Consider the following 243,793-nt stretch of genomic DNA (forward strand, 5'->3'; position numbering starts at 1 on the left):
TGCCAGATCTGGAGACATAATCCTTACCACCCTGTGTCTGTACTCTACGGGACAGTCCTTATCATGGATTGCCAGGTGGCAATGACCTTTATAGAAACAGCAGTCCCTTTTTGGTGGTTTTCACAGCCTTTGGGATAATGTCTGAATTCTTTAACAGGACCCTCACATTCAGGTCCCGCCCACTTTCCAAGCTTCATTTCTCGCCACTTCTCTATGTACCGCTGGACTCCATCCTACTTTTGACTCCTGGGATGGGTACTGGTGTCTCCTGGCTCCCTGCCTTTGCATGTAGTGCTCCTTCTGCCTGGAATATCCTGAATGCACTCTTCTCTGCCTGGTGAATGCTTACTTGTCATTTAAGACCAGTTTCCATGTCACTGGGTCAGTAAAGTCATTCTTCCTCAGCGTCAATTTCTCTGCCAACACCCTGTCCACAAGAATAAATCATTTCCTGTCTGTGCTTCCTCACTCTCACAGAGTTCTGTGCAGGAAAACATTCCTGCATTGTCCCACGGAATAAGTCTCTTCTTTCCTTGGTAACGTGTATCTTGTACCTAGATCGTGAATTCTGGGAAGTCAGGGAACAAGTATTGTTAATGATTTTGCCCCTAGTATCATTTAGTTCAGAACCTGACATATGGGAACCACTTGGTAAATGTTTGGGGGATTAATGGAAGGCACATAAATGATAATGAGAGAATTTATTCATTCATTCATGAATTAATCCAAGGTCCTTCTAGGTATAAAATGCTATAGTATGAATATTCCTATTGAATATGAAATAGCATTGTACATTAGAATATGGCCTAACTCCTACATTTAAAATACTAATATACATAGTAAAGTAACCATATAAGATACATGTATATAATACGTGTGTATACAGTAGCACCCCGTTATCCAAAGGGGATATGTTCCAAGACCCTCAGCGGATGCCTGAAACTGTGGATAGTATTGAAGCATATACATACGATTTTTCCTAAACATACATACCTGTGGTACAGTTTAATTTATAAATTAGACCCAGTAAGAGATTAACAATGACTAACAATAAAATAGAACAGTTATAACAATATACTGTAATAAGTTATGTGAATGCAGTCTCTCTCTCTCTCTAAATATCTTATTGCACAAATTCAATGCCTTTTCCATATTAATAAGCACATATCACATACCGTGGTCATAACTTTTGCAGTCTGAAGTGTGATAGCAAAACTAGTATGAATTTCTTTGCCCTTCTTCACAATTTCATGGAGAGAAGATTCATTCTTACCATAGATCTGAGCAAACTCAACATACAATATTTTTTCTTTCCTTATTAATTTAGGAACTTTCACCTTTTCCCTTAAAAGAAGCACTTTACAGCTTCTCTTTGGCATATCTGTATTCCAGGTCACTACTGTTGCACTTTGTGGCCATTATTAAGTGAAAAACATTGTTTGAACACAAGCACTGTGATACTGCATATGTAACCAAGACGGTCTTATATATATGCATATATATAACTGACTACTGGGCAGATACACTGCACAAAGGGATGATTCATGTCTGTGGTGGCATGGAGCAAGACAGCGGGAGATTTCATCACGCTACTCAGAACAGTGTGCATTTTAAAACTTATGTTTATTTCTTGAATTTTTCATTTCATATTTTCAGACTGGTTGACCGAGGGTAACTGAAACTGTGGAAAGTGAAACCATGAATAAGGGGGACTGATATATACATATTAAGGGAAAGTTTCTTAGTTTTATTCTTTTCATATTTACAGATCTCTTATGACAATATGAGGAATGAAGTGGAGAAAATTAGAAACTCCAAATTCTAATATCTGAGCTATGGCTGGATTTAAATACCAGCAAACAAATCTTTCTATATCTGTCCTCAATTACAAGATGATAATAAAGAGATCTACTTGCTAGTAGTAACCTATGTGCTAGTTTGATTTCTCAACCCAAGACATAACTACAAAACAATGCTGGAAGATATTCATAAAAAGGCACAACTGAAAAGCTCAAGAGAGTAAAAAAGGCTCTAACTTCCTTCTGAAAGACACATGAACTTGGCCACTCCCATTCAAGTTCAATTTAACAAATATTTATTGAGTGTCTGCTTTTTTTTCATTCATTTATTCAACAAGAACTTATTGAACACTTACTTTGTACCAGGCATTACTCTAGGTAATAGAGATAGAGAAAGGAATAAAACAAAAATCCCTGCACTCATGGAACTTATAGTCTAGAAGCATGAGCGATAATAAACTTGCAAATAAATAAAATATGTAGTATGTCAGATAGTGACAAGTGCTATGAAGAAAAACTATGCTATGAAAGTTGGAAAAGGAGCTAGGGAGGGTCAGGATTAGGGAAAGGGGCATTGCAATGTTAAGTAGATGGTCATGGAAGGTGACATTTGAGTGAAAGCTGATGGAGGTCAGCTGCAAAATAAGGAAGGAAATGCACAAATGTCACCCCTTTCTCTATAGTCCTATGGACCTTGCATTCCACTAGGCTGTGTTTATTGGTAACGACCTATTTAACTAAACAAAGGGTGCTGTCAGACTGAATGAGACACTCCTTTAGGTAGAGGTGGAAACTGACAACTTGACTCAAACTTTAAAGGATGAGGAGAGACTGGATGTGACATCTGGTGGGGATGGCAGAAGAATGACATAAGCAAAGGAGGCCCCAGGCAGGAAGAACACGGATTTCTCTAGCTGAAGATCTTCCTTGCTTCAACAAAGAGGTAAGGGATAGAGTTACTTACATGACATGGAGAAGCCACTATAAGCCAGTTGGAGAAGGTCACACTTGGTCATAGAGGCTATAGCAAGCCACCAAAGTTAATTGAGCAGGGAAGTAACATGATGAAACGGTATTTTAGTAAAATTAATACAGCGGTAGAGTCAGACTGGATCGGAATAAGGAGAAGCTATAGGCAGGGAGCCATTTAAAATCTTATTTTTGTCATCCACACATTAATTTATAAGGGCTGGGTCAGAATGGAAGCAGTGAGAACAGTGATATTTATGAAGGAGTGATGTTTATATAGAATAAATGACAGGCCTTGTTAGCTGATTAGATCTGAAGGGTAAAGAAGAGGAAGAAGTAGAGCTGACACATTATAAAGAGAAGAGCAGATGGGGTCATTCTATGACTGAGAATTTGTGGTCCAAACAGGGTGTGACTTGCTCAGGATCACATAGTTAGTGAAAACCTGAAGCCAGAACCCAGATTTCCTGCTTTCCCTTCCATTAAATGATTCCAAAGCTTTTAACTGGCAAGTGGGAAATAGTGCCACCAACAGAAATGAGTGATTATGGAGGGACAGCAAGCTTACACAACTGGGTAGAGGAGATGGAGAGTTTCGGTTTTATGTTTGTGGAGTTTGAAGATATTTAAGTGGAAATATCTGGGGGGTTGGAAGTGCCCCATACTAGTCTGTGATCTCGGGCCAGTCACTTAACCTCTCTGAGCCTTGGTTTCCCCAGCTGCAAAGTGAGGATAATGTTATTACTTAAGGGTTGTTATTAATTAATATTTGAAAAGGACTTGATACAGGCCCTGGTACAAGGTAAGTGTTATTTGTCTGTTGTAAAAAATAAGTAAGATGCAATGTAAAGAAAGAGATTGGCTTTCTGAGGAGGTAAGAAGAAGAAGATATGGAGAAAACTACAGGAGAATTTGGGATAATTGATATAAGGTCTGTCATAGAAGGGAGGAATTTTATAAAGGTGAGAAACAAAATCAAATGACACAAAGATGCAGAGAAAGAGGAAGGTCTAGAGATGTCACATGGTGTGGAAAGAAGGAAGCCTTTCAGAGTGGGCTTTGGACAGAGTGGCAATTAGGGAAGAAGCCCTAGAGGGAAATAGGAGGGAGTGAGAAATGAAGCAAGGCACTTAGCTATTTTTGAAGTTTGCCAGAGATCTGTGACTGTACCCAAGAGCAGATAGAATATTTAAAAATAGGCATTTGCCTAATTTAGTGGATAACACACTCATGGTGAATTACCAAAAGGCTGTTAAGGAAATCTGGAGTCATTTCTAACCATCATTTCTAACTAAGGAATTGATGGGATGGAGGATAATGATGCTGGCTTTACTTTCATAGTTACGTACCAAATGCTAAGGTGAATGAATTGAATGCAGCATAAGCTGACATAAGATGGGAGACTTTAAGATTCCTCCCCCCTCCCCCCCACACACAAAAGTTTTCCTTAATTGCAAATTCTGAAAATTTGAGATACTCTCATTACATTTTATTTATGTTTGTGTGGACAACAATATATTTTGCTCTGTATGAAAGTGTATGTCACCATCATTCAGAAACTAAGAGAAGCCCATCCGAAAGGCTGACTTAGTACACGGTAGACTGAAGATTCTAGTGTAAAACAATTTTCTACAAATCATCTATTTGTTCCCAGTTTGAAGAGGTATTGAATTGTTCTCTTAGTATTTTTCTATGTACATCTTTGCTTATAAATTCCAGTGTGGTAAACATACCTGGGAGAATTTTGAAAGTCAGAAACTCCACATTTCAAAAAGTTTTCTCTTCTTTGGGTCTCATTTCATAGTCTATGTAATGTCTCACTTATGACCTGTGTCTTATACTATGCTTAAAGCCATTGATACTTGAAGTGGGGAGGGGGAGGAGAGTTACCTAACCAGCTCTGAAGAATTACTAAACTACCTGAGCTAGCTGAAACCAGAGAAAGAAAGGCAGTCTGTACTGTGTTCAAAGTTCGGTGCGAATTTTACACAGCACATCTCAATTCAGACTAACTATAATTTCAAGTGGTCCATAGCCACATGTGGGTAGTGGCTACCTACTGGACAGTAGTGCAGCTTTGAACCAAACGTATCTCGATTTCGTATTTTTTTTAAGGGTCAGTTGACAAACAGAGGCATTACATACGGAGTGCTCTAGCAAAGTAAAACTTAGAGCAAGTCGGTAAACCAGACTTTTCCACTCCAGTGAGCACTGGGACTTTTCTGATATTTTTCTTGAGTTTGGGGCTGGACTTCTTCATTACACTTCTCGGTCTGAAGCTGAAATAAACAGGGTTGCAGCATATGCTTGAATCACAGGAAAGTGCTGTGCACTGTTTCTCCAGAGAAAAGCATTTATCTCCAGGTTTAAAAAAATTGTTTATTCCTTGCATGGACTCGTATTTATTTAAAGTCACCCCAATAAGGATGACGGACATACCGTTTGCGAAAGTTGGTATGTCTCCTGAAGTTTCCACCAACGTTTTTTTTTCTTCTTCTTCTTGTTAAATTTAAGCTGCCTGCTCCAGGGCATGGTGCGAACACTTAACAAGGCCTGGCGCAAAGAATTCCAGGGTTGGTTTCCCGACCTCGCGCCAGCTGTGCGGGGCGGGCGGAAGGGGCGCGTTCCCAGCTCTTGCCCACAGGCCTTTGGCAGCCTCGCAGCTTCGGGCAGATGGAGTTTCCGGCCTCGCTCAGTGGTCGCCGGGTCATCCGCCCGAGCTCCTTTCTGCCTGAGGTCAGGGCCCCGGGAAGAAGCGCGCCGGCGGTCCGAGCATCCGGAGGGCAATTCCGCGGTGGGTCCACACCCTCCTCGCGCTCCGCTCCCTGGGCGCCGGGCCGGGCGCCGGGTGGCAGGGCTGGCCGCCGCAGCTCTGAGGTTGGGCCCTCCCCCGGGGTGATTTCAGCGCTGAAGGTGGAAATGCGGAAGTTTCCAGCTGCGACTGACAGATGAGGCTCGCGTCCCGCTCGGCACGTGCTGCTGCAGCCCTGCGGCGCACCGGGCCCCCGCTGGGCGCCTCACGAGACCCTAGAGTCCGAAGAGCCGCCGGCGCGCCATGGCCACGCTGCCGAGCGCAGAGCGCCGCGCGTTCGCGCTCAAGATCAACAGGTAAGAGGCGCCCCGCGGCGGACTCGCGGCCGCACCGCCCCAGCTGGTGGAGTGCGGCGCCTGGGCAGCTCCAAGGGGTGGGGGTGGAGGTTGCCGCCGCCAGAGTCCCAGGGAGTCCGCGGGGAGGCCGAGACACGGCGGGGGGCCCGGGGCCTCGAGGCGGCTGCGGTGGGGCCGTTGAGCGCGGGATGGCCCGAGGGCTGGGCTCAGCCAGCTCCTCCCCGAGAATCCCAGTCCCCCTGATGGTCCTGTCACCAGTGCCTCTTCCCGGAGCCACGTCCCCAGCCCCGCCTCGCCCGCGCCGCCCTCGGGGTTGACAGGTGGCCGGGCCCGGGTAGTGGGAAGGACGCCCGGTTAGCAGTGCTGGGCACGCCACGGAGTTTCTCATAAACTGCGCCTTGCTTTGAGGCTGCTCCGAGAAGGGGCGAGAGAAGAAGTGGTTGAAATGAGGAGAGTTTTGCTTTGAGGCAGCTGCTTCAAGATTTCGGTTGTTCTGAGGAGGACGCTTTCCCCTCTCGTTTTATTTTTCCAGAAAAAAGTTTGGCTCCTACTGACATCGCTATTTTTATTCTCTGGTCCAAAGGAGCCATGAAGTGGAAAAAGTGATTTTTTAAATTCTCCGTTTAAATAAACAAAAAGGAATGGCCTGTGGCTGACATTTTTACATTTCTAGCACTCCAGCAAAGAACTAAGGACATAGATCCAACCCACCATCCAATTCATAATGAAAATTGCACAAACTAAATGCAAGCACATCTACTGCTCTCACTAAAGGTGCTTTAACTGCAGTTTTTCCTCCACTGAAAACTGCCGAGAAGTGTTTGGAGACATTTTTGTCGTGCCCTGAGAAATCTAGACTGTCTGGTTAAAAGATAATATGAAATTCATCCTGAAGGGTCAACTTATTATTTTACTACCCTCCTTGCTCTAGGATTAGTTAGTCTTCTTTTAGCTGAGCCTGTGAAAGGCTAGTTCCACAGTCCATTTTTGTGCTGCTAGACTGTGAAGAGGTTTCAGCCACGGGGAATTAGAAGCCCGGAATAATGAGGTGGTAAGGTCTTGCAGAGGGCATATTGAGCTTTACTGGCCTTTTTATTTCCACCTGTTGTGTAGCTGTGAGCAAACTATTTCTCTTACTTTACTATTTCTTCATCTTTAAAATGAGTTTAATTATTATTGTGTACTGTGTATTAATGTTGGAGGCCGAAAGGTAGTAGTCAAAAGGCATAAAGTATATCAGGGATTTCCCTATGGGGATTTTTTTCTGCATCGGGTTTCGTGCCTGTTGCCATGCAGGAGGGGCAGTTCGTTTGGGGGCTGAGGGAAATCAAACTGAAGTTCCTGATGGATGTACCACTTGTCATAGCTGCTGCTCTTCTGTCTCTGTGAATTTCAGGTCAGGTGGTATGACTGACAGAAATATGTTAGAGCCTTGGGGTTGGGTGGAATTAATCTGAGGAGAGCAGTAGAACCTGCACTGATCCCTACAAGGCAGTCTTGAAAGCAGCAGTGGGGTTGGTGTAGCCTGGGGGTTCAGAATAAAGGCCCTTTCTGACTTACTTAAAATGGTATGGATGATCTTATTTGCAAAGCAGAAATAGAGACACATAGAGAACAAATGTATGGATACCGAGGGGTAAGTGGGAGGGTGGGAGGAATTGGGAGATTGGGATTGACACATATACACTCTTGATACTATGTATAAAATAGATAACGAACGAGGACATACTGTATAGCACAGGGAACTCTACTCAGTGCTCCGTGGTGACCTGGATGGGAAGGAAGTCCAAAAAAGGGGGGATATATGTGTATGTATGGCTGATTCATTTTGCTGTACAGTAGAAACTAACACAACATTGTAAAGCAGCTATACTCCAATAAAAATTAATTTAAAAAAACAATAATACCTGTGTAACCATGACAAATACTAGTCTATTAATCCAACGAAACAAGATAATCAAAACTGAAATAAAAACAAAGATTCTAAAAAAAAAAAAAAGAATAAAGGCCCTGGCTGGAATCTCATCTGCTTACCGATTGGCTCTCTGCACCAGACTAACTGTGTGACACTGGGCATGCTATTTAACCTCTCTAAACTTTGAGTTTTTATATGTTGAATGGAGATATTCATCGTATCAATACCTACCTTGTATGTTGAGAGGATTAAGTGAAATAATATATACAAAGTGCTTAGAGTGCCTGGCTCAGAATAAATGTTAAATAAATGCTAGCTGGCTTCATCCACATTACTATCAGCTTCATCATTGTCGTCATCATCTCCATTGCCACCAACTTGAAGATTCTAAGAAAGAAAGGTAGGAAGGAAAGCTGAAGCTGGAGAACTTCCTGTGCAGGGACCAATGGGCTGGGAACAATGATGCCAGTAGCAGGTTGGAGCCCCCTTGGGGTTGAAGTTCTTGCTCATATGTCTTCCATCTCTGTGCTGAGGATACCAGACACACCCAGTGAAACAGAATGCATGATGCAATCTGACCAAGAAAGGCCCCCCTCAAGTTAAATAAAATTTAAAATGTTCCCTAATCCTCAGGCAAAAATAAGGATTGGATATTCCTGTTTAGCGGGTTCTATTTTCCCTTTGGAAGCATTTTGTGTACTGTGTAGAGAGTTATGCAGAGGAGCTTGGCAGAAATTATTGTTCAAAGGAATGGATTAATAAGGGCATACCTAGTATTAAGATAATATTAAAATGCATCATTTATTGATCATTTAGTATGTCCCAGACACTGTATTATGTGCTTAACAGATTATATTGTTAGATTCTTACAAAAACCCTATGAGACTCACCTGACGTCTCATACAGAAGAAGAAAATGAAGCTTGGAGATGTAGTTGCACAGGCCATGTAATTTGTTCAAGGCCACGCAAACATCACACGCAGAGCTGGGATTACAAACTGCTCCAAAGACTGTTCTTAATTGGGCATGTGCTATTTTGATCCACATTTCTTAAGAATTTCCTTTAAAAGCAAGTAAGTAAGTAATTAAAAAAAAAAAAACCTTTCAGTAGAAGCATTGCAAATTGTTCTGATCAGTGTTTAACATGTAAACAAACTGTGATGTTTTGCAGTTTTGAAGTTGGAAAAGAAAATATTTTCCCTTGCATGCCTATGTACTATTCTTTTTTTAAAATAGATCAACTTAAAAAAGTAAGGCAATGTTGCAAATATGGCCGTCAGTACATTCAGCATATTTTTCACCTTTCTACCCTGAATGATACAAACTATCATTAAAAAATGTTTGTGGGGTTAAATCAATGTGCTTCCTATAAAGGAAATACTCATATCTGATATATTAAAAATTTTACTTGTAAAAAGCTGAGTTCTGCCCATACCAGCCTAAAGAAAGAGTGAGCAGACTACCTCACAGTAGGAAAAGAATGTTCCTCATTGTTCCCAAATTCTTTGGCTTCCTGCAAGCAGCATTGCCCAGTCTAGGGGCAGGACCAAAGTGAAGGAGGAACCTGGGAATGCCCACCAGTGCCCATTCCCCCATGATTGCCCTGGCTCTTTCATATTCTTATGAAACCTAAATTTCCATGTGTTGGAAATCATCATAGGATTTTTTTTTGTTTCATTTTGAGCACCAAGTGTAATTGTATGATGTGATCGTATGATGTGTTACAGTTGAACATCTCTCTAGAACCCACAGCTTGGGGAGATACAGGAGAAAAGATCTACCACTGAATTTTTCTAAGCTGGAAGAGTAAAGTTTAATTTCTTATAAGTGTTAGATATTTGTCTTTGTTTCAGTTTAATTGTCACTAACTTCCTGTGCGCAAAGGAAAGACTACATCTGAATTAAGCAGTTCATAATTATGTTTGCATTGGGGAATTCAGGCACTGCTGCATTAAGTGTCATAATACATTCCTTGTATGAGCGCCAAGTCTTATCAACTACCTTTCTTTCTTAGTAGCGTTTAGGGCTTTCGTGTGTTATAAAAATTATTATTACTATTCTGAAAATTCATTAAACAAATTCTTAGTTTCTTTCAAACACAGGATATAGAACTAGATCAAATATTAAAGTAATGTAAGGACCTTGGGTAAAGAGAGGAAAAATGCACAATGTAGAAAAAATATTAATGATCCTCTGGACATTAAGGATTGAAAGGGGTAAATAATAATGACTTATGCTTGTATAATTCTTACTGTATGGCAGGTATGGGTCTATGCATATCATAACTCATTCACCCCTGTGATGTAGGAACAATTACTATCTCCATTTTACAGATGGAAAAACTGGGCACTAAGGACTTATGAAAATTGTCCAAAGTCACAAAGAGCTAAGACCAGAGCTGTTATTCAAATGCAGGCAGCCGTGCTTCAGAATCCTCTCCCTAAACCACTATACACCATGCTACTGTCTCAGTTTTTTTTTTTTTTTGCTTCTCACTGTTGTGGCCTCTCCCATTGTGGAGCACAGGCTCCGGATGCGCAGGCTCAGCGGCCATGGCTCACGGGCCCAGCCGCTCCGCGCGGCATGTGGAATCTTCCCAGACCAGGGCACGAACCCGCGTCCCCAATGTACAAAGTGACATTGACATTGACAATGTAATGAGATCATAACATGACATTGTAAATCAAGTATACTTCAATAAAAAAAGAACAATCTCAATAATTTTCGGCATAAAGACCAGAACAAGAAGGCGGCACTGAGCTGTTCCTGAGAAGTGTTTGCTAATTTTGTCTGCAAAAATGATGCAAGCATAAAATATATGTATTCATATGTCTACATGCACGTCTGCAGTGAAACAGTGCTATTCTTTAGTAGTGATGGCAGAGCAGGATGTGGTTGCTTTCAGAAATTGCTTCATTCATCGGACGTGTTCTAGACCAAAAACCACGAGAAGAGGCTTCAGGCAATTGAACTCAGAATTTTGGTCTTTCACATTCAGAATCATTTTATTTTCGGATTCTTGGAAAAGCTCCACTTGAACTTCAGTCATCTAGTACAATAGAAAGAACCTTCTGCCAGGGTGAGCTTTTCAATTGGAGTTCTTTGAGCTCTGACAATTCACATGTACATGTAAAGTCAGTGTTTACTCCTGCATGGCAAAGAAAATATAATTATGTCATGTGGTTACCTAGGGAGAGAGGAAGAGTTCAGGGGACCAGGTCTCACATCTCCACTCCCCACACAGAGCTAGTGATGGAATGAGATGATGTTAAAAACACCTCAGCCTTCCATCCTCTGTAACAGACAGGGATGTGACTACTCAGACTTCTTGCTGGAGGAAGCTAAGAAAAAAAAGTGCTTAGTTCTATTCAGTGGTAAACACCAGGTGCTTATTCATGTTTTGGTCAATAATCAGTGGCTAAAGCAACAGGAATGTGCTATTCCTTTTCCCAAGAATGTTCAGTCTAATTTATTACCAATCAGCAGCTATAAAGGTTCTCTAGGCTCTAGGAAATTACAACAGAGTTTATGCAGTTGTGGTTAAGTGTGGTCCCTGTGCTTCTAGAGTTTGCACTTCAGTAGTATAGTTTGCTACATTGACAACTTAGGGGTATGCAGAATAAAAACAGAATGATATCTCTGAAAGTATATAGGAAGGCATCTGTATGCAGGGTGCGCTGAAATCAAACAAACTGGCAAAGTTGGCCTAGGGTATAAGACCATTATGTTATGTCCCACTGTGTTTAGATCAGATGCAGGATCAGAAAAGCAGAAATGGCAATGGCAGAACCAGTGTTGCATCCACATTCTGTTCTCTCATCCATGTTCATCATTAAAAGTAGGAAAGTACAACAAGCAAAAATTTCTATTACCCATAAGTTATAGCTCTTAATATTTGGATGTACATCTTTCCACTTTTAGAAAAATGAGATCACATTGCACATGTTTTATGCTGTATTTTTTAAATTTAAAAATATGAACTCTCCATGTTCATCCATGTAGAGCTACATTATAATTTACATAGGCTGTATAAAATTGTGTTGATTAGATATACAGTGATTTATTGAATTAATTCTCTATGATTGGGCCTTAAGATAGTTTCTGATTTTTTTATAATACTGTACAGAGCTTGATGAACAGTTTTATGTATATATCTTTATGTGTTAGTGCAAATACTCCCTTAAAATTTCTAGAAGTGGCATTGCTTGCTTAAAGGAAAGAAGCATTTTTCAAGCTTTTGCTACACATGGCCAAGTTGCTTCCCAGAAAAGTTATACCTATTTACACGCCTGCCAGTGGCCCTACAAGTTCTCATTTCCTCACATTCACACCCCCGCCTGGTTTTATCATTCTTTTAAGACTGTATTAGAAATCTTGACCCCTTCTCTTCAATGTCTCTTACCTCTTCCTATTCAGCTTCTCTCCCAGATCCCTGTATGACGTCTGAAGTCATTCTTTAGGGATTAAAATAGTTGTGCAATATAGACACTACCAAATGTAAAATCCTTATGGGGATATTTGGGGCTTGGTAAAACTGCATGGTTGGGCTGATTCTCCCCCGTTTGATCAGGGAGATGTAGTTCCTCTATTGTACTACACCTCAAATGAGGCAAACTGGGAAGAAAGGCCATGGATAGAAATGTTTTTCCCCAAATCTCTGCTTTGCCTTGTTGCTACACAGGGCAATACTCAGCACATAGCAGACATCTTCTTTGTTGGAGCTGTTTGAGTTCTCTGTTGTCAGTTCTGTGCTGTGTCCTCTGAACACTCAAGAGAACTTGGGGTCTCATCAAGAAGTTACCCCCCTGAGGCCCTGGGTTGTTAGGGTTAGGGGTGCTTTTTGCCCTCATGCAGTAATTTACACCAGAATGACCATCCCCTTTCCCTTTTGCTCGTAGAAAAACTTGGGTTCAAAGTCCACTAAAAATGCACTTTATCCTGCTATTTACCGTAAGTGTTGTTTCAAGGCAATGCTGGCCTTCTGTTCTCTATGGGAACAGGATTGCCTCTGGTTTGCTTTACCTACTGGTATTTTACTTTCATTCTAAATCACTACCTGTTCTCACAGTATCCCTTTAGAAGGGGTATCCAATTTGCCTATTTTTTAAAATTAACCTTTATTGGAATATAGTTGATTTACAATGTTGTGTTAGTTTCTGCTGTACAGCAAAGTGAATCAGTTATACGTATACATATATCCACCCTTTTCTGGATTCTTTTCTCATATAGGCCATTACAGAGTATTGGGTAGAGTTCCCTATGTTCTGCAATAGGTTATTATTAGTTATCTATTTTATATACAGTTGTGTGTATATGTCTCCAATTTGCCTATTGTATCTTATTCTCTACCCAATAATTTCATTCAACTCACATGAATTTTTTGATTGCCTATGATTCTCTCTAGGCATTATGAGAAACAAACAAACAAAAAAACCCAAACCGCCAAAACAACAAGTTTATGCCCCCAGAATTCAGCTGGAGTGAGCAGATTCACATAAGTGAACACAAGAGATGGTGTTTGCTTGCATGGCCAGGTGAGGGTTAAGGGCAGGAATGAAATGTTGACATAACTCAGAGGGGAAGGAAGGAGTAGCAGCCCTAGAGGGTGAGGGGGTGAGGCCTCAGCCAGGCCTGAAGGACAGGGAGGTGATTGACAGATGAAACTGGTATAGTGCGAAGAATGGGTTCGAGGGGGCTCCACGAGAGGGGTAAGGAGGCAGTTGCAGTCATTCCGACGTGAGGTGATGTCTGGGATTAGGCTGGTGTTAATGAGCATGGAAAGCAAAGGGTCTGCGTCAACAGATACTTCAAGGGGAATCAGCTGGACTTGAGAAACAACTAAATATTTATTCACTGGCTGATTTCATGCATATTGATTGTAGTCAACTATGTGCCTGGCAGTGTGTGTTCTAAGAGGTGAGGATAGAGCAGTGAATAAGCAGACAAGGTTCTTGTCCTGAAAGAAGTCATTTTTCCAATGGGAAGACAATAAAGAAATAAACCAGGAAATGAAAAGGAAATAGCAGGTAAGATATGGTGCTATGTATTTAGAGAATGTAAAAAGGGCCATGTCAGGTGTGTGGATACCTTAAGATGGAATGGTCAAGGAAGGCATCCCTAAGGAGACGAGCTCCGGCCAGGACCAGGCAGGGGAGTTAGTTAGCAAGTGCCACACCCAGGGCAAAAGTAAGGCTGATGTGTTGGAAGAAAAGAGAGCCAGTGTGTCTGGATAGAGTGAGTGGGGGGGGGGGGTGGGGGTGGGGAGTGGTAGAGATGAAGAGAAAAGTAGGCAGAAACGAAATCACAAAAAGGCACTTAGGGCTTCCCTGGTGGCGCAGTGGTTGAGAGTCCGCCTGCCGATGCAGGGGACACGGGTTCGTGCCCCGGTCTGGGAAGATCCCACATGCCGCGGAGCGGCTGGGCCCGTGAGCCATGGCCGCTGAGCCTGCGCGTCCGGAGCCTGTGCTCCACAACGGGAGGGGCCACAACAGTGAGAGGCCCGCGTATCGCAAAAAAAAAAAAAAAAAAAAAAAAAAAAAAGTCCTTAGAAGCCGAGGAAAATGTTCAAATGTTATTCCAAGTGCAATGGGAAGGTTTTGAGAGCAGAGGCACGATGTGATTGACCTCTGTGTTTAGAGGATCACTCTGGCTCCGCTATGGAGAAGAAATGAGCAGAAGCAAGGCCAGGTGAGAGGTAGTACAGGGTCCAGGGGAAAGGTGACTGTGGCAGGACTGGAGAGCCGAGAAAAGAGGGAGAGAAGCCGTCAGCTCTGAGACATATTTTGGAAATTGGGTTGATGGATTAGATGTGGCATGGAGAACAATGAGAAAAAGAGGAATCAAAATGTCTCTCAGGTTAGAGTTATGTGTGGATGTTGATGCTTTTAACAGATAAAAAAGGCTGGATGAAGAATAGGCTTTCAGGCTGAATCAGGAGTTTAATTGGGGACATACTAAGATGCATATTAGAAATTCAACTGGAATTACCTATTACATAGATTTTTGTGTTTTTTTTTTTTTTTTTTTTTTTTTTTTTTGCGGTACGCGGGCCTCTCATTGCTGCGGCATCTCCTGTTGCGGAGCACAGGCTCCGGACGCGCAGGCTCAGCGGCCATGGCTCACGGGCTCAGCCGCTCCGTGGCATGTGGGATCTTCCCGGACCGGGGCACGAACCCGTGTCCCCTGCATCGGCAGGCGGACTCTCAACCACTGCGCCACCAGGGAAGCCCTGGAATTACCTACTACGTAGTTTTATTCGGGAATCTGGGGCTCAGGGGAGAGGTCAAAGCTGGATATTTAAATTTGCACATCATTACCACATAGAGGATATTTTAAAATAATGGGGAGAAAGAAACTATTAGAGTAACCTTGTTAAGTTTTTTAACAGCCACAAAGCTATTTGTATAGTATGGTATCTTCTTCATGGAAAAGGAAATATGTGTGTGTCTCCCTAGAGAGATTAAATAGATTGATACATGTGATAGGGAGGTGAGCAGAGGGACACGTGCTAACATGTGATAAGTGTTGGATAATACCTGGGTGTTAGGATTATTGGTGATTTTTTGTTTCCTTGTATGCGATGTGTGTGGATGTATATTTGACAAGTTTTCTTCAAAGAGTGTTTTTGTAATTGGGAAAACTAAAGTTTATAAAAGAGCTAACACAAAGATTTCCCTCCTGGGGAAATTGGATAAAGAGGATGCCAATGAGAAATTATGAAAATTAGGACCTTGAGTTGGTTTAAGGAGGATGATTTTGTGCTTCTCTTGTAGAGTTTTGTTTAAGAGAATATAGTAGATTTCACATTTCCATATATTTGCTCTCCCTCCCTGTCAGAGGAGTTTACTTTTCACCTTGTTGAAAGTGATGTGGTCACTTTGAGGTGTGCTTTCAGAGCTGGCTGCCCTTGGTCATATCATTGCTTCCTTTTCTATACAACCAGCAATGTTCCAGACAGAGGCTGATCTGTCAACCTGTGTCCTAGCGTAGAGACAGAGCAGAGCCACAACTGCTCTCTGGAAGTCTTTGTTTTTATAGGCCACTAAGATTTTGGGATTATTTGTTAGCACAGCAAAACCAAGCCTACCCTGACTAGTACAGATGAGCATAAAATATACAACATTTCTAGTGGGCAGTTTGAGATACAAGGCTTGCGGCTTAAATGATAGGTCAGGATGGAAAATATTGATTAGGAAGTCATCGATACGATGGGGCTGGGAATGAAGAATGGACACATTTTCTAAGTAGGGACGTAGACTGGGAAGAGAAAAGGAATGGGCCTAGAGGGTCACTGCTAGTTGGTGCAAGAGAAGAGCTATACGGAGAGGAGGAAGAATTTGACTAAGATGTGGCAGACTGGGGTGGTATCAGAAAAGGGAGGTAACAGGGCAGTTAAACAGGTCAGATGCAAAATTATGAGGACAAAGAAAGAGGCATCCGATTTGACTCGATGGTGATCAGTGTGAACCTCTGAGACAGCAGTTTTAGTGGAGCTGTGGGGAAGGAAGTCAGATTTCACAGGTTATGAAGGGAGTCAATGCAGAGGAAATGGAGGAAGTTGGTAGAGACCACTCCTTTCAAAAGTTTGGATCAAGCAGAGGAGAAGTGGGGCAGCGGTAACCAGAGGCTCTAACAAGGCTTTGACTTTCACACAAATATCACACGCAATGCTAACAGAGGATTCTTTCATCTCAGAGAGAAAGCATGCAGTTGTTGTTTTTTTCCCCCTATAAAATAAGTCTTACATGTGACTAAAGACATTTAAAATACCTGATACTGTCTAATATATCATAAATTTTGCTTGGCACTAACAGTAATTAAGATAGTCAACTTAGATATTTTCTTCCTGGGAGATTTTGAAACTCAGTGGCACTGTCATATAGTATCTTTAAGAACATGGTTATCCTTTCTGTTTTATTTTCTTTACATTTATCTGCATACGTTTGAAGTACAAAAATGATAGAAAGAGTACCAGTATTAGCTACATGTTAAACAAACCACATGTTGTGCATTGAGTTGTGTCCCCTCGAAAAGATTCCTAAGTCTTTGTGAACGTCATCTTATTTCGTAAATAAGATTTTTGCAAATGTAATCAAGTTAAGATGAGGTCACACTGGATTAGGGTGGACCCTAAATCCAATCACTGGTGTCCTTATGAGAAGAGACACAGAGCCACACAGAGAGGAGGCCATGTGAAGACAGGCAGAGAATGCAGTTATGTCACCACAAGCCAAGGAACACCAAGGTCTGCCAGCAACCCCCAGAAGCTAGAAGAGCAAGGAAAGATTCTTCCCTAGAGCCTTTAGAGGGAGCAGGTCCTGCTGACACCTTGATTTTGGACCTCTGGCTTCCAGAACAGCGTGAGAATAAATTTCTGTTGTTTTAGGCCACCAGGCTCATGACAATTTCTTATGGCATCCCTAGGAAACTAATAGAGTACCTCAAAGTTTATTCACTTAAAGCAACAGCAGTTCAGTGTTTCTCATGATTCTGTGGGTTGGCAGTTTGGGTTGGGCTCAGCAGTTTGGTTCTGCCGGTCCTGCTGTGGGCATCATGTGGCTGCAATTCCCTGGTGGCTGGACTGAAACTGGAGCATCTAAGATGGCCTTCCTCACAAGTCCAGGGCCCTGGGGGGCTGCCTGTCTCTCTGCACATGGTCTCTTTTCCTTCAGAAGTCAGCTCCATATTCCTTACATGGTAGAGGGGACATTCTAAGAGGATGAAGATGGAAGCTGCAAGGCTCCTTGAGGCTTAGTCTAGAGCTCCTACAACATTACTTACACCACATTCCTTGGTCAAAGCAAGTCGCAAGGCAACCCAGCTTCAAGGGGTGGGGAAGTAGACTAAGTCTCTTGATGGGAGGAGCTGCAAAATATTTGTCCATTTTAATCTATTACAGCCCCCAACAAAAAAAGTGATCATATCCCATTTCAAATTGCACATATTTAAGCCAAAGGTCTTGTCATTCTCTGTTCAGATCACAATACCCATTTCACTGGCAGAGAAACTGAGAACAGATTAAATCAACTCCTTCAAAGTTACCAATGAGTCATGCTTTGTGAGAGACTTTTTTGGCCCATGGAAGACAGCTATATATCCGCAAGAGCTAATCACAGTCCTGCCTGGAGGCAAGTGAATAAACAGTAACTTCTTGGGTTTCTCTTAAATCCCATAATGACGTTGATGGAGCCCAGATTGCAGAGCTCTCTTGTCCAGAGATGAAGCAGCAGTTTGAGGATATCAGAGAAGGAAGGTGCTTGAAAATTGCTGTGTCATTCAAAGGAGCAGGATTTGAGACTAAATTAATTGACTAGGAAAAGGGCCAGTGAGCTCTTTATCCTCAAGAGTTACCAAATGGGCTTAGAAATTCAGTGACTGCTCTGGTCCAGTGTATGTTCTGGCCTGGGAATAATTAATGAGAGTAGAAGAAAAGAATGGTGCAGAGAAGCAGAGAGATCAACCTGTTAGGAAGGTATGTGCTGTGCTCTTTCTTAGAAGGTTCTCCCTTTTATGAGTTAGGATTGCTTTTAGCTGCTGCAAGGAACAGACAATCCCACTAAACAGTGGCTTAAATAAATCAGGGGTTTACTTATTTTTCTTGAGTAGGAAGAATTCCAGTGGTTGGCAGTTTAGGCTTGGTGTGTGAGTCCAAAATACCACGGGAGACCCAGGTTCCTTGTGTCTTTGTGTTCCACCATCTTTAGTGTGTGGCTCTCATCCTCATAGTCAGAAGATGGCTCTTGAGATTATACGCATTGAAGGAATATTGAAGACAGAAAGAAGAGGAAAGGCCAAAGAGGCATGTCAGCGAACTTTGCTCTCTTTTCAGGAACTTTCCCAGAAACTCCCACAGTGACATTTGCTATATACCTCATTGATCAGATCTGTTACTCTACTTATAAGAGAGGTTGGCAAATGTAGTTTTTATTAGCCTGGCACATTGCCACCTCCAACAAAACTAGGGTTGAGTTAGAAGGAAGGGGATAATGTCTATTGATGAGCAACTTAATGGTCTTTGCCATTGCTCCCAGCAGTTGCTCTGGGGACAAATTAGTGACAGAACTTCCATTGTGGCAACATGGTGCTTCCATCCCATTAATACTTGTAGCACATTCAAGCTCATCTAATTCCAGGACCCTGGCCTAATGAGGAGGGATATCCAGGCTTATAGGTCTAGTATTAAATTAGCTGTTGTAACAAGTAATCCCAGGACCTCGGTGGATTAAGCCAACAAAATCTTATTTCATATTCATGTCACAGTCTGATGCAGGTCAGGTGGCTCTCCTCCAAGCAGTGACTCAGGGACCCAGGCTGCTTCCACCTTATGGCTCTGCCATCAGAAAAACTTTCAGGTTTTTCTGATAACATTCAGCTGTTGGCCAGGAGGAAAAGAGAATGAAATATTGTGCCTCCAGTTCTTAAATACCTCAACTCAAAAGTGGTACACATCACTTCCACTCACATCCCATTGATAAGGACTACTTACAAGTCCATTGATGTGCAAGGAAGGCTGGGGAAGAGAGTTCTTGTCCAGCAGCTACTTTCCAGCAACAAATCTTCACTGCAAAAGGGGAGCATGAATCTTTGGGGGTCAACTAGCCATCTCTGCTACAGGGTCCCAATCACAAAGGAGGAGCCATTAACAAAATTCAATAAATGCATGTGTAGGACTGGTTTGCTGTGTGTTTGGTGGATAGATAAAAGCTTTAAGCAAATGCTGAAAGCACCTGAGATTCTAGGAGGAGATAATAAGAATACAAGGCATAATTATCCTTTTAAGGCAGGTGACTGATAGTTAAAAAAAAATTTATTTTAAATCTAATTGCAGTCAAGGACACCAGAAGTGCTATGTACAGCTGTATACTTATTGGAAACTCTGCAGATTGACAAGGAGCCAAGTTGCTCAGCCATTTTTTTTTTCCTGAGAACAATCAGTTTTAACACACTTTAGGAAAAACCACAAGATGAAGATATTTTTAAAGCTTTTGAGTGATTAACTTAGAATTAATATTTCACTTGACAGGAAATAAGATGTTTCGGATGTTAGAGACAGAAGCATTCTAAAACTTTGCATTCCCACTGAGGAGTAACAATGTCATAGTCCAATCTCCCCTCTGTGACAGGAGAACTCTGATGAGAAGCTGAGTCACTTTACTTTTCGTGACTGGTTCCCTTTGGGTAGGTTGAATTCTCTTGTTTTTTTTGCCTTTTAATCATTTTAATAATCTGTGAAATCAGTCTTCCTTATTCATGTTAACAGTTGTAGTAATAATAATAATAACAACAACCCACAGAGCTCTCACCACAGAGAGAAAACAGGTTAAACCTTTGAGTCAGGATAGGAGGAGGCAAACAAGTCAGATTCCTGTCCCAACCCCACTGATTCCCAACAGGAGCATTTTTCAGAAGTTCTTTAACTTCCCCGAGTCTTAGTTTTCTCATCTGTAAGACAGAAATATTAATAATACCAACATCAACAGGGTCAAATGAAATAGTATCTGTGAAAATGCCACATAAATCAGAGAGCACTGCACGCATTTTAATAAAACATCTATAAAATGGGAATAGGTGCCGTGTTTCTGTGATCAGTCGATGAGGTGACATATGTCACACGCCTGGCACAGGGTCTCACACTTGGTCACACAGGGCCTCAGAAAAGAAAAATAAAACACATATGGACGAAGTAAAATACACTGGAAACGAGAGATGGAGAAATGTTAAAAACAGCAACAGCAACATAAAATAAGGGTTCAACTCATTTACATGTACTTTTTCCCCAAAAAGTAACTCTTTATAGAAAATCTTGGAAGTTGTATAAGACTATAGAGGGAATTTGGTAGAGTCACTTAGGTAAAGCATGTCATGTGATCACCAGGAATGTTTATATGAGAGATGGGAAAGAAATAAAATGTTGAAAAAACAGAACCATTGAGGAGAAGTGGTTCATCCTGAAGAGTAGCAACGGTAGTTAGAGACTGGAGACCTACAGACATGCTTCCTATCCTTTCCTAAAATGAAAAATGGCTTTTTATTACAAAAGCTGTATTTGTGAATTATGGAAAAAGCAGAAGTGCACATAGCAAACAATTCTTTTTTTTAATTAATTAATTTATTTTTTGGCTGCATTGGGTCATCGTTGCTGCGCACGGGCTTTCTCTAGTTGCGCTGAGCAGGGGGCTACTCTTCGCTGCGGTGCGTGGACTTCTCATTGCAGTGGCTTCTCTTGTTGCGGAGCATGGGCTCTAGGTGCACGGGCTCAGTATTTGTGGCTCTCAAGCTCTAGAGGGCAGGCTCAGTAGTTGTGGCTCGTGGGCTCAGTAGTTGTGGCTTGCGGGCTCTAGAGCACAGGCTCAGCAGTTGTGGCGCATGGGCTTAGTTGCTCCACGGCATGTGGGATCTTCCCAGACCAGGGCTTGAACCCGTGTCCCCTGCATTGGCAGGCAGATTCTTAACCACTGCGCCACCAGGGAAGTCCCACAAACAATTCTTAAATGAAAATTATTTCTAGTTTTTTAATCTAAAGTTAATCACTTTTAATAGCTTGATATATATAGTTTTCAGATACACACAAATACATGCATCATTTTTATGGAATTAGAAGCATGCTTATATACTGCTTTTTTATTTAAAAATATATAATGAACAACTTTTCATGTCACTAAATATTTTTGCATTACACTTCTAAATGAATGCATAATATTCCATTGTGAGGCTAGTTCATAATTTATTTAACTAATTCTCTTTTGATCTACATTTATTTCCAGTTATTCACCACTAGAAACAGCACTTCACTAAATAAATTTATGCATTCAAATTTACTTACAACTTTAATTATTCCTCAGGATAAATGCTAGCAATCAAATCACAGACTCACAGGTATCCGTTTGTGTATATATATATATATATATAGAGAGAGAGAGAGAGAGAGAGAGAGAGAGAGAGAGAGAGGGAGAGAGAGAGAAATATTTCCTTTATATTGTTGTCTTTCTGGAAGGTTTTGTGTGACATCTGTCTTTAAAGTGAAGTTTAAAAATATTTGAAAAACATAGCATCCCTGAACTTTGCCTTAATTCGTGGGAAAAGTTATTGAAAGATGGTTTGTTTTCAAATAAGTATAACTGGTAAGGTCAGTCTTTTATATATGACATTAAAAAAAATCAACTTCGAAAGTTTGAACTGAAGCCATTATTATGGTTGAGTCAGTGAACCTGCAGGTAAATCTGATTTGGACAAATACTATTAATTCATTAGGTTTCCTTGTGGCCTCAGTTGTTAAAAATAAATGCTTTTCTGGATAATCTTAGTCCTATTTGAGGCTCTCCTCATAATAAATACCAACATTTCCAGCTATAAGCAGGAATCTATAAACTGTCCCTTTTAAGGCAGTTAAATGTATATTTTCTCAAAGAGAGTAAAGTTATATAGAAGTGTAAGTTCACCTAGAAAAACTATTAATTTATTACATACAAATTCTTTCTTATTGCCAGAGTTATGTACTATTTACATTTATCTATTTAATTTTCTATTGTGTCCCCTTATTAAGTCATTAATAACTAATTCATTCATTCATCCATCCATTCATATGACAAATATTTGTTGAGCACTTACTATGTGCCAGACTCTATTTTAGACTTTGGGGCTGTTGAAAGACCCTACCCTCATAGAAGTTAGGTTCTAATGGTGGAAACAGATAATAAATGCTCAGATCAATACATAATATAACGTCAGGTGATGTTAATCACTGTTAAGAAGAATAACACAAGGTGAGGGTTTATGAAGACACTAAGTCATTTTGAAACGAACCTGAATATTTGAGTCACACCAGGCTCCAAATGCCCATTTTACCACTTCCTAACTAGTGTGAGCAAGCTACTTAACTTCTCTGGGCCTCAACTTCTTTATCTATTATAAAGAAAGATAATGTACTCTCCTATAGGGTTGTTATGAGAATTAAATGAGACTATGCAGAAATTACCATATAGGTGTTTGATAAATGTTAATTTCTCTTTCCTCTTCTCCTTTGGAAAAGGAAAGTGATTTGGTATAAATAGTTGAATTCTCATTTGCGATTAAGAAATGAGCAAATTACGTATTCCATATTAAAGGAATTGTTTTGTTTTCTGAGCAAAGTTAAATAGCAACTGCTCCTCTGCAGTTTAAAAAAATTTTTTAACATTTAAAAAAAATTGTTTTGTTTTGTTTTCTGAGCAAACTTAAATAGCAGCTGCTCCTCTGCAGAGAAAGGCAGCCTGAGCCTTCATATCAAGTAGTCCTGATGATTCAGGTTTTCTTTTGCCTGAACACAGCCGTCCTGGGCTGCTACACACACCCCGCACGGCCTTAGAAGAATTCATACATTTCAACTTTCTGGGTCTCAGTTTCTTCAAGATGGAGTTATAATAGATGATTTCTAAAATCCCTTTCAGAGCTAACGTGACTTTGTTTGTTTATAAATGCTTCCCCCACTAGATCCACTCAAAAGGATGAATGCCAGGTCCCAGACTGTCCTTGAGAAGAAATTTGGGACCCAAGCCAATAACAAATGACAGCAACTTAACTATGACTTTTTCAAAATTCTGTTTTACTGAGAAGTAGACAGATCAACTGTATAATTTGTCTTCACTGACAGAGGAAGACTGTCAATGAGAAACTGAGAAATCAGTGGTATATTTCTTGTCACATCAGAAGGAAAGAGATAGACACAATATGATCAATGACTATTATTTTTAAAAATGAATTCTTGCATTTTTTGAGCACTTCTACCATGTCCTTCACATGTGTTACCTTGTATAATTCTCATAACAGCCTAAAAGGTTCAGGGTGTTCTTATTATCCCAAGGATGTAGATTTGGAAACTGAGGCTGTGAGGTGATACAGTTTTCCCAAGGATATAAATAGTAAAGCTGTGGTGGAAACACAGGTCTAGCTGAGACCAAACCCATGTTCTTCACTGCTTGCTTCTTGTTGCTGCCAGGCGTTGCTGCCAGCAAGCCACCTTTCTTGCTGAAATAAGTTTTCATCGTGACCTTGCCATGGAATTTGTTAAGATTATTTTTTCCACAAGCCATAATGTGTTTCGTTTCGCCTCAGACGAGTCAGAGGATTAACTTCCAAGAGAGACGGACTGTGTCCACTCCAAACACAACTAGAGGTAGCCTTACAGCATCTGAAAATCCTGTGCTGGTGTCTCTTCATCACAACTTGAATATGATTTTATGGACTTTTTTCTATCTTTCCATTAGAGTGGACCAAAACAGACTTGATTTCTTTTCTCTGAAATTAGCTATGAACAAAGGTGCATTTTCAAACTGAAAAGTCTTTTTTTTTTTCCTTCTCCATATTATCAAAACTAGAAACAGGGCTTCCCTGGTGGCGCAGTGGTTGAGAGTCCACCTGCCGATGCAGGGGACACGGGTTCGTACCCCGGTCCGGGAAGATCCCACGTGCCGTGGAGCGGCTGGGCCCGTGAGCCATGGCCGCTGAGCCTGCGCATCCGGAGCCTATGCTCCGCAACGGGAGAGGCCACAACAGTGAGAGGCCCGCGTACCGCAAAAAAAAAAACACACACACAAAAAAAACAACTAGAAACAATCCACTAAAATCACTGCCCAGACTCAGGGGCTTAATTAGCTCAGTGGTATAATGGATGAAACTTGAGTTTTAGATGGAGGAGAGAATGTTTGGGGTGTTGGGAGGTGTGGGGAGACCTCTTTATGTTTCGGTGTAACAAACACAGCTCCATTCACATCTGACCCCTTCAAACCAGTGCCCATTCCCATCCCCGAGTGCTGCTGACGTATGAACTGCACCACATCCACAGATGGAGAGTCAACTGCTGTGTTCATTCTCTGGGAAAATGTCATAGTGTGGAGAAAGAGATGCCACCCTGGGGATCAGACTTGGGTTCTAGTCTCTACTACCAGTGAAATTCAAGTTTCAGATACCAAGAAGAAAGATCTGATTGATCCCCTGACAATTCAATATTTACTAGTTGATGCGTGCTTTGTTTAATGTCAAGATTCTCAGGGTGCCCTAGTTTGAACAACAGCTGTGTTCCCAACTGCAGAGCTGTTTTTCTTTCTTCCCTACCCTTCCCCACAGGCCTCAAGCGGCTCCAGATGAAATGGGGTGTGTGGAGGGAGTGGGGGAGGGGGATGGAGTTATTTCATTTATCTCATTGCCCAAATCTAGACGACTCTGACAGCAAAAGTATTTTCCATCTTACCCTCTGGAAGAGTATGTCAGTGAAAGGGACTGCTTGGTCCACAGCCCCCCTTTTTCTCCACAACTCCATCATCCATCCTCAAAGATGATCTGTGGTACCTACTACTCCAAAATCTTAACTTGGTCTTTAATATTAGCTTTCAAAGTTTTTTCACCACCGTCCACAGATAGAAATACACAGGGGCTTCCCTAGTGGCCCAGTGGTTGAGAGTCCGCCTGCCGATGCAGGGGACACGGGTTCGTGCCCCGATCTGGGAGGATCCCACATGCCGCGGAGCAGCTGGGCCTGTGAGCCATGGCCGCTGAGCCTGCGTGTCCGGAGCCTGTGCTCCGCAACGGGAGAGGCCACAACAGTGAGAGGCCCGCGTACCACCAAAAAAAAAAAAGAAAGAAATACACGGTACATCACAATCTCCCCCTTTCATACACACAGAACAGTCTCTTCTCCTTTCTAGCATTTGTAATCCTAAATTTGTATGATTGTTTATTTCGTGCCCCTGCCGCCCCACCTGCCCCTAGTAGACTGGAGGCTTCAGAAGGGTAGGTTTTGCTAACTTTCCAACGTTTAGAGCTTAGCATAACTCCTAGCATATAGTAGATGTTTAATAAATATTTATTAAAGAATTAATAAACTAATTTATGTGGCCAGCCGTTCCCAGGTCTTCAGGGTTCCTCCACAGAATTCCATCACTCCTCTCAAGTCTAATGTTAGCTACTAGCTGTGGAGGATTGAAGTTCAAAATTATTGGAGGTGCTTCCCCACCATAGCCCCTGAAGGCCCTACTCGTGTTTTCTTCCCAGTCCATCTATGGTCACTTATGACAGGTGGGCCAGTGAATTTTGAAGATGGCTGGCTGCTGCCTCACTGAGTTCTTGGGGGCAGGTGCATCCCTACAAGGGAGCTGATGGAAGGGCTGTCCAGGGGCAGGGCAGACCTCTGGATCCAAGTCATAAGACACCTGGGTTTTCCGACTGCTGGCCATTTGTTTTGCCCACATCAGATTATCATTCTAGGTCACCCACCTTCTAAGGCTGCTTTGCTGATGGCTGACTTCAGGTCCTAGGCCCCTAAGGCCTCACTCAGCCTGCTGTGTACAGCGTAGTAGGCCATCCTTAGCTAACAGCATGGGTAATTTAGCCTTCCAGGGCACTTGCTTTTTTAAAAAAGGCAGCTCTCAAAGTATTTATAATACATCTCTAATGATGAAATCATTAGGCATCTTGAAAAACAGTGAAGAAACTGAAGGGTTCTCTCCATAGGACCCCAGTGAGGCTGACCCTACCCTACTCCCTACCATAGGTTGGCTCCATTTGCTGTACTGCTGTGACTAAAGAAAGAAACTGATATCTTGAAGCATCTACTCTGTTGCAAAGTATCAGGCACTTTCCCAAATATCTCTGATACCTACACAATTCCAGGTCATTGGCAGAGAAGCCAGTATTCGTTGGCTAGCACCAAGATGTGGATGTTAAAACTTCAAACTCACTAGACCAAGGGATATGGGACTTTGAGATGATTTTTCAGACAATTTAGGCAAGCAAACAAAACAACTAAAAAGGGCACACAAAAAAATGTGGTTTTTTGACCTACTTTTTATCTGACAGAGGCAGGAGAGGCAGAGGAAATGGACTGTAGGAATACTTAAGGGATTCTTTCTTATGGTGGAAGGAAGGACAAATATATATTTGAAACCTTTAGAATATACATATAAAATGATTCCACTTTTCTAAGTGGTCTTGCTGTGGAATCCCAAGATTGTGGACATGTAATTCACAGGTAATTTACCAGTTTTAAAATAAGACCTTCAACAAATCCAAGTAAGTTAGATAAACTAGATGGAGGTGCCACAGAAAAAAATGAAATTTACCAGTATTTTTTCTCTTTGAGCATTCAATTTAGTGTCTCCTAATTGGCATTGAAGATCACATGTGAATATTGAGTGTTTAAAAGGTTTTATATGACCTGAATATTTTCCTTTTGATGCTTAATAAAAATATTTTTATACTTACAACCAAAATAGAATATAATACTGCATAAATTGTCATTCACACCTGATGTATAGAAAGAAGTACATTTCCTTATTTATCATACTATTAATTTGAATTTGCTGTTTGTTTTATATTTTCTCTCTTTCTTTCTTTCTTTCTTTTTAACATCTTTATCGGAGTATAATTGCTTTACAATGGTATGTTAGTTTCTGCTTTATAACAAAGTAAATCAGCTATATATATACATATATCCCCATATCTCTTCCCTCTTGCATCTCTCTCCCTCTCACCCTCCCTATCCCACCCCTTTAGGTGGTCACAAAGCTGATCTCCCTGTGCTATGCAGCTGCTTCCCACTAGCTATCGGTTTTACATTTGGTAGTGTATATATGTACATGCCACTCTCTCACTTTGCCTCAGCTTACCCTTCCCCCTCCCCATGTCCTCAAGTCCATTCTCTAGTAGGTCTGCGTCTTTATTCCTGTTCTTCATGACCATTTTTTTTTTAGATTCCATATGTATGTGTTAGCATATGGTATTTGTTTTTCTCTTTCTGACTTACGTTACTCTGTATGACAGACTCTAGGTCCATCCACCTCACTACAAATAACTCAATTTCGTTTCTTTTTATGGCTGAGTAATATTCCACTGTATATATGTGCCACATCTTCTTTATCCATTCATCTGTCGATGGACACTTGGGTTGCTTCCATGTCCTGGCTATGCTGTTTGTTTTTTAATGTCTCTTTGTCAGCTGGAGAAACATTATGAATTGTTATTTTATGTCTTTTCACCGCTTCCACAATTTGAAAATTAATCAAATATGGCAAGTTAATGAGCCTGTAGAATTTACATGAATTTTCTAATCTTTTAATCAAGAAGGGTATTTTTAAAAAATTTATTTAATTAATTTATTTTTGGCTGCTTTGGTTCTTCGTTGCTACACGCGGGGTTTCTCTAGTTGCAGCGAGCGGGGGCTACTCTTCGTTGCAGTGCGCGGGCTTCTCATTGCGGTGACTTCTCTTGTTTCGGAGCTCGGGCTCTAGGCACATGGGCTTCAGGAGTTGTGGCACACGGGCTCAGTAATTGTGCCTTGTGGGCTCTAGAGCGCAGGCTCAGTAGTTACGGCGCATGGGCTTAGTTGCTCCACGGCATGTGGGATCTTCCCAGACCAGGGCTTCAACCCGTGTCCCCTGCACTGGCAGGCAGATTCTTAACCACTGTGCCACCAGGGAAGCCCAAGAAGGGTATTTTTGACAGGAGATCTTTTATGGTGCCTATTTGTCATTTTTAAAATATTCAAATTTGTTTTATGGCAGAGAAATCGTTGTTTCAAAAGTGTGGCAGTCTCTGGGGAAATAAATATTTCCAAGCTTAACTTCTGTTGATAGTATTATTGTTTACAAATAAACTGAAATATTTCTAATTCCATTCTGTCGCCTCCATGTAAAGTATATTAAAAAGTTATTTTCTGTTCCTCTATAAATTAAAAAAAAAAAGAAACAGAGTTGAACAAGCAATCTGTGCAAACTTTGTGTTGAAGTTCTTCCATACCTTCAAGAAACAGAGTCTTGTGTTTGGTATAGTAATCTGGTGGGCTGGGGCCTCACGTGAGGTAGCTTTTCTGGGGGACACTGACACTGAGGTGTTACATGCTGCCACACTCACTCTCCCCTCTGGGCTTGTGTCCCTAGAGCCCCAGAAGGGAGCCCTTGGTTCTCTTGCTTGGCTATTTTTCTCCATGCTTTCCTTGACCTGTGCCTTTTATACAAAACACTAACATTGCCCCTTCTGTCATCTTATGGCCTGACTCATTACCAGATTTACTTGGTCAATTTTATATTTCTTCCTTTCAAAGAAATACCATTCACTTACATCGGGTGCTCTTTTTTCCCCCTTTTCTCTGATTCAGTTGTCAGGGCCTGGGGAAAATTGAGACATAAGTGATGTTGGTTTAGATTCTCCAGCTTCCTATTCCATCCATCCCTGGCTCCACCCACTTCTAGCATGTTCTGAGATTCTGATCCAGACATGGTCTGCAAGGGCTCTCTCTATCTGTACCTGTCTTTCTTCTTCTCCCCCAGCCACCTTCAAAACCTCCCCTTACCTGATCTGTCCTTCAGTGTGACTTGGTTTGTGGCTGGTAAGCATGCAGTGGGTTATTGCTCATAGAGCTACTTGCATTTTTACCGAGATAAAGTTATTACCAAATGCAGGGTCACTGCCTGGGGAAGCAGAACTAACTCTGGAAAATGGGACTTTCCAGAAACATCATAATCTTATGGATGGGCATTTGTGGCCTGATACTGTTACTTCATTCTAAAGGACAGAATGAGGTGAGGGCAGAACTGAATGCAGTTTATACCTCCACTCTAGGCAGGTAGCAGGGAGGTCATGCCTTCCCAGGTTGGACCCAATGCCCCATCTTCTCATTTCTCTCTTTGTAACTGGTTGTGTTTGTAACTGTTGTCACTGCTGTATACACTTCTGTTACCTGGGACCTCACAGGATGGGATGAAGCTGGAGGCAAAGGACTGCTGGGAAGTTGCCCAGGATCTTGGGCCAGTGCCAGGAAATGGCAAGCTTTCATGTCCAGAAATAGCCCTATGGCATGACTTTTGGGGATAGAACTGCCTACACCAGAGTATTCACATCCCAAGTTTGTCACGCTGAGTTTTACTCTCTGACAGTAGCCTCTTTAAAGCAGTACAAAGATAAGTCACCATCCAAGTCTTAGCCTGCCTCTGACTGCCATCTATTTTTCCAGGCAGGTAAATGAAAAAAGAGCAGTCAGTGATGTTTTATATACTGTCAGCACCAATCTGACAGCCTCAATAAACAACCCTTCAAAAACAATATATAACATCAAACCTTTCTTCTCTGTTCCTGGCTGGTTAGAGTGTATCACATCTGCCATGCCATTTTTGGCCTTTCTAAGTATATTCTGTTACTTTTAATTATAGCATCAAAACAATTCATAACACCCTGAAAGCTTGATAAAGTTGCCATTGGCCCAAAGGCCCTCTCTCTTATTTTAGAACATGGGCTTTGTAAGGAGAAGCCACAGCTTGTCATCATCTGATCTTCCTGACTGTATTCCACACGCTAAGGATCTTTTAAGCTGTCATTATGTCCTGACACAAGCATTTACCATATCTTTAGGAGCATGTGCGGTTCAAGATGAGAGGGCAAGAGAGGGCTGGGTTGTTTATTATTAAACTGACAGGAACCAGTCAAGGCTCATGCGCTACTGCTTTCAGTTGGGCAAAAGAGGATAAATTGATTGCTTTATAGAAATTCCTTTCTGCATTCTTTAGGGAAAAATTTTCCATGTGGGCCAAATGATCAAACTGGGCAATTTTGAACTCAACAACTTTGACATTGGCTCTTGAAGGAATGAAACAATTAACTGATTTCCTTTGAGAAAAGACCATTTAGTATAATCTATCTGCTCTGCAGAAAATATTCCCAATAGACTCATCACAGCAGGACCCTCTAATACCACATAACATTGGGGTTTTCACTGCTGGGATTCTCCCTTGTTTTTCTTCAATTTAATGCTTCCCTGTATTTGAGGAATAAGATTTTCTTACCTGGATCAGCTGCTGATCCTTTTCCTCTCAATCCCAAATTTATTCAAGTACTACCAGTTGGGAATTAACAACATCTAAAGGACAGAAAGGGGGAGGAAAACCAGTTTAAAAAACTAAGGACATTTGGCTCGGAGAGTTGGTAGTATGTGTATAATTCCAGGGAGGGTTTTCATGAAGGATGGAGAAGGTCAACAGTGTGTGATGCAACAGAAAGGTCAAGTTAGAACAGGACTGGAAAGAGGTCACTGGCTGCCCAGTGTATCAAGGGCAGCTTCAGCACGGAAGCCTGAGAGCACTGGATTAAGGATGGGAGGGGGTGGCGGAAGGAGAGGCTGGGTGGTCAGGGGAAGGGAAGAGATAGGGAGCTTGAGGATGAAGGGAAGGTTTTCTTTTCTGATGGAGCTGAGTTGAGCAAGTTTCTAGGAAGTAGTGAGGAGTCTGGAGATGGAGAGTGCTGGTTAAGATCGTATGTGAATCACTGATGAGGAAAGATCTTGAATAACATCTCTGTTCCAGGTACCTTTTCTGCCTTCTCCATTCCACATCCCCCCACAATATTTAGTGCATTAACAGATTTTGGATTTCAAAGGGCTTCACTTTTCATGTGTTTGAGATTTGTTCCTTGGTGAAACATGAAGAGACAAAACTCTACACAAAAGAAGAGAATCATAGTTGATGAAAAATCAACCTTCAGTAGTTGGTCTTAAATCTTTTACCATTGCTAAATGTATTTGAATTACCTTTGGAACGTATTCCAAGACTACTTACTGTGGAAGGATTAATGATGTCGGAGCTGGGTTCAAAGTCTCAATGAGAAGCTAAAACCTATTCTCTTCCGTAATCAGGTGTAAGGTTTAATATCCCTTCTTCAGAAAGCTTTCACATGCTGGGCTTTCCATTGCTAAGCTGCTGGAGCAGGAAAATGCCAGAAATTTAACTCTTAGAGCAATTATGTTATGCAAGTTTCTTAACCTTTGTTGGCCTCAGTTTTCTAATTTGTAAGGTGAAGATAATACCTATCTCATAGGGTTGTTGTGAGGATTAAGTGGGCTAATTAAAGCAGTTCCTGTCAAACAGTAAGCACTCAATAAGTGTGAGCTAGCCTTATAATTGTAGCGATTGTAAGCTTTTCTAGGTTACAAGGATTATGGATACTAATTACCTCTGGTAATGGTGAATGACCAAGTTACCTGTTAATAGTGAATTATTTTAAGGATACGACACAAAGTAAGGAGAACAGGAAACTACTTAGCACATTAGGTCGGCAGATCCAAGGGAAATGTTTTGTTTTTTTTCTCTTGCCAATACTTACAAACTGTAGATTACATATGAAAATTCAGATTTCCAGTAACACTAGGCATGTTACTCCAATGATGGCCTGGAGCAAAGTAGTCCCTCACTTCTCCAGATGGGTCTGCGATCTCAGGTTTGCCAAGGTTAGTGCCAATCCCTACTACTAGTTACAGGCCCAGGGCCTCCATGTAAGGCTGTTCAGATTGCTCACTGCACAAGGCACCCAGCTATGGAGCCAAATAGGGGCTGAATTCCTACAACCTGCAAATGGCATTTCTTATAGCCTGACAGATTTGGGACTCAGGGTATCCCTCTTTCCTTCTTTTCTTTATCCACTCCTCCTTCCTCCTCTACTAGAACCATTGACATCTTTTCATTTCATGGCTTCTGCTCACCTATGGCTTCTACTGCTTTACAATTTCTGCTTTTGGCGTCCTCTTTGTCTCCATACCTCTGCCGACACCACCATGTTTAGAAGGTCAACTAATTTGCCCCAAATCACACAATTAATAGGTGATGCAGCAGGATTTGTTCCAAGGTTATCACTTGTTAGAAAATGATTACTATATAAGTTAGCATCAGGATATTGAAGGTAAATTTCATATTTGATTTTTTTTATTAAAAAAAAATCCTGGGCTTCCCTGGCGGCGCAGTGGTTGAGAGTCCGCCTGCCGATGCAGGGGACACGGGTTCGTGCCCCGGTCTGGGAAGATCCCACATGCCGCGGAGCAACTGGGCCCGTAAGCCATGGCCGCTGGGCCTGCGCGTCCGGAGCCTGTGCTCTGCAACGGGAGAGGCCACAACAGTGAGAGGCCCGCGTACCACAAAAAAAAAAAAAAAAGGCATTTGAACACTTTCAGGAATTATAACTGCATACTCATGCTTTGAGCAAAGAGGGTTGGTGTGGCCAAGATTTTGAGATGTGTTCAAATGCAAGAGACTTTTTTTTTTTGGCTGCGTTCGGTCTTCGTTGCTGTGCGCGGGCTTTCTTTAGTTGTGGCGAGCGGGGGTTACTCTTCTTTGCGGTGTACGGGCTCCTCATTGCGGTGGTTTCCCTTGTTGCGGAGCACAGGCTCTAGGTGCACGGGCTTCAGTAGTTGTGGCACGCGGGCTCAGTAGTTGTGGCTCATGGGCTCTAGAGCACAGGCTCAGTAGTCGTGGCGCACGAGCTTAGTTGCTCCGCGGCATGTGGGATCTTCCCGGACCAGGGCTCGAACCCGTGTCCCCTGCATTGGCAGGCAGATGCTTAACCACTGCGCCACCAGGGAAGCCGCAAGAGACTTTTAAAACACAAAGTGTTCTAGAACTGTAGGAAGTTAAAGCTAAGAGTTATTCCTTTGTCAAAGTTCAAAAATAAAGCTATTTTCAGGAAAATGCTTTTCCTTGTGTGTTTAATCACTGGGAACTGCATAGGAGAGCAGTTTAATAGGAACCGTGGCATCAACAGTAAGATACTTCTTAATGTAGTAGCCAGACCCAGAGTAGAATTTGCAAACCCTTGGCAGACATAGGGGTGACTGAAGAAGAATTTGGTCATCAGGAATCTCACTGAGACATGCAATTCCATGCCATCACTTGGTGTGGATTGAGATTTCTGAGCAAGATCGTCCTTTTAAATGCTCATGGACTCTGCAGAAAATATGAGGCCAGAAAATGAATAATTCCCAACTCTTACTATTTGGTTACTGGCCAATATTCTGGCTTAGCTGAGTACATGCCTTCTGAAGCAGATCCTATAATTATGCAGCACTTACACTGCAGTCCATCCCACTTATGTGAGCCATATAAACTTTCTGTTATTTTTTTTTCCTGTAAAAAATCCTCCTTTTCCGTCGTTCCTCCTTTCTCTTTTCTCTTTCTTAACTTTTGTAATCTGAAACCCTGAACTTGTTTACATAGAGTGAGGAGGAAAATATTTATGTAGGTTATCCTGGGAACCTTGACCTTACTGCCTTGTGGATAAAATCATTCCCCTGCTGGAGGAAGTGGGAAATTACAGATTGGACCACAGAGACACACATTCTCCTCCTAGTTCTGTCTGAGTGAGCACCAAGTATGAATTACTACCTGAGATTTAGTTGTTGGTCTAATAGCAAGCTAAGTTTCTCTGCAGGTTTTCCATTGGCTTTGAGGTCATGAGGCAGTCCTTCCTGTTCTCAAAGTGTGCCTAGAGGGACAGCATCTGAACCCCTGAGGCTGTTGAAAGTGCAGATTCTGGCGTTGCTCAGACTCATGAATCGGAATCTCTGGAGGTGGGGCCCAGACACCTGCACTGTTTACCAGTTTCCTAGCTGATTCTTATGTACACTTACGTTGGAGGCTCACAGCTGGAAGAAAAAGGATTCCAGGACAGAGGCAGCAAAGGAGGTGTTCAGTTTGGTCAAGTTAGCCTTGTTTTTATGTTATTAACTTGAATACCAGAAGATTTTTTATTAAAGTTTTCTAAAAAAAGAAAAAAGTCTCAATACATGAAAGGAAAGATTGTCACATACGTGCCCAATTATAAATATTTTGCATAATTTTCTAGGCATCTAGACAGAATGTCTTTAGGTCATCCTTATTATTTTGAGACTCTTTGGACTGTTTTAATTTTAAGACAAGTAATAAGAAAGAATCATCAATTAACGGAGGAAGAAAGAAATTTATTTATATACAATCCTTACTTTTCCCATTTGTCTCTTTAAAAAAAGTTCTTGTAACTTTACCATGCATGTCCTCTGGTCTCTTCTTATTTCTCAGTATTAAGAATATACCCAGTAGTATAAATTTTGCTATACTTTTATACAGTAATTATAGTATCATTGTTCTAATACTGCACATGGGGGAAGTACCACATAAGAAACCTCTTCCCGGGAATTCCCTGGCCATCCAGTCGTTAGGACTCCATGATTCCTGGTTGGGGAACTAAGATCCTGCATGCCGCGTAGCGTGGCCAAAAAAAAATAAACGAAATCTCTTCCCCCCAAAATTAGATGAGCTAGTGTTTTTAGCCAGTATTCTTGACTTAAAATACTTCTTGGTCCATAACTCAGGCTTTGAGATTTTGACAAAGCAAATACTCTAATAACTGTCATCTTAAATAACTGTTTAGTGCACAGAATATGCTCGCAGTTATTAAGAAGTAATTTTTCTTTGAGGGTGAATACTAATATTTATTTATTTTTGTAATAATTTTTTTTAACATCTTTATTGGAGTGTAATTGCTTTACGATGGTGTGTTAGTTTCTGCTTTATAACAAAGCGAATCAGCTATACATATACATACATCCCCAATTAGGAAGTAATTTAAGGGACTTTTACTTCTGCATATATCACACTAACATGACCAAGACTTTAGTAAGGGATGAATAAAAACTTATTTTTCTAACTACATAGAAATTTTATTAAGGATACAGCCTCAGGATTTTTATGGCAAATAGCGGATGGAACACAAGAACGAGGCTCTTTCTACCCGAGGCCAGCAGGAAAGAATATTTGCAGATTGATAAAGGGCATGGTGGTTTCCTGGAAAATGATGGCGGAAGACTGGGCCTTGCTTCCGGAATAGGGTGACTGCTAAAGCTAAGTGAGTGTAAATATGCCCATTCAGCAAGAAAAAAAAAAAACCTGGGAGAGGAAGACTTGACTTTTTAGGTCAGAACAGGCTCTGCATCAGAACTTGACCCAGTCACCCAATTCTTCTCTATTTCAGTGTCCTTTTCTGTAAAATGGGGGTATTACTTATCCCATGGGAGACGTGTTATGAGGATGGATTGGGCTTTATAGAATATGCACGATACTAGGAACTTATAGAGAAATGAAATTTAGAAGCCTCCTTTGCTTTCTGAGTGGCTAGATTTGCTTAGTTGAGATGAGACTGGTTGCCTTCCCTTTTTGAACAATTTCCCCTCATTTTGGCCGTCTCCTCCCCTCCCATGAAGGCACCCAAAGATTCCCTTGCCTCAGACACCTACTGTCATGAAACCCATGAGCTGAAAAATCCCTGAACAGGGCAATGCTTGGTACCCACTAATGGTGCAGAAGCTCAGGTATCACTGCACATTCAAATATCAGCTTCTTAAGGGCAGGGACTTTTGTCTGCTTCCCTCACTGTAGAATCTTGAACAGGTAGGTGCTCAATAAATATTTGTTGAAAGAATAAATCAATGTCGGACTTCCGGGCTTCCATCTCATCTTTCCTTTCTACTCTTCTCAACTAAGAGATTCTCTTCATTCTGCATCTTTCCTCACCTTGCTCTTTCTCCAAAACATTCCCCCTTCTAGTCTCCACTGCCCCTAGATTCAGAGCTTTTTCCTAAAGTAAACAATAGTTCACTATTAATAGCTTAATAACTTAGAAATGGTGCAGTTTCTTTGGTTTAAGAAGCACTGTTCCCATCCTCCAATCTAAAATAATTTTTTTTTTGCGGTATGCAGGCCTCTCACTATTGTGGCCTCTCCCGTTGCGGAGCACAGGCTCCAGACGCGCAGGCTCAGCGGCCATGGCTCACGGGCCTAGCCGCTCCATGGCATGTGGGATCTTCCCGGACAGGGGCACGAACCCGTATCCCCTGCATCGGCAGGCGGACTCTCAACCACTGCGCCACCAGAAAAGCCCTAAAGTAAAATTTGAGGAGATGGTTTGGGACTGGGGAAGAGGGATTGGGGAAGGTGATTATTTTGGGGTGCGTTAACAATTTGTATGAAGTGGCATGTTTTAGTTAAATCTGGCTATGTAGGAATTTAAGCATCATTAAATGAATGTCTGTTAGAATCTTGATCTTCAAATTAACTAGCTAGGCAGAGTTAGTTAGACTGAGGAAGGGTGATCAGATGGCAAAGTCCAAAGTCTGAGGGAGGATGAGTACAAGGCAAGGGAAAGCTGGCAGGTAGAGCTGGGATTTGTCTGCTACAAGAGACCTGCGGTTCTCAGACCTGAGGGTGCATCAGAATCACCTGGAGGGCTTGTTAAAACACAGATTGCTGGGCCCCACCCCGGAGTTTAGGATTCAGTAGGTCTGGGGTGAGGTCCAAGAATTTGCATTTCTAACAAATTCCCAGGGGAATGTTGTTGGTCTGGGGACCACACTTTGAGAACCATTGCAATGTAGGGCACAGAAGAAGATACAACCAATCTTACAGTCCGTTTGTCCAGCACAGATTGAGGCTGTGTTCAAGGCAAACCAAAACTTTCTCTCTCAGTCACCTCAATAAATTAAACTAAATTCCACTTAATGTAGGAAACTCACAAAAATGGAGGGAGTTAAAATCGCCCCATTTTATCTTATGGTAAAAGGCATTTGAACTTCACAGCTGCAATTACCTTGGGTAGCAGAGGCCAGGGGGCTCTCAGGATCTTTCTGAAGGAACTGGGACAAATAACTTAGATAAATCACAGATCAGAGTGGAGAAATGAGGTGCTTTTTTAAACCAGTGGCACCCAAAAAGGTTTGTTGAGTTTAACTGAATCCAGATAGATCAGGAAGTGGATACAAGGGCTTAAACAAAGTGTACTGAGAACACAGTTTTATTTATAAATTGCAGGAGACTTAGAAACAAAATAATAATGGTGAAGGGGGCCCTCAAGAGACTCTTAAGATATTCAGGTTCATTCTTGTGTGTCCCAGCAGAAGAATTTATATTACTCAGTAAGTTGACACATGGGAGGTTAAAAATGTGAGTGTGTGTACATGATTTGTTATAAGATTATGGCAACTACAGTACAGACACATTGGAAAAAGAAAAGAGAATAGACGGGAAAAACCTTTATTATCCTGCCTCTCTAACACAACTGTAAATAGTATTTCCTTCTAGTGGTTTTTCTTCTGTGTATTTTTTAATAGTGCACTTAAATTTAAATACACTTTTTGAGCTTACATAATCATAGTGACTAAGAGCACAGTCTTTGCGGTCAGATAGCCTTGGTTTCAAATCCTGACTCCAGACATTTCCAGCCCTGAGTTTTGCGTTTGTTAAATTTGAGAAGATAAATTCAGCTTAGAGTGTTGCTGTGTGGATTCAGTGGGATGGTATGCCTCAGTGCTCAGCACAGGGCCAGGCATCATGCAAACACTTGATAAATAGTGGCATGGTTTTCTGTCCTCACTAAAAGGCTGTGTCAACTTTCCACAGTCCTAATAACTGGGAAGTTTTTCTCAACATTTAGAACCGTATCTATTTTTATTTCATGAGTTTGGCAAAATTTTATTCCATAAATTCTTCTGTGGTTCAGACACTGCTTTGAGGATCTTTTATGAACAGCTTGTTGAGAGCCCTTATTACCTGGGTTTTCTCAAAGAGTAGAGTCATCAAAGAGGACTCAAAGCTAAAACATAAGGATGACTGTGCTTGAACTGAGAGGTTGGTTCAGTTGCTCTTTAGCTAGGTTGTGTGGCTTCGCTCCAGGACCACAGATTCTGACCACACCATTGCAGGTACCACATACAGCCATCTAGGTGATGGGTTGCTAGGGAGATGGGTGAGAAACCGTAGGTGGAGAGGTATTGATCTCTCACTGCTACTGGAAAAACAACCCCTAGCTCAAACCTGGCTAAATTTACATCTGCAACCAGACCTATCATTTCTGCTCCAACCTGATTATCCAACTGCCAACTTGACCTCCACTTGGAGTCCTTTTCCTTGGGACCACAAACTCAGTATATCTAGACCAAATCTTCAGCCTGATGGAAGGTAACCAACCATATAGTCCTGAGTTTTACAGTTGCCCTGTAAACGAAGGGATTAACTTTGTTAGATGACACCTTCCTGTCCACAAAAGGCAAAAAAGCTCCTCATTGAAGACCTTGGTTTTGTTTATCACATAAACAGATCTTGACTCTACAGGATAGTTGCAGATAACAATAGGCAGAATAGCCAATTCATTCATTAATTCCTTAAATTTGATGGAACCATTCTGTACGTTCTCTTATATTGCTGGCTAGAGAATTAATTGGTAAAATACTATGAAGGACAAACACACAAACCCTTTGACCCAGCAACTCCACTTCTAGGACTATATTCCACAGATATATTTATAAATGTATGAATTAACCATGCAATTTACTGAATGTCATTTGTGTTGGTAAAAATATAGGAACAACATAGGTACGTAAATTGGTGTGGCCAATTTGGAACACAGTATGGAAGTCCCTCAAAAAATTTTTAAATGTTGCCATTTGCGACTACATAGATAGGTCTCAAGGGCATTATGTTAAGTGAAATAAGTCAGAGAAAGACAAATACCATATGATCTCACCTATATGTGCAATCTAAGCAAAACAAAACAAACCATAGATACAGAGAACAGATTGGTGATTGTCAGAGGCAGTGGGTGGGGAGTGAGCAAAACTGGTGAAGGGGGTCCAAAAGTACAAACTTCCAATTATAAGATAAATAAGTCATGGGGATATAATGTACAGTATGGTGACTATAGTTAATAATGCTGTGTTGCATATTTGAACGTTTCTAAGAAAGTAGATCTTAAAAGTTCTCATCACAAGAAAAAACTTTTTGTAACTACGTATGTTGACAGATGTTAACTAGACTTACTGTGGTGATCATTTTGCAGTATATACAAATACTGAATCATTATGTTGTATACCCGAAACTAATATAGTTTTATATGTCAATTATACCTCAATTAAAAAAATTGGAAACAACAAAAATATGTAAAAGAGACTAGTTGAGAAATTATTGCCAATCTATATAATAGAATACATATGCAACTGTAGAAAGAATGAGGCATTCTTTGTCCTTACCTATTAAGTGAAAAAAGGCAAATGCAGATCACCAGTAGATGAAAAACAGATGATGGATAAACAGATTGTGGACGGGATAAACAGATTGTGGTATGAATGGATAAATCATGAATGATAAACAGATTGTGGTGTATCCATACACAATGTAATACTCCATAAAAAAAAGAATGAACTATTGGTCCACACTACAACGTAGATGAATCTCAAGTATTGTGTTCTCATTTGTGTAAAGAAGATGGAGGAAAGAATATATACATGTATTTGTGTGTATATTCTATATGCACAAAAGGTACACAAGAAACTGTTATGTGGATTGTCTATGGGGAGGGCACCTGCATAACTGGCAGACAAAATTATGAGGGAGATATTTTACAGTGTTCTTTTTTTAATACTTTTTATATTTAAAAATACAAAAATATTACATACTCAAAATAAAAATAGAATAGTTTATAACTATTGCTATGTCTAGGTATTATATATAGTTTTTCTCTCTTTTTTTAGTTTTTAATCAGTTTTGAAAAATCCATTTATTCAGCCTATGTGCAGAAACATAAAGGAGATGATGCTTAATTTTATGCCATTGGCAAAAATAAGCAAATATTTAGAAAGCTAGTTTGTTTTCATTGATTTCTAGTTTAATTCCACTCTGGTGTCAGACTACCTGCTCTATATGATTTCTGACCTTTGAAATTTGTTGAGATTTGCTTTATGGCCCAGGATGTGGTCAATTTTGGTAAATGGTTCACTGTGCACAAAAAGAATGTGTACTTTGTCATAAGATGTTGTGTTTTCTATATAAGTCAATTAGATCAAGTTTATCATGTTCAAATCCTACATATCTCTAATTTTTTTAATCTACATGTTCTATTGCTTACTGAATGAGGTATGTTAAAATCTTTCACTGTAATTGTGGATTTAATATTTCTCCTCTTCTACAGTTCTTGTTTTATACATTTTGAGCCTTTATTACTTGGTACATACATATTTATAATTGCTATATCTTTCTGGTGAATTGATCCTTGAACATTTAGGAAATGTCACCTTTGTAGTCATGTGTCTGCCTTAAAGTCCTTTTTGTCTGGTATTACTATAGCTACACAAGCTTTCTCTTGGCTATTTTTGCATAACTTTTTCCCACGACTTTGTAAACAGTTCATCTAGGCATTTACCCAAGAGAAATGAAAGACTATGTCCATATAAAGACTTACACATGAATGTTCATAGCAGCTTTATTTGTAATAGCCAAAACCTGGAAATAACTCAAATGTGCATCAACAGGTGAATGGATAAACGAATTTTGGTATAGTTATGCAATGAAATACTTCTCTGTAATGAAAGGGAATGAACTACTGATATACACTACAGCATAGATGGATCTTAAAATAATTATGCTGGGTGAAAGAAGCCAGACAAAAAAGAGATATATTGTCTGATTCCATTTATATAAAATTCTAGAAAATGCAAACTAGTCTATAGTGACCAAATGCAAATAGGTTACCTAGGGGGAGGGAGTGGGAAAGATTAAGAAGAAGCATGAGGAAACTGTGATTGCAGTGATAGTTTCATGGGTGTATATCTACATTAAACTTATAAATAGTACACCTTAAATATGTGCAGTATATTGCATGTCAAATATACCTCAATAAATCTGTTAAAAATAAAGTATGACTCTTGTTAAGTAGCATATGGTTTTTCTTTTTAATTGACATATAGTTGATTTACAATGTTGTGTTAGTTTCTGGTGTACAGCAAAGTGATTCAGTTTATATACTGTTGTTTATCTAGTTTATATATAGTAGTTTGTATCTGCTAATCCCAAACTCCTAATTTATCCCTCCCCAACTCCCTTTCCCCTTTGGTAAACATAAACCTGCTTTCTATGTCTGTGAGTCTGTTTCTGTTTTGTAAATAAGTTCATTTGTATCATATTTTAGATTCCACATGTAAGTGATATCATATATTTGCCTTTCTCTGTCTGGAGTACTTTGCTTAGTATGATAATGTCTATCCATGTTGCTGCAAATGGCATTATTTCATTCTTTTTTATGGCTGAGTAATATACCATTGTATATATGTACCACATCTTCTTTATCCATTCATCTGTCAGTGGACACTTAGGTTGCTTCCATGTCTTGGCTATTGTAAATAGTACTGCAGTGAACATTGTGGTGCATGTATCTTTTCTAATTAGAGTTTTCTCCTGATCTGTAGCTTATAGTTCTTTTTAATGTAATCTGATGGTGTTTGTCTTTTAATTGGAGAATTTAACCTAGTTATATTTAATGTAATCACTGATATATTTGAATTATTTTCTTTTTCTTGAGCCTTTTCCTTCCTAAAACTTACATAACTTATCTCAAATATGAGGGTAATACAGCTTATCTACCTATTTCCCTAGGTTATTTTGAGGAGTAAGTGAGATCGTTATACATAAAAGTCTCAGTATGTTATAAATCATTACAGTTTTCACTTTCTTTCTTGGTTTTCAGAAATGAGCAAGATGAATCCCAGGTAAAATTCTGAAGTAAATGTCCATTTCTATTAAAAACAGAAAGGTTTATACTTAGGCAAATCACCTGGCACTGACCTAACAACATTGCTATACTTTGAAACTGTGTATGACGTCCTATTTCTTTAACGTTTGATCCCCTTCACCCATTTCTTTCAACCCACACCCACCACTGGCAACCACTAACCTGTTCTCTGTATCTATGAACTTGATTGTTTTGTTTGTTTTAGATTCTAAATATAAGGGAGATCCTGGGGTCTTTCTTTAGATTCTACATATAAGGGAGATCCTGTGGTCTTTTCTCCTCTTTCTTTCTGACTTATTTCATCTAGCATGATGCCCTTGAAATCTATCCATGTTGTCGCAAATGGCAAGATTTCATTCCTTTTTATGGCTGAATAATATTCCTCTGTGTGTGTGTGTGTGTGTGTGTGTGTGTGTGTGTGTGTGTAATTTCTTTTTATTGAACAGCTTTATTGCAGTATAATTGCTTCACAATGTTGTTAGTTTCTGCTGTATAACAAAGTAAATGAGCTATGTGTTTACATATATCCCCATATCCTCTCCCTTTTGTGTCTCCCTCCCATCCTCCCTCTCCCACCCCTCTAGGTGGTCACTGAGCACTGAGCTGATCTCCCTGGGCTATGCAGCTGCTTGCCACTAGCTATCTATTTTACATTTGGTAGTGTATATATGTCAATGCCACTCTCTCACTTCGTCCCAGCTTACCCTTCCCCCTCCCCGTGTCCTCAAGTCCATTATCTACGTCTGCGTCTTTATTCCTGTCCTGCTCCTAGGTTCATGAGAACCTCTTTTTTTTTTTAGATTCCATATATACGTGTTAGCATACGGTATTTGTTTTTCTCTTTCTGACTTACTTCACTCTGTATGACAGACTCTAGGTCCATCCACCTCACTACAAATAACTCAATTTCATTTCTTTTTATGGCTGAGTAATATTCCATTGTATATATGTGCCACATCTTCTTTATCCATTCATCTGTCGATGGACACTTAGGTTGCTTCCATGTCCTATTGTTAATAGTGCTGCATTGAACATTGTGATACATGTATCTTTTGAATTATGGTTTTCTCAGGGTATATGCCCAGTAGTGGTATTGCTGGGTCATATGGTAGTTCTATTTTTAGTTTTTTAAGGAACCTCCATACTGTTCTCCATAGTGGCTGTATCAACTTACATTCCCACAAACAGTGCAAAAGGGTTCCCTTTTCTCCACACCCTCTCCAGCATTTATTGTTTGTAGATTTTTTGATGATGGCCATTCTGACTGGTGCAAGGTGATACCTCATTGTAGTTTTTCTTTTTCTTTTTTTTTTTTTGGCTGTGATGGGTCTTCGTTTCTGTGCAACAGCTTTCTCTAGTTGTGGCAAGCGGGGGCCACTCTTCATCGCAGTGCGCGGGCCTCTCACTGTCGTGACCTCTCTTGTTGCGGAGCACAGGCTCCAGACATGCAGGCTCAGTAGTTGTGGCTCATGGGCCTAGCTGCTCCGCGGCACGTGGGATCTTCCCAGACCAGGGCTCGAACCCATGTCCCTTGCATTAGCAGGCAGGCCCTCAACCACTGCACCACCAGGGAAGCCCCTAATTGTAGTTTTGATTTGCATTTCTCTAATGACTAGTGATGTTGAGCATCCTTTCATGTCTTTGTTGGCAATCTGTATATCTTCTTTGGAGAAACGTTTACTTAGGTCTTCTGCCCATTTTTGGATTGGGTTGTTTGTTTTTTTGCTTTTGAGCTGCATGAGCTGCTTGTATATTTTGGAGATTAATCCTTTGTCAGTTGCTTCATTTGCAAATATTTTCTCCCATCCTGAGGTTTGTCTTTTCATCTTGTTTATGGTTTCCTTTGATGTGCAAAAGATTTTAAGTTTCATTAGGTCCCATTTCTTTACTTTTGTTTTTATTTCCATTACTCTAGGAGGTGGATCAAAAAGGATCTTGCTGTGATTTATGTCATAGAGTGTTCTGCCTGTGTTTTCCTCTAAGAGTTTTATAGTGTCTGGCCTTACATTTAGGTCTTTAATCCATTTTGAGTTTATTTTTATGTATGGTATTAGGGAATGTTCTAATTTCATTCTTTTACGTGTAGCTGTCCAGTTTTCCCAGCACTACTTATTGAAGAGGCTATCTTTTCTCCATTGTATATTCTTGCCTCTTTTATCAAAGATAAGGTGACCATAGGTGCATGGGTTTATCTCTGGACTTTCTATCCTGTCTCTTGATTGATATTTCTGTTTTTGTGCCAGTACCATACTGTCTTGATTACTGTAGCTTTGTAGTATATTCTGAAGTCAGGGAGCCTGATTCCTCTGGCTCCGTTTTTCTTTCCCAAAATTGCTTTGGCTATTTGGGGTCTTTTGTGTTTCCCTACAAATTGTGAAATTTTTTATTCTAGTTCTGTGAAAAATGCCACTGGTTGTTTCATAGGGATTGCACTGAATCTGTAGATTGCTTTGGGTAGTATAGTCATTTTCACAATGTTGATTCTTCCAATCCAAGAACATGGTATATCTATCCATCTGTGTGTAACATCTTTAATTTCCTTCATCAGTGTCTTATAGTTTTCAGCATACACTTCTTTTGTCTCCTTAGGTAGGTTTATTCCTAAGTATTTTATTCTTTTTGTTGCAGTGGTAAATGGGAGTGTTTCCTTAATTTCACTTTCAGATTTTTCATCATTAGTGTATAGGAATGCCAGAGATTTATGTACATTAATTTAGTATCCTGCTACTTTACCAGATTCATTGATTAGGTCTAGTAGTTTTCTGGTAGCATCTTTAGGATTCTCTATGTATAGTATCATGTCATCTGCAAACAGTGACAGCTTTACTTCTTCTTTTCCAATTTGGATTCCTTTTATTTCTTTTTCTTCTCTGATTGCCATGGCTAAAACATCCAAAACTATGTTGAATAATAGTGGTGAGAGTGGGCACCCTTGTCTTGTTCCTGATCTTAGAGGAAATGGTTTCCGTTTTTCACCACTGAGAACAATGTTGGCTGTGGGTTTGTCATATATAGCCTTTATTATGTTGATGTAGGTTCCCTCTATGCCCACTTTCTGGAGAGTTTTTATCGTAAATGGGTGTTGAATTTTGTCAAAAGATTTTTCTACATCTATTGAGATTATGATATGGTCTTTATCCTTCAATTTGTTAATATGGTGTATCACATTGATTGATTTGCATATATTGAAGAATCCTTGCATGCCTGGGATAAACCCCATTTGATCATGGTATATGATCCTTTTAATGTGCTGTTGGATTCTGTTTGCTAGTATTTTGTTGAGGATTTTTGCATCTATGTTCATCAGTGATATTGGCTTGTAGTTTTCTTTCTTTCTTTTTTTTTTTTGCGGTACATGGGCCTCTCACTATTGTGGCCTCTCCCGTTGCGGAGCACAGGCTCCGGACGCGCAGGCTCAGCGGCCATGGCTCACGGGCCTAGCTGCTCCGCGGCATGTGGGATCTTCCTGGACCGGGGCACGAACCCGCGTCCCCTGCATCGGCAGGCGGACTCTCAACCACTGCGCCACCAGGGAAGCCCTGTAGTTTTCTTTTTTTGTGACATCTTTGTCTGGTTTTGGTATCAGGGTGATGGTGGCCTCGTAGAATGAGTTTGGGAGTGTTCCTCCCTCTGCTATATTTTGGAAGAGTTTGAGAAGGATAGGTGTTAGCTCTTCTCTAAATGTTTGATAGAATTTGCCTGTGAAGCCAACTGGTCCTGAGCTTTTGTTTGTTGGAAGAGTTTTAATCTCAGTTTCAGTTTCAATGCTTGTGACTGGTCTCTTTATTTTTTCTATTTCTTCCTGGTTCAGTCTCAGAACATTGTGCTTTTCTAAGAATTTGTGCATTTCTTCCAGGTTGTCTATTTTATTGGCATAGAGTTGCTTGTAGTAATCTCACATGATCCTTTGTATTTCTGCTGTGTCAGTTGTTACTTCTCCTTTTTCATTTCTTATTCTGTTGGTTTGAGTCTTCTCCCTTTTTTTTCTTGATGAGTCTGGCTAATGGTTTATCAATTTTGTTTATCTTCTCAAAGAACCAGCTTTTAGTTTTATTGATCTTTGCTATCATGTCTTTCATTTCTTTTTCATTTATTTCTGATCTGATCTTTATGATTTCTTTCCTTCTGCTAACTTTGGGGTTTTTTTGGTTATTCTTTCTCTAATTGCTTTAGGTGTAGGGTTAAGATGTTTATTTGAGATTTTTCTTGTTTCTTGAGGTAGGATTGTATTGCTATAAACTTCCCTCTTAGAACTGCTTTTGCTTCATGTGATAGGTTTTGGGCCGTCGTGTTTTCACTGTCATTTGTTTCTAGGTATTTTTTGATTTCCTCTTTGATTTCTTCAGTGATCTGTTGGTTATTTAGTAGCATATTGTTTAGCCTCCATGTATTTGTATTTTTTACAGTTTTTTTCCTGTAATTGATATCTAGTGTCATAGCATTGTGGTTGGAAAAGATACTTAACATGACTTCAATTTTCTTAAATTTACCAAGACCTGATTTGTAACCCAAGATATGATCTATCCTGGAGAGTGTTCCGTGAGCACCTGAGAAGAAAGTGTATTCTGTTGTTTTTGGATGGAATGTCCTATAAATATCAATTAAGTCCATCTTAATTGACTTTATTGTATCATTTAAAGCTTTGCTTCCTTATTTGGTTTCATTTTGGATGATCTGTCCATTGGTGAAAGTGGGGTGTTAAAGTCCCCTACTATGATTGTGTTACTGTCGATTTCCCCTTTTATGGCTGTTAGCATTTGCCTTAAGTACTGAGGAGCTCCTATGTTGGGTGCACCTATATTTACAATTGTTATATTATCTTCTTGTATTGATCCCTTGATCATTATGTAGTGTCCTTCTTTGTCTCCTGTAATAGTCTTTATTTTAAAGTCTCTTTTGTCTGATATGATATAAGAATTGCTACTCTAGCTTTATTTTGATTTCATTTGAATGGAATATCTTTTTCCATCCCCTCACTTTCAGTGTGTATGTGTCCCTAGGTCTGAAGTAGATCTCTTGCAGACAGGATATATACGGGTCTTGTTTTTGTATTCATTCAGGAAGTCTATGTCTTTTGGTTGGAGCATTTAATCCATTTATATTTAAGGTAATTATAGATATGTATGTGCCTATTACCATTTTCTTAATTGTTTTGGGTTTGTTTTTGTAGGTCTTTTCCTTCTCTTGTATTTCCTGCCTAGAAGAGTTCCTTTAGCATTTGCTGTAAAGCTGGTTTGATGGTGCTGAATTCTCTTGCCTGTAAAGGTTTTAATATCTCCATCGAATCTGAATGAGATTCTTGCTGGGTAGAGCAATCTTGGTTGTAGGTTTTTCCCTTTCATCACTTTAAATATGTCCTGCCACTCTCTTCTGGCTTGCAGGGTTTCTGCTGAGAGATCAACTGTTAACCTTATGGGGATTCCCTTGTATGTTATTTGTCTCTTTTCCTTTGTTGCTTTTAATATTTTTTTTTGTATTTAAATTTTGATAGTTTGATTACTATGTGTCTTGGCTTGTTTCTTCTTGGATTTATCCTGTATGGGACTCTGCGCTTCATGGATTTGATTAACTATTTCCTTTCCCATGTTAGGGAAGTTTTCAACTATAATCTTGTCAAATATTTTCTCAGACTCTTTCTTTTTCTCTCCTTCTGGGGCCCCTATAATTCGAATGTTGTCCCAGAGGTCTCTGAGACTGTCCTCAATTCTTTTCATTCTTTTTTCTTTATTCTCCTCTGTGGTAGTTATTTCCACTATTTTATTTTCCAGGTCATTTATCCATTCTTCTGCCTCAGTTATTCTGATATTGATTCCTTCTAGAGAATTTTTTATTTCATTTATTGTGGTGTTCACCATTGTTGTTTGTTTGCTCTTTAGTTCTTCTAGGTCCTTGTTAAATGTTTCTTGTATTTTCTCCATTCTATTTCCAAGATTGGGATATCTTTACTATCATTATGGTGAATTCTTTTTCAGGTAGACTGCCTATTTCCTCTTCATTTGTTTGGTCTGGTGGGTTTTTACCTTGCTCCTTTATCTGCTGCATATTTCTCTGTCTTCTCGTTTTGTTTAACTTACTGCGTTTGGGGTCTCCTTTTCGCAGGCTCTAGGTTCGTAGTTCCCCTTGTTTTTGGTGTCTGCCCCCAGTGGGTGAGGTTTGTTCAGTGTCTTGGGTAGGCTTTCTGGTGGAGGGGTCCGGTGCCTGTGTTCTGGTGGTTGGGGCTGGATTTTGACTTTCTGGTGGGCAGGACCGCATCTTGTGGTGTGTTTTGGGGTGTCTGTGAGCTTAGTATGATTTTAGGCAGTATGATTCTCTGCTAATTATACTGCTAATTAGGCAGTATAATTCTCTTGGTATGATTCTCTGCTAATGGGTGTGGCTGTGTTCCTGTCTTGCTCTTTGTTTGGCATGGGATGTCCAGCACTGGAGTTTGCAGGCCATTGGGTGGAGCTGGGTCTTAGCGTTGAGACGGAGATCTCTGGGAGAGCTGATGTTAATTGATATTACGTGGGGCCGGGAGGTCTCTGGTGGTCCAATGTCCTAAACTCGGCTCTCCGACCTCGGAGGCTCAGGCCTGACGCCAGGCTGGAGCAGCAAGACCCTGGCCTGTGTGACTTAGGATAGTTGTTAAATAATTTTGCATTTCAGTTTTCTCACCTGAATAAAGAATATCTGATGTGCTTTCAGGGTGCAGTTCTGGGTATCTGTATAATTGCTTTATCCATTCAGTCGTTGATAGGCACTTAGGTTGTTTCCATATCTTGGCTATTGTAAATAGTGCTGTGGTGAAAATGGGGTTGCATATATCCTTTTGAAGTAGTGTTTTCATTTTCTTTGGATAAATATCCAGAAGTGGGATTGCTGGGTCATATGGAAGCTCTATTCATAATTTTTTGAAGAAACTCCATACTGCTTTCCATAGTGGCTGCACGAATTTTCATTCTTACCAACAGTGCACAAGGGTTCTCTTTTCTCCACATCCTTGACAACACTTGTTATTTGTTGTCTTTTTGGTAACAGCCATTCTAACAGATGTGAGGTGCTATCTCATTGTGATTTTGATGTGCGTTTCCCTGATGACTAAGGATGTTGAGCATCTTTTCATGTACCTTTCTTTTTCTTGGAAAATGTCTATTCAGATCTTCTGCCCATTTTAAAATCAGATTGGTTTTTTTTTTTTTTGCTGTTGAGTTGTAGGAGTTCTTTATATATTTTTGGATATTAGCCCTTTATCAGGTATATGATTTGCAAATATTTTCTTCCATTCATCAGGTTGCCTTTTCATTTTGTTGATAGTTTCCTTTACTGTTCAAAGACTTTTTGGTTTGATGTAGTCCCACTTGTTTATTTTTGCTTTTGTTGCTTAGGCTTTTGGAGTCAGATTAAAAAAATCATTGCCAAGGCCTATGTCCAGGAGCTCATTACCTGTGTTTTCTTCAGGACTTTTATGGTTTCAGGTCCTGTGTTCAAGGCTTTATTTGAGTTTAAATGTACGCTTCTACTTTTTTTTTTTTTCTATTTTTCAATCTGTCTCTTCTTTCCATAGAGGTTACAATCCATACTTGACTTACTAAAATTCTAATATTAGTGTTTTTTATCATTTCATAGACAATGCAGGAACTTTAGAATATATGAACTCCATTTACCCCCCCACCTTTTATATAATTGTTGATGTGTATTTTAAGTCTATTTTAAATTCCACATTATTATCATTATTTTTTACAGTCATTATCATTTAGATTTACTCACATATTTACCCTTTTGATGCACTTCATTGCTTTCAGCACTTCTGTGCTTCCAACTGGGATCACTTTCCTTCTGCCTGAAGAACTCTCTTTACTATTTCTTTTAGTATGACTCTGTTGGTAATAAATTCTCTCAGTTTTTGTTTATCTGATGAAATCTTTATCCTTTATTTATGAAGGATATTTTCACTGGGTAGAAAATTCTATATTGGTAGTTGTTTTCTTTCAACAGTTTAAAGATTGACATTGCATTGGTTTTGGACTTTACTTTTTCAGTTGAGAATTCAGTTATTACTCTTACTATTCCACTTCCAAGGTAGTGTGTGTTTTCCCCAAATGTTTTTTAAGAGCATTAAAATTTCTCTTTGGGGAACTTCCCTGGTGGCACAGTCATTAAAGAATCCACCTGCCAATGCAGGAGACACGGGTTCGAGCCCTGGTCTGGGAAGACCCCACTTGCCACAGAGCAACTAAACCCATGCAGCACAACTACTGAGCCTGCACTCTAGAGCCTGCGAGCCAAACTACTGAACCTGAAGGCCACAACTAGTGAGCCCATGCGCCACAACTACTGAAGCCCATGCACTCTAGGGCCCGTGTGCCGCAACTGCTGAACCTGCATGCTGCAACTACTGAAGCCTGTGCACCTAGAGCCTGTGCTCTGCAACAAGAGAAGCCACCACAATGAGAAACCCACACACCACAATGAAGAGTAGCCTCCACTTGCTGCAAGTGGAGAAAGCCTGCACACAGCATAGAAGACCCAACACAGCCAAAAATAAATAAATAATAAGTAAATAAATTAGTTAATTAAAATTTCTCTTTGATTTTCAGCAGTTTTACTATGATGGGTCTAGGTTTGATTTTCTCTGTATTGATTTTTTTTTAACATCTTTATTGGAGTATAATTGCTTTACAATGGTGTGTTAGTTTCTGCTTTATTCTGTATTGATTCTGATTGGTGTTTGTAGAGTTTTACAAACGTTGGTCTTGGTTATTTTTGTCAGCAAGTTTTCTTTAAATGTTACTTCTGCTCCTGTTATGTCTCTCTTCTTCTTTCGGGACTTCAGTTTACATATGTTAGATCTGTTTCTTTATGTCTCAACACATTTTTCTGGAGAACCCCTTTTTAACAACCAGTTACAAATAAAAAATACTCAGTATTTACAGGTGTTCTTTTAGATGATTATGCTGCCTCACTAGTAGGTGGTGATAATGGCAGGAGAAAAACTAACTTACAAGGTGGTATCTGGGGGCTGTGGGGAGGAGATCCCTTAGAGAATCACTGAAGACACTGAGTAATCCTTCTTCTCTGGGCTTGCTGCAGGAATCCTCAAACACTGCAGTCATCTAATAAATGCAGAGGAATTTTCCAAGTGAAAGGGATCTGGGCCTCCCCTGTGAGGGAGAAACAAGTTCCACAGCTTGTTAATAGGGGCAAACTTCTGTTTGTAGTCATGTTTCCACCTGTTGAATCATCTTTACAGAAGTTGTACATTTATGGCATGTCTGTTTATGAGAAGAGATGGAAAATATGAGAAACTCTAAAACTTGAAATATTTATTTTGAAACCTCAGCATGATGAACTTCTGAGGAATTCATTGCTCAAAACGTATGCATGTATGTATATGCAAGGATGGAGATAGATAGATATAGATATAGAAATAATAGATAATATTATTTATAGATATATAAATAATGTATAATATTATTAATACATATATAATATGATATATATATCTATAGCTGTATATTATATATTACATAACATTATATAAATATAGATTTTGCCACAGAAATTCATTTTGTAGCCTTTTAAATTTAAAGATGTACTTCACTAAAAGTATCTGAGGATGCATCTCAGAAAAAGCCTTAGATTATTTTTATATGGTCAACTCCAGGAACTACTCACTCTTGAGCCAGCTCTGTGTTTTCAGATGTTATCCATGCCCCAAACTGTGATCCAACCCTGTGTTTTTTACATCATTCAGAGCTAGTTTTTCTACATACATACAGCAAATTTTAAAAGCTTTAGTATTGTTTTTATACAGCACTGCCCTAAACTTATAATTCAGGAAGTTTGGGGGGTAACATTCTTTCACCATTTACTTGGTGTAAATCATTTCTAGTTCTGAACAGTGCCTCTTTGGCAGGGTTTAATTATACAGTGTGCTTGTGGCTACATCCATATATATGCTACCAACAAATGTCTCTAATTATTATTTGTTACCAGCTGTGTACTTTACACTGTAGTTGTTGAGTGTTTTATAGTCAGTTGTTAGTTACTAAGAGTAACTATATGTAAACTAAGAGTAAATTATACGTTTGCTTTTCTTTATTCCACTCCTTTCACTATTGTTTAAAACATGTCAGATTCAGGAAGACCCTAAACCTCTTTAAACTCTTATAGACAAGGTTTTTTTCTTGAATCAGTTTTAAAATCCTCCCAACCATTTTGGCTGCTGGCCATACCAGCATACAGTGTGAAAGAATTTTCTTTTAGGGATGACAGCCAGTGAGAAGCCTTCTGGGGCTGTTCGGTTTCCTAGCGGAGCTGCTGGTGTAGATGACGGTGCCGATCGTTCCACTTGGAGAGGCTTAAGCATCTTTGCCAGTTAGAGCTGGAAAGGTGCCCAGGAGATCGTATAGCCCAGCCCCTTCATTTTACATGTCATGAAACTAAAACCCAGCTTGGTTAACTGATGTACTTGAATTCAAAACAGCTGGCAAATGGCAACGCTCAGGGCTAGGTCACTGAGTTCACACTCTTTTTCTTTGCTCTTCTAGCTATGTCTGTTGTAAAGAAACAGGGCAGCCCAAATACTGCCCTATTAAAATGTAGGGTTAAAATACTTGAAGTAGGAGTATAGAAACCTAATGTCTAGATGTCATGAAATGGTTAAAAAAATGCTTGAAATGCATTTTTTTTTCCAATTAGGCCTGTTCCTACTGATTTTTTTTTCCCAAAATATGGTTCCAAAGTCCCCTTTTCCTGGAAGCCTCCTAAGCATTCTGAGACTGAGTTAGTAACTCCCTCCTCTTTGCTCACAAGGCACTGTGCACATTCCTGTGTATAATACATGCTTATCATGTTGTATTATAATTATTCAATTATCCATCTTCCCTCCGCCCTCCCACCTACTAGACTGAACTTCCAGGAGCAGCAGCAGTGTTTTCTTGGACTTCAAGTCCCTAGCACTTGGCAGAGAGTCTGGCACTGTGTGTGCCCTCAGTGTTTTTACGAATGAATGAATCAACCAACCACTCTCTCATAGACTTGCCCCATCAGTGAATCTTACGCTTTCTTGGACATGAAAATCACCTGGAGGTGCTGGTTAAAAATGCATTTTTTCCAGGCTGCACCACAAGAGTGGGGCAGGGTCTAAGAATCTGCCTTTTTCCTAAGTAGCTGATGATTTGATGCAAATGCCCCATAGTCCACACTTAGCAAGCTCTGCCCAATCATTAATTCCACTGATAATTAGTTCCAGCTGTATACATCACAACAACGTGTCCATCTGAATAAAAATAGAGAGCTTTGCTACCCACCCCATTCTACCATTCTGACCCCAGAGTAGGGGTATCGACATTTGCAGAAATAAAGAAGATAATATTTATAAAGCATTTCAGGTTATTAGAAGAAGGCTATCTTGGCTCATCAGGGAAATGTAATATAAATCTGGCATCATAAAAATTATCTTAGACATGTTGAATTTGATCTGAGACTCAAATGCAGAGGAAATAAAACCCCCATGTAATACCTGCATGGACACCACACCTATAGGAGCTCTTTCCCTGGTTGGGTTCTCTTATTTGTGTTCCGTATCAGTAAATTTAATAGCTGATATTTACATAATTTTTAAAAATCCCCAGTAGTGCATCTATGCCTGCATGGCACTTTATAGGTACACACTGGTTTTTTAAATGATGACTTTAAGCAACTTTATAGGAGAAAGAGCTGAATTGGGTAGTTATTAAACTTCCTCTATATAACTACCAGAAACATTTCTGAACCTTCTGGTATATTTATTTATACATATATTGTTGAATATTTGTATTCAATTCCTCATATTACTTTTTACTTTTAACTTCTTTCTTTATGTACATTCCATACAAATATTTAAATGGTAAAATCATATTTCATGTATTTTATGCTGTTATGTACTTAGTGTTCTCCCTAATGTTGGATGCATTGGATTGCATTCAATTGCATTGGATGCATTCAATTATCTGCTATCATATACAGAGTTCTTATGTTCATTTTTGTTCAAATTATATTTTTGTCTGTATAAATTCCATGGGGTATATTCCCATGAAAGAGTAACGACAGTTTTAGAGTTCTTGTCACATGTTACAGTATTATTTTCCAAAGACACGACACCAATATACAACCCCACAGGGGTTTTCCCACAGCTTGACCAACATGTAATTTTATCATTCCAGCCTGTTTTTGCTAGTTTAAATGTGCGTAGGGCCTCTCCAGAGCTATTTTATTTTGAAGTTCTTTAAGTGAATACAAAGCAATTCATTCCACGTGTGATGATTCAGTGTTTTCATTTTAAGGACAGACAATTCATATCCTTATTTGATGGTTTTGAAGGGACAGGTTTAATCGCCTTTTGTAGGATTGATTCTGCAGGGATAGGAAATAGGCTTGGGGCAGGCTTGACATGTCAGGGAAAAAGATGAGTTATATAGCTCTGAATCAGGAAGCTTATGTGAAGGGTTGAAACAGGAACTCCAGCTGTTTATGCAGGGCTGGGGAGCAGGAACATTCTGATGGCATTTGATGACAAACGTATTGCAGGGCTTCCCTGGTGGCGCAGTGGTTGGGAGTCCGCCTGCCGATGCAGGGGGCGCGGGGTCGTGCCCCGGTCCGGGAAGGTCCCACGTGCCGCGGAGCGGCTGGGCCCTTGAGCCATGGCCGCTGAGCCTGCGCGTCCGGAGCCTGTGCTCCGCAACGGGAGAGGCCACAACAGTGAGAGGCCCGCGTACCGCAAAAAAAGAAAAAAAAAAAAAAACGTATTGCAGCTTTGTTAGACAGCCAACTGTACTTCAAAATGAAAGCAAGAACCTGTACCTCCTGCCGTTCTGTGATTCTCTCACGATGCCACTTCATGTTGGCGTGTTCACTTTCATGAACGTTTTCAGATATTCCCAATTCAGGTAGACCCCTCTGGTCTATGACAGGAAAGGCTTGAGAATGGCCAGAAAACTAAAACTCATTATTTGAGAGGCCCTGGGGGGAAGACCTGGAAGCAGAAATCACAGGAGCCGTCAGTCTTATCTGTGAAAAGTCAGCCCAGTCACAGAAAACGACTTTGCTTGGATGTCTCTGCCCTTCGTGACTACGGTCACCTTCTGAAATAAGCAGATAAGTGATTGCTCTGCTGGCTTGGGTTCCCGTGATGCCAGAAACAAGATACAATGTGGTTATGCAAGATGGGCCTTTTGTTTTGGATAGTTGCCTAGGCTGTTGATTTTTTTAGAAATGGTGACTGCCAACTTGTAATGAAAATGAGAGTACTGAGCGCCGGGGATCAAAATCTGAAAGTTTTCCTCCATTCTTGATCGTGCTAAATTCTTGCCTTCGCTCTTGTCTCTGTAGAGTACTTACACACACACACACACACACACACATACACAGCACACATTTATATCTCTATCAGCTTTATTTAGAAATAATTCAGGTACCACACAATTCACACATATACACAATTCAGTGCTTTTTAGTATATTCACAGAGTTGTGCATGCCTCAGAACAATTAATTCTAGAACATTTTCATTACCCCTAAAAGAAACCTCAGTCCCATTCCTCTATAGATTTGCTTATTCTGGACATTTCATATAAGGAATTATGCAACATGTGGTCTCTTGGTTTAGCTTCTTCGACTGAATGTAATGTTTTCAGGGTTCATCCATGCTGTGGTATGTATCAGTACTTCTTTCACTTTTTTTTTTTATAGTATCTTTTTATATTTTACTTTTTTTTTTTTTTAAACTCTTTCACTTTTTTATTGCTGAATGTAGTCCATGTATGATATACCACATGTTGTTTATCCATTCATCAGGTGATGGACATTTAGGTTGTTTCCACATTTTGGCTACCGTAAATAATGCTGCTATGAGCATTTATGTATAAGCTTTGTGTGGAAGTATGTTCTCCTTTTTCTTGGATATAAACCTAGGGGTGGGTTTGCTGGGATATATGGGAGCTCTATGTTTACCTTTCTGAGGAACTGCCAGACTGTTTTCCAAAGCAGGTACACAATTTTACATTCCCACCAACAATGTATGACTGCTTCAATTTCTTCATGTCCTCACCAGTACTCATTACTGCCCATCTTTTTTCTGGTTTATCCACCCTAGTGGTTGTGAAGTGGTAACTCATTGTGATTTTGATTTGCATTTCCTTGATGGATAATAGACTACTTACTCCTTATCCTAGTATTTTCTCATACTTTAAAAAAATAGAGAAAGAAAATACTTCGGGAAATGAAGGAGTACAATTACTACGGGCTGCTGTAACTTCTCTGGGGGTTCACATCTCATTGCATCATAGTGTAAAGGGGCCACTGCTGACAAGAATGTGCTCCAGCCATTTTCTTCCTTTCTTATATCCATTCATCATTCAGGATCCTGGAAAGGCGAGAGAATTGTCTTACGTTGGGCTATGTGCTCATCCCTTTGATTTGTGGTTATACCTGTACAACATGAGTGTGCCAATCCTGAAAGGAGATTGAGGTGCTCTTGGGTTGGGAGAATGGATGCCACAGGTGCGGCCAGGACAGGTTTCCTGCCTCTTTCCTGGATGCCCCACATTACTAAGATTGGGAGCCAGGCAGGTCATGTCAGAAACCTCATCATGCAGAAAAATTAATAATGATGCCCTAGCATACTTTATAATGGAGAAAATATAATAAGATTTACTTATAATATTTAAATATTTTATTTTAAGTTATAATTTTAAAAACGTGTATATCTCTTTGTTGGACATGCAGCATGTTTCAAATAGGGTCTCATTTGATCCTCAGTAATGCCAGTTTCTAGTTATTTTCTATAGTGGCCTCATTGTGGTTTAAGTACACTTTTGTGAACTAGGCTAAGAATCCAGATACCAAAGACTGACTTAATGAGAAAATGTGTTCTGAGTTACAAACAAATTACCAAAAAGTGAGCGCACAAAAGTCAACCTGCTCATAATCGGGATATCACTTGTCGGTAACTCCTGCCAGCAGGTGTGCGTAGACAGTGAAGAGCGACTCCCCTTTGCTCGGTTCCCGGCTACAGGGATGTTGTCTGAGGGCTCAGCAGTGTCACTGCGGCTGACTCAAAGGGTCACTCACTAGGAGTGGTTTGGAACGAATACAGTCCTTGGAATTCCAGGTAGCATCTCAGGTGCCTGTGGGGAGGTGGAAGTGTTCATTTAAAAGGTCACTGGCATTTTCTGTGAAAGCAGGCAGCGACCATAAGGGCTCAGCTGCTTGAAAGGAGAGTGACTGGTTCAAGATGACGGCTTGGGGTTTAAAGGGCTCTCATCAGAGGCCAGATGTCCTCATGTGGAGAAAATGCCTTTGAATGGCCTGGGAAGAAAGAGCCAAGTGCCCTGGATTTTTTCCTTGGGCTGCAAACTCTTCTTCCTCCTCATGCTGTCATCCTTCCAGTATTGGGCAAGAGCCATAACTGCAGGCATCCTGGCTTCTGTGAACTTCTCAAGAGCGTATATTATCACCCAAAAGCTCTAGTGTCTACCCACAGGCCACTGAGGACATTTTAGTCAGTTCTGCCAGTCACCCGGCTAAGGAATAAGTTTTATAACATGCTATCAAAGATTGTATCTATAATTGTGATGATGTTTTAAAATTACCACTTCATTTAGATTTTTCTGTTTTAACCCAAGGTATTCTTCTGCGGAAATAAGGAAACAGTTTACCCTCCCACCAAACCTTGGCCAGTACCATCGACAAAGCATAAGTACCTCTGGCTTCCCCTCTCTTCAACTAGTAAGTATGAGTTACAGGTTTGCTTAGAGAATGGTCAAGGGCAGAAGTGCCCAGCATAATCTTTTGCTTCCTGAGTCTTAGGTTTTCCCACCGATCCCTTACATCACCAACCACCAGTTCCTGGCTCTGCACTGCTTTTTGACATCAATTCCCCTCTCTCCCTCCGTCCACTAGGGCTGGGAATACAAAGTGGATCTCCAGGGACTATGATTCTGAAGTCTCTGGACTCAGTGGACTTCCGGGCTATTTGATTTCACCCAAATTATGATTCATATTTTGGGGAGGGGAAGGATTAGCCTGGAAACTTAAAACCATTTGTAACATGCTTTTATTGGAAAAAAAATGTATTCCCAAATCTGAAAAGTCAAGTTATGAACCTTAAGCTTTTTAAATAATTTTTTTGGAAGTGTAATTTACATACAATAAAATTTCACTCATTTGTAGGTGTTTGAGGAATTTGGCCAATTTATAGTTAACCTGTACTCAGACAAGATATAGAACTGTTTCTTTACCCTAAAAAAGCCCCGTCATGCCCCTTTGCAGTGGGTCTCCTCTCCCAGCCCTCAGCCAGCAGCCCTAGGCAATCACCAATACACCTCTGTCATCATAATTTTGCCTTCTCTGGAACTTCATGTCCATGGAATCAGACAGTACAAACCTTCATTTTTAAAACACACTCCCCCTTTTAAGTTGAAGATTGCCTACATTTTTATATTAACGCCAATTGTTGAGTGTGTATACATATGTTATGTTATTTGAGGACTAAATGCGAGGCGTGTGCCCAGTGGGTTAAATCTGACTTAAATGAGATAGTTTATAAAACCAGAAGTGAGTCTTCACTTCCTTTTTAAGAGAGCTGCAGCCTCCACTGTACTCACTTCCCCTCACAGCACAGCCCCACTTTCTTGCTCGTTCTCTTGGTTATCTTAAGGAGGTTAGGTTATTTTTTTCTTTCTCACTTATTACTTCAAAACCACTTCTGCTCTTAGAAATTTTGTAACCTTCCACTCGGTTTCCTGTAGCCGCCATTTTGTCTCCTGTAACAGTTTTCCACGCCGTGTAACTGTGTATCTTTTAAAGGTATGTTTACTGGAGTGATTTGTGGTTCTTTCAGTAGGATAATTTGTGTGTTGTGTCACTGATGAAATAGTAGTACTAAAAAATGTATAGCACCTTTTACTGCAAGAGGTAACTTTCGATGACAGTTCTTTAAAAAATCTACTTATGACTTCGGTGGCTTGTTCAACTGCCCTTTTTAGTTGTACTTTTCCTGTCTGTTTCAGATCACAGATTATAATAAAAGCACACCAAGGGCATAATGTCCGTGCTTTCAGATGATTAGATATGCTTTAATCCAAGATAAATTAGATATGCTTTTTGGTTTCATGTGGTGCTGGTATAGATTTCATTGAAAACCAAAAAAAATTTTTTTTTTAATTTCTGACTCAAATTGTCTTTCAAAATATGCGAAATGAAGTTAAAAAGTCACTGGAGGGCTTCCCTGGTGGCGCAGTGGTTGAGAGCCCGCCTGCCGATGCAGGGGACAGGGGTTCGTGCCCCGGTCCGGGATGATCCCACATGCCGCGGAGCGGCTGGGCCCGTGAGCCATGGCCGCTGAGCCTGCGCGTCCGGAGCCTGTGCTCCGCAACGGGAGAGGCCACAACAGTGAGAAGCCCGCGTACCGCAAAAAAAAAAAAAAAGTGACTGGATACATTTTAAAATCTTAAACGAGGTGCGGGAGGTGGGGTTTGGTGCTTTGCTTCTTTGTAAATTCAGACTGCAACTTTCTGGAATAGTTGTCTTGAGAAATAGTGTGGACCTCACTATTAAGAGGCTTTAAGGAAGTTTAACTCAGAGGCTTTAACCCCTTAGCTACACACCAGCTGCAGCCTGAAATTTCTTCAGGAGAAATCTTTTTTATTTAAAGTCACAAATTTTAAAAATTGTTTCTTATTTTTGCAGGCGTTCTTTTGGTAGTTACGCTGCGTCATCAGGTTTTGACAAAAGTGCATTTGGATGAATTATTTCATTAGCTAGGTGGTAGAGTTAACATGTGGCTTAACTTCTAATAGAATATGTCAAAGAAATAAGCAAAAATGTTTAACTATACATGAATCATGTGGTCCTGTCATAATTTCTACCCGGTTCTATTTGCAAATAAATAGCCTTTAAAACGTATTTCTCCTGGTTAATTCCAGTTTAGTCTTCTGAATATTTTCCCCCAGACCTCTACCCCAGCTTCAGCACAGTGTGCTGACCCTGCTTCTTCTTGTTAACTGCCTGAAGGGCAGGTGGCATATGAGGGAGCAAAAGTCTGCATTTGATTCCTCTTTTGTTTTTTAAATGCAAGGACTGCTCAGGAAATCCCAGCACCCTAATGTTTACCTGCTGGTCTTCTTGTAATGTCAGAATGAAGTGGCTGTTCTTTCCCTTGAGTCATCTTCCCGAATGAAGGTTCCTCCAACAAAAAATCATCCACGTACATGGTGATTTCCCTTTCCCTTAAAAAAAATATTTTGTGTCATAGAAAGATAATGGGACATTTCAGGAAGATTTATTTCTGGCAAGGCAGAGGAGTAGTTTATCACCTAAAGACTCTCACCCTGAAGCACCTTTAAAAAAACTTTTCTTAAATGAGAAGCCATAGACTGTTCATTGTATGATTTTAGACAATGGGAAAATTTGATTAAGTGCATTTTGACCTTTATTTCCCTTACCTTTGTTTATAGAACCACCATTTCAACAACCCCACATGCTGATATAAATGTTTAATTTTTAAAAGTATTTAATTGGCACCACGTTATTTATTTATTTTAATTTAATTTTTATTTTATATTGAAGTAGAGTTGATTTACAATGCTGTGCTAGTTTCAGGTGTACAGCAAAGAGATTCCGTTACATATATACATATATTCATTCTTTTTCAGATTCTTTTCCCATATAGGTTATTAAAGCATATTGAGTAGAGTTTCCTGTGGAATACAGTAGGTCCTTGTTGACTTTCTATTTTATATATAGTAGTGTGTATCTGTTAATCCCAAACTCCTAATTTATCCACCCACCCCCTTTCCCCTTTAGTAACCATAAGTTTGTTTCCGAAGTCTGTGAGTCTGTTTCTGATTTGTAAATAAGTTCATTTGTATCATTTTTTAAGATTCCACATCTAAGTGATATCATAGGATATTTGCCTTTCTCTGACTTACTTCACTTAGTATGGTAATCTCTGGGTCCATCCATGTCGCTGCAAATGGCATTATTTCATTCATTTCATGGCTGAATAGTGTTCCATTGTATATATGTACCACATCTTCTTTATCCATTTATCTGTTGATGGACATTTAAGTTGCTTCCATGTCTTGGTTATTGTAAATTGTGGTGCAATGAACATTGGGGTGCTTGTATCTTTTTGAAGTATGGTTTTCTCCAGATATATGCCCAGGAGTGGGATTGCTGGATCGTATGGTAGTTCTATTTTTAGTTTCTTAAGGAACCTCCATACTGTTCTCCATAGTGGCTGCACCAATTTACATTCCCAACAACAGTGTAGGAGGGTTCCCTTTTCTCCACACCCTCTCCAGCATTTACTGTTTGTAGACGTTTTGATGATGGTCTTTCTGACCAATGTGAGGTGAAACCTCATTGTAGTTTTGATTTGAATTTTTCTAATAATTAGCAATGTTGAACATCTTTTCATGTGCTTTTTGGAAACTGGCACCAAGTTATTTAAAACCCAATCAATTATACCTTGTTGTTGTTTTGCAAGAGGCTGGAACTTGCAGTCAGATGGATCTGGGGTGGAGCGTAACTGTCACTCATAATTTGGGGCAAGTTAAGTAACCTTGATGAAGGCTTCAGTTTCTTCATGTGCAGTACGGGCATAGTAATGCTACCCCTGTTAGGGTTAACATAGAATGATAAAACAGATGCTGTGTACATAGAGGCTAATGTTGCTGTCTGTTTATTTGGCACTGTGGAGACACTGTGGGAGATTTCAAGACGATGAATAGGAGATGGTTTTGCCTCTTAAGGGCCTTATAATATATTTGGGAAGGCAGATAATACGGAGAATCCATGCTGGCTTTGGGTGTGGTGGGTGTTCAGAGGAGAGAAGATCCAAGATAAAATAGGAGGTAAAGGCTTAAAGGGGGAGGTTGAGAAGATTTAGAGGAAGGTTCTCAGACCTGGCTCTCATTAGAATCACCTGAGACCATTAGAAACATACCTGTGGCCTGTTGTAGAACAATTACATCAAAATCCCTAGAGTTGGGGTCCAGGTATCAGTATTTTAAAGTTTCATGGGACTTTAACATGTGGTCCAGGTTGAGGGTCATTTAAAGAACCTATGTGTTGATAGATAGAAGTAGTCCAAATAGGAGGAAGAACATAAGAAAAGTAAAGTTTCTTTTGTTGTCCTGGTTGCTCTGAATTTCAGAAAATGTAGTAAGCGAGGACTACTTGCTAATTCTGTGAATATATTTTTATATAAATATAGCGGATTCTGTCATAAATCTGATAAATCAAGGGAGAGGAAGGTTGCGTTTGATTTTGTGGGTATGTGTGTGTGCACGTGCGTATGTGTGGTGTTACTGGGTTTTTGTTTTTTTAACCCTAATTGTAAATGTTAGCTGTGGTGATTGTGTAAACATGCATTTTCAAAGTAGATAAAATATTTTAAAATTTTGCATTTTTGAATATGAAGAGGATTCACCATTTAGAGTTGGTTTTATAAAACAAAATGCAATGATTACAGACTTGCCCTGGGTCTTTTTGACACACCTAATACTGCCATCAGAGTCCTTTGCGGCCAGTGCCAAAGAGGGGCTTGTGAATAGCATCACCTGTGCATCACCCATTGGCCCTGGAATTCTCCGTTGCCACAGCTATGTGAGTAGGTTGGCCAGAGCCCCTCTGATGCCAGTCATCTATAAAGGCAAACAACTATATATTAGTTGTCTTCTTTAAGATGAAACCGTAAAATAGTAAAACTATCTTTCTGATTATTCAAAGTAGAAAGGAGAGTAAAGCGTACAAAAGAAGAAAGGTAGGTCTTCTTTGCCCTAAGTTAGAAAGGATTTGAGATACTGTGTGCATGGTTAATAACTTAACTTACATTTTTATAGAGGAAAAGTGTTATTTTTAAAAGTGAGAAGAGAAAAACTTTGAAGTAAAATGGAAGGAATCAGCTGGATCGTAACAGCTCTGGCTGAAGAGAAGGATGTAGAAAGCCACATCCTGGATATAAATCAAAACACTATGGTTACACGACATGTTTGTATATAACAGTTACAGGGGAAAGAAAAAAGAAGGTCTCATTCCTTGGAAAGCATTCTTTTTTGTTTCGTGTTTAAGCTTCTCTGCAATAAAACAACCTTTTTTTTTTTTAACCACTAAGGATGACCTAAATGGTGGCTCACTCGATAAACATGGTCTTTTTTGTTTTTCTTTTGTGCTTCATCTTTCAAAGAAGTTGGACTATCTTTAGGTTTCATTGATTTCACTGGAGGGGACATGATGGAAAATGAAGATTTCATTACAATTTTCATGCAGATTCACAGTGGAAGGCAAAATGAAAGAGTGCCACCCTGCACGCAGAGCGTGAATTTCATTACTGTCACTGAAAAGCAGAGGAATCAAGTCAGTCTTGGTAAGATTAGATTGATGTCCATCATGGCATGTCAGTACCTTCCATGCAGTGGCATCAGTGGAAGATTGCCATTGGTGGAAACAGGGAAGTATTCCTTAATCTAAGCCGTGAAGTACTTTGAAATATTGAAGCCAGAGGAACTTTACTGCCTTCTGCTCTGTTTACTTAAAGATAGTAGAGAGCCAAGAGGATTGCTTTCCATATTCATTTACTCAGGAAACATGTATTGGGTCTCACTCTGTGCCAGGAATTGCTCTAGGAGCTGGGGATACAGTAGTGAATGTAACAAAGTGTCTGTCTTCATGAGCTTACATTCTGGAATGAGAGACGTAGACAAATAAGTGAATGTAGACTCTCTCAAGGGGTAGTAAGTGCTTTGAAGAATGAAACGTGGATAGGGAATAGAGAGTGACACAGAAGAGAGCACTATATTTTAGACTGAGTGGTCTGTGGAGGCTTGGAGGTCTGGAAAGGAGACACTTGGGAAGAATTCTGAATGAACTTAACAGGTATTTGAAGGAAGAATATTCGATTTAGAAGGAACAGCAAGAGCAAAGTCCCCAGAGCAAGAGCATATGACATGCTCCAGAAACAGGAAGGATGCAGACAGTGAGCTGAGCAGAGTGGGCAATAGGAGATGAGATGGAAGAGGAATCAAGGCTGGGTCATCGGCCTCAGAGGCCATGGGAGAACTTTGTCTCTTACTTGGATTAAGATGGGAAGTCACCGGAAGCACAGACTCAGCACCATCAGAATTTTTATTATAAAGGTTGCTTATAGGGTTCTTTTTATAAAGATCACTCTGGCTGCTAAGTGAAGAATAGACCGGGGTTGGGAGGGCAGTTAGGAAATTGTCACAGTAACTCAACAAAACAATGGTGCTGCTTTGGAATAGGGTGGTGGCAGTAGAAAAGGTGAGAAGTGGTTGGATTCTGGATATATTTCAGAAGTAAAGTGGATAGGATTTTCTGATAGATAATATGCAGGATGTAAGAAAAAGAGAGAAATCAACATTGACTCCAAAGATTTTGCCCTGGGCACCTGGTGGAGTGGAATCGCCACTTGCTGAGATGCACAGACCTGGAAAATACGGGAAGAGCAGATCGGCAGGAAAGTTAAGTAATTTTGAATTTGTGATGTTTGAGAGGCCTGTTAGATCACCAAGGTGCAACGCTGAGATGTAATTGGAAAAATCAACCTGAATATCAGGGCAAAGGTTACAGATACATAGCTATAATTTTAAAAAGAAAGAAAAAGAAGGTATTTAAAGTCATGCGCATAGATGAGATCATATGGGAGTAAATTCAGATTGGGGAGAGAAGCTCTTTTAGGACTGAACCCTAGGGCTCTGCAAAGGAGAAGGAGAACCTAGGAAAACTCATGTCCCAAAGGTAGAGTGACCAAGTGTCTGTTCCAGTTTGTTGGACTGAGGGGTTTCCTGGTCCATGGACTTTCAGAGATTGGGACACACTAGGACAGTTGGTCCCTCTCCACGTGAAGAAAGTGTTTCAAGAAGGAAAGAGTGATAAACTGTCCAGTGCTATAGATAAACCAGGAATGAGCGACAGCTACTGCATTTGGCAACATGGAAGTCTTGGGTGACGTTGACCAAGACTCGTCTCTCATGAACAGCCAAGTTGATTTGAGGACCACCCACCACAGGGATAGACATGCATGAGGGTACAAGGCCAGGGCATTTGGAAGCATCATGCCTCTTCCCCTAGCCCCACCCAAAGCGGCATGAAGCTTCCCCAGTGTTGTAACAAAGGACCCAGGTCTTTTGTGATTACCTGTGTGATTTGGACCAAGTTACGTAACTTCTCTGTTTTTCGGTATCCTTATTTGTGAAATATTGTGCGGATTTGTTATTTTAATCATCTATCAGTGTGATGGCGGCATACTATGCTGTGCTAAGGCTACATAGATTAATTTTAAACAGACATGGTTCTGATGCTGTAGAAGTTTTCAGCTTCAAAACAAATTGAATCCTACCCCGCGTCAGGAGAACTAGCCCTTGATGTGCATTAGGGGACAAGGAAAAACTTGAACCCTCTTCATTAAAAATGAATATTTGTCTCTGAATAATTTAAGCTTTTAGAGTATTTATACTTTTTGTGTATTTCTAGTCTTCTATGGATCAGACATCTGAAGAAAATAGCTAGAAAGAAAGACTGCACGAATCTTCACTAGAGGAGTGTTGAAAATTGATTGAGGTCATTGACTGTGTCTCCTTGGCCTAGTGCTGGACTGCTTAGGACCCCAGCGAGTATTTGTTGAATGAGTGAAAGTTGGTGTATTATTCTAGATTCAACCAGAGCAGTGGAACTGGTAGGACATGCATCTTCATGTTTATTAAGGAATTGATTACAGGGAATTGGTTTACCCACTGGTGGTGGCTAAGCAAGGCTGAAGTCCACGGGGCGTTCAGGAAGGCAAGATCACAGCAAGCTGGAACTCCACGGGCATGAGCTGAAGCCTGGAGCCCTGAACTTCCAGAGAGCCTCCACTCTCTGTGAAAAGACATCCAACTGATTGAGTCAGGCCACCCAGGCTAATCTCCCTTTTGATTATCTTAAAGTCAACTGGTTAGAGACTTTAATTACATGGGTAATATCACTTCACACCTAACTTAGCGTTTGATTGTATCAGTAGGTGTGTGTATGCTACAGAATAGCTGCAGTCTCCCTTCTGTCCTCCAGTTCTGGCAAGAGAAAACCCCGGTAGCCAACCACGACTGGAAGAGTACTAGGAAGGGAATTTGGAAGAATGTAGCTCTGCTGAGCCAAGTTGACACATCACAAAGCCATCACAATCAAAGCCTGATTTAGGATAATTTGCAGTCTTAAGTTGTTTTGTTTTTAAAAATGGATTTTTTGTGTTTGTTTTTATTTTGATTATTTAGGGTTTTTTCTTATATTATTTTAACAAATGATAGACATGATATGATAATTCCTTGTATAAGATGACCTTGAAATTACTTTGGATCATACCATTTCAACTAGTCTTCAGTCTCCACTGACCAGGAGGCCACATATAACTCAGTAGCAGAGAAAACAAAAATAGTAAATTTTCACATTTGGCTTTTATGCTCCCAAGAGCCCAAGGGACTGACCTCAGAACATCCCCCTCTGGCCCCATTCCCAAACTTCAGCCCCCAATGAAATGCAAAACCACTGTAAATCTCTTCAATATTTGTTTACCCCTAAATGTGTGTATGTGTTAATTCCTTAATAATAAAACCTACTCTTTTTTTTTTTTTCTTTTTTAAAACCTACTCTTGAGATTGACTTCAGATAGTTTAGAGAACAGAAATCTCTTTTGGTTCCTGGTTATTTGAATATGCAAGAGGAACAACTTGCTTGGAGGCCTAGGTAACAGTAGTTGGCCTCTCCACCCACTTGCCAAGAGCAGGAGCAGTTTACATCTCTTTTGCAATGAACAGTTTCCTCCCTTGTTAGTTTCAGCATAGAAAGCGTAGTGGTGACTCGTTATTACATGCCAGCTTATGTGTAGGGCTAGAATGATACTCAAGAATTCTATCATTATGGCTTATTCTTATCGTCTGTTCAGTCCTGAAGTAGATTCAGACCGTAAGAGTTTATGACTTTATGATCAACTGTGTTTATTGCTTTTGGCACATTGCCGCACAGTTAGTGCTCAGTGATGACACTGTATTCTTTGTCATAGCTCCCCCCTCCAAAGATAGCATTATTTTGTATGTGAGAAGGTGGCAAGCTTCCCCGTCTCACAGTTGACTCAAGGTCTGGGGAAAGAGGCATGAGAGTAGCTTCCTGTATTCATCTTTATCCCTAAGGGCCAACTCAGTGACTTGCATTTAGTAGATGTTCAGCAAGTAATTGAACTTGCTGATGAAGTTCAAAAACGGAGTCAGCTATCCTTTGCCCGCCCCCCTCCACCGGCTCATCGGCAGCCTGTCCTGTAGGTAACAGGTGCCAGTATCAGCCAGGTTTTTCTTATCCCTTGTGGCTTTGAATTTTAGGGACATGATAAGTATAATACTTTGGCTGGACCTAAATTTTTTTCTCTCTGATGATTTCACACAAATGCCATTTCTCTGTGGAAGCTTCTACCTGCTATTGGTTGGCCAAAAAGTTCCTTCGGGTTTTTTTCCATTAAGATGTTACAGAAAAACCCAAAGGAACTTTTTGGCCAACCCAATAGTTATTAGTGCTAGTGTCACATGGTTTCAAATGTGCTTCAATATAATTTTTCAGTATATCTCTTCAATGCCTCTGCTCGAATAATTGATACTCTTCATGATAAATTTACGTTTAGTATCGCTTTAATCAGTTAATTACTTCACTATTATTACTTTGAGAAGCCAATCTCATGAGAAATTCAGGGTGGAACTTGGGCGTGGTGGCAGATTGATTTATTTTACTCTCTTCTAAACACACTTACCACTGCCTTGTGTTTAATTATTTCTGGAAATTCAGATTCCCTGGAAAGCCAGCAAGAGAAAACAGAATTAGGAACCTGCCTAGGTTTGAATTCCAGATGGGCTAATTCCCAGCTATGTAAACATGGGCAAACTATTAAATCTCTAGCCTTCAAAGTCCTCATCTGTAAAATGAGGGTAATAAAAGAGTGTACTTTACAGAGTTCTGGTGAGGATTAAATAAGATACTGTCTAGAGTGACCTAGCACAACTTCTTGGCACATCGTGCTCAACAGTTTTTAGTTCAAGGGTATAAACTTTACAGTAATAAGGTTGAGTATGCAAACAGTGCAGTCTCTTCATTTCGAGTTGAAGTCATTTCAGTCCCTGCGCCTGAACTCTGTGCCGTGTTGTGATAAGGAGTGGAAAGTCCGCTTTCTCCCTCGGGGTTGGTCTTATGTGAGTCTGCAGTAGATTGTTTTTTGTTCTGTGCGTGGATAATGCCTGTTGTTCCCTCTGGCAGAGGTCAACAATGTCTTTTTGCAAACTGTCCCCACCTGGCTTCTGCATAGCCTGATCTGCAGTTCTCTGAGCCCCTGGTGGTCCCAGCTACTTCATCTTGAGAGGCCCCTCTAAGGACTGTGGTCCTCTCCTCAGCTGACTTCCAGGTCCCCAGTCAGAACCCAGGGAAAGAAACTTCCTTGTCCTCAGTCACACTTTGTGGGAGCCTTGGGGAAGCAGGGGAGTGTCTGTGCTCTCTCCTACTGAAGAATGTCCTGCTGCCTTCTCTTCTGCCTCTTTTGGTCCTGCTGGCATAGGGCATTATGTAAGCCAGCCACTTCAAGAATCTCAGACAGGGAGGGCATGTTTGCTCACTTCTCAGCTTCGTCCTCACTCTTTCACGTGTCACTCAGGTCTCCACCACCACCAGGGACACAAAGGTGGGAGGAGACAGGGCAAGCCACACTTACCTTCTCTAATCTTCTTGCCTCTTCCATGGCACTTTTTTCCTCTTCTCTAACCTGGAGCCTTACATCTAGCCTGGTGTATGGTTTCAGGGTGATGAAAAACCGGTTTGGTCAGCATTTCCTTTAGATCTGTCCTTGTTTCAGAGCGAGGCAGTACAAGTCAAGAATCTGGGGTGTTTGTTGGAGTGATGACTCCAAATAGTCTCACATAAATGAACACCACAGAGCTGCTGTTATTATTATTATTATTATTATTATTATTATTACTACCACTAGTACACATGTCAACTTGATCTGAGTGATTCTTTTACTCCCTTAGGGCAGTGGTTTCCTAAGTCTAAGTGGACTTCACAAGCTAGAGAAAAATATTTGTTGAATTGCCAGCTTGCACCTGAGGAAAATTATTTTTTAAATTACCACCTACTTCTATCATTTCTTTTATACCCTCACTATGGAAGGATATAATTGAAGAGACAAAATTTAAAAAGGCAATCCTTTCCAAGCAAGTACATTCAGCCTGATGAAACCTCAGCCAGTTGCCCTTAGTTTGCTTATTTAACTGCAGTCAGTAAAAATTCTTCCCAACCGGCACCAGGCAGTGCAGCAGCGTTTGGAAATCACTGCCTTGGAGTGTCCCAGCCACCCAGCCTGGTTCACTGTGGGCTGTGATTACGAATGAAGTGCCTTCAAGAATCAATGTATAGGATAACTCAGGCCAAAGAAAGCACTGTACCTAAATACTCAGACGGAACGACTGCCGAGTTTGCCTGAATCTCTAGAAAATTGCCTCCGATTCGCCGCTTCATGTTTATTTGGGTAAACGTGGCCTCAGAGAGCTTTTGCGTGAGAAATTATAAAAATGCAGCAAGGCCTAGTGATCTCATTTTGGATCTTCTCAGGAATCCTCATCAAGATGCAATTAGGGCTTCCCCGGTGGTGCAGTGGTTGAGAGTCCGCCTGCCGATGCAGGGGACACGGGTTCGTGCCCCGGTCCGGGAAGATCCCACATGCTGCGGAGCGGCTGGGCCCATGAGCCATGGCCGCTGAGCCTGTGCGTCCGGAGCCTGTGCTCCGCAACGGGAGAGGCCACAACAGTGAGAGGCCCGCATACCACACACACACACACACACACACACACAAAGATGCAATTAAGCAGAGAAAAATTCTACCTTGGGGTGTGATTTTAATTACTCACTGTGTTCTGACTTGACTTTCCATGCTGTGTTTCTTTTCCTTTGCATATCACCACTTCTGTGTTTGACAGCTTCTCTAAAGACAGCCCCACTTAGTTGTACATGAGGAGCGAAGCACTTACTGGGAGGAGAGGGAGGACAGGGCACACATCTCCTGTCGCCTTAGTGCTTTTACCCTAAACCGTGTGGGAACCTCTTTTTCCTTTCCCTGCCCCCAGCCTCAGTTTTATGACCCGGTGGAGCCAGTGGACTTTGAAGGACTTCTGATGACACACCTGAACAGCCTGGATGTGGAGCTTGCCCAAGAGCTGGGAGACTTCTCCGAAGATGACTTGGACGTGGTGTTCACGCCGAAGGAATGTCGAACTTTGCAGCCCTCTTTGCCGGAGGAAGGGTAAATTGCTTTCTTAAAATGTGGATGGGATTATGATGATCATGCCTGTTCTTGGTTAGGGAGAGATGCCCTAATTCTGGACTTCTCTTACAAGTAACATGACTCAGATCTATCAAGATGTGCAGGATGACTACTGTGGCACTGTCACCTACATGTAGATAGATTTTGAACTGGTTTGACCAGAGGCTTTGAAAAGCCATGTGGGGACTAAGCCAGTTAAAGGGCTGCAGTGGAACAAAATCGACTGCTTAAGAAGAGGTGAAGAGTGCAGACTCTGGACCCAGACTGCCCGGGTCAGCTCAGTGACTGTGGGCAAGTCATGTGACCTCAGGAGGCCTCAGTTTTTCCATTTGTAAAAATAATAATCATTGAAATGCCTCCATTCAGGAGCATTTTAATTCTTTCCATATATGAGACTGGATCAAGTCACACAAGTAAGTCCGATCCACATTTCTTGAGCATCTACTATGTGCTGAGAACTGGGATAAGAAGATGAATAAGGCAAAGTTCTTTCTTGTGAAGCAAGTCTTGTCAAGTGGAAAAACAATGGGGAAAGCTCTGTAGTGTGAATATGTGAATAGCTGCTTAGGGTTGAGTTTCTACAGTGGGTTAATCGATGTGTTTACAGGTGTCAGCATTAGTCCTCAGTATCAAATGATGGAATTATATTTAGATGAAACTCCTGTTATTTCCATAGAGTAACAAGCAATGTCTCTTTGGAGATTTAGGATGAACTTTTATTTGCATTCATCTTCAAAACCAAAGATTCACAACCTCCTGAGATTTTCAACCTTCTCCTCTTCCCCAAAAAGTCCTGGAAATGAGATCATGAAACACAGCCCCTGCCCTCATTATTCGGGGATATTGCAGTTCTATTTTGGATTTTATTTCGTCACAGTTAGGAAGGTTAGATGACAGTGATAGGGTATTATTTGACCCTTTGCTCTTTGTTTAGACAGTTCTCATTCATATAGAAGAGCTGACCATATGCTCTGCTCTAACATTTTGAAGATACTCACTCCCCAGAAAACAAGATCATGGTGATTCTTGGGAAACATTCTTCCCTGTTGTCAGTCCATTTATTCAGATGTGACTTTCATATAGGTAACATCTATTATTGTTACCTTTGGTAGAGAATAATTTAATTTCTTTGTGTAAAATATATGGTTAATTGTCTTCAAATGAGATCAGAATCTTGGAAAATCCTGTTTAAAATACTTAAAATAGGGCTTCCCTGGGCGCACAGTGGTTGAGAGTCCGCCTGCCGATGCAGGGGACACGGGTTCGTGCCCCAGTCTGGGAAGATCCCACATGCCGCGGAGTGGCTGGCCCCGTGAGTCATGGCCCTGAGCCTGTGTGTCCGGAGCCTGTGATCGGCAATGGGAGAGGCCACAACAGTGAGAGGCCCACGTACCGCAAAAAAAAAAAAAAAAACTTACAGTAAGTTTACAGGTAGGAGGATTTTTATTTTTTTTTGAAATTTGATAGAAGAGGTAATTTTTTTCTTAACATCAGGTTTTTTTTGTTTTTTGTGATACGTGGGCCTCTCACTGTTGTGGCCTCTCCCGTTGCGGAGCACAGGCTCCAGACGCACAGGCTCAGCGGCCATGGCTCACGGGCCCAGCCGCTCCGCGACATGTGGGATCCTCCTGGACCGGGGCACGAACCCATGTCCCCTGCATCAGCAGGCGGACTCTCAACCACTACGCCACCAGGGAAGCCCTTAACATCAATTTTTGAGCATAATATTGCCTCATCACCAGAATTGATAACTAACACGTTATCTGTCTGATGGCTTTCAAATACCCTCTACTGTTTCAATCGTTGCCCAAAAGTCTTGTGTATAATTAAAGCCCAGAAAAGTATCATCATCATCAGAGTACACGACAGCTGACTCCTGTTGAACCCCAGTGCCTATCCGAGAACATGATATTGAGCTGTGATAGTGCAGTGGGTGTAAACCTGCGCTCCCAGGCGAGTGGCCTAGGGTCATTTCCCTGCTCTTCCACTTGCTGAGTGTCTTTGAGAAAGATCTTTTCATCTCATCCCTCTGCAAAATGAAAATAGTAATAGCGTCTGTTCTATGGAGCTGATTGACATTAACTGAATTCATACCTGTAGAGGGATTGCATCAGTGCCTAGTGCAGAATGAATGGCACACAAGTGTGAACTATCACACGTAGGTCTTATTATGTGCCAGACGCTTTTCTAAGCACTTCACACACTGACTTCATCTTCATCACAGCTCTCCAAGGGAGCACTGCACGATTACTCTCCCCACTTACAGTGAGGAAACTGAGGCACAGAAGGGTTGAGTGACTGGCCCAAGGTCTCATAAGGAATGGGGCTGGGATTTGAGTAGTCAGGGCCCAGGGACCACATGTCTGACTTCTACAGTATTCCATCTAAAACTAACAGCCAATCCACAAGGTGGGTACTGTTCTTACCCTCTTTCTACAAACCAGAAAATTAAAACTTAGAGCACTTAGACCTATTTATCTGTAGTACCAACACGTTTGGGAGAACAGCAAAAAAACCCAAAACAAACAAACAAACAAAAAATAACCTTTGCTACTGCGGGGAAGTAGTGATTTCTAAATTTCCAGACTCCGAAGCACTCTAAGAGCTTCTCTCATGACACACTCTATGCAGTAGACAAGAGCTGCCCGAATTAATAATCACCAACCAAAGCCAGGGCCTGCCAGCTCCTCAAAGTACAACTCCTCTTCTTCATGGCTTTCAAAAAGGAAAACATGCATGTCCTAACAAGGTTACACGTGAGCAAAAAATATGCCCAGATTACCCCAGAAGAGACTGGTATTTATACTTATTCTTCTTGTTTTGTATGTGATTACAGCTAGTTCTACCTGTCTTGTGTCGGAATGCCTTCAGGGATAGATAATAATCTAATACGATTCTGTGTAATAAAGAAAACCCACAAAGCATAAAATGCCAACGTTTGTCTCATCAAAGTAAAAATGTTACTGCCTCAGGAATACTTCAGACACTTGAGAGGATTGGATAACAATGCCCTTGCCATTCTCAGTTGATACGGATTTGAAATCATCCTGCTGTCCTTGGTTATGATAAAGGACTGCTTTGTTTTGTTTACCTGGTAATAACTTCTTTATGTTGTTTTCCACCTCATTAGGGTTGAGCTGGACCCTCACGTCAGGGACTGCGTTCAGACCTATATTCGGGAGTGGCTAATTGTGAATCGGAAGTAAGTTCATTTTTTTCCCTCTTTACGTATATACTTACTTTATATCGTTACCTTTTTATAACTTTTTTAAAAAAAATTAATAAACTTTTTTTAGAACAGTGTAGGCTTACAAGAAAATTGATTAGAAAGAAGTACTGAGAGTTCTCATATACTACCTCCCACACACATTTCCCCCTATTATTAATGTATTGGGTTTTTTGGTGTGTTTGAGGTTTTTATGTCCTTGAATGGCCATGAATATTGATTTTGGGGATTCCAAATAAATTTTAGCAAGTAGGCAAATTTGCAAATGCAAAATCCATGAATAATGAGCATTGAGTGTATCTTGTATCACTCTCCTGCTCAAACACCTTCTAAGGCTCTCTATTTCCTACTATATCAAATATAAACACCACCTGCTTGCCTTTCAAGGGCTTTAATAATCTGGCCCAACTCTATCTATTAAAACGTATTTCCCTTAACTGCTGGAGCCCCTTCCTTTCTCTGAGCCTGCGTCTCTTCCTCACTGTTGCACCACATGACTGACTCAGTCCTCCCTCCACACCTTTGCTCTTGCTGTCTCCCCTCTGGGCATGCTCTCCCTTCTTTCATCTGTCTACCCAATCCTACCCGTGGATAAAAGATCATATCAAATTTCTTTTTTCTTCGTGCAGCTTTCTCTGACTAATTTATCCTTCCTTGGATGAGTCTTAAGTGTGGAATATTTGGTACAATTGATGAGCCAGTGTTGATCCATTATTATTATTATTATTATTATTATTTTTTTGCGGTACGTGGGCCTCTCACTGTTGTGGCCTCTCCCGTTGCGGAGCACAGGCTCCGGACGCGCAGGCTCAGCGGCCATGGCTCACGGGCCCAGCTGCTCCGCGGCATATGGGATCTTCCCGGACCGGGGCACGAACCCGTGTCCCCTGCATCAGCAGGCGGACTCTCAACCACTGCGCCACCAGGAAAGCCCAATCCATTATTATTAACTAAAGTCCATAGTTTACAGTAGGGCTTATTTTTTGTGTTTACATTCTGTGGTTTTGACAAATGTAAAATGACGTTTATCTACCACTGGAGTGTCATACCGAATAGTTTCACTGCCCTAAAAATCCCCTCTGTGCCCTCTGGTCCTCCCTCCCTGGCAACCACTTATCTTTTTACTGTCTCCATAGTTTTGCCTTCTTTTCCTGTGTGTTTTTGTGGCTTGATAGCTCATTTCTTTCTTCGCTGAATAATATTCCACTGCATGGATTTACTATAGTTTGTTCATCCATTCACCTACTGAAGGAGAAAGTTACATTTTAAACACAAAGAATAGAGCCCTTTTATTTCTATTCTGATGAATTCCTGGGGGGTGGGGGTGGGGATTAATGAATGGAAATTTGGCCTCAGATTCAAAGGGCACATTTAAATTTATGACCAAGAAATAAATTACTTGCTTGCCTTCTAGTCAAAAAGACCCTTCTCTCCTGGGTTAATTAAATGTTCTATGACATTGTCCTGAGCTTTTTGTCTCCATGCCAATGACCTGGAGAGTACCCTCTAATGAGAAGCATCTACCCACACTGGAATTCGCAACCTGTATGTGTGTACGTGTTGGGGAGCTGTCTGGGGAGAGTCTGCAATCAGGGGCACACCCCACTAGAGAAACATCAGAGAACCTGTGACAACACACAAGTAGTTTGAAATTCTGATATCCTCACCTCTCCTATACTCCAGTAAGAATTACCGTTCTGTGGGATAAATGATGGAAGACTTTGGAGGTTGGGTTTTATCCAGCTCCTGGAAGGGTACCATTGAATTTGTGGTGATGTGTTTTGGAGTAATGTCAGTATGCATACTATTTTCAGTAACTGAGAAAGAGAAAGCTTCACTTGTATAAAGTAATTAAGAGAAAGTTAGACGCTAATCCATCATCTGTTCTAACTTGAATAGAAAACCAAGTTTGCCGGGCAGTCAAATAAGATTATACTTTGCTGGTAATAAATAGAAGATTTCAGAACAAGTTGTTCTCATGCTTTTAAATGTTATAATTAGAGGTACTTTCTGGATATGAAGGCTTGAAAGAAATCTGAGACGGGGCAATAAATAGAAAGGTCCATTTTACTACACTTGGTTTTTATTTTCTATTCGGGACACTGCACTTTTTCATTCTTCATGGCAATTTCCATTGGAATTTTTTTTCTCTATCTTGAACAAACTTAAAGGACTCTTTTTAGAATACTCATTGTAAAAATTTTGGAGATCATAGCGAACCAAAAAGAGAAAACAAAAATCACTCCATTTCACTATAGACACATAACCACCATTAACATTTGATGTGTTGCCTTTGAATCATATTTCTTTGTATATATTTGCATAAAAATTAAGTCCGATTTTGATACTGTTTGGCAGCATGCTTTTTCAGTCTTCACACTAAGTGGTAACTATCTCTTTGCTATTAAATATTATTCCTCAAGACAATTTTTAATGGTTGTATAATGTATTTATACAAAAATTTATTTAAACAATTTTAATGCTTAGATGATCCCCTGTTTTTCAGTGTTATACCCAGTATAGCAACATTCTTGTGTATAGTTATGGTTTTTTTCCGTTTGGAATAAATTCCTACAAGAGGAGTTTCTGTGTGTTTAAGTGTATGCACAAATTTAAGGATTTGGGAATAACATATCAGAAAGATTATTAGCAAGATATGCGTGAATCCTCAAGAATATTGGATGTTATCTTTTAATAAATTTCCAATTTTATTTGTAAAATGGCTATCTTTTATTTGCATTTTCTTTGTTTCAATTTGGTATCTTTTTTTCCATAAATTTATCGTCCATTTGTAAGTTTTCCTTGGTGCTCTGCTTATTCATTAAATTTGTGCATCTCTATTACTGTAGTTGTCTGGTCTTGTTTATCTTTAGGGCTGCTTTCATTCGGTAAGGATATTAACCCTTTGTATGTCATATAATACAAATTCCTTACCCAGGATACTCTTTGTCTTTTAAATTTGTTTATAGTTTTTTAACATTCAAAATTATTTATTAGTAAAATCTATATTGACAGTTTTCCTTATGATTTATAGTTTTGCTGTCATGCTTAAAATTTAATCCATAAACCTAGTATTATTTACTAGGAATTTAGGATTAAAATGTTAAACTAGACCATTAGCCACTTTGATTATTGCTTCCGTTCCCTCATGTGTCTCCATTTGTTTTTATCTCTTCTGTAGGAACAGTGGTTTTTCATATATTTATTCTGTGCAAGTTTTGTATCTTTTTATTTTCACAAAACAAAGCAATGTCTGTTTTAACTTTATGTTTGGCAACATACTGAGGATGGGGATTGTCATTGGCCCCGTTATCTGCGCACTTGGGTAACGGATCAGCTTGTTTCCCAGAAATTAGCTAATGGACAGGTAGATGTGTGCAACGTCGAAACTCGTTTTCAGTTTCTGGCAAGCTTTGACTAGTGTTCAACTGAGGAAGCACCTTTTCCAACCCCACTGTTTGACCTTTTGGTACTCTAAATCTGATACTCTAACATAAAGGCTATAATTCCTATTGAACAGTCCTCGCAGGATCATTCTGCCCTCACGTGCATCTGTAGTATTTTATTTGTGGGGAGAATCCAATACACTCTTCCAGGTGCCCTTCATCTCCCAACCCTACATACATATTAAGCTAGTTGTTTTCTATGAGTTGTTTCTATATGGTTGCAGAGTGATGGTAGAAAGAGAAAGGCAAGGAAGGTAGTGGTTCTGGTGGTAGTTCATTTCAGTAAAACCAGGTGGAACCTGTGAATGACTTCATAGATAAGCCACTACAAGAAGGAGAATTTAGATTCCTGACTATTATAGACATTGACTGTTCGGGACTGACAGGAAGGAAAGTACATAGTGCTTTCCTCTGCATTGCCCTTTGGGGAGGCAAAGTATGGTACATCCTTCTCTTTCCAGCTGCATCTGATCCACAGAGATTCTGTCTAGACTTCGGCATTAAGTTATCTGTTTTGGTGAGTTTCCATTTTTTCTGTGTCTTCATAGGCCGGGAAGTTGGAGAAAGTCACAATAGTGGTTGCTGACCAGTTGTTAATTAGCAATTAATGAGCTCTCCTTTGAATTTGTTATTTTATGTGCTAAATAATGTAAGCTTGTTTTTTGTTTTTTTGTTTTTTTTGCGGTACGCGGGCCTCTCACTGTTGTGGCCTCTCCCGTTGTGGAGCACAGGCTCCGGTCGCGCAGGCTCAGCGGTCATGGCTCACGGGCCTAGCCGCTCCACGGCATGTGGGATCTTCCCCGACCAGGGCACGAACCCGCGTCCCCTGCATCGGCAGGCGGACTCTCAAGCACTGCGCCACCAGGCAAGCCCTGAAGTTGGTTTTTGTTCTGTGCGGAAGACACCAGACTCATTGAGGTGGCTAAAGTCAGGGCTGCGCCCTTCTGTGTACTTGGCCAGAGGCAGCCCTGTTGAGGGAAGGAGTGAGGAACAAATATGTGTTTTGCATCAGCTGCGGGTCTGGCCTGCCCTAGGCACTGGGGATGCAGCTGTGAACAAGACAGAGGCAGCGCCCTTTACAGAGCTCAGGATCTAGGAGGGCAGAAAGCACTAGATAAGAGTTGGAAGGGGAGCACCCCGCAGCGCTGTAGACGTCTTTAATGAGATGGTTTAACTTGGTTGGAGGCATCAGGGAGGGTGTCCCCAGGGAATAATAATGAGAATAAACAGCCTTTATTGTGAAAAAATGTGTATATGTATTCTTTTTCATATTCTTTTCCATTATGGTTTATTATAGGATATTGAGTATAGTTAGCTGTGCAATACAGTAGGACCTCGTTGTTTATCTATTTTGTATATAGTAGTTTGTATCTGCTAATCCCAAACTTCTAATTTATCCCTACCCCCCTCTTCCCCTTTGGTAACAATAAGTTTGTTTTCTATGTCTGTGAGTCTGTTTCTTCTGTAAATAAGTTCATTTGTATCACATTTTAGATTCCACATGTAGGTAATGTCATATGATATTTGTCTTTCTCTGTCTGACTTCACTTAGTGTGATAATCCTCTGGGTCCATCCATGTTGCTGCAAATGGCATTCTATTCTTTTTTTTTTTGGCTGTGTTGGGTCTTCGTTGCTGCACGTGGGCTTTCTCTAGTTGCGTTGAGCAGGGGCTACTCTTCGTTGCAATGTGGGGGCTTCTCATTGTGGTGGCTTCTCGTGTTGTGGAGCATGGGCTCTAAGCACACAGGCTTCAGTAGTTGTGGTGTGCATGCTCAGTAGTTGCGGCTTGTGGGCTCTAGAGCGCAGGCTCAGTAGTTGTGGCACACGGGCTTAGTCGCTCTGCGGCATGTGGGATCTTCCCGGGCAAGGGATCAAACCAGTGTCCCCTGCATTGGCAGGCGGATTCTTAACCACTCCGCCACCAGGGAATTCCCTTCATTCTTTTTTATGGCTGAATAATACTCCACTGTGTGTGTGTGTGTGTGTGTGTGTGTGTGTGTGTGTGTGTACCACATCTTCTTTATCCATTCATCTGTAGACGGAAGTTTAGGTTACTTCCATGTCTTGTCTATTGTAAATAGTGCTGTAATGAACATACAGGTGCATGTATCTTTTCGAGTTATGGTTTTGTCCAGATATATGCCCAGGAATGGGATTGCTGGATTGTATGGTAGTTCTTTTTTTAGTTTTTTAAGGAACCTCCATACTGTTTGTCATAGCGGCTGCAGTAATTTATATTTCCACCAACAGTATAGGAGGGTTTGGGGGGAACTTTTCGAACAATTCCTCAGAAGAAATAACTATTTAAAATATTTACGAAAATGATTTTGGTTCCAATTGCTCTAAGTGTGCAAATCATAGTGGTAAAAAAAAAAAGTAGATCCACGTGTGACCAAGCTTCATTTTATCTTATAATATTTATTTTCTACTTTCTAACAGAGATCTTTGAGAGAGAGCCTCACATGGGCATTCATAAACTTGCTAGCTTCTTCAAAGTTATTCTCACCAATATTCGTTAAGCAACATGTATGTGTATGCCAAATGGGTAAGCTTTTCTAGTGTATAAAATCCTTAGGGGGCTTTCCCTAAGGATTCAAATAAAAAGCTTCATGTGATCTAATGTCCTGGCAAGAAAACCCACCCAACTCAAAGTAATGGAAAATATAGGCAAACATTAAGTTGCTTCCTAAGATTACACTACCCTAAATGACAACACACTGAATTAGTGAGTGTTTTTCCTGAGAAATCCAATTTTAAGGGGAAAAGTTCCCAAAGGAATTAACTAACGTTAATTTGTTCTAAGATGGAAAGAAAACAGTGAATTAAAACTCAAAATTCACACTTGCTCTTTGCCTTTCTTAGGATGTGTACACTCCAGAGGATGTTGATGTCACAGGTTCAGTGTCACATACTTCTTCATAAGGAAACCGGTGTGGGCCACAGGAATAAAAATCCAGAAACAACCTAGCTTAAGACCTTATGTGTGGTAGCCTTGGAGACCAGAACTATTTCTGGTCTTTAGCTTTCTTCCTTGTGTCATCAAATGCACTTATTTCCAAGAGTGTTTACTTACAAGTGAATCCCCACCCCCCTTGCCAGTTACAGCCATGTGCCTGCTTCCATTTTCCTCAAGTCACTTCTCTCTACGCCTCTTTCTCCATTGGGTATGGCATAGACATGAGCTGAATTCTAGGACATTTCCCCCAGCTTTAAGATTTTAAGATAAAGAGTTCATACACCATATCTGAAAACTTTTATATCAGATTTTCTCCTCAAAAGAAACTTAAATCTGGGAGAAATGAAACTTATTTGGTTATTGTTCTTTTGCTATTTTATGCAAACGGATGCTTTCTTTTTTGTCCTCCGTTTTGTTAGAATGTTTTCTGAAGTCATTTACCCAGACCGCCCAAAGCCACTAACAAATGGGCATTTTAAAAAAAAATGAGTTACAGAATACTGTTAAAAGTTCATCTCACAACATGTATACTCTAATCGTATATCTGTGTCACCCTCAGGATCTGGGGGATGGAAAGCATTAAGACTAAATGTATTCCATGGCTGTGGATTTGAAACCAGAGCAAACTGTGTTCCCCTTCCTCATTCTAGATTTAGCATCTACTTCCCCATTTTGAAATCTCAGAAAGTTGCAAAGCTACCTTGTGACAGCAAGGGTAAAGCTGGCTGGAGAGGAGAGGCCAAGGGTTGGCAAGCATGTAAAGATGACTCATTTCAGCAGTGCCAGCCACAGAAGTCAGAAACCGCCATGGGGTGGGTAGTGAGACTGCTGGCTGAGTGCCATCAGCTACCAGAGTCCCAGCCTCCCTACCCGACCCGCACATCTGAGCCAAATAAAGCCATGCTCCTGTGGAGCCTATTTGCAGACAAGAGAGAGATGGGCAAGTAGCCAAATGGTAGAAAGACTGTTTCTCATGAAATAAACACAACCTATTGCTTCTCCAGAGAACTGTGTTCCTTTTCTTCAAACACTACCGTTACCCATTTGGGGACAGTCCAAAGACAAACATATCTTGAGAGCGTTCTCTTTAGAGGCAGTGTCATGGAGTAGATAGAGTCTAGACTTGGGTCCAGATGCTGGCTCCTTATGTAATGTCTATGAGACCCTGGGCAAGTGACTTCATCTCTCTGAACCAGCGTTTCCTCAAGTGTGAAATGGGGGGAAATGTTGCTCATTTTGAAGGCTTATTGCGAAGACTGGAAAATAATACATGTTCCTCTTCTTCTTTTTCCTCTTCCCCTTCCTATACCCTTTTCTCTTTCTTTCCTCTCCCTTCTTGTACAATTTGGTGTGGAAGCCATCAGAACAAGTTGGCCATCCATAACTCAGGGTGGGGAGTAGCTGAAGAGGGCCAGAATGAGGAGTGGAAGGCCAAACACGCTGAGGAGGACACACGTTTAGAAGGGCCGCCTGGCATGGAGAAGCAGAACCTACATGGTGTGAGGGGGGTATCTGAGCCTGGGGCAGCCTGGCATGTGATAACAGAGCAGACATTCTGAGTAGAATGAGGGGGTGTTACATGGGGGAGAAGCCTACCACGAGGTGTCAGAGCCCAGGCAAGGGACAAGGATGTCCTTGTGGGAGGGTGACCTGGCACTAAGTGTCAGTGCAGACTGAAGAAGATGTCGTGCCAGAGGGCAAGCCTGGTGCAGGGTGTCAGAGTCAGAATATAAGGAGGGCAACATGTGTGGGCATGGAGGGGTGCTGTTAGCAAGGGTTACATTAAGGGGATTAATCAAGTAAGTAAGTATATTAAGGACAATAGGTGTTAGATTTTTCACTATCTGAGAAGGAAGTTAATATGGAAAGGAAGAAAACTAGAATGGATACTGTGATGTCAGATTGGGATTGCAAGGATCAACATGAACTCCTGGCTTTCAAAACACACACACACACACACACACACACACACACACACACACACACACACACACACACACACACACACACACACACACACACACACACACACACGCTCCCTACCTAACTCTGTTCACTGAGAAGACATAGGAGGAGCAACACCTTAATAGCAATGAGCACACCCAACACCTACATCTTGACTTCTAAGAACCATTTTCCACTAAAAAGAATCAGAACTTCTTGGAGAAATGACTGATTCCAGGGTTGAGGAAAGGAAAGTATAAGATCAGCCTGAATATCTTGTGGCAGAAAGCAGGATGTGATCAGTGACTGCTGGGGACATGTAAAAAGTCGTAAGAGCCAGCTGAAGGGATTCACACTGGTCGAATTGAGGATAATTATAGCGCCAAAATAAATAATAGCAATGGATTAAGATATGTTGAATAGGAAACTGTGAATCCATATTGATACAAATCAAACTGAAAGCTTGATGAGGAATGGGGCATTTACAACAATCAAACCCAAATGGAAGGACTTCCTAAATAATAACTGGCCTATAATCTTAAGGTCATGAAAGTCAAGGGAACACTGAGGAACTGTTCCAGAGTGAATAAGAGTAAAGAAATGTGACATATAAATGCAATGCATGACTTTGGACTAGATCCTTTTGCTCTAAAAGGCATTTGGGGGACATTTGGTGAAGGCTGAAAGGGGTCAGAGGATTAGATGGTAATAATGTATCAGTGTTAATTTCCTGAATGTGATGGTTGAATACTAATTACCATGGAGAATGTCCTTGTTTGTAGAAGTTACACACTGAAGTATTCAGGGATAATGGAGAATTAGGTCAGCAACTTACTCTCAAATAGTTTGAGAGGGGGAACGGTCTTTGTACTATATTTGCAAGTTTTCTGTAAATTTGAGATTGTTTCAAAATAAAAGGAAAATAATATATGTTAGGCGCCTGGCATTGTAATAAAGACTGTTAGTGGGTCCCCTTTACTGTCCCATGCGTTTATCTTGCAGCTGCCGTGAGTGTAGGAGCTATTGTGCCCAGAGACATTTGAGCAATTTGCTCTACCTCCCAGCCCCTTAACCTCCCACTTTGGATTGGTGGTGGTGACCAGAGCCTGACCGGCACAATAGCACTGGTGCAAGGGGTACCATAGTCCCACCTCTTGTCTCAGAGTGGGACAGTGGGACAACTTTGCAATGTGATCCTTCCAGAGCACCCTGTGTATCAGGTCAAGAATTTATCTGAGCTCTCATCCTTAGTTGACTCCTTCTGCTTCCCTATCTCTCTTACAGGCTTTTCTTCAAGAACACACAATCAAAAATCACATGCACCTGAGTCCCTGCCTCAGGCTCAGCTTCTAGGGAATCTCAACTAAGACAATCACATAGACAATCACTAAGACAATTACCAGTCCAAGAAATGATAGCTATATTGTCATCAATGATGATACCATTAGATGCAATACCAGTGCATGTATTATAGATCTAGATACCCTTATTTTGCAGATATGTTGAATTTAAAATCTCCTAACATCCCTGTTTCTGCTAAACTATATAATAATTTCTATATGAGAAATTTACTTTCTACCAAAACCAAAAGTAGAACTCTGAAAAGTGCTCACTTTAGGATTTTCCACTAGTAGAATTCTCCCCCCAAACAATTAAACACGTGAATGATGCTGTGGTCCCGGTTAAACTTGCTGCATTTCACCCCTTCCAGGAAGTCTTGGTGGATATCCTTTCCCAGATGTGCTGCTAAAAGTATGGTTTAGATTGGATTTGGGGATTCCAGTTTTCTAATATCTTAGTAGCAATGGTTCTCAATGAGGGTAATTAATGCTTCTGTTTTTAATTGTCTCAATGACTGGCGTGGGCTACTGCATTTCACACCCTGCAGTGCGTGGGGCATCACATACAATGAAGGATCATCCCCAATTCAACATTCAGCACAACTATCAAATGTCCTGCTGGACATTCAGGGTGGTGAAACACCAGTCTGTAAATATCTAAGCCAAGCCTCTATGCCATCTTACAAATATTTTTGCACTGAATTTTTCAGGAAAACAACTATCATGTAAATATAGGGGAAGTTAAACTTTGTGCTGATTAGAGCTCTACAAGAGTTTTCCCCCATTTTGGAAAATCACATTACTGACAGCAGTGCTGCTTTGTGGTGTTTGAGTCACCCATACAACACATCTGTTGCAGTCTGCTTTTGTAGGTGTTATATTTACAATGATTCTTCCTGCAGGTGCAAACAGCTGGGACATTTTCCTACAGGTGCAGACATCTTCCTACAGGTGCAAACAGCTGGGACATTTTCCTACAGGTGCAGACATCTTCCTACAGGTGCAAACAGCTGGGACATTTTCCTACAGGTGCAGACATCTTCCTACAGGTGCAAACAGCTGGGACATTTTCCTACAGGTGCAGACATCTTCCTACAGGTGCAAACAGCTGGGACATTTTCCTACAGGTGCAGACATCTTCCTACAGGTGCAAACAGCTGGGACATTTTCCTACAGGTGCAGACATCTTCCTACAGGTGCAAACAGCTGGGACATTTTCCTACAGGTGCAGACATCTTCCTACAGGTGCAAACAGCTGGGACATTTTCCTACAGGTGCAGACATCTTCCTACAGGTGCAAACAGCTGGGACATTTTCCTACAGGTGCAGACATCTTCCTACAGGTGCAAACAGCTGGGACATTTTCCTACAGGTGCAGACATCTTCCTACAGGTGCAAACAGCTGGGACATTTTCCTACAGGTGCAGACATCTTCCTGCAGGTGCAAACAGCTGGGACATTTTCCTACAGGTGCAGACATCTTCCTGCAGGTGCAAACAGCTGGGACATTTTCCTACAGGTGCAGACATCTTCCTGCAGGTGCAAACAGCTGGGACATTTTCCTACAGGTGCAGACATCTTCCTGCAGGTGCAAACAGCTGGGACATTTTCCTACAGGTGCAGACATCTTCCTGCAGGTGCAAACAGCTGGGACATTTTCCTACAGGTGCAGACATCTTCCTGCAGGTGCAAACAGCTGGGACATCATTATGTCCTCTGGTGTAGTTGTGTCCAAGCATTTGCATATTTACATACCTGCTATTTTAGGTGTTATGTTTCTTTTATTTCTCATTTGTATAACAGCTGGGACATTTTATTGACTTCTAAAAATGAGAAAGTTGATGGGTTATAAAGGCGGCATCATAAAACATTTGTTACAGAGAAAGACAGTGTTGGATCTGACAGATTTGAGAACACTTATGTGAGAGGAAAACGATATAGATATTTGCTTGTTAGAGTTGCATTCGTTCTCCCATTCAACAAATGTTTAGAAAATATCTCCTGAGAATAAGGCACCAAAGAAGATGCAAAGAGGAATACACAGGAATCCTATCGCTAAAGGAGGCCCTGTCCTCAGCAAAGTCATAGTCTAGTGAGAGAGAGCACGTATTTAGCAGGGGAGATAAAAATTTAGACAAGTAATTAGACTGTAACATAGAATATTATAAAAGCTTCTAAGAGAAATACAAACAACATGCTTTGAAAATTCAGAGAAGGGGGCAGTTACTTCTGGCCAGGTTAGAGAAGGCTCGGTGCAAGTGCTGGCCTTTGAATTGGGCTTCCGTGGGAGTGGATTTATGGGGATGGGGAGTCTGCATGTAAGAAGTCAAGAGTGGCACAGTGATTTCCACAGCTGGATTGCTCTTTGTCACTGCATAGGCTGATGAGGCTGGCTTGCTTTCCATACTTTCAGAAAGCAAATAGCTAAGCACCTTGACAGCCAGAGCAACAAATGCATGTCATAATAAGCAATTATTGATCAGGGAGACATTTTTATGGTGTTTTGGGAGTAACTGAATTATATGCACTGATGTGTTTGAATTTTAATTGTTTACCAGTTCACTGGGAGTAAAATATGGAGTAATAAAACAGATGATACCCCATTCCTTGATATCCCAGCTCTCCTTGAGCATGACCTTCCTTCAGAATTACCTTAATCACCCAGGATGAAAGACAAAGTCTAAGGGCTTTTATGTGCTGCTCAAAACACTCGTGAAATGTTTCACTGTCACTATGGGTAATACACCAAGAATAAATAGCATGTCAACAAGTTTAATTACTTCAGAGTTTTACTCTCCACCAAGACACCAAACACATTCTTAAGTTATTCTCTCTTTAGTTCGTTAAAGAAAATTACAGAGAAAATAATGCTTATAGTATTTACCATCACCCAAAGGATGCCAGTATACAGCAATACATACAAAATTGTCAAAATATGTGGAAATAAGATGAGATAAACAAGCAACCATGGCACCGTTCTATTCATTAGATTAACGGTCATTTGCAAAAGGCATGAAGGGGAAAGTGCTATGATTTTTAGAGCAAGGACACAAAACTTTGTGCTATAGACATGAAGAAGATAAAATGAAATCCATTCAAGGCATCTTCCAGTCTAAGTAACAGAGGCAAACAGTTCAAGTCGGAAAATACAGTTCTCCCAAAAGGAGAACAGTACTTTGTGCTTCTGTGTAGTTTTAATCTTTCCCTACTAAGTTAAAATCTAAAACTTTCCTCTATCCTGCATGAGCGGCACTATTTGTCTGATTTCAAAGTCTCAATTATAGGATCTGAGTGGCACATGTCCTATAGAATTATGAGAGTGGGAGGGAACACAAGTGGCCATTACTCTACTCCTCTGCCCCCTAAGTGGGATTCAAAGCCATTATCACACATAGCAAGGACATAAAAGACTATTCCTAGGTATTATAGAGAAATGTAATATCAGCAAGGAGATAATTGAGGAATAAAAGAGCTAACTAAATCAGTGTTTGACTGCATGGTTATGGATGACAAAGACATGTCCATAGACCAAGGGGGGAAAGCAGAGGTGGGGGGGATGGTGGTGGTGGTGGGATGAATTGGGAGGTTGAGATTGACATATATACACTAATATGTATAAAATAGATAACTAATAAGAACCTGCTGTATAAAAAAAAAAAAAAGACATCCATAGAAAGCAAAGCGGCTTCAGAAAGCATGGTCCTCCAGAGGAAAGTAGTTTTTTCCGCTGTGACGCATTAAAATATATGAGATAGAGTTTGGGGTTCATTCCTCTGACATACTAAGATAAGTGCATTTTCTGAAGTCCTCAGAAAATCTTATTTCACTTGAAAGGAATATTTTGCATAGGTTGAATTGGAACTAGAATAGCCCCCTAAGGTATAATTCTTATGATTTTTCAAATCTTATCTTTATCCCATGAATACATACATTTTAGTGCCTAAGATGTGAAATCTATCCTGGACCATTGCATTAAAAGAAATCTTCAACAATACTGAGTTGTACCTTTTTTTATTTTTCCTTTGCTTATAATATCTTATTCATTGGTCTGATTTGGATTATTTGTCCACTGACAGGGACAGTTGGCATATAATTGAGCCATATTCTCTAATACTGTTTAATAAACATTATTAAGTAGTGGCAGATATTTACTGAATTATGGCCATAAGCCAAGAAATCTTATAAGTATTTTACATATGAGAATTTATTTGTTGCATGCAGTAGAACTGATGACCTAGGTATTATTCTAATTCTTATTATCTTGATAAGGAAATTGAGGCACAAAGAAGTAGACTCATTTGCCTTAAGTCACACAGCTTGTAAGCTGTGGAGCCAGGACTTAAATCCATTCACTCCTGCTTCAGTGAGACCACCATCCTATAATAAACCGCAGCGAAGTATCAGCCCTTATGTTGAACGACTATTAAATGTACATACTATCCTAATTAATGCCAGGCATAATCCGAAACTGTCCATTGATTTGGAGGTAATTATAATTCATTCTTTTTAGACTGAAGTTCTGTGAGTTTTGACAAATGCATACAGTTGTGTAACCACTATTACAATCAAGATACAGAATGGTTCCACGCCCCACCCACCCCCCAAATTCCCCCAGGCCTCTTTGCGGTCAACTCCTTTCTCTACCCCCAGACCCTGGCAAGCCACTGATCTCTTTTCTGTCTCTATAGCTTTTCCTTTTCCAGAATGTCATATCAATGGAATCATGCAGTTATCTTTTTATTTTTTTCCTGGCCTCTTTTACTTAGTATTGAATACTTGCTCTGTGCCACTGTGCATAACCCAGCACTTCGCCCCTCCCAAAGAGTTATAAACTGTATTTGGATCATTGCTAGTAGCTCTCCTGCATTTCCGGCTTTACTTGTCTTCCATCTGATCTGCCTAATAAATCCTAACCTCATTTCACGTCCCTTTACCAGCTTGCTCAGTGGTTTCCTAATAGTGTGGGAAATCAAACAAAACAGGTGCATGTTTGTGTGGTTGAGTCTGCAGCATGTTTTCCAGGAGGCCTTTGAGTCATAAAAATGGGGAATACACATTTGGTTTCTATAGTTATTATTTGACAGCGTATATCTGTTGCCCTTTTTGTGATGGTCTCACTTCTTTCTCCAGTGACAGTGCTAGACATCATATTAAACCCTTTCCATGGCAACACATTTCTTAAAATTGAAGTATAGTTGATTTACAATAGTGTGTTAGCTTCAAGTGCATAGCAAAGTGATTCAGTTATATATGTATATGTGTATATATATATATGTTTTCAGAATATTTTCCATTATAGGTTATTATAAGATATTAAGTATAGTTCCCTGTGCTATACAGTAAATCCTTGTTGCTTATCTATTTTATTTTATTTTTTTTGAATTTTTGATTTATTTTTTATACAGCAGGTTCTTATTAGTTATCTATTTTATACACATTAGTGTATATATGTCAATCCCAATGACTATACTACCCAAAGCAATCTGCAGATTCAATGCAATCCCTATCAAATTACCAGTGGCAATTTTTACAGAACTAGAACAAAAAATCTTAAAATTTGTATGGAGACACAAAAGACCCCGAATAGCTAAAGCAGCCTTGAGGGAAAAAAATGGAGCTGGAGGAATCAGACTCCCTGACTCCAGACTATACCGCAAAGCTACAGTAATCAAGACAATATGATACTGGCACAAAAACAGAAATATAGATCAATGGAACAGGATAGAAAGCCCGGAGATAAACCCACGCACCTATGGTCAACTAATCTATGACAAAGGAGGCAAGGATATACAATGGAGAAAAAAGTCTCTTCAATGAGTGGTGCCGGGAAAACTGGACAGCTACATGTAAAAGAATGAAATTATCCCTAACACCATACACAAAAATAAGCTTATCTATTTTATGTGTAGTAGTTTGTATCTGTTAATCCCATACTCCTAATTCATGACCCCCCCCCTTTCCGCTTTGGTAACCGTAACTTTGTTTTCTATGTCTGTGAGTCTGTTTCTGTTTTGTATAGATTCATTTGAATTATTTTTTAGAGTCTACATATAAGTGATATATAATATTTGCAACATTTTTTAAACACAAGTTTAATGGAGTGGGGACTGAGAATAGCAGCAAAGACTTTCGGTACATAAATCATTTATTTCTATTTTTTCTTAGCTGTGTCCTGCCTTTTTTATTCATTACTAAGAACATTGATTTGGAGATTAAATGTTTTCCTCTATTTTTATCTTCAAACGACCTTTATTCGCTGCGTCTGCCCTTCGCTAGATTTATTCCAGCCTCTTACACTAGGGTCATAGTTTAGCTTCAGCTTGGAGCCAAATGCCCCACAGCTGAAATGGCCGCACCGCTGAAGTGGCATTTTCCCAGGCCACTCCTGCCTTTAATAATGAGCCAGCCAGGAGGCAAGTTTGTATGTCATTACAACAGAGCCTTGTGTTAGGCCTGGTGCATAATTAGATGTGAAGAATTACAAATGGTCCTCTCTTTACAAGATCTTCAGCACCATGTCTGCACTTAAGCCATTACTTTTATTTTAATCTAATGATTTTGCCTCTCTCTCTCTCTCCCTCTCCCTCCTTCCACACTCTCTCTTATTTAATAACAACAATGAAAGAAACCAAGGAAGTTCAGAGATTTGCGGCTTTAAAAAGACTGGATCCCGAAAAGATTTTCACAAGACGCTTCAGAAACAGATGTTTGAGTCAGAAACCTTGGAGTGCAGTGAACCCAGCTCTCAGGTATTTCCTATCAACAAACACGGTTGCCAGGTTACTGGACATTCTTCCATGGCATGCTGTCGATCTTTTTTTAAACTAATAAAAAGGCTAGACTCATAGAATATTGGAATAGGAGGAATTCTACCATTTGAGTCAGTGATATTTTTTTTCAAACTTGTTTGTAGCTATAGACATTGGTGTTCAAATGAAAATAGATAAAAGTGGAGGGGCTCTAACTGGGGAGGGGGGGAATTGGGCCCATCCCTATAATGATTCCTGCAGAGACTCAGAGGTGTCCCCAGGCCTAAGGCAGGCTGCAGCATGATTGGAAGCTCCACACTGAGGCAGACTGTCTATCACATACCAACTCTATAACCTCAGACAGGATAACTCAGCTCTCTGGGCTTCAGTTTCCTCTCCTGGAAAACAAGGATGATAAAAGTACCCAACTCATGAAGTTGTTTGAGTATTAAATGCGTTAATGTGTGTAAAGCATTTAAGACAATGCCAGCTCACACTTTGCACCCTATAAAAGTTGGCTACTGCTGCTGCTGTTGTTATTATTATTATTACTATTACAGAGTAGTTACAGTTTAAAAGTCAGTGCTCTATACACCTGTGTTCATAGAGCATTATTCACAGTAGCCAAAAGGTGGAAACAGCCCAGTGTCCATGGGCAGATGAATGGATAAACTAAATGTGGCATATACATACAATAGAATACTATTCAGCCTTAAAAAGGGGGGAAATTCTGACACATACTACAACGTGGGGATGAACCTTGAAGACATTATGCTGAGTGAAATAAGCCAGTTACAAAAGAACCAATACTGTATGATTCCATTTATATGAGGTACCTAGAGTAGTCAGATTCATAGATATATAAAGGTAAAACGGTGGTTGCCAGGGGCTGGGGAGGGGTGGGAATGAGGAGTTATAGTTTAATGGGTATAGAGTTTCAGTTTTACAGAATGAAAAGAGTTCTGGAGACTGGTTGCACAACAATGTGAATGTGTGAATGCAATGAACATTACTGAGCTGTACATTAAAAAATGATGAAATGGTAAATTTTATGTTACATATATACTTGACACAATTTTAAAAAGATTCTAAAAACCAGTGCTCTGGTCCAATCTGTCCATTTTATAGGTAAGGAAAATAAAACAGAGAGGAAGAAATGTGGCCAAGTTTTCACAGGACTTCTTCTAAACCGGTATAGTTTTCAGCTTCCAGGTGCCCTCATAACACAAGCATCTCACCATGCTGAATATGACTAGAGGTTTTAAATAATACCTATTTTTCAAACTACAGTCAGGCTGACTACTTATCTCTGCAGAGGAATCCTCCATCAATTCCAGTGCTGAACCTGGTGGGCTTACTGAGGAACGGGATATCTGTATGCTGTCCTCTGTGGGAAATTTCAGGGGTTTTTCATTGGTAATTTTGACTAAATTCAGCTTTCATCATGTAGGTGACCACCTAAATTGTTCCTTGTATCAGTCAGACAGAAGAAACACTAGGTATTTCCACAGAAGAAATTTAACATAGGGAAATGGTTAACACCTTTTGGAGGACTGCGAGAACCAAAAAGGAAAATTGAAGTCATACAGAAATTGTAACTACAAGAAACAGCGCGCCACCCTAAGCCTGGGGTCTATGGCAGTGGTTCTCAAACCTAAGCTTCATCAGAACCCCCTGAAGGGCTTGTCGGAACACAGATGGCTGGGCCCCACTCCAGAGTTTCTGATTCACTGGGTCTGGAGTGGGGCTTGAGAATTTGCATTTCTTTTTTCTTTTTTTTTTTTTTTTCGGTACATGGGCCTCTCACTGTTGTGGCCTCTCCCGCTGCGGAGCACAGGCTCCGGATGCGCAGCCTCAACAGCCATGGCTCATGGGCCCAGCCGCTCTGCGGCATGTGGGATCCTCCCAGACCGGGGCAGGAACCCGTGTCCCCTGCATCGGCAGGCGGACTCTCAACCACTGCGCCACCAGGAAAGCCCGAGAATTTGCATTTCTAAATAGCATTTCCCAGGAGTTGCTGATACTGCTGGTCCCAGGACCATGTTTGAGAACCATGGGTCTAGTGGGAGGAGCTTGGAGTTATCAGAACCTAGCAGCTCAGAAGAGGGGCCTCAGAGCTAGGACTCAAATATCTGAGGAGGGGGTGCAGCCTAGTCAATGGTGTCGTCAGAGGAGAGACCTCACAGGGGCTGGGAGTCTGGACTTAGACCTCCTGGGAGAAGGAATTGCCCAGTTGGTGCTGATACCTCCAAGGAAGGTAAGATGAGGGCTGTTCTGGAAGTGCCAGAGAAACAGAAGACTAGGACCAATGGCCACAACCAAGGTGAGAGAAACTGCAGGCAGAGAGGAAAGGGTCAGTCCCTTCTCCCTCCCCCAGCCATCCAGTCTCCCTGGAGTGCTCCCTGTTGGCAGAACCTAAAGGGAGAAGGAGCAAAGCAGAAATGTGATTTGCTGAGTTGCAGACCCAGCACCACAGAGCAGAGCAGAAAAGGGTAAATTCAAAAGGTGAGTGTCCAGCACAGCCATAAAGCACACTCATTTCTTCAGCACACTAACACAGCACTCAAGTCATCGGCTGGGTTTCAGAGCCAAGTTATACAAGAGAGGTGTGGTTTTAAGTATCAGACTAATACTCATCATGGAGAGAGGCTCAGTCCAGCAACATCCTCCCTTTCGATCATTTGTTTTAAATTTATTTATTTTTGTCTGTGTTGGGTCTTCGTTGCTGCGCACGGGCTTTCTCCATTTGCGGTGAGCGGGAGCTACTCTTCGTTGCGGTGCGCAGGCTTCTCATTGCAGTGGCTTCTCTTGTTGTGGAGCACAGGCTCTAGGCGTGCGGGCTTCAGTAGTTGTGGCACGCGGGCTCAGTAGTTGTGGCTCACGGGCTCTAGAGCGCAGGCTCAGTAGTTGTGGCACACGGGCTTAGTTGCTCCGCAACATGTGGGATCTTCCCGGACCAGGGATCGAACCTGTGTCCCCTGCATTGACAGGCAGATTCTTAACTGCTGCGCCACCAGGGAAGCCCTTTTCAATCATTTTTATGCACCTTATTGAGTGGAATTGCGAGGCCAAATGCCTGAATTTCATAAGTTAAATATATATATGATGTGAATCCATGATACACATAATATTTCATAAAAATTATATTATATACAATATTGTATAATTTCCTTTTTTATTAACAAGACAATATACTATGATCATCTTTCTCTTCCAATGGCAGCACATTTTTCTGTTTTTTAACGGCTGCCTAATGTTCCACTGTATGAGAGTTCCAAGATCTCTTAACCTGAAAAGTTTCTTTTTGAGGGGGGCATTTAGGTTGTTTCTATTATTTTGTTATTACAGAGTTCCAGAGATACTCTTGTCCTCACGTCTTTGCTCACTTGTCCAGTTGTGGCCTTAGAATAAATTCTGAAGATAGATAAAGGCATCAGTAGCTATCTATCTATCTCTCTGTCTACATCTTTACATCCTTTTAAAGAGTGTTGGGAAATCCAATTCAGTTTCCCAAGCGTCTTACAAATTTTGAGATGAACAAAAGTATTAATAATTAAAGTATTACCATTGATTATTGTTAACACATTCAGTTTAGATAAAATTTACGATCTAGGAGAGTAACACTTTTATGAGGTAGACAGATGTCACCAAAAATATGTATTATGGAGATATTGTACAGTAGTATGTCCATTAATAGTACTTTGAGAATAACATTTTACTGTAAATTTTACAGGTGTTTATAACAGATCCATCTATTATTCTTACGACATATTCTTCATTATGATTGTATGTTTTTTGCCAAGTCTGTAGTTAGGTATCCATTTCCCAATTTCCAGGACATTTATAGTGGAATGAAGTGGCCACTTTGTGACTGAAATAAGACAGTTTTTTTCAAACACACTGCAGCTGAGTGAATACTGCTGGAATAGCAAACAGTCGTTTTTTTTTTTTTTCCTGGTGTTTATTCCTGTAACTGTTACTACAGTCCTGTAGGAGAGTGTTCCCATGCCCACATCTCTGTCTTTGGAAACATACTATTCAGCTTTGGAGTTTATATAAAATTTAATTTGGAAGGCTTCTCACAGATAGTTTCATTTTCCAGTTTCGAAAGCCAAGCTCTGGAGTTGGGATTAGGATGAGGTCCCTTTATTCCCCAGGCCAGTCTCTGCTTTTTTTAAACACCTTATTCCAGTTCTGTTCTGGTTGAGCACAAGACATGAGTAGGGTTCATAAGAGGTTTGGCTCCCAATCTCCAGAAAAGAACATGCCCCAAACTAACAGCAATACAGAACTGTTTTCAAACTTTTCCTCAAGAACAGGTGTATCTACATCTGATGAGTTAATTACCTGCTTCCAGGCAGGAAGGATACATTTAATTTTAGGATACCCAGTCCAGGAAGCTATGATGTGATTCTTGTCAGAAATTCTTTGAGGTCCAACTCTGCAATCTCACATTGGAGCAGTCTTGAGACATTCCAGACCCTTTAGTTCTCATTTTAGACCCACGATCTCTCTCACCAAGACACGTCTTTTTTCACAGGCAGGCCCCTGCCACTTGAACGTGCTGTGCGATGTATCTGGGAAAGGCCCCATCACTGCCTGTGACTTTGACCTCCGCAGCCTGCAGCCTGATTTGCGGCTGAAAAACCTCGTGCAACAAGTGAGTGCCGAGGACTTTGAGAAGCAGAATGAGGAGGCCCGGAGGACCAATCGGCAGGCCGAGCTCTTTGCCCTTTACCCGTCAGTGGATGAGGTGGGTGTGACCATCTTTATGCTGGAGAATTTCAGTGAAGACACAGGGAGCCTCCAGGAAAATATTATTGTTTGTCATTACTGTATAGTAATGTCAGGATGCTTACTTCTGTGATTTCTGGGCTGTTCTTTTCACTAAGGCAAGCCTGTGCAACAGCAGAGCAAATTATTGATCAATCATACAGACGAGGTTCCTTAATAACAACTAGGATTTTCATAGCGCTTCACAAAACACTTTCACTGATACTGTCTCATTTAATCCTCAAAACATTCCAAGGGTCTACATGCAGTCAGCCCACTCAGCCAGTCAAACCATTGAGTTACTTGAAGGTGTGTTTTGTGGCTAATCTGTCAATACATGTATTACTTAATCCTTGATGCTCGTTAGTGCTTTGTTAAGATTTTCTGGTTTTTGTTGGATGGTCTCTGTGAACAACCAGAGAAACCTGCTGTGAAAACATTCCAGTCGAAAATAATCATAGCCGTTTTCCCAATGCATAGAACACCCGGATCTTGATTGTCTACTCTGTATAGTGGAGCTGACCTGAAACAACTCGATTTAGGCTTTGCCTGTGGTCGCTCCTGGGGGCACTTTGGATGGGATGGCAGATGACCGTTATTCAGGCCTGCTCAGGCTCCTTTATAAGAGGCTCATAGTCTCCCGTTCTGCATGTCAGAATATCTTCATTTCTGCGTCTTGCCAGAAACGGATTACCACAATATATCTTTGCTGTCCAAATTTTATTAAAAGCTGAGTTGCGAGAAATAAGATTTAGGGAAATTTTGCATAAAAGATATGCCATCCTTCCATGCCTCTATGTATTTGAAATGAGATCTTAGGATCAATCAAAACCATCAGGGAGCCTCATTCTCACACCTTGTGAATCCCCCACCCCTGTGTATTGTTTGCTTATTTGCCCTTCGATGAGCTTACTAGTAGTCAGCAAAAAAAGACAATAAGGGAAACAGCAGTTATTTGATATGATATGTCCACTGTGCAAATATTATTGAGGATATTGACCTACTCATCATGCAGCACCTGCCTCAAAGAGGATCTAAAAAAAATGGTCCCTCAAGCCTTCAGACAAAGAAGAATTATGCTCCCACTGAGAAAACCTGTATGCTTAGAGATTGTCATATCTTGTAATCAGCTCCACAGAATTCGTTACTTGGAGTCAAATTTCTGTTCACCTCTACTAAATCTGGTGGCTTACTTATTGGTGTCCTGAATTTACTTCAGCTTTCTTTTTTTCTCATCCTTATTTTCCAACCACCTTGGTTTTCTCGTCTATTTATTTTATTTGCAATGGCCTCAGATCCTTTTTTTTAATTGTCAGGGGCCTCGAATCCTCTTCTGAATGAGGCAGATTAAAAATAAATATGAATTATGTGGGCAGTGTTATCATCTCCATATTCAGATTACAAAGTAAGAATCAGAGAGGTTAAATAACTTGTTCAAGATACAGCAGGTAAATTGAATTATAGAATGGGGAATCCAAACCCATTAACTCCAAATTTTATGTTTAACTGTTTATTTATCTATATATGGCTACCTGGTATATTAGCACACCTAATGGAAATCCAAAGATGACATAAACAATCACATCTTGTAACTTTTCAGTTTCCATCTACAGCTTTAAAACTTCTTACCAACTTTGTCAAAAAATATTATATCTGACTGATATGACCTTCACTTGCATTCTTCTTCCTCCCAATTCCATGATGGAGGTGCCAAAAGGTAATAAAGATCCCAAATGGACACCAGTAGAGAGAAAACAGTTAAAGGGTGAGGAGAAGACTTCCAGTGAGACATCAGCTCATTAAAGTCTCCTTCATGAGATTAAATGGGAGGATATCCAGGCTTGATTACAAGGATGAATCATAGACTATTTTGAAGGAATTTTGTTTTATGGTCTTTAAACAATGCAGAAACTCAATTGAGACTAAAAGTTATGATCTAGCAGATGTCCTAATGGGGCCTGCCATACTAAGTGGAGAGGAATGCTTTGTGATTGTGTATAGGTTATTTGGAAATTGCTAAGTCTAAAATGTTAGAGGGCTTCTATACCAGCCCTTTAATGTGTTGGAGTTGTACACACAGAAATTGCATCTGTTCTTGTAACTTGTACTTTCTCCAGAGAAAGTCCTGTAGAAAAAGGGGTAACTTTCTGGCCTACCATGAAATGATTACAAGTGCTGAATTTTTTGACACCACATTAGTGAAATTATTTTATATTATTATCACTTTATTTCCCGATGAAACAAAGTTGGAAGAGGGGTGAACTCTTACATCCAAATTATGACTGAGTATACAGGGGAGGCAAAAGTAGAATTCAACCACCAAGCTTCTATGAGGTGAGTTTTTTCCCTGATTCACTCTGATTCTGTAAAAGGCATCCTATGTGTTGATCAATAAAAAGGGTGCCACTATACTCCAAATCGTAGAGGAGTTTGCATTGGACTCTTTTGGTTGCAAGTAATGGGACCCAAGTAAAAACCAATTTTGGAAAAAAGGTAGGGACTTATTGGCTCACATAATGAAATCACAAGTAGGCAGATGTAGAGTTGGCCTCAGGATCCTTGGGTCAGCTGATGGAAGAGCATCATCTCTCATATATCCCTTTCTCTCTTATGATCTCTCTCTCTCTCTCTCTGCCTTTCTCCCTCTCTCTCTCTCTCTCTCTCTCTCGTTGTAAATATCTGTTTCCTCCCAGGAAGAGGAAAACGACGGGTATCCAGTACCACTTCACATTTCCTCTTCTGCTTTATTGGCAATTCATTCTCATTTCAGATAACCGTAAAGGTGCAAGAAATTCATATAGATTAGAGTTAGGAAACATATGAATATGTAGACTTTGTTTGGAACCTGAATTAACAAACTAACTGTAAAAAACACTGAGACAGCTGGGGACGTTTGGAACTGACTACGTATTTCGTGACAATAGGAAATTATTTTTAATTTTTAAAAAGTAATAATAGTATTATGGTACGTGTTTTTAAAAAGTCCTTATCTTTTAGAGATCTGTACTGAAATATTCACAGATGAAAATATATGATAGGTGGGGCCTTGCTTCTAAGCTTCCAACACTGAATGGGGTAGTAAGATAGTAAGAGGGAGTATAGATGAAACCAAGTTGCCCATGAGTCGAAATTGTTAAAGCTAGGTGATAGGTAAATGTGGTTTGTTACGTTCTTCTCTCTACCTTTGTATATGTTTACAATTTTCCAAGTGAAAAGCTTTTTAAAAAGGATCCCAAAGTTCTGAATCCAGACCAAAGGGAGTCTTGGAAACCCATGAATGTCTTTACGGTGAGGTTGTTTCCCAATAAGGGGCCCCTTCCCTTTCAGATGTGTCTGTTCTGATCACCCTGAAAATTCTGTTCTGATGCCTACACTGAGCTGAAGTCTCTCAACTTCAGCTCAGTGTAGGTATCAGAACAGAATTTTAAAATTCTTCTGGTTGTTGTGGGGTATTTGGGATATCATTTATAGCCCAGGAAAATACAATTAGACATGGCTCTATTCGTTGTACCCTTGTGAGCTGCAGACCACTCATCAGAGTTTGTATAGCTTACTACAAGAGCAAGAATTAAAGTTCTCAGGGAAACTGGCACTGTTGATCTTTGCATGCATGACTATACTTAAGATACTGTGATAGTTCACATTTGAATGTTAAAAGTTACAACAGGAACTTGATACTTCCCTTTAAGTCCCTTGGTCCCTATGTAGTAAAATAGACAGACGTATCTCTTAAATTTGTCATTACTAAGCTTCTCTATACTTAGAACTTTAGCAAGTTCTAGCTGGACACGTCTATTTAGAACCTACAAATTCAACCCCAAATCTCTGTCATCTGTTTAAGAAAACAGTAAACCGAGAAAGACACTGTATTATAGTTTTAATGGTTTATAGCCTCAGGTGAACTGTTCTGACTCAGATCTCAAATCTGAAACTCACATATTTACTAGTAAAGCCTTTGGCAGGAGAAATATTCTGTGTCCTTAGAACCGGCCAAAAAAAAAAGTCAACAATAGGTGTAAGATTTTGCATTGCCATCTGGTGGATGTTACTAAGCCATATCCATGTTCACATTTCCTTCCTTCCTCCCTCGGTCTCTTTGTCTTAAATGCTTGGCTTTCTGAAAGGAGAAAATGTTGGCTGTAAATGCTGACTTTGAAGCATAGGGGTTGGGTCATAAACTGTCTTGTAAAAGTCAATGTGTTATTCTGCAATTAGAAATAAAGCAAATGCAAGCTGTCTTGCATGGTGGCTAGCAGCCTTCCCTTCCCCGAGTTAACTTCAACTGGAACTCTTCATGGGAATTCACTACTGATTTCTTTTACAATGTGATTAACAATAGGAGGATGCTGTGGAAATACGTCCGGTACCAGACTGTCCTAAGGAACATCTGGGCAACAGAATATTGGTCAAGTTGCTGACCCTGAAGTAAGTATGAGCAGACACTAATCACTACATTGAGATCTGTCTTGCCTTTCAAATACAGACTGTGTCTTTACCCTCAGAGCTTGAATCGGGGAGGACGCCCAACACACTTTTAACAGTGCCCTGTGAGGTAGTAGAAAGAGCAGAGTTTGAAGTCAGCTAGTCCCAGATTCTAATCCTGCCAAGCCTTTGACAGTCATTCTTCTATGACAGGGAAGGCAAAACACTAAGGTTAGGCACGTAGGTAATTAATTGAGTGAAGTGGCCTACATTAAGAAAAATAACAGTAAAAGCCACTGGCGTGCTGGAGTCCGCTCTAACTCCTGAGAGCTGATTGCATACTTCTCTTCCCAACTCTTTATTCAGTGAAGTCACGTTGGTAGCTTGAAATTGGCCATGGTGAAAATATTTACAACACTGAACTCAGAAAATGCTACCAATTAGAGCCTTTTTTTTTTTTTTTAGAGGCTTGTTTGTTAAACATTTACCAGCACACCACTGTTAAAACACAATGAAAAATGCAACTAAAATTCAGTCTCAGTGCCAGTGGACAATATAGAGTAGTGGGGACTGCAGCAAACTATCTCAACGGGGCACCCACTACTAACTAGGGCCAATTCTTGCCATCCAAGTAAACAAGCCCATTTTGGTCAATTGTCTGATTTTTTTTTTTAAGAGAAGCTAGAAATCCAGATTTTTCTGCATAATTTCCTGACTTCTTAACTATTTTCTCATTTCCTTCTTAAGTACCACACATTTCAAAAAGAACATGTCTGAAATCTGGATTCATCTCATGGGCCGCATTTGCTTTAAAGCAATTGTTTCCATATTTTTTGATTGTATTTAGAAGTCACACATCCTCTGCATGTGTGTATTCATTTTGTACTTGTTTATTAAATGTTATATATATTATAAAACATACATAAATGAGGCATTTTGAAGGATGAACTCAATAAATAAAAATAAATGATAGTATTTTCTTCCTGCGTGCCAGTGGGTTGTCTTGCCTACCCCCTGGAGTGCTTGCCTGCCTCCCTTTCCTCTTTGCAGACTGCTGCTTTAGAGAATTAGTTCTTCCCCTTCTTCCTAGGCTCTTTTGAAGATATTAAGTTGTGAATGCTCTACCAAGGCAAAAGTTCATAAGCATAACATTTTTTCATACCCTATTAGGAAGGTCATCCATCTCTTGACGTCAATTCATGGACCCCTTAGGCAGCACCTGGTTTGCAATTAGAGCCTTTGGATTCTGGATTCAAGACTATGTTTCAGCCCTGGGGACATCTCTGGGATTTTGAGTTCTTGTAATTGAAGTAGTGAGACCAGATCTCAAAGTTCCCATGTGCCAGAAATTTCTGATTCTGTTGCGGAGCCTCCCGAATTCTCTGCTCAGAACACAAGCCAGCATGACTGCTTACACAGGTGTGGAGATCTCTTGATGTTGTAACACCCTCCTTAAGCCAGTTTTACCAGTAGGATGGGGGGAGGAGTTCGGACGTTTTGTCCTGTACTCGGAGATGAGCAGCCAATAAGTGAGCTCTGTATCAAGCAACGGGTACGGAAAGGCAAACTCTAGCCCTTGCGAGCTGACCCGGAAGGGGGAACCTCCTAGCCCTTCAGCAGGAGGACTGAGTGGAAGTGGCTGATCCGTCCCCCTCTGCATTCATTGTTCAGGAAATCCACCCTATTGTCTGAGGCACTCACCCACCCACCACAGGAAGCTCATCCGACACAGCAACTATGCCCTTTGGGATTGGAGGAATTCTTCCCTGTGATGCATGACACTAAGTCTCCTAGATGTTTTCCATAAATAAATGGTAGCTCTTCTCACAGGTGGGAACACATGGTCACTAAGATAGTCATGTAATTTTATTAAAAAAACAAATTGAGTCACTTGGATTTCTCTTGATGAAAATTGTGAAGTGTAGTTTCTAGTTATTTTTCCCCAAAACTGCCAAAGCAGAAATTAAGTAGAATCGCAGTGTTTGCTCAACGTATACTTGACCTACTCCACCAGTATCTTAAATAGTATTCATACCAACATATGCCTGCAATAGGGGAGATGAACCAAAGAGATCATCCTGTCTTTCACTACTTTAAATAAACTGGATAAAAGAAAGCAAGTTCTTATAGGTAAACCTAGAATGTTTAAATATGAACAGTAAAAATTTAATGATAATGTTAAATTTTATTTGTGGTGAAATATGCATGATGTAAAATTTGCCATCACAACCATTTTGAGTGGTGTTTCAGTGGCATTAAGTACATTCACACTGGTGTACACCTATCACCACCATCCATCTCCAGAACTCTTTTCACCTTCCCAAATTGGAATTTTGTACCCACTAAACAATAATTCCCATTTCTCTCTCCCACCATTCCCTCATAAAAGTGGAATTATATAATGCGTGTCCTCTTGTGACTGGTTTATTTCACTTACACAGTGTCTTCAACATTTTTCCATATGGTAGGATGTGTCAGAATTTCCTTTCTTTTCAAGACTGAATAATATGCCATTGTATGCCTATACCACATTCTATTGATCCATTCATCCCTTGATGGACACCTGAGTTTGCTTCCACCTTTTGGCTACTGTGGATAATGGTGTTCCTTGACATTGTTTATAAAGCATATTCACACACATTATCTTTCACAATGCTTACAACAGTCCTAGGAAATGGGAAGAGCAGATGTCCTTTCATCATGTTACAGATAAATAAATGCAACTGGGAAAAGTAAGTAACCTGATTAAGATCCCAGAGTTAGCAGGCAGTGGGAGAGGGAACAGAGCCCAGGTCTGTCTGACTCAGTGCCCTCCTTTGCCATCATGCCTTACTGCCTCATTTCCAAAAGTGCCATTTGACCGACTCACTCTTGTCTGTGGTTACCTCTGCCCAAATATTCTTCTTCAAAAGTCCTCTTTTTACACAAAGCTATCCAATGATAAGGCCATCCTCTCACATATGCCTTGAAACAAAATTTGACCTAATTTACCTGACTTCTGCCATAACGGTGATCCAGGGCCTGACTACTAGGGCTCTTAGCGGCAGTATCATGGATTGTTAACCTGGGAAGTTTGGAAGGTGAACATCTCTGCTCCATGTGCATCCTATAACGTGTGGCAGGATTATGCTTTGGGGATGCCCTCTCTTCAAACCCACCATTTCTGGGGGAATTGGCAATTAGGGCCGTATTTCCAGCTCTCATTGGATCCACACACCTCGGTGTTTATCAGCAGTGCTCAATCCCCTCCCTCCACCTGAGGTCAGCAGCTGCCCTGGCAGTGGAGTTAGGAAGGGCCAGATATTCACACACATCATAACCTAACCTAAAGAAAAGCAACTGAACTTTTTTTTTTGTACTAGCTGAAAAGCCCCAGCCCTTAAAATTGAATAATAGAGCTTTCTAGTCTAGCAGTAATCTGTAAACTATAAACAAGACCTTTAGCTAAGACAGAGACTCAATCCTCTGAGAACACAGCAGCTACAGTGGTAAGAAGCGCCGTACTGGATCAGACCAAGGATCTGTTCCACCCGCTCTCTGTTGCAGGGTCACCAGCAAGCACTTTTGGGTAGAACGTACCATCCACCATGATCTCAAATGATTAGGAATTTTCCATGAACCTCCCATATTTCTCCATTAACATTCCAGTGTGATTCTCACATGCATAGAGCTACCCAAATACTTCTGAAAACAACTTACATTTTTAACCAGATTATGTATCCAGGCACTTTCAGAAAATTCAGAATTATCTAAGTTAAAACTATATGTTTTTCTCTCTTTCTCTGACAGGTTTGAGATCGAAATTGAGCCTCTGTTTGCCAGCATTGCCCTCTACGATGTTAAAGAAAGGAAAAAGGTAAGACAGCAAAAAATAGCCCAACCCTGAGGGCATAGCATGTTGTCCGTTGTCTTGGGGTTCATGTTTTTAAATCTCACTTCTATGTAGGAAAACCACATCAGATTTGAAAGCAAATGACCTCTGATATGTCCAGTTCTGTTGCCTTTGCAGTTTTTAAAGAAGTGACCTGGGAATTTATGTTCTTTGAAGAACCTTTACGAGAAAGTCGGCTGGAGGTGGTAGCCTGGCTGAGATAGAGAAGTGAAATAGTGACATATGGGGTTACACATAAAACAAAGCAATGTAAACATGGCTATAACAAGCCCAGTGCATGTAATGTTTCCTCAGTTGGGGAGTTTTTTGCATTGTGAGACAGGCTTATCATGAATGGAAGGCATCTTGTGCAATGAAAGTCTAAATTTGCCATCAGGTAGAGACCTCACCAAGTATATTGTGCTTTTAATTGAAAAGATTTCTCCATGAATGTCTTCATGTTTTGTCGTTTTGTAACTCCTAGAGGAGGGCACAAATAGCAAAACCAGAGGAGACGTTTCTGCCCCTCTACCCATAACCATTCAGTAGCTAAGGAAGTGTGTATATTTTGAATAAATATTAATGGTCACTAAGATTTGTATTGATCAGGGCAGGTAAACGGCTAAAACAAGAAGACCTCCCCCACACACATTCAGTGGTTTAAAGCTGAATGATTTAATGGTTTAAGTGGTTTAAATGGTTTACAGTGGTTTAAAGCTCAGATTTGCACAGGCAGAATCACCCGGAGGGCTTGTTAAAAGAGATGGTGGGCCCACCCCCAGAGTTTCTGATTCAGTAAATCTGGATGGGGCCTAAGAATTTGCATTTCGAACAGGTCCCCAGGTGATGCTGAAGCTGCTGGTCAGGGGGCCACATATGGAGAACCCTTGGCTAGAAGAAGGAGAATTTTCTGCCTTTGTCTCTTAACAATCCAGAGTAGGGAGGTGCGGGGTCAACAGTGGTCTCCTCCACTCAGGCATTCGGGAACCCAAGTGGCAGTGTCTCCTCCATACATCTTCAGTATATGCCCTCCCCAGTCACTCTTGTCACTGCCGCTACGGCCCCCGGAAAAAGGGGGAAAGATGGTGGGGGTGTGGGGTGGTGTTGGAGCCTGGAAGTTAGACACATCATCACTTGTGCTCACAATTCGCTGGAAAGAATCTAGTCACGCGCTCACTCCTAACTCTGCAGGGGAGGCTGGCAAATGTAGTCTCTGCCCGGGAGCCGCTTCTTGGCTGTAAATCTATTAGTGGTGAAGGGGAAACCCAACTCTACAGCGGTTCTTAAGTAACGCCGCACCGCTGAGCTCAGGAGCCTTCATCGTGACATGCTGTTGCTCGAAATCTGTAATGGATACTCACTACCTGCAACATCGAAAGCAAACTCTTCAGCTTCCATGCCCGGCTTTCTTCAGGATGGCTCTCATCTGCTTTCTTTCCCTCGAGAGCCTAGGCAGAGTCAAGCCAGGCTCCTTGATGTGAACTAAAGTCACTCCCCGTGTTACAGCCTCTGAGATATCTGTGCTGCACTCTCTCCCTGGTACGCAGTCCCCCTCCAGCTCTGCTTGGCGGAACCTTCTTCCAAGGCCTGTCCATCTCACATGCCTCCCCCATGGAAAGCATTCCCCATCCCCCCCAACTGGATGTGACCTCTCACCCTCGGGAACTTCCACAGCGCTTTTTTGTAGGAGTGTGGTCACTTATATTTTGCTCTTACTGTAGTTAGTATGCATTTGCCTTTTCCCTCATTCTCGATGGTAAACTAATTGAGAGCCAAAGTAATGCCTTGCTTTTCTTCAATGCAGTACCTAGCACATCACTGAAATTCAGGAGATACTGGTGGGTTGATACAAATTTTAATGTTTCAAAGAACATCTCTCAAATGACTCAGAAATATCTAGAGACTGTGACAAAATACGTATCAGATTTTCCAGCAGCTGCTAGTCATAAACCATGTCTACGGTTATACTTATTTGTTTGGTGAAACCTGGTGGGTTTGTCTTTTCCACTTTTTTTTTAACATGTTTAGACCATGAGAACAATACGTATAACTCATTTTTCATTTTGCCACTCATTTACAGATCTCAGAAAATTTTCACTGTGACCTGAACTCTGACCAATTCAAAGGATTTCTGCGTGCTCACACGCCCTCTGTTGCCACGTCCAGTCAGGCAAGATCTGCGGTATTCTCAGTCACCTATCCATCCTCGGACATCTACCTAGTAGTCAAGGTAGTTCAACACAATCTGATTGGCACAGTCTGATGTTCTCATTGTTGCATTACTCCCAGTGCATGTTTAGAGTGAAAGAGGTATCAGAAAATATTACATGTCCTCTGTGAGATTCGCTTTGTTTCCCTCTCAACTTTACTCCTTTTCCTTTACGAGCAAATTGTGTTGGGTACTAGAATGACTATGGGTTTTGGAGTCAAAGGGTCCTAGGTTTGAGTCCTGGCTTTGCAACTTAGTAGCTATATGACTTTGGGCAATTACCTGACCTTTCTGAGACTTAGTTTCTTCATCTGTAAAGTGGAGATCATAACACCTCCCTCAGTGAGTAGTTGTGATTACAGAATAAAGTCTGGCATGTATAGACACCCTTCCTTCTAACAAGGAAACCACCCTCAGCTATCCAGCTCTGGGATGCTGCTGTGGAGAAAAATCTCAGATAGAGTCTCCTAAACATGTTCACATTTTTCTAAAGACCCAGAGTTAAATGTCCAAAAATCCAGGCTCTGACAGTTTGAGGTGTGGGTTATAGTGTCCAAGCTTCACTCTCCCTTATTCATCACCATCTCACAGACTGAGTGTGTCTAGCGAGAGTCAAAATCTGTGGGCAGTTCTGAGTGGAAAGACCTTTCATTCTAGATTGTACTCTTTGCTGATGTAAGAAAACCAGAGACTTTCTCTACACACCAAAATGGCTGGTTAGAAGTTAACAGCAAACATTGAGTATTTTATCTACTTTAAGCCAAATAATTAGTCTCATAGACTCTTTACCCTCAAATTAAAAAAAAGTCCTGTTGTTTTAATTTCATGTACACCCAGCATTCTAGGATTGGGACATTTTCTAGTTAGCACAGTGTTTTATGTCCATAATCTCATTGATTCCCCCATGATCCCATGAGAGTAGCATACAGGTTCCAAAAACTTCAGGTGATGTGGAGGTCACTTAACAAGAGGCAGATGTCCTTCCATTCTAGCTCCCTTTACACCGTTTTACAAAAATTCTGAAAGGTCATTATAGCTTGAAGGGAACTTGTTGAAGTTTCTGGAAAACAGAGTTAAAATTCTATTGCTAAAAAGACACATCTCTTGTTGTCAAACTTAATGTGTGTCCTTTTCATTGCAATATTACTTAGACATACAGGAAAATTAGCTTAAAGTCCACTCTAGCAAACTGTAGCAGCCTGCAGTTACTTTTAAAATTCACTCCAGCCTGGGAAATCAAAGAAGCCAATACCAGTTCCATAGATCCAAATTTTATTTCCAATTCCAGTTCTCAGTGGATGACTTTATTTTGGGTAACCCATGGTAGTCTGCTAAATATCAGTGGTTACCTATGGGTGACTATTACTAAGTATATTCCAAAATTTTCAGATGTATAAATGCATTCATTTGGCAGTGATAAACATTCTCTAAATTGTCTGGATAGAGTTAAGAAATTTAAATCTACTCAGTAAGACAGTCCCTGGTTTGCCTCTGATTTGTTTTTCTTTATTGTAATACCACAGTTGTTGCTTCTTTCCCTCTAAATAGGGCTGAGGGTAGCCTCTTTACCTTAAAGAAATTCCCAGGCAATTCTGATATGCCCCTTTCCCCTGCCTGCCATGGTTACGAGGACTCAGGCGTTTCTTTTACGTATCAGTGCTGAAGGACCGCATAGTAGGCTCTCATAGCAGCCGGCAGCTCCTTCTCGCAAAGTACCTGAAGTTAGCCTTGTCCAACTCGGTGAAGGGAATCGTATCTGCTCATCTGGTCGAATCTGGATCCTCCTTCCAAATTCTGGAGATCCCTCTCCTGTGGGTTCCATGCTCTAGATGCAAAGTCATGGCATTCCCATTCTTCGCTTCAGGATTCTAATCAGAAGGTTCTTTATCTCGGTTCAAAGTTCATTTTAAAGACCACACTTCTGTCCACTGACCTCATGGAAAAATTAGCTTCTTTCCAATTTGCTGTATAAACTCCCGACCATCAATTTCAGGAGGATAGGGACCAGGCCTGTCATGTTCACCACCTTGTCTCCCCAACAGCTACCCTACAGAAAGGACTCAACAAATGTTTTCTAAACAAATGAATAGCTGAATGATCGCTGACTAACAGGAAAATGGGTTAGTTTCTACCTCGAGTGTTACGTGTCCATGGCCTCAACCTGGTGCATCTCTCAGGAGGATCAGCCTCATCTTCAGGCTATGGCAGTGGGAAGGGGTTTTTAAGTTCCTCTGTGAGACGAGAGACTTAATGCTTGCAGTCTCCTTGAGACAGATGTTCGTTGAGCAGCCCCATGCCATTTCCTTTGAAACTCCGTGAATCACCCTCCATCACTTGGGTATTTCTGGTTAAATACTTGGTGCCTAATTGATAGTGCCTGTTAAGAATGTGTGCCTTTTAGGATATGTTGACCCAAACTTCTTCTTCAAGGATTATCTCAACTACTAACACAGACTAATGGGACTAAATCCATTTGTTTTTCTCTTCCACACATAAGTTAAATTAAATTTTCTTTGAGCAGAGGGTTAGACAATTTTAAATTTCTGCTTTTTTTTCTCTTAAACATGGTGCCTAGATTTATGGCCAGCCAGGTCCTTCACTTGCAGCAAGATGGAAGATGATGCTTGACAGTAGTAATTCATATTACCAGCCAGTTAGCAAAGTGAAAAGCTGTACCATCCTACTGCTTTCAAGTTCCTTTCCAAGTCTGTTAAGTCCAGAGAAGCAGCCGTAATAGGAAATACGAGGGAGACAATTACAGATAATTTATTCTGTTCATTTATTCATTTTGTGGAAGGTTTTAGTCCCCAACCTGACTTTCACAGAGGTCATATCTCTTTTTTTACGTTGTAAGCAATAATAAACAAAATGAGCTATTAACATCCTACATATGTCTTGTGGGTTTTGTATTAAAAAATAACTTTTATTGTATTTTTTATTGTAGGCATAATACATGTTTATTGTTTAAAAACAGAAAATACACGTAAGCAATAGGAAGAAAATAAAGACAGTACATAATCCCACCATACAAAGATAACTACTATTAACATTTGCTGTGTATCTATCGTCCTTTTAATATGCCTTTATGATTTTTTTTACAAAACTGTGTAATACTCTTCGTACTAATTTTTTAAATCAAAAAACATATATTATGGACATCTGATGTCATCAGATATTGTCATAAGACACTATTTTGATGGTTGCATAGATTCCATTATACAAATGTAATTCACATGCTTTGTTTTAATATTATTTTTGTTGGTAGATTGAAAAAGTCCTTCAGCAGGGAGAGATTGGAGACTGTGCAGAACCCTACATGGTTATCAAAGAAAGTGATGGTGGAAAGGTATGCTATTTTGAGTATTGCTAAATGGTAACGTTTTAGAATAAGCAGGTATTTTTCAGAAGTCTCCCATAAAATAGTTAATGGAGTTTAGTCCATAATGTGTCCCCATATGAAGCACTAATAAATTATATTCAAACAAAATAAGGAAGGGAAACTTCATCGATGACAACTTTTTAAAGAAATAAACTATTAAACTCAGCAAACGATGATGTACACACCAATGTCTAATTACAAAACTTGACTAGGGCAAAAACGCGTCCTGTTGTCTTGGTTCTGAGGCCTGGGCTCGGTTGGGAGGGCCACAGACACCCCATGAAACTGAACAGTGCCACAGCTCCCCTAGCTTCCTCCACAGCATGGGCCACCACCCTTTCTGATTTGGGTATTTGGACATTAGCTGAGACTGCTGTACATCATAAATATATTAGTACAACATAGGTACTGAGCCATGAAAAGGACATCTCTTCTCAGCACCCATTTGCAAAAGTTTCCAACATAATTTTTAAAACATGGCCTTTTTGGAATAAGACTTGCCTAACAGCATCCTACTGCAGACTCATAAATTTCAAGTAAGATTTATTGAACTCAAGATAACTTGCTTTTTTTAATCTACCTTTTATCCTGAACTTAGAATGATTACTTTGGAAGTGTCGTCAACCTAATAAGGAGATTGTTAGGAACCCTTATAGATCTTTCTGGAATCTTCCAAGACAACTGTGGAAAAACAGGCTCACTTAAGAGCTTGATAGATGATGTACAAAACTTTTCTCCCAAGATTCTCTCATGCGAATCCAGTGTAGCTAGCACCTAAAAGAGGTACTTGTTGATTAGGTAGTATAACAAGCCCCAATACTTTTGGGTTTTTTGTTTGCTTGTTTGTTTGTTTGTTTAGCTGAAGGTATATTTAATAATTGAATGTAGGCTTTCTTTAATTCTTTAAATTCCTCCTTTTCTATTCTGTACTTCCTTATCAGTTGGACTTCTGGCCTGAGATGTGTTGTTTTTCTGCCTATTCCCTCTTTTTAATCAGTAGAGTAGGGATTTTGGAGATGGCTGTCATATCCATGGCAGAGACAGTTGACTTGGTGCTGGTGCCATATTGGTTGTGGGTTTTTTTTATATCTTTATTGGAGTATAATTGCTTTAAAATATTGTATTAGTTTCTGCTGTACAACAAAATGAATCAGCTATATGTATACATATATCCCCATATCTCCTCCCACCCTCCCTATCCCACCCCTCTAGGTCATCACAAAGCATTGAGCTGATTTCCCTGTGCTACGCAGCAGCTTCCCACTAGCCATCCATTTTACATGTGGTAGTGTATATATGTCAGTGCTACTGTCTCACTTTGTCCCAGCTTCCCCTATCCCCCTATGTCCTCAAGTCCATTCTCTACGTCTGTGTCTTTATTCCTGCCCTACCACTGGGTTCACCAGTACCGTTTTCTTAGATTCCATATTTGTGCGTGAGCATACAGTATTTGTTTTTCTCTTTCTGACTTACTTCACTCTGTATGACACACTCTAGGTCCATCCGCCTCATTACAAGTAAGTCAATTTCGTTCCTTTTTACAGCTAAGTAATATTCCATTGAATATATGTGCCACATCTTCTTTATCCATTCATCTGTTGATGGACATTTAGGTTGGTTCCATGTCCTGGCTATTGTAAAGAGCGCTGCAATGAACATTGTGGTACATGTATCTTTTTGAATTATGGTTCTCTCAGGGTATATGCCCAGTAGTTGGGTCATATGGTAGTTCTATTTTTAGTTTTTTAAGTAACCTCCATACTGTTCTCCATAGTGGTTGTATCAATTTTCATTCCCACCAACAGTGCAGGAGGTTTCCCTTTTCTCCACACCCTCTCCAGCATTTATTGTTTGTAGATTTGGTGATGAGGGCCCTTCTGACTGGTGTGAGGTGATATTTCATTGTGGTTTTGATTTGCGTTTCTCTAATGAATAGTGATGTTGAGCATCTTTTCATGTGTTTGTTGGAAATCTGTATGTCTTCTTTGGAGAAATGTCTGTTTAGGTCTTCTGCCCATTTTTTGACTGAATCGTTTTTTTGATATTGAGCTGCATAAGCTGCTTTGTATATTTTGGAGATTAATCCTTTGTCAATTGCTTCGTTTGCAAATATTTTCTCCCATTCTGAGGGTTGCTTTTTCGTCTTGTTTATGGTTTCCTTTGCTCTGCAAAAGCTTTTAAGTTTCATTAGGTCCCATTTGTTTATTTTTGATTTTATTTCCTTTACTCTAGGAGGTGGGTCAAAAAGGATCTTGCTGTGATTTATGTCATAGAGTGTTCTGCCTATGCTTTCCTCTAAGAGTTTTATAGTGTCTGGCCTTACATTTAGGTCTTTAATCCACTTGGAGTTTATTTTTGTGTATGGTGTTAGGAAGTGTTCTAATTTCATTCTTTTACATGTAGCTGTGCAGTTTTCCCAGCACCACTTATTGAAGAGGCTGTCTTTTCTCCAGTGTATATTCTTGCCTCCTTGTCAAAGATAAGATGACTTTATGTGTGTGGGTTTATCTCTAGGCTTTCTATCCTGTTCCATTGATCTATATTTCTGTTTTTGTGCCAGTACAACAGGGTCTGTAGCTTTGTAGTATAGTCTGAAGTCAGGGAGACTGATTCCTCCAACTCTGTCTTTCTTTCTCAAGATTGCTTTGGCTATTCGGGGTCTTTTGTGTTTCCATACAAATTGTAAACTTTTTTGTTCTAGTTCTGTGAAGCATGCCAGTGGTAATTTGATAGGGATTGCATTGAATCTGTAGATTGCTTTGGGCAGTGTAGTCATTTTCACAATGTTGATTCTTCCAATCCAAGAACATGGTATATCTCTCCATCTGTTTGTATCTGATTTCTTTCATCAGTGTCTTATAGTTTTCTGCACAGGTCTTTTGCTTACTTAGGTAGGTTTATTCTATTTGTTGCAGTGGTAAATGGGAGTGGTTCCTTAATTTCTCTTTCTGATTTTTTGTTGTTAGTGTATAGGAATGCAAGAGATTTCTGTGCATTAATTTTGTATCCTGCTACTTTACCAGATTCATTGATTAGGTCTAGTAGTTTTCTGGTGGCATCTTCAGGATTTTCTAAGTATAGAATCATGTCGTCTGCAAACAGTGACAGTTTTACTTCTTCTTTTCTGCTTTGGATTCCTTTTATTTCTTTTTCTTCTCTGATTGCCATGGCTAAAACTTCCAAAACTATCTTGAATAATAGTGGTGAGAATGGCCACCCTTGTCTTGTTCCTGATCTTAGAGGATATGCTTTCAGTTTTTCACCATTGAGAATGATGTTGTGCCATATTGTTTGTTTCTGCTGTCTCTTTCCATTTTCCTCTAGAGTAAAGAAAAAATTGAAAAACTAAAACTTCAAGCTGAATCCTTCTGCCAACGTTTGGGGAAATACCGGATGCCCTTTGCCTGGGCTCCCATAAGCTTAGCAAGTTTCTTCAATGTCTCTACCCTCGACAGGGAGGTAACTGATGTGGAGTCCACGGTTGGTAAGCTTTTCAACTGTGGTGTGAAGGGAAGGGGTCCCCAATGTACCAACTCTGAGGTTAGCTACTGATTGGTGGGGGGTTGGGGGTGCAGTAAGGTGGGGGGGGGTGGGCAGGAAGAAGTAGGTGAATAGAATGAAACATGATTAAGACTGGAATACAAATGCTTGATTGGACAATGATCCCCAAGACAATTACAATGAACTTTGTGGAGTTTAAATATAGTAAGATTTTTGGTTGGAATTTTCTGTACAGTTTGACACTTTAAAGAGTTAATTTTCAGTGGCCATCTCTTCTTAAAAGTAAAATTCTTGAAAATAACAAGAAAATATGATAATATAATAATATAGTTTGTAGTGTGTTCAACAAAGGCACCATGGTTGGCTCCTAAATATAAGAAAAGCAAGGGCTTCAAAATGAAAAACTCTGGTTTCTAGCAAAATTTCCAGTTCCTTAAAGTTTATTTTGCCAAGGGCAAGTGAAAAATGTGGATGCCAAAAGAATATTTAGTTACTGTTCTGATTTATTTAGCATATTTCTCTTTTCCATTACCTAACCCTTGATCTGAGTTATTAATTCCCTCAACAGTTTGGGTATGGAACTATCCAAGAGGGTTACAGAGTTTGCAAGAATATCACCCCTCACCTGTGGCAGAGTTTCTGTTTTTTAAAATGTCTTTGTATCCAGCAAATATTTATGTCTCCAGTCACATTTCTTGGGAAGTTTTTCATGCATTCCTTAGCTCTGCCACTTCTGAAATGTTGCCTTTACCAGAGGAGTGGAGGAAAAGGTATTTTGTTATTGCTGCTGCTATCCTGGAGTTATTGATGCATAATTACCAGTCAGAACTCCCGGGTTATTGCTGATTTATCAAAAACAAATCTCAGGGCTTCCCTGGTGGCGCAGTGGTTGAGAGTCCGCCTGCCGACGCAGGGGACACGGGTTCGTGCTCCGATCCGGGAAGATCCCACGTGCCGCGGAGCGGCTGGGCCCGTGAGCCATGGCTGCTGAGCCTGCGCGTCCGGAGCCTGTGTTCCGCAACGGGAGAGGCTGCAACAGTGAGAGGCCCGCGTACCGCAAAAAAAGAAAAAAATCTCATTTTAGTGCATCCCAACATTCACACCACAATATGTGTGTGTGGGTTTTTTTAAATGCTAATTTCTATGTAGACCCAGGTAGCCTTATTTGAAAGAGTTCTGCATAGAGCTTAAAGGACACATAAACTAGGTAGTTAAGGCATAGAGCTTGCTGGGTCCTCAGTCATCTCTGGGTCAAGGAGAAATTAACCTGACTACAGAGGCTGATTTTTAAGAAGCAACCAAAAGATGTCGTGTATTATACTGAGGCAGCATGACAAGTTTAGGTGGTTCAGTGGTAGCAGGAAGTTCCAGTTCAGCATTATGACAAGAATTAAGGGTAAGAGAATGTTCAAAGACAGGGTTGAAATATCACAGTTCTGTGCAATTTGACCATTCACTACAGAACCCCTGAGTTTTGCAGTATAAAAGTAACAAAATCCTCACCTAAATCTCAAACGGGGTAGGAAATAACTAAGCAGAGTATCAGGGTTCAGGTTTGGGTGTGACTCAGTTCTAATTACCATTAGGCAGGTTGGCCAAGGCAGAAACTCAGTTCTGCTGCCTGGTCCACACAGCAAGAGCAGAAGAAAGCTCAGATCCAGGATGGACTCAGGCTGACCTGTACGTAGCATGTTCGGGCCAGAATCCCAAATGCCTGCAGGGGCATTTGAGTACATGCCTCTCCCAATGGAATGTAAATATAAAAATAAAACAAAACTAAACGCTGTTGACTAAATAAAGCTTATTATTTAGCCAGACCCTGCTCTGGCTGCAGTTCTGGACTCCTCCTGCTCCTTGATCGCCACGTGGGAGGGCACTGTGGTTGCTCCTGGGCTCTCACTATGATCAGAGGAGGATTAGGGGCTCCAACGGGGGGTCTAAGAACAGGGATGGGGAGGCAAATTGTCATGCAAAACAAGAATGGCCGTGTTCAGTGTTCTCCTTCAGTGCGCTTCAACATATCCTACATACGGTAAAGTTAATAACTGCTATATATTCAAACAGAAAGGCAAACTTTAGAATGACAATTGTTTTCCTTAAAGGGAAAGGCTCTGTGAGTGAGCGGAAAACTTTGTCCCAATCTCGAAGACTTTCTGAAAGAGCCTTCTCCTTGGAGGAAAATGGGGTTGGATCCAACTTCAAGACCTTGACCATTAACAGCTTTTTCAAGCAGGTATCTCTTCCTGTTACAGTGTGTCTGGCTTTGTCCCCTCACAATGGCATGAGTGCTGGAGCCCAGAGGGGGAGTGTATGTAGTGACTAAGAGAACAAGTTAGTCGACCTCACCGAGCCTCGGTTTCATCATCTACAAAACAGGGATCATGACACTTGCTTGATGTGGCTTTTGGGAGGGTTCGATGACACGAGACGTGTAAAGCTCTTCTCAGAGTGCCTGGGATATGACAAGTGCTAAGTGAACGTTAGCCCTTTTAATTGAGAGAAGGACTGGTTCCCATTAACACAAACTATCCTATTTGAACTATCATGGCCAATTCATTTATTAGGCTATGAAAACAGTCTGGCTAAAATATCCACTTCCCCTTTGGCCTGGGGTTTCTTGGCCTAGGTGTTGTCCATCTCACCCGTTTTCCACGTGCGGGCTTTCCAGAGCTGCCTACTTCCTCACAGGGTGTGACAGTTACAGACAGTGCTCTTTATTAGCTCAGAAATCATTGAGACTACTTAGAGAATGAAGAATTTCCTAGCGTAATCAAATTCATAGAGATAGAAGGTGGAATGACAGAAAGTAGAATGGTGGTGGCTAGGGGCTGCAGGAAGGGGGGAATGGGGAGTTGTTTCATGGGTATAGAGTTTCAGTTTTGCAAACTGAAAGCATTCTGGAGATCGTTTGCCCAACAAAGTGAATGTACTTAACACTACTGAACTGTATACTCAAAAATGGTTAAGATGGTAAATTTTACGTGATATGTGTTTTACTACCAAAAAAACCAACTTGACTTATACTTGGTTTGACACTGTTTTGGAAAATTTTCTGCAGCTCAAGCAGTTCTCATGGGGCATGTCAAGGGGTTATGTTAACAAACTGAAATGCAGAAGAGATCCTAAGGGTTCTGTGTGCTATGCCTCATGATGGAGATGGCAGGGGACTGAAAGGGTTTCTATTTGGGAAATAACTCCTTCCAACTGTATTGCCTTGGGGAGCAAGGCCCTTGACTAAACAAGCCGAAGTTTTCTCATCTGTACTTAGGAATAGGACACACCGATCTCCCTCCCTACCTACCTACCTTCCTTACTGGGCTGCTGTAAGGATCAGAGCTCATGCCCACGTATCCCTCAGCAGCATGCCTGTCCCACATACACGCATGGAGTGTGTGTGCTTAAGCCTTCTTAGTCAAGACAGATGTGAAGAATATGAGGACAGGACAAAGATGCAAAGCTGCTCTCTCCATCTTCGCATCTTTGAAGACAGCTTTTCTTCTGTTTTGTTTCAGGGAGTACACAAGTATCAGTGGGTTTAAGTTATAGGGGGAGGACCTTTTGGCCTGGATTACTAATGGTCAAACAGCCTTCCTCAGGAAGGCAGTAAAGTCCCCGTCTCCAGGAGGACTGAAGAGGCTGAGAGAGTCAGAGTGGTAGAGGAAGAATATTTGACAAGAGGTTGACCAAAAGATTTCAGAGTTGTTGCCTCGTATCTACGAAAGGCACGTTCCAATAATACTTAAAGATAAAAATCTTCTGAGAAATCAATCTTTGGTCCCGACCCCAGGGGTGTATGGTGAATCTACCCTAACCCTGACTTCTCTCTTGGCAGGAGGGAGATCGCCTGAGTGATGAAGACTTATTCAAGTTTTTAGCTGACTACAAAAGATCTTCATCCCTACAGAGAAGAGTCAAGTCAGTTCCAGGTGTGGATGGCTTGTCTTTATCCTCTTTGTTGTGCCAAAGCCATTTATGATTAGACGCATTATTCATGTAACGCTGCAATTTTTTGTCAAGGGAGATGTAGGATTTTGTATTAGGAGTTAAGGTCTGGGTTTTCTTGGCCAACCTGTTAATGTTTTCTATTTTTATTAAAGGACTGATTCTGGAAATAAACATCATGCTTTGTATTTGATTGCTCACTCAGAAAATCAGATAATTGTTTGAAGAGAGGAGCCTCTTATATCATAGTGTATGGAACTCTTAACATGAGAAAAAGTGAAAGCGCAATGCTTTGGTAGAAGGTGAGGGCGCACCCTCCTTATCCTCAGCTTAACAGCCCCTGAGGCACTTCTGCAGCCCCCTGGGGTACCAGGGAACCTAGTTTGAAAACCACCAATTTTTAGTGCTTGTAATGAGAGAAGTTACTGAACTATATACTTATGGTGTGGTAGTTCTGGAAGGGACTTTAAAGATCCTCTAATGTGTTCTTACTCATTTTACAGTTTCTTGCTTTTTAAGTTCTAGACACTAAATCTCAAAAATTGTCATGATATGCTTTTTCTCAAACTGTGGGAAATTAACTGGGTATTCCAAAGTGCTTATACTCACACAACTTATCCTCATTTCCATAAAAGAAATATAGTACAGCAGTCTTTCTTGACTCCCTCATATATAACGTCTTTACTAAGACAGTCCTATTTTCTTTCTTTAGGCTTGCTCAAACTGGAGATTTCTCTGGCTCCAGAGATGACCAGTTGCTGTCTGACTCCTGAAATGCTGCCAGTGAGACCCTTTCCTGAAAACCGGGGACGCCCACACAAAGAGATTTTGGAATTTCCAATCCGAGAAGTGTATGTCCCTCATACTGTGTACAGGTAAGAAACAAAAGCTCTTGGAAAATTATTGAACCAAAAATTTGAGCCTTGTTTGGGTAATGCTTTCATCATCCTTTGACCTATTTTGCTACTTCCTAAGTTTTGGGGAAAATGAAATATGACGTTTACAAAACTATAGATAATTACTTTTTAAGATCAATTTGTTCTCTCTTTTTTTTGTGGTATGCGAGCCTCTCACTATTGTGGCCTCTTCTTTTGGGTATGTGGGACTGAAATGCAAAGAATTTCAGAACTCACCTAATCTAAGTACCTCTACCCGTCACGTTTTCAGATGTAAAAAATTGAGACCCAGACAGGATGAGTGAGTGGTTTGTTGATGTCAAAAATGGCAGTGGGTAAAACAACAAGGTTTTACTGTGTAGCACAGGGAACTATATTCAATATCTTGTAATGAACTATAATGGAAAAGAATCATAGAAAAAGAATGTAGAATCTAAAAAATGGGAACTTATTTACAAAACAGAAGTAGAGTCACAGATGTAGAAAACAAACTTATGGTTAACCAGAGGATTGGGGGAAGGGATAAATCTGGAGATTGGGGTTGACATATACACACTACTATATGTAAAATAGATAGCTAATAAGAGCCTACTGTATAGCACAGTAAACTCTAATCAATACTCTGTAATGGCCTATATGGGAAAAGAATCTTAAAAAAAGAGTGGATCTATGTGTATGTATAACTGATTCAGTTTGCTGTACATCTGAAACTAACACATTGTAAATCAACTCTACTCCAATAAATATTTAAAAAGAAAAAAGTATATAGATATATATACATGTATATATGTATAACCAAATCACTTTGCTGTATACCTGAAACTAACACAATATTGTAAATCAACTATACTTCAATTTTTAAAAATGGCAGTGAGAATTACAACCAACCATTCCTACAGTTAGAAGTGCACCTCTTCCTTTCAAAATTGAAGTACACATGCATTTCCCCCATTTAATCCTTTCTGAAGCAGTTCTTGGTTTTCTCTTCTCATTCCTAAATACAAAGTCAGCCAAGTCTCCCTCCTAGATAAGTAAGCATTCCTAGGATGCAGTAGTTTCCATTCTCCATTCCCTAGAGGGAGATGAAGACATGAAAATGTTTGCTTATGGATGCTGTATATCTTTTTAGAAACCCTATCCTATAATTGGGAAAAAGAATGCTCTTGGTATTGGAATAAACTTGCACCAAATGAATTCTATAGTTATTCAACTTCCCCTAGCTTTTAATCTCCCATGGGAGACATTTACAACTCTCTCTACTCCTTGCTGCAAACATTATCCCTTAATTACATCACAGCGGGACTCAATGCGTTAGTGCACCTACTCGTTCAGAAATGTAGGAGTGCTGAGGAGGACAAGTTTGAACAGATTACTATGGACCCAACTTGGCATCATGAGAAACAGACCCACAAGTGCAAAGTGAATATTCTTTAGCTGTTCTGTACACTGTGGAAATGCCAAGGCCACCCCATTAAAAATCAGGTCTCTTAGGAATGATAGAAGACAATACTTCCCTCCAACTTTGACCTTCTGTCTTCTCTTGGCTCCCAGGCCACCATATTTTATAGCTTGTTTAAGGGAGGAGAGTTGTGGTGAACTTGGTTCAGAATCTTACTATGTGAAAATGTCAAGGAATTGAGAGAACATTTTGTCTAAATTTCTCATGCTGTTGTTAAATTTTCAAGTGTTTTGTCTCCAGGCCTCACATGCTTTGTAGTGGTTTTGATTAGGTTGGTCTGGACAGTAACCCAGTCCTAGACTAATTCTCCCCTTTTCTCCACCACCACTCCCATTTCGCAAAACGGAAGTAGAAGACTCAAGTCAGGTCCGAACCCCAGGTCAAATTGGGAAGCTGACTCAGTTTACCCTTGGTGACCTCATCTTCTCATTTTTGTCAAAACTTGTAACCTCTTGACTTTTCTGTCCTCTCCTCTCCAAATCAAAGTCTCCTTTCAAGCAAAGGTCTCTAAACCTCTTTACATTATGGTACCAATAACAGGTGAGGTCTAAAGTCTTATCTCTCCCAAGAATATTATTTCAGTAGGGACAGCAGTTCCTGTTTCTTTTAGAAAAGTTTTCCTTTGACTGAGTTGAATTCTGGACATCATTCTCAGGGTTTGGCATGTAGGGTAACTTTTCACGTTGACCTTGCTATTTCCATGTCTCTAATTCTGGCTGTATCCCTTTAAGGAAATCAAATAAATGAAAATTAAGATTTACAGAGCAGATAAATTTAGGGATAATTCTTTGCTTGATAGCAGACTCACCTCATAAATTTGAAATATGGCTTGACGTAATAAATTGATCTACCTGGAACTTGTGGAGAACATATCTATTGGGCCAAGCAAGGAATACCTACAGTGACAAAGCCAGGGTTCAGATTTCCAATTTGTGTATCTTTCACATAAACTTCAGAGCTCCCTTGAGTGGAGGGAACTATTACATGGACGAATGGCAGGTGTTTTCTGGCCTTGAGTGTCAGTTGTGGCCATTGTCATGCTTTACAGGATTGTCATATGGGTGGGGTTTCAGTTTAATACCATATGAATAGCACTCAGGTTCTTCATCTCTCTTAAAGAGCAGCTGCTGTGGAGCCTCAGATCAAATTGGCCTGGGATAGGCTGAGCTGCCTTCCTGCCCTCAGTCTCTCCGTCCTCCTTGCCCCTTCAGGTGCCCTCAGTTGGGGTCACTGTGTTGCCCACAGGGGCACCATTCATACTCTGTTCTCTGTGGATGCTGCCTGATGCCTCTACCTTAATTCAGCTCACTTTGAGGAGTGATCTAGATCGGTTATAAAAGAACTGGGCCTGGCTGAGGAAGTATCCCCATGAACCCATGAGAGTGTTGGTCACTCATAAGACAAACACTCACTTTGAGGGAAGAGACGAACTTCTAGAGCCAGAAGTACTCATTCTAGGAATGGCGAGCATCTCCCCAACCAGGGGCTTGGGTCTCTGCAGTGCTGTTGGCAGCCTCTGTGTGTGAGAGGCAGGGGGTCAGACAAGTACACCGAAGCAGACCCAGGCAAGAGCTATTTCAAAATCACAAGCAGGAGGACGGTCATTCCGAAAGCGGAGCAGAACAGCTGGAAAAATTAGGTCGATAAACAGGATTATCCGACTCTGAGTATGGCATTCTTTTCTCCATGCACAGATTAAAAAAATACTGGTTGTTAGTCCAAGAACACGTTTGAACCAACTCCTGGCTGATTTTCCATGTGGCCCAGCAGCTGGTAATGGAGACTCCAGCTGCCTTCTGGTGGGGGCAGAATGAAAACAATGCGGCCTGGGGCCAAGGCCCAGCGAGACCTTTAAGGGCGTTTTATCCTGTGGCAGTTACTGGAGTTTGCCCGGAGATCACAGGCGCTGAGGTTGTAATGAGCTTGTTAAGCTCCTTGCCGTCCCTGTAACTGGTGATTACATTAGAGAGATCCACATAAAGTGCGTTTTCATCTCTCATCCCAGCCCCCAATAGCCTCTGAGGTCATTTTATCCAATTATCAGACTCGCCGTGGACGACTGTGCTTGCCATGAACAAGCATATCACTTAGAACATGATTTCTTTGATGGATAATTAGCTGTTTTCAGGCTGCCTCCTATTTAGCTGAATGTTCTCAGACCAGAAGTCTGCATTCTGGTCTGACAGGGAGGTGCCTTTCGTATCACAATGGCGTCTTGAGGAACACTGCCTGGCTTGCATCCTACAGGGGCAGAAAGCACGGCACAGGATAAATGTGCAAGCTGGTCTTGAATGACTGTCTGGAAGTTATAATTTAGTGAATAGCATTTCTAAGGAATAAACCAGAAATAATTCTGGGTGACGTGTTTAGGAAGGAGTCAGGGCATGGAGAATGGAAGGTATCCTTGAGAGGAACTTTCTTTTGTCCATTCTGAGCCCAGTTGTCTCTCCATCCAGAGTGGATCTGTTCAGTGTTGGGAGTGGGATGGGGGAGGGGAAGAAGGGTAGTGTGCCTCAGAGTTCATTGCAGAGCTTTGTAAAAATGCAAGGGTCCAGTCCTACCTGGAGACTCCCATTCAGGAGGCCTGGGGTAGGGTCTTAAGGGTACAACACGCTTCTTTGAGGATCAAAGCCTCTCCCTCCCTTTCATGGTCCCTCTTAATGAGTTCCTCTACTCATTGGAGTCATCCAAAGTCCACAGTGACGCAAGCCGCGGGAAACTCAGGGGAAAGAGCCTTGCGACTTAATCCCTCTGACCTGGAAAGCAATCCTATCGTATGCCAGGATACCAGGTGAAATGGATACGGCGAAGAGCAAGTATTCAATACTTGTCTATCAGGAATCTACAACACCCAGAAAACTTCTCCATGTGAGGACGATGTTTTTTTAATGGCGTAATGCTCCTCAATGCTGTTAGTACTCCAGGCTTGTTGCTAATTAATGGTCAGTAGTTTATGATGTGATTGACCCTGGTCTAAATCACCACAAACAATGCCTTACTTAAATAACTATTCCAGATAATAACTCCCCATTCTTATTTGTTTCTTTGGTTGTTTGAATTTTATTTATTTTGGAATAGGTATCCTATTCTAATATTTCAATATTTTAAAAGTACGTTAAGTGCACGGTGAAAATTCTCTCTACCATGCCTGACCTCCAACTGTAGATTCCCTTCCTTGGAGACAGTCTTAAAATATATATATATTTACACACACACACACATACATACATACATACATACATACATACATACATGCATGCGTTTTATTTTCTTCATTTTATTCTACAAATATTGAGTGCCTGCAACATGCCAGGCCCTTTTCTAGACACTGGAGAAATACTAGTGAACAAAACAGATGAAAGTCATGTATATTTCACAGCTCAATCCTGTTTTTGACAATTGGAAACAGCCATTTTTTTCAGTTTCTTGTTTATCCTTCCAGAAATAAACTATGTTTGTACAAACCAGTACAACCTTGCACTTTTCCTTTCAGAGTGCAAGTATAGCATAATCCTCACACTGTTCTGCCTTTGATTTCTCACTGAACACTATGTTATGGAGAGCATTTCTATATGAATACAGAGTGGCCTTGTGCTTTTTTACACCTGCACTGAATCTCATTATATGGCTGTATCATAATTCATTTAACCCCAGACTAATGAGCATCTAAGATGTTGCCAATCTTTTAACATTACGAATGATGTTAAAATGAAGAATCTCATATAACCTTTCACACATGTACAAGCATGTGGTATAAATTCCTACTTTTCACCCTTTAAAGGAGTGTTTAAATAACTGTTGTAAGTATAAGACAGCCCTGAAGCTCAGTCATTGGTCTTCCTAGACTCAGTGAGCAGTTGTTTGTGGAACATGAAGCTTATTATAAACAAACACTTTATTTAGGAATAGCAATGACAGCCCAGGCAAAATCTAATCATTTAAATTGGCTGAGTAATGGAGACAAAGGCAAAGTGAATTCCTGGTGCCAAAATTACCCAGATAATTAAGCTCCTGTACTTGACTTTGCTCTGGCAAGTTGGCCTCAATAATAAATCAGGAACACAATCCTCACTTTCCTCCAAAATTCAGTCATCCTTCCTCTTTTTAGAAGAATGAAAAAACTCAGGAGGGAGCAAGTTACCTAAGACTTCTTAGCAGCAAGGGCAGGTTTTGCGGAGCTCCCCTTCCAGTACAACATTTAGCCACTTGAGGGCACAATTTGCTCATTTTCTAGATTCAGAAGCAGCTAGGTACCTTTCCATTTCTAAGCAGATGGAGTCGTGATTTATTAAAGGCAAACATGCATTGTATTCTTTTGGCCTTGAAGTGCAGGACCAAGAAAAACTGGGAAAGTATTCCAGTGTCCCAAGAGATCACTGTGGGCACTTTTTGCAAAGGATTTTCTTTTACCCTGTCAGCTTCTGCCTTCTTTCATCAGTTAAGTCAGGAACTTAGAAATCTGTCACTTTGTTGAAAGATGTGGTGGAGAGGAGGATGGAGAAATGTATCCTGTGGTCTAGAGAGACAGCAAAATCTCGTTTTGGGGGTGTATTGCTCACTATACATTTTTACACATTCACCAAACCTGCCTCAAATACAAAAGTAAAAGAATGTGGTTTGGCAGTAATGAAATAGTGTTAAGGAGGTTCTGTGTACATTAAGTACAAGTCACAACCCCTCACTAGTCTCTATTTTATACTCATTCCCTTTGAGTCCATCATGCTTTAGTGTTACTGCCTGTAAACAACTGTCCTAAGCAAAAATCCTGCTCTGTCCACATATTGGGGGTGAATGTCATTTTTTTCCCCAGAGGTCCTTTACGTAGATTTCAGCAGTAATGTTCCTGAAGCATCCTGTTTTTACATGGGGTGGGACTGTAAGGTTGGTGGGGGCAGAAGCAATAGAGAAATGGTAATGAAAATGCGGCAAATCTGGGCCTGCATTTGATGATGATGATGAATAGTTTGCCTAGATTAGAAGGAGCTTCCTAACATTCAAAAAGCCTTCTTTCTTTGACTTCTCTACTTCTGTTAGTTTTTTAAATTGTTATTTTAAAATTAGTTCTTTGAAGTGGCTTTGTCTTCTGATGAGATATCCTTCGGGGAATTGTTCCCTCTTATTTCTTTGACCATTTAGGGGGAAAAAAATCTTCTCTGCTTTTTAGCTTCTCATTCTTTGTTCTGACTTTACGGTATACTTTAAAGATCCAGTCTTCCCATGAAGTGTTTGGCCATCTCTAAAGGAGAGGTGTTTTAATAACTCTCCAGTAATGGGTGTCCTGTGGTTTTAAGGACTCAGATACGCTGCGCTTTGCCCCTCTCTGCTGAAGTCAGAATGCCCTGGGTCGAAATATTAGGTGCTGTGTCAGTCTTCCCAGGGCAAAAGTGGGTTTTGGGGTGAGGACAATGCAGGCTAGCCCAACAGCACAAAGTAAAATAGGACTAGGAGTGTGGGGGGTGGGGGGACTGAGGTTTGACTCAGTGGGACTGAGGTTTGACTCAGTGTAAGAAGGTAATTTTTAAAAAGCCATGGCTTATCAGTCACATATCATGTACCTTTTATAATTAAAAAATGAATTTCATTTATCCACTGGCCTAAACTATAACTTCCCAAACTGTGCTGTTCCACCTCACTTGTTTAATGTTCTTTGTTTGACAACCTTCAAAATGTAAGCTGAGGGCTTCCCTGGTGGCGCAGTGGTCGAGAGTCCGCCTGCCGATGCGGGGGACACGGGTTTGTGCCCCGGTCCGGGAAGATCCCACATGCCGCGGAGCAGCTGGGCCCGTGAGCCATGGCCGCTGAGCCTGCGCCTCCAGAGCCTATGCTCCGCAACGGGAGAGGCCACAACAGTAAGAGGCCCGCGTAGCGCAAAAAAAAAAAAAAAAAGAAAAGAAATGTAAACTGAGATCCATGCAGTGGTTCAGAAATAGAAATATTACAGTTTAATAAAGATAAAAGTAGAGGAGCTCAATTTAATGGCTCATTTTGATGATTTAAAAGAGATTTCATGCCTAGACTAATAATTATATATTTAGCAATAAGAACATCTCAAAGCCCATTTCTCATCTTTTCCTGGAGGTACATTTTTTAATTTTTATTTATTAATTTATTTAAAGGGAATACGCTTTTTTATTGAAGTATAGGTGATTTATATATTATATTAGTTTCAGGCTCTGGGCACAAGAGTCCAGAGAGAGATACACTTCTTTTATATGCTCTCTAATGTCTTCTCCCAGAGTTGAGTTGAAACGAAACCAACTCTAGCACGAAAATCCAAAATCCCTATCCCAGCCAGCAGCCAACAAAGAGCTGCCTCTGTGTGTTTCTAGGTCAGGGAGAAGTAAAGTCCATAACAATGACTGTTACTCAACCTTCCAAATGGTCTGGGGATGGCACAGACCCTTGTGGACTTGTCACTCTGGTGTGAGTGTGGGCAGCGAGAACTCTTCCCTCTCCTCCTTCCTCACCCTCTGTCATAGAGCAGGATACCTGTCCTTTGTTTGTTTTTTTGTTTTTGGCCAACGTTACAGCACCCGGGATCTTAGTTCCCCGACCAGGGATAGAACCCACGCCCCCTGCAGTGGAAGCACAGAGTCCTAACCACTGGACCACCAGGGAAGTCCCAGATACCTGTCCTTTGAAAATCTCACCAACTGAGCAATACTTGTCACCCTATGAATAAAGTTCATGCAATCACCTAACGTATTTTTGAGCCCCGACCGTGTGCCAGGCACAATGCTTGGTGCTGAGAGAGACAAAGAGGAGGACTGCCTCTCCTTGGAGGTAAATCCCAGTCTCCTGGAGACACTGGAACCCCTCACAATCACACTGATCTACAGAAAGACACGCATGCAACTTTGTCCTGCGGTCACTTGAGATCTTTGCAGGTTCTCCTGCCTCCAAAACCCAGACAAGCCTTCTCTCTCACCAAGTACCCAAAGCAGGCATATGTTTCTAGAAGTTGTTGGGGACATCTGAACAATTTATTTCTTAGTAGGCCTGCTGTTTCCTCCAATTCCAATATTTTCTTCCCCAACCCGAACCAAGACATCTGCCAATATTAAAATCATCAGGAATGTTAAAGCAAGCATTTTAATCAATGGTATTGATTTATTCATTGGCTGTTTTTTGTTTTTTTTAATGGGTAGGGGACTAGTAAAAATTCTGCCTCAAACCCAAAGAAAAAAGTCAGCTTCAGCAACAGCAAAACTTGGAAATTTTCTGGTATGTGTATGAGTTTTTGTCAGTTGGCAGATTTGTTTTAGGAAACTATTTGCAAAGCCTGGAAAAAATGTGCTCCCTCCGTCTCTCAAAAGAAATGCAGGTTGGTTCGTGTTAGTCCTTCACGTGACAATTCTGCCTGGTGGCCTTTTGAAAAACGTTGCCCAGATTTGGCATCAAAATGGTGTCTTTAAACTTGAATTTTAGGTCTTTCACAAAACCAAATATTTTTGAAATGTTTGAATATTTACCAAGCATATGTTTGGCAAAGCCAAATATGTTGAAATTGTTGTTTTGTTTGGGGGAAACTTTCATTAAAAATTTGATGTTTTAAGGGAGGAAGAAGGTATTTGTGGTCGGTACTTTAAAGCATTCTTCTCCTCTTTTATCTGACCTGTCACAGCCTCTTTAAGAAACATTAATTCAGTGAATAGAATCAAAACTAGAACCAAAGAAAATTTAGTTATTCCTATACTTTTAAATTCTCAAGTTTTTATACTTAGTTGGTGATTGGATGGACTCCATAGAGGCTATTTTGATGTTGAGTATTTTCCTCTAGGTAGTCATGATATTATACTCCTTAGAGCAGGAATAATAACCCTGAGATACAGCTAAGAGGCAGAAATGTTACAAGCTAAAGGATTTTTAAAGGAATCACATGTTTAAATATCAGCAAGTATCTAACATATACTTTTTTAAAATGTATATACTCGTATCAGTTACCTATTGCTGCATAACCAAAACTTTGCAGCATGAAACAACAGTTGTTACCTCACAGATTATGTGGGTTATCCAGGCATGGCTTGGCTGAGTGCCTCTGACTCAGGGCTCTCCAAAGGCTACAGTCAAGATGTCAGCCAAGGCTGGGATCACCCCAAGGGTCAATGAGGGGAGAATTCACTTCCAAGCTCACTCCTGAAGTTGTTGACAGTGTTCAGTTCCTCTTTCGTTGTTAAGCTAAGGGCCTTAGGTCCTCTCTAGCTGTTGGCAAGAGATCCCCTCGAATTCCTTGCTATATTGGTTTCTCTGTAGGGCAGCTCACAACATGGCAACTGGGGTCTTCAGAATAAGCGAGAAAGAGAGAGAGAGAAAGCAAGATAGCAGCCAGGGTCTTTTTGTAACCTAATCTTGCTGTATCCTATTGGGTAGAAATGAGTCACTAGGTCCAGCCCACACTTGAGGGGAGGGAATTACAGAGGGTGAGAACACCAGGAGGCAGGCATCATTGGGAGCCTTAGAAGCTGCTACCGTAGTTCTTAACCAAGCTACCAAAAGTTGGGGCACTCCAGCTGTGTGAATTGGAAGGAGTGTGGGGAGGTGGGAAGGTGAGGGAGGGAGGGTGGATTACTTCCACTGATGCAGAGGACCAGGCTCCTTGTGGACAGTGTTCCCATCAGCCTGGTATATTTTTAGGACAATACACCTCTCCCTAATAGAAAATCAACAGCTTCTTGACAGATCCTCTAAGGTGAGAAGAGTCCGTCCCTGCCCCTGCCTCCAGCCCAGCCCTCCTCACGAACCCACACTCCAAAGAAACAAGCCTACCATGCGGGGGAACATTTTTTTCACCTAGGTTAAAGGAGATTTCCCAAGTTTTCTTAGATTCATAGTAGTAGGAAAAAACCCTAAGCTGTACATATTAAGGAATGGGGTCTTTTATCCCATTGCCCAGCATGTAGCACCTTACCCACCCCACTCCCCCCTTATACCCTATCATAGACTCACCTCGTCTGTTCATCTATATACATATATAAAACCTATATAAATCCTCTGAGTGAAATGCAGAATGTACTTGTGGAAGGGTGAGTTTTATAGGATGTCTGAAATGTATATTGCTAGAGTAGTTCCAATCTCTGCTCATGTAAAATAAAATACATTCTGATTAAATATTTTCTAGTCATCCATAAAAACCCACTGAAAATAGGCTAATAAACCAACTGAGAGCTTGACCTATTTAACAAATATCTGAGCCCTCCCTAAGTCAGAATCACAAAGAATATCCAAATAACTTAGACCTTAAAACCACATCATGGGTTCCATGATGGTAGCTGGGAGTTGAAAGAGCTGCAGTTATGCAGTGAATATTTTGACTGTGTTGTCAGTGTCAAGTTTAAGAAAGTTATAGAAAAAAAATTGTGGAATAAAAAGTCTGGATTTGGGTACTTTTCCAACTTTTCCCCTTACTTTGTCACTCTCCCTGACACCCTAGGCAACTGGGGAATCTTCCTCAAAGCAGTGCCTCATGGTTAACAATTACCAGGTCATCCTTTTTATTTCCTTTCACCACTCACACCTGACAGCCCCTAAATCTAACCTCTTTGTAAGAAGGAAAAAACTGGGTAAACTAATTCTTACTAAGGTGGGAGTGAATGATATATAAACCACTTAATACATTCAATCTGCTAAGTAGAGTTTCAAAAGAATATATGGTAACATGAATATCTTAACTGGTAAAATTTCAGCCAGTTCAACAAAGTATCTTTAAAAAACAACGTTTCAAGCAAGGTTAGAGATTTATTTTTTTCTTGAAGCAGTCAGTTTTCCCCAGCATGTTTCAAATGCTTATGTATTTGTGATTCTTTTCAGTGGGAATCTGATCTAGATAAAGCCTAGGATCATAAACATCCCAACTTTCCCTTTGGGTCTTTTGCTATTGAAAACTAGCTGGACTTTTCCTAAACAAGTAAGTGGGTTTTAAGGAGAGCTAGAGTGCTTTCACTTGTTTCTAAAAGGTAACATCTTCTTTGCCCCAGCTTGAGGTCCTGCATTATTTCATAGGAATGCTGGCCTTTCAAGCTCTCACTTAAGAGGAGCTTTTTATCTATCTCATAAGAAGAAGGGATAGGGATTGATGTAACAGAAAAGGTACTCTGCAAATATAGGAGCTGTGAGCATTTAGTTAGTTCATGTTCAAAGACAGATTCTTAGTACTTATAATAGCTGTCCTATGTAAAGACACCGTATTTGATGTTCAAATTGTAGTTCATCAGTTGAGAAAGCATAGACCATTTTCCCTGCAAAAGTCTTGAAAATGGTGTAATAACAAGTATTAGAGTTTGCTGTTGTTTTTTGTTTTTCTCTCTCTCATTTGATTTCTGTTTTTGAGTGCATTATTTTAACATAACAAGACTATGGAGAGAGCATATTGGGTCCCTGTAGTGTTTCTAAACAACATGGTAACATTTTGTCTCTGGCTTCTTAACCGTGTTTGCTTTTTGTGGGGGCAGAGGGTAGAGGTCTGCAATGTTCAGGATACAGTACCAGCATTTATACAAAGCATTGTAGCCTAGCCCACAGAGCACAGAGGTTACTAAGGGTCAAGCTGCTGCTTGCCACAGCATCCCCGGTGCCTCCTTCCATTCTTGTGCCACTTCGCAGGGCAGGCAGCCTTGTGTGGATCCTGACTGGTGTCCTAGAACAGGTCTCACATTCTGTTTTTCTTGCTCTGATTTCTGAAGATGGAATGTTCTCTTCACCCTACATGTTAGGTGTTTTCTTCCCATTTCCGTTTTTCACTGATTCCTTTGTGAGTTTGTGATTTGATCTAACCTTAAGTATTAGAAATAGGAATAAACACAAATAATGGCATGAGACCATGGAACGACAAGACAGGAGGTAGCAAATATTTTATTTTTATGCATTTATTTATAAACATTCCCATTCTAAGAAAAGTATGTGAGGCAGCTTATGGAGATTGTGTAACAAGGAATAAAATTTCTGGGTGAAAGGAAAATAAGGAGAAGGAAATCGGTATAAATCTGGGTAAGGTTAAGGTCCTCTACACTTTCTTACAAAGTCAGCTGCAAATTTGACTTTGAGCTTCCTAGCAACCAAAAACAAAAACAAAACAAAACCAAAAAAACCCCTGAACTACAGGATTCATACATCTGTCAAATTAAAAAACAGACCAGTTCCCTTGGATCAGTGGTTGTCAAACTTGAACGTGCATTTGAATCACCTGGGGTATTGTTAAAACGCATGTTCTGATTCAGCAGGTCTGCAGTGCATCCGAACTTGCTCCCAGGTGATGCTGCTCCTCTCTGGATGGCCTCTGAGTAGCAAAGTCAGCTCATCCAAAAGCATTTACAAAGCATGATCCCACTTAAAATACATAGCCAGGGGACTTCCCTGGTGGCGCAGTGGTTGCGACTCCGCCTGCCGATGCAGGGGACGCGGGTTCGTGACCCGGTCGGGGAGGATCCCATATGCCGCGGAGCGGCTGCGCCCGTGAGCCTATGGCCGCTGAGCCTGCGCGTCCGGAGCCTGTGCTCCGCAGCGGGAGAGGCCACAACAGTGAGAGGCCCGCGTACCGCAAAAAAAAATAAAAAATAAAATATATAGCCACTCTAGGCTTGCAGGTTTCCTATTTCCAGAATATACCAAATAGTAAACTCTGAGATTTCTAACTTCATTTGCACTTGATGTATTTAAAACACCAAAACTTCTGACACTGAGGGACAGTACTCACTCTCATCTTCTCAGTTATTTTAGACTTTGTTATTTTAAACTTAAAAAAAAAAAACTCTTATAGTTTGCTTGGTGAAATCCTTTAGCCCTTGAACAATTTAATAAAAGACCACATCATGATAAAGTTCTGGTGAGTCTGATTGTTGACCAAAGAAACTGTTTACTGTTCTTAGAAGCAGCAAAGGTTATGGGCAGTGGGTCTAGTATAGATTTCAGGGCACCCGCATTTGAATTGCCCTGTGCCATTTGCCAGCTGTGTTACCTTGTGCAAGTTATGCAACCTCTCTGTGCCTCAGTTTTATCATCTGCCTAATGAGGCTAAATAGTAGTACCTGTCATTGGTACGATTAGCTGTTATTAGAATGGTGCCTGCACATGGTAAAAAATAAATATTATTAGCTACTTTTACTATTACATTTAAAATAAATTTTCCTGCAAGTGAAATGTGACTGAAAAATAAAACCACCTCCTCAGCTTCTTATCATGCCTAGGTACCTCAAAATAGTATCTCTAGGTTTGCAATTTTCTTTGGAATGCTTGAGTAAAACACATCAGATAACTATAAGATATTACTGTTATTTGAATTTCATTCTGCTCAAATTGAAGTCTGTTGCTAAAAGGAAGTAAGAGACACCAACCTTTTCCTGTAGTTTTTGAATGAGGGCATCCCGTTCTTACAATTGGTTTTGCTACATTTCTGCTTCTGCGAAGAGTTCATCAGTTCTTTGGTTCTGTCTTTGTAAAAAAGGCTGGAGAGGGAAGGTTTTAAAACACAAGGAAAGAAAAAGAAATTACTTTGAAATTGCCAAAATAGTTAGATTGAGAGTGTTTGTTTAGAAACCTGGAGAGTTTTTTATATAGAAAGCTGTTTCAGTAGTTTTGTATCAGGAGAGGTGGGTACTAATTTACTACCCCATCTACTTCAATCCAGTGCCTCTTGCTAGTGGCCTGCTATTAAACCAACATTTGCATCTCTAGCTATAAGAAAACTAATAAAACAGAAAAACCAGTTTCTCTGGTATTTTATTCTTCCCCTCTCCCATATCAATAGCCAAGTTCCTTTTAAAACCTCCCTAAACCGACTTCCCTGGTGGCACAGTGGTTAAGAATCTGCCTGCCACTGCAGGGGACACGAGTTCGAGCCCTGGTCTGGGAAGATCCCACATGCCGCGGAGCAACTAGGCTCGTGTGCCACAACTACGGAGCCTGTGCTCTAGAGCCTATGCTCTAGAGCCTGCAAGCCACAACTGCTGAGCCCATGCACCACAACTACTGAAGCCCATGCGCCTAAAGCCCGTGCTCTGCAACAAGAGAAGCCACCCAATGAGAAGCCCGCGAACCGCAACGAAGAGTAGCCCCCGCTCGCCACAACTAGAGAAAGCCCGCGCGCAGCAACAAAGACCCAAGGCAGCCAAAAAAATAAATAAATAGATTTTTAAAAAATTAAAAAAAAAACCCTCCCTAAACCCGAAGTACCAGACCACATGTTAACTAAAGCATATTAAGATGCACCCACTTCCTTATTAATTACATATACCCTATGTATAATTTTATAGCAATCTGCAAAGTAGGGGGAAATTTTTTCACCTGTAGGTTAAACTCAATAGAGTTACTGTTGACTAATTGACCAAATGTTGCATTTGGTAAGCATTTAATTTAAAATTCATTAATTTTGATTTTGAGGTTTTACTTTTCATATTTTGGAGCTAATCATTTTTGAGGGTCTCAGGCATTTTTTTTGGAATCCTGATACGTTCATAGATCTTGGGCTCTGTGCCTGTCATCTTGAGAGAAAGAAACAGCTCTGCCTGTAACCCAGGCCCGGCTCAGGGTGGGAAATCATCAAACGCTTGTGAACTTGTAAGGAAATGGATTTCAGTGACGAGATGAAACTGAAGGAGTGCTCCCGCAAAAAGAGCATTTTGCCTTTCTGAGAGGCCATGGGAGAGAGAAAAAGATGGTAGAGCCTGTATCATAAAGACAGAAAGAGAGAAACTGAGGGATACTGAAAGAGACGCAGAGACGCGCACACACACACACACACAGATTAAAGACGGGGTGGGCGAGAGAGGGAGAGCGAGAGAAAGAGAGAGAGAGAAGGAGAGAGAGAACGCCACCAAGAGATATACGAGAGACGTAGATAAATTGAAAGGTGGAGAGAGAAACCCACAGAAATTGATCCATTCTGTAAGTAATATGTTTTAAGTAATATGTTTTAAGATCTCACAGTCCTGCAGACTGTTTAAAGTTGCATTATAAAGTCCACTCAGCTGTTTTACAATTTTGATAGGAAGAGAATCTTCATTTGTGTCATATATTGCAGTTTACTAAGCACTTTTGGAGTATCATTGCATTTGAGACTTAACTCCAACCTTTCTATTACAGGTGAGGAAATTGACTTGTCCACCTTCTATTTGTAGAACGTTTTGCAGTTTTTTAAAGGACATTCTCACCCGATTTCTTACCTGGTGAGGGTCACTAATCATACGTCTCCATACAAGCCCATCTTCCCTGGTATAAAAGAGGCTTAGGTTACAGGCATTACTGATACTCAGAAGACAGTGAAGATAACCCAGGCCACAAGACCTGCAATTCTTTTTTTCTCCTTTTTTTCTTTTTCTTTTTTTTAAACATGTATTTGATATTATTACTTTGTTACAGGTTCTATAGTGAAGTAACAGAAAGAAAACCAAAATTGACACCAATTCTTCTCAAAATCACATGACCTTTTTCATTTCCCCAGATCATCTTTTAGCCCTTATTCTTTATGCATATTCAACTTCTGAATCTTTACGGCCCTTCCGTACAGAATGTTTTATATTCTAAATTTTCACTCCACATTATGCAATGAGTATAAGCCATTTAACTCACTTCAGTCTCACTTTCAAAGAGATACATAAGTAGCACAAGGATCGTCTGACCTGAACAGTTACAGTTGATCCTTTGGCTGTCTTCGGGATTTCCAAGGTCCTGCAATATTCTCAGAGTACAGAAGGCCAGGCTTCTGGCTTTATGGCATGACTGAGTGGTTCTCTATGTACTCCTTGGCAGGTGTGGTAGTGAGTGACACAAATATGTTTTTATTCAAAACATGGTTTAGGTTGGCATTATCAGCCACAGAAGATAGGTATTTGCATCCCAAAGGATTAATCTGTACCACTACTCTTTTTAACCAGGCTTTTGCACAGGAGAAATAAGCCCAACTTGATGCATCTTACCTTGTGGCTTATTTCCCAATCTGTTAAAATCATGGTTAACTCAAATTATCAATAACGATCTACTCACCATGACGGCACCCATTACCCTAGTCAAAGAGAGCCCACCTGCCTTGAACAACAGCTTCCCGCAGCTTCTGCTCTAGCGATTTCAGCTTCTCATTGAAGTTCTCCCTGGGCTTCATCCCTGGAACCAGCCGATGGAGGCCTTCTGTCCTCTTGTCGCCTCTCAAGGCCTCCTTTCATCCTCTCCTGCTGACTGAGTTGTGTTACAAGCTCAGCTAAAGAGGTGTTCAGAGCATCCAGTTGTTTAATCAGGTGGCCAGGATGCTTTTTGCTCTAGCTTACTTGCTCCTTGAGCTCCATTCCGAGCTGGAGAAGCCTCTGGGAGAGAACACTGAACCCGTGACAGGGCAGCTTTTTTATTTTTTTTTTTGGTCAGCAATATTTTTATTAATACGTATACTCACACTTTTTTAAAATTGAAGTATAGTTGATTTACAATATCGAGTTAGTTTCAGGTGTACAGCAATTCAGTTACACCTACACATATATATATATATTATATATATACCTATAAGGGAAAATAATCTGAAATGTATATATACATAATATATATTATATATAATGTATATTATATATATAGTAGTGTTTATATGTTAATCCCAGCCTCCTAATTTATCCCTCCCCCCACCCCCCTATCCTCTTTGGTAACCATAAGTTTGTTTTCTAGGTCTGTGAGTCTCTTTCTGTTTTGGAAATAAGTTCATTTGTATCTTTTTTTTTTTTAGATTCCACATATAAGCGGTATCATGAAATTTATCTTTGTCTGGCTTACTTCACTTAGTATGGTAATCTCTAGATCCATCCATGTTGCTTCAAATCACATTAATTCATTCTTTTTATGGCTGAGTAGTATTCCATTCCATACATACATATATATAAATAAATATATATATATATAATATATATACCCCACATTTTTATCCATTCATCTGTCGATGGACATTTAGGTTGCTTCCATGTCTTGGCTATTGTAAATAGTGCTGCATTGAACATTGGGGTGCATGTATCTTTTTTTTTTTTTTTTTGCGGTACAGGGGCCTCTCACTGTTGTGGCCTCTCCCGTTGCGGAGCACAGGCTCCGGACGCGCAGGCTCAGTGGCCATGGTTCACGGGCCCAGCCACTCCGGCATGTGGGATCCTCCCGGACCGGGGCACGAACCCACGTCCCCTGCATCTGCAGGCGGACTCTCAAGCACTGCGCCACCAGGGAAGACCGCATGTATCTTTTTGAAGTATGGTTTTCTCCAGATACTTGCCCAGGAGTGGGATTGCAGGATCATATGATAGCTCTCTTTTTAGATTTTTAAAGAATTTCCATGGTGTTCTCTACAGTGGCTATACCAATTTACATTCCTACCAACAGTATAGGAGGGTTCCTTTTTCTCCACACCCCTTCCAGCATTTGTTATTTGTCAATTTTTGATGATGGCCATTCTGACCGGGGTGAGGTGATACCTCATTGTAGTTTTGATTTGCATTTCCCTAATAATTAGCGACTTGGAGCATCTTTTCATAGGCCTGTTGGCCAGGTGTATGTCTTCTTTGGAGAAGTGTCTATTTAGATCTTCTGCCCATTTTTTGATTGGGTTGTTTGTTTTTTTTGATGTTGAGTTGTATGAGCTGTTTGTATATTTTGGAGATAATTCCCTTGTCAGTTGTATTGTTTGCAAAGATTTTCTTCCATTCTGTAGGTTGTCTTTCTGTTTTGTAGGGCAGCTTTTCTCTTTGTTTCCTTGCAGTGGATAAAGAATAGGCTAAACTGAGGAGAAGCCAAACTGATGTTTTTGGCATTGTGGCTTTGAAAGATTTCAAGGTCCCTTGAGTTAACCTGTTTTCAGCAAAAGAAGGAGAGGATAGTCCCAAGACAGTAAAGAGCAGAGAGAGCTTGGTCAACAATTGGATCTAATAATGACCAAATTCTACAAGTTAACCTCTAACTTCCTGGAGCTGCTCAATCCCAGCAGTTTAAAAATAAGTTGAGGGGCTGTTGCTGAATCAGTGGAAAGAATTTAAAATTTCTAAAATAATTTTTAATCAAGAGAAGCCATCTGAAGTGGCTTTGGAAAGAAAATTGTTTATGAATACCAAACGTCCTGTTCAATGTTGTGATGCATATGACTGAAGAGAAGCATTTTTGCCTGTATTTGGGGAAAGGTGAGATTATACTAAATGAACCGCACTTACACTGGACCTGTAGTTACCGGAGAAACTTTCAAAATAACTTTGCTTTACAAGGGATTCCTATTTCAGTTACGGGTGAGCTTCTCAAAAATCATTAGATAATATAATTCTTAGGATTTTTCTAGCTAATATGACACTTAATTTACCATCTATAAAACGTATGAGGCTGTTTCTCAGTTTGTTGATCATTACTCTTATCTGGTTGAGCCTGTGTGTATCACTGATCCTGCAGGTAGATCTTCCCTTCCAAGAGAAAACACTATTATTTTCTTATATTCATTTCTTAAAAATCATACAGATTTAACAAAACCTATCTCTTGGCATTCTTGCCAGTAAGAACTATGATGATCCTTGGGAAATGCATCTCCTTAAAAAAATTCTTAAGCAAAGTCATTTAATGTCTCTGGGAGCCGGCTTGTGGCCTGCAAAAAGGGATGTTGGACTAAATTCTTTGATGTTTCCTTCCTGCTCTGTACTGTGTGGAAAGTGCATTCAGTACGGGCAGAACACTGTATGCCCGTGGTGATGATGTTTGAATATAGGGGGTCAGCAAAGCCTTTGGAAGCCGTGTGCAAAATTGTTGACCGGTGTTGGGGAGTGTGGGATAAGTCGGTGGTGCCCATGTGTTGGGATGTAGGAGAGGAGTGTGGTGACAGCTGACTTGCTTATCCATTCTGGCAGGGCTGCTACCATTGTGATCTACACAGACCCTTTCATCTGGCTACTTCAAAGCATTTTTACAAACTGTAGCTCATTATTTCTTCAAGCACAGCATAAAGAAAGGTTGACTGGTGTCTTTTCAATTAACTCAAAGATGAAGAAACTGAACTATATAGAACTAAAAGGGATTCTCCCAGAAGTATACTGCATTGCAGAGGGGCAAGATAGAGAAAGTGTTCATCCCAGCTTCATAACTGACAAAAAAGCAAAAAATCTTAGTGCTTATTTTTGGAGACTGTGTACATTATGGTACCCTCATAATATGGAAGATCATGCAGCCATTATACTCCCCTCTCTGCATGCAGCCTCTCTCATGCAGAGAGGGGAGTATACCCCACACAGATCCCCGCATCCCAACCGTGAACTGCCTTCTGCCATTGTTGCTACGTCCATGGCCTCTCCTGACAGCATCAGAGGTTCAACTCTATCTGCCTACCTTGAGACTGGGGTCCCTCAGTGTGACAGAGAAAGATTTGGAAAGCGGCACTGAGACATCCATGTTGTAGAGTCAGAACAGCACTGAACTGGACGCTGTGCCCAGCTGGTGGCTAATTCACGGAGTGAACTGTTACTTCACCTCTCAGGGCCTCAGTTTCTCATCTGCATGACCATCAGATGCAGGTCCACTAGGCCATTCATTGGGACTTGTCCAGGGTTTTGGTTAGTGTTGTCACTCTTGATATTAGTGTTGTCACTCTTGATATTGTTGTAGCAAGGAAGATCCATGGGGTAAATTCATGGATTTATGCAAATACTGGTCCAGAAAGACCATTTGTGTACACGCACGCACATACACACATGCACACACACAGGATGGAGGATCATTCTGGTTATGACAATGCAGAGGTTAGAGTTGGTCAGCCTAGTCTTTCTCTTTTGGTTTTTCAGTTACTGACTGCCCCAGACTTCATAAATCAGACTTTAAAATTTTTCTTCTCCTCCCTCGTACTTGAGTATTGACTTTTTACCCTTTTCCAATGGAACAAACCTTACATATGAGTATGAACCCAGTAGGTGGCACTGACTACATCTATTAAAGACAGGAAATTTGCCAGGTGTAGTTGTATAGATCCATAATGCAAAATTCACATGTATAGCTCAGTGGTTCTCAGATGGGGGTGACTTTGCCCCACCTGGGGACATCTGGCAATATCTGGAGGCATTTTTAGTTGTCACAGCTGAGTAGGGGGGAGATACTACTAACATCTAGTGGGTAGAGGCCAGGGATGCTGCTGAACAGCCTACAGTGCACAGGACGGCCCCTCAACAAAGAACTGTCCAGTCCAAAATGTCAATAGTGCTGAGGCTGAAACCCTGGTATCAATTAATATGCAAATCCTTGTAAAGTATTATGAGAGCCTATATTCACAGAGGGAAAATCTGGTCACCTGGCCCTCCTTCTTGGTCACTGCTCTCCTGGTGTCTAGGTCACACAAAGGCTGTTTTGTCCTCTTGAAGCCTTTGGGGAGAATGTGTTACCTAGGAGTTAGAATAGTGGACCAAGGGTGAGGAAGACAAGACATTTTCCCAGAGAACGTGACACAGTTGAGTCAGCCTTTGGTGTACTGTTGACACTCAACTGTTAATAAGATCCAGAGAATTAAGGCAAGCTTGCCTCTGAGAGATGTCATGAATAACATAGTCTGAAAAGGCCATTCTTATTCTTTTGTTTAATGGCAGTCTTATCTGAGGGGATGTAACTTAGATAAGGTTAAGAGCATGGCTCTGGAACCAGAGTGCCTGACTTTAATTCTTGATTGCCATTCACTAACTGTATGTCATTTTTTCCCTCATTTGTGATGTGGGGATGATGCCATCAAAATAGTATCTACCTATAGAATAATTATGAGAATTAAACTAATAAATATGAAGTATTTGAAACATTGCCCAACTTAGGATAAGTACCTTATAAATATTAGTATCACTATTGTTTCTTTAAGTCAGGAATATGATTCAAAGTATATACATTCATTCTTTTATTCAACAAGTATGTTTTTTTTAGCACCTACTATGTCCCAGGCACTGTTCTAGCTGCTGAAGATATATCAGTGAATCAAAAACATCAGATAAAAATCCCTGCCTTCATGGAGCTTACCTTTTAGTGGATTATAGTAGTAATGATGCAAACAGAAAGAAAAAATATACAAAATTATAGTCAGCCTGGTACTTGTCCTATAGTTTTTGAATGGATGGATATATTATTCATAGTTTTGTATTATGTTACGTAGCTAATTGGGCTTGGAAGTTTGAACTGTCATCTTATGTAAGAAAAGAAAGTTAGGGACTTCCCTGGTGGTCCAGTGGTAAAGAATCTGCCTTCCAATGCAGGGGACGCAGGTTCGATCCCCGGTCGGGGAACTAAGATCCCACATGACGTGGGACACAGCCCGCGTGACACAACTACTGAGCCCGTGCGCCTCAACTAGAGATAGAAAATCTGCACGCCACAACTAGAGAGAAGCCCGTGCGCCGCGACAAAGAGCTGGCACGTCACAACAGAAGATCCCGCATGCCACAACTAAGACCCAAGGCAGCTGAAAAAAGAAAGTTAAACCAATACAGAAAATCATGCCAATAAAAAATGGAAACTACTGGGACTTCCGTGGTGGTCCACTGGTTAAGACTCTGCGCTCCCACTGCAGGGGGTGCAGGTTCAATCCCTGGTCGGGGAACTAAGATCCTGCATGCCGCACAGCGTGGCCAAACTAAGATTAAAAAAAAAAAAAATTGAACTACTACATAACATTAGAAAGGAGAAAGAGGAGAACTGAAATTAGGCCACTGTCTATGGCCGTGAGTTTTGTTTAAAATGAACTGAACGTTTTGCCTTCTTATCTTTGTATCAGACATATAGTTACCGCTAGGCAGATTTGCGCATTCCAAGACATTCCGAGACTTTCTCAGCTGCAGCAGGCACCTCTGTCTGTGTAGCAAAACAGAGAACAATGTTGGTTATTATCAGATCACTGCAGCTGAAGAGGAAGAATCAACAGTAACTCACTCTCCAAAAGTAATTCGCTTCTGAAAGGAAAAACTCCTTCAGAACTGTCATCTCATGAGTGTAGGCTTTAGCATTCCCTGAAGAACTTGGTTAAAAGAAACTCTAGACCTTACTGATTGGTTCCTCATCTTTTGTTTTCCAGAAACCTTCTCTATGTCTACCCACAGAGGCTGAACTTTGCTAACAAACTAGCATCTGCCCGGAACATCACAATCAAGATCCAGTTTATGTGTGGAGAGGATGCCAGCAATGCTATGCCGGTAATGAGGGAAATAAACATTTGCCTCGAACCAGGGTGGGCTGAACTTCCCTTGCTGGTTCACACAGACAAAATCAAGGGCTGATCAGCGTCGAGTGTGTGTGTTGATTCAGGCCAGTACCACTGATCACGTGCAGGGGCCTCTGTGGCTGGTCCAGTATTGCTCCCAGGATGCTGATGGGGAAGCAGGGTCAGCCTAAATCGAAAGTCTCTTTCCCAACTTATGCCACAGTGAGCTGGGAAATTTAGAAATGCAGATCATTTTAGAAGACTGAAAAATATCATGAATTCTTTCCTTGCCACCCTAACAGCATAAGAAGTAGAAAGACAGGCCCAAGGTGTCAGCCATGCTTGCTGTACTTTCAGATGTGCACTGCGGTACACATCTACCTAAGCCCCAGTCCACATCTAAAGATAAATATAATAGAAAGTACTGCCTAGTCATAATAAACATACACCATCTCAACACCTTCTAGGAATGGATCTTCATCCTGAGGTAAAATGTAAATCAAATAATAAATACATAATGCAGTGTTCCCTAAGGAACCCAAGATGCCAGAATTTGTATTTTTTTAACCGTCTGCCAACAAACGAGATGGTGGTTAGCTATTACTATTTTATTTAAGGTGTAGAATTCAGTTAATATACCTTTCTACTGAAGTCACTTTTTTCCGGTGCTTCCATTCTTCAAATATCCACTTTTTTTAAAAAACCATCTTTTTAATGTCCCACCTACCTTCCCAATGCAAGGCATCCTTTTGCAATGGTTGTGGGAAAGAAATCCTAGAGGAAGACTCCCCTGGTTCTCCCCACTCTCACCCCTGGCAAATCCATCAGGGCTGCCAGGTACAGCTGTGGTAGCCAAGGTCCCCAGCCAGGGATGAGTCGGGGCCAGACTCCAGCCTGTTCACCGCTCACCAAGCCCTGGGACCTGGCATGGGCATTAGTGCATCTAGTAGGAAGGGCTCTTTTTTAATTTACCCAGAGGTGAGTCCACGTGTGAAGTCATGTGCCTTTAGGGCTGACCCAGGCCCAAAGAGGTGTCTTCTTCTAAACACCATAAACGTGTGGCCAGTGATGGTCCTGATGACCCAAGTGACCCGGCAAAAGAGCCTCGACCAGGGATCTCTCACAGAGGGCACAACTCTGTAACGTTGCCCTGTAGTATAGACCTCTGGGGAAGAGGCGGATCTAGAGAGCACTGGTTTTCTAGTCTCACAAGCCTATGGCCCTTGGTCACTGATGTAGCCTCTGCGGTCTCCGTTTACCCTTCATAGCCAGTTCTTCTGCATCAGTTGGGCCGCTTATTAATTTACAAAATGCAGCTCTATGAGACCAGAACCTCCTACTGGGCTGATGGTCATTGATTTGATTTAACCAAATATCACAGTTAATTTGGCCCTTTCTATACTGGTGAACAGGTCATCTTTGGAAGATCCAATGGGCCTGAATTTCTGCAGGAAGTTTACACGGCTGTGACATACCACAACAAGTAAGTATATTTCAGAGTTCTAAACATATGCCAAGATTGTTTTATTATCTCCTGGCTTTTCTGAATCCCCTAGGTGATTCCTTCTACCAGTATTTATAATTCAGGGACTAAGGGACAGAGGAAATCCATGCCAGTTCCCTGATTCTATGTTGGAGAACCACAAATTTTGCCATTACCTGTGATTGGGAGAAGAACATATCTTCAAGAACCTAATATTGTTTTGAGTTTTCTGGAGCCTTCTACTCTAGTGTGATATAGAGAGGTCTTATGGTGTTCCATAAAGAAAGAAATTTCTTGCCTAGCTTTGAGGTACTGGAGGGGCCAGAAACAAAATCCAGCCCTCCTTGGTCTGTCTCCTTGTCTTCTATCCGTACCTGCACCACTACCTACTTTAAGAAGATTTAAGTTGACCAAAGGAGAAATGAAACACTCATTTTTATGTGGGTAAATTGAGTCAGAGAATAATGTCTAAACTGTTATTCACATTTCCAGGTAGGACATCTGTGGATTTGATTCCGGCCTGATAACCTTGGCCCATTTAAGTATTGAATACTTCTCTGAACCCACCCTCTTGGACTGGAATGAGGATTAAATGAATAATGTATGTGAAGCCCTTAGTAAACCGCCTGGGACATCATAATTCAGTAAAATCAGATTCCCTTTCCTTCCTGCATCCTTCATTTGTTTCCCCCAAATCCTTTGATGAGTGCCGGCTGTGCACCAGTCCCTGTTCTTGGGGTAGAGATAGAAAAGGAGGTCACAGCAGGACTCCAAACCTCATCCTCTGTCCAAATTAAGTTGTTGGATTTTTCCATTGTGTGCAGGGATTTTTTTTTTCTGGCAAAGCTTTTTGTTTGTGAGCAACCTTACATAAGTGAAGTGTATCCAGTGACATAAGCTTGGTCTCAGGACTTTAAGCTTAGGAGGAGACTGATGTAAAATGAAAAGTAAAACACCAAGCAGGCGAATTCTGAGGGGCAAAGGGTCCGTGGTGTTACAATTTACAGTCAGAGAAGCCATCATTCTTGCTAAAAGTTATTTGTGTCTAATGTGCTTTTGAAACAGGTCTCCTGACTTCTATGAAGAAGTGAAAATTAAGCTCCCTGCTAAGCTCACAGTAAATCACCACCTCCTGTTCACCTTCTACCATATCAGCTGTCAGCAGAAGCAAGGAAACTCCGTAGAAAGTCTCCTGGGATATTCAGTGAGTTGTTTTCAACTTGCAGATTCACTCTGCAGTTGTTGGGGCCTCCAAGGTTCCTGCAGAGATAAACAGCTAAATTCTATTCACTTGCTTTTTTCCTGTCAGAAGTAGCAAAATGTGCCAAACCAGATTGCAGCAAAGAGCAGAGATGACTTGACTTAGGAAATGACTATTTCAGGAATGAAAGGTGGTGGGTGAGAGATAGTGAAAGAATACTCTCATTACAATGTCCATTATTTCCAAATTTTATATATATGCTTCACATATAAAAATAGCTCTTTTTTCCCCAAGGGGAAAAAGTTATTTCTTTAAAATATATAAAAGGTAAAATAAGCATTGATGTTTTCCAGATATACACACACATTGGCTATAAAGAAAAACGCTACTACTTTGGCTCCGAAAGCAGTGAGTCATTGATATTACCATCTCAGGAGCTCTCAGGGAATTTAAAATCTAAGAACTTGACAGAAATTACTGCCCAAAAGAGCTCTGGTCAATATCTAATCATCATTTAGTTGCATTTGATTATTGTGAGCTAGATAAATTGCCAGAATTATATGCTGTAATAAATCCCATTTTATTCTTTACATCATCTATTTCAGTGGCTGCCAATTCTCTTAAACGAACGTCTTCAAACTGGCTCCTACTGTCTCCCAGTTGCCTTGGAGAAGCTGCCACCCAACTACTCTATGCATTCTGCAGAGGTAACCAGCAAGCTGGCCATCACCTGGTTCCTGTCCAGCCATGGTCTTGGACCACCTTTCCAGAGCCACTTCCCATTCCTTTATACATGATTAAGGATGCTCAGCGTGTTTTGGGGAGCAGTCATCTGTCAGCACAGGGTGTTTTCTGAGAGCACGTTGTTCTGATAGGATGGGAGAAATAACTGGTTTTAAGACCTCATTAATTTAGATTGTCACCAATTCAGAATGTTGGGTAAATACAACCCATACCCAGGCAGCATTACCTTGTATTATCTATAACAAAGGGGTTTACAGAATGGGGTATTTTAAAAAGGAAGGCAGGGCTTCCCTGGTGGCGCAGTGGTTGAGAGTATGCCTGCCGATGCAGAGGACACAGGTTCGTGCCCCGGTCCGGGAAGATCCCACGTGCCGCGGAGCGGCTGGGCCCGTGAGCCATGGCCGCTGAGCCTGCACGTCCAGAGCCTGTGCTCCGCAACGGGAGAGGCCACAGCAGTGAGAGGCCCGCGTACCGCAAAAAAAAAAAAAAAAAAGGCAAATAGAGCTCACCTGTGATAACAACTGCTCTTAGCTCCCATCCTTACAAAAGGTTCCCATGCCAGATTCCACTGGTTTCTCCTCTGGGTCAATTGTCACAGTGCCCAGGTGGATATTGGGGCTTTTATTCCTCTAAAGAGCCCAATGTCAATATTCTTTCTCTCCTCCCGTTCCCTGTCCCACCTTTTTGCCCATACATTCTGCTGCAATCCACTAGTTTAAAGGGAGCCCAGTGAACCCTCCGTTCTGATTGCACCAGCACCAGCGCTCATGCTTCTCAGTCTGGTTGGTGTAGGTTTACATCAATAAGATCTATTTTGAAGCAAATACCAGACATCATATCATTTCATTTATAAATAGTTCAGTATTTTATCTTAAAGGATAAGGGCTCCTTTTTTAACCATCACGATACCATTGTCATACCTTAAAAATTAATAATAGTTCCTTAATACCGTCATATATCCAGTGATCAAATTTCCAATTATCTCATTAATGTCATTTTTTTTTTACAGTTGTTTGTTGCGTATGAGGATCCAAATAAGCTCTATACATTGCTATTGCTTGACATGTCTTTTAAGGCTCTTAATCTATAGGTCCCCCTTCATCTCTTTTGTTTTCCTTGCATATTTCAAGTTGAATTTCCCAGGAATTTGAATTTTGTTCCAAATTTTATAGTCAACTTTTTTCCTACTCTGACTACCCACCCCAACTCCCCAGGCTATTCCATTTTCTATTTCCTTTTTTTTTTTTCCCCCTGGAGAGAGAAGCTTCCTTTGCCCTGGGCCACAGGCATATGCCTGAATTGAGATCAAAACTATTCTCCTCAAAACCACCTAAGTGGTTTTGTGAGTATGTTCACAGATACTCCCCGTTACTTTTTATGATTTGGACACACAGCCCCTTGCTGAAGCCCTCAAAACCACCTTTTCAACATCAGGCTGCACATTCTAATTTCCTAGAACACCCAGTAAACACACCTGGCTTTGGAGACAAATACATCTTGATCCAAAATCCAGATTCTGCCATGCCCTAGCTGTGTGAACATGGGTGAATTGCTTACCCTCTCTGAGTCTCAAAGAGGAAACCTAGCCCAGACCTGCCTGCAAGGTAGCTGTGAACATTGAATGAGATAATACATATCAAGCAACAAACTCGATGCTTAAGTAAATATTAGTTCCTTTTTCCTACTTGCCCTAAGCTATCTTTATCAATATGCCCTCAGCTTCTCCTAATATGCTTTAGGGCTACCCCGTCCAATATCGTTGCCACTAGCCACGTGAGGCTATTTAAAATGTGGCTAGTCCAAACTGAGATGTGCTGTAAGTATAAAACACAAACTGGGTTTCAAAGACTTAGTAGCAGGAAAAAAATATATAAAATATCTTATTCATAGTTTTCTATTTTGATTACATGTTGAAACGATAATCTTTAGGCTATATTGGGTTCAATGAAGCATAGTATTAAAATCATTATCACATTAAAAAAATTTTAATGTGGCTACTAGAAAATTTTAAATGACATAGATGGCTCACATTATATTTTTAGTGGTCAGTGTTGCTTTAGATTACTGCAAACTCCAGTGACCCCACAGGTCAGACTCATTAATAATGAGTGCAAGGTCCTGGTGCAATTTGTTCACACTGGAGACTGTCTTCCCACCCAAGGTCATAGCTACTCCTCTGCTCTGCACATTGGTGCCATGCTGGGATGCAAGACCAACGTCTTCAAATTCTCAAAAGACGATAGAAAAGCAGGCTTTCATGTGAAATTTTCTGACATTCAAATGTTTGGCAACTAATTCGACAGTTTCTAACACTGGGCCAAACAGCACCTGTCTGTGGGCTGGATCCAGCTTTGGGCCCCAGTTTGTAACTCTGTCTGAGATAGTTCCAAAGGTCCCCACCCCGTGCACACATCCTACCCTTGCAAGTACAGTATGTTTCCTTCCATTAAAATGCAAGAGACACAAAACCCACGCTCACATGGCCAAGTCTGCCAAGGCCCTCCTTACTCAACACTGTAGAATGACAATTCCCTTGAGATTTTAAAGCAAGAAGTGGTCTCTGAGGACTACAGGGCTATTGATATATAAATATTATAAAAGTCATTTTGAGTAATTAAAGCAGGAGCCTAGAAGGACTGCTACTTGGAAACATTTTGTTAAAAGGGAACAAAACTGTAGTCTCTCAAAAGCATTAAAATTTCATGTCTTCTAAAGATATTCTACACTTTGTCCTGACATTCCTGATTAATGGAGAAATCATTAGGATATGACTTTATTTTAATTCCTAGAATCAAGGATTACCAGTGCTGGATGGAAGCTTAAATTAGATAGATAACTCGATTCAAACCCCTTCTTTCAGCATGAGAAAATGAAGGCCCAGAAAGTTTCACTGACCTGTCAAAGTGAAGATAATTAATTTGGTGTAAAACTGAACTTGAACCCAGGGCTCCTAACTCTAAGGCCAGTTATATTAGTTTTCCAGGGAGATTTGTATTTGTATAACCCTGACATCTACTGTCAAGTTGCTTTACTCTGCTTGTTAGTACTGAGAAAAGGGAATTGAATTGCTAATTTGTTTTCTTTTAACACAGAAAGTCCCTTTGCAGAATCCTCCCATTAAATGGGCTGAAGGACATAAGGGAGTATTCAATATTGAAGTGCAAGCTGTTTCTTCTGTTCACACCCAGGTAAGGAGTATCCAGGTCAAGTTTAAATCAGAACAGCAGGCTAATAATGAAGATGGGGTGCAGCAGAGAAACTTCTAAGGACAGTTCAATAAAAGATCAGTGAAGATCTTTGTGCCTGGATAAAACAACACCAAAAAACCCTTTTAGTTCTATGAGGGAAATTGCAAGCCTGTTAGGTTTTATTTGTTGTTTTCATAGAAAGACCTTATAAAAATGTTGAAGCAGCTTGGCACCTGCACTGTTGGTTGAGAAGTTTCGTGGGGAGACTTCATTTAAACATTTTCCTGCTGTTGCTGTCTCATTTCCCTCTGTAATTCTGCCATTTCTCTTCCAGATTTTTTGTTGTTGTTGTTCTACTTTCTCTCCTTTTCCTGCCACTGTCTTGAGTTTTGCATCTGCTTAGACCCCTGTCTCGGCAGTGTGTTTGCCTGGTATCCCTGCCTCTGCTTACAGAACATGTCAGAGTCCAAATTAATTTTTCTTCAGCTAATAATTATTGAGAGGTTCTATTTTGTGCACAACACTCTACAAAGAAGTTCATAACCTGGTCTGAAACACCCGTGTCTTAGAACTTCTGCTCTGAAACACTGGGTAAGAGGTTTTGCCTACAAGGAGCTATCTGATTGTGTTTATGAATCCACTGGTGAGCGTTGAGGGGATGAGACCCATGAGGCCTGCCATCTGCCTTCCCAGGACAACCACCTGGAGAAGTTCTTCACCCTCTGCCATTCCCTGGAAAGCCAGGTGACCTTCCCCATCCGCGTGCTGGACCAGAAGATCAGTGAAGCGGCTCTGGAGCATGAGCTGAAGCTCAGCATCATTTGCCTCAACTCCTCCCGCCTGGAGCCCCTTGTGCTCTTCCTGCACCTGGTGCTGGACAAGCTCTTCCAGCTGTTCGTGCAGCCCATGGTCATCGCTGGCCAGACAGGTAGGAGGCCTGGGGGCCTGGGAGGAGGCAGGCAGTGCCTTGTTTTATGAAACACGATTTTCCAGAAGTTCCGGGAGCAGGGCCAATGTGATCTTTCTGTTGAGGATGTGAGTCCAAGGGAAACCAAGTCCACTGCTATTTTTTTTTTTTTTTTGGAGATTCCCTGGATGTTTTAAAAAAAGAAACATTAATATAGGATGCTTAAAATTATCGGGTTTTTTTTACATTAATGTGTTGAATGACTGAAGCCAATCCTTTAAATTTCATTCCTAGTAATTGATGGTTTTCTTTTACCTCGAAGATATTTTTTGTTGACTTGACCAACAAGGGAATCCAATGTTTTAAAGAAATAAGACAACCCATGTTAAGTGGAAGGAAAGGAACTGTCTAAATTGAAATTCAATGTGATCCCTTTCTTACTGAGATAAAATGCATATACCATAAAATTCACTAAAGTGTACAATTCAGTGGTTTTTAGTATATTCACGAGGTAATGCAACTGTCACTACTTTCTAATTCCAGACCATTTTCATCAGCCTCAAATGAAACCCCACACTCCTGAACAGTCACCCCATTCTCCCCTCCCCTCAGCACACAGCAAACGCCCATCTTAAATGCTTACTTTTAACAAATGAACACTAAATACAATGTGTAAGACTTCCTTTGGAAATAATGTCATGTAGGGCCTGGGTCCAGTGGTTCTTCCATCTCCTGCAGGGGTAGACTGGCTGCTGTAGGGCATCTTTGTTTGACACTGTTTTCAGCTGGGCTTGTATTAGTCTGTGCTCTCCAGCCCAGCAGATATCTTTGGGTACCATCCATGCTGCCAGTACTGTGCTTAGAGTTGTAGGTTTTGCCATAATAATCAAGAGCATATTGAACCTCAGAGGACTTACGATAAAATATAGCAAAGATCAGCAGCACAGGACACAAGTCCTCAAATGGACACAGCTGAATACTGTCGGGGTGATGACGAAGACATCCATCCGGGAGGATGAGGAAGGCCCCCAGAAAGAAGCCTGCAACTGAGATGGCTTTGAAGTGGGGTTAGAGGGAAAGAAGCCAAAATGGGGACAGAGACTGGCAAAAAGCAGAGGACCAGAGTGTCTGGATCAGAAAAAAAGTAGTTCAGAAAAAAGTGTCAAAACCCACTTTCCTGGGAGTGTCAGAAAAGGAGGAGATAACACTGTTGGGCCGTGGAATATGAGTAAGTTGGTGGGGAGGGAGAAATGAACTTGTAGCCTAGGACACATGGGGGAGCTTTCAGAGCTAGGGAAGAGCGTGACCTCTGAATCCCTCAGTTTGCAGTGTATCCTGGGATGCCTCTGCTGTGGCTCCACAGATAAGGCGTCCTACATTGTCGGCTACCTTTTCACACATGTAGCTGTTGCCTCTCCAGCTAGATGCCTGTGGAGTGGCCATCTGTACCCTCCCTGGATTTCCTTCTACGCCCTCCACATGTGTGGTGCACTGCTTTGTAGGCCCCAGCTATGCAGTGTAGACTTGTTCACTAGACAGAATGTTCATTCACACATTTTGAGCCAATATGTGGGACTCCAGGGTGTTGGGACAGGCAGCATAGGTGGAGGCACTTGGTCTCCAAGCATCTATTCAGAACTTATCTGTGTCAGGCACCATGGAAGGCATGGTGGGGAGAGAAGAAAGTATGAGAAATGCACTTTGCTTCCAGCCTATCAGAGAGACAGAATTTCCCACTGCAAACAGCCCAGGAACCTTGTGATCTGGTGTCACTTAAGCCCTGTACTGAGTGCTGTCAGAGGCTTCATTGAGGAGGTGGGATGGTGCTTAGCATTGAAAGGTTAGTATGATTTTGTGGGTGGGAGCAAGGAGGGCTTTCTAGGTGAGGACAGCAGCACGAGCAAAACTGCAGAAGTGAGAAGCAGACGCGCGATGGGGACAGTATAAAGATTGCCTTATTTTAAGGAAGTTGAATTTGAGCAGAAGAGGGTACCAGGTGGGATAAGTAGGGTGGAGCCAGACTGTGGAGGGTTTGGAGCTCCTCAGCAAGAGTGTACACAGTGAAGCACTGTTTGTACAGGTCCAGGGACTGACATGATACACATACGTTTTTAGATTAATCTGTACACCAAGAATCCATATTGTTCAACAGCCCATCTCAAACCATAGTGTGCGTAAGAATGACCTGGGCATCTTGTTAAAATGCAGATGCTGACTCAGTCGGTCCTGGGCGGGGCCTGAGATTCTGCGTTTCTAATAAGATCCTAGGTGATACTGATGATGTCAGGACAGACCCCACTGAGTAGCACCACTTTACAGCGTGGTTTAGAGAGGGGAGGAGGTCTGGACAGGCTCGCATCTTCGTCCTGAGAAACCACAGTGCTGGCAGAAAGAGGAAGTGTGAAGTCCTTTGCAGTAAGCAGAGCTGGCCTGCTGGAGCTTACTGAAACCACTCACCCTGCCCCAGGGGGTTCAGCCTGGTTCAGCCGCTCAGCGGTCAGGACTCCTTGTCACTGCCCCAAAGAATGTTCCACCTCAGGCTCATTAAGGACTCACTGCGGGGCCGCCCGTTTTTCTCTTGGTTCCTCAGCCAACTTCTCCCAGTTTGCCTTCGAGTCTGTGGTGGTCACCGCCAACAGTCTGCACAACAGCAAGGGCCTGGGCAAGGACCAGCATGGGAGGAACTGCCTGCTGGCCTCCTACGTGCACTACGTCTTCCGCCTGCCCGAGCCGCAGAGGGACGTACCCAAGTCAGGTAACGTCCCCCTGTCCCACCCCCACCCCGCCACCGGAGTATGGGAGCCTGGCGGGCAGCGCACCCTCACCCCCGCCCCACAGAATTCACAATAAAATTAAAAGCCCGAAAGTTAAATTTTTATCTTTCAGAATAAACAAAACTTACATGAATGCTGAAATTAAAAGTTCATGTCTCGGGCTTCCCTGGTGGCGCAGTGGTTGAGAGTCCGCCTGCCGATGCAGGGGACGCGGGTTCGTGCCGCGGTCTGGGAGGATCCCACATGCCGCGGAGCGGCTGGGCCCGTGAGCCATGGCCGCTGAGCCTGCACGTCCGGAGCCTGTGCTCCACGACAGGAGAGGCCACAACAGTGAGAGGCGCACGTACCGCAAAAAAAAAAAAAAAAGTTCATGTCTAGATTTTTCTCTCTTGCTTTCTATCTGCCTTCCTCCCTATTTTTATATTCTAAACACTTGTTTTTTCTGCCTATTTGATAATCCCTCACTGATCTTCACCCAGTCGGTACTTTTTTTTTTTTAACATCTTTATTGGAGTATAATTGCTTTACAATGGTGTATTAGTTTCTGCTTTATAACAAAGTGAATCAGTTATACATATACATATGTTCCCATATCTCTTCCCTCTTGCGTCTCCCTCCCTCCCACCCCTCTAGGTGGTCACAAAGCACCGAGCTGATCTCCCTGTGCTATGCGGCTGCTTCCCACTAGCTATCTATTTTACATTCGGTAGTGTATATATGTCCATGCCACTCTCTCACTTCGTCACAGCTTACCCTTCCCCCTCCCCATATCCTCAAGTCCATGCTCTAGTAAGTCGGTGTCTTTATTCCCGTCTTACCCCTAGGTTCTTCATGACATTTTTTTCCCCTTAGATTCCATATGTATGTGTTAGCATACGGTATTTGTTTTTCTCCTTCTGACTTACTTCACTCTGTATGACAGACTCTAGGTCTATCCACCTCACTACAAAATTTACAAGCAGCTCATGCAGCTCAATAACAAAAAAAAAACAACCCAATCCAAAAATGGGCAGAAGACCTAAATAGAATGATGTACAGACTGCCAACAAACACATGAAAGAATGCTCAACATCATTAATCATTAGAGAAATGCAAATCAAAACTATAATGAGATATCATCTCACACCGGTCAGAATGGCCATCATCAAAAAATCTACAAACAGTAAATGCTGGAGAGGGTGGGGAGAAAACGGAACCCTCTTGCACTGTTGGTGGGAATGTAAATTGATACAGCCACTATGGAGAACAGTATGGAGGTTCCTTAAAAAACTACAAATAGAACTACCATACGACCCAGCAATCCCACTACTGGGCATATACCCTGAGAAAACCATAACTCAAAAAGAGTCATGTACCACAATGTTCACTGCAGCTCTATTTACAATAGCCAGGACATGGAAGCAACCTAAGTGTCCATCAACAGATGAATGGATAAAGAAGATGTGGCACATATATACAATGGAATATTACTCAGCCATAAAAAGAAACGAAATTGATTCAGTTGCAAATCCCTTCTTTTAAAAGCTGGAGAAGTGACAACAGAGCCTAGGATTCTAGGATCATAATGATAAGGAAAATAATATATATTTGATAGCTGTGGTAAGCAGTGGCCCCTAAACTTTTCATCATGAAAAAATAAATCCCTTTTCTCATTTCCCCCAAACTAAACTTCTGAAATAATAATTCATTTCTCCAGTCTTTTTATAATAATCAACCAGAACGTCTGGTCAGCATGATATAAAAAGTAGCATCAATAAGTTGACAAAATTCCAGGCTCTGACAAAGGAACTTGGGCATACTTATTACTCCATGCAGCCTCATTTGAAGTAAACCTGTAATTTTAAATGTTTTTTAAAAATACTCATAATATTCATAGACTCACATAATCACCTTTGAACACATGTAAATACTCAAAGGTGAGAAAGATGGCTATACAGTGTACTTATTCTCATAAGATTCAGATGATTCCTTGGATTCTCAGATCTCAGAAATGCAAGTCTTATAAAGCTGTCATCATTTAAATACTAAGAAATAAAAAATATCCACATTTCGAGCTTGTCTTCAGAAATCAGAACCTTGTGGGCTGTTTCCCCATGGCAAGAAGAAGCTGGAGATGAGGAGCAGCCCCTGTCTTTGGATGAGGCATGTGTTTCCAGTTTACCACAGTCCTCACCCCTCCCTACTGCCTCACACCCTATCTTTCCACCAAAACATTGCCTCCCTGGCCTCTCCTAGGCATTTGCTAATAAGACCCTAATTCCAAGACCTAATCTAGTGGGTTTCCACTCTACTGTCTACCCCATCCCTCCTCAGTTCCTTCTCAAGTCCAATAAGTGACTCTAATCCGCTTTCTGTTGACATGTCTATACCTGGTGGGGTGCAGGCAGCCCCACTTCCTTCCCAGACCCTCGCTACCACACATACGGACGCACGTCTGCTGCCGCTGTGAGTTCAAAGCTGATGCAGGCCCGAGTGATGAGCAGCAGTAACCCAGACCTCGTGGGGACACACTCTGCAGCAGACGAGGAGGTTAAGAACATCATGTCTTCAAAGGTAAGGAAGATGTCAAACCCTGGAAAGAGACATGGGCTTTTTTATTTTTAACTAACACTTGGAGAGACAACACGAAATCAACCACTGCTGCTGCCCACTGGCTTGGTCACATGCTCAGCTTTCAAATTATTAATATTCTTTTCTTTTGAAGTGACTGAGATCATTCTGATGCCAGGCAAGACTGGCATTTGAAGGTATGCACGGAGTTAGTGAACTCTGGTGGGAAGTTTCTCGGGCATAGCTGGTTTAGCTCCGTGGAGTTGACGAATACCATGAATTTTATCTTCCAGGAAAAAAATTTGGCTTTAACTGTTTTTGATGCCTAGAAAGACTGTTTTTTGTTTTATTTTTTAATAACTTGCCTTTTAGATTCATTAACATCCATAGATGGATTGATTATCCCATGTAAGAATCCCAAAGATGAAAGCCAAATTTATAAACAAAAACCGAGATCCTGGGAGGGTTGGTGACTTGCCCTAGATTGTTTCCCTCCATGAATTCTTTGTTTTCTCATAAACTTTTTATTTTATAAAAGTTTTAGATTTATAGAATTATTGTCAATATATGACAGAAAATTTTTGTGTACTCAATGCATAGTTTCCCTGTTACTAACCTTTTACATTAGAACGGCACATTTGTCACAATTAATGAACCAATATTGATATATTATTATTATTAACTAAAGTTTATATTTTATTCAGATTTCCTCAGTTTTTTCCTAATGTCTGTTTTCTGTTCTCGGATCCCACCCAGGATACCACATTAGATTTTGTAGTGACGTTTCCTTAGCTCCTCTGGGTTGTGACAATTTCTTAGACTTTCCTTGTTTTTAAGGACTTTGACAGTTTTGAGGCATACTGGTCAGGTATTTTGTAAAACGTCTCTCGTTTGAAATTTGTAAAAATTGTGATATAATTCACATACCATAAAATTCACCCTTTTGAAGTGTATAATTCAGTGGTTTTTCATATATGTACAAAGCTACCATGAATTCTTAATCTGAATTTTCTTTCCAGTTATCTGTGGCCTCAGGGTGGCTAAGCTTTTGGAATAATGTCATTTCCTCTAATGAAGATAAATCATACTCTCTAGGTTTTGACATCATTCCCCTAACACAAACCACCTACTTGAGACAGTACGTTGTGAGACAGGAAATCTGGAGACCAGGGTTGGGTCTCGATCTGATACCACCCAGGCCTGTGGTCATGGACAAGTCAATTCCTGCCCTGAGCCTTATTTTCCTCATCTCTGTAGAAGTTCTGAACGCTGGATGAATGTAAGAATCATCTATAGATCCACTCCTAGAGATTCTGATGATCTATAGGTTGTATCATATGAAATTGTTGATATTCTATCCTTTTTGACTTACAGAATCAACCCAGGTATGTGCTGGAGCTGGTTCATACCAGTTTCTGAGAGCTGATTGTTAAATTTTCAGGAACTTTCTGAACGAGTTGTTAAACGCAGACATTATTAAAAATTAAATTATATAAACTAACAAATAAGTTATATGGAAAACAAAGGTAATCTAAATGCAGTGTTCTGGAGCAGAACAGGACATTAGTGGAAAAATTGGTGACATTCAAATAAAGTCTGTGGTTTAGTTAATAGTTAATGTGCCAATGTTAATTTCTTAGTTTTGACAAATGTACCATATTTATGTAAGATATTAACATTAAGAGGAACTTGGTGAAGCGTATCCAAGAACCACCTTTGCAACTTGTCCATAAATCTAAAGTTACTCCCTTTTTAAGGGAGTACCCAAGCCTCATCCCTTCTTAATTGCTTTACTACATTTTACTGTTATCTATGTTCTTGAGGTTATTTATGCCTACTGTACAGTGGTTTGCTACTGCACATGTCTTTGCAACTCCATATTCGGTAACGTCATGTTAACTTGAAATCAGCTATGATGGAAGCATTCACAAGCACAGAAATCGACAGGTTCTACCAATCAGCCCCTCCCCTCCGAGAGCTGGTTGTTAAGCACTTGCCAGCACAGCCTGGTTCAATTTTGCATCTAAGTCCTCTTTAAGCAGGATCTTTGCGGATCGCCGAGGGGCGAAGTGGTCAGCAGCTGTTATGCAGACTTGATTATTACGGTTTCCTTTAATGAAAGTGAAAATATTAAATTTTCTCTGTGGACTAGGTTAAGAATTTTTAAATTATTCTGTAGTGAGGGGAAAAAATTTTGTCTAACTAGAAGTATCAAGCATGATCTTCCTTTCAGAAGTGGTTTTTTGACAATTTATTAAAGTGTTTAGGAGACTGGGTAAAGTACCGTGCTAGCCCACAGAGAGGCACTGTTCCCACACATTTTTTTTTCCTGCTCTTCCAATTAAGTCAGAGACTTAGAAAGTTGAAGGGACTGTTCAGCACCCGGTGGTTCTTAACTAGGATTTAACTATAGGTGGCTACACACCAACTAACAGTGAATATCTCAGGAGCAAGTAGAATTTGGTGTAACTTTACCTTCTTTGCTTTGTTTTATGTTTATGTTTGGCAGTTGTTTTACCTTTGTAACCAGAAAAAAAAAAAGAAAGAAAAAGAAATATGTTAACAATGAATTCTAAGCTTGGAATTTCCAGGCCGTTGGCTCATCTTTCTGGGGACCACTGTTGGTTGACTGTTGAGTCATGGTTTGTGTATTTCAGATGGCTGATCGTAGCTGCATCCGGATGTCTTATTATTGCTCTGGCAATAATGATGCTCCAAGTTCAACAACAACCCCAAGGCCAGTCAGCAAAAAGGTACTGAACAGGCAGTGTGAGAATAATTTGCCCGGCCTCTCACTATGATTGAAAATAGATGCCGTAAAGTACTCTCCTGTCTTGTTCCTGCCCTCCTAACACACACACGCACGCGCGCGCACACACACACACACACACACACACACGCACACACACACTTTTGCAGCCCTGTCCCAGGTGCCCCATTTTTTGACCACCTAATTACCTACTAAGTGGTTCTCCAACTTACCATGCATCAGAAGTACCTGGGTGGCTTGTTAAAACTGACTGCTGGCCCTACCCCTAGAGTTTCTGATTCAATAGATCCGAAGTAGGGCCCAAGGATTTGTATTTCTGATAAGTTCCCAGCTGATGCCAATCCAGGAACCACACTTTGAGAACCTGAGAACGGCTGTATTAGCTTCTTTTTTGGTAAAAGGAAAGCTGGGGACAATTCATCCTCAAAAAGTGAATGGCAATAATTAGGTATCATTTATTTCAATACGATATCATACATGAAAAGCCTTGTAATTCTTTCCAATCAGCCTTACCTCTGAGTTCAGAGACTTGACAAGCTGTTAAACTGCTCATCAGAAAGAACTCTTCATATTAAGAGGATTCTCCAGTTGTCACGTCATGTGTGGTCCAAGGGGTGGAGGATAAAGAAACTGTCTGCCCCAAGTTTTCTCCTCCGCCAGGCACCCAAGAGTCTCACAATTTTAGTAGCTACTTAAGGTCTTGAGTGTCTTTCAAGACCCCTATTAAAATGTAAATATGCTGATTGGAAGGATAACACAGGAAGCTCTTTGCAACAGCTAACACCGCTGGGAAAGATGTGTTAAACAGGCATGGAGGGAATGAGCCTTCAGCACAGCTCACTTTGGACTGGCTGAGGGAAAGATCAGGCATGAGGAGGCCCTGGTAGGGTCCAGCGCCTGCAGACTTGGCAGCAATACGGGCTCCATTTGTCTGGAAGGAGGTACCAGGAGTTAATTCTAACAGGAGGAGTAAAAGAAGATGTCATGAGGTGCTGAAAATAAATATTTCACCTACTTTAAATCTTAGCTTTGGGCTTCGCAGGGACTGGTTACCAGTACCATTTTCCTTCTTAAAAACCATGATTTGCTTACAGCCTGGCTTGCTTCAGGCAGAGCCTGATTTCTTCTGGGCACATTTGCCTTGTTTTGATTTTGTTTCTGGTCATTTCAATGACCAGAAGAGAATCATTTCATTTCAGAGGGAGGTTTAACCAGTGTGTTTCCTTAATAGCTCAGCAAACTGGGTTTAGCTGCTTGGCTATTTTCTTTACCCTCCGGAGCAAGGTGTTCTTGTAATAATGTTGCCCGGTAAGCAACATAAATTACTTTAAGAAGCGGCTTATCCTCCTCTAATCTCCTCTTGCCTTAAGATTCTGACAGTCAAACTGACCTATTTTCCAGAGGTTACCTTTGAAGCTTGTGGAGCGTGTCTTCCCTACAATGGGAAGATCCTGGTGTAGCTGAGTTACATCAGGGTAAGCTTAGACCATCTGCTAGATTAACACGCAGCCCTGCACCTCTCCCAGGTGGGAGAGCTTCCCTCATGTCTCGCAACAGCACACAACTGTGTTCACGTGTATTGAGATTATAAAGGTTTGACTCGCCTGACAGAATGAAGTGGGACCAATGACAAGCTGAAACACTTCAGCATTCTCCATTCATCCCCATTAACCGTCAGGGGATGTAAATAGTTTGAATACCCAGCCATCTGCACAGAGATTTTTCCATTTGTCTCCTTTTAGTTTAGCTGAGTCACTCTCCAATTTTACTGTACATAAGAATCAGTAAATTGTGTTGCATGCCTACTGTACACTGTGGGTAATTTAAAGGTTTGTCAAGGGTAAGCTTTGTTCTAATACATTTTTGCTTTGGGTGTTGACTTTAAAACTTTATTTCCACATACGCCAGTACTCTAGGATGTGATATTAGGTTGTTCAAGTAGTTTCAGCTTTCTTACCCACTGAGGAATAAAAAATGAGTTCATCTGTATTTATTCTAGATTTTATGGTTGTAAAATGAATGGAATCCACAGAAAATGCCCAGACATCATTTCTGCCGTCAGTTAGGGTGACCAGCTATCCCAGTCTCTCCGGGACTTAGGGGGTCCTTGGGATGTAGGACTTTCCATTTTAAGACCAGGACGGTGTTGACTGAAAAGAACGCACATCCTAAACGTTGAGAATTATGTTTTATTCGGGGACATTACCGAGGACTATAGCCCAGGATACAGTCTCTCAGATATCTGAGGGACTGTTCCAAAGAGGTAAGGGAAGAGCTAGGATATATAGGGATTTTTGCTGAAAAAAAAACAAACAAACATGTAGTTGAACATCAAAAGATGTTCATGAAAAACAGACATCTCAAGTTAATGATTTTAGTGTTTTTTCTGTGTATGGGAAGATGCGAGAGTCTGAGCTCATTGAAATTATTCCTTAGATATGCATCTTCACTATCTAGGGCCAAGTATCCTGTTTTTGTTCATCCTGAATTCCCCTCAGGGTGCACCGTCTGGGTCTCAGTGGCTGATGGCTTGGTGGTCTGGAAACATTTGTTGTTCACTGGAATAAGCAGGCAACATTGTTTACTGAGATGACAGGCAACATTGTTTTTGTCCACAACAGTCTCAGGCAAACTGAGATGAGTTGGTTGCCCTACCTTTAGTCTTAAACTTGTTCCCCAGGTAAAGCAGGGAATGGGAAGGATGCAAAAGCTGTAAAAAAAATCACTGTCTGCTACATCTGCAGTCAGATGACTTGACAGGCAGTGTAGACATAAAGTGGAGCAACTGACCCTGGGACAAAGAAGTATAGAAGTTGGATGAGTTCAAGCTGCTACCCCTATGCCTTTTAATGCAGACAATCTACTGATAAACCCAAACCTCGTTCCCCACGAAGCCATAGCAGGATTATAAAAACAAAAATTGTTCCATCTAGAAGGGAGTTGAAATACCATCTAGACAGTGGTTCTTTGATTGAGGTTCCTGGACCAGCAGTGACAGCATCACCCGGGAACTTGTTAGAGCTGCAGATTCTCAGGCCCCACCCCAGACCTACTGAATCTGAAACTCTGGAGGTGGGCTCAGCAATCTGTTCCTTAACAAGCTCTCCAAGGGATTCTGACGCACATCCAAGTTTGAGAACCACTGCTACCAACTGAGTTTATAGATGAGAACATTGAGGGTAAGGGGAGGAACAGCTTACACGTGGTCACACAGAGGGTTTACTGTGGGACCTGGAAGGAAAAGAACAGAGTCTCAGTTCCGACTGCTACCCAGGAATGCTTCCCCCATAGAATGTATTAGCTTCACTCCCCTGCCGAGGCCAGTCCTTCAAACCCAGCTGTCCAGTAAGGTTTAGAAGCCCCAGGTGCCCAGGTTTCCAGTGACTCAGAATGCTCTACTGCCTTTTCTTTTCAAGAAAGGATTAAAAATACACTCCTGCTGTGCCCCCTTCCTCCCTCGAAACTCCTGCCTGTGTTTGTGTGGCTCTGGGGATTTGGGGTCCACACAGCCTTCTCCTACCTACTGAAAAGGTCTTCCAGTCTCAGATTGTGTCAGCATTGACATCCACTGTGGTCTAAGACATCTAGGACACATACTAACAAGCTATTACAGTTGGGAAAAAAGAAAAGTGGGGTTGGCGAATAAAGCACCTAGTACAGACCATCATTGTGTAAGTGTAATGTTTTTGTGTTTGTGTGTCCAGCATTTCCATGAGGAGCTTGCCCTGCAGATGGTGGTCAGCACTGGAATGGTGAAAGAAACAGTCTTCAAGTACTCCTGGTTCTTCTTTGAGCTTCTGGTGAGATTCTTGCATGTTTTTATCTGTGCTCGGTAGGGCACGAAAAGCAGACAGGCAGTGAGGTTTCCCATGGTAGGAACTGACATCTTATCTACTGAATTGCTGCTGCAGAAAACCTGGGATCATTCCTTCAGTTTTAACTCTCCCTCACCCTTTCATCCATCTTCCACCAAATCTTGCTGATCCCACCTTGAAAATCTACTTCCACCTGCCGCTTCTCACCAATCTTCACTGCTCCCCGCCTAGTCAAGCTGCCATCATGTCTGCATTCGCTTCCTCTTTGCCCACCTGCATTCATTTGTGCCCTCAGCCCATCCAATCTGCACAGGGCAACTCAAAATTAAGCAGATAATGACACTCCCCTCTTTAAAACCTTTCAGTGATTTCCAGTGTACTGGAAATAAAGCACACATTTTTCTCACGGCCTAAAAAGCCCCTGGATGATTCTGTTTCAATTCATCTCTAACTTTATCTTAGACCCTATTCCCCCCCTCATTCAGCCACATTGTTTCCAGTTTGGTCCTTTGAAGATGCTGAGACCTTTTCAGCCTCAGAGCCTTCTTAAGATTCTTTCCCCTGTCCTACCTTTCATGCCCCCCACATACATACACACTTCGGGAGTTCTTCTCTTTAGGTTTCAGCTTTAGTGTCACCACTTCTGAGAGTCCTTTTCTGACCACCTTCTACCATAATATATCTTCCACTCTATTCCTCTCCTTTTAAACACCCTCTTTATTTCCTTCCTAGCACTTATCACAATTTGTAATTGTTTTTCTCTTTTGCCTATTGGATTTCTAGGATTGGGGTCTATCTTCTTCATTATCTTATCTCTAGCCCCAGAACATGGCTTGGCATCGTACAAGCGCCAACTAATATTTGTTGGGGGGAAAAAATGAGACTTGTAAAACTGTTTACCTGCAACTTCTATCTGTTCTCTAGCAGAAAAGCAAAAGGTACAGCATAGGCTTTAATTTAAAAATAAAGAGAATAATAGTAATACCTATTTTATACTAGAAGTGAAAGGATTTTGCCATAAAGCCACTAGAATAAGCATTTTGTCAATGTTGATAAATTGAGATGCATTGCGAAATGAGGTGAAATGAAAAAGGTGTGAAAGCACAGACACTAACTACATAAAAATGCACATGCAAACAATCCAGAGCATAGAGTGGACTGAGATTTAGTGATAGAATTAGCTTTATATTGACTGGGTTCTTTGCTCTGTGACACTGTTAAAGTGGATAATTTTTTTTGAGAGAGATGGTAGGATTTTCACCTGAGCTCTAGTTTATCTGTGTAAGTTCAAGCCCAAGTAAAAGAGAACGATACTGAACAACAAGACATAGAGGACAAGAGGGTCAAAGGAAACAAAACTAAACATACATTGGGGAGGAAATGGGAAGTAGTGTGCAACAGAGTTAAAAAGAAGTGAGGCCCATGCCACAGAAGCACATCCAGGATGCAAATCCCTTAGAGTTTCACCAAGTTCCCACCCCTCGTTTGAGAAAGGTATTGCTAGCGAGATGTCTTTTCCAAACACAGTCCCAGATGCCTGCAGCAGAATCACCTAGGGTGCTTAGTGAGAATAAAGCAGATCTAGAGCCCCTCCCTGGAATACTGAGTGCAATGAGGAGGGGGAAGACGGCACTGCATGAACCTGTCTGCCCAGGTGCCTTCCAAGCGTGCTGAAGATCCACTAGTCCACACCACCTCTGCTCTGTGAGGCCCGAACGGAGCTAAGGGTCTCTATATGCAGCCAGCACCAGGAGTTTGCATTCTAAAAGCCAAGCTGATTCGGGTGGGTGGCTGCAGCTCACAAGTCTTGGAGCAACCGCGTTAGCAGTGAGACATGAGCGTTGCAATCTGGCAGGAAGAGGCTGGCCATGAACTCTGTCTTGAGTCAAGAGAAGGATCAAAACCACCACTGTGTGCCCAGTACATCCTGTTTCTGTGTACCCATCCCACCACCATCAAGTTTCTCCATAAAGAAGATTTACTCAGGTGGTAATCCGTCTATAGATAATTCATACAAATAATCTTCCACTGAGTTGATCTGCCGTATTGCAAATTTTAAAAGACATGATGCAAAAACTCACTTTGACATTGTGGAATCTCTTAGAAGAGAGTCCCAAAGGAAAGCAGTATCTCAGTTCAAAGATGTTTCATGTCATTTACTCACACACATGCACACATATGCACACACTTCACCTAATCATTCTTAGATCTTATTTAGTAGCTATGTATTATAAGCTCTATCGTGAGCAGTTATCCCCGGTGCAAACACAGGACCCTGAGGCTAAGGAGGGGTTTGCCCAGCCCTCTCAGCCAGGGAGGGGCAGGCCCTCAGTTCCGCAATGCTCTGGTCCAAATTCTGTTCCTCTGCCATTTTGCTTCTCCTTGGAAGCGTAACGTGACAAAACATTTTCTTAGCCTAACGTATTAACAACATGCGAAACCTTTGTATTCTGAAGTCAACTTGAATGGAGTGCTGCAATCACTGTCCCATTCTCAGTAGGCATGAACTCAGCATTGCTAGCCCTAAATGGCTCCTCGTGGCATCTTAGAGCTCTCTTTCAAAGGCAAGTTTGCATTCTCTGCAAATGTAATGATACTCTGTCCTTATATAATACCAGTGACAGCTGGCATCCCCAAGGAAGGAAAAATAATAACACCTAAAATGTGTTGAGCATCTATATACATGCTAGGCACCCTTGTAAGCACTGTAAGCATCATCTGGTTGAATCCTCAGACGACCCTCAGGCAGGAGCTTTCCATCATCCCCAGTTTACAGATGGGGTTGGAGGAAGGGTGGAGGCCATAAGGAGAAGTCTCCAGGTCCGCCAAAGACTTCATCAGTACCACTTCAGTGCCCCTAACTGCAGGGATCTGAGAACCATGGAACAGGTGAAAATTGCTTTTGATCTTGCACATTTATTTACTAGGACTCAGTAGGCTCAGGGAAGAAAGCAAAAGCTAAAGCTGATAGCCCTCCTTCCTCTAGGAGTCCTTTATGGTAAACAGCTGCAGAAGCTGGAAAGAAAGTCCTACTGATACGAGTGCTTGGAGGGGGTTGGTCCACGTGCAGATCACCCAGGGCTCTGCAGGTTATAACTAAGTCTGTCAGGGTCCTCGTGAGACAGCGTTGGCATTGCTCAAAAGGGTTAACTGGAAAACATTTATCAAAGGGACTTTGCCCAGGGTATGTGCCAGGTTACAGAAGCAGATAAGGGTTGGTGAGGCACCCTGGGAGCAGAAGGCGCTGGAAGCATTTCTCTCTCTTAGCTCTAAAGAAGCAAGGGTATGGAATAGTGTAACTGGGGCAAGAGAAAGCTGAGGCAGAGAAGAGGGTCCACGTGACAAGGAGCTGGCATCTTAGAGAAACACTGCCACTGCCAGAAGCACGCTGCACGGGGATGAGGGCAGTGGAGTAGATGCGTACCTGGACCACTCTTCTCCCGCCCACTGGTCCCCTGATGGTGCCTCCCATTTGCCAGGTCCAACCAGAAGCCTAAGTTCAAGGAGTCCTGAATGATGTTGTCTATAGGGATCAGCTTCCCAGGGCTCAGAGATAGATGGAGAAGGGCAAGAAAGGGAGCTGGAGTTTGCATATGGAGGCAAATGGAGATTATCAGCCCCAGCCAGAACTTTGCAAGGAAACCAATCTTGGACCCAGACAGGACGCCCAGTCCTCCATGCATTGCTTTTGAATTTGCTTTACAGATGCCTAGGAAGTTGTTGCAAAACCAAAACAGTTTTTTTCCCAAGAAGCTTGAGGAGAAAGGACGACAGCCTCCTTGGGCTTAGCCAGCAACCTGGGCAATTTAACACCCTTTAGTTGTATTAATGCCCACGTGCTAATGAACAACCACTTTGGCATCAGAGCTGTTGAACACAGTCCTTGGGCAGATTTCACACTTGCTAATGAATACATTCCCATGTTTCTAGAAACTGCTGAGCCAGACTTTGGGGATCCAGAGGAAAATGGTGACCCTGTCTACCCAGGACATGAAGTTCTACACCAAGGGGTTCTTGGTATCCCAGCTTTGAATGGGTCACAGAGGCCGATGTGGAGGAAAATATTTTCCTGCCTTATCCCACCCTACAAATAACGGGCCAAGTCTCCACTACTATTTCCACTGGGTGTTCCTCTCTTGAGATGCAAAGAACATAGTTGGCAAGTAGCTGACAGTCCGGCAAGAGGCCAGTGGTTGGAAGTATGGTATTATGAGGATTATCTGTTTGTTTGTAGGATGGCCACACTCAGCAGGCAGGAGGCAAACACAAGAGTGAGTTCTAAAAGCCCGGTGCTGGGGTGGGTTAGGCAGCAGGGAATCAGGAGCAGGTAGCTCTAAACAAAGGGGCCTCGTCTTCCTCGGTCCTTTGTTAGGATCATAGTGAGAGAGGAGTTTTGTCGGACAAATATTGGGTCCAGTTCCCACCTCTCATTCAGGCCTTCCATCAAGTACATGTGACTCTGCGGGGTACAGACACTTTAGTGTGTCCTGAGCCAAGGGGGACTCTACTGTGAAGAGAAACTGTGGTTCTTACCCTGGGCTTCAGGATTTTATGTTCTTAGATCTTCCCCAAACTGGCTATGGCATTATCTGAACACAGAAAACACATTTACCTATCTGTATGTTTTCACTTCTTAACTTACCTCTTCTGTGTTTTGTTTTGTTTTGGTTAATCTCTGTTTATCTCAGTGCTAAAAATATTGCCACCCCTGCATTCTCAGAAACAGAAGTCTGCGGTTAGCGCTCTTGGGAGTGAAAATCATTTTCCCCTCTTCTTCCAGCCCTGACCTAGTGGGTCACCTTCAGGCCAGCGTGGGTGGTTTAAGTTCCGGGGCCATTTCTTTATGCAGTGACTCTCAGACTAGTGTGGACACACTTATGGAAAGGGTAGGCACCTGCCCACAGCCTCTCCCAGCCTTTCCCATCAGACTGTTCCTCCTAGCTCTGAGCAGCTTCCAACAAGATGCAACCTCAGGCTGTATCAAAAGGGGGTGTATTGACCCATAATCTCCTGGCCCAGGAAGAAATCCAAAAAATAAGCACGATTTTGACTTAAAATTGTGGTAGGCATTGAGCTGGTATTGTACTAGTCATAATACAGAGAATCACTGATGGATATACAGGTTTTTATTTAAACTACATATACATTAAATATGTATTTTAAATATATAATTATATAAATGTATACATAGATATGTATATTTAGCAAGCTAGTCATATAAAACTGAGAACATAATTTCTCCTAGAGGTAATGTTCCAAGCAGTGGTTAAGTTTCCAGCTAGCACACTATAGAATTGTTTCTGGAAAAACTGTTCTCCTGTTCAACTGGAAACTTGACATAAGATTACCATTTCTCTCTTCTTCTCCTTGCTGTAGTTTCAGAGACAGAAATTACTTCGGTTCACATCAAAACCAGTCTCATAAACATTTCCTCTTTCTGGAATGTGTTGTGTGCCATGATAGGGTGGTGCCTCAGTGGCCCTAGGGGCCCAGTCTACGTCTGCCTTCCCAGTTGAGAGAAAGGGAGTCTTGTGACACCGCAGCTAAAGAATTAAGCTCCCTGGCTTTGTCAGCAGCAAGAAGGGAGCCCCTTGACTTGGGGTCAAGAAGGGGGCACCCTTCCCACCTCCTGCCACCATGGTAACCATCCGGGTGTCAGGAGCGTTTTTCAGATCAGAGCCTGCTTGGGCAACCACCAGCACAGATAGAGTGTTAGAAAGTCCATTGTTAATGAGCTTTTCTTCCAGGCTTTTCCCCTTTTCCACAGTGTACAAGCAGGTCACCGGTTTCCACATTGACATTTCCCCTATCTTCTCTGCAGGTGAAAAGCATGGCCCAGTATGTACACAACATGGACAAACGGGACAATTTTCGGAGGACTCGTTTTTCCGACCGTTTCAAAGATGACATAACTACTATTGTTAACGTGGTCACCTCGGAGATTGCAGCCCTTTTAGTAAAACCTCAGAGGGTAACTGTGTCATTTTACTCTTTACTTTCTGAAATTTTTTACCTTGGGCATATGTTATTTTCATAATCAAAGAAAAATAAGCATCATCTTAAAACAGTAATTAAAATGGAACTAACATACTGCATAACAACTAAATGCAGTATGTTTTATACTGGACAGGACCCTGGGGTGGGGCTGGGGACTACTAGCAAGAAATTACAATATGGAATTGCAATAGTTTAAATTATTGTATCAATGTAGCTACAAGAGATAATATTCTTATTCTTAGGAAATATACCCTGAAGTATTATGAGGTAAATGGGCATGATATTTGCAACCTACTCTCAAATGGTTCAGAAAAAAAATTGTATATGCAGAGAGAATGATAAAGCAAATGTAGCAAAATGTCAAGTATTGATGCGTCTAGTTAAAGGAGTTCTTTTTACTATTCTTGCACCTTTTCCTTAAGTTTGAAATTATTTCAAAGTAGAAAGTAAAAAAATATGTAAAATGAAATAAAACAAAATTCTAAAATTTGAAGCAGAATTTAAAATTCTAAGGGCTTCCCTGGCGGCGCAGTGGTTGAGAGTCTGCCTGCCGATGCAGGGGATGCTGGTTCGTGCCCCAGTCCGGGAGGATCCCACATGCCACGGAGCGGCTGGGCCCGTGAGCCATGGCCGCTGAGCCTGCGCGTCCGGAGCCTGTACTCTGCAACGGGAGAGGCCACAACAGTGAGGGGCCCACGTACCGCAAAAAAAAAAAAAAAAAAAAAATTCTATAAAATTTGAAGCAGCAGTGATCATTATTAATACCTTTATCATTATGAAGAATTTGTATGCTACCATACAAATACTCAGGAGAAGAAATTTCCATTTGGTTATTTCTTATGGCAAACTTTGTGAGAGCGGCAATGGTGTCTCCATTTTGGCAGGCATGAAAAATGAGGCACAGTGAGGTTGATAAATTTTCCAAAAGTCACACAGCTAGCAGCAAAGTCAAGACTGAAGATTCCAAGCCCAGAATATTCAGTCTCTTAAGGAGTGGTCCATGTGGAGGATGCTAAAAGCATGAGGACTTGCCACTCCATGGTAACTGTGGAAACTACCAAGTCTCCATCCATGCCAGTGGCTGGTCAGCTTGGCCTGAATTTGCAAACTGTACATGATAACAAGAGGAAAATATTTTAAAATCATATTTTCAATAGTGTCAGAGCAAATTGATTTATACTTCTGAGAATAAAGGACATAAACATGAAAAAGTGAATCCCCAATTGCTCTGAAGTGCTGTGAAAATCCCTCATAAATATGAGCACTGAGAAGTAATACAAACAAAACCATGGCCTCAATTCATGCAAGAGTTGACCATGTATGACTCTGACCTCTCTTAAGCTGAGAATGCTGTCTAATTGGAGAAAAAAAAAAAAAATCCTGGCTTCCCTGGTGGCGCAGTGGTTGAGAGTCCGCCTGCCGATGCAGGGGACACGAGTTCGTGCCCCGGTCCGGGAGGATCCCACATGCCGCGGAGCAGTTGGGCCCATGAGCCATGGCCTCTGAGCCTGCGCATCCGGAGCCTGTGCTCCGCAATGGGAGAGGCCACAACAGTGAGAGGCCCGCATACCGCAAAAAAAAAAAAAAAATCCTTCAGTAAAAACTGGTTCTTGTATCCTGATTAGATTTTCTGCAACAGTCCTTACAAATTGAGTCTATCTCATTGAAGATAGTGAATACATTTCAAGTTAGTTTTGCCAAAACAATAGTTACCAGAATTAAATAAATTGTAGTAGAGCAATATAAAGAAATATAAGAAATATGAGAAACCAGAATGTGGGAAAATGTTCATAGTATAATGTTGAATGAATAAATTCAGGACCCTGTTGTAGATAGAGAATGAGCTCAATTATATACAAATAAATATGCACGTAGGGAAAAAAGCCTAGAAGGAAATGTATCTAAATATTAACAGTAGATAAGGAATTACTTCATTCAACACTCATGGCATCAATTAAGTTCTAAATTATATTTGCTATAGTTTTGCAGGGTTACCTGCTTTGCTCAGTATCTTCCAGAGGGACACTGGCTAAAAACATAGGACCTGCCTCTCCCAACTTTCCCATCAGAGACCTGGGAGTTTATGACCAGGGTTTACCACCAAATGATGTGGGTGTTTGTATGTTTGTTTTTAAGGAAATTGAACAGGCGGAAAAGATCAACATCAGCCTGGCTTTCTTCTTGTACGACCTCCTCTCACTCATGGATCGTGGCTTTGTGTTTAACCTCATCAAACATTATTGCAACCAGGTGAGTGTTCCCTCAGACCCAGCCCTGTTCTTCTGGTTCCTTCCCCTCTGATGTGATGCTCATTGCCGTGGCATGCTCTTTTGTTCATTGCCAAGTTAGGCAACTTGACTCTTGTACATTCTGGGTTTTGTGGTATATTCTTCAAGTCATTTGTTTTGTGCCATGGACGTCTGTAGACACACTGGTTTGTGTGGATTCCTGAAGCCTTTACCAACCCAGCACAGAAGAGCCAACAAGTTAATCTACGGGAATTGAAATGTGTTAGTGATATGAGTTGCTTTCTTCAATTTAACATTTAACAGAAATTACATGACTGTAGCATTCAGTCTTTGACCAGGTATAGAACTGAAAATATGAGGTCTCTTTTCTCCTATCAGGGTAATTAATTAAATTGTAGTTGTGAAATTCTGACATTAAAGAACCCTGGTAAAATCAAAGAGACGGAATTTGACCTGGCACGAAGCAAATACTGTCCTCTGGTGTATCTGTAGAGGATTGGTTCCAGGACCCCTCCCCAGCTCCCCCAAGGATACCAAAATTCATGGATGCTCAAGTCCCTTCTATAAAATAGCATAGTATTGGCACATAATTTACACACATCCTCCCACATACTTTAACTCATCTCTGGATTACTTATAATATCAAGTATAATGTAAATTCTATATAACTAGTTGCCAGTACAAATTCAAGGTTTGCTTTTTGGAATTTTCTGGATTTTTTTTTTTTTCTGAATAGTTTTCAATTCTCAGTTGGTTGTACACATGGATACAGAAACTGTGGATACAGAGGGCTTGACCGTATTTTATAATCCAGGAGCATCTTATCCGTGCCCCAGATTTTTCAAATGGAATTCTTCTTTTGTTCTCTATCCTCCTCAAACTGTCCCAACAATAGAAATGTAAGTAGCAGTTATTATTGCTGCTGCTCCTTTCCTTCCATATTCCTACTTTAGGACCACCATCACTATCCTTGCCACTAACATCACTACCCGCCACCACTGTCTTCACTGCCACCAGTATCACCACCCACCACCTCCACCATCACCATCACTGTCACCACCCCTGGTTTCTTCCACCCCTGGACAAAACACTGTGTTAAGCACTTTATAGAAATTGTATCATTTGATCCTTGCAAGGTGTCATCGTCAACATTTTGCAGATTATAAGGCTGAAATTTAGAGGAGTTATGTAACTTCTCCAGGGAAGAAAGAGCCATGGCTACCTAACTCGAGGTACAGTAGGTTAATTACTCTGCACCTTAGATAAGTCATTAAATTTCTTATCTAGGAAATTAGTGACCTTAGATAAGTCATTACATTTCTATGGGTCTCATTTCCTCATCTGTAAAATAAAAGGATCTCCTCTCCCCAGTAAAAAGACCATGACTATTCTAAAGAGACTCCTAATACGGAAGATGACTTATAAAAAGCGAATCCTAAGGAAACATCAGAAGTCCCAGAGCACCAACATCTTGTGCAGCCTGACCTCCTGACCCTGCATTGATCTTCTGTCCCTATCCCACCAGATTGGAGTGGTGGAGGAATGTGCCATTTCTCTTTGCCATCCCCCTCAGGTGTTTAGGATGGCAGGTCACTGGATGAATTGCAAATATAAATTAATATGTTTTTCAAAACTTGAAGTTGAATATATGGAAAGGAGATACTGGAACACCACTATAAGCCCAGGGTTAGCCTCTGTTAAAGAAAAATTTATGCATGACACGTGGTAATCTGTAAGGCAGACTTTATTCAGGACCATCGTGATAGGTGTAGGGACCACTGCACCACAGTTTTTCAGTAGGGGAGAGAGATTGTGTTCAACTCTGAATACAACAGGAAAAATGCCAATTTATAGCCAAGGAACAGGGTAGGAATAGTCAGTGGATGAAAAATTACTAAGAGGAAACATCAGGGGTAAAGGAAGAATTCTGGCCAAACTAACCTAACAGGATTTTGCTGAAGGCAGGCCAGGTGATCATATACCACCTGGGGGATGGTGAGGGATGAGGAATTTGGTCAGATCTCAAGAGTGATCAGATATCAAGGGTGAGGGATTCTGGCTAAACTGACTTAGCAAGATCCTTGTGAAAACTGGGCCACCGAGGCTACTGCTTTGGGTCCTGACCTTTGCAAAGGATGTTTTGGGAACTGCACTTTACTCTTTCCTAAACATTGCTAAAATTATTTTTGAAATTTCTGTCTTCATGGAAGTTTCAAGGGACCTATGAAAGATGGCCACAACGTGGTCTTCTTTCAAATGCAAATATCTTGTGCTTTCATAGAAAATATAAACAGACCAATCACAAGCACTGAAATTGAAACTGTGATTAGAAATCTTCCAACAAACAAAAGCCCAGGACCAGATGGCTTCACAGGCAAATTCTATCAAACATTTAGAGAAGAGCTAACACCTATCCTTCTCAAACTCTTCCAAACTATAGCACAGGGAGGAACACTCCCAAACTCATTCTATGAGGCCACCATCACCCTGACACCAAAACCAGACAGAGATGTCACAAAAAAAGAAAACTACAGACCAATGTAACTGATGAACATAGATGCAAAAATCCTCAACAAAATTGTAGCAAACAGAATCCAGCAGCACATTAGAAGGATCAAACACCATGATAAAGTGGAGTTTATCCCAGGAATGCAAGGATTCTTCAATATACGCAGATCAATCAGTGTGATACACCATATTAATAAACTGAAGACTAAAGACCATATGATCATCTCAATAGATGCAGAAAAAGCTTTTGACAAAATTCAACACCCATTTATGATAAAAACCCTCCAGAAAGTAGGAATAGAGAGAACTTACCTCAACATAATAAAGGCCATGTATGACAAGGCCATATATGACAGACCCACAGTCAACATCATTCTCAATGGTGAAAAACTGAAACCATTTCCACTAAGATCAGGAATAAGACAAGGTTGCCCACTCTCACCAGTATTATTCAACATAGTTTTGGAAGTTTTAGCCACAGCAATCAGAGAATAAAAAGAAATAAAAGGAATCCAAATCGGAAAAGAAGAAGTAAAACTGTCACTGTTTGCAGGTGACATGATACTATACATAGAGAATCCTAAAGATGCTACCAGAAAACTACTAGAGCTAATCAATGAATTTGGTAAAGTAGCAGGATAGAAAATTAATGCACAGAAGTCTCTTGCATTCCTATACACCAAGGATGAAAAATCTGAAAGTGAAATTAAGGAAACACTCCCATTTACCATAGCAACAAAATGAATAACACACCTAGGAATAAACCTACCTAAGGAGACAAAAGACCTGTATGCAGAAAACTATAAGACACTGATGAAAGAAATTATAGATGATACAAACAGATGGAGAGATATGCCATATTCTTGGATTGGAAGAATCAACATTGTGAAAATGACTATACTGCCCAAAACAATCTACAGATTCAGTGCAATCCCTCTCAAACTACCACTGGCATTTTTCACAGAACTAGAACAAAAAATTTCACAATTTGTATGGAAACACGAAAGACCCCGAATAGCCAAAGCAATCTTGAGAAAGAAAAACGTAGCTGTGGGAATCAGGCTCTCTGACTTCAGACTATACTACAAAGCTACAGTAATCAAGACAGTATGGTACTGGCACAAAAACAGAAATATAGATCAATGGATAGAAATAGGATAGAAAGCCTAGAGAGAAACCCATGCACATATGATCACATTATCTTTGATAAACGAGGCAAGAATATACAATGGAGAAAAGACAGCCTCTTCAATAAGTGGTGCTGGAAAAACTGGACAGCTACATGTAAAAGAATAAAATTAGAGCACTCTCTAACACCATACACAAAAATAAACTCAAAATGGATTAAAGGCCTAAATGTAAGGCCAGACACTATAAAACTCTTAGAGGAAAGCATAGACAGAACACTCTATGACATAAATCACAGCAAGATCCTTTTGACCCACCTACTAGAGAAATGGAAATAAAACCAAAAATAAACAAATGGGACCTAATGAAAGTTAAAAGCTTTTGCACAGCAAAGGAAACCATAAACAAGACTAAAAGACAACCCTCAGAATGGGAGAAAATATTTGCAAACAAAGCAACTGACAAAGGATTAATCTCCAAAATATACAAGCAGCTTATACAGCTCAATATCAAAAAAACAAACAACCCAATCCAGAAATCAGCAGAAGACCTAAATAGACATTTCTCCAAAGAAGATATATAGATTGCCAACAAACACATGAAAGAATGCTCAACATCACTAGTCATTAGAGAAATGCAAATCAAAATTACAATGAGGTATCATGTCACACCACTCAGAATGGCCATCATCAAAAACTCTAGAAACAATAAATGCTGGAGAGGGTGTGGAGAAAAGGGAACCCTCTTGCACTGTTGGTGGGAATGTAAATTGATACAGCCACTATGGAGAACAGTATGGAGGTTCCTCAAAAAACTAAAAATAGAACTACCATATGACCTAGCAATCCCACTGCTGGCAATACACCCTGAGAAAACCATAATTCAAAAAGAGTCGTGTACCAAAATGTTCATTGCAGCTGTATTTACAATAGCCAGGACATGGAAGCAACCTAAGTGCCCATCGACAGTTGAATGGATAAAGAAAATGTGGCACATATATACAATGGAATATTACTCAGCCATAAAAAGAAACGAAATTGAGTTATTTGTAGTGAGGTGGATGGACCTAGAGACTGTCATACAGAGTGAAGTAAGTCAGAAAGAGAAAAACAAATACTGTATGCTAACACATATATATGGAATCTAAAAAAAAAGGAAAAAAAAGGTCATGAAGAACCTAGGGGAAGGATGGGAATAAAGATGCAGACCTACTAGAGAATGGACTTGAGGACACGGGGAGGGGGAAGGGTAAGCTGGGACAAAGTGAGAGAGTGGCATGGACATATATCCACTACCAAATAGAAAACAGATAGCTAGTGGGAAGCAGCCACATAGCACAGGGAGATCAGCTCCGTGCTTTGTGTCCACTTAGAGGGGTGGGATAGGGAGGGTGGGAGGGAGATACAAGAGGGAGGAAATATGGGGATGTATGTATATGTATAGCTGATTCACTTTGTTATACAGCAGAAACTAACACACCATTGTAAAGCAATTATACTCCAATAAAGATGTTAAAAAAATAATTTAAATAAAAGATCTAAGACAGGCTTATTCAAATGTAAAAAAAAAAAATCTTGTGCTTTCAAATTCTATTAGCTGGCTTGACCCAACAACTTTGTGAGTGGCCATTAAGTGATGGGCATAAGACCGAGTTGTAATCAGTTCAATTTGCTGGTGTTCCCATTGGTCCAAAATCAGCCAGTAATGCACATTGACAAGAGTACGGGTTCTGGTAAATGTTTTTACACAGAAGTCATATATTCTGTTTTTTTCTATAATACATAATGGTATTCATTTGTTTCCAGTAACTGTCTAACTGCAGATTCTATAGGCAAAATGCCACAACACAATGGCTTTTCCTAAAATGACTGAAAATATGTGCTCATTTAAATTGTATAGTTTATAAAACTGCTCTTAAAGTGCATGAAGAGGAAGCATGGCCATATGTAAGGATGAGATGCTTGGTTTCCTATGCTGCAGCAGCAGAGTATTTATGATATATTGAGAGGTAGAAGGTCCATCAAGACCCTCCTTTCCTTGCTTTGCCTTAAGGGAAGCTGTCTCTGAGTCACAGCCCATAGAGTCTCGGTCCTTCAATTGTCAACCTACCTGAGGGAAGCAAGAGATCTCTTCCAGACTGTCACCTTTGCCAGCTTTTCATTGCTTATTTCAGGGTTGGTTTGTTTAAGGGAAGATTTTTCCTGGAAACTCTTCCAACTTTCTCTTTCTTTCTCCTCCGCTTCCTCCTCTCCCACTCTGGGGCAAACTCCTTGGCTGTTATGCAGGGACTACATACTTAGATTCTAAGTAATTTGATGCCTTCGTCTAGGGAACTGGTTTGAGAACTTCCCAGGGGGACCTTTAATTAGAAACCACAAAAGAACACTTGTGGCGTTGAAGTCATCTAGTCCTATTCCATTAGTTTTGTGTGACCCCATGTAGGGTCAACTCCTTTCATTTAGTTTCTCAGACACAGTGGGATTTTTGTGAAATTATATCGTGTTACACTGAAGACATACCTCCAGATTATTTTTAACACAAGCTTGCCACGGTCTTAGAGATTTGACAAGGGTGGGAGTCGCAGTAAGCATCCTCATTTCAGACAGCTGTTAGACTAGAATCATTAAAGGGAACAGTAATGGATGAAAATTTACTGGGCCTCCTGGTAATGCAGACTTTGCCATCTGTTGCCCTGTCCCATTCGTTTTTATTCGATTGATTGCCTTAATCTGGGGAGAAAGGATATTTTTGTGTCTGTCAACCTCAACTCCATTCACCTTAAACACCTCTTTTCTCTCCTCATTTTTCTTCCCAGCTGTCAGCCAAGCTCAACAACCTTCCAATGCTCATTTCCATGAGGCTAGAGTTCCTGAGAATTCTCTGCAGCCACGAACATTACCTCAATCTGAACCTCTTCTTTATGAATACTGATACTGCTCCAGCGTCTCCCTGTCCCTCCATATCTTCCCAGGTAATCGGCTATCTGGAAAAATTGTTTAAGCTATTTCATTGAAATAGCTTAGTTTAGTCATTTATTCCTGTAAAGATTGGTCTTCTTAATTAGAAGAAAAATTGAGCTATTCAAGCCAGATCAGTTGATCCAGATGCACACAAGTATGCCCGTAGTTGTGCGATCTGACTAATCATTTACAAGCTACGTGATTGTTTTCTTCCTAGGTCCAAGGATCCCTGCTGAGGTCAAGTAGAGCAAAAGGAATCCATATGCACTACGAAAAATGTGTAATTCATAGAAAAGTCACAGATCTTCCTTTTGTCTGAAAGTCATCTTTCCACTCTAGCTTGACAGTCTTCTTTGCTCACTTCCCTTTTCCTAAACCTCAACACCATAAAATTTAAGAAATGACAGCTTCCTTTATATTGATTCCCAAATGATCTAGTAGTGGTTTTTAACATGGATATTATATCTTTGAACGATCCTAGAACTTTCTGCTGTTTCTGCTTTAGAATGGAATTCGGCATGAGGTGATTCCTCCTTGAATCATATTCCAGATAATTTAGCTCTTGAAACACTGAAAAGATCTCATTGTAAACTAATCAATGTTCTGTTTTATAGAGAGTGTATTTCCAACAAGTCTTTTTCTTCATCAGCCCAGAAGAGTAACAGTTGTATTAAAATTTAGAGATGAGGCTTTGACTGACATGGCCAATCTTTTTTTGTAGAACAATATTTTGCAGGTTAAGTTTGGTGGGCCCCAGATTCTACAGGATGTTAAGAGGTATTATGCAAATACAGAATTCCAAAGACAAATCCATGTTGAAAACCCTGTGTTAACAGGTTTCTTTGCAGTAGGACATCCAAGTGTCTCTAACTTGTTCATATAAATTATAAATGCCTGTGGGGTAGGAGAGGAAATGGGAGGCTGTGTATGATAAGCAGTGATTCCCAATATGACTGGACTCTGGAAATCTTTTTTTTCCTCCATCGATGATTCGGGGGACTAGTGTCCTCTAGAAAAACTTTAAAGAAATGCTGTTTAATAGTCACATTCCATTTATAGGGAACAAATCAGTAGCTCAGAGCAGCAGGCAAGATTTTTTCTTCTTAGCTTTTCTTTCTGATGCATGTTCCTTGAATACTAGCCCAAAGGAGAAGGCTTGTCTTAATAATTTTTTAAAACTCTTAGCTATTCATGCCAAATGACATGATCCAGATGTGCACTGCATGACCATCTTCCTGTGAACTGGGAAAGAGCTCACTGACAAGCAGCTGTTCCAGACGTGCCAGCTCTGCCCTGGGTCCTCTCCCACATTCCCCTTCTGACTGCCCCAGCCTCACCAAACCGGAAAGGTTTTCCAGAGACATTTTGGATTCTCCTAGTGATATATAAAGTATGACCCCAAGATAAGAACACAGGAATTGCCCAGGACTGGTCAATCTGACACTTCCCTGCCTGACGCTGCTTCTGGTTTCCAGGCCAGCAAAATTCAGAGAATGTATGTAAGCCATCTTCAGAAGTGTAACAGGAGCCTTAAATAAAGGGGGCAGTTGGTTACAGAGGAATCACCTGCTCACAGCCATAGCATTGGATAGAGTCCCCATTTCCCTGTCCAGATGTGATCCTAGGATTTCAGTCCTCTTTGCTGGGAACGCAGAGTGAACGCTCTGAGTCTCAGTTTCTTCATCTGTCACATGGGGACACAAGTGGTACCTGCTTCACTGCATCGTGCCTACAGAGCCTGGCCATAGCATGTGCTCAATAAACACTAGCCATCATGATTTTAATTCCAGTTCTTGTCACTCATAGAACTGCTCCTTGCATTTCTGTAGAACTCCAGCTCCTGCTCCAGTTTCCAGGACCAGAAGATTGCCAGCATGTTTGATCTGACACCAGAGTACCGCCAGCAGCACTTCCTCACTGGGCTTCTCTTTACCGAGCTGGCCGCTGCCCTGGATGCCGAAGGGGAAGGGTATGTTTCAGACATTTATAATGGAACACAAAGGAAAAAAAAAAAGCTGCTCCTTACTAAAGTTTGCGGTTCAGCCTCTCTTGCTTGGCGAAAATCTCCGCCATTCACCAGTTCCAAAGAGTAGAAGCAGACACGTTTAGAGAAAATGCTGCTATAGGAATGTGGAAAGGCACGGGGTAGGGAGAGAAACCATAAAATATCTCTTTTCAACCTCCTATTCTTTGAGAGGAAGTTTCCAATTCTACTAGGTTTCCCAGGGATGCTGATTCGTGAGCTCCTTAGAAGCAGGAGCACTGTTTTTAGTGCGTGCCTTGGGTGATGTGTGCGCACAGAGGCAGCAGCCAGGTGCCATTTGGATCAGTGCTAACAAAGGAAGTGGCCACCCATGAGAAGGTAGTTGCCCCGCGTCCAGATTAGGTTTCTTGCAAAAAGACCTTCCCAGTCTAAGAGAGATGCCACAGGTCCAGGGCTTACACGTTCTCTCACTGCTTATAAACCTGATCACCTGTAGGCACGTGGCAATATCTGGACTTGAAGTCAATGAACTGGGACTTCTGTTCTTTCCTTCTTTTCCTCTGCTCCATAAGCCCAAAGGATCAGACCTGACTGGACAGAAGCAGACAATGCCTTCCACAACACTACACGTTCCATTCAGCAATTACTGAATGCCTACCATGGAGCAGACATAGTTGAGTGTTGGAATATATCAGAGATATTTCAATGCACAAAACAGACAAAATCCCTTGCCCCCAGAGAGCTCACCATTCAGGGGCTCAAATCCAAGGAGCCTTAGGATTGGAAAATAATTTAGGTTCAGCCCTTTTGGTGTTCACATGAGGCCCACAGAACTGAAGGAACTTGCCAAAAGTTACATAGCACAGCCAAGTCTAGAGCCGTGGTCTTGAGAGTCCCTCCTCAGGACCCACCCTCCTATACCACATCACCTCCCTGCCTGGGAACCTACTCCTACAATGCCTACGTTCTTCCTTCCTCTGCTAATAGAGGACACTGGAATAGAGTACGCTGACTAACGGCAGCATGGCTGTATGTTATAGATTCTTGTCTGATTGGAAACTCTCAAGTTCTCTCGAAGTGCTTATAATTTTGTGGCAAAAACAGGACATCCTTGTATGAAACAATTGCAGGAGCACAAGATTGTGTAACTTCAATAACAAATGTGTCCTAAGCGCTTTGCCCATCCTGATACTGCCTAAGTGAATGTAGGTCTCTGTCGCCCAGCAGGTGGTTGTGGGAAGTCTGATGTTCTTAGCTCAGAATTCTGCCTCCTTCCAGAAATTCAGGTGTCAAGTGTATCCTTAGAGAGCTTCATTTTCCAAGGCTTCAATTTCATCGTCTTCTCTCAACCCTAACTAAACTCCTCTCAGTTTTCTCAATAGAACTTTCTACTCTGTAGCTAACATGAATTTCCACAGCAACACAAAGTGCCCTGACAAATATGCTGAAAGGCGCTGAGAAGGAGGCTTATGCACAAAGAAAATTGCCTTCATACACACACACACACACACACACACACACACACACACACGCACACACACACACACACACACACGCTTTGTCTTAATTGTCCTTTAATAGCATGGATTCACGTGATTTCTAAAAGTGCTCTTTAGTATTTACATAAACGGTACTTTCTATTTTCCATTTCTCTTCTAGTGAAATGTCTAAGGAAACAGCCTTTACATCTGTTTTGATTCCTCCTAAAATTGTTGCTGTTATTTTAAATACTAGCAACAGAGTAGAGTATGTTCAGAAGCCATGATGTGATTATGTTCAATCAGGAAGGTACATTGTTCACACGTGTACACACACACAAATACACACAAGGTACCTTTTCTACCCCCCCCCAGAGGAAACTAATTAAGAGTGCCACTCCTTTGGCGACACAGTAATCCCTGATCACGGTGTTGTCAGTTACTCTCCTGGAGAGTCATTAAAAATACCATCACGGACTTTACCATGTGGGTGAAAATCTCAGAAACATCTTATCCTTTGACAATATTTCCTTTTGATCAGTACTTCCTTTTGCTGCCAATGTAATTAGTAGACTCACTAACACCTGCCCATATGAGGCGCAAGGCCAGTGGGACACATCTCAGTACCTGAACTCCTGAAAAGGAGCCACAGGTCTAGTTTCTAATGGATCTCTCTGGAGCCCCCCTTACCTGGGGGTAGCCACAAACATCCACATATCATTAAATCCGTAGTGGTTTTCAAGAATGTGGAAATTATCTAGCATCTTTGTGTTATGCTACCAAATGTTTAAAGAATTAATTCCAATCCTTCACACACTCTTCCAAAAAAATAGAAGAGGAGAGAACACCAGCTCATCAGTCCCAGCTCATCCTATAAAAGCAGCATTACCCTGATGGCAAAAGCAGACAAAGGCATCAGGAGAGAACTGCAGACAAATATGAATATTGATATAAATATCCTCAAAAAATACTGGCAGACTGCACCCAACAACATATAAAAAGGATTGTACACCATGGCTAGGTAGGATTTATCCCAGGAATGCAAGATTGGTTTAGCGTCTGAAAATCAATTGATGCAATACATTATATGAGGAGAATAAAGGATAAAACCCACTCAGTCATCTCAATAGGTGAATAAATACTGAGTGAAGTAAGTCAGACAGAGAAAGAGAAATATCGTATGATATTGCTTATATGCAAAATCTAAAAAGAAATGATACAAATGAACTTATTTACAAAACAGAAACAGACTCCCAGACTTAGAGAACCAACTTGTGGTTACTAGGGGGGAAGGGTTGGGGGAAGGGATAGCTGGGGAGTTTGGGATTGACATGTACACACTGCTATATTTAAAATGAATAACCAACAAGGACCTACTATATAGCACAGGGAACTCTGCTCAATATTATGTAACAACCTAAATGGGAAAAGAAGTTGAAAAAGAATAGACATACATGTATAAGTATAACTGAATCACTTTGCTGTACACCTGAAACTATCACAACATTGTTAATCAACTATACTCCAATATAAAATTAAAAGTTTGAAAAAAAGCATTTGACAAAATCCGTTAACTCTTCCTGAAAAAAGACACTTCACACACCCTTTAGGAATATATGAGAATTTCCCCAACCTGATAAAGGCATCTGTGAAAAACCCACAGCTAACATCATACTTATTGGTGAAAAACTGAATACTTTCTTTCTAAGGTCAGGAGCAAGACAATGTCCACTCTTGCTTCTTCTATTCAACATTGTACTGGAAGTTCTACTCAGAGAAGTTAGACAAAAAAATGAAATAAAAGGCATCCATATCAGAAAGGAAGAAGTAAAGCTATCTCTATTCACAGATGACATGATTTGTTTATAGAAAATCCTAAAGAACCCACTAAAAGAACTATTAAATGTAATAAGCGACTCACGGACTTAGAGAATGAACTTATGGTTACCGGGGGGAAGGGTGGGAGGGAGGGATAGACTGGGAGTTTGGGATTGACATGTACATACTGCTATATTTAAAATAACCAACAAGGACCTACTGTTAAAAAAAAAAAAAGGGTAATAAGTGAGTTCAGCAGGGTTGCAGGGTATAAGATCAATATACAAAAACTAACTGTATTTCTATACTCCTGAAATGAACAATATGAAATTAAAAGAAAAATTCCACTTAAAGTAGCATCAAAAGAGTAAAATTCTTAGGAATAAATTTAACAAAAGAAGTACAAGACTTGTACAATGAAAACTACAAAACACTTTAGAAAGAAATAGATCTAAATAAATCAAGAGGCATGACGTATTCATGGATCAGAAAATTTAATATTGTTAAGATAGCAATACTCCCTAAATTGATCTACAAATTCAGTGCAATTCCTCTCAACATTCCAGCTGGCCCTTACAGAAATTGACAGGCTGATACTAAAATTCATGTGGAAATTCGAGGGACTCCAATATAGCCAAAACAATCTTGCAAAAGAAGAACAAAATTGGAGGACTCACATGTCCCAATTTCAAAACCTCTACAAAGCAAAAGTAGTCAAGACTGTGTGGTTCTGACATAAAGATAGATCTGTGTAAATTAACGAAATTGAATTGAGTCTATAAATGAATCCTTACATTTATAGTCAACTGATTTTTCAACAAGAGTGCGAAAAAAATCAATGGCAAAAAAATAGTGTTTTCAACAAATGGTGCTGGGAAAACTGGATATCCACATCCAAAAGAATGAAGTTGGACCCCTATCTCACACCATATACAAAAGTTAACTCAAAATGGATGAAAGACCTAATTGTAAGTGTTAAAACTATAAAACTCTTAGATGAAATCTTAAGGGTAATCTTCATGAAATTTGATTAGGCAGTAGTTTCTTAGATCTGACATAAAAAATACACCCAGCAAAAGAGATAAGTTAGACTTCATTAAAATGGAAACGTCTATGCTTTATAGGACATCATTAAGAAAGTGAAAAGACACCAAACAGAATGGGAGAAAATATTTGCAAATCATAGATCTAATAAGGGATTTGTATCTAAAATATATTTTTAAAATCTTACAACTCAATAATAAAAGAACAGATAACTCAGTTTTTTAAAGGGCAAAAGATCAGAATAGACATTTCTCCAACGAAGCTGTGACCAATAAGTACGTGAAAAGGTTTTCAACGTAATTAGCCATCAGGGAAATGTATATCAAAACTAGTTAAATACCCCTTCTGTCTTAGTTCCTTTCGGCTGCTATAACAAAAATATCATAGAATATTTTTAGAATAGGTGGCTTATAAACCACAGAAATTTATTTCTCACAGTTCTGGAGGCTGGGAAGTTCAAGATCAAGAGCTGGCAGATTCAGTGTCTTGTGAGGACCCACGCCCTAGTTCACAGATGGCCATCTTCTTGCTGTGTCACCCCCATGGCAGAAGGGGGCAAGGGAGCTCTCTGGGGTCTCTTTTATAAAGGCACTTATCTCATTCATGAGGGCTCCGCTGTCATGACCTAAAGCCTTCCCAAAGGCCCCACCTCCAAACACCATCACATTAGGGCTTAGGTTTCAACATATGAATTTGGGAGGCAGGTCACAAACATTCAGTTCCTAGCACCTTCATACCCACTAGGATGGCTGTAATACAAAAGATAGATAATAACAAGTGTTGGCAAAGAGAAAATAGAACCTTCCTATACTGCTAGTGGGAATGTAAAGTGATGTAGCCACTGTTGAGAACAGTTTGGTGGTTCCTCTAAAGGTTAAATATAGAGTTACCAGATGATCCAGTAATTCCACCCTCAGGTAGATACCCAAGAGAAATAAAAAACCTTTAACCACACAAAAACTTACACACAAATATTCATAGCAGCATTCATAATTCATAATAGCCCAAAAATAGAAACAACCCAAATGTCCATGAATTGATGAATGCATAAATAAAATGTGATCTGACTATGCAATGGAATATTATTCAACAATAAAAAGGAATGAAGTACTGATTGTACAACATGGTGCACTTTAAACATCATGCTAACAGCAGAGCCAGGACTAGAACACAGGCAGTTTGTCTCTGGATTCTGTATGCCTCTACCCTGCTTTGCTTGGTTTTCACATCGTCACCCCATTGTTTAGGAGCATTCTGGTCAACCTCGCTTCACTCTAACCTTTGGCTTTTTGTGTGGTGCCAATAGGATCAGCAAAGTGCAAAGGAAAGCTGTCAGTGCCATCCACAGCCTGCTCAGTTCTCACGACCTGGACCCGCGTTGTGTCAAACCGGAGGTGAAGGTCAAAGTTGCTGCCCTCTACCTGCCTTTGGTTGGTATCATTTTGGATGCTTTGCCTCAGCTCTGTGACTTTACAGGTAACAATACCTTCTGTTTCCTTCTTTTGATTGTTGGGAGCGCTTGCCAAATGCCCCACTAAAATGAGGTTTCTGTTACTAGCTCCAGTGTTGACATGCTTGTGTGAGCAATTCCCAACACCGACTTTTTTAACATAGGCCCCAACGAGTGTATTTTTTTTTAAGGCACATAGACCTGTATATGTTTTTCATTTAGAAATTGTTTGTTTATTCATTCACTCGTTGGTCTGCTGGTATATGATGAACATTATAGACCATACACCACAAAGGATAAGATAATAACAGAATTATTTCTTTTGGAGATCTGTGCTCTAATGCCTTGAAATAAAGTTGTTCCTTTTTTCTTTTTTTTCTTTTATGAGCTTTGAAGGAAAGAAGCAGACTCAAATGAGTCTAAACACTTGTACCATGCAAAAAAAAAAAAAAGGCATTGTATCTGACACGCTTAGGAGATTCTGCCGCGGCAGAGGAATTTTGCCCTTGGCACTAAGAGGCTCATTCTAAGGTTGAAAGTCAGTATCTCCCACTTGGCCACAAGAGGAAAGGATAGATTGTCTGAAAGGCCTTTGTGTACCTCCTGGGTTTATTTGCATGTTACTGTGTGGATTAGGGAATGTAGACAAACAAAACTACCCTCTCCCAAAAAAGAGCATCTTACCTGAGACCTTAGAAAGACAAGCCCATCTGCCTACCCTCCCCACAACACACACTCACACACACACAATTCTGGCCACTGCAGAGTGGTTCTTGCTTTTTCCTCAGCAAAGGGAAGTTCTTAAACATTACCTTGCTTGTTCTCTCAACTGAGGAAGGATCCCGAGGAATGCTTATTGAGCCCAGCATCCTTGGAAGCAATGATGCTCGGAATCTTAGAACCATCCATGTTTTCTTGCTTCCTGCAAATGCAAAGTGTCCTATGTGACTAAATTATTTCTAAAATCCTTGTGGTGACAATTCTTTAGCTCATAGAATGAGGAAAAAAATGGGCAGGGAAATTACAGAAGCAAACTTGGCACAAGAGATGAGCCGGCTGCAGGGTGAGGTGCGTGGAGCTTCCGGTAGCAGTGCCTGACTGGAGGGCAAACGGAGAACAGAGTTGTCTTCAAGATTTAAAGATGCGATTCAGAGCATGGCAGGTGACTTGCAGACCATTTCTAGGATTTTGCCTGGACCTTTCAAGAAAGTTTCACTTGAAGACCTGTGATTTGTTTGTTCCCAAAGCAGGGAATCACATTAGCATGCATTATCCTAAGCTTCCTTGTTGATTAGAATTTTCCAAATCAGTGACTTGGGAATCAAAACTTTTCAGCACTTGGTCTTTGAGCCTTTTAAGTCTCAATGGTTTCTTTACGTGTGCACTGAACTTTATAGTCATGATGTAGCTGACAAGTGGGAAAACAGTATAAGTATTCTATTATTAGATGTAATATAGTGCATCTGTTACATATGAAATCTTTCAATTGATACTAATAAGAATACAGTATATTTTTTTAAAAAGATACAACTGAATTCAAATTCCAGCCTATTTATTACTATATATGACCTTTGGAAAGTTCCTCAGCCTTTTAATGCCTTCCCTTCCGTTCCTCGGTTGTAAAAATGTGATAACAATGCCTATATCTTAGGGTTGTGATAAAGGTGAAATGAGAGAACTTCTATAAAAGCATTTTGGCAGCAAATGTTTCTATCCTCTCCTCGCCTTGTCTTGTAACCATGACCCTGTGCACATTTAGGGGAAATGAGAACGTATGCTCACATTAATCCTGATAAAGTTATCAGGTCTTGAATAATTGCCACATCTCTTCATTTCACCATTTGTTTAAAAACTCAACTGACTTAAAAACAACAGTGAATTATTATTTTTAAAAATTGAGTTCTGTTTTTATAAGTTTGGCAGGTGAAAATACTGTTGACACTAGTTTTTATGAAAAATTGAAAGTCAGAATACTATAATGTTGACAGGTCTAATAAAATTACAGGTTTTTAATGGATCAGTCATACGTGTTTTAACACACTTTTCTCAAAACTGCTTAAACAAATATTAATACTTTCTGTGTGTATGATTCATAATGGTCTTAAAACGAGCCTTTTAAATGGTGGGTCCTTATTTTGTTTGCATACATCTAGACCTATGTATAAATATAGATACATCTATATTACATGGATACAATAAATTAACATTTATTTCAAACATTCAAATTTTAATAAATTATTGCTGAATTTGTGTTAATAGCTTGTTATTCTATAAGGTACTGTTTAATTCTGTAATTATAGGTTCCTTTCTATTTGGTCATTATTTGAAATATACGAATGAAGTAAAAATATCATATTATAGAAAAGTGTTATGAAAGCTTTGAAATTTTTTTTCAGTTTGAAAAATTAACTTCTAGCCTAATCTTGTGCTGGACATGTTCTCTCTTTTATTAGACTGCCTACTTTTTCCTATAGATGCTAAACAGGAATAAATAGATGATAAATAGGTGCTGTTTTCCTGTAGCAGATAAATAATGCTAAATTTCAGGTTTAAAATGACTGTGCTGACCTTAGTAACTAAGTGTCAGTCACACATGGGGCAGTGGGTAGGGAACATAGGGTAATACCATCTTTGGCTTGATGGCAAGAAAGATTTTTTTAAGACTTTATTTTTTAGAGCAGTTTTGGGTTTATAGCAAAATTGAGAGGAAGGTCCAGAGGTTTCCCATACACCCCCTGCCTGCACACATGCACAGCCTCCCCATTACCAGCATCCCCCGCCAGAGGGGTGCATTTGTTACAGTAGATAAACCTACACTGAGACATCGTAATCACCCCAAATTCATAATTTACATTAGGTTTCACTCCTGGTGTTGTACATTCTAAGGGTTTGGACAAGTGTATAATGATACGTATCCAGCATTGTAGTATCATACAAATTAGTTTCTCTGCCCTAAAATTCTTCTGTGCTCTGCCTATTCATCCCTCCCTTCCCCCAACCCCTGGCAACCACTGAACTTCTTACTGTCTCTATAGTCTTGCCTTTTCCAGAATGTCGTGTAGTTGGAATCACACAGTATGTAGCCTTTTCAGATGGGTTTCTTTCACTTATGAATATGCGTTTAAGTTTTCTCCTCGCCTTTTCATGGCTTAACAGCTCATTTCTTTTTAGCACATTGTCCGGATGTGCCACAGTTTATTCACCCATTTACCTACTGAAGGACATCTTGGTTGCTTCCAAGTTGTGGCAATTATGAATAAAGCTGCTATAAGCAGCCATGTGCAGATTTTTGTGTGGACATAAGTTTTCAAGTCCTTTGGGTAAATACCAAGGAACATGATTGCTGGATCATATGGTAAGACCAATAGTATTTTAATTGCAGCTGCAGATGCCCGCAGTGGAAAAAATCGTACCAATGGCTCAGATGAAGAGCAAGAAGGGACCAGTGCAATTAACCAGAATGTGGCACTAGCCATAGCTGGGAATTTTACTTTGAAGACAAGTGGAACAATGCTGTCTTCCCTGGTATGTTGGTGTACAATTTCTCCCGTTTATTTTTCATTTTGTGTCTTTTCCCATCCTTTAATGGGCTTGTTCCTAAATTCACCCACCAGAACCCAGCATAGAGCAGGCAGTGAGATTTCTGCCTCATTGCTTGACGCTAGAAGGAATCATTGTGAGGCTAGCAGTTGGAAAGGGAGATGGCACAGTTGAGGCAGCACACAGTCAGGCAGCGTTCTGGCAACAGCAAGAGACTCACAGATCAAATTCAGGCAGTTTCAATGGTGCCAAGTTCAAGACTCAGAAAACCAAGAAAGGTGAACTTGGAAAACCTGAGATATTGCAAAGGAGATCAAACCTAGGCTCCCTCAGGTGGGAGGCTGGCACTGTGTTTATTCTATGCGTATATTATTCATTCTGTGTCTGCCTTAAAAAAAAAGATTGAAGGAGGCCGGTCACTTGGTAGGGTGTGTCTTAAGCTTCTTCAGCTTTTCTAGGTCCCCAGAGAGCCTAAGCAGAGTTGTTTGGCTCTGTTCTTTTGCACAGACGCTATGGGCTTGAAGAGGGGCTTGTGCAGGAATACAACCTCTGATTCACTTGAGGTGGGATCTACCTCTGTTCCTTGCTGAGCTCTGACAATCCTTTTGTCAAGACTGCTGCATCCTCCAGCTTAATTTAACTTTGCATTTCAGTGTAGCGTTCATATCTGCAGAGAACTCAGCTCAGTTCTTTCCCGGGAAGGCAGCCTCTCAACCTAATTCTGCTTTGCTGGGTGACTTTCTTCTCTTCCCTCCAGCACTCCCCCATTCCCCTCACACCCCCATGAGAGTTGAAGGACAGGAGGTAAAAAAAGAGAAAAGAAACACTGGAGAGTTGACATCAGTCATCCTACAGTTGAATAAATATGGTGTGCTTTATGACCTCCACCTTCCTACCTTCTTACCAAAATTAGCTGCCTGAGGTGGTGTGTGCCTTTTACATTGTTGTCTCCAACAGAGAAACTCAAAAGCCCAAGAACCTTCACCTCTTAGAAGTTATTTCCTATGAAGTTATAATATTGTGTGTATACTCAATACATCTAAAGATTTCACTTCTTGTGGCCAGACTCAGAAAAACTAAAATAATTTCGTAAGCCTTATCATTCCCATCCAGACCTACTATTCCCCTCACATACGAACTAATACCTCACTGCAGCTTCACCACTACATTCCGTTGGATGTTAGCTATGCCACGTGAATCACATATTGTCCTTTGTGTTGATTGGATGAGTGACAGAAAGTGTGCTCAGCACTCTGAAATGAACACTGCAGCCAAAGTATGAAAGCAAACAGCCTGAGCCCCTACACCTCCCCCCCCCAGGAGAGCATAAATTGTGGTTAAAGTCCCATTACAGAGGCCTCCACTGAATTATGCACTTGATTAATCTGCTGAGCAGTTCACGACCCTTATACTTTGGACTCTGACAAAGAAGCTAAATCTGGAACAGTTAGGGTATTTCGGGAAACGAGCCAGGGTAGTTCTCTGCTATAAGTCCAACCCTGCAGTCGCCAGCTTGAAGGAGAAATATAATACTTGAAGATCTCACAGCTGGGAAGGCCCTGTGTATCACTGAGATTGGGTTGGGGGAGGGCATGGTCAAGGTCCGGGGCAGACCACCAGACCACACTGCTCCTGAAACAGAGGGCACCCTGGCTGAAAGCCTGGTTAGAATACTGCCCCGGGCCAGCCCCTTTGCAGAGCCGCCCAGCTCAAAAGAACATGGCCTCCCCGGCTGGAGGAGGGCAGAGCTCCCGGAAACATCCCCGTCAAGGAGAAGTACCGTTACTGTGTCTTAGGAAATAGCATCCCTTTCAATGTGTCTGCTGCTCGGCCTCTTGCCCTACTTCGATCTCCCAATGTGCCTGCTTTCAGCCCTACAAGCAGTACAACACGCTGAATGCCGACACGACCCGAAACCTCATGATTTGCTTCCTCTGGATCATGAAAAATGCCGATCAGAGCCTCCTTAGGAAGTGGATTGCTGACCTGCCATCAATGCAACTAAACAGGATTTTAGATCTCCTTTTCATCTGTGTCTCATGTTTTGAATACAAGGTATTGCTCAAGTTCTATCTTGTCTTGTCACTGTTCCCCTCTGTTTGGGCAGTGGGGGCATCCTTAACTTTGTCTTATTTCTGTATTAAAGTCCATAGCCTCTTTGTATATCCATAACCTATCTAGCTATGATAATTCCACCGGCAAAGAATCTCTTCCTTCTGCAGAGAGAACCTCATTCCCGTTAACAGGATTTCAACCTTCGGGGCGTGTCTGTGTAGCACATGTCCAAACTGGCTGATGTCACCATGAAGTGTTCTGTCTTTAGGATTCTCCCCTTGAACAGAGATCTAACCAAACTTAATGTCCTTCTGCTTCTGTCCGATCCAGGGAAAACAGAGTTCTGACAAAGTCAGTACCCAAGTTCTGCAGAAGTCGAGGGATGTCAAGGCCAGGCTGGAAGAGGCTTTGCTCCGTGGGGAAGGGGCCAGAGGGGAGATGATGCGGCGCTGCCGGGCTCCAGGTGTGTTGGATCGGCCCTTCCCTGCTGTCAGCAGAGCTTTGTACCCTTTGTGGGAAGGAGTGTCCTCCCCACATGATGAGTAGACACCATCACTTTCTTAAGATGTTATGGTAATAGAGACCAGCTTCTGGGATTCTGTGCAAGATGTATGTGATGTTAGCCCCATTCCTCTAAGGGAAAGCTCCTTTCCTGAGATCACGAGAACCCTGGAAATGTCCTCAAATGGCATCTTCTGTTTCAAACTTGGTGATGGTAAAAGGTCCCGTCCAAGAATGTGAGTCACAGGATGAGATTAATGGTGTCTCCCTCAAGGCTGACACTTCCCCCCGGGATATTTGAATAGTCTATGTAGATAGTTCTACTGGATAGTTCTGGTTCCAAGATCATCTTCTCAGATCATGCAGGGCACTATTAGAATGGATCCAATCCTCGCAACGGTCTCAGAGTGTGCCAGTCCTTCAGGGATCTCACCACATTAGGAATGATCTCCAAAAAGCTGAGCTCTTCTCTGTAGGATAGAGTGAAGTGTTCAGGCACCCTCAGTCTTATTCACTGTGCTCAAGAAAAGCAGAGTGACAGCTCCTTCTAGCAGTGGGACACCATGGTAGGGAACTTGGAAGGAGACGAGCTTTTTCAGTGGTGGTTGGACACCCTCTTTCAACACAAACACTCTCCTTTTCAATAATTCAGGGAGAACCCCCAATTTCACCGGAACCCTGTGTTCATGAGAAATGTGCTTGCTGACACTCCAGAAGGGCAGGTGTTCTTCTAAGCTCTAGCCTGTCAGTCAAAGAGCAGGTCAGCCCAGACTTGGCTGTGGGCTTCGTCTCCCACCAGCACCCAGCATGGATTCTAATTAGCCAGAGGAGTGATGCTGAGCCCTCTCAGTTGAGCTTGTTACGGAACTTCTGGTTATCTTGCTACTGCTAATCAAATTCCTGTCGTGCATTTCTTAACTCCTAGGGAATGACCGATTTCCAGGCCTAAATGAAAATTTGAGATGGAGAAAAGAGCAGACACATTGGCGGCAAGCTAATGAGAAGCTAGATAAGTAAGTCACTCAGCAACTTTGTACTACTTTTACCTAAAGTTCAAAACTATTTTTCCCAGGCTACTTGTATTACTGAAACAACTACATCCTTCCAAGGGTAAGAAAATGAAACATCATTATCTGTGTAAATTCAGTTCATCCAGGGACCCGGGATAATCAAAGGTATAAAGAGTTATGATTTCCAGCCCTTAAACATTTATCACACTGATAAGCACTTAAAGAAAACTAATATTTAGCAATCTCAGCTAGCTTAAGAAAAGCCGCTGATGAGGCAGGACAGGGTACCCAGGACCACATCATTTCAATCCATATTTACACTCCAGAAATGTGTACAAAGATGTATATTCAGGGACATTTATGTCAGCATTACATAAAATTGTAAAAAAACTGGAACATTCTTAATGCTTAAGAATAGGGAAATATGTAATGAAATATTAGGTTGGCATTTAAATGTTTTCAAATCATTTTAATGATATGGGAAATGCTTATGATATAATGTTAAGTGAACAAAGCAGAACAGATACTTGTTTTTAGAGTACAATCTTAAACCTCCAGCTACACATAGTAAATACATTTTTAAAAGACTGAAGGGAAATTTACCAAAACATTAACCATGGTTTTCTTTGGGTGTTGAGAATATGTGTAAGTGATGTTTTCCTTTTTATACTTTGCTGTGTGTCCTACAACGGATCTGTATTATGATGTATTATCAGAAAACAATGCTAAAATGAAATGAAAGAAGAAAAATCCTGCTTGGATTGCAATATATGCTATATACGTATTGCTATAGGTGCAACAATTTGGACATATGAGTGCTAAAATGAAATTGAATAGATAGCACATATCAGCTGCTCCTCTTAGCAACAGGTAGCCTAATGAATCCTAGGGTTCACTGGCAAAACATTATATGGCTAAAGACACCCCCCCACACACACACACACTTGACAAGGCATAGGTAGGGTATCCCCATGGTGTATAAAGCGCCCATCATAAGGAGGGATGGGAGATGGGGCAGACTTGAGTAGCAGTGTTGTTTTGTAAATAAATATGTTACTATCTTGGTTGTTACCACAAGAATGAATCAATCTGGCTCACTTATGGGACTTTTGGGAGTCAAATTTATTTTAAAACATTAAGGAGGTAAATATTTTTATTGTATGTGTTACTTGCACAGCCCAGTTGTTGGTCTTATGAACAATATCCATTTGGTTTGGGTATTTTATGCTTGTTCTAAGTTCCCTGAACTGATTTATAAGATATTGGTTCTGAGAGTGCATAAGTTCTAGTTCAGGCAATGAAACCCGCCCCCTGCCCCCCCAAAATTAAAGAAATATTGTATGTAGTTAGTTGCCACAGAACTGCTTGGGTGGTTAGGCCATGAGATTAAAAGAAGAGCTTAACAAAGCATGTTTGCCTGGGCTGTGTGAGTGGATGTTTGGGGAAACCTTTCCCTTTTGCTGCAGAAACAACACAATACTGAGACTTTCCATGCAGGGTGCACCAAACCGCTCCAGGTCAAGTCTCAGCCCTGAGCTACGGGATGGACTGCTCATAATCAGAGCTAATGATTCTCCTCTGATCATCTTCAGGGGTGATTTTTTAAAAAGAGAAAACATAGTAAAATTGTAACTGCTAAATCAAGCTATTTGGAAAACTTCTGTAATTATAATAGTGGTGTCTTTCACCTTTTTTCTTTCGGATCACTTTTCAATTATTTTGGCTCTGTTTCTTTTAGAGCAGTCATTTTCAACCTGGGCTGTACATTAAAATCACCTGGGGAGCTTTCACAATCTCCCAGTGCCCAGGTGTACCCCAGGACAGTTAGCTTGGAATCTCCAGCAGCAGGACTCAGAAATCAGTATGTGGTGAAACTCCCTGGGTGTTTCTTGTGTAGTCAAATTTGAGAGCCATCGTTTTAAAAAAATGGCTTTTTAAAAATCAAACTAGTAGTGGTGATGGTTGCCCAACAAATATGAATGTACTTAACTGTACACTTAAAAATGGTTAAGGTGGTAAATTTTGTGTTATGTGTATTTTACCACAATTTTAAAATTTGGAAAAAAAAATCCAGATTAGGTCACTCTAGAGCTGCACTGTCCAGTACAATAGCCAAGGTAGTACTATAAGTGAAAAATACATGCCAGATTTTGAACGTAGCACAAATAAAAGAATGTAAAATATCTCATTAGTAAGTTTTATTGTGATTACACATGGACTATTTTTTGATATATTGGGTTAAATAAAATATATTAATACTAATTTCACCTGTTTCTTTTGGCCTTTTCTGGTGTGGCTACTACAAAATAGAAAATGACACATGTGGCCCCCATTGTGTTTCTTTTGGATAGCTTTGCTCTAAATCTAAACCTCCAGTAAATTAATAAGAAGTAGCTTTTAAATTTCACTTATTTTACACACATATTATCATTTGGAGAATGAGGAAAAAATGTAGAGCAGCTTGGGACCACAGAGCCTATCCTAAGCGTGAAAACATTTTTTTTTACTTAAAAAAAATTTTTTTTAACATCTTTATTGGAGTATAATTGCGTTACAATGGTGTGTTAGTTTCTGCTTTATAACAAAGTGAATCAGCTATGCATATACATATGTTCCCATATCTCTTCCCTCTTGCGTCTCCCTCCCTCCCACCCTCCCTATCCCACCCCTCTAGGTGGTCACAAAGCACCAAGTTGATCTCCCCGTGCTATGCGGCTGCTTCCCACTAGCTAGCTATTTTATGTTTGGTAGTGTATATATGTCCGTGCCACTCTCTCACTTTGTCCCAGCTTACCCTTCCCCCTCCCCATGTCCTCAAGTCCATTCTCTAGTATGTCTGCATCTTTATTCCCATCCTTCCCCTAGGTTCTTCAGGACCTTTTTTTTTGTTTTAGATTCCATATATATGTGTTAGCATACGGTATTTGTTTTTCTCTTTCTGACTTACTTCACTCTGTATGACAGTCTCTAGGTCCATCCACCTCACTACAAATAACTCAATTTTGTTTCTTTTTATGGCTAATATCCCATTGTATATATGTGCCACATCTTCTTTATCCATTCATCTGTCGATGGACACCTAGGTTGCTTCCATGTCCTGGCTATTGTAAGTAGAGCTGCAATGAACATTGTGGTACATGACTCTTTTTGAATTACGGTTTTCTCAGGGTATATGCCCAGTAGTGGGATTGCTGGGTTGTATGGTAGTTCTATTTTTAGTCTTTTAAGGAACCTCCATGCTGTTCTCCATAGTGAAAACATTTAAAACGCAGGGAAGGGACTTCCCTGGTGGCGCAGCAGATAAGAATCGGCTTGCCAATGCAGGGGACATGAGTTCGATCCCTTCTCTGGGAAGATCCCATGTGCCGAGGAACAGCTAAGCCCGTGCACCACAACTACTGAGCCTGCGCTCTAGAGCCTGCGAGCCACAACTACTGAACCACATGCCACAACTATTGAAGCCCGCATGCCTAGAGCCCATGCTCTGCAACAAGAGAAGCCACCACAATGAAAAGCCCGTGCACTGCAATGAAGAGTTGCCCCCGCTCGCCACAACTAGAGAAAGCCCACACAGAGCAGCAAAGACCCAACACAACCAAAAGTAAAAATTAAAATTAAATTAAAATAAAATAAATAAATAAAATTATGCAGGGAAATATTTATTCTGAGCCCTTGATGGTATGTAAGCCATAGCAATGCCCCCATCATTGGGTGAAGGGGACTCAAGCACAGCTAAGTGATTATCCTGGACCAAGAGTTTTGAGCTCATATCAGGATGCCCCAACCCCTATGGCAACATGTTGGCCACTGGGACGTCTTGGGAAAGTTAATTCTTCACACTTTCCTTTCCTGGCCACTATATTCAGGAGATACAAAATGTCTCTTTCCATCTTCACTTGGATTTTATGAGAATGGATAAATTAATGCATAAAATGTTCTGATTCTTTAAAAAGGAACCTAATAGAGAAGCAGCACCAGGTAGTTTCCCATTCCCTCATGGGTAATAATCACTGACGTCCAGCAGGATGTTAGATGGCCTGCCCCACAGGAATGCAACCTTGCTTCCCATTGGAAAAGGACAAAAGGCCCATACTTGACTGTGCAACCCCAAGGCAGTCTTTGGAAAGTCAAGACACTGACTCTTCCCTGACCCAGTTCTGAAACATCATCCTTTCCTAATCAAGCAGCATCGCGATTAGCCACATTCACATCACACCCAGTCTCACCTCCTCTAGCTTGTTGCCGAGGCTTCTTGGCTCAGATCAGGAGATGGTTCTCATGGGTGAAACGCAAGAATGACCCTGAAGCTTTTTTTTTTTTTTTTTTTGCGGTACGCGGGCCTCTCACTGTTGTGGCCTCTCCCGTTGCGGAGCACAGGCTCCGGATGCGCAGGCTCAGCAGCCATGGCTCACGGGCCCAGCCGCTCCGCGGCATGTGGGATCTTCCCGGACCGGGGCACGAACCCGTGTCCCCTGCATCGGCAGGCGGACTCTCAACCACTGCGCCACCAGGGAAGCCCGACCCTGAAGCTTTAAGCACCAATCTGATTGGCTGACCTAATTGCTAGTAATAACCAATAATTGCTTTTTTACCCTTTTTGTTATTTTTTTAATTATCATTATTCATAGTAGGGGGGATGGGGATGGCCTGGAGACTTTACCTAGAAAGCCTTTTTAACCAGACACCAGTTACAGAAGGCACCTATATTCCTTAGTTACCAGTGACCGGCTGCTTTGTTTTCACTTCAAGATTGACTCTTCAGAAGATTTCTTACACTTGGAATATAGATTACCATCACTGGGAAGCAGCCAGATTTGATAGGCACTTTAATTTGACCTCTTTTTGTTTCTTAGAACAAAAGCAGAGTTAGATCAAGAAGCCTTGATCAGTGGCAATCTAGCTACCGAAGCAAATTTAATCATCCTGGATATGCAGGAAAACATTATCCAGGTGAGGACAACAAACAACTGATCTATTCAACGTGAATATGTTTACTAGAATTTAATAAGGAATTCTTTATAGAAAATTGTGAAAGAAATAAACGAGATATGAAATGCTTTTTGTTTAAATGAAGTTGGGAAGTTTACCATTTACAATAGTGTCCCCCTTACAAATTCCAGAGATACTTACCAAACATCCTTCTGGATTCATTGACTTGAAGCTTGCTTGGAAAGAGTTAGGTGCTTGAAAGACTGACTCTCGTAGTTAAATCTGCCTGCACATGTGCAAAGTTTATAATGTGGGTGGTGGGCTTACAGTTCAGTATCTAGAATAGGGGTGGTAGGGGTTTTTTTTGATAGGTCAACTCCATTTGAATTATAGTTGATGTCTGTATGGGAGCTAAGATTATGACTGGGCTAGGTAAAAGGAGTGCTAAGTGTGATTAATGATGTCTGTTTTGGACACAGATTAGTGAAGAAAAATCATTTGTACCATGAATTTGCCATCCCTGCTGTAGAAAAGTGTTATATCAATGTGAATTTTATAGTAATACAATTCACCATACTAATTTCATTTTCTAAGTGAATGCTTCCAGAAATTCTCAAGACATCTAGGTGATAATGGGTTTTTAGTTAACCTGAAAAATGAGTCCTTACATGTTTCCAATGAAAAATCATTTATTAGAGGGCTAGAAGAAGAAATATTGTCGAAACATATTTGAACTTAGTAATCCAACTTTTAAGTTATCTTTTAAAAAGTGATTATTGTACAAAAATAAAGACCAAAAGTATATGGTACCTTTGATAAATACTTGTTATCAAATACTTGGCATCGGGCTTCCCTGGTGGCACAGTGGTTGAGAGTCCGCCTGCCGATGCAGGGGACACAGGTTCGTGCCCTGGTCCAGGAAGATCCCACATGCCGCGGAGCAGCTGGGCCCGTGAGCCATGGCTGCTGAGCCTGCGCGTCTGGAGCCTGTGCTCCGCAACGGGAGAGGCCACAACAGTGAGAGGCCCGCGTACCGCAAAAAAAAAAACAAAAAAACTTGGCATCATGTTGATTATATCTTTATACAATACTGCTTTGAGTGCTATATTCTTAACCCCAGTCCTCAAAATGTATTTACAGTTTTCAAAGGAAGCTGAAACTTATTTATCATTGATCTTGGGGACATTAGTCCTGCTGCAGCTGATAAATAAGCTTCTATTTAGAAACATCACTGCCACAAGCAGCCCCTAGTGTAATGGGAAGCCCACAATTGTGGTTTGAAAGCCCACAAGAAAAGCTGTGCCTTGTATACAAGGAAAGAACATTCCAAAAGCTGTTGCCCAGGATTGGGGGAAGGTGTACCTTATAACTTGGTTTAGCAGCCCAGAATTAGGCATAAATCCCAAATCAATTTGGAGTTTTGGAATAAAGTCATGTGGAAATAGGTCTTCAGCTCGCCTGGTAGTGGACGATATACGGGGTGCTTTCCCAAACCCTTAAGATCATAGACGGAGAGAGATGAAACATCAGCATGCCTGTGCTAATTGCCAAGAGCACCCACCTGTGTCTTCCCCCTCAGTTCATGGGCACAGCACAGGGATTCATTGATGCTGTTCTGTTCCCCCAGGCAAGCTCGGCTCTGGACTGTAAAGACAACCTGCTGGGAGGCGTGCTAAGGGTCCTGGTGAATTCTCTGAGCTGTGATCAGAGCACCACCTACCTGACTCACTGCTTTGCGACACTCCGTGCTCTCATTGCCAAGGTAGGGACACTTGCTTTCTCACTCTTAATTAAGAGTTAAGATTCTCATCAATCTAGCTTCACGTTTCTTGCTTCAGGTGCACCAAAACCCACAGACCACTGTGTTAAGTGACACTACGGTAAAAGTCTTAAGTCTCATTAGGAAGGAAGCAGATACACTGATTCTACAGGACTCACCATAAAGAGGAAAAACAGTGCCTCTCACACTAGAAATGTGGGCCCAACTATAGAAATTTGAAATGGCCACTCACTGAAGACATGAGAGTGGAAATCAGTTGAGCAACTTTGTTTTTCACCCTTTTTCTTTAGTACCTTATCTGAGTGAGATTCAATTCCTATACATGACTCCCATTCGTAAATCTTACAAAATATCATGTCATAAAATGCAGAAGGTTTAGAAATACATTTCTCATAGCCTGAAGAATATAGATTTTCCTGAGGTAAAACAGTCTATTGCAGATTCCTATCTCCCCCTTTATTGAAAATCTCGGTTGATGCCTTCTATCTGGGATCTTTTACATTTAGAAAGTGGAATCCCAGGACTTTCCCTGGCGGTCCAGTGGTTAAGACTCTGCGCTTCCACTGCAGGGGTGCGTGTTCGATCCCTGGTCAGGGAACTAAGATCTGCAAGCCGTGCAGCGTGGCCGTGGAGGGTGGGTGGGAAAGAAAAAGAAAATAAAGTGGAATCCCTCTGCTCTCACCCGTCATTATCATTTGCTCTTTCTCAGTCACCAGTAATTTCCAGGGAACCCAGTAAACTCAGGCTAATTCCTTCAGAGTTGGGACTTCAGCAGGGAAGGCAGCCTGGCTAACCATGCAGCTAATTACACAGCCCTGATCTTAGCTGAGCAGCTCATAATGAGATCTTAAGTCGACTCCGTTGCTTCACTTCATCTTCTGATTCAAGGAACTCATCATCTGTATGGAGCAGCGCATTAATTCTTGTGGGCTTTTTGCTTGTCCAAGCAGCCGTTTCCATATTTCAACAGGCATCCAGTCCAGAAAGCATACGATCGTGCCAAGTGACGTCTTATGGCCCCTGTGTCTCTCCTAGTTCGGCGACTTGCTGTTTGAGGAGGAAGTGGATCAGTGCGCGGACCTGTGTCAGCGAGTGCTGCATCACTGCGGCAGCAGCATGGACGTCGCCCGGAGCCAAGCCTGCGCCACTCTCTACCTCCTCATGAGGTTCAGCTTTGGAGCCACCAGCGTAAGCGCCCAGGGCGACCCAGAATCAGCAGAGAGAGTCAATGCGAAGCCCTGGGGGAGGAAGAGTGTGCACTATTGCAGTTGACTTCTGCCACGTGGGAAGGAAGCAGTTGGGCGTGTAGATGGATAGCAGCTTTTGTTTGACTTTGCTTCTAGAAGTAAATTATTAAGATTGATGAATGCAGTGGTTTCCATCCGTGTGTTTCAATAAGAAATGAACAGATATGTGTAGATTCAAGGTTGTCATCTGTGGGAAAAAAAAAATACAACAGAATTAGGACTTCAGAAGAGTTTGTCCTGTTTCTAAAATCTGATTGGTACCAGAATGACCTGTGGAAGAGAATTTGCAATGATCGCTATCGTCCACACCTGAGTGTTAATTGAAGCTTAGCAGCCTTTGGAATTCAGCTTTATTACAGCACCCTCTTAGTTTGTCTAGATTTTAGTATGTTCTTTTGGAATTTACATCTGTAGTCACGTTAATGCGCGTGCTCAACTGATATGAAAAGATAACTTGGCCCATGGAAGAAAGGCAGGGCCCTCAGAATGTATTAGGTATAACTATTTAAAAGCCTTTAGGACATTCCTCAGAGGCCAGAGGCCCTTGGAATAGCCAGTTTTCCATGGGCCTAGAAGGAAAGGAGAAACAAAGTTGCTGCCTACCCAGAATCCAGAAATCTCAGAAATCTTGCCCACATAGATCCTGTTCCTCTTTACAGTTTAAATAAAGTTCCAAGAAGAGGAATCTTGACACAAAGGGAGAAATCCTGTGACCCAGCTCTGTAGGAACCTACCAGCCTTGCTGCACGGAGCTGGTCAGGTCCTCAGTGAAAACTTAAAGGGAACTGACAGATTTATGTCAGGGCAATAGCCACTTAAACCAGTTAAACAACAGTATGAGTCTTGAGCGAAGTATAGCTCATATTTCATTGGGAAAAAAAGGAAATGATTGAGACTGGGTTAAAGAAACACCGGAGACTTATTGGTATCTGGCTCTACTGCCTTCAATTATCTACTAGCTGAGTGCCTCTTATTTGTTCCATCATTATTTTTTCCTGACTCAGAACTTTGCAAGAGTAAAGATGCAAGTCACCATGTCTCTGGCATCTTTGGTGGGAAAAGCACCAGACTTTAATGAGGAGTACCTGAGAAGATCCTTGAGGACAATTTTGGCCTATGCGGAAGAAGACACAGACATGCAGACCACTCCTTTCCCCATGCAGGTAGACTGAAGAGCGTGCCTTGTCTGTGATCAGCCAGCTATAAACTTGTGTGTGTATGTATGTGTGTATATACACACACACACATATACATACTTATACATACATATATATGTGCATGTGTATATGTAGGTAATATATAATTCCATATAATATATTATATAACATATATAGTTATGGATTATATAATTTTTGTGAAATATATATATTATAATTATGTCATATGATACAGATAATTATATAACGTATTATGATATATATTAGATGGAATCTAAGCTGAGGTCCTAAGCTGCCTCCTACTTGGTATAAAAAGGTCTGATGTTCTAGAGTACAGTTGAGGGCTTTCAGGTTGCAGATAACTGAAACTAGTTCAAACTAATTTAACCAAGAAGGTGTTGGAGAGGGAAGATAATATAATGATTCAGGACTAATTCATGGATCCCAAGGGCCAACTCACATCTGGGCCTCGGAAGTGCCTGGACCTGCAAAGGTGAGGTCAAAGAGGATCCAGTCTAGATTCCCCTCACCTGGGCTCTCTCCTGTCTTAGCGAAGCCTGTCCATGGCTGCCCCTTGGACTTTCAATGCATCCTAACTTGTTACCATGGACTCCAAAGCTGAGACTGTTTGGGGCGTACACTTTTTTTTGCAGGTGGAAGAACTTCTCTGCAATCTGAATAGCATCTTATACGACACAGTGAAAATGAGGGAATTTCAGGAAGATCCTGAGATGCTTATGGATCTCATGTACAGGTAAACTTTTCTGGTAAAATCAAAAGGGTGTCACTTGAGGATCTAGGGTTTGTCACTATGAAGTTCTTATGAATATAATGATCACAGGAAATGTGGGTACACTGTTTTGGCTGACATCCAAAACTGTACTTAGAAATTGGTAGAAAATCACCACTCAGAGGGTGCTGATTCATGTACACGTTTTCAGAAAGATCTCCCTAATTTAAAGGGAGGTACTTATTTTTTGAAATTATTTTCTACTTACCATAGAATGAGAGAAAAGAACTATCACCTGTTACATGAATTATTTCTGAAATGTTTTTCCACTTACATTCAGACATACATGTAAGTTTTATTTAGAAATCATATTTTACTCTGTCATTTAAAATTTTGTCTTATAGTCCTTGTTTTAGGAGAAACTACTTACAAAGGCAAAATTGTTCTGATGCGATGTCATAAGCAGGATAGTACTTTTTTTTTTTTTTTTTGGCTGCGTTGGGTCTTCGTTGCTGCACGCGGGCTTTCTCTAGTTGCGGTGAGCAGGGGCTACTCTTCGTTGCGGTGCACGGGCTTCTCATCACAGTGGCTTCTCTTCTTGCGGAGCACGGCCTCTAGGCACGTGGGCTCAGTAGTTGTGGCACGCGGGCTCTAGAGCGCAGGCTCAGTAGTTGCGGCGCACGGGCTTAGTTGCTCCGCGGCATGTGGGATCTTCCCGGACTAGGGCTCGAACCCGTGTCCCCTGCATTGGCAGGTGGATCCTTAACCACTGCGCCACCAGGGAAGCCCAAGGATAGTACTTTTGTCTTCTGTTATTTTTTTGCGAGAAAAGAAGAAAATTGCTAGAGCTCCATTCAAATAGACATCATTTTATCAGGGTTTTTTCCCCCCCATAAATCTTTAACTAAATCATAGCATTCCTGGCATCCTGCACAACCCAAACATGGAATGAAAAAAACTGGACTGATAGATGTTTGCCTCTTCTCTCATTCTCTGAACATGTAGGCAAAACTCTTACTGGGAAAAAAACTGGCCATGCACAATAGAAAAACACTGTCACTAACCGTTGTCCTTGAAACTTTCTCAACCCATCTTTAGAATTGCCAAGAGTTACCAAACATCTCCTGACCTGCGGCTGACCTGGCTCCAGAACATGGCGGAGAAGCACACCAAGGGGAAGTGCTACACAGAAGCTGCCATGTGCCTGGTGCACGCAGCTGCCTTAGTGGCTGAATATCTGAGCATGTTGGAGGACCACAGCTACCTGCCCGTGGGCAGCGTCAGCTTTCAGGTGGGGGGGACAAGTTTAGCTTTTCCTTTAGTGCAGTTGTTCTCAACTGGGGGCATTTGACAGTCTCTGAAGACATTTTAGGTTGTTACAACTGAGGGTGGGAAGGTGGGTGCTACTGACAGTTAATAGGTATAAACCAGGGATGCTGCTGAACACCCTACAATGCATAGGATAGCTCCCACCACAAAGCATTATCTGGCCCCAAACATCAATAATGCCAAGGTTGAAAAACCCTGCTTTAGTGTATTAAATTTGCCTCTTCTAATTGCTTTACCATCTTGGGTTTTTTTTTAAAAATTTTTTTTAATTTATTTATTTGTGTTTATTTTTGGCTGTGTTGGGTCTTCGTTGCTGCGTGCCGGCTTTCTCCAGTTGTGGTGAGCGGAGGCTACTCTTCGTTGCGGTGCACGGGCTTCTCATTGCAGTGGCTTCTCTTGTTGTGGAGCACGGGCTCTAGGCACGCGGGCTTCAGTAGTTGTGGCACGTGGGCTCAGTAGTTGTGGCTCACGGGCTGTAGAGCGCAGGCTCAGTAGTTGTGGTGCATGGGCTTAGTTGCTCTGCAGCACGTGGGATCCTCCCGGACCAGGGCTCGAACCCGTGTCCCCTGCATTGGCAGGCGGATTCCCAACCACTGTGCCATCAGGGAAGCCCCCCAAAAATTATTGTTTACAATAAATGTAGAGTCGATAGGCACTTTAGACATTCCCAAACACTTTCACGTCCATGATTTCATTTGGCCTTCCCCATAAACCAGTGAAACAGACAGAGAAGGTATTATTACTCCCACTTCACAGATAAACTGAGAGAGCAACTTTTCTAAGGTTATTTAAACCCTTTCTCAAAGACTTGTAGTTGGCACAGTATACTGACAGCTGTGAAAGTATTTTTTCTAAATACTGGAGAAATTATTTCCCTCAGGGCCCATTCCTTTTATTACACTCCCTAACTCTGTAATATCCTCCTCACTAATCTAAAATCAAGGAAGAACCAAATTGGGACTTCCCTGGTGGCGCAGTGGTTAAGAATCCGCCTGCCAATGCAGGGCACACGGGTTCGACCCCTGGTCCGGGAAGATCATGCCACAGAGCAACTAAGCCCGTGCGCCACAACTACTGAGCCTGCATTCTCGAGCCTGCGAGCCACAACTGCTGAAGCCCGCGCACCTAAAGCCCGTGCTCCGCAACAAGAGAAGCCACCACAATTAGAAGCACACTTCAACAAAGAGTAGCCCCCTTGCTACAACTAGAGAAAGCCCGCACGCAGCAATGAAGACCCAACGCAGCCAAAAACAAATAAATAAAATAAATAAATTTATTTTAAAAAAAAGAAAGAAAGAACCAAATTGACCTGGGAAGGGAAAAAAAGGGCTGGATCCATACTGTCTTAGGATGAGCTGAATATTACCCATAGTTAGCAGAGGGAAATTGTCTGCTAGGCCTGAAAGTTGGTTCAGGCTGGGATGCTCAGTGGCCACTTGGACTGTTTTGGCTGAGTAGTTTAAAACAGTCTTTAGAGGAAACAGAAAATTTTACGAGTGCTTTTAGAGGCATAATCTGTAGAAATGACAATCCCTGAAACCTGTAACCATATAGTACAGTAAGAAAGCCTTTTCAAGCCAGACTCACAGAGTCATTTACAAGTGTTTGGATTATTCTTGTTTGAATTTTCATGACTGATTTTTATAAAAGGCTCTGTTCTCATTGTTGCTCTTCAACACAATTTTGTGATGCTGTGTGAACCAGAAAGAGAGGACAGTTCAAAGCAGCTTTCCCAGGCTTATAGAGTAAGGCACAGAAACTGTTGCTGGTAGAGCCAGGAGCTTCTGATTTCCTGAATACTGTTCACTAGGCAATCTGGGTATTGCCTCATACCGCTAATTCCTCCTTTCTTACGGTCTTCAGTAACAATAGTATTTATTCTATCATTTTATTCTCAGCAAACAAATTTTATTCTCAATTCAGGAATGTTCATTATAAAGCCAAAAATTTAATTCTTATCCAAACAGCATAAAAAATCATATCTGATTTTGAATCACATAAAAGTGAAGAAAGGTATAAAAATCAATTTTAGACATATTTGCTTTTTTGTAAAATTTATTTTGGCCATACGATATTAGCAAGGATAAATATTATAAGTGCTACTCTTTCAATTACCAGAAATCTCTGGGTTTAACACTTAATGTGGAATTATATCAACCTCTTGTCTTGTTTCATTACTATTGCTTATAAATTCTTTTTAATTTGCCTATCGTAAGTCATGCCAAGGTGAGTAGAATAGTTCTTCTAGAAACAACAGAAAAACTCCACATTGTCCCTACACGGGAGCATATAGCTCTATTTTTTCATAGACCTTTATCCACGTATTCATTCTTTTAGGTGATATTTATTGAGCACTTATTCTGTCCTCATGAACTTTACATTCCAGCCAGGGAGAGTGGCATCATACAGCTAATTCTTCCATTTCTTATTCAATTTCAATTGTGATAAATGCTGTAATAAAGAGGTACAAGATGCTGTGAGTGTTTAGCATGTGACTCAGCCTGGGGGTCATGGAACGCTCAGAAAGACGAGGAACGGGAGGGGGAAGCAGAAGGAACTGTGAAGAATGAGGTCTTCAGAATACACAGAACATGGTGAGTTAGGTGATCTCAGCTACAGAAGAGAAGCCAAATTACACTGACGCTTATGAGCCAATTCTCTTTTCTCTCAAATGAGACATACCAAATCTTTCTGGAAATGTGTGCTTGCAAGTGACAGAATGCCTAACCCAGACGGACCTAAGGTAAAAATGGAATTTATCAGCTTGCATGAGAGAGATGAGTCCGGAGTAGCACCTGCCAAACTGGACCTAGGGGTCCAAACAATGTCATCAGACCTCAGTGTCATCATCACTTCCTGTCTCTGCTTTCTCATTCTTCACAGGCTTCCCACACTCACTGAGAGATATTTATGTTTACATATTCCCAGGTTCAAGTCCAGGAGAATAGAGAAATGCCTCATATGTAGCAGTTGCAGAGACAGTCTCAGTGCATCTTATTGGTTCTGACGGGGTCATATGCTCATCTCTGAACCAATCATAGTGGCCAGACACATGGAATGCTGTGATTGGCTGAGCCAGAGCCAGAGTTGAGGTCCACACATGGAGTTATGGATGGTTTCTCAGGAGGCTATACTTTATAGAAGGATGAAGGAATTCTGGGCAGCATTAACTACAGATGTCTGGTGTTGATTTCTTAAATGCTGTGTGCTTTAGTTTTCAACCTTGTTCTGCTCCAGTAAAATTGAATTTTTTGAGAAGAATTATAAACTGGAGATAAATAAATCTGTGCAAGGAAAATAACTCTGAGGCCACAGAATTCCAAGGAACTGAGCTCGTTGAAGTTCTATGCCCCAGAGTACAATATTTATTCCACAGATGTAGATGTGGATACATTCTCACATAACTGCTGTTACTTTCACCTCCCTAATTCTGAAGCCGGGAAAGTCTGCCTGGAATCTTCTCCCTCTGATGACAGCTAATAAGGCTGCATAAATAACTGCAGATATATTCCTCTACATGTGGAAAACTGCATACAATACTAATAGCATGCGTTTCTTGGGTCGTTAGATTCTTTCAACTGAATCTCCTGGACCTTTTACCATTTCCAATTCAGAAACATCATAATAGAAAGACCAGGTGTGAAAGAAAGGCTGGCCATGAAAGGTTCTGAAGGCCTCCTATATTCCTAAAACTACCTTATAATTTTGGATATGAAGGTACAGGACTGTAAAACTCTCTCTTCCTTGACTGCTAAGGATGAGTCACTTGATCTTGCAAGCCAGGCCTGCAAGAGGCAGACCGATTTTACTTCACTAGCCAACTCTGGTCCGTTGGTAGTGGCTGAATGGGGTACCATGCTGAGAAGAATTCTGAGACCATATCCAAGCTTCAGGGAAAAGAGTACTATAATTAATTAGTTCTGTCTGCCATGAGTGTAGTTATAAAAGGAATGGCAAATGTGCTACCTGTGTAGCACATCCTAAGCTACAAAGGTTTCCAGTTTCTTTTATGTTCCATATGCATTTCTTCTATATCCATGAGACAGGTTGAAGAAAATGATTCTTGACCTGTCAAAAGTATGAGAGTCACTGCCAGAGCCAGAACTGGGGTGAGGTGAGTGAGGCACATGAAGTGCAGAATTTAAGGAAGCACTCACTCGTGAGGTCAAGCAAGTTCAGGGTCACGACTTACAGGACCCTGAGAGTGAGTGTTCCCTAAATTTTGTTTTCACCTCGTTCACCCTAATCCTGGCCCTGATCACTGCATTCTCTATGAGACTCTAAACTCTATGGTTTATGTAAAAGAAAAGTGTGTAGAAAGGAGCGAAATGTTTGGGGGGGAGGGGAGAAAAAAAATAGTAACTGCTGCATTGCCATAAAGATTTCATAAAGAAGACCTTCTCATTTGCAATTGTCATATGATATTATGGCCATTCACCTAAAAGCCAAGTCAGTCATAGCAAGTACTTCAGAGGGTCACTCAGCTGGTGAAACAAGGAGTCTAGTTAACTGTTCGTTGGCCTTTGGCTTTTAAAAACCACGACCCCTGCTGGACGTCCCTTAGGGTCCTTTCTCTAAAGCAACTCAACTATTGTTTACATTGAGGTAAGCGTCCTTCTGTATCTCCCAATAGTTAAAAAGAAAAGAAAATCTTGAGTTTCGAAGGCCAGTTGTTCTGTGCATTCTTTCAAAATGAGTGGCAGCCAAAGGCTCTTCTGGGTGGAATTACAGACCTTGTATGATCAGGGATGGTGAGGACCTTGGAGCCACGGCTTCCTCCTCCGTATGTTATGGGTTCCTGTGGTGCCTTTGTTAGTCAGATTCCCCTGTTCTCCTGGCTCATACTGTGATCTCTTTCAGAATATTTCTTCCAACGTGCTGGAGGAGTCTGCGGTCTCTGATGACACCCTGTCGCCGGACGAGGACGGGGTGTGCTCCGGCCGGTACTTCACCGAGAGCGGCCTGGTGGGCCTCCTGGAGCAGGCGGCCGAGCTCTTCAGCACGGTCAGTGCACACAGCTGTCCGGGCTTCCACAGTCAGCCTGAACTCTGGCGTCGGTGCCCTGAGTGCCGGTCTTAACGTCCAGCCAGTCCCACTTCATGATGACACCACGTGCAGGGGCGTGCAGGGCAGGGCAGGGGCTGGAGGGCTTTGACATATGTAGATCGCCTCAGCTCTCAGGGAGGCGGGAAGGCCCTTCGTCACTGCAGTATTCTGGTTTTCACTGCTTCAGCTCTCAGGGAGGCGAGAAGGCCCTTCATCACTGCGGTATTCTGGTTTTCACTGCCTCAGCTCTCAGGGAGGCGGGAAGGCCCTTCGTCACTGCGGTATTCTGGTTTTCACTGCCTCAGCTCTCAGGGAGGCGAGAAGGCCCTTCATCACTGCGGTATTCTGGTGTTCACTGCCTCAGCTCTCAGGGAGGCGGGAAGGCCCTTCGTCACTGCAGTATTCTGGTTTTCACTGCACGCTCATTGGCTGGGCAGTAGTTTCACAGTATTATTTCCATTTAACAGAGGTGGAAACTAAGCCACAAAGAGGGAAATGGCTTGCCCAGGGTTACACAATAAATCACGAGGCACTTTCCCACTCTCTTATTTTCCCTCTCTTTGAGAGAGGGACTCAGCTGACAGCTGAGTAATCCTCAGGATCGTCACAGACCAGGGACAGCTCAGAGAAATGTGAGGGTGGAAGCCATGGAGACTCCCCGCATTAACCTAATCTGGGTCTAAACACTCCTAATAAGAGAAAAATATATAGAGATTAAAAATATATAGATTAAGTCATTGAGATTCAGGGCAGGGAAGAAAGTATGTTGTTCATTTTCATAGTTTCCCTACTCCCTCAAATTTTTTTAAAAAATAAATTTATTTTATTTATTTATTTTTGGCTGCACTGGGTCTTCATTGCTGCTCACGGGCTTTCTCTAGTTGCAGCAAGTGGGGGCTACTCTTCATCGTGGTGCGCGGCCTTCTCACTGCTGTGACTTCTCTTGTTGTGGAGCATGGACTGTAGGGCTTCGGTAGTTGTGGCTCGCGGGCTCAGAAGTTGTGGCTCGTAGGCTCAGCGGCCATGGCTCACGGGCCCAGCCGCTCCGCGGCATGTGGGATCTTCCCAGACCAGGGCTCGAACCCACGTCCCCTGCATTGGCAGGCGGGCTCTCAATCACTGCGCCACCAGGGAAGCCCTCCCTCAAATTTTAAGCCAAGCAGATATTTAATACTTCACTCTGTTTAGCTGATCCAGTTTTGTTTTCATCTTGATATTTTTCTTTCTTCTCTACTTTTCATTTCCAAGTTTCCATCCTACAATCTATGTATTTTAATTATTATTTTGACTGGCTTCTCTTTTTCCAGCTTTCCCTTTCAGAATTCACATAAAGTCCAAGATACTCTTGTTTTTCCTGGAATTCTAGAAAACCAGGTAGTTAGACCCCTAACTCTTTTCAGGAATGCAATGAACACCTGGCTACAGGAGGACCCCTGGTGACATTTAAATATGCTAAGGCTGCCTTCCTGAGTTGTTCTTAGTTCCTGCTGCCAGTCTCCTGTCCTATTTTTTTTCCCCAGGAAACCCCCTTTTCCAACTTAACATTATCAAATAGGACCATTTAGTGTGTCTAGTTCAGTTTGAATGCTACAGCCATCCCAGAGATGCTCAGACTTTATTCCTGCTCTATAAAATATTGTGGTACCCCAATAAATCCATTCTCCAATGCCTAGTGCACTCTGGTTGCTCTTTTAAGTTTCCAGTGGATTAAATTCTCTTTGATTTTTTTCTCCTCTTTCCAAGGGAGGACTGTACGAGACGGTCAATGAGGTCTACAAGCTGGTCATCCCCATCCTGGAAGCTCATCGAGACTTCCGGAAGCTGACCTCCACCCACGAGAAGCTGCAGAAGGCCTTTGACAGCATCATTAGCAAGGTAGCGGGGGCATCCTGGCTAACAGGTCCTATAATCTGGCGGCAGGTGACCCTGTCTCAGAGATGCTTAGCCCTCCTTCCTCTCTAGGGAGTGATTTACCTTAAGGGCATCATTACTGTAGCTCTCTCCTATCAAACGGAAGAGGGCTGAGAATAGACAGAGGACCGTGATTCAAACCGTGAAAGAAGGCGGCTTGAATTACTTTACAACCAGGAATGTGAAAATCTTAAATTCACTTAAGAGAAGTCCTAGAAATCTTTCATGGGATTTTTTTTTTTTGCCATTATTTCCCAAGTTTATTCCATAAACATTAAAAAAACTTTTTAAAGGAGTGAATTCTGTTTGTATTAGCCACAGGAATAGAATGCTTTATAACCCAACAAGAGAAGACTCCTGCCCTCTCATCTCAGTGGATCCTCATGAATTACATAACTAAGGAGAGCTTTTCTTATTTTGTTCATCAGGGTCATAAGAGAATGTTTGGAACCTACTTTCGAGTTGGTTTCTACGGATCCAGATTTGGGGACTTGGATGAGAAGGAATTCGTTTACAAAGAGCCTGCAATTACCAAGCTTCCTGAGATCTCTCATAGACTAGAGGTAAGCCAAGTGATTCTGGGTGATTGACATTGTGTGCTTTACACAAACAGGTTAGAGTGGGTCATTCCAACAAAACCAAGAGTCACGGATTCCTCGTTGATCCATATATAAAGTTTCCCCCATTGCTTGTACAATATCAAGATACTAGGTGAGATCATGAGGTAAAGCAAGATAATAATAGCTTTCCCCTAAGATTCTGTATATACTTTTCAAACTTTGTAAGTGTATATGGTGAATATTTATTTTCAGGAGCATCCACACTCAATCAATGTCACGTGCTTTCTTATAAACTTTTCCAAATTTTAGTAATAGTTGTTCAGCTTGAAGTGTATCATCTTGACTTTGAAGTCATTGGCCCAAATTATCAAATTACCCCTAGAAAATGCTGTGGGCATCCTTCTGGTGTCAGCAGACAGCACTTCCCACTTCTGACACGGAGATGCTTGACTAGAGGCCCGCTGTGACCTGGAACCAATGAACTCTCCCTGCTGACCCAGGAGCACCCCTCTTTGGATAATCAGAGTCAGTGTCCCATTACATGGGCTGGCAGCCCCAATCCAACCTGCTGTTTATATTTGATCCGTAACGTAGCAGAAGAGAGCAGCAAGTTCTTGGAGGAAAGGCTGGAGAAAAGGAGAAACAACATAGAGAAAAGTGAGAAAAAAGAAGCAGACATTGAAAGGGCCAAGCACTAAGAGCGCAGGAGGAAAGTCAAGGGGTGCCCTCAAAACAAAACCGTCTCAGACCGAATAACTGGGCTCCCCTGAACTGCTGACAACAACCAGGGATTCACTTCTTTGCTTTCTTGCTATTGCTTTGAATTTATGCCCTTTCTTGGCTGTCAAACTTAAAACCCTTTCATTGTCCAATTGCTCCATCCGTGCCAAATGAGACAAGAGACTTTAATCCTTACTTGACCCAAAGAAGCCACGGCTCAGAGTGGTTGGGTGACTTGCCCAAAGTTGCTCAGCTCATGAGAGGAATTAGCAATTGACCCCAGGCCACTTGGTTCCCTAATATGTTTCCCCAGTTTAGTACTAGAAGCGTATATTTTATCTTCCTGTGTGCTGTGGTTTGTCCCATTATGGGAAGGCTGGTGACCTCTAAAACCCTAGGGTACAAAAGGCAAGAAATAAATAGTTCCATGCCCCTGGAGCGTCTTTAGGAAATATGATGATGTTGGTTGAATTAGATGTCAAGCATACAGTTTATAGGGAAGCATATATCAGTTTGCAATGCTGGACTTCCTTATGTTTTTATTTTTGTTTCAGGAAACGCTGAACTTGCCTCATTAGCTCAGAGGGACTTTCAGTAATCAAAGAGCATATTCTCCCTTACACTTGTTCCAAACGTATTCCACTTCTGAGAGACAAAGAGTTGCAATATATTAAAATAACCTTTATAATCTGTTGGTTTCTCTTGCCTAGGGATTTTATAGTCAATGTTTTGGTGCAGAATTTGTGGAAGTGATAAAAGACTCTGCTCCTGTGGACAAAACCAAGTTGGACCCTAACAAGGTATGGGAAAATTGCAAAAAACAGCCATCAGGCTCTGATTCCCTTTGTTCTACACCCAAAAACATAACATGACCTCCTCTGTCTGGACTCTTCAAGTCATTTCAGTGCAGCCAAATATTTTTTGTCTATGGTTTAACTACTATTTGGTTAGGTCTTAAAGAAACAATACTCAAAGGCAGGGATCATCATAGGAGCTACCAGTTATTAAACATCATCTGTGTGCCTGACACTGCATTAGACCCTTTACGTACACCATTTCATTTCATCCTCCTAAAGCCCTTTGAAATAAGTGTTGTTATTCCTGTTTTACAGATGAGAAAAGAAAGGGTAAGCAACTTTCCAAGATCATGCAGGTGTCAGAACCAGTATTCAAACTCAGGGTCTGTCATCCTCAAACCTGCACTTTTTTTTTAAAGAAGATTCTTCTTTAAAAACAATTTATTTAATTTATTTATTTTGGGCTGTGTCGGGTCTTCATTGCTGCGCACGGGCTTTCTCTAGTTGCAGTGAGCGGGGGCTACTCTTCATTGCAGTGCGCGGGCTTCTCATTGTGGAGGCTTTTCTTGTTGTGGAGCACGGGCTCTAGGCGCATGGGCTTCGGTAGTTGTGGCTCGCAGGCTCTAGAGCACAGGCAGTTGTGGCCTACGGGCTTAGTTGCTCTGCGGCATGCGGGATCTTCCCGGACCAGGGCTGGAACCCGTGTCCCCTGCATTGGCAGGCGGATTCTTAACCACTGTGCCACCAGGGAAGTCCCAAATCTGCCCTTCTATTAAAACCTTGAATCCTCAATTTAAAATATGTTGAAAAGATACAAACTTCTCACTGACAGCATTTGGTGGAGGCCTTCTTTTCAGCCAAGTGCAGGGTCATTGTGCTGTTGGAGGAATGATGAAAAGGGCTTGGACTTTTCAAGTGAGGGTGTATTCTGTCTCACCCCCGGTTGGGTGTACTGCAATACAATTCTGATGCTCACCACCCAGAGTTAGGGTCAGACTCCACCAGTTACAGGCTCGTCCTGCAGGAGACTGCCCTAACTTCAGACACCAGCCTCAAGTGGGACCCCAGGCCGCTTGCACTTCTGACCAGACAAAAATATAAATTTGTGGGTTCCCATAGCATTTCTCAGTAGATAAACCACTAGAATGCCTCCCAGAACTCAGAAAAGGGCTACACTGATGATTATAGCTTCATGATAAAGGGTACACATAGGGCAAGATCTGGGATGTATCCCAGAGTTTCTATGCCCTCTCCTTGTGGAGTCCAGGCATGTCACCCTCCTGGCATGTCAATGTGTTCACCAACTGGGAAGATCTACCAAGCCTTGGTGTCCAGGGTTTTTATTGGGGTCTCATTACGTAGGCATGATGGATTAAATCATCAACTACATTACTGAACTCAATCTCCAGCCCCCTCCTACCCCAGCAGCCAGGCTGGCCCAGAGTCTCAGATCTCTAATCGGAAGTTCATTCTTTTCGATGACCAGCCACCATCCTGAAGCCGTCTAGGGACCCACCATGAATTACCTCATGAGAATAACAAAGACACTTCTATCACTCAGAAAATTCCAAGGGTTTTTGAAGCTCTGTGCCAGGAAAGAAGGACAAATACCAGACACTTTTTTTTTTTTTTTTTTTTTTTTTTTGCAGTACACGGGCCTGTCACTGCTGTGGCCTCTCCCGTTGTGGAGCGCAGGCTCAGCAGCCATGCCTCATGCGCCCAGCCGCTCCGTGGCACGTGGGATCTTCCCGGACCGGGGCACGAACCCGCGTCCCCTGCATCAGCAGGTGGACTCTCAACCACTGCGCCACCAGGGAAGCCCCGATACATTCTTTATTATACCACAGGTGATGCCTACCCACTCAGCCCAGCTCACAGACAGATATGCACATGAGAGAGCTTTCTAAGCTGCTGGAAATAATGCAAGTTCAAGGTATTTTTAAGGGCTGAGGGACAGAGGAGCAGTCGTTATCTGGCAGGCCTATAAAATGAAGAGTTCAGACTCTTCTCTCAGTTCTGTCCTCCAAGATACTATGAAGATGATGCAAGTAGGGAGAAGTGTCCAAATCTAAGCGTTTGTTTTCCTACACATTTCAAAGGACTCACTCACTTCAGATACACTCCCCAATCTAGCCTGGAAGCAATAACTGTGGTAAGTAGCTGAGCTAAGCTTCACACAGAAATGTTTGACGTCTTTGAAAGACAGGATTGGCTGTGTGCCCACAGTGATCTGGGCACAGCACATGCCACATAGAGTTACCAGTGACATCCCTGATACGGTGCTCTTTTCCCCTCTGTTAAAACGCCCAAAGTTGGTTGTGAGAGTTTTAAATGAGAATCTGCAGCCAGAATTACAACCAGATTTCATCACACTCAATAGTGATTTATGGTCTGAGATCAGTGACCTCATCCATCCATTTCAGTGGGTGGGTATTGCAGTGACTATAGTCATTGTTATTCTTTTTTTTTAAATAAATGTATTTATTTTTGGCTGAGTTGGGTCCTCGTTGCTGTGCGCGGGCTTTCTCTACTTGCGGCAAGCAGGGGCCACTCCCCGCTGCGGCGCACAGGCCTCTCACCGCGGTGCCTTCTACCCTTGCGGAGCACAGGCTCCAGGCTCACCGGCTTCCATAGTTGTGGCACATGGGCTCAGCAGCCGTGGCTCACGGGTTCTAGAGCACAGGCCCAGCAGGTGTGGCGCTCGGGCCCAGCCGCTCTGCGGCATGTGGGATCTTCCCGGACCGGGGCACGAACCCGTGTCCCCTGCATTGGCAGGTGGACCCTCAACCACTGCACCACCAGGGAAGCCCAAGGCCCTCTTTCTAAATAAGTGCTCTTCTTCATAGTATGTGTGTGTGTGTTCGTGTGTATGTGTGTACGTATTTTTAATGAAATAGGTGCAGTAAAATTCACTTTTTTGGTGTTTATTTCTATGAATTTTGACAAGCACGTGGAGCCACCACCAAAATCAGACATAGAAAAGTTCCGTCACCGCACAATATTTCCCCATATGCCTCTTTGTAGTCATTCCCTCCCTCTGTTTTCAGCCCCTGACAGTCACTAATCTGCATTCTGTCTTTGCAGTCTTGCTTTTCCCAGAATGCCACATAAATGGAGTGATACAGTAAATAAGTGGAAGCATAGAGCCTTCTGAGTCTGGCTTCTTTCACTTGGCACGATACATTTGCGATTCATCCATCTTGTAGGGGTTCATTCCTTTTTATTGCTGAGTAGTATTCTGCTGTAAGGATGTACCACCGTCTGTTTATCCATTCCCCACTTGAGGGGCATTTGGGTTGTTCCTGTTTTTTGTCTATTGTGAATAATGCTGCTGTAGACATCTGTGTACAGGGTTTGGTGTAAACACAAGTCTTCATTTCTACTGGGCACGTGCACCAGAGTGGGATTGCTGGGTCATATGGTCAGTATAGTTTAACTATATAAGAAACTGCGACCTGTTTCCTAAGGTGGCTGTAGCACCGTACATTCCCGCCATCAGTGTGTGAACACTCCAGCTGCTCCCCATCCTTCTCAGCCCTTGGTGTTGTCAGTTGCTTTAGTTTGGCCATTCTAATACACCTGCAGTGGTCATAGTGGTTCTGAAAAGGAAAGCTTTGCTTCTTCTGAATAGCAGTTTGCAAACTCTCATACCAAGTTTCAGTTGGATCAGCAGCTCTGCTAGGAGGGGCAGCTTGTGGACCTGACTTCACACGGGCGCACTCCCGTCCCTTCTCCCAGTCCCGTCTCTCATATCCCTGGGGTGGAGAGGAAGGATGGCCGATGGCTGATGTCTCGCCTGATGCTTTCAGCTTCCGTGGCTTTTGTGAGCGCAGAGGGGTGGTGCTGCCCCTCTGTGTTCCGCGTGCCCCCCAGTGCATCCTGGGTGGAAGTTTGCAGACCAGCTCATCCCTTACCTTTCCCCCCTCAGGCCTACATACAGATCACTTTTGTGGAGCCCTACTTTGACGAGTATGAGATGAAAGACAGGCTAACCTACTTTGAGAAGAATTTCGATCTGCGGAGGTTTATGTACACCACCCCCTTCACCCTGGAGGGCCGGCCTCGGGGAGAACTGCACGAACAGTACCGGAGGAACACTGTCCTGACCACCATGCACGCCTTCCCCTACATCAAGACCAGGATCAGCGTCATCCAGAAGGAGGAGGTAACGGCACTGGAGGGAATGGGCTCTGGACAGAGGCCACCACTGAGGGAGTGGGCCTGGGTCACCTCCCAGGCTGACACACAAACCTCCTTCATGCTTCTTCATGGCAGACTCAGGTGCACATCTAAAAAGGGATGCCTTTGAAATATTATTTATGCTGGTTATCCTGTCACTCTCGTGGTGCCAGGGAATCCCATTTAGGCAGCTACATGTTTTATAGCACACTTTATATTTAAGTATTTTCTACTTTAAAGTTATATCTTTAACATAAATCTATGTACGCAATTATAATACTTACTATGTCTTTATATGTTAATGTTAAATTTACATGAAATATCAAAGTTTACAATATTTTTTATTAGATTTTTATATATTTAAAAGCTTACATGTGATTCAGGCAACGTTCTGTTGTTCATTGTCAGAGGCAGGAACAGCAAGTGAGTAGCCCCAAGGAGTCTGTGTTGAGCTGGAAGAGGGCACCATGCCAGTCAGACAGGAGACCAGTTGTCTTCTAGTCCCAGCATCCTCCTGTGACGTTGCACAAGGCTCTTATCTTCATTCAGTTTACTTATCTAAATGTTGATACAGGGAAGACCTCTTTCTTTTTTCTGGTTCCATGTGTAGCAGAAGTCTTCAAGTTCATTGTAATGGCACTGATGGAGAAAGTCTCTCAAGCTACAAAACTGCTCAAAATTAGACACACTGTAAACATTTTACTTTACAGTATATACATGTGCACTTATTTGTCATTCATTTTGTGTAGAGCCACAGCCTTGTCTGTGATTTAGGGTTGGCTGATCACGATTCAGCACTGTCTTTCTTGTATAAACCATATGCAATGTCCACCCATATGCAATGTCCAGGATGTTCAGTTTGGGTTTCTGTAAAGCAGAGTGAGAGCTTAAAGATCCTTGTTAAACAATATAAGAGCAGAATGCTTCTGGATTTTTATGATTTTTTTTTCCCCTTGCCTTTTACCATTGTCTTGTGCACACCTAATAAGACAGGAATCTTTTTTTTTTTTTTTTTTTTTATCGCAGTACCTGGGCCTCTCAGTGTTGTGGCCCCTCCTGTTGCGGAGCACAGGCTCCGGACGCGCAGGCTCAGCGGCCATGGCTCACGGGCCCAGCCGCTCCGCGGCATGTGGGATCTTCCCAGACCGCAGTACGAACCCGTGTCCCCTGCATCGGCAGGCGGACTCTCAACCACTGCGCCACCAGGGAAGCCCCAACAGGAATCTTTTATAGCAACTTGCTTTCATAACATCTTGCCCAAGCATTAGCTTGGTTTTCATAGAAACAACTCTTCTTCTTTCCACAGCCATAGTTCACCAGTTTATGCATTATTGAATTAGATTAGCTCATTAAAATAACAAGTGTAACAGGCATAAGCAAGTTGGTAAACAAACACTGATGAGTTGTGGTGAATACACACCTCCCTGGCAGGAGCACGGGGGCTGAGGTTACTGGAGAGCCACCCACCAGCTCAGGTGTTCAGCAACCACATCAGAGAGTGGTTTTCACAGAGGGCAAAGGAAGCCAGAACTGATGACTCAGCTGAGAGAAGGTTTGCTTAGAAGGCATCTGCTGTATTTCTTACTGTTGTAGACTCTTAAGCACTAGGACATGTCAGCACAGCACAGAAATAAACTCACGGTCCCAGTAAGAGTCCTCACAATTTTTCTGGGCCATTTGTAGTTCCCTAAGAACCTCAGTGTGTTAGCTTGTTAGAGCTGTTGTAACCAAGTACCACAGACTGGGTGGCTTCAACAACAGAAATTTCTTGTTTTATAGTTCCAGAGGCCAGAAGTCAAAAATCAAGGTGTTGGCAGGGTTGGTTCCTTCTGAAAGACGTGAGGGAAGGATCTATTCCGGGCCTCTTTCCTTGGCTTGTAGATGGCTGCCTTCTCCCTGTGTTTCTTCACGTCGTCTTCCCTCTGTGCATGTCCCTATGTCCAGATTTCCTCTTCTTGTAGGGACATATAGGTCATATTGGATGAGGGCCCATCCTAATGACCCCCTTTGAACTTGGTTACCTCTATAAAGACCCTGTCTCAAATAAAGTCACATTCCGAGGTACTGGGGTTTAGGAATTAAATACTTGAATTTGGAGGGGACATGACTCCATCAATAAAATTCAGAAAAGGTCATACTCCAAGCCAACAGAGCTTAGCAACTAGCAGATTGACCCTTAAGAGAATTCTCTTTACTAAGAATTCACCTTCAGGGTGAGTTAGAAAAGGCACACATGATGCCAAAATCGTGTGTTATGGTGGAGAAGAAAATCTTGAATGCTGTGCTTCTAATAGCTTTCCCAATTATAAGTCAAGTAACTTCTTCCGCAATAGGAAAGGAAACCTAACAGTGTAGAAAAAAACATGGATTTTGAATGTGAACATTATTGTGGTCAAAATCTGACCTCCCCACTTACGACTTGTGTCATTTACTTAACCTTACAAATCCCTCTTTGACTGCAAGGTGGAGAGAATAGGAAGTTGTTTAAAGAAGTAAATCATAAATGCATGTAAAATTCCTGGAACATAATAAGTCCTCAAGAAATGTTAGGCTCTTCCTTCCTCTTAACCTGTCCTGATTATTCTAAATTTTTCTGAAAGCCTTCTTAGCTGCTGCTTCAAACCCAGTGTCCTCTTTGTCATAGCTCCAGGTTTGTCCGTGGCTTGTAAGACCTGACAATGACTTTCCTACATTTATGTCTTATGTTCAGTTTGTTTTGACACCAATTGAAGTTGCCATTGAAGATATGAAGAAGAAGACCCTGCAGTTAGCAGTTGCAATCAACCAGGAGCCTCCTGATGCCAAGATGCTTCAGATGGTGCTGCAAGGCTCCGTCGGAGCTACTGTCAATCAGGTAAGCGAAACCAGCTGGTGGCAACTCCTCTGGTTCTTGTTATTTTGATTTGTGTTACTATATGCCTGCACCCTCCTTTCTTGAGGTCAATGAGGAGTCTGATCAACATACAAATGATGTTCCTAAGCTTAGACTGGACACTTGAGGAGGTCCCTTCTGCTTCATGTAACAACCCAAGGTAGACAAGAAATCCTAGAGATGAGTGGACCGTGTCTAAGGAGTAGCATTTTTTGGAGAAGTTGGGGCCCGTCCTGGCAATATGATCCAGATGGAGTGCTTAGTCATGCCCAATTTAGGCAGAGTTGTTGCAAGGCTTGAGATAAATCTGAGAAGGCCTGTAGGAGAGAAGGGAAAGGGTCTAGGACATTTCACCTGGGTCAGTCACCAGATGAAACCAGTATGCCAGGAGTGTTGCTAAGCAGGCGTGACCTGGAACCGGCTTCTTGGGCCACTTCAAAACAGACCGGATCTTCTCAGATCCATTAGGATTCTAACTCCGATCTCAGCATGGAACTAATCCGGCCTCAGATGGAGGGCATACTAGCTTAGTTCTCTCTGTCCAGTGTGCTTCCTTAATTTCAGAACTAGATCAGAACCTCCACACACAAAAACTCAATGAGTGCCATGACCCTTTCCTCATTCGGCACAACTGGACTCCCCAGCAAAAATCCTCTGTCCACATAATATCAAGGGGACAGAAATAGTATTTGTTACATTTCTATGATCAGAAAATATTAGGAGGCTTTTGCTTTTGTAAGTCCCAATCTTTTAATGAAAATGGAAGACTTTATAAGCCCACAACCATAGATTACACATGTACTGTGCATATCTCTGACTCAAGCCAGCAATTACGCAAAAGGGTGCTTGCCACTAGGGCAACTAGACAAATGAATATGAATGGCTGGATCAAGAGAATCTCTATTTTCAGAAAAGCAACTCTAATCACATACCCTTTGATGTAGTATATTACCTTTCTACATGAAGGAAAATCTGTAATTAGTAGTATTTGATTAAGGAAATACATTTATACTTCTGAATATTCTCCTAAAACTGCAAACTCCTCCTAAGGGATCAGCATTTTCCTGAGAAGTTCAAGACCTTCCTTGATTTTTTGTTTTGGTCAAACTAACAAAATTAAATGTTCAAACTATGACCTCACTCCCAACATTTCCTCCCAAGTAATTTCACTTTCTTTCCAACATCAGTAATGTTTTTCACTTTTCCCATCAGGGACCACTGGAAGTAGCCCAAGTATTTTTGGCTGAAATTCCAGCTGACCCAAAACTCTATCGACATCACAACAAGTTGAGATTATGCTTTAAAGAATTCATAATGCGGTAAGAGGGGAAATGGCTGGGATTTCAGTAGAGCAGTGGTTTTCAAATTGTGGTCCCCAGGCGAGCAGCTTCAGCATCACTTGAGAAATTTGCTAGAGAGGAAAATTCTCAGATACCAGTCAGACCTACTGAGTAAGACTCTCCAGAGGTGGGACCCAGCAACCCGTATCTTAACAAGTCCTCCAGGGGATTCGGATGCGTGTTCAAGTTTGAGAAGCCTGCATAGAGCAACACTACTTGCACTAGTAGCTCACAAACTGTATGGTGCTTTCATATTTATCATCTCACATTGTAAAATAAATCTTCATTTTACAAAAGAGGAAATGGAGGTTCAGAGATGGGAAATGATTTTACTTAAGGTCACACAGCAAGTTAGTAGCAGAGTCGAGTTCAAACCAGGTCTTCTGAATCCAAGTAGCAAATACTTCCTTCAACGTGCTGATGTTCCACTGATGAATTAGAGCCTGAGGGGTTCTTGGCATTGGCAGTCTTTGTAATTTCCCATATCATACAGTAACTTATTTTTATAAATGTAAAAGACATTGCCTCAAATTGAGAGATAGAGGCGAGATTCTAAAACTAGAATTTTACAAAGGTATCAATCATCTCTACGGCAATTCCCACTGGCAGACAAGCGTCCTCTCTGCTCCTGAATTCTGCAGTAGAGCTGGCTCCAAGAGCAGCCTGTTCAGGCTGGATAGGAAGTGAATCTTGGGACAAGGTCTTGCAAGTTGCTGCAATGCACACAGGTATACTGGGACTCCTGTGGCCCTAAAAGGAATGATTATGAAGGATGTGGATGGCGCCTCACGCATAAGAGAGAAGGACATCAGAAGTACATGTACTAATATTTCTTTTCACCCAGGGTCTTAGAGCAGCATATAAAGTATAGGAATATCTTCACTTGGCAGTTGGGGATAAAGGAGGCTAAAAGTTAAAGTTTGCTAAATTCAGTGAAAACTCACCAGAATGCTAGTGTCAGGTGAGGTTCTCCTCCTTCACAGGCTTTGGTGAGACATATGTAAATTTGCTACGTATAAAGGAGACATTCTTTGTCCTGCGGTGAATCTCAGCTGCTTAGTAATAGGGGTGTGTGTGTGTGTGTGTGTGTGTGTGTGTGTGTGTGTGCGTGCACACTATACATATGCACATACATACACATGCACAGACAGAAATTATATTTATTAATGTTTTGTATTTGAATTGTTTCCTGTATTTCATAACAATTTTGACATTACGCAAAATCTAGATATTCTTCAGTAAAGAGTGCATTTTCATAAAACGAAAGGCTAGAAAAGTATTGGGGGAATTTTTAAAGATCAATTTACTTTCCACGTATCTTCATATAAAATGAAGTTATTGTGAAAGGCCCATGAAGGTGGCAGTGGCCCGGGCCTCTCTGGACCTCTGCAGGGACCTGTGAAGTGTTTAATGAGCACACACTAGGACCCAGGTATGATATTTGTTGTAGGAATACAGGAGCTGGGTATTCCTCTGCTCCTGACAATAGGACTTTTACCTGGCTAAATAACAAAGCAATGCAGCATGTTCTAAGAACTGTGGAGAGTACACAAAATATAGGGCTAAGAGTTCAGAAAAGAATGGTCAGTTGCAGTCTGCAGTGGCTAGGGAAAGCTTTGTGGGAAAACATCACTTAAACCTCGTCTTGGGTATGTAGGTGGTAAGAAGCGGGCAGTGGGAAGACAGAGGCATTACTGGTAAAGGAACCAACAGTAGCACAAGACACAGAGGCAGGGCTGTCCTTGATACGTCTGGGCTCCTCTGAGTTGGCAAGAGCAGTGCATTCTGTGGGCATGCCAGCACAGGGAGGGGAGCCTGGGAAGACAGCACTATTGACAAGTGGGGCTCTGAATAGAATATAGATGTAAAAGGAAGCTTGCTAAGAGAAGTGATTTTTTAGTTAAAATGTCCTTATAAAATCCCTGTCGAGGGCTTCCCTGGTAGCGCAGTGGTTGAGAGTCCGCCTGCCGATGGCTGCGGACCTTCCCCCTGCTGGGTGGGCTGCCGCCCTGTTCTAGGAATGCCACAAGAATATCTGTCAGCGCTTCTCAAACTTCACTGTGCAAAACAAATGACCTGGGGATCTTGTCAAAATGCAGATTCTGATTCAGTAGTTCTGGGGTGGGCCTGAGAGTCTGCATTTCTAACAAGCTCCCAGGTGCTGCTGCAGCTGCCAGATGGGACCGATCTTTGAGCAGAGGCTGCAAAGCTGTAGAGGTTGCTTGATTGCCGCCATCTCACATTTTCTCCTCCCTGCCCCCTCCCCGAGGGCGTCACGCGTCAGGTCCTGCCTACTGTCACTCACCCTTTTTCCTCCCCTTTCCTCCCTTCACAGGAGGAAATGTGCCATTACTATTAACACCTTTGGACAACTATAGATGCCAGTTCATTCAGCAAACATTTATTGAGCCCATACTTTGTGCCAGGCACCCTGCTACCTGTGTGCAAAGATGAAGTTCCAGTACAAATGAGACAAGGCTACAGGCAAAACAGTACTTCTGCTCACTACTTCATTGTCAAAGTCGAAGTACAGTGACTTTCATTCCACTTTATTTCACATGCATCAAAAGTAGTGGGTGAGGGCTTCCCTGGTGGCGCAGTGGTTGAGAGTCCACCTGCAGATGCAGGGGACACGGGTTCGTGCCCTGGTCCGGGAAGATCCCACATGCCGCGGAGCGGCTGGGCCCGTGAGCCATGGCCGCTGAGCCTGCGCATCCGGAGCCTGTGCTCCGCAACGGGAGAGGCCACAACAGTGAGAGGCCCGCATACCACAAAAAAAAAAAAAAAAAAAGTAGTGGGTGAGATTGTGGTGAAGGTTGCATAACTGTATTAATCTACTAAAACTAATCAAACTGTATTATTTACAAGGGTAAATGTGATGATCTGTAACTTATACCCTCAGTACAAGTAGTAGGTGAGGAAACCTTCCTTTCCTCCATTGCTTAATTGCTTCTCAAGTCCAATCAGCAAGTCACAGCTTTGTAATGAATAGAGGAATTGTTTGGTCAAGTTGTTTGCACCCCTGTGTTTTCTCCCTGGAACCTGCTATCAGCAGAGATGATGCAGGAGTGGAAAATGTTTGGGTGTGAAACCGTTCCCGGTTTTGCCTTGAGGGAGCTCCAGCTTCTCAGCAGACTTGGGCTGTAGGTCGATAAGCCCAGGTTTCCAAGGTGAACATAAGTGAGCCTTCCAAGGCTGATTGCTAATAACGGAAATGTACACTTGTTGGGTACACTGTAGCTGGGTCCTGCCACTGGGCAGTGGCCTGTCTGACTCAGCTGTAGTGGGCCTGGATGAAGCCATAAAGAACCTGGCAGGCTGACCTGCTGCAGCTGACACCTGATCCAGCCAGTCCTGCAGCTCTTCAGATGGTTGCCAAGTTGGGGCCTGGATCCCCTTCTGAAACATCTCAGGGTTTCAGAAGCCAAGATGGAGAGGTACAACATACTGTTTCCCTCCTCTGCTCCCCAGAGCACCCAGACCATTTTAAACACTGTAATCTGTGCCAGTCTGTGGTTTTAAATTTTCCTTTTATATTTCTGTCTTAGTCAGCTTGGGCCACTATAGCAAAATACCACAGACTGAGTAGCTGAATAACAGACATTTATTTCTCGCAGTGCTGGAGGCTGGGAAGTCCAAGCTCAAAGTGCCCGCAGATTCAGCTCCTAGGGAGAACCCTCTTGCTGGCTTGTAAATGGCCACCTTCTCACTGTATCTTCACCTGGTAGAGAGATGAAGAAGATAGCTCTCTGGTCTCTTTCTACAAGGGCACTAATCCCATCATGTGGGTCCCACTCTCATGGCCTAATTTAAACCTTCATTCTTCCTAAAGGGCCCACCTCCAAATCCCATCACATGGAAGTCACATGTGAATTTTGGGAGGGACACAAACCTTCATTCCATAACATGTGAACTTTTTCATTCTTATAAAGACTAAGTGATTTTTAAATTCATTTTTTGTATTTAAAGAAAAGAGAGCAGGACTCAATGGCACCAGGTCCAGGTTGCCTTTAAGGGACATAGTTTCAGATACATCAGTAGAGTTCCACCGCATAAATGGTCAAAGAGTCTTAACGGGAGTTAAGGTCTGTGAAGAGGAAGAAGAGGCCGAAGGAGAACCAACTGTGTGTAGTGTGGGTGGAAACAGAAGCAGTAGGTGAAAAGAGATCTGAGTATTTGGTGGGAAAACAAAACCTGAAACATTAGCTGACAAAACAAAGCCTGAAACATTACGAGAGGTTGCTCGAGAGCAGGTCCATAGCAGGGACATATGAAGGACTTCTGTCCCTTTTCCAGGTCACAGGGACCTGTCTTAGTGGGCCTAGGAGGCTGGGTGGAAAACTGAGAGCCGAGTGGAGCAGCACACACACACACACACACACACACACACACACACGTGCACGTGGCTTCCCCCTCCCAGGCCTTCTGCAACCATTCCCAAGAGGAAAAATTCCATTTCAGTTACAGTGCTATCCTGTCCTCTTCTCTTAGCGCATCTCCATCCCCGGTTCTCTTGAACAAGGTCTCGATCCTCAGGGCTTGACAGTGCTCTCACTTCAGGGCCAGGGCACCGCGTGGGAGGGTGTCTGGGCTGACTGTGAAATCGAGAATAGTGTGCGATCGTCGGAACCACAGGCCTCTGTAACTCCTCAGGACAGAAGCCCAGGGCCCAAGGAGGTGGAAGACAGTGTAATGTGAGTCAGGTCCTAGAGACTAGCCTAGAGTCTGATCTAGGCGGACCCCACCCCCCGCTGGGTTCTGGGGTGTTCAGCAGGTCCTCAGAACCTGCCTCCAGGTGTCAGACTCGAGACTGGCCACCTTCCCAAGCCCGTAGTCCCAATCTCGCCCCCTTAGGAGGAGGAAGCAGGGCCACTGTGACTTCCCCGAGGCAGGGAGCCCCACTGGCCCCTCTGGGGCCGCCCAGCCAAGGGAAGTAGAGGGGGCTCAGGGCGACAGCCGGAGGATCCAGCCACGGTTGCTCCTGTCTGCCCTAGGGTGCGCTCCCTGCCCCCGTGGTGCCCTGCTCCTTCGGCCTCAGGCGCCTCCCCACAGGCAGCAGCGGGGCACCCGGGACAGTGCTCCTGGTGGGCTGTCTCCCCCGCTTCGCTCCAGGAGAGGCAGGCCACGCCGCCTGCACAGCACTCCTCCTGCAGCCGCTTGGTCAGGTCCTCACACGCCCCACACCATTTCATCCTCATAAACCCACTTTATAGATGAAGGAAGTGTGGTTGAAGGAGACCACGATTAGCCCAAGGTCACACAGCAAGTAAGTGGCAGAACCAGGAATTAAACTAGCCTTCCGCTGAGACCGGCTGCCCTTGGGATCTGGGGTTTGGTAGAGGTCGGGCTGGGAGGGAGGAAATGCAGGGGACAGTGCTGGAGGTGCCAGCCGAGGTGGCTCTGACCAGGGGACCCTCATATCCACTGCAGCCCTTCCTGTGGAAAGGCCAGATGTTCCTTTGGTGCCCTGCCCCCAAATAATCCTTCCTCAACTTCAAGGGCCTGGACCACATATATCACTCCAGTCATGGGAGGGGGTGGGGAGCCAATCCCTCAGTTTCTCCGGTATCTCTCCTCTCCCTCCAGCAGCTGTATTTTTTCACTGGACCTTAGCTGGAGACTTGCTAAAGTGTTACCAGGAAGAAGATGAGAAATGCCGAATACTACAAATTGGGACTCGGGAGAGAATAGTTCCAACTTGAGACCAAGGCCGTATGCCTTGGATTCTAGCTGGAAGGGTCAGGGTCTTTCCTAGGCAGCATTTGTGGTGTTGGGGTTATGCGTGTAGGTTCTGGGGCCTAGTTGCCTGGCTTCACATATTCACTCTGGGACTTCCCTGGTGGCACAGTAGTTAGGAGTCAGCCTACCACTGCAGGGGACACGGGTTTGATTCCTGGTCCGGGAAGATCCCACATGCCACAGAGCAACTGAGCCCATGTGCCACAACTACTGAGCCCGCGTGCCACAACTACTAAAGCCCGTGCGCCTAGAGCCTGTGCTCTGCAACAAGGGAAGCCACCACAATGAGAAGCCCGCGCACCGCAACAAAGAGTAGCCCCCGCTCGCTGCAACTAGAGAAAGCCCGTGTGCAGCAAAGAAGACCCAACGCAGCCAAAGATAAAACAATAAGTAAATAAATAAATAATATCTACTCTGCCTTAACTAGCTGTGTGACCTTGGGCCAGTTACCCAACCTTAGTTTCCCCAACTGTAAAATGGGGATAAAATAGTAACTACCTCTTAAAGTTAGTATCAAAAGAGTCAATTCAGAGAGCTTAGAATAGGACTTGACACATATGAAGTGATTGATGAATATAACATTATGGGGCAAATAGAAACCAGATTGATTTACATAGGAAAGAGACTTAATCTGATTTAAATATAGACATTGTCTGCCCATGACTTGTGTGCCTCTGTAAGGTTTGTAACATAACACACAGTGGGGCTGATGAGACATCAGCCTGGGAGCAACAGGATCCTGGATTTACATCCACCTTTCCCGTTCCCAAAGGTGTATGACTCTGGACAGGGCACTTCATCTCTTTGCATCTTAGTTTCATCAACTATGAAAAAAAAGGGACTGGAATATAAAATCTCTGACATCCCATCATCATTCTTATATAGAACAAATAGTTTCTGTACTCAGACTGGGTCTATCAGGAATAGTAATAATAATAACAATAAGTGTTCTAGGTTTTAGCTATGTAACAGTACTATTCTAAGCATTTTATATATTTAATTCATTTAATCTTTACAAAAATTTATGAGGTAGGCTATTTTCACCATGATGTCACAGGTGAAGAAACTAAGGCATGGAAAGCTTAAGTAACTTGCCTAACGTCACAAAGCCAATAAGTAGCAAAGCAGGATTCAGAGGTGAGCACTCCAGCCCCAGCGCCTGTTCTCTCTAGGAAGTACATTCAGTTGCCAGTAACAGAATGGAATTAAGAGTGGCTTAAATAAGATAGAAAATTATTTTTCTCTCATATGAAACAAGATCAGAGATAGGCATCCCAGAGCTGTGTGGTGGTCACTGGACCTTAGCTGGAGACCCTGGCTCTTTCCATTCTTTTGCTCTGCTATCCTGGTTATAGTATATCCATCCTCATAGTCACAGAATGGCTGCTAAGGCTCTGGCCATCACAACTACATCCTAGGCAGGTATCAGGAATAGAAATGAGGAAAGAGCAAAAGGCTACACCCCTTTAAAGAGCTTTCCTAGTGACTTCATCTTATAGCTCTTCAGCCATCCCTATTTATAAGGGAGGCTAGGGAATGTAATTTTCCAGGTGGGTATACCACCTGGAGTTCTGCTACTAAGCAAGAGAGGGAATGGTTGTTGATGAAGCAACTAGCAATTTTTTGGCCATACTGAGGGACTGATATGTGAGCTGTGCTGAAGGAGCATCACAGAGAAGGGAGGGCAAGAGATGCAGAGGGTGAGGGCTGCATGACCACCCTCTCTGTAGAAAAGACACCTTAGATAGAGGACTATGAAAGTTACCCCCAGCAAAACCAGGAACCATGTTCTGGAAGCACAACTTCCCACCCTTTCTAGTCCCCATCAGTCTGGTTTCTGTAGGACTCTGCTGAAAAATCCCAGCACATCGACTGTAAGAAAATGCTTGTGTTCAGTGAACTTATCAACAAAGGGAGCAGCAAAGGAGGGGGCTGTCTGGAATGGTGGTGTCACTGAGTGAAAGTTGCACAGTTCAGCTGTTTGTGGACCTAATGAAAATGTTACAGATAGGACCATTTTTAAAAAATGATTTGCAATGTAGTTATATGATCCTGTATACATTTCCCAAGAGATGTGGCTCTTCTCTAGGAGGGAAACATAATGCATGGCTCTCTTTAGTTTATGGATTTAAATTAACATAGTGGAAGTTATTTTAACTTTAATAAGAAAATCTAGAGAATATAATCTAAATGGAAGGAAGAAATACAGAAAATATCTATGAAACAACTTTGTAAGGTATAAAATTTGTTAAAATATAAAGTTAAAAAAATTCGCTCCACCTATTAATATATTTGTCTTTTTAAAACACTATATAAAAATTTAAAAGTTTTTTAAGTAATAAAAAAAAAGAAAGAGCAACCAAACCAAAAAACCAAATCCACCAATGAACAAGAGCTAAAAACTATACTAAAAAAAAACCAAACAAAACACTATATATATTTATAGCTATTATGTCTTCTGATAACAAAGATCACAGAGAGTATAGTTGCTTCTTCCAAAGTTTGCGGAGTAGCCATCCCCAAGTTAGCAGTTCACTCCTGCAGGTCTCTTGTCTGCCAGTGTTACAAAACTGGTCCTTGAAGTCTCCTTGAAGAAACTGATTTCATTTTACACATTGTGGTAGCTCATAACTGTTAGTTTAAGAGGCAATAGAAAAATAATAAGGGGTGATGTAGATTTCTCAGGATTCAAAGGCTATATACCTCCCCTTCCTACCTCTTCCCTGAAACCTTGATATGTAACCTTTGGTATCCTACAGTTTGCTTCAATTAATGTCAAACTTAAAAGATAAGTGAAAATCCAGTTAAGGGCGTGGTTTTGGCTTCCAGGGTGAATTAAATCAATCCATTCTGGGCTTCCCTGGTGGCACAGTGGTTGAGAGTCCACCTGCCGATGCAGGGGACATGGGTTCGTGCCTCGGTCTGGGAAGATCCCACATGCCGCAGAGCGGCTGGGCCCGTGAGCCATGGCCGCTGAGCTTGTGCGTCCGGAGCCTGTGCTCCGCAACGGGAGAGACCACAATAGTGAGAGGCCCGCGTACTGCCAAAAAAAAATATATATATATATATATATATATAATTTGTAAGCACTTAAAACTTGTATGAAATGCAACCTCATTTTCTCCCCACCCTGATATTTGCATCTCAGATGCGGTGAAGCCGTAGAGAAAAACAAGCGTCTCATCACGGCAGACCAGAGGGAGTACCAGATGGAACTCAAAAAGAACTACAACAAGCTGAGAGAGAACCTCAGGCCAATGATAGAGCGGAAAATTCCAGAACTCTACAAGCCGATATTCAGAGTTGACAGTCATAAGAGGTAAGAAGAGGGCAGGGGAGGCCTCTTCCCAGAGGATAAAGGATAGCGCTTGAGGCCCAGCAATCAGAACTGCAGAACCTCTGGGTGTGGGAGCGGGCCCTGGAATCAGAGAAGCCACCCAAGCGTGATCTGCTCTGCTTGCATCCCGCTGCCCTTGTGCCTTCTTGACCTCTCCGGGGCCCCTCCATGCGGCCTTCTGCCAGCCATCTTCCCAGGGCCGAATTACTGCCTGTATTTCTTCCGGCACAGCGCGAAGGCATGGCCGCACTTTCCCATACTTACTTACTTTACTGAGTTCTCCATGATTGATGTACTTTTCTAGTGAGTGATTTTCCTCTTTAAAAGGCTAACTGATGTTTCTTACTTCTGTCCTCTCTCTCTCCTTAATTTCAGAGACTCCTTCCACAGATCTAGTTTCAGGAAATGTGAAACCCAGTTGTCACAGGGCAGCTAAGAAAAGCTATCTTCACGCATGAAGACTGGAGGCCCTGTGACCCTGGAGAAGGACCCGCTGGAACTTAAAACAGGACATTTGCCGCACAGGACATGCCACATGCTCCCTGGCCAGACAGCACTCTGGAAGCTTTGGGATCCAAGTGACCATGGGAATTACACCCAAATGGGGTCTGAGCAGATCTGGGGCATTTGGGGGATGGAGGTGGTGGAGGATGGTTAATCAGGGGTGCCTGTATATTTATTAAGCCATGTTTTTTCGCATAATTGTGCAAAACAAAGCATAAACAGCATCTCCTGCTGAGTGGTCAGGAACTGATGACTTCCTCCCGCCTGTATTTGAATTTAACCTGAATTTAGATAAACCCAAATTGCCCAAGGGAAAATGGACAAGTTGTCCACCAACTATTCAGAGTGAACTTCTCTCCTCCCCTCTTTATGGGAAAGGAAGATGACCTTGCTGGAGTACAAAACATTTCCAATAAAACTGTGAGGGGAGGCCTTACTAGAAATCCGAAGATCCTGAAGGCTGGAAATGTGGGGATCAATTAATTATTTGTGAACTTGTTACCCTTTTGGTAACGGTGGACTAATTGTTGTATAGTTATTTTTGCTTTATTGTTCTGTTAGGTGGTTAATTTAACATGCATTTATAGAGGAGCACACTCGACGCACTGAGTTAGGAGATAATGGTACTCTGAGTGACCTGCCCAAAGTTGCAGATGCTGCAGTTACTTAAATTGAAACAATTCTCCTCCAAAGCTTTGCGTTTTTTCTTATGCTCGCTCCTGCTTGCTCTTTTTCTCATCCTCTCTGGGACCAAGTTTATTTTTATAAAAGGGTAATATTTCTCCTTTCATTTCTGAACATTGTGCATGTGTACATCAACTAAAGAATATATTCAGGATTCTTTGGACAGTGTACTTTAGGAGAAAGAGGAACAAAGTTATTATTTGAGAATTAAATTATATATTTTTTAATATGACTGATTACCTTGACTGGTACTAAAAATGTAATAAGAATTGCAAGCAAAATGTTTCCCTTTGCAACTCGTGTTTTTTATTTCGACAACTCATGACTTTTGTAAAGCATTTCAGAGAAGAAGAAAGATGCATGATCATGGCCTTGGTCAAACAGTGCTATCCAGGGTCACCCCTCGTATATAATATTTAATCTTGGTGGTCATGAGAGAGAATTTAATTTGGATATCCAAGAACGTTTTGCTTACACCATCAGGTATGCATGAATTTATATTCTGAAAGAGGACTGTTTTGTTTTTAAATTACTAAAGCTTACTAGTTTAAGGGGCAAACTTTTTGTTTTTTAGGCATTTGGGGCAGAACTCTTTCTAAAGTATATGATATGTTTGTTTTCTTAAATGAGTACGCATGACATATTTTAATTCCATGTGTTGTTAAGTATCTTCTGTGTGGGAGACACTGGGTGAGACCAAGGTCAAACCACATTGTCACTGCCCTCCAAAGCCTCTTAGGTTAGTGAGGAAGAGCATCTGTATGGCTGTAGCCATAATACACAGCAGACTAGAGCAGGCCCTGTGGAAGGTAACCTTTCCTGAGTGACTCCAGGGTGGCCATTATTATCAACACCTATTATATTTTGCCTTCAAACAATAAGCCTTAGGTGGTAAGTAATGTAGGCCTGGCTTTGAACTCTAAAAGCCCTAATAATCCTATGACCTCAAATATTCTGGATTAAATGTCCCCTGCTTTTAGATACGTGTTGTCACTTTTGATTTCAGTCTCTCTTATACCGCAGTGGGTACCACTTGCTTCACAAGTGCAAGGGCTGTGTCCACTGTTGCATTTCTGTCCCCTAGCCCAGAACTCAACACACAGAAGGCATTTAATAAGCATAAGCTGAATAATTAAATGAATGAATGAGTGTGAATAGGCCTGCTTCTAGACCAGCACTGTGCAGTAGAAATATAATACAAGCCACATATGTCACTTTAAATTTTCTAGTAGACACATTAAAGAAAATCGGGAAAAGAAACAGGTGACAGTAATTTTAATAATACATTTCATTTAACCCAATATATACAAAATATTATCAATTCAACACGTAATTAATATGAAAAATTATTAATGAGGTATTTTACATTCGTTTTTTCATACTGTGTCTTCAAACTCTGTATGTATGTGTTTTATATTTAGAGATTTTACACTTTACACTTAATCTCAAGTCCAGCCACATTTCAGGTGTTCAATAGCCACATGTGGCTAGTGGCTACTGTATTGGATGGTACAATTCTAGAAGCTTCCAACTTTTATAACGTGATGCCTCTGATCTGTGGGCTCAGACTATAGATAACCAATGTAGGAAGAATACTGTCTAGAGTAAGAAAGAACTCTGACTGAGAGCCCATGGGCTCACCTAGAAGTGAAGCTGGTGGAGTTGGCAAGTGTGGACTGGTCAACACTGGTTTAGCTCATACTCTTTCTAGGCTAACCCTGGCTCTTTTCTCAATTCCAGATAGTTTAGTTGTTCTTTATGTAACAGTTATAAATGAAGTGGAGGCATTGCTGCACTTACATAAGTAACGGCATAAACAAAGAACTTGGGCACTGGTCCTCTGATTATGTATCCTAAATACGGGGTTAAGAAGGAAGCATTTCAAACATTGCTAAGAGTAAAGCACATGAGGCCTTTTGAATCCTGAAGACTGGAGAAACCTCTATGCCATGGTAGGCCTCTTGATTTTACTTTGGAAAACTCTTCAATGAAAGTTTATGGGAGAAATCTGATTAGTTTCTTGCCTCTTTTCCTTTAGCAAGGTCAAGGGTGCAACTGTCACCAGCTCTTAAGAATCTCATGAAAGTGAAAGATGAATATACTGCATAGACCTGTTTGGGTTTGTCTTGCCACACATTGTCTTAAACTCCATAATTCTATTCAGTAAGAAGTCCTTTCCATGACAATAGATTAGTTGTAAAACAAAAAACTTTTAGAGCTCTCACTGGTAATTGTGGTTTGCAAGTATGTTTTCAAACACAGGGAGCTTTTGTTTTGCTTTGAATGTATTTTTAAATGCTTGTTATCTCAAATGTTGTAAAGCTGCTATTGACTAAGTATCATTTAAAAAAAAAAAAAAAACTAAAACTAAAGGTTCTATTCTATTCCAGAATGCTGGGTATGTCCACAGTGTTTCCCAACCTTTTTCACATTCCGGGTATAAATGTTATCTATCGAGGCATACCAAATAGCCCTCAAACTCATTAGCTTAACACAACAATAAACAGTATCTCCCCCAGTTCCTGTGGACTAGGATTAGTTTAGTTGGGCAGTCTGACTTAAGGTCTTGCATGAGGTTGCAGTCAAGATATTGGCCAAAGCTGCCCTCATCTGAAGGCTTGACTGAAGCTGGAGGATTCTATTCCAAGGTGGCTCATTCATAACATTGCAAAGTTGGTGCTGGTCATTGATGGGAGGCCTCAGTTCTTCTGCTTGTGGACCTCAGCCCCTACTGCATGAGTGCTCACTGAATTCCCGTTTGATGAGCAGTTCAAGAGAAGCAAGGCAAAAGTGGCAGTGTCTTTTTATGACCTAGTCTCAGAAGTCATACTCTCTCTTTTCTGCCATATTCTATTTTTCAGAAGCAAGTCACTAAATTCAGTCCACATTCAAGGAGAGGAGAAGTAAGCTCTACCTTTGGAATGGAGGAGTGTTAAAGAATTTTTGAACACATTTTAAAATCACCATAATGGGGCACATTAAAATTTTGCATTTGTTGTCTCACTGGGATAAATGGACAAAGCTACTTGCTGCTAGAGATGACCAGCCCTGGCACTCTGGCTGCCCTGAGTCCCTCCCAAAGGCTAGGGCCATCAAGCTCAGGTATATCTATAAGCAAGCTCACAGGTGCACCACGGCACACCATTTGGGAAGCCTTAGCCTAAGGGTAGTTCTTAGCCGGCAATTTTTGGTAAGGAACAGAAAACCAAACTCAAATTAGTGTTTTCCAAGGGGGTAGTGGAGTTAATTGGTTCACGTAACAGATTAACCCAGAGGTAGAATTGGTTCCGACCCAGCTGCATTCAGGGCCTACCCACCATGTCGTGGGCCCATTTTTCTTCTCTGCTTTCTCTTGTCCGGCTCCGTCCCCAGGCTTTCAACAGTGGTCCCTGGAAATTCCAGGCTCATCCGTCATGACAGAGGCAGTCCTGAGCCTCACAACTTCATACCACCAAGCTCCACAAAGAAAAGAGAGTCTGTGTTCCGGAATTCTCAGGCAAATTCTTTGGGTTCACTCTGATTGGGATGGCTCAGGCTAAACAAAGTTCTCCCCTCTAAGGAGAAGCAGGATGAATATCAACTCAAACCACAGGGCTAGCGATAGAGGGGCCGGTGGTTCCCCAGGGAACCAGGAAGAAAGGGAAAAAGAAACGTAACAAACCACGGGGGTTCCTTGCAGAACATTGCTTTAAAGTAAATGCATTCAGAAGAAGGAACTTCTGTGGAGATCAGGATTACAGTTTATTTCATATCATGTACACAACCATTGACCTGGAAGCATCTTCCCTAGAAGGGGAGACGAAAGGGATATACAGTACATGAAGGAGGACTTAGGGCTTATCCTGAAAGAGTGGGGACTGGGACAGATGGGAGTGGAAGGTTTTGCTGTACCAGTAATACATCCTCTGGAGTGTCTTGCCAAAAATGACACAAATGATCAGGCATTAGAACTCAGTTGGGAAGGGCACTGGGAGAAAAGTGAGAGCAACAGGGAAATAGAATAAGTTATGGTAGGTTTGTGTGGAAAAAGTCAAGCATCAAAATTGTGTCTCTCATCATGGCATCCTTAGGGTCTGGGCCATAGTGGGCACTCAATGAATGTTTGTAAATGACCAAAGTACTGAATGAAGGTGGCCATCAGTGATGACTTCTGTCAGACTGTGCCTCTTCTGTATTTCTCGGCTACAAGCACCTAACAGAGGACAGACAATTAAGGTCAACTAGCCCCGGAGGAATGGCCTTCTGTTCCCTCTCGACTTTACCTATTATGAATGCATGGGCAAGAATTAAGAGGATTTTTCCCCCTTTTCTGCTGTTTTCCCTTGAATCACCCTAGACCTTATCCTTAATAAGAATCACAGAGCCTGATTAAAAAGCCAAAGCTCTGATGGTCACTACGTTTTCTGCCATGGGATTACTGAAGGAAATGTAGCACAGCCTTGGTTGAAAACTGGAGAGCTGTCCACGTTTCTTATCCTTAAGGCCTTGATGCTGCAGCACATCTTGGGGGAGCAGTGCTCTCTCTGGAATGATGCTACTGAGTCCAACCCAGTTCCTGGTCTGATGATGATCTTTGTGGCATAAGCTTGGCAGCTAAATGGCTTTTACCTTTACTATTTTCCCCACACGTTTGGAAGATGGCAAATCACTGGTATCCAGGATAAGCGAGTGATTAGCAAGGTGGCAGAGCTCTAAAGGTTACAGCTGAGAAATCAGCTCTCTAGTCCCTTATCATTTCCTTTATGCAACAAGAGAACATGACATGGATGAACAAATTGTTCTGTTATCCAACAGGATTATCAGGGTAATTAGTAAGATTAAAAAAACAAACAAACAAAAAAGACTATGTGACTGCCAAAAGTTTCTAGACCAAGGATCAGAAGTCCTGGTTTCTTATTCTTCTATTGTACTTTCTAGTCCTGCAACTGTGCCCAAGTCACTCTACCTCTCTGAGCTTCAGGTTTTTTCACTGCAGAATAGGGATGAGTTGCCCCATCTTCTCCCAACCTGCTGAGGAAATCCAATGAGACAATTACTGCATGGAGCATGTTTTGGAAACTCGAAAGTGCTGCCCCAAATGTAAGGAAACACTATTTACAATTGACACCTCCAGAAAGTTTAGCCAGAACCCCACACGTCGTATTCACTGCCGGCAACATTTATCAAAAGCAGGCCAAAGGTGCAGGCAGGACAGAGGCCTGATTTATCAGAAAATAAATGCCTGGTCTATTCAACTTGCAGTGTCAATTTCCATGGTCTGGCCAAGGCCAAAAGCAAGGGCCTTCAGGGTAGAAGAAAGGGAATCGGTGGAACGGAGAGGGCACACAGGGGCGCCTGGAAAGCCAATCTGACCTGGCTTCCCTTCTCCTCTAGCGCAGCGTGTCTCCAGTGCATTCCCCTAGAAGGTAAATACACGGATTCCAACAGCCCACCTGTGTCCCCCGCCTGTAAATGCTCCCGGAGGGTATCAAAGCACACCGACTTCCACTTGAAAGAAAGCTACTGAGCGGCAAGTTTCCCTTATAGTAAGAAAGAAGAAAAAGAGGACTTGGCAGCCAGGACAGATCTGGAATAACTAAGCTGACGTTGCTCGTTGAGAAGCCCAGGCTCTGTCTGCCTGCTCCATCCACTCCATAGGCTCCAGCTTTGCAGCCGGGACGCGAATGTCTCCAGACGCATATCAAGCAAAAAGTTTCTAAAAAGGATTGCGTGGAGCCCAGAAATTGATTAGGAAACTCAGTGGTCCTAACCCACCGAGAACTGAACACAGGACGCCCCAGCAAACGTCCCAATTTAAAAGCGGCTTAGAGAAATCAAGCAACCCGCCACGCCCACATCCCCCCGGGGGCGGGGGAGGGTGGCTAATGCGTGGTTAATGCGCCTGCGCGCGCATTGAGTCGGGGGGGCGTGGTTTGTTGTTGTAGTCAGGGGCGGAAAGGTGCTTCAGTCTGGCGGTGAGTAGCCGGAAGTTGGGAAAGGGAGAAGCTGCACAGCGTCAAGGAGGGCTTCGGGGAGGTTCGGGGACCCTTCGTCTCAGGAATTGTGAAGCTGCCTGATAATGGAGTCGAAGTGTGAAGCAAGTAAAGTAATATCATGGGAAATAGGCACAGTGCTAAAATCTCCTTCCTGGGTTCCCTCCAACTGGAGGAACCCAGAAGGTGCAGCTAAATGTGTATCTGGAGTGAAGAGTGAGAGGAAGTGGGGCGGGGGGCGTGTCTAGTAAAGTCTCCTGAGAGGAACCTCCGCCTGTGCCCAGGCTTGGTTTTCACCTGCCTGAACCCTGAATCTCACGCCAAGCCCACACAGTGGCGAGGGCAAGCCGGGCAGGCTTTCCTGCAGATGAGGAAACAAGACCCAGCCCCCTGCCCGGAGAGAACACCTCCACTCCAGTGGGGTCATCTGTGTGCACACAGCTATGGCTGCAGTTTGAAAGGGTCCCCGCCCTCCTTTACACCTGAGCTCCCACTTGGAACCTAGCTGCAAGCTAATCCCCGTCTCACTCTTGCTTCTTGAAACTCCTCCCTTTCCCGCCCATCTCTCATCGGCCCCTCACTCTTTGGTTTTATCTGAGTGTAAGACTGTCCGCTCCACTTGATTGGAAGTTCCTTGAGGCCAGGAGCTATCCTTTTTTATCAGTGGAGAGATTGACGATCCGGAAGTTCTTATCCAAGTAGACACTAGCCGTCCTGGGTAATTAAGACAGACCTGTTCATAGTTCTTGTGGTGATTCTTATCATGTAGACTAGACACCAGAAAATAATGCCAAGTTTACTGCTAACAAAGAGCTAGTCAAAGTCAGATTAATAAAGAAAAATATCATTTCTTCAAATAAAACTAGATTGTGTCGTCACTGGGAAATATGAAAGTTCACTTGGCTGAAGTTGCTTGTGTTTTAGGTAATGAATGAAAATAGTCTCCCACAGCTGTCACTGGCGGGAAACTGCACTGGGATCTGATCCCTCACCAATGTCTCTTTCACTTGCTAGATGGAACCTTGTCTTTCAGAGCCAACGAAACTGGGCATAGGAGAACCCCAGCACCAGCGGAGACTGTAAATGTTGGAGTTTACAAGAAAGCACCAAGAGAGGAACAAGGAAGGGCAGTATGTATGGGGGGAAGTAGGTGGGGTTTCCTGAGAAAGGGATGAGTACACTAGATGAGGGTGTGAAGGAAGGAACTGTAAGGGGCTGAAATGGGAGAGGTGGGGTGGGGATCACACTGAGGAGAGCTGTGTGAGAGAGATGGGGCTCTCAGTGTAGGAATCCCTCCTTCTGAGAGCCTAAGTTGGCCATCTTCCCTGGAGTGGGATAGAGTCGACTCAGATGAAGTCACAATTTCTGGTTCTTCATCACTCAGCCGTTCTGTGAGGCTAACTGACAGTTTAGTAAGAGAATGCATTCTCCTAAACCTCCATTGTAGGTGGGTGTTGCCATCCAGCAAGAACCAGAACTGACTCTCTGGGCCCAAGGAACAATAAAAAGAAAGCTGATCCCCACACCCACCCCTCCCTTTGCTTCAATAAGAGGTAGCCAGGGGCTTCCCTGGTGGCGCAGTGGTTGGGAGTGCGCCTGCCGATGCAGGGGACATGGGTTCGCGCCCCAGTCCGGGAGGATCCCGCATGCCGCGGAGCGGCTGGGCCTGTGAGCCATGGCCGCTGAGCCTGCGCGTCCGGAGCCTGTGCTCCGCAACGGGAGAGGCCACAACAGTGAGAGCCCCGCATACCGCAAAAAAAAAAAAAAAGAGGTAGCCAAAAATGCCTTTATGTGACTGAGAAGAAGGGGCGCTGGTCCTCTAGGGCCAAATTATATCCCCATAGGCCCAGACATGGTCTTGCTCATAATTATTGGCCCTTCATAAATAGTTGATAAATAAAGACAAGCATTCCATCAGGTTATATGACCTTATCCACAGCCCCTTGTTGAGAGCCCATCCAGCCTACAGCCCCTGGAAGGGGCAGTTGTCTCTTCTGAGTGACCAAGTTCCTGCTCCCCACCCACCCACCCCGGCCCCCAGATCCCGGCTGACTCACCAAGGAAACCAACATGATCCCTGAGAGGTAAGGCATAGCCTCAGGCTCTGAGTTTCTAACTCTCATTTCCACTTTCCTAAAGTGTGGCTACCCTTCTTTCTGGGAGATTTCTGACTCTCTACTGTCAATCCCTCTTTTTATGAGGAAGCTTAGGTGGGTTTCTGCCTCTTAGCACCAAACGAGCTCTGTCAGGACCTGACTGTTCATGGGAATGCTGGAGGAAGGAAACGGCCGTGAGGTGGATGGCCGCAGAGACTTTACTCCTCCTCCCCTTGAGTCAGCATGGCCTTGTGAGTTGCTCTGGCCCGTGGAATGCAGTGAAGTGATACTGTGTGAGTCCTGGCCTAAGTCTTAAGAAGCTTTCCAGCTTCTTCATTCACCCTCTTGGAGCCTGGAGCCTTTGGGGAAAGAGATGTGGCTACAAGTACTGGCTACATAATTTGCAGGACCCAGTGTAAAAATGAAAATGCAGGGTGTCTTATTTAAAAAGTATTAAGCGGGCTTCCCTGGTGGCGCAGCAGTTGGGAGTCCGCCTGCCGATGCGGGGGTTGCGGGTTCGTGCCCCGGTCCAGGAGGGTCCCACATGCCGCTGAGCAGCTGGGCCCGTGGGCCATGGCCGCTGAGCCTGCGCATCTGGAGCCTGTGCTCCGAAGCAGGAGAGGCCACAACAGTGAGAGGCCCGCATACCGCTAAAAAAAAAGTATTAAGAATTTCAAGGCAGTGGCAGTGGTAACAGAGCATTAAACCAAGCAGGCACCCTTCTAGGTATGGGGCCCTGTGTGACTACACATGTTGCACCCTGTGAAGCTGGCCCTGCTAACCACTGTGCTGGAGTGACCTCGTGGAAAGAGAGGACCCTGGCCAGGTCCTAGCTGTTCTAGCCATCCTAGCAAAGGTGCCTGATATGGGAGTGAAGCCATATTGGATATCTGAGACCAACTGAGCCTCCTGAGGGGATGCAGGAGTGCATTAGTGACTCCAGGTGAACCCAACCCTGATGGCTGAACCATAGCAAACACCTGGCTGTTATTCAAGTAAGTTAGCAAAAGCTCTCACGGCAAATGGGCATGCATAGTCCTTAGGGCCACTTCCTCAGGATGGTTTGTTATACGGTAATACATACTGAAACAGGAAGAAAGAGAATTCACAGTGACTGAACACCTGCTGTGCTGCAGGTCCTATGCTGGTGTGTTTTGTGTGCGGGCTCACCTGATCCATAAAATAATCTGGGCTGTGATTCCTGTTGACAGGAGAAGCTACTGCAGTTCCATGGGCAAGGGATTGGCCCCCCTGCCTCACAGTCAGTAAATGACAGAGGCAGAATTTGAACCTGAGTCTCAGTGGTTCCAAGATCTGTATAATGTCCCTACAATGAAACAAAGAAAGATCCAGGGAAAGTGTATGGACCTCAGAGACTTTTGGGTAAGGATCTGATGCAGACTTCCCCAAGTTTCCTCACAAATCCCACAGTTGAAATGTTAGGGAAATGATCACATGTGAAAGACCCCTAATGAGACACTATCACATCACAGCTCTATCTTTTTTTTTTTTTTTTTGCGGTATGCGGGCCTCTCACTGTTGTGGCCTCTCCCGTTGCGGAGCACAGGCTCCGGACACGCAGGTTCAGCGGCCATGGCTCACGGGCCCAGCCACTCCGCGGCATGGGGGATCTTCCCGGACTGGGGCACGAACCTGTGTCCCCTGCATCGGCAGGCAGACTCTCAACCACTGTGCCACCAGGGAAGCCCACAGCTCTATCTTTTACTGTAATTCTTATGGTCCTTGGTGAGCTTAGAAGTACCCTAAAAATGAGGCTTACTCTGGTTTTCTGATAGGGATGATGCTAAGAAAATTTGATGTGGTTAGCTAGGGGTAGTCACCACTTATTTATATGTATATTATCCCCCAACAAACATCAGGCATCTGTGGTCATCTGAGAATGATCTGGGAATGTGTCCAGACAATGAACTTACATCTGAAGGAACAAGAGTTAATTTCAACATTCAGTTAAGCTAGAGTTAATTAAGAAGCTGAAACAGTTGTCCCTATACGATGGCATCTAATAAAAAAAGACTTTATATTATTCACTGTTTTGAATTTTCTTTGCTGAGCCTTCTTGAGTGTCATCAAGGGGTGAGTGAGTGTGTAGGTAGGTGCCTGACTGTCTGTCTGCCTCTGGGTGGTGAACTCATCATGCTAGGTCAGCCATGACATCAAGATTAAATGCTAAGTCAGCCTTAAGTGACATAGTGACATTCCCTAGCACAGAGGAGAGCAGTGTGGGCTGGTGTTTATGAGTACAGCCCTACAATCAAAGACACTGAGGTTCAATTCCTAGTCCGGCCTCTTACTCATTAGTGATTGCCGTGGACTGAATGTTTGTGACCCCCAAAATTCATATGTTGAAACCCTAACCCCTAATGTAATAATATTTGGAGGTGGGGCATTTGGGGGCTGATTAGATCATGAGGGTGAAGCTGTCACGAACGGGATTAGTATCCTTATAAAAGGGGCCCCAGAGAGCTCTCTCACTATCTTTCAGTAGTGTGACGATACAGTGAGAATAGGCAGTCTGCAACCGGAAGAGAGTCTTCATCAAACATAGTCTGTCCTGAACCTTGATAGCAGACTTCTAGCCTCCAAATTGTGAGAAACCGATCTCTGTTGTGTATAAGCTACCCAGTCTATGGTACTTTGGTATAGTAGCCTGAATGGTCTAAGATAGAGATGTGGGGCACATTGATGAACTTTGTAAGCCTTAGTTCTCACCTGTCTAGGAAATGAGATGTGTGAGGACTAAATGAGATAAGATAACCCACGTGACACATTCAACAAGGTGCCAGGCCTAGAACGAGGGCTTCATACGTTTCAGCTGTTGTTTTATTTGCTGAGCAAAAGAAGGTAAATGGTCATTCTTTGACTCCTCCTCCCTTTTCCCCCATGTCCTTTCTCTAAAAGTGTATGTGTGTAATTTTTGTCTTGCCCACACTCTCCATCATCTGCATTTTGTTGTCCCCCTTGCTGCCCTTCCCCCCTTTCTCTCTCTATCGCCACATTCTTTCAGCTTCCTCCCCTGAATTGGGGTTGATCACAGGAGAAATCAGAGGAGGACAAAAGGTAGAGAGACATTGGTGTTCGGGTGACAATGCAGCACTCTGGGGCTGTCTAGACTTTCCCAACTCTGAGGATGTCATTTCCCCAGGATTCCTAATATTAGGAGAAACCTCAGCAACCATTTGGTGATTTCCAAACCCCTCATTTTATTTATTTTTCTTTTTAAATTTTTTTCTTTTCTATTTTATTTTGTTAATTTTGGCTGTGTCAGGTCTCTTGTGGCACGCTGGATCTTTGTTGCAACATGTGGTCTCTTCGTTGTGGTGTGTGGGCTTCTCTCTAGTTGTGACTCACAGGCTCCCGAGCGCGTGGGTTCTGTAGTTGTGGCACGTGGGCTCCAGAGCATGTGGGCTCCGTAGTTTGCGGCACACGGGCTCTCTAGCTGAAGCGTGTGGGCTCAGTAGTTGGCACTCACGGGTTTAGTTGCCCCATGGCATGTGGGATCTTAGTTCCTCGACCAGGGATCAAACCTGCATCCCCTGCATTGGAAGGCGAATTCTTTACCACTGGGCCACCAGGGAAGTCCCCAAACCCCTCATTTTATGGATGAGGAAACTAAACCATAAAGAGGACCTTCCATGGCCTCCCCACATTGTAGGCCAAGCTTGAGCAATAGCCCAGGTCTCTCGGATTCCTAGCCTAAAGAAAAGGAGAAGGCCAACCGCATGTTCCCAACTCAACCAGGGGCTTCTGCCTTCCCAAAGTACTTCACCTACTTTCTTGCTCAGCTGTGGAAATATCAAATTGTACCAACATTTTGACCACGATGGACTTTCATCTGTATACACTAAGATGCTCATCTCCTGGGACATCAATAGAAATAATATTAATAAATAATAACTGTTGCCCTCCTTTTGAGAGCTTACTATTTTCTAAGCAGTGTGTTAAGGACCAACTTATTTAATGGATTTTTTTCTTTTTTGTCTTTTTAAGTTTTACATTTGCCATATTGGAGTAAATGCTTAACTTTTGAGCCAAAGTAAGCAAAAGCAAAAAAGATAGAAATGTATTTTCTGAAGTTTTTTTCCTGCAAATTAGCTCTGTTACATTGTACAGCCACCTTTCTAAGCCCCGATTTCTCATCTCTTCAGTGGAGATATGAACAGCTATAGGGTTATTGGCTGACACTGAGCATTCAATAAACAATAATTAGTATTATTCCATTTTGCAATTTGGGCAGGGGTGGTCAGGGAGTTTGGGTGATAGGTAAACAGGTAAAAGACATCATGGAAAGTCTGAAAAAATGTAATAAGGATAATATATTTTAAATATATTATTCTCTTTTATACTCTGTGAATGACTTTTCCCCTGATCAATTGGTGGTATCTCTATGCCTTGGGGAGGTTTGAGATTCTTATAGCAGGAATGCAAAAAGAAAAAAATGTACACATCCAGCTTTTGACTTTCAAATTTCAGCTTCTATGAAAACAGTCTTTAGAAATCAGAGGCTGTAGAAAAAGAAAAGGATTTTGTAAATTCCTATCAGTACCATTAACATATCAAAGGTCAGAAGATCAGACCTGAGCTCTGAGCCAAGGGTACAGAGAACTGAGGTTTGACATAAGGGGTGTCCTTGCTGCACAGAAAAGATGGGTTGTTTTACCCTTCCAAACTAAGAGAGTGCTATCAGAAGACAAGACAGAGGTTGGAGGAGAAAAGATGACTTACGTGTATCCTGGCTTCTCCGTTCAAGGCTGAGATCATGGGTGGTAGATAGACTGAGGGAAAGGAGCCCTGAAAGGACAGGGAAACTGTAACCTGCTCCTCATGAGACTCAGCCACGGACTGTCACACAAGTGGCCCCTGCCAGCACGTACAAAGGAGGAGAATGAAAGTACAGCATGGGCCTTTCAGCATTCAGAGGATGCCAGGACGCAACTTTCTCCAGGTGTCCCACGTTGGGGTCATCAGACACTAGTCGCCTCCACTGTGCTGCCAAGTTCGACCTCAGTGAGATCAAAGTCATAAACCTGGAGTGCACTGATGGGGACGTTGGTGTCACATCTGCCCTGGACCCCAAGAGTGGCCCTCTGGGTCTGTCTCCAAAAACTGTAGGTAAAGACATTGCCAAGGCAGCCGGTACCTGGAAGGGTCTGAGGATTACAGTGAAACTGACCATTCAGAACAGACAGTCCAGACCTTTTCTGCCTCTTCCCTGATCATCAAAGCCCTCAAGGGACCACGAGGGACAGAAAGAAGCAGAAGAACATTAAGCACAGTGGAAATAGTACTGCAGATGGAATTGTCAACATTGCCAGACAGATGTAGTACCAATCATTAGCCAAGGAGCTCTCTGGAACCATTAAGGAGATCCAGGGGCCTGTTGTGTTGATGGCCACCACACTCATGGCATCATAGATAAACCTCAACTGTGGTACAGTGGAATGCCCAGCTACTTAAGAGCTGCAAAGGGAGTTATTTCAATAAAGGATCATTCGACAACTAAAACAACACCACTACAGCATGGTGATCAGGCAGAGGGTCTGCATGAGTGCTTCTGGGCCTCTTCAGCCCCAGAGTGGCAGAAGAGGGACCAAGACATCTCCACACATCCTCCAGAATGTGGGTACAGCTGAGTTGAGAGTTGGCTGCCATAGTAAGGGATGGGCTGGCTGACTAACCTAAGCCAGTGACCAGATGAGGGATGTGGCTGAGACACAGGGTGGTCTGCAGGGCCACCAAAGCCAAGGTAGGGGCAATGTCAACTGAAGAAAAACACACATCCTAAAAGTTGCAAGTTATGCTTTATTCAGGGACCTTACTGAGGACTGTAGCCCAGGAGATGCCCTCTCAGATAGCTCTGAGGAACTACTCTGAAGAGGTAAGGGAGGAGCCAGGATATATAGGAGTTTTTGCTGAAACAAAACAAAACAAAACAAAAAAACATGTACTTGAACATTAAAAGATTACTGCTAATCACAAAAAAATGACATCTCACGTTAATGATGTTAGTGCTTTTCTAGGGGAAGATGGAACAGTCTGGGCTCATGAAATTATTCCTTAGATATGCATCTTAACTATCTAGAACCAGTATCCTGTTTTTCTCCATCCTGAATTCCCCCCAGGGTGCGCCGTCAGGGCGGCTGAAGTGGCTGATGACTTGATGGCCTGGAAACGTGTTGTTCACTGGAATAGCAGGCAACATTCTTTGTTTACTGAAATGACAGGCAACATTTTTTTGTCTGCAGCTGGGAGCAAGTCAGAAGGGAAGACCCTCCAGCTCTGACTGAGCTAGAAAGAGCCACAGTTTCTCCAAGCACAGAGGTCAGTAGTACAACCAGCCAGGTACCCAGAGACATTGCTAAAAACGTCAGCACCAACAGTCTTAGCTCAGGCTGCCGTAACAACAGACCACAGACTAGGTGGCTTGCACAGCAGATATTTATTTTCTCACAGTTCTAGAGTTGGGAAGAACCAGCTGATTGGGTTCTTGGTGAGAGCTCTCTTCCGGGCTTGTAGATAGCAAACTTCTCGCTGTGTATTCACATGGCCTTTCCTTGTTTTTGTGCATACAGAGAGAGAGTGAATGAATTCTCTCTTCTTTTTCTTATAAGGCCGCTAATCCCATGATTGGTGGGATTAGCCACACCCGTGTGACCTCAGCTAACCCTAATTACCTTTCAAAGGCTCCATGTCACATACCATCACATTGTGGGAGTTAGGTCTTCAACCTATGAATTTGGGGTAGGGGGCACAAATATTCAGTCCATGACACCAACCCTGATAACAGGTGTACAAATGTAAAGCTCACTCTCTCCTGTTGCCTCAAGCACCTGCCTCTGCAATGAACCAAGGCACCATATTGGAAAGGAGGGCAGGAAACAATACAAGATTCGCCATTTACCTTAAAACAAAAACAAAGCAACTCTTTTAAACTAAAACCTTTTTCCTCTCCAAAGAGACTAAGATTCAGTTAATGGTCAGTATGAAGGAAGTTGATGAGGAAGATTTGGTCAGTTGTAGAAAAACAATAAGCCACATTTAACTTTGCATACTGAACGTAGTTTGATAAATCACCCATAACTCTACCATGCTAAACATTCATTACATCTTTTTTTTTTTTTTTTTTTTTTTTGCGGTACGCAGGCCTCTCACTGTTGTGGCCTCTCCCGTTGCGGAGCACAGGCTCCGGACGCGCAGGCTCAGCGGCCATGGCTCACGGGCCCAGCCGCTCCGCGGCATGTGGGATCTTCCCGGACCGGGGCACGAACCCATGTCCCCTGCATCGGCAGGCAGACTCTCAACCACTGCGCCACCAGGGAAGCCCCCATTACATTTTTAAGGTACTTCTTTTCCACTTATTTTGCACGTGAATGATTAAATAGCTGTAATGATATCATTCATATAATTTTATATGGTGCTGTTTGTAAAATTCATCAAAATCACTTTCCATGCTGCTGTGTGGTCCTCCTAATCATCAACGTTAATGAATGCATAAGCTGTTAGTTAAAACCCTTGCAGTTGCAAGTAACAGGAAGCCAACTCCAACTAGCGTAAGGAAAAGGAGAATTTAATGAGAAAATACTGGGATTGCTCATTGAACTGCAAGAACCAGGCAGCCCTGAGGACTTAAGTGTTAGGGGCCAGGGGCTTGATGTCACCAGAGTTCTCCACTGTTCCTTCTCCTTCCAGAGTTCTCCACGTGATGGGGGCCATGCCACCTGCAAATGTGGGACTCAATCATACAACTCTCCGCCAGAAAGGGAGGACAAAGCCTTTTCAACAGAAAAATCTCAGGGAAAACTTTTGACCTGGATTAGATCATGTGTGCATCGTGGACCAACCACTGTGATGAAAAAGAAGGGACACAGAGGCCCTTTCTGAGTTTGATTTTCCACTCCTTTAGTGGGGAAAAGGG

General features: G+C 41.8%; 2 protein-coding genes across 2 annotated transcripts; one reads left to right on the forward strand and one right to left on the reverse strand.

Moving 5' to 3' along the window:
- Window positions 1-5,505: 5,505 nt before the first annotated feature.
- LOC309824142 (uncharacterized protein DOCK8-AS1-like) lies at window positions 5,506-6,264 on the reverse strand (the record flags this gene model as incomplete). Its single annotated transcript, XM_082656888.1, has 1 exon — window positions 5,506-6,264. One exon carries the CDS (start codon window positions 6,262-6,264, stop codon window positions 5,506-5,508), a length of 759 nt encoding a protein of 252 aa, XP_082513014.1.
- Window positions 6,265-57,849: 51,585 nt separating this feature from the next.
- DOCK8 (dedicator of cytokinesis 8) lies at window positions 57,850-230,133 on the forward strand. The gene is made up of 47 exons (XM_082655932.1): window positions 57,850-57,905; window positions 70,328-70,503; window positions 73,655-73,726; window positions 90,063-90,186; window positions 94,727-94,939; window positions 99,299-99,384; window positions 103,171-103,237; window positions 105,333-105,482; window positions 108,727-108,807; window positions 112,165-112,324; window positions 114,444-114,574; window positions 116,174-116,267; window positions 116,996-117,158; window positions 139,652-139,769; window positions 141,190-141,260; window positions 142,326-142,464; window positions 143,067-143,168; window positions 146,298-146,393; window positions 147,087-147,321; window positions 149,891-150,055; window positions 152,458-152,627; window positions 155,282-155,377; window positions 159,099-159,194; window positions 165,031-165,180; window positions 167,343-167,456; window positions 173,907-174,062; window positions 175,881-176,020; window positions 181,682-181,851; window positions 185,208-185,350; window positions 187,238-187,420; window positions 187,751-187,883; window positions 188,847-188,934; window positions 193,785-193,881; window positions 195,488-195,622; window positions 196,676-196,828; window positions 197,892-198,050; window positions 198,698-198,798; window positions 199,873-200,065; window positions 204,964-205,107; window positions 206,893-207,024; window positions 207,489-207,623; window positions 209,051-209,140; window positions 213,066-213,302; window positions 216,027-216,170; window positions 217,401-217,507; window positions 226,416-226,586; window positions 226,980-230,133. The coding sequence occupies exons 2-47, from the start codon at window positions 70,376-70,378 to the stop codon at window positions 227,038-227,040; spliced, it is 6,093 nt and encodes a 2,030-aa protein (XP_082512058.1). The 5' UTR covers window positions 57,850-57,905; window positions 70,328-70,375; the 3' UTR covers window positions 227,041-230,133.
- The last annotated feature ends 13,660 nt before the right edge of the window (window positions 230,134-243,793 follow it).

Source organism: Grampus griseus (assembly GCF_964374135.1).
Source record: "Grampus griseus genome assembly, chromosome: 6".
Lineage (NCBI taxonomy): Eukaryota > Metazoa > Chordata > Mammalia > Artiodactyla > Delphinidae > Grampus > Grampus griseus.

Excerpts from the sequence above, each read along its gene's own strand:
- DOCK8 (XM_082655932.1), top strand. The coding sequence starts at position 70,376 with ATGACACACCTGAACAGCCTGGATGTGGAGCTTGCCCAAGAGCTGGGA. Across the intron at positions 207,025-207,488 it reads TTGACAGCATCATTAGCAAG|GGTCATAAGAGAATGTTTGG; the intron begins GTAGCGGGGGCA and ends TTTGTTCATCAG. Across the intron at positions 217,508-226,415 it reads TTTAAAGAATTCATAATGCG|ATGCGGTGAAGCCGTAGAGA; the intron begins GTAAGAGGGGAA and ends TTTGCATCTCAG.